This window comes from Neoarius graeffei, chromosome 5 (assembly GCF_027579695.1).
Source record: "Neoarius graeffei isolate fNeoGra1 chromosome 5, fNeoGra1.pri, whole genome shotgun sequence".
Classification (NCBI taxonomy): domain Eukaryota; kingdom Metazoa; phylum Chordata; class Actinopteri; order Siluriformes; family Ariidae; genus Neoarius; species Neoarius graeffei.
This window is the reverse complement of record NC_083573.1, coordinates 41,545,653-41,834,010: the sequence shown is the minus strand read 5'-3', so window position 1 is coordinate 41,834,010 and position 288,358 is coordinate 41,545,653. Positions and strand designations below refer to the sequence as shown.

The 288,358-nt window shown below is 42.6% G+C and overlaps 3 protein-coding genes across 5 annotated transcripts in view; 1 reads left to right on the top strand and 2 right to left on the bottom strand.

The window, feature by feature from the left end:
• The window catches only part of col14a1a (collagen, type XIV, alpha 1a), a 256,796-nt gene extending 172,178 nt beyond the window's left edge, over positions 1–84,618 (bottom strand). For both annotated transcript variants that reach the window (XM_060921730.1, XM_060921731.1), the window contains exons 1-11: positions 84,454–84,618; positions 82,877–83,001; positions 74,196–74,312; positions 64,063–64,206; positions 63,830–63,916; positions 10,059–10,214; positions 9,830–9,949; positions 9,588–9,752; positions 5,557–5,718; positions 1,053–1,210; positions 112–241 (exon numbers count right to left, since the gene is read on the bottom strand). In XM_060921730.1, coding sequence (XP_060777713.1) covers positions 112–241; positions 1,053–1,210; positions 5,557–5,718; positions 9,588–9,752; positions 9,830–9,949; positions 10,059–10,214; positions 63,830–63,916; positions 64,063–64,206; positions 74,196–74,312; positions 82,877–82,964 — 1,327 coding nt within the window. In that variant the 5' untranslated portion in view covers positions 82,965–83,001; positions 84,454–84,618. The remainder of the gene's footprint in view (positions 1–111; positions 242–1,052; positions 1,211–5,556; positions 5,719–9,587; positions 9,753–9,829; positions 9,950–10,058; positions 10,215–63,829; positions 63,917–64,062; positions 64,207–74,195; positions 74,313–82,876; positions 83,002–84,453) is intronic.
• A 29,458-nt stretch (positions 84,619–114,076) lies between these two features.
• deptor (DEP domain containing MTOR-interacting protein) lies at positions 114,077–235,515 on the bottom strand. Of its 2 annotated transcripts, XM_060921728.1 has the most exons (11): positions 235,224–235,515; positions 234,667–234,757; positions 210,736–210,914; positions 210,180–210,303; positions 183,130–183,308; positions 154,125–154,307; positions 146,558–146,695; positions 134,727–134,797; positions 131,484–131,588; positions 115,309–115,425; positions 114,077–115,205 (listed from the first exon to the last, which is right to left on the bottom strand). In XM_060921728.1, the coding sequence occupies exons 1-11, from the start codon at positions 235,237–235,239 to the stop codon at positions 115,197–115,199; spliced, it is 1,212 nt and encodes a 403-aa protein (XP_060777711.1). In that variant the 5' UTR covers positions 235,240–235,515; the 3' UTR covers positions 114,077–115,196. The 2 variants fall into 2 exon arrangements, with proteins under 2 accessions (XP_060777711.1, XP_060777710.1); XM_060921727.1 differs by lacking the exon at positions 114,077–115,205 and having other exon boundaries at positions 115,282–115,425.
• Positions 235,516–238,097: 2,582 nt separating this feature from the next.
• Positions 238,098–272,235, top strand: dscc1 (DNA replication and sister chromatid cohesion 1). The gene is made up of 9 exons (XM_060920526.1): positions 238,098–238,351; positions 256,447–256,615; positions 261,195–261,332; positions 261,438–261,528; positions 264,809–264,947; positions 265,165–265,217; positions 265,343–265,500; positions 265,599–265,747; positions 272,020–272,235. Exons 1-9 carry the CDS (start codon positions 238,182–238,184, stop codon positions 272,129–272,131), a joined length of 1,179 nt encoding a protein of 392 aa, XP_060776509.1. The 5' UTR covers positions 238,098–238,181; the 3' UTR covers positions 272,132–272,235.
• Positions 272,236–288,358: the final 16,123 nt, after the last annotated feature.

Here is a 288,358-nt window from a genome sequence, read left to right as displayed (position 1 = left end):
GACTAAATACTTTTTTGCTCCACTGTATAGAGTGTGCAGTGTGAGCATGAAGTAGTTTAGAGATTTCAGAGCGTTTGTGTTCATCTGTGTGCATGCATGTGTGCGACTCACGTGTGGTCTCTCTGCCCCTGAGATGCTCACTGGCTGAGGTTGCGTACACAGCAAACACAGCGATCTCATACTCGGTCAGGGAGCTGAGGTATTTCAGCACAGCTGAGGTCTCTGTGCCGTCCACCATAACCTAGTGTTAAAGCAGAGCTGATTTTGCTTTCATCTCTTGGAAGAGGTTTTAGGTTTATACACATTAACTCCAAACCTCTAGACATGTCTAACAGACAGGAAAGACAGCTGTAGGCAATCTGCTGAGAAATATTTTGTGAGAAGCAGAAGGTGGTTACACAGAAGACTCATAGCCAGTCATCCTGCTTTATCCACAATGGCCAAGAGATGCATATCACTACGCAATTACCACAAGGCAATACAACATCCGACGAACATAAAACCAAATATGAATTTAAATCTCAACCTCGCAGTGAAAATGTTTCCTTATTAAACTGCACTACACCAAGCTGTTGGAATAAGAAGCGAATAAGAGTGTTTCTTCTTTATTATTAAGACTGCACACAAATCATGTGACATCGTTTGGATTCGAACATCGCAGGGACAATGGAAATGTTAACAGGATTTTTGGGGTTTAGCTGATCTGGTACTTGAATGGTTAAGCATCTGACTTTATGAGAGCTTCTTGTGTGCCTAGACTCGGAATTTTAGAAAAAAATTTCATTCACTAATGCAGTGGATGTCTTTATTTTTAAACGTATTAAAAAAACGTGTGATTGGATCGACCGAAAGAGGAAGACTTGTTGATATTTTCACTGCAGTTGCAATTCACCTGGTAGGCTGCAAACAGGTCAAAGTATTTACAAACTACACCCTTAAATCTTAGCAGCTCTTTGGCTATTAAAACTGCAATTTACAGTCTAAAGGGAACGTGGAGGTCAAATGTTATACTCTAACTGTATCATAGAAACGCAGACCTATTAGGCACTTACTTCCTTTGGCTGACCGCCTTTGCTGGGATAGTAAATCACACGGTACTTCAGAACATTGCCTGGTGCATGGGACCAGGACACACGGAAGCTTCGCGCTGTCAATTCAGATGTCACCAAATCCTGGCGAGGGTTTGGTAGGTCTTCAGGGACTGAATCTCCTGAAAGCAGATGTAGATATGACATCAGAGGCATTACTATGACAACATTTGTCAGTCAAAAAAACATTTACTTTAATTACAGTACAGTCGTCTCAAAGGTTTTTGGCAAAATTAATATCAACTGTCAATATTTTGAACTGGCGGTACGGTGGTGTAATGGTTAGACCAGTCACCTCACAGCAAGAAGGTTCTGGGTTTGAGCCCAGTGGCCGACGAGGGCCTTTCTGTGTGGAGTTTGCATGTTCTCCCCGTGTCCGCATGGGTTTCCTCCGGGTGCTCCGGTTTCCCCCACAGTCCAAAGACATGCAGGTTAGGTTAACTGGTGACTCTAAATTGACCGAATGTGAGTGTGAATGGTTGTTTGTCTGTATGTGTCAGCCCTGCGATGATCTGGCGACTTGTCCAGGGTGTACCCCGCCTTTCGCCCGTAGTCAGCTGGGATAGGCTCCAGCTTGCCCGCGACTCTGTACAGGATAAGCGGTGACAGATAATGGATGGATGGAATATTTTGAACTGAAACATACACCATTTTGATGCAAATCTTTTGGGTTTTTTACCCTTTAAAATTCTGATCATTCTTCAAGTTAAAGGAGAACTGAAGTCATTTTAAACTTGCTTTATTTCTTAATTAACGTGTTCTTCAATTATGTTTTCGGTTTTAGTAACCTTATATCGAGACTTGTATTGGCAACTAATTGCAATTAAATATTCTACTTATCGGCCTATTCGGTTTTTAGCCATGTTGAATTTAGTTCATTTGGTCCACGGCAGGCGTCGCTTATCTGCGCGATCTTCACGAGACTTGTGCGAGACTTCAAAACATGAAGTGCCAGCCAGGTGTCAGTGCCGCCATTTTGAAAACTGTTTTCAAAATGAAATATTGCACAAAAACGAGTTTAAATGACGATTACTGCCTACTTTTTTCAAACTTTCCTGATTGCTATCAAAACAAACAAAGCTTCCGGCTTGATTACGTCAGCATTCGAAAGAGGGCGCGCGCGACTTTTGACAACGTTGGCAGATGTCAGTGACTTTGATTTCCGCTGTATGTTTTACTTCCGTCCTACGATGTCTCGCACAGGTCTCAACGAATCTCATTTACGGCCATTGCTTTGACATATGGACTGATATATTACAGAGCGTATTTCAAACACTCATAACTTGCTATAGCAGTGACAAAATAGCTATCGAAAATGCATTCCTATATTTAATAAAATGAGATAAATAGAATTTTGATAATAAAAAATTTGCCTTCAGTTCTCCTTTAATATTTGCTGATGCTTCCCCCTGGAGAGAATAACAGCACTGAGCCTCTTCCTGTAATGTCTAGCATGGCTGAACATTTGTAGAGGGATCTTAGTCAACTCTTCTATGCAGAACATTTCAAAATCCTGTATATTCTTGTTTCTACAAGACATTGATTTTGGGACACTTGAAGCTATTTAAAAAGTAAAACTTTTTTTATGATGACAACTATCCATCTATCCATTATCTCTAGCCGCTTTATCCTGTACAGGGTCGCAGGCAAGCTGGAGCCTATCCCAGCTGACTACGGGCGAAAGGCGGGGTACACCCTGGACAAGTCGCCAGGTCATCACAGGGCTGACACAGAAACAAACAACCATTCACACCTACGGTCAATTTAGAGTCACCAGTTAGCCTAAGGCTGGGCAGACACTGTGCGATTTTTTCAATCGCAGTATTTAGCTGTACGAGTGAATCGCAGGGGTAAACAGCACGCAGCTTACGATTCCTGTTCTCACACTATACGATCCGATGCTCGGATGCGATCTGACTGCTCACACTGTACTTCCACACTTCCAGATTCTTGTATCCGGAACTGCAATGTGAATAGTGTTGTGACGTTCGCGAACGAACCGATTCTTTTGAACGGCTCCTAGGCATGAACGATGAGAACCGAGTCTCGAGCTGGGGGAGCCGTTCTTTCTGTCGTTCTTTTTCTGTACTGTGTTTCAGATAGTTTATAATGTTGTTGTGTGATATTAATGATAATATTGTGGGAAAACTACTTTGCACGGACGTTCATTTAATTTATTCTATCGTCATTTTGTTTGTTCTATTTTTGTGTATTTTATTTATTTATCTGTTTGTCTAGTTGTATCTGTTTTGTATCTCAGACTTAAATATTTTTGTAAAACAAGTGTTTTTCTATAAAATATTCTTGCGTTCTTGATAACTATGTTCTTGAGTGGGTTCTTTTTTTTTTTACAGAAAAGCCATTCTGCATGGACATTCATTGAAGCCCTCATTGTTTTTTAATGGTTATTTATGAGCGTTTAGGGGTTACAGTAATGCAAATCTAGGTTGCTTTATATAAAAGGTATGTCCAGAAATATTGATGTCACTGTCTAAGCAGAGGGATCTGGCTTCTTTAGACGCTGTCTTCTTAAAACTGAATAAATATTTTAAAAAAGAGCCAAATGAGCCAGTCTTTTGAACGGCTCTTTTCAAAGAACGGATCACAAAGATGCGGATCCCATCAAAGAGCCATAAATCCCATCTCTATCGTACAGTGTGAGCAGCAGCTAAATACCGCAATTGAAAAAAATCGCACAGTGTCTGCCCAGCCTAACCTACATGTCTTTGGACTGTGGGGGAAACCAGAGCACCCGCAGGTAACAACATGCAAACTCCACACAGAAAAGCCCTCGCCAGCCACTGGGCTCAAACCCAGGACCTTCTTGCTGTGAGGTGACAGGTCTAACCACTACACCACTGTGCCGCCCCGATGACAACTAGTTTGCATTTATTTGAAATATTCTTTCGAGACATCAGTAGTTTTACCCATATGTTTTTGAGAGGATTCTCTATTCATTTCATCTCATTATCTCTAGCCGCTTTATCCTTCTACAGGGTCGCAGGCAAGCTGGAGCCTATCCCAGCTGACTACGGGCGAAAGGCGGGGTACACCCTGGACAAGTCGCCAGGTCATCACAGGGCTGACACATAGACACAGACAACCATTTTCACTCACATTCACACCTACGGTCAATTTAGAGTCACCAGTTAACCTAACCTGCATGTCTTTGGACTGTGGGGTAAACCGGAGCACCCGGAGGAAACCCACGCGGACACAGGGAGAACATGCAAACTCCACACAGAAAGGCCCTCGCTGGCCCCGGGGCTCGAACCCAGGACCTTCTTGCTGTGAGGCGACAGCGCTAACCACTACACCACCATGCCGCCCAGGATTCTCTATTATTACAACAAATTATTTTCTTACACGAATCATATTTCATTAGCAGAAAAGTAAGCAGTTTATATTAAAAAACATTACATTTTACTACTACTAATAAAACACATGTATTATATTTATAATAGTGCTGTCAAAAATGTCGCGTTATTAACGCGTTAACTTGACTCAATTTTAATGGCGATAATTTTTTTATCGTGAGATTAAAGCTCTGTGACATGATGCCACGCCCCGCACAGCCAGAGTCCTCTGCCCTCCTCCGAAGAGCCACAGTGCTCGGCTTAGGTTTCGTTTTCCCATCGGCGGCTCCAGCCCGACTTTACAGTGGCTGTGACAAGACGTGTTATGCTCTGCAATAAAAAAAAACATTGGTACAACCAGTGTTCGAACTATGCCGATATTTTCGGGGGGGTCCCTTATTTTCCCTTGGGGGGGGTACTTGCGCTTGTCTCAGAGCGCGGCTCTCCATCGCGCGCTCACTTCGGATATGCAAATGCTTCCCGTTACACACGATTGCTATGTCAATAAACATCATTTTGCCAATATTTTAGAGACCCCCCAACATTTCCCAAATCATGTTTTCAAGGGATCTCATGTCTGTTTCAGGGAATCTCGGATCCCCCGTGTACCCCCGTAGTTCGAACGGTGAGCAAGCCCATTCACTTTTTTATGCTGGTAAGAGAATTACAATGGTTTTTCATGTGACAAAAATGTGCGATTAAATTGCGATTAATCGCGAGTTAACTATGACAGTCGCAACATTAATCGCGATTAAATATTTTAATCGCTTGACAGCACTAATTTAGAATCATCTATTTATATTAATTTTTGCTCAATTTCTTAAAAGGTGCCAATACTTGGGGGCGTCGTGGCTCAGGCGCCATACCATAAATCCGGGGACCTGGGTTCGATTCCGGCCCGAGGTCATTTCCCGATCCCTCCCCGTCTCTCTCTCTCCTGCTCATTTCCTGTCTCTACACTGTCCTATCCAATAAAGGTGCAAAAAGCCCAAAAAAAATCTTAAAAAAAAAAAAAAGGTGCCAATACTTCTGGAGTTGCACTATATAATACCGACGGTAAAATTTCAATAGCCAGTGATAATCATATTCAGATTGTATAAGCAAGTACTTACTATTGATCTCCTTGTCTTGTTGCTCTACACCGTCGCACACAGTCCTGGTCAGACCCTCCACTATCGTATTCATGATGGTGAAGTCAGCCACGTTGTAGGTGTGTGTATCTTGTGGCTCAGAGGCAATGATCTTCAACTCATTCTCATCTGCATTCTTTACCCCTACACACATGGAGACATAAACACACACAAAGTTATAATCACACACATTTATAAAGACATAAACATTTCAACTCATATACAGTAGTACGTTCTATAAACATTGCTCTAACATGTTTCAACAGCAAAGCCAAAGAGAAAGGCTTCAAAGCATCTATGTTCAATTCTCACCCATACTTATGTAAGGAATAAAACATGATGGGACTAATGACCATGTTGTATTCTTCTTTGCTAGTACAAATGTCATTTTTGTGTTTAGCAAAGAACAACACATCAGAGTTTCAGTGTGGGAAATAAGGAATTTTAAGCAGACTGTCACAGGATACACAAGTCTGAAATGTTGTCTGTCCATCCAAATTTCGGCCTGTCTGAATAACGGGCCAAAGGTCTGAAACAATGCAGCCAGGGGTCCGGGGCCTGCTTTAGGGCCCCGGAAGCTGAAGGGCTTTAGATGTCTGGAGATGGCTTCTCAGCTATTTCCAGGCACATTTTTGTGATCTTAAAAGGCCAAATTACACGAGACATTAGTTGCTAATTACACTACAAATTGAATATAATTTACAAGAAAATGTCAGAAGATTCAAGAAAAACATGCTTAAAGCATATACACAGAACCATGGCCTCACTTTTTGTTTATAAATGCCTTGAGACCTCAAGAATGGCACAGGAATAGTTTTAAGCGTTAACAATAACTCTTATATCGTAATTTTTACGATTAAAGTGATTTATATATGTAGCGGTCTGAGTGAATGATCTTGACGTCTGTGACATCACAGCAGGAAGTCTATTGTCTCATCGCTATTTCCGCTATACTAAAACACAGAGCTGACTGCAACTCCGATCCTCCATTTTGAGCTAATTTATCGCCATGCCACGTAGATGTGTTGCTGGCCAGTGCAGCAACACGACAGAAGGTGGATTTACGTTGCATTCATGGCTCAAGAATGTTCAAACTGCAAAGATTTGGACGTGTTTTGCGAGAAGTTCACGGGCAAATTGGGCGGCTATGAAGTGGTCTCTCCTCTGCTCTGCACATTTTACTGAAGACTCGTACGAGACCTCTGATCTGTTGAGGAGCGTTGGCTATAAGCTCGTATTGAAAGAGGGTGCAGTACCAACAATTAAAGGAAAAGAAAACTACAAGAAATGGAAAGTAAGTTCAGTTGCACCAGTTCTCCCGGAGTGTGAGTCGAGGGTTGTTGCTAAAACCTGGGACGGAACGGGACAGGACATGACATATTATCGCTCGGGCAGTGACCTCCCTGAAGTTGTTGCTAAAAGTGGTGACATCCAGTTCTGGGTTTTAGTAATTGCCTGAGCCGAGCAGTAATGGCGGAGTACTCAGTATGGAGAAAATGGAGAATGAGTGAACCAGCTGTCTGATTTCTCTGTTGGATATGCTTGCCTCAGCAGCAATATCTCGCCCTTATGTGGAAGAAGCGAATGAACGGAGAATTGAATGAACAACTGAAAGTCAGATTGTTTCAGAACAATCGGCCACAAGATCGGCCTTCAAGAAGCGAGAACACAGACGGGTAAGCGCCGACTCACATTTGGATACAAAACAGCAAAAACAACTACATGTTGTTTACCTGCATTTAGATTACAACATGTAACTTGTATTGTGTGTTAAAGTTACCGGTATAAGATTATTTAATTTGCTTCAGAATGTGATTGTCTCAGTTCATCTGATTATTTAATTAGCCTTTTACGTTTTATCAGTGAAAATGCATGCATGTACATGTATGTTGCATAAGTTATAACACCTATCCTGTTTTAATGAGAGTCAACCCACAATCAGTGAAGTCAAATCAGTCTTAGTTGAGCAAGTTGGTGACGGTATTTCTTACTTTCACCATCAATTTTTATCGATATGACTTTGGTCTATAGCTGAAAAAGGCCTCGGCCTTAAAACCGGTTCCCGCTGCGATGTCACGCGCTCAGGGCTGGCTGGCTCAGCGGGGCAGCTCGAATGCCAATTTTGCGGTCAATTTTAACCCTCAAAAATATATATTTTTATTCCCATTTATGCAGCATACAAGAGTTAAGGATGGAGATACTATCCACTCAGAAATGTATTTAAAAATAAAGGTTCTGGGGTGTCGTGGTTAAGGCGCCATACCATAAATCCGGGGACCCGGGTTCGATTCCAACCCGAGGTCATTTCCTGATCCGTCTCTCTCTCCCACTCATTTCCTGTCCTGTCTCTACACTGTCCTATTCAATAAAGGTGATAAAAGCCCAAAAAATATTTTTTTAAAAAATAAATAAAGGTTCTGCGTATCTCCTTTAAAGTTCTACCCAAAAAAACAGTAACACACGCAGGTGTGTTACTAAAACCTGACTATTTTTATACTCTGTTTATAATAAGTCTAGAAGAAATTTCATAATTAACAATACAACTATTCTTACATATAGAGTTAAAATTTTGAGTACGAGATTCCACGTAACGTTGTAACACAATGACTTTTAAAATGACGCAAAACTAGACATGGTAACATCATTTGGCATTCAGACTAAAATCTGCTGGACTAGAACTTAGGAAATAGAAGAAAATAAAAACTCGATTAAAATATAAATCTACATCCTACAAAGCATACGACTGACTGTCATTCTTCTTATGAATTTTAAAAAATGCACATAATAATAACAACATATCCAGTGACTGGCAGTTTGGCACTTAAAATAATACTGTACTGCAAAGCTTCATGTAAACTGAACTTTTAATCAACTGACTGGGTCAATCAGATACTGTCAACCCTAAAACACTAGTTCAACTGCATCGTGCAATAAAAACAACAGTGAATACTGAGTATATTATTATTGTCCTATTTCGTGTGCCACTCAGGGAGAGGGAGATGCCTGTAAATTTTGGCAGGGCGAAGACCTTCAGTGGCTGTGTTATGAATTTTTAAATCCCCACGCGTGCGAGCGGCTGGAGCTGGGGCTCGTGCTAAAGCTTTCTGCGATCCGCGCTCGCTCCTGACATTGAATCGGGCCAAGCCTGGGCTGGTTCGAAAGGTCTCGGGGAGAGCGATGAGCCTGTAAATTTTGGTGAGGATAGGACCATCAATGGCCGAGTTATGAATTTTTAAAAGCTGGCTCAAGCCAGGGCTCATATTAGAGTTTTCGGCAAGTAGCACTTGCTTGGGGGTTTCGGGGGCGAATAAAAGGCCAAGACGGGGTCAGAGTGGGCTGTGCCTGTGCTGGATCAAAAGGGCTCGGGGAGAGGGATGTGCCCCTAAATTTTGGCGGGGCTAGGACCATTGGTGGCTGAGTTATGAATTTTTAAAGTCGCGCCTGCGTGGGCCCTCATTTCACAGGCCGTGTTATGACAATGTATTCGCTCAGCGTAACATTTGGACGAAAATTGGAAGTAGATTAGACCCATATCTTTACAATTTTTTTCATGGGCCATCTGGTCTAATGCTTTTGAAATACAGACGGACAAATGCGAAAATTACCGGTCAACGTCCCCCGGTACGGACTTATTTCCTACGCTGCACTTTTCATCTGTTTACAGTAGCATTAAATGCCATGGAACAGCCATGATATACGACCTCATTTTCTCTTGATAAGAAGACAGAAAAAACTGCAGCTTGTTTCTGAGAAACCACAAAAGTCCTCCGTCCACAGACTTTCCACAATCTGAAAACATAAACTCGTAGCTTCACCTCTGACTCTTACAAAGCATTTAATCAATTAACTCCTTCTGATCAATCAGATTCAGAAATTTCTATCGTGCTGTAGTATAATTAATAAACTTTAAGCATGACTTACAAGTGTTGCTGTGTTTAATGTACACTTGATAGACTTTATAGTGTTTGTATGACAGAAATGTTTTATACAAAGCCCTACGAAGAACCTCTTACCAATGGCAAAGAGCTCAACACCAGCATCCTTCAAGCTCTGGGCAGGAATGTCAACAGCATCCTGGGATTTCCCATCGGTGATCAGGATCCCGATTTTAGGCACGTTGTTTCGAGAACCAGATTCTGGTTTGAAGCTGTTCTTCAGAAGGTATGTGAGGGCCAAACCTGTGGACACACCATGTTTAAAAGTAACCAGACAAGCAGAATCCGTATCCTGTTTATCCTACTGCGAGTACGCTCACCTGTGAGTGTGTTTCCTCCTTTGTATGGCAGGTTTTTGACAGCGTCAATGACGGATTCTTTAGTGGTAAAGGCATTGAGGTGCCACTCAATCCTGGGATCTCCACTGTACTGAGCCAGCCCTGAGCATTAAAAACATGATAATCCACGTTAACGTACTAAAATAAAATCACAACGTACTGCTAATCACAGTCATGGTGATTCAGAGAAAGGACAGCTAAGTAATCGTACCTATACGGGTTTTATCGATTCCCACATCAAAAGCATTCACCAGGTTTTCCAGGAATGTGCGCACCAGGCGGAAATTGAGTCGACCGATACTCCACGAGCCATCTACCAGGATGACGATATCAGCGACCGCAGACGTAGTGCACACAAACTGATCCGCTATAGAGTATTCAGAAAGAAACAGAGAGCGAGAGAGAGAGAGAGAGAGGATTCACATTGATATCTAGGACACATTTAACACACCTTGCTATGTAAAGTGGGATATATGCAGGTGCAGGATTCATTCCTCAAAAGGCGTGCAAAGCAATTGTTCAACCTCTACACGAGTCACAAATGGGGAGGTACATTTTTTTTTATTAAATCACAAAGCTTCCAGTAACATGAGGAGAACAATAAGGAGAACAACATGATTTGTGCGTATAATAAGACGCAAGTCAAACACAGTGTCATTTGACATGTTCTTACACTGCAGACGATTTGCTTTGGGCTCCACTCAAGCTACAATACATGAATCTTTAAAAAGTGATAGATTGCTCCTTTCGTTCTTTAGCTGCATGTCTATGAGCAGTGCCTCTCCCCAGTGAACCCCACCAGAGTTCAGCACCAGAGGGTTATAAACACGCACATTTTTAACATGAGCAGTAATGGAGGAGCTCCCACTGAAGGCACTAAATCTAGACGTTGCAGACGCACAAAACACTGTTTAGGGCATGGGAGTGTGCTGCATTCCTCTTTTAGCCATTTATACCTTGTAAAACAGGCTTGTCTGCCTCCACACTATAATATATAGCTATTTCTATATATCTCATATATTTTATAGATAGAGCACTTTCTGTCCAAAAGATTACAATCTAGCACCCAACAAGCCATGCGAACAGAATGCCGAGAAGTATGTACAGTATATTACAAATGTAGCTAAGAATTGCATGAATAACGACATAGCCTCAAACAAAACAAAGCTGAGAGGCTATCATATGAAACTTGACTTATGCTATTTAACAGTTATTCCACGAAATCGAGTCGTACATGAGCTGAGAGCCGACGAGGCGCGTAGCACCGAGTTGGCTATAAACCATGTATGATGAGATTGACTGGAATAATTGTTTTATTCTATCCACATTCACTGGATTTTGAGAAGCACAGCATTTTTATTTTTTCAAATTCGGCAAATAAAAACTTTATACAAAACGTCCAATAAAATAATTTCCGCTTAGATGTAAACAAACCAGCAAAATGACCATTGCAATTTGTGAAAAATGAGATAATAATAATTCTTGAAAAATAATTTAAAAAAAAGACACATTCTTACCATCAAAGATTATGGCGTGGTGGTGTAGTGGTTAGCACAGTTGCCTCACAGCAAGAAGGTTCCAGGTTCGAACCCAGCGGCTGGCGAGGGCCTTTCTGTGTGGAGTTTGCATGTTCTCCCTGTGTCTGCGTGGGTTTCCTCCCACAATCCAAAGACATGCAGTTAGGTTGATGTGCAGTGGCCTTGGGCTGAAGTGCCCTTGAGCAAGGTACCGAACCCCTGACTGCTCCCCGGGCGCTCTGGTGTGGCTGCCCACTGCTCTGAGTGTGTGTGTGTGTTCACTGCTTCAGATGGGTTAAATGCAGAGGATGAATTTCACTGTGCTTGAAGTGTGCATGTGATGAATAAAGGTTTCTTATTATTATTCCGAATTTTGTTGCTTTTTTTTTTTTGTATTTTTTGGAATTTTGTTTTTGAGTAGTTTTTATTTCGTCCTCGGTTGATTCGGCAACACGCTCCACCATTTTGTTTTTCTCTGCTCACGGTATATGAGCTGATATACTAGTAGTAGAGCGCGCGATGGCTCATATCCAGTGAATGTGGATAGAATAAAAGCTGATATTCTGGTGATTTGCTCAACTTTCTATGCAGATGTTGCGGGATCTTGGCTATCAGCTCATGTATGACTCAATTTCGTGGAATAACTGTTAAATATTTGTGAAATAGTGACATTATTTTAAATTGTAGTTCACGCAAAAGAGGCCATTAGTATTTCACCAGAACGTAAAATGTATGGAGTTGTGAACGAGGACTTAATCTTCATAAAGTTTTGTTGAATGAATGCCTCACCTGCCCCTACGAACAAGCCGCCACTGTAGATTTGGATATAAACCCTTTCATACATAAATGGTCTTAAAATGCTTTCCATATTCTTTTGATGTTTTTTCTTACCATAAATTGCATATCACGTCATTCATCCATCCATTATCTGTAGCCACTTATCCTGTCCAACAGGGTCACAGGCAAGCTGGAGCCTACCCCAGCTGACTATGGGTGAGTCACCAGGTCAACACATAAACACAGATAACCATTCACATCTACAGTCAATTTAGAGCCACCAATTAGCCTAACCTGCATGCCTTTGGACTGTAGGGGAAACCGGAGCACCCGGAAGAAACCCACGCAGAGAGCATGCAAGCTCCACACAGAAAGGCCCTTGCCGGCCACTGGACTCTAACCCAGGACCTTCTTGCTGTGAGGCGACAGCGCTAACCACTACACCACCATGCTGTCCGCATATCACGTCACTTTTCCTAAATATAACTTAGAAGTAATTAGAAGTAAACTGTCCATATGCAGGAACACAATGAGAAAAAAGGGCAAAACATTATACTATATACAACCCCAATTCCAAAAAAGTTGGGACAAAGTACAAATTGTAAATAAAAATGGAATGCAATGATGTGGAAGTTTCAAAATTCCATATTTTATTCAGAATAGAACATAGATGACATATCAAATGTTTAAACTGAGAAAATGTATCATTTAAAGAGAAAAATTAGGTGAGTTTAAATTTCATGACAACAACACATCTCAAAAAAGTTGGGACAAGGCCATGTTTACCACTGTGAGACATCCCCTTTTCTCTTTACAACAGTCTGTAAACGTCTGGGGACTGAGGAGACAAGTTGCTCAAGTTTAGGGATAGGAATGTTAACCCATTCTTGTCTAATGTAGGATTCTAGTTGCTCAACTGTCTTAGGTCTTTTTTGTCGTATCTTCCGTTTTATGATGCGCCAAATGTTTTCTATGGGTGAAAGATCTGGACTGCAGGCTGGCCAGTTCAGTACCCGGACCCTTCTTCTACGCAGCCATGATGCTGTAATTGATGCAGTATGTGGTTTGGCATTGTCATGTTGGAAAATGCAAGGTCTTCCCTGAAAGAGACGTCGTCTGGATGGGAGCATATGTTGCTCTAGAACCTGGATATACCTTTCAGCATTGATGGTGTCTTTCCAGATGTGTAAGCTGCCCATGCCACACACACTAATGCAACCCCATACCATCAGAGATGCAGGCTTCTGAACTGAGCGCTGATAACAACTTGGGTCGTCCTTCTCCTCTTTAGTCCGAATGACACGGCGTCCCTGATTTCCATAAAGAACTTCAAATTTTGATTCGTCTGACCACAGAACAGTTTTCCACTTTGCCACAGTCCATTTTAAATGAGCCTTGGCCCAGAGAAGACGTCTGCGCTTCTGGATCATGTTTAGATACGGCTTCTTCTTTGAACTATAGAGTTTTAGCTGGCAACGGCGGATGGCACGGTGAATTGTGTTCACAGATAATGTTCTCTGGAAATATTCCTGAGCCCATTTTGTGATTTCCAATACAGAAGCATGCCTGTATGTGATGCAGTGCCGTCTAAGGGCCCGAAGATCACGGGCACCCAGTATGGTTTTCCGGCCTTGACCCTTACGCACAGAGATTCTTCCAGATTCTCTGAATCTTTTGATGATATTATGCACTGTAGATGATGATATGTTCAAACTCTTTGCAATTTTACACTGTCGAACTCCTTTCTGATATTGCTCCACTATTTGTCGGCGCAGAATTAGGGGGATTGGTGATCCTCTTCCCATCTTTACTTCTGAGAGTCGCTGCCACTCCAAGATGCTCTTTTTATACCCAGTCATGTTAATGACCTATTGCCAATTGACCTAATGAGTTGCAATTTGGTCCTGCAGCTGTTCCTTTTTTGTACCTTGAACTTTTCCAGCCTCTTATTGCCCCTGTCCCAACTTTTTTGAGATGTGTTGCTGTCATGAAATTTCAAATGAGCCAATATTTGGCATGAAATTTAAAAATGTCTCACTTTCGACATTTGATATGTTGTCTATGTTCTATTGTGAATACAATATCAGTTTTTGAGATTTGTAAATTATTGCATTCCGTTTTTATTTACAATTTGTACTTTGTCCCAACTTTTTTGGAATTGGGGTTGTATGTGTGTGTGTGTGTGTGTGTGTGTGTGTGTGTGTGTGTGTGTGTGTGTGTGTGTGTGTATTAAAATGTGTTTCCAAGCATAATTGTTATTTAGCTCCATTTAACTCTAAAATATGTATTTTTAATGACCAAAATTTTAAAAAATTATAATTTTTTAAAATGAACTCTAGTCATATTCTTTACATTTACAAATGTACTCACTTTAAGACTGTTGCATAATACAACTGATTTCAGAGCTTTAAAAAAAATCAATGTTCAATTGACGGAAAAAAAAACCCCCACTAGTTAAAAAAAAGTTAAGTTGTTTATTATAGTCTGGCATGGAATAGTTTTCAGGTTTTTTTGTTTGTTTGTTCTTTTTTTTTTGTAGAAAGTTGGTTAAAATATACCACAGTCATGCTGCACTGATAATGGCAAACAGTTGACTGAGCTGATTTGGAGGTGATTTACATCTTGTGTTTTCTCAGCTTGGCTCTCTAAGTGGTTATGCTATAAAAACGTTAATATGGCAGATACTCAAATAGTGCCAAAGTACATCACACTAAATTGAAAATACAAAAGTCAATTCGGCACCTTTGAGATTCATAGTGAGGGTAAGTGTGTGTAAGCGCTAAATAAGAGCTCATTCACCGGCCGGTTTTATATTGTTTTAATTCTGTATCTGCCATTTCTATTGCCAAACAGGTGTTGTATGGCCTGTAGTATTACACAATGCAGCTGCACACCATTACACCTTCAGCTGCTATCTGTGACAATGCTGTGAAAGGAAATCAGAGGAACTTGCAAGAATGAGCATCCTGAGTAAGAGGGTCATTAAATACACAGTTAGAGATCCACTTATTTGGATGGTGATGAAGCACGAGGCTGCTCTTCCTTATCAGGGAGCTTGTGCATGAGCCCGATTATGCTGATGGGAACCAGTGGTGAGAACGCATAAGGATCATCACTGATCCAGAAGAATTGATTCACTCTAATCCCTGAGAGCTTCAGAGACTCTGCAACAGAGAACGTTTCTGTCTTAGAAGCCCAAGGTCATGTGACAGCAGAGTATTAGTTAGAGCACAGAGATGTTCTCAGGTATATGGCTTAGGGTTTCCTTGAGGAGTCGGCGACAAACATGCAAGCTGGAGGAAGAAAAAAAACAGACAAGCAGGTGAGATTAACATGAAATTAAAGAAAAATAAGCAAGATGAACAATAAGATATTCTACACACACACACAGCTCTCTCTATTCTCGAATGACATCTTCACATATGGGCTTCTGCAGTCACAGAACAACATAAAATCATCTCCGATGATTCATTGTGGCATTAAGACATCAAATGAGGACATCCTGACTGTGTCGAGAGGCTTATGTGAATATGTTAGTTTGCCTGAGTCCACTGAGGTCTGTGTGTCTGGACTATTAATCTGCTGTGCTGGCGTCCAATAGTAAAGACTGTAACTCTCAGTTATGTCTCTGCTGGCAGTATCTGTTGAAGAAGTGTCCAGGAAAAAAGGAAATGGAGCAAAAGATAATAATACCCTCGAAGCTAAAGTAAACTTAAAACACTTTTATGCCTATCAGTCCTTTTGCTGAATTTGAATCAGAGTTACAGTGTCTTGCAAAAGTATTCATCCCCCTTTTTGTTTGTCCTGTTTTGTCACGTTACAGGCCGGAATTAAAATGGATTTTTGGGGGGGTTAGCACCATTGATTTACACAACAGACCTACCATGTTAAAGATGAAAATTGTTTTACTGTGAGACAAACAATAATTAAGATGAAAAAAAACAGAAATCTGGAGTGTGCATAAGTATTCCCCCCCCCCCCCCCCCCCCCCCCCCCCCCCCCCCCAAAAAAAAAGTCAATACTTTGTAGAGCCACCTTTTACTGCAATTCTCTTGGGGTGTGTCTCTATTAGCTTAGCACATCTAGCCACTGGGATTTTTGCCCATTCCTCAAGGCAAAACTGCTCCAACTCATTCAAGTTAGATGGGTTGCGTTGGTATACAGCAATCTTCAAGTTATGCCACAGATTCTCAATTGGATTGAGGTCTGGGCTTTGATTAGGCCATTCCAAGACATTTAAATGTTTCCCTTTAAACATTTCCCTTCATCCCAGTCTCAAACCTCTGGCCAACTCAAACAGGTTTTCCTCCAGAACTGCCCTGTATTTAGTGCCATCCATCTTTCCTTCAATCCTGACCAGCTTTCCTGTCCCTGCAGATGAAAAATATCCCCACAACATGATACTGCCACCACCATGCTTCACTGTAGGAATGGTGTTCTCAGGGTGTTGGGTTTGTGCCACATATGGCGTTTCCCATGATGGCCAAAAAGATCAATTTTAGTCTCATTTGACCACAGAATCTTCTTCCATGTGTTTGAGGAGTCTGCCACATGCTGTTGGGCAAAATCCAAACGTGTTTTCTTAAACAATTACTTTTTTTTTTGGCCACTCTTCCATAAAGCCCCACTCTGTGGAATGTACGGCTTAAAGTGATCCTACGGACAGATACTCCCATCTCCACTGTGGATCTTTGCAGCTCCTTCAGAGTTATCTTTGGTGTCTATTTGCATTTCTGATTAATTGCCTCCTTGCCCGGTCTGTGAGTTTTGGTGGGCAGCCTTCTCTTGTCAGGTTTGTCGTGGTGCCATATTCTTTCCATTTTGCTATAATGGATTTAATGGTGCTCCTTGGGATATTCAAAGTTTGGGATATTTTTTATAACCCAACTCTGATCCATACTTCTTCACAACTTTGTCTCTGACCTGTTTGGAGGTTCCTTGGTTCTCATGTTGCTTGCTTAGTAGTGTTGCAGAGTCAGGGTCCTTCCAGAACAGGTTGATTTATACAGACATCATGTGACAGATCATGTGACACTCTGATTGCACACAGGTGGATCTTAGTCAACTAATTATGTGACTTATGAAGTGAATTGGTTGGACCAGCTCTTATTTAGGGGTTTCATACGAAAGGAGGTGAATACTTATGCATACTCCTGGGTTCTCTCTCTTTTTTTAAAATCTTAATTGCTGTTTGCATCACAATAAAAAGACAATGTGCACCTTTAAAGTGGTAGGCACGTTGTGTAAATCAAATGGTGCTAACCCCCCAAAAATCCATTTTAATTCCAGCTTGTAATGCGACAAAACAGGAGAAACGTAAATGGATCCTGCAATATGTTTTGGTTTGGTTTCACAATGCACATAATTAAACAAACAGAAAAGGGAAAATAAAGGCTAATGGGCATGTAGGGCTAAAATAAAGGTGATAAGTAAGCAATTTAATAATTTTACAAATAATTAGTATTTATTTGTCAGTCCATTTATCCAGACATCTGATATCCGAATATTACATATCTGTCTCAACTCGTGCCAGTTTCAGCAACTTATATTTACCAGAAAAAAAAAAAAACACTGCCTGCAACCCATAATACACTGAAAATTATACTGGAGAGAGATTTACTCAAAAAAAGTGAGGTAACAATTTCCACACACACAATCTTAATAAATTGAACTAAGTATATTTTAAGGCAGGTTTACACAGCACCAAGGATTAGTCACATAATACACTGAAGTAAATTTAACTATCAGTGTTCAGCAAATGGCACTTATTTATTTCAAGTACAAGAGCTTAAATGAACTATATAAACTTCAACTTCAAAATGTAGACATCACCATGGCCGTAGCCAGCTATGAGGCCACCGAGGTCCGGACCTCGGTCATTTTTAAGAGCTGAAAATACATTTGTACGCTAAATATTCAACTGGATAAAAAAAAAATAAAGAATAACATTAAAACGTCTCCGTAAAAAGTGCATTGTTAATTATGTTAAACGTTGATTCTGTCTTCTGTTGTCTGTTTCGTGCGGCTCTGAGACCAAGAACACAAAACCGAATGAGTGCATGACTCGGGAGAGGAACGCAGTGCAGGAGACACGGGTTTTTCATGGTAACCATCAGCGCACTTTCATGAAGCTGTTAAATTTACATTTTTGAAGCAGCGCAGTTTTGTCCTCATTGCTTGGGCTAGATCAAACCATTAAACAAGCTTAAATTATTCTTACTCTTGCCACATACATGATTTTTTTTTTAAAAAAATCATGGACCTTGGTGATTTTACAATGCTGGCTACGACCCTGGACATCACCTAAACATTATCTCTACTACTACCTACTAAACAGCGTAAAAGGGCCCAACCAGAAGTAATACTCTAATGAGTAAATGCACCAGCTTTAATAAAGACTAAACTAGCAGAAGCTAAGATGGCTACTTAACTTACATGCATGCATACACACATGTACTAACCCCATTTCTAAAAAAGATGGGATATTTTCCAAAGTGCAATTAAAACAAAAATCTATGATTTGTTAAGTTACATGAACCTTTATTTAACTTACAAAAGAACAAAAAAAGATTTTCAGTAGTTTTACTGATCAACTTAATTGTATTTTGTCAATATAAACCAAGTTAAAATTTGATGCTTGCAGCACACTCAAAAAAAAAAGTTAGGTCAAAGGCAAAATAAGACTGAAAAGTTTGGAAGATTCCACAACAAGGAGATTAATTGGTAACATGATTGGGTATAAAAGGAGCAGCACCAAAGGCTCAGTCTTTGCAAGCAAGGATGGGTCATGGTTCACTCATTTGTGCCAAAATTCGTGAGAGAATTGTTAATCAATTCTAAAAGAAAGTTTCTCAACGCAAGATTTTAGTTCTTTCAAAATCTGCAGTATATAATATTGTGAAAAGATTCAGGGGATTCGGAGACATCTCAGTGTGTAAAGGGCAAGGTCGGAAAACGCTGTTGAATGTACGTGACCTTCGAGCCCTCACACAGCACTGCCTGAGAAACCGTCATGCTAATGTGACAAATATAGCCACATGGGCTCAGGAGTACTTCTGAAAACTGTTGTGACTTAATAATAATAATAATAATAATAATAAGTTAAATTTATATAGCGCCTTTCAAAAAACCCAAGGACGCTTTACAATTATAGACAAGGAAAGAAAAAAAAAGATAATAAAAAATAAATAAATAAATAAAAAGTAAAAAGTCCACCAAGTAGGGGTCAGGATGTAATTCCCGTGGTGTAGCAGCCACAGTCCCACCAAAAGGCGCACGAAAACAAGTCCCACATCTCCAGCACCGCCGCCGTGACGCCGTCAACAACATCACTCGAACACCACGCCATGGATCCACAAAGCAAGCAGAGAAGCTCCGCCACGCAGAGTGCTGGTGCGTCCCAAACCTCCTGCACAGCCGCCGCAACACCACCGAACAACATCGCTCGGAACATCACGCCAAGCGTCAAAGCGCAGAGCACTGGACAACCACGATGTAAAATGAGCAACGAGCTCACTGCAGTCCACAGCTGGGAGCGCAGGCATCGCCCATGGCGAACCAAAGCCTGGAGGGAACCGACGCCCAAAACTGGGTCCGGAGCTACACCACAACCGGCGGACAAAACACTCAAACAAACATCAAACTACACAAACACACAGAAAAAAAAAATAGAAAAAGAAATAAAATAAAAAAGCTCTGGTGAGAAGCGGCAGCCAGAACGCGCACGACGTACTCTCAACCGGAAACGGACTTAACACAGTCCGCCGCTGCATCCAGAAATGCAACCTGAAACTGTATTACACAAGGAGGAAGCCATTCATCAACCATATGCAGAAACGCCGCTGATTTCTCTGGGCCTGAACTCATCTAAGCTGGACCGAAAGACAGTGGAAATGTGTGCTGTGGTCAGATGAGTCCACATTTCAGCTTGTTTTCAAGAAAACCGGATGTCAAGTTCTCAGTGCCAAAGGTGAACACGACCATCCAGTTTACTGTCAGTGAAAGGTGCAAAAGCCAATATCTGTGATGGTATGGGGGGGGTATCAGTGCCCACGGGATGGGTGAGTTGCATGTGTGTGAAAGTACCATTGATATATTGGGACATATATTGGGATTTCAGGGAGATGTACGTTGCCATCAAGGCAAAGTCTCTTACCAGGAAGTCCATGCTTATTTCTGCAGGACAATGCAGGCCTCATTCTGTATGGGCTACAACAACACGGCTTCATAGACAGAGTGCATGTGCTTGACTGGCCTGCTGCCAGTCCAGATCTGTCTCCTATTGAGAATGTATGTCGCATCATGAAGAGGAGAATCAGACAACAGTGACCACGGACTGTTGAGCAGCTCAAGTCTTGTATCAAGCAAGAATGGACAAAAATTCCAATTACAAAACTGTAACCATTAATATTCTCAGTTCCCATACGATTAAAAAGTGTTATTAAAGGAAAGGTGGTGTAATACAATGGTAATAATGCCTCTGTCCCAACTTTTTTTGAGTGTGTTGCAGGCATCAAATTCTAACTTTATTTATATTTTTAAAAAATGCAATTAAGTTGGTCAGTAAAACGATTGAAAATCTTTTTTTTTTTCACTTTTGTCAGTTAAATAAAGGTTCTTATTTTTTTCGCGGTCCAGTTTCCATCAAATCCTACGCTCTGATTGGCTGGCAAGCGGGTCCATATCCTAAGGTACGGACCCCAGTTACGGACCCCGGTTATGGACCTCTGGCGACTCGCTAGTTCACAACAACAACAAACATAGTAGCAATTTTCATCAACATTTATCTTTTTTATAAGATTTATTTATAAGATTTTTATCAAAAATCTTACAAATTTTTGCCAGCATTTCTCAGCATAATAGCATTAATTTTACAGCATGGATAGCGATAATGACAGTCTTCACAGTGAAAGCGAGTTTTACTACCCTGAGGAAGAAAAAATAAAATAAAACATTTCAGGAGAAAGCTAAAAACCTGTAACTGTTGCTAATGCCGAGCAAAAACATGGCTGAATCCTGAATGACTCAATTTTGTATAAATAGGGGACTACATAGGTGGCAAAATGTAGTTTTTTTTCCTGCCATAGAAGTGTATTTGTATACCGAGGAGGAAGCCATTTGCATTACAGCCGTGAATGAGGATTCAAAATGGCGGCTCGGCTCGGTTTTCCCTTTCGGGCGCTCTCGTTTTCTGTTAGAATTTGGTAAAGAAAAAAAATATATATTATTTACCAGGGGGCGGCACGGTGGTGTAGTGGTTAGCGCTGTCGCCTCACAGCAAGAAGGTCCGGGTTCGAGCCCCGTGGCTGGCGAGGGCCTTTCTGTGCGGAGTTTGCATGTTGTCCATGTGGGTTTCCTCTGGGTGCTCCGGTTTCCCCCACAGTCCAAAGACATGCAGGTTAGGTTAACTGGTGACTCTAAATTGACCGTAGGTGTGAATGTGAGTGTGAATGGTTGTCTGTGTCTATGTGTCAGCCCTGTGATGACCTGGCGACTTGTCCAGGGTGTACCCCGCCTTTCACCCGTAGTCAGCTGGGATAGGCTCCAGCTTGCCTGCGACCCTGTAGAAGGATAAAGCGGCTAGAGATAATGAGATGAGATTATTTACCAGCTTAAGGTTGGTCTGTATGGTGAAATACCGTGACCTCGGCCTTGAATACTGACCTCGGTCAGTACTTTCAAGACCTTGGTCATGGTATTTCACGATATGGACCTCCCAGCTGGTAAATAACATATATTTATTTTTTTCGCGGTCCAAATCCTGCGCTCTGATTGGCTGGCGAGCAGGTTCGTATCCTACGGTACGGACCCCGGTTACAGACCCCGGTTACGGACCTCTGGCGACTTGCTCGTTCACAACAACAACAAACATAGTCACATTTTTTGTCAACATTTATCTTTTTTTAATAAGATTTATTTATAAGATTATCAAAAATCTTATACATTTTTGCCAGCATTTCTCAGGAAAATAGCATTAATTTTACAGCATGGATAGCGATAACGACAGTGTTCACAGCGAAAGCGAGTTTTACTACCCTGAGGAAGAAGAAATAAAAGAAAACATTTCAGGAGAAAGCTAAAAACCTCTAACTTGCTAATGCCGAGCAAAAACACGGCTGAATCCTGAATGGCTCCTATTTGTATAAATAGGAGACGACATAGGCGGCAAAATGTAGTTTTTTTCCTGCCATGGAAGTGCACTTGTATACCGAGGAGGAAGCCATTTGCATTACAGCCGTGAATGAGGATTCAAAATGGCGGCTCGGCTCGGTTTTCCCTTTCGGGTGCTCTCGTTTTCTGTTAGAATTTGGTAAAGAGAAAAAAAAAAATATTATTTACCAGCTTAAGGTCGGTCCGTATGGTGAAATACCGTGACCTCGGCCTTGAATACTGACCTCGGCCCAGAGACTTCGGTCAGTACTTTCAAGACCTCGGTCACGGTATTTCACAATATGGACCTCCCAGTTGGTAAATAACATATATATATATATGAGTGATTCCACGCTTATGGGTACTGAAATGGGGACATGAACTTATTTTTAAAAATTCACCTAAAACCATTTCTTTTTTTTACCATCAGGTCACAAAACATGTAATCTTTAATGAATGATATGTTAAAAGATAACTTTAATTTTCTGAGATGTAATAAAAACATATTTATATGCCAAAGTCAGAACGTAACAGAAATGTTGTGGACATATATATTCTCAATTTTAACAATGTAGAATTACTTTTTGAAACATAGGAAGGTGATGTTTTAGCAAATATAATTAATAAACATGTGTAGTAGAATAAACATACACATTCTTTCAATAAGATTAACATGGTATATAGCTAGATTGTAATTAATTTGTAACAGACGCGAGATGGACAATCGTAACAGAAGTAATGTAACAGACATCATTTTGGAACTCATAGGCTTGACTTTGGCATATAAATATGTTTTTATTACATCTCAGAAAATTAAAGTTATCTTTTAACATATCATTCATTAAAGATTACATGTTTTGTGACCTGATGGTAAAAAAAGAAATGGTTTTAGGTGAATAAGTTCATGTCCCCATTTCAGTACCCATAAGCGTGGAATCACTCATATATATATATATATATATATATATATATATATATATATATATATATAAATTAACAAAATCACACTTTTGTTTTTTATTGCATTTTGGAAAATATTCCAACTTTTCTGGAAATGGGGTTTGTACATATATATACAAACCATACACCTGACTAAGGAACACAAAGAGAGCCAAGAAAGTTTTAATGAAACACTTTGTTTTTCAAAACATTTAATTTTACTATAGCTTTAGTCCTTAAAGCCAACACAAAAGAAGAAATACTGAACACAACCCATCCATAACAGTCAAAATTAAATCAATTTAAAGTTCTGAAAACTTGTATGCAAATCAAGTTTGAGAACCACGCCCACAAATTAGCACGCAAAAAAATTCAAGTGAACTTTGCTTCTTTTTCCTTATTTTGGAAACACTTAAAAATAATATTGAATTTAACCCAGTAAAATAAGTAAGATATACACTTTGGGTTTTAGCCACATTGTGACATGAATTAATTTAGTACAGAATTTAAAGCAAATTTAAATTTTTTTTGTGTAAAAATCACATTTGTTTTAGTCATATTTACTGAACCACTACTTCTTTTGAGTTTTTTTTTTTCAGTGTACATGGTATATTGAGTTAATTTCCTGCAGTTGTTTTAACTGAGGCTTGAATTGTCCTGAGAGACTGTGCCGAGGAGCTCACAGATGTCTTTACAGACATCTTCAACATCTCGTTAAGCCAGGCTGTTGTCCCTACGTGCCTCAAAGGCACCACCATCATCCCGGTCCCGAAGAAGCCATCTCCCTCCTGCTTCAATGACTACCGCCCGGTCGCACTCACTCCCATCCTCATGAAGTGCTTTGAGCAGCTAGTCATGCGGCATATCAAGTCTGCCCTCCCCCCGCCCTGGGCCCTTTCCAGTTTGCATATCAGTCCAACCGTTCGACCGATGACGCCATCAACACTGCCCTCCACTCAGCCCTCTCCCACCTGGAGACAAAAAACTCGTACGTCAGAATGCTGTTCATAGACTTCAGCTCAGCATTCAACATAATCATTCCTCAGCAGCTCATTCATAAACTGGACCAGCTGGGACTCAGCACCTCCCTGTGCAACTGACTGCTGGACTTCCTGATGGGGAGACCACAGGCTGTACGGGTCGGCAGCAACTCCTCCAGCACCATCACATTGAACACGGGGGCCCCCCCAAGGATGTGTGCTGAGCCCCCTCCTCTTCACTCTGCTGACCCACGACTACACACCAACATCCAGCTTCAACCTCTTCATTAAGTTTGCGGATGACACAACTGTGGTGGGTGTCATCAATAATGGTGATGAGACAACCTACAGGAGTGAGGTGAGCCACCTGGCCATGTGGTGCAAGGACAACAATCTCAACGTGGAGAAGACGAAGGAGATTGTTGTGGACTTCAGGAGAGCGCACACCCAGCATGCTCCACTAACTATCGACGGTGCTGCAGTGGAGAGGGTGAGCAGCACCAAGTTTCTGGGTGTGCACATCTCTGAAGACCTGTCCTGGAGCAACAACACCGCATCACTGGCCAAAAAAGCCCAACAGCATCTGTACTTCCTCCACAAACTGAGGAAAGCAAGAGCCCCGGCCCCTATCATGCACACATTCTACAGAGGCACCATTGAGAACATCCTGACCAGCTGCATCACCGTGTGGTACGGCGCCTGCACCGTGTCCTGCTGCAAGACTCTACAGTGCATCGTGAGAGCAGCTGAGAGGATCATTGGTGTCTCTCTCCCTTCTCTTATGGAAATCTATAACTCCCGCCTCACCCGAAAAGCCATCAGGATTGCAGGTGACCCCACCCACCCATCTCACAGCCTCTTCAGCCTGCTGCTGTCGGGGAGGAGACTGCGGAGTCTCCGCGCCAAAACCAGCAGGCTCAAGGACAGTTTCTTTCACCAGGCGGTCAGGAGGCTCAACTCCCTCCCTGTTCTGCTCCTCCTCCCCCCTCTGCCCCCTGCCAGAGATTCTACCCGCACACCCCCCTGCCCCCCCTTCAGCATCTGACATCATGTCACCCTCACAGTCCCCCCCAACACACACACACACACACACACACACACACACACACACACACTCTCTCTCTCTCTCTCAACATTCATTCACACACTGAACTCAGGGTCTGCACATTTCACTTTACCTCGCTCATTTGCACTATTCCGCACTACCTCACCTTAACAGCTATTAGTGTGTGAATCCCCTCAAATTAAATAACTTCCCAGCCACAGAATGGCCTGTTTTATTTTTAAAGATACAACCCCGATTCCAAAAAAGTTGGGACAAAGTACAAATTGTAAATAAAAACGGAATGCAATAATTTACAAATCTCAAAAACTGATATTGTATTCACAATAGAACATAGACAACATATCAAATGTCGAAAGTGAGACATTTTGAAATTTCATGCCAAATATTGGCTCATTTGAAATTTCATGACAGCAACACATCTCAAAAAAGTTGGGACAGGGGCAATAAGAGGCTGGAAAAGTTAAAGGTACAACAAAGGAACAGCTGGAGGACCAAATTGCAACTCATTAGGTCAATTGGCAATAGGTCATTAACATGACTGGGTATAAAAAGAGCATCTTGGAGTGGCAGCGGCTCTCAGAAGTAAAGATGGGAAGAGGATCACCAATCCCCCTAATTCTGCACCGACAAATAGTGGAGCAATATCAGAAAGGAGTTCGACAGTGTAAAATTGCAAAGAGTTTGAACATATCATGATCTACAGTGCATAATATCATCAAAAGATTCAGAGAATCTGGAAGAATCTCTGTGCGTAAGGGTCAAGGCCGGAAAACCATACTGGGTGCCCGTGATCTTCGGGCCCTTAGACGGCACTGCATCACATACAGGCATGCTTCTGTATTGGAAATCACAAAAAAGGCTCAGGAATATTTCCAGAGAACATTATCTGTGAACACAATTCACCGTGCCATCCGCCGTTGCCAGCTAAAACTCTATAGTTCAAAGAAGAAGCCGTATCTAAACATGATCCAGAAGCGCAGACGTCTTCTCTGGGCCAAGGCTCATTTAAAATGGACTGTGGCAAAGCAGAAAACTGTTCTGTGGTCAGACGAATCAAAATTTGAAGTTCTTTATGAAAATCAGGGACGCCGTGTCATTCGGACTAAAGAGGAGAAGGACGACCCAAGTTGTTATCAGCGCTCAGTTCAGAAGCCTGCATCTCTGATGGTATGGGGTTGCATTAGTGCGTGTGGCATGGGCAGCGTACACATCTGGAAAGACACCATCAATGCTGAAAGGTATATCCAGGTTCTAGAGCAACATATGCTCCCATCCAGACGACGTCTCTTTCACGGAAGACCTTGCATTTTCCAACATGACAATGCCAAACCACATACTGCATCAATTACAGCATCATGGCTGCGTAGAAGAAGGGTCCGGGTACTGAACTGGCCAGCCTGCAGTCCAGATCTTTCACCCATAGAAAACATTTGGCGCATCATAAAACGGAAGATACGAGAAAAAAGACCTAAGACAGTTGAGCAACTAGAATCCTACATTAGACAAGAATGGGTTAACATTCCTATCCCTAAACTTGAGCAACTTGTCTCCTCAGTCCCCAGACGTTTACAGACTGTTGTAAAGAGAAAAGGGGATGTCTCACAGTGGGAAACATGGCCTTGTGAATCGGGGTTGTGTGTATATATATATATATATATATATATATATATATATATATATATATATATATATATATATATAGTGTGTGTATATGTATGTGTGTATATGTGTGTGTGTATATATATATATATATATATATATATATATATATATGTGAGTGTTTAGTCTATGTCTATTTCTTATCTAGAGTGTTTATACTGTTTATATTGTTTATTTCAGTTATTCTATTTTTATTTATTGCTTTGCCTGTTTGCACCGTGGGCCAGAGAGGACTGAAATTTTATCTGTGCTGTATGTCGAGCATGTATAGCATATTTGACAATAAAGTTGACTTGACTTGAATTGTTTTCTCACCACAATCAAGCCACACTTGAGTTCTCTTCCACACTAAATGCCGCATGTGTGAAATCCCCTAGAAACATAATGCGCACCATAAGAAAGAACAAAAAGGAAACGCCTAATTCAAGGCACTTCAGGCACGTTGCCCCCCCGCCCCCCACCCCCCCCCGGCCTTCTTGCCTTGCCTTGTGGTCAATTGAAAGGCATTGTTCTGTCCAAGTTCTGAATGAAAGAGAGGCTTACAGCTCTTAACAGCTGTCTGACCCCATACATCAGTGATGTAAGGGCAGAGAAAAAAACATCACGAACACACGAACATACACACACATATACAAACACATGAACAAAGTCTTTAGGAAATGTTCCAGAGTCACTAACGTGATAAAAAAAAAGCTATTTAACTGATGTTTTAGTTACGCATAGTCCACAGTGCACAGTGTTCTGAGGCCAGTAATCGATATTGAGACAGCTCAATAGGATGATATGAGGTCACATCATGTACGGCAGAAGTCCCGGTAATTTATTGGCATGTTAATCTGTTTAGTGGAGCACGGCATTGTTTAAATTGTATATTGTCATTCAGGTGTAGTGGACATGTCACTGAATGAAATTCATTAATTACTGTCTACACAGCCTGAATTTGCTATAATGATTAATATATAATTAACCATGACAGTGATGGACTAGCATGCCCTTTTACCCTTAATAAAGTCGAGAATAATTATTTAAAAAAAAATGTTATTGTCCAGCCCTACCATATAGACAGACATTCTTAAAAAGTGCTAAGAAAATATCGCTTTGTAACCACTGTCTCTAAATGAATGTGTTTTTATAGTATTAGCAAATGTACAGGGAAATCTATATGATGGAAAAAAATTCAATTGAGAATGAGATTGCCTGTATAAATATTGATTTCTCGCCTTCAAGCTTATTCCGTTCAACCGTTATATTTCAGCAATACAGAAGTTAAAAGATTTGTGCAGCACGGTATAAATATTTACAAGCTGGAATATTATATCTATAATAAAATGTAAAAGAAAATTAGATCTTCAGATTTTAGATATGTGCGACACACACACAAATTGCTTATCATATAGATGCAAAAAACACCAGTGTCCCTCATCAAGATGGAGGTTTTCTGGATTAAAATGGGGGGCGGGGGGCACAAAGAGAGAGAGTGAGTGAGAGAAAGAGAGAGAGAGGACAGACAGATGGGGAGAGAGAGAGAAGGAGAGAGAGGACAGACAGACAGAGAGGGGGAGAGAGAGAGAGAGAAGACAGACAGACGGGGAGAGACAGGGAAAGGGAGAGACAGAGACAGAGAGAGACAGGGAGAGAGAGGACAGACAGACAGAGAGGGGAGAGAGGACAGACAGGGAGAGACAGAGAAAGAGAGAGAGACAGACAGGGAGAGAGAGAGGGGGGAGAGAGAGAGGGAGAGAGGACAGACAGATGGAGAGGGGGAGAGACAGAGAAAAGGAGAGAGAGAGGACAGACAGACAGACAGGGGAGAGACAAAGAAAGAGAGGACAGACAGACAGACAGACAGACAGGGGGAGAGACAGAGAAAGGGAGAGAGAGAGGATAGACAAACAGGGAGAGAGAGAGAAGACAGGCAGACAGAGAGGGGAGAGACAGAGAAAGGGAGAGAGAGAGAGGACAGACAGGGAGAGAGAGAAAGAGAGAGAGGACAGACAGACAGACAAACAGACAGGGGAGAGACAGAGAAAGGGAGAGAGAGAGAAGACAGACAGATGGGGAGAGAGTGGACAGACAGACAGAGAGGGGGACAGAGAGAGAGAGAGAGAGAGACAGCCAGACAGCCGAGGGGGGGAGAGAAAGTGAGAGGGGGAGACACAGAGAGAGGACAGACAGACACACAAACAGACAGAGAGGGGGACAGAGAGAGAAAGACAAAGAGAAAGAGAGGACAGACAGACGGGAGAGACACAGAGAGAGAGAGAGAGAGAGAGAGAGAGCAAGCATCTATCTGCCAGCAGGACCAGAAAAAGAGACATTCCAAACGCCATATTTAAATACCATTCAGGCATTCAAGCCACTGCTCAACTGCCCACGCTGCTCAACTGCTTGAACCTCAAATCAAAGTCTTTTTCCCCCATTTTCCCAACTTCTCTATTATCCAAAAGAATGTCGACCACAGCCACTCCTTGTCTACCTCAGTTGCTATGGGCTGTGCTGCTCCACCGCCAACAGCCAGGCAATGTGGAGAGCAGAGAAAGACGGGCTTTGTTCAGAAGAGTTGACATTACTTAATCAGTCCATTCAGCCCAAACTGCTTGCATTAACAGATAAGTGGATAACAAGTCATATGTCCTAGGATGGCCGCTGATTCTGAAAAAACTACTGCGTTTGACTTTTGGTCATCAGCAGTGGTGGAAAGAGTTCAAACCACAGTGAGTAAAAGCACCGCTACTCCAGTAAGTCAGAGATTTCATATCAGCAAACGAGAGTTTTGGCAAGTCATTTAGGATGTTTATTTTGTGCATGACACGAGTTATTTTTTTCATTAACTGTTGACAGATTATTTCTTTTTAACAGATTACCACAATTCCAGTGGGTTAGAAGTTTACATACACTAAGATCTGCCTTTAAACAGCTTGGAAAAATTCCAGAAAATTATATCAAGCATTTAGGCAATTAGCCAGTTAGCATCTAATAAGCTATTTGACTAATTGGTGCCAACTGGATGTGTATCTGTGGATTTATTTTTAGGCCTACCTTCAAACTCGGTGCCTCTTTGCTTGACGTCATGGGAAAATCAAAAGAAATCAACCAAGACCTCAAGCAAAAAATTGCGGGCCTCCATAAGTCTGGTTCATCCTTGGGAGCAATTTCCAAATGCCTGAAGATACCACGTTCATCTGTACAAACAATAGTATGCAAGTATAAGTACCATGGGACCACACAGCTGTCATAACACTCAGAAAGGAGACGCATTCTGTCTCCTAGAGACGAACGTACTTTGGCGTGAAAAGTGCAAATCGAGCCCAGAACAACAGCAAAGGTTCTTGTGAAGATGCTGGAGGAAACAGGTAGACAAGTACCTAAATTCACATTAAAACAAGTCCTATATCGACATAACCCGAAAGGCTGTTCAGGAAAGAAGAAGCCACGCCTCTAAAACTGCCATAAAAAAGTCAGACTACAGTTTGCACGTGCACATGCTTGGGGTCATTATCAAGCAGGGATCTGACCGAGTTACACCAGTTCCGTCCGGAGGAATGGGCCAAAATTCCAGCAACTTATTGTGAGAAGCTTGGGGAAGGCTAGCCAAAACATCTGACCCAAATTCAACAATATAAAGACAGTGCTACCAAATAGTCACAAAGTGTGAATACATTTCTAACCCACTGAAATGTGATGAAAGAACTAAAAGCTGATATAAACAATTTTCTCTACTATTTTCTAACATTTCACCTTTTTAAAATAAAATCGTGATCCTAACTGGCCTAAGACCAGCCTTGTTTTCAAATGGACAATGACTTAAATGGCAATTCATTAAGCAGAAGCAATGATCAAGACTATTAATCAAGTAAGTACAACCCCGATTCCAAAAAAGTTGGGACAAAGTCTCATCTCATCTCATTATCTCTAGCCGCTTTATCCTTCTACAGGGTCGCAGGCCAGCTGGAGCCTATCCCAGCTGACTACGGGCGAAAGGCGGGGTACACCCTGGACAAGTCGCCAGGTCATCACAGGGCTGACACATAGACACAGACAACCATTCACACTCACATTCACACCTACGGTCAATTTAGAGTCACCAGTTAACCTAACCTGCATGTCTTTGGACTGTGGGGGAAACCGGAGCACCCGGAGGAAACCCACGCGGACACGGGGAGAACATGCAAACTCCACACAGAAAGGCCCTCGCCAGCCCCGGGGCTCGAACCCGGACCTTCTTGCTGTGAGGCGACAGCGCTAACCACTACACCACCGTGCCGCCTTGGGACAAAGTACAAATTGTAAATAAAAACGGAATGCAATAATTTACAAATCTCAAAAACTGATATTGTATTCACAATAGAACATAGACAACATATCAAATGTCGAAAGTGAGACATTTTGAAATTTCATGCCAAATTGGCTCATTTGAAATTTCATGACAGCAACACATCTCAAAAAAGTTGGGACAGGGGCAATAAGAGGCTGGAAAAGTTAAAGGTACAAAAAAGGAACAGCTGGAGGACCAAATTGCAACTCATTAGGTCAATTGGCAATAGGTCATTAACATGACTGGGTATAAAAAGAGCATCTTGGAGTGGCAGCGGCTCTCAGAAGTAAAGATGGGAAGAGGATCACCGATCCCCCTAATTCTGTGCCGACAAATAGTGGAGCAATATCAGAAAGGAGTTCAACAGTGTAAAACTGCAAAGAGTTTGAACATATCATCATCTACAGTGCATAATATCATCAAAAGATTCAGAGAATCTGGAAGAATCTCTGTGCGTAAGGGTCAAGGCCGGGAAACCATACTGGGTGCCCGTGATCTTCGGGCCCTTAGACGGCACTGCATCACATACAGGCATGCTTCTGTATTGGAAATCACAAAATGGGCTCAGGAATATTTCCAGAGAACATTATCTGTGAACACAATTCACCGTGCCATCCGCCGTTGCCAGCTAAAACTCTATAGTTCAAAGAAGAAGCCGTATCTAAACATGATCCAGAAGCGCAGACGTCTTCTCTGGGCCAAGGCTCATTTAAAATGGACTGTGGCAAAGTGGAAAACTGTTCTGTGGTCAGACGAATCAAAATTTGAAGTTCTTTATGGAAATCAGAGACGCCGTGTCATTCGGACTAAAGAGGAGAAGGACGACCCAAGTTGTTATCAGTGCTCAGTTCAGAAGCTTGCATCTCTGATGGTATGGGGTTGCATTAGTGCATGTGGCATGGGCAGCTTACACATCTGGAAAGACACCATCAATGCTGAAAGGTATATCCAGGTTCTAGAGCAACATATGCTCCCATCCAGACGACGTCTCTTTCAGGGAAGATCTTGCATTTTCCAACATGACAATGCCAAACCACATACTGCATCAATTACAGCATCATGGCTGCGTAGAAGAAGGGTCCGGGTACTGAACTGGCCAGCCTGCAGTCCAGATCTTTCACCCATAGAAAACATTTGGCGCATCATAAAACGGAAGATACGACAAAAAAGACCTAAGACAGTTGAGCAACTAGAATCCTACATTAGACAAGAATGGGTTAACATTCCTATCCCTAAACTTGAGCAACTTGTCTCCTCAGTCCCCAGACATTTACAGACTGTTGTAAAGAGAAAAGGGGATGTCTCACAGTGGGAAACATGGCCTTGTTCCAACTTTTTTGAGATGTGTTGTTGTCATGAAATTTAAAATCACCTAAGTTTTCTCTTTAAATGATACATTTTCTCAGTTTAAACATTTGATATGTCATCTATGTTCTATTCTGAATAAAATATGGAATTTTGAAACTTCCACATCATTGCATTCCGTTTTTATTTACAATTTGTACTTTGTCCCAACTTTTTTGGAATCGGGGTTGTATAAGCAGAGTGACTGGTCACTGGTTTAGCTCATACCGGCCACTGCTGTTGTGTGTGAGTCGGAAAGCCGATCAACCCTGTGGGAGGAGTAGCAATTTTTGTGAAATTGCATATGACCCCTACGTAACCACAGCCATGACAGGTGACGCCACCTGGTGAGCAACTCTTGTTGGAATATGTCTTTAGAGTCTTCTGGGTGACTTTCAGTGAAAACATCCTAGCAGTTTATGAGCAGTAGTGTTTGGTGTGACGAGTCACCCAAAATTTTCAAACACCCATAAAATGTTAAATATGACAGGTGGTGCCACCATCTTGACAACTTTTATACATACCAACCTGAGGAACATTCCATATGAGTTTGATCAAACTCTGATCACTCCTGTAGAAGGAGGAGCAATTTTTGTAAATTGTGGACAGGCGACAACAACTGACAATGGACCGACGACGTGTGATCGCATAAGCTCATCCAGCCTGGCCTACGGCCGGATAAGCTAAAAAAAAAAAAAAAACACCTTAAGTAATCATCCATCCATCCATTATCTGTAGCCACTTATCCTGTTCTACAGGGTCGCAGGCAAGCTGGAGCCTATCCCAGCTGACTATGGGCGAGAGGTGGGGTACACCCTGGACAAGTCGCCAGGTCATTGCAGGGCCGACACATAGAGACAAACAACCAGGTGGTGTAAGTGGTTAGCATGGTCGCCTCACAGCAAGAAGGCTCCAGGTTCGAACCCAGCGGCTGGTGAGGGCCTTTCTGTGTGGAGTTTGTATGTTCTCCCTGTGTCTGCGTGGGTTTCCTCCAGGTGCTCTGGTTTCCCCAACAGTCCAAAGACCTGCAGTTAGGTTAACATGGGGCAGCCTTGGGCTGAAGTGCCCTTGAGCAAGGTACCGAACCCCTGACTGCTCCCTGGGCGCTTTAGTGTGGCTGCCCACTGCTCTGGGTGTGTGTGCGTGTGTTCACTGCTTCAGATGGGTTAAATGCAGAGGATGAATTTCACTGTGCTTGAAGTGTGCATGTGACAAATAAAGGTTTCTTCTTTTTCATTTGCACTCACATTCACACCTACGGTCAATTTAGAGCCACCAATTAGCCTAACCTGCATGTCTTTGGACTGTGGGGGAAACCGGAGCACCCGGAGGAAACCCACGCGGACACGGGGAGAACATGCAAACTCCGCACAGAAAGACCTTCGCCGGCCGCTGGGCTCGAACCCGGACCTTCTTGCTGTGAGGTGACAGTGCTAACCACTACACCACCATGCCGCCCCCTTGAGTAATCACTTTCAAAATAATTTTTTACATGTCTATAAAATTTTTTTTTGTACTCAACAGATCAGAAAGACCTTTCATAAAACTGGCTCATTTCATATACAATAAAGCTCATGAACTGCTCTGGCTGAGGTTTATCTAATCGCAGAATGCACAGCGAGTTGACTGCACGTCTCAAAATCAACATCCGGACCAAACGCTACGTCTACGCCATCCGTAACTCCATGATATTTATGTTCGCAATGAAAAGTCATCAGACATGACTCCTCTAGACAGAGCAGCCCACTTATGCTGCCAAACCCCAGGACATACCTACAACTACTTCATAATTGCGTCAGAGACTTGCTAATAATGTCCATGGCATTTCAAATGCTGCTTTCCTACTTCATTTGCCTTCTGCTTATATTTCATTCTTAAATGACCACTTATCCCAGGGTACTCTTTTAGAAAAACCTCTAAACGGATCTGTGAAAGAAATACAGAATATTGTACGTCGGACCTATATTTATTTGATTTTCTCGTATTTTTTTTATGTGGTGTCTGATGGTTTTTATAGAAGCACAGACATCGGCTGTGTCTGGCCTGATGGGATTATCTGGAGTTTTGTTTGGGAGCACACACAGACCAGAACACACTGTGTCACCCCCAATTCCCAAACTCCTCAGCTGCACAATACCCAGTCTCAGGTCGGTATTAAAGAGCTCATTGCACCCACAGTGAGAAACAGGTCTGTGATTACTGGAAGTCAGAACACTTTTAACCCTCAGCAGCTGGCTTTTTCTCATTCATTCTCATTATCTCTAGCCGCTTTATCCTGTTCTACAGGGCCGCAGGCAAGCTGGAGCCTATCCCAGCTGACTACGGGCGAAAGGCGGGGTACACCCTGGACAAGTCGCCAGGTCATCACAGGGCTGACACATAGACACAGACAACCATTCACACTCTCATTCACACCTACGGTCAATTTAGAGTCACCAGTTAACCTAACCTGCATGTCTTTGGACTGTGGGGGAAACCGGAGCACCCGGAGGAAACCCACGCGCACACGGGGAGAACATGCAAACTCCACACAGAAAGGCCCTCGCCGGCCACGGGGCTCGAACCCGGACCTTCTTGCTGTGAGGCGACAGCGCTAACCACTACACCACCGTGCCGCCCCAGCTGGCTTTTTATCAGTCAAATTAAATTCTCACTCTAGGAATACTTTTCATGCATTATTCTCTTCAGACAGCTAATCCTTCAGACACACGTCCTCCTTTCAAATAGTACAAACCATTCAGTAAATAATTCATGAACATTTTAAATCAAGCTGTCTATTAAACCGCAGACAGTACAGGACTTCCAGTGGCATCTCCTCAAAGGGTAAGATGGAATTGAATGTACAGTGTTTCATGCATAAAAGAGAAACAAATCAAACCAATGATTCAGTTCTGCCTAGCGTGCAGAAGCCTTACTGTCAGCATTCTGTTGATGAGTTTACCAAGTCGAAGTATAGCTCCAGCATGGAGCCTAATCACAGTATGACACTCTCAGGAAAAAATAAAAAAAAAGAGTACTAATCTGTACCTTTTTTGTTGCTGGGGTGGAACTCTCAAGGGTATTACAGTACATTTGTTTGTACCTTTAACGTCTTTACATGGAAATCTTTCACATGGAAAAATGGATATGGCGTGCCTTTAAAAATATTTCACAACACATGCATACATGTCAATCTATACGGAATGTCCGTATTTTATACGGATTTGATTCAATAAATGTAGTATACGGGCGTACAAATAAAGTTATATGGATTCTTTAAAAAAACTTCAATATTTATTTAGAGCTATAATCAATTCCCACGATGATAAAAGAGCGCATAACATTCATTTACAAATGTACTGTACACCACAGAAAGCACTGACAGCCAGTAAAGAGTCTTATGAAATCGTGCGTTATCTTGTGGTAGCGAGACTTCGTTCCACTTTTGATCATGCGCACACCGCATTGCGAGAATCCCGCCAACCGGGAAGTAACATTTTGTTTGAAAAGCGTATTTCCACCTGAGCGACTTTCACGAGCGACTGAAAAGATTCTGAATGGGCACTCCGGCAAGATCAACACAGACACTTGCTGTGACATGCAGCCTCGTGAGGTATTGGTGCAGACTGCTAAAAAAAGCTGTCATGGAGTACAATTCAGAACATTAGAGTGACACTTTGTGTTTTTGTCGAACACTGGAGCTTCGTATTCATTCTGAAGGTTTATTGTTATTAATATTGAATAAAAAGTAACTGGTAACTATCATTGTTAATTATCATTCAAATTTTAGGTAAATTATTTTAATTTGCATCTTATACGGATTTTATAAGGGAAATACGGATTTTGGAGGTTGGTTATACAGGTTTGATTGACCAAAGGTTGACATGTATGCACATGAACCTTTCTAGGTAAAAGACACACACTAACAGCTGAAAAAGTACAGTATACCTAAAGCCAAATAAAACCCAAAAAATAAACTCCATTTGCCGATTACAGCCAGTGTTCTGATGTGTGTGTGTGTGTGTGTGTGTGTGTGTGTGTGTGTGCCGGATGTTTAAATTAAAAATAAAACTTGACCACAATTTATCCATTTTAAAAGTTACGATATTGCTGTGGCAGCGGGGGCGTGGTCAAGCATCGGTCTGTGACTGGAGGGCGGAGTCAGGGAAGGTAAGTGGCAGAATCACTGCACCTAATGTCAGTTAACCTGTGTTTGTGTGTCTTCCCCAGTGACCGCGCCCTATATAACGAAAGAGAGAGCAGAGGAAAAGAAGAGAGCTGCGATCCTGCCGTTGGAACAGCCACCAAATGATCCTCCGCCAACTCGATGGCCTGATCCTGCGACGCCGGGCGATGGCACTGGACCCACTCCGCGGTCCCTTCGGGAAGTCGGGCGACGAACTGCTCCAGTACCACCAGATCGATGATTCCCTCAGCGTCGCGGTTGTCAGCCCTCAGCCACCGCCGGCAGGCGTCCTGGAGTTGCTGGCCAAACGCGAACGGCCGGCCGGCCAACCTCCTCTAGGCGTAGAGCGCAGAAGCGCTGGCGTTGTTGTTCAGGGGTGCGCCCCACACACTGGAGGATGGCCCAGCGCAGGTCTGAGTAGACCAGCCGGCTATCGGCAGGGAGCTGTAGCGCGGCCAGCTGCGCCTCGCCCATTAGCAGGGGAAGGAAGCGCGCCGCGCGCTGTTCCACCGGCCAGCCCCAGGCCTCTGCTGCTTGCTCGAAGAGCACTAGGAAGGCCTTGGGGTCGTCGTGCGGGCCCACCTTCGTTAAGGTGAGGTGGGGAGGCCCCGCAGTGTGAGAAGGTGCTGAAACGCCTGACGATCTTCCTGTTGCGCCAGCACCAGGGCCTCGAACCTTTGCGCTTGCTCCTTTTGGAGGGCGACCAGCGCCTGGTGCTGGCTCTGTTGGGCCGTGGCGAGGGCATAGATCAGGTCCGCAAAGGGGGAGGCCTCCGTGGGGCTGTTCTCCTCTGTGCTCCTCCCAGGTTTCGGCACCACTGTAGGACTTTGAGCGGGTGGGTGGAGCACAGAAGTACGGCAGGCCAGAACTGAGTTTCAAAAAGCTCTTTATTTTCAGCTTTTCAGCTTTTTCAATCTCCCAGTCACACAGATGCACACATCAGTCGTCTGGTTGGGGAGAGAGCTCCCTTCCTCTGCTCTCTCTCTCGTTATATACGGCGCGGTCACTGGGGAAGACACACAAACACAGGTTAACTGACATCAGGTGCAGTGATTCTGCCACTTACCTTCCCTGACTCCACCCTCCGGTCACAGACCGACGCTTGACCACGCCCCGGCTGCCACAATTGCTACACATAGGCTTTCCTGAGTGCGGCTGTTTGCACTGAAAAAGAATATCCGCTTGTAATGCAACTTTCCCATGAGTACACAGTTTAACTTAGTAACACAGAGCCATCAAATAAAGTTTTCAAATTCTGATAAAAAAAAATCCTCGGGCACTGGAGCTGCGTGTGTGTGTGAGAGAGACAGAGAGACTTCACTTTTATGAAGCGTGACTCTAATTCGGCTAGATAACGCATGCGCAGTACTGACACATAATACTTCACCAAAAGGCTGTTGTTGTTGTTTTTTTTAGACCTTTTTACTCATCTTTACAATCACAATCAGTAACTGTGGAGAGCACTGTATATACACTCTAAAAAAATGATTCTTCCGCCCAGTAAAAATTGCTCAGAAAAAAAGAGATTTCACCTAAAATGCTGTTATCCGAACTTGACTCAATTAAAAGAATACAGTGGTGCTTGAAAGTTTGTGAACCCTTTAGAATTTTCTATATTTCTGCATAAATATGACCTAAAACATCATCAGATTTTCACACAAGTCCTAAAAGTGGATAAAGAGAACCCAGTTAAACAAATGAGACAAAAATATTATACTTGGTCATTTATTTATTGAGGAAAATGATCCAATATTACATATCTGTGAGTGGCAAAAGTATGTGAACCTCTAGGATTAGCAGTTAATTTGAAGGTGAAATTAGAGTCAGGTGTTTTCAATCAATGGGATGACAATCAGGTGTGAGTGGGCACCCTGTTTTATTTAAAGAACAGGGATCTATCAAAGTCTGATCTTCACAACACATGTTTGTGGAAGTGTATCATGGCACGAACAAAGGAGATTTCTGAGGACCTCAGAAACCTGGAAATCAAGTGTTTATATGTTGCCTTGCACTCACAGTCAGGTTCCCCGTGGTGGTACACGTATGTACATACAGACGTCGTACGGACAAAACCCATCAAAAATCAGGTCGATGCATTCCCATATTCTCTGAAGTATGGAAGTCCGCTCTGTGCTCTTTGTGCACAGGAAGCGCCGCTATTAGCCTCATTCTCATCTCATTATCTCTAGCCGCTTTATCCTGTTCTACAGGGTCGCAGGCAAGCTGGAGCCTATCCCAGCTGACTACGGGTGAAAGGCGGGGTACACCCTGGACAAGTCGCCAGGTCAGCACAGGGCTGACACATAGACACAGACAACCATTCACACTCACATTCACACCTACGCTCAATTTAGAGTCACCAGTTAACCTAACCTGCATGTCTTTGGACTGTGGGGGAAACCGGAGCACCCGGAGGAAACCCACGCGGACACGGGGAGAACATGCAAACTCCGCACAGAAAGGCCCTCGCCGGCCACAGGGCTCGAACCCGGACCTTCTTGCTGTGAGGCGACAGCGCTAACCACTACACCACCGTGCTGCCCGCCGCTATTAGTAAGTAATGAATTACAATTGCTCAAGTATTTTCGTAATTTGTTAAGTTAAATAGTAACACTCATTACTAATTTAGTCATGAGTATTAAGTAGTACAAATTTTACACACTAAAGGTACAAAAGATGTACGCTGGAGGTTAGTACCCTTTTTTCTGAGATAGTTGACGCATCAACTGCACTTACAATTACAACCCTGAACTGTGCCAAACCACTCAAAAGGTTAATTACCGCTAATATTTATTATTAGCATCTGCAGAATAAGATCTGTCACAGACCTGAGCAATGTTCATTACAAGCTCAAGCTCAGACACTTGGGCTATAAAAGTGGACATGTGAGAGTGAGTGTTTGTGCAACACAGGAAGAGGCTCCCTGATTAACCACTGTGCACTATGGTAATGAGTGAACCATTCATTTTATGCTAAGTACTCGTAGATTAGAGTGCTACTGCAATTAGATATTGTAACGCTGACTCCCTGCTCCTTCTTGTGAAGGTCAAGAGCAGCAAAGTGTCCCAAAGTCCCTGCAGTGTTTTTGCCAGCCAAGATTCACCATTATTTGTCACCAGAATTTTCTATGCAGTAAGCATATTTCTCTCTCTCTAACACAGAGAGAGAGAGAGAGAGAGAGACCATGAGAAAGACATAATTTGCAGTATGGTTACCCCAGCAGAATAACGAGTAGCATCAATAAGCATTCTGCTGCATTTTATGTCACTGGATAATGTTTTGTGTTAAACTGCCTTATACAGCAATGAATTGTGCAGAACTGTAGCTTTACCGAAAGACTAATGGTGTAACATAGTGACACCAGTGTTTAAGTTTACTGGTGGTGGTGGGGTGCTGGATGAAGATGGTCTCTGAAGATCTCATCTCATCTCATTATCTGTAGCCGCTTTATCCTTCTACAGGGTCGCAGGCAAGCTGGAGCCTATCCCAGCTGACTACGGGCGAAAGGCGGGGTACACCCTGGACAAGTCGCCAGGTCATCACAGGGCTGACACACAGACACAGACAACCATTCACACTCACATTCACACCTACGGTCAATTTAGAGTCACCAGTTAACCTAACCTGCATGTCTTTGGACTGTGGGGAAAACCGGAGCACCCGGAGGAAACCCACGCGGACACGGGGAGAACATGCAAACTCCGCACAGAAAGGCCCTCGCCGGCCACGGGGCTCGAACCCGGACCTTCTTGCTGTGAGGCGACAGCGCTAACCACTACACCACCGTGCCACCCTCGTATTTAAGTCTTCACATTTATTTTCAAACAATAATTAGAACAATTTTTACAATAGAACTACACTCCTGTTTTTTTGGACCTTAAAGCAGATACACAGAACCTTTATTTTTAAATTAATTTCTGAGTGGATAGTATCTCCATCCTTGACTCTTGTATGCTGCATGAATGGGAATTAAAAAATATATATATATATTTTTTTGAGAGTTAAAATTGACCGTAAAGTTGGCATTGGAGCTGCCCCGCTGAGCCAGCCAGCCCTGAGTGCGTGACATCACAGCAGGAACCAGTTTTAAGGCCGAGGCCTTTGACAGCTAAAGACCAAAGTCATATCAATAAAAATTTATGGTGAAAGTAAGAAATACAGTCACCGACTTGCTCAACTAAGACTGATTTGACTTCACTGATTGTGGGTTGACTCTCATTAAAACAGGATAGGTGTTATAACTTATGCAGCATACATGTACATGCATGCATTTTCACTGAAAAAACGTAAAAGGCTAATTAAATAATCAGATGAACTGAGACAATCACATTCTGAAGCAAATTAAATAATCTTATACCGGTAACTTAAACACAAGTTACATGTTTTAAAATCTAAATGCAGGTAAACAACGAGAGTTGTTGTTTTTGTTGTTTTGTATCCAAATGAGAGTCGCTTCTTACCCGTCTGCGTTCTCGCTTCTTGAAGGCCGATCTTGTGGCCGATTGTTCTGAAACAATCTGACTTTCAGTTATTCGTTCAATTCTCTGTTCATTCACTTCTTCCACATAAGGACAAGATATTGCTGCTGAGGCAAGCATATCCAACGGAGAAATCAGACAGCTGGTTCATTCATTCTCCATACTGAGTACTTCGCCATTACTGCTCGGCTCAGGCAATTACTAAAACCCAGGATGGGACGTCACCAGTTTTAGCAACAACCGCAGGGAGGTCACTGCCCGAGCGATAATATGTCACATCCCGTTCCATCCCAGGTTTTACCAACAACCCTCGGCTCACACTCTGGGAGAACTGGTGCAACTGAACTTACTTTCCTTTTCTTGTAGTTTTCTTTTCCTTTAATTGTTGGTCCTACACCCTCTTTCAATATGGGTTTATAGCCAATGCTCCTTAACAGATCAGAGGTTTCGTACGAGTCTTCAGTAAAATGTGCAGAGCAGAGGAGAGACTACTTCGTAGGCGCCCAATGTGCCCGTGAACTTCTCGCAAAACGCATCCAAATCTTTGCAGTTTGAACATTCTTGGGCCATGAATGCAACGTAAATCCACCTTCTGTCGTGTTGCTGCACCGGCCAGCAACACATCTACATAGCATGGTGATAAATTAGCTCAAAATGGAGGATCGGAGTTGCAGTCAGCTCTGTGTTTTAGTATCACGGAAATGGCGATGAGACCGATAGACTTCCTGTGGTGACGTCACAGATATCAAGGTCATTCACTCAGACTGCTACCAATGGACCCTTTTCACTCACGTGACCTTTGTAAACGCGACCGCCATTTTGGACATGAAGAAATAACGGTTTATGGCACAGACCCTTTCGGTTCTCGCTCATCTCGCTGCTACAATGACTGCTTAGACTGCAACAATAATACCTAACACACATTTAAGTATCCGTCGTAAAGACGTGAAACTCGTCGAGTGACGAGTGTGTTCATTGATAAGCTAACACAATCTAAAAGTAGACATACCATCACACTGCCCTGGCGCTGTGTACAGTTTCCCTTCTATGGTTTGTGCACTCACTATTTGCCATTACTTTCTCCAACCCAGTGTTCGAACTATGCCGATATTTTCGGGGGGTCCCTTTTTTTCCCTTGGGGGTGGGTGCTTGCGCTTGTCTCAGAGCACGGATCTCCAAACACATGAGAAGCCTATCTTACGCACATATCACGCGGACTCCACACCTCCACACACGCATCGCGTCTGAAGTCATAACTCATCAGGGGAAATCGTGTCCGCATTGGCATGTTCAAAAAACAACCTCGCGTCAACAATGATACCACACGCAAGAAAAAAAAACACTCAGGCTACTCAACACATCTGATCCACAGCAGCACCAAAGCATCACTGGAAATCATGTCAACAACCAATCTTCCATTTCAACACGCGTCAACAAACAAATGGCACCACAAACATGAACGAATCGGTCAGGCTACCGATTCCAAACCCACAGCAGATGAATAATTAAATGCATCTTACCTTAAAGCAGAATCGACCACAAAGGAAGTCTGTTGGCACACTTCCTTTCTACTAGTTTGTGTCCCCAACCTGGCAGCAGCAGTCGTCGTCATATCGGTTTATTTTATCTTTGATGTAAACACAACACTTCGGATATGCAAATGCTTCCCGTTACACGATTGCTATGTCAATAAACATCATTTTGCCAATATTTTAGAGACCATCCATCTTCTCCGTCGGTCAGCATCTGTCGGGATCCGATAAAATGATAAATCTTGCCTTGTGTGTTGATGGTTACTACATCCAGGTGCACAACAATATAATGGCATGATGGAAGTCTTGCTGAAAGTAAAAACTCTCTTTGACGGCTATATTCCTTTCGATGCTTCGCCGTCGTTCCTCGTTGTTGGCTGTGGTAGACTACTGGTAGTTCATGTCCAAAATGGCGGCCGTGTTTGTCGTGACGTCACGTGAAAAGGGTCCATATGAATCACTTTAATCGTAAAAATTACTATATAAGATTTATTGCTAACACTTAAAACTATTCCTGTGCCATTCTTGAGGTCTAAAAGCATTTATAAACAAAAAGTGAGGCCACGGGTCTGCGTATCTCCTTTAAAATGCGTGGGGGCAAGCAATATAATGGTCAGGGAAACACTGGACACTATCTGTATGGTATCTCTATCTGTTTATTGCTTGAAATTTCCGGATCTGTATCTGGATACGTATTCTGATTTAAACCCAAAGTGGGTGTGGCCGAAACCAGAAGGGATTTTCTTTCTTTTGGTACGCACAAAAAAACAAACAAAAAAAACCCAGACAAATGGCAACATTGTCAGTAGTATCTCTGTGAATTCTGGCTCTGACGATTCCTTAACCTCAGCCACATCACTCAAGTTCATAATTGTTCTTGACTTGAGCACAGGACTGTTTTTAAATCTTTCTCACACAGCTATTATTTTACTTTGTTCCTACTCTTGATATTTTCTAACAAATTGTAGCCTAGTAGCGTAATTTAAACCACCACAACCCTGATCAGGCAGTTACTAAGGATGCGTACAGAACATTTTTACGTCTCAACCACATGCCCTGGCAAGCTTTCTGTAAAGCTTTCTAAAGCCTAGGTCACAACCGGACCCAGAGGAAAGGAAATTTTAAAATGAGATCTCTTCTCTTTCTCAGTTGTTTCTCCTATACAATAATGAGATCATAGTGATATTAAAATGAGATTATTGCTTTTGTCTCCTGCTTCTCAGGTTTGTCTCTGGAGCAAAAGAGTTAAGTTATCACATTGTAGACTCCCTTTAATCTACAAATGAGTTCTCAACAATGTTTTAAATAATGCTCAGTGTTGACCAATTTATACATCTCATACTTTACTCAGGCTGATCCACCAGAGAGCTCTCTCTGTAAACTCACACAATTCTCATTTCAGATCTATTTGGTGAGTCTCAGATTAGGCTCCTTCAGTTTTGTAAAAGAGGTCTCTGCACAATCTTGAACCATTCTCATTCTAGTCATCTCAGTTTAGTCCTTTTTTGATTTACAAAAGAGATCTCGACAAAGGCTTAAACAATACTCAGATTAGAGGTCTGCGCGGGACAGAATTTTCAGTCCCGCTCCCGCATTGTGCAGTCCCGCTCCCGCAAAGAATTATGATTTTCAGTCCAGCTCCCGCCCGTGCCTGCCATATTTTGTCCCGCTCCCGCCTGCAAATCCTGCTTGATGCAGACGTTCGCGTTATTTCTCATGAAAGTTGAAATTAGTCAACTAATAAAATAGTCTTAGTCGTGGCTCAGTCAACTAAGGCGCCATACCATAAATCTGGGGACCTGGGTTCGATTCCGACCCGAGGTCATTTCCCGATCTCTCTCCAGCTCATTTCCTGTCTCTACACTGTCCTATCCAATAAAGGTGAAAAAAACCCTAATATCTCTTTTGTGACTCCTACTTGTCTCATTGCTATGTCTCATCTTTTGCTTCTTTTATTTCTCCTAAGGCAAAATTAGGAGAAAGAACTGTGACAAAAGTAATACTTAAATGATCCTTAAAAGAGAATCACCATTTTGTCTCCTGAGCAACAGAAGGGATACAAATGAGAAACCAAATTTTCCTCTGGGGACGTACGATTTTTTGGCCGTGCGATTTTTGGCGTTTCCCAAATCGCTGCGTTTTTTTTTTTGTGCGTGGAGAAAGACGCACGTTGGCCGTAAGTTTGTCTTGCAACCTGAAAAAAAACGTAAGCGCCCGTAGAGTTTGTTTGACATGACAAAGAACCTCTGCGGCCAGTCTACGGCTCGAAAATCAGCACGTCACACGCGCGCCCTCCGTGCGTTTCACGCGCGCCCTCCGTGCGTTTCTTGCGTTTTTTCCACGTAGACCGGCCGTAGGAGCACGTACGGCCGGTTGTGACCGAGGCTTAATAAGGGGGGGAATAAACAGTCCACATCCTATTCGTATCTGTACTTGTATTTGTTCAGAACACATTATCTGTTCAATCTGAACAATGTATTTGCATTCAGTTACAGCCCTACTAAAGAAGAACAGAACATTGCATATCGCAATGACACTTAATCAGTGTAGTTTAGTGGCCTTCGGTTTCCCCAATACGCCTGCACAAGAAATATATGTGCCAGAAGAATTCCCTATCTTCCCCAGATGGCCTTTAGCTGCGTTATTATACATTCATCATCACATCACAGCAAATCAGACACCGTCCTTGAACTGCATTTTGTCTGTATGAGAGGACATGTTCAGGTTTGTATGCATGTGTACATGCACAAATGCGGCTTTCACTTGGTTAATAGCGCTCATACAAACCTCCCCCAAAAGATATCAAGAATCCCTGCACGGAGACGCCGGGCATAAATAAATAATAATGCAAGAAATTAATGTGGCACCCCACATAATTTACGCAAGCAGGATTTCCTTCAAGCTCTGATGGATGGTATAAAAAAAATCTCAGTTCCCCCTCCTGACCAGCATTCCCTCAGCCTTAAAGCTGACTTTATGTGTAAGGAGTGTCACCCAAGAGCCTCTTATTAAGTCATCCATTAGCCACTGCTGGCCTTCAGCGCTGGAGAGAAGCCATTTGTTTGGGAGGCCGCACTTTTTCAGATCTACAGTTGTGAAAACAAAAGGGAGTGTTTGCACCCTTTGAAAAGATTTGGATGTCAGCTAAAATCAGACCGCAGCAGATGTAACAATCGGGCCTTGATTATGTCGTTGCTACTGAGAAGATTATTCCCACAAGCAGTGTGTAAAACGAAGGCACCAATAAGTAGTTCGAGAACTTAGGCCAAGTTTACATTAGACCGTATCTGTCTCGTTTTCTTCGCGGATGCACTGTCCGTTTACATTAAACCGCCTGGAAACGCCAGGAAACGGGAATCCGCCAGCGTCCACGTATTCAATCCAGATCGTGTCAGCTCCGGTGCTGTGTAAACATTGAGAATACGTGGATACGCTGTGCTGAGCTCTAGCTGGCGTCGTCATTGGACAACGTCACTGTGACATCCACCTTCCTGATTCACTGGCGTTGGTCATGTGACGCGACTGCTGAAAAACGGCGCGGACTTCCGCCTTGTATCACCTTTCATTAAAGAGTATAAAAGTATGAAAATACTGCAAATACTGATGCAAATACTGCCCATTGTGTAGTTATGATTGTCTTTAGGCTTGCCATCCTTCCACTTGCAAGTGGTAAGTGATATGCGCTGGGATCACACACACAGCGGCTCAGTCCCGAATCACAGCTTGTGCACTACACTCGCGCGCTCTGTGAGCTGCGCAGGGCCGGAGTGCGCACCCTCCAGAGGGCACTCGCTGTTCAGGGCGGAGTGATTTGGAGCGCAGGATGCCTGCGGAGCCGAGCGTATCCGTGTATTGGTGTTGCTGTGTGCACGCAAATCGTGTATTGGTGTTGCTGTGTGCACGCAAATCGTGTATTGGTGTTGCTGTGTGCACGCAAATCGTGTATTGGTGTTGCTGTGTGCACACTAATCGTTTTAAAAACGTTAATCTGATGATCCGCTGATACGGTCTAATGTAAACCCCACCTTAGCGAAGAAGAAATTTGCACACAAAATCTAAATCTCTGTTACTCAGCTGTTGCACAGCACCTCTTGATTATTAATCACGAAGTTGTTGGTTTTTTCGGATATTCGTTTTCTCGTTTCATTACAATTTCTACAACAACGCTGTTGAATTCTCCGATCTGATTAGTCAGAAGGTGTTAGACGATTCATTTACTACAAAAGCATAGCTCTGACTGTAGTGCCAGCTATAATTCAAATCACAGGTTTATATTAATGTGCTCGTTCTAATTAGCCTGGCAAGCCAGACTAAATGTGAATATTTAGTCTGGCCTCGCTCGTAGACATTTCTGAAGGGTGTGGGTAGGAACAACCCGTTGTCTTTCAAACTGTCTCTGTGCGTATAGGCCAACGCTCTGACCAATCAGCGTAACAGTGACTGTGACGTAGTCAGAGCGACAGAAAGCAGTGGGGGAGGGTAAACAGACTTTTGCCATAGCCGGTCGGCAAAACAGCGAAAACGTCCTTCTTGAAAAGGAATGAGCGGAGAGCCTCTTCCTGCTCATGTTTCAACGAAAACTCCAAGTCTAATTCTTCTAAAACTGATTCCAAAGCGGAGTCAAACGCGTGCTGTTCAATAGCCGTAGCCATCTTTCCTGTTGCGCTTTCTCCAGCGTCGCGCAGCTTTGTCGTCACTCCTGCAAAAGCCCGCCCAAAGAATCCAAACAAAAACCTTGCGTTGTGATTGGCGGGCATGATTTGATGCCCGGGGTGTGTTGTTGATATGGTCTGAGGCTAGACCCATTCGTAGGCAAAAATATTTTTGGCCGCTAGGCGGGTGGGTCTAGTTTACTAGGCTACGTTCTAATACATTATACTTTCTGTAGTAACAGTTCATTCAGAGGAGTTTATATGGCAGGCATGCAAACAAAGAACACAAAGAAAAGTACAAAAATTGTTTATATGGTCAAGTTTGAAGATATTTCTTTAACATTTATGGACGGAACCTTGAGTATAGATATTCAGTAACAGTCAGTACGTTCTCCGCCACAGGAAAGTCTTCAGAACAGATTTTGCGCTTTCTTGCTTCTCTGTAACGTGGCAAGCTTCATTTTTGTCATAAATTCAGAAGAGAGAAGAAAAAAGAGAGGCTGTTGAGAGAACAGCTGTTTGTAGCTGCTATAAATAAGTGATAACAGGAACTAACTTGTCTCGTGGATGTTCCACATGACAAATGTAACTAAACAGGGGTGGGGTTCCCAAAAGCATCGTAGCACAAAGATCATCGTTAAATGGTAGAACAAGCATCACAATGAACACTCACTCTCCTAGTTAAGATGCTCTCAGCGTTAAGAGGCTTTTGGGAAACCCGCCCCAGTTCAAAAGTATCATCATTCATTAATACATTAATAATAACTGTAACTGTTGGAAACTTGCTGTAGTATAAAAGTATATTATTCTATCCACATTCACTGGATATGAGCAATCGCGCACTCTGATTGGCTACTCTACTACTCGGATATCAGCTCATATACCGTGAGTAGAGAAAAACAAAATGGCGGCGCGTGTTGCTGAATCAACCGAGGACGAAACAAAAACTCTACTCAAAAATTACAAAAAAGCAACAAAATCTGGAATAAAAGTATTTGATGGTAAGAACGTATCTTTTTCAATTTTTCAAGAATTATTATTATCGCATTTTTCACAAATTGCTCCTGTCATTTCGCCGGTTTGTTGACATTCTAAGCGGAAATTATTTTGTCAGGCGTTTTGTATAGAGTTTTTATTTATCGAATTTGCAAAAAATAAAAATAAAAATGCTCTGTTTCTCAAGTTCCAGTGAATGTGGATAGAATAAAAGTTATTCCACTCAATTTCATCGTACATGGCTTACAGCCAGCTTGGCGCTACACGCCTCATCAGCTATCAACTCGTATAAAAATATTTGATGGTAAGAACGTATCTTTTTACATTTTTCAAGAATTATTATTATAGCATTTTTCACATTTCACATCGCATTTTTGTCCGCCTCTCGATCGGGAGATCGTGAGTTCTATTCACGGTCGGGTCATACCAAAGACCATCATAAAAATGGTACCTACTACCATCTGGCAAGGCACGCTGCAATACAGATGTGAGTGGGGAGTTAAACTCTTGTGGTTACCAGAGGACTAGCCCCCCACTGTAACCCTAGCTATGTAATAGGTGAGAGGCCGAGGGCTGTGGAAACGGAGATCGGCGCCGCCCGATGCGCCACATGGCGTGGGAAGGACTTTAACTTAACATTTTTCACAAATTGCTCGTCATTTCACCGGTTCGTTTACATTCTAAGCGGAAATGATTTTGTCAGTCCTGCGCGTTGTGGCCCATGCACCTGAAGGCGTGCCCCGGGCTGCACGTGTATCGAGCGGACGCCAGTTAACGACCCGCACCTGAACTCAGTTAAGGAGCTATGTGCACCTATTTAAGGACTGTGCTGATGCATGATCTGTGTGAAGTATTACGCTACGTCAGTATGCATCACCGAACCTTTCTTCCCGTGTTTCTGATTTCCTGTTTCTTGATTCCTGTGCCTGTTTCTCATTCTAGTTCTCGCTTTGCCTCTGATATCCTGTTTGCGCCTCGCCTGACCCTTTTGCTTGGTTCACGTTTTGGATTTTGCATGCCGATTTGGACTGTTTGCCTGAATGCCTGTTTTCTCTACTGTATATATACACCGCACTTTATTATTAAACTTACTTCTGCACTTGCATCCGCCTACCACGCGTACCGTACCTGACGGATTTTGTCAGACATTTTCTTAAAAGATTTTATTGATTGAATTTACAAAAAATAAAAATAAAAATGCTCCGTTTCTCAAAATCCAGTGAATGTGAATAGAATTAAACAGTTATTCCACTCAATCTCATCGTATATGGCTTATAGCCAATTCGGTGCTACGCAACGCGTCGGCTAATAGCTCATGTACGACTTGATTTTGTGGAATAGCTGTTAAATAGCTGCTATAAATAAGTGATAACAGGAAATAACTTGTCTTGTGAATGTTCCACATGACAAATTTATCTAAACAGTTCAAAAGTATGATCATTCATTAATACGTTAATAATAACTGTAACTGTTGGAAACTTGCTGTAGTATAAAGTTATAATATAAAACATTTTGGGGGTTACTGGAAAATCAACGCTTTGAATTTTACGGGCCATGTAGCACCTGGTCATTTTTAATTACTTTCCTATAACATAAAAAGCCCTATTCGGGAATGTTTCTTTCAAAAATCACAATTATTGAAATTTATAGACTCTAGTAACTAGGTTGATAGAAAGAACCTTACGTTTACACTTACGCAATATTGTGTAGACTGCAATATACATCATTACAATCCAAAAAGGTGAAAATATTGCAATATAAAATGTAGGCTAAATAAATCTCTTTACTCCTACTGCTGTTACTGCTGTTATTCAAAAAGATGCACCAACCTCACAGGTTCAGTTGGTGAAAAAATACTGAAAGTACATCTGTATCAGTGCAAGACAGTGTAGCTTCAGACTCATAAAGGCATGAAGGGAAGCCTTAAGGGGGAAAAAAGGATGTGTGTGTGTGAGAGAGAGAGAAAGAGAGAGAAGTAAGTAGAGGCAGGGAGAAGGAGTGGTGCCTGTCTCTGGACACATCTGCTTCGCTTATGGAGGACAGTGCTAAAAACAACTTACAGTGGTGCTTGAAAGTTTGTGAACCCTTTAGAATTTTCTATATTTCTTCATAAATTTGACCTAAAACATCATCAGATTTTCACACAAGTCCTAAAAATAGATAAAGAGAACCCAGTTAAACAAATGAGACAAAAATATTAGACTTGGTCATTTATTTATTGAGGAAAATGATATCTGTGAGTGGCAAAAGTATGTGAACCTCTAGGATTAGCAGTTCATTTGAAGGTGAAATTAGAGTCAGGTGTTTTCAATCAGTGGGATGACAATCAGGTGTGAGTGGGCACCCTGTTTTATTTAAAGAACAGGGATCTATCAAAGTCTGATCTTCACAACACATGTTTGTGGAAGCGTATCATGGCACGAACAAAGGAAACTTCTGAGGACCTCAGAAAAAGTGTTGTTGATGCTCATCAGGCTGGAAAAGGTTACAAAACCATCTCTAAAGAGTTTGGACTCCACCAATCCACAGCCAGACAGACTGTGTACAAATGGAGGAAATTCAAGACCATTGTTACCATCCCCAGGAGTGGTCGACCAACAAAGGTCACTCCAAGAGCAAGGCGTGTAATAGTCGGCGAGGTCACAAAGGACCCCAGGGTAACTTCTAAGCAACTGAAGGCCTCTCTCACATTGGCTAATGTTAATGTTCATGAGTTCACCATCAGGAGAACACTGAACAACAATGGTGTGCATGGCAGGGTTGCAAGCAGAAAGCCACTGCTCTCCAAAAAGAACATTGCTGCTCATCTGCAGTTTGCTAAAGATCACGTGGACAAGCCAGAAGGCTATTGGAAAAATGTTTTGTGGACGGATGAGACCAAAATAGAACTGTTTGGTTTAAATGAGAAGGGTTATGTTTGGAGAAAGGAAAACACTGCATTCCAGCATAAGAACCTTATCCCATCTGTGAAACATGGTGGTGGTAGTATCATGGTTTGGGCCTGTTTTGCTGCATCTGGGCCAGGATGGCTTGCCAATATTGATGGAGCAATGAATTCTGAATTATACCAGTGAATTCTAAAGGAAAACGTCAGAATATCTGTCCATGAACTGAATCTCAAGAGAAGGTGGGTCATTCAACAAGACAACGACCCTAAGCACACAAGTCGTTCTACCAAAGAATGGTTAAAGAAGAATAAAGTGAATGTTTTGGAATGGCCAAGTCAAAGTCCTGACCTTAATCCAATGGAAATGTTGTGGAAGGACCTGAAGCAAGCAGTTCATGTGAGGAAACCCACCAATATCCCAGAGTTGAAGCTGTTCTGTATGGAGGAATGGGCTAAAATTCCTCCAAGCCGGTGTGCAGGACTGATCAACAGTTACCGGAAACGTTTAGTTGCAGTTATTGCTGCACAAGGGGGTCACACCAGATACTGAAAGCAAAGGTTCACATACTTTTGCCACTCACAGATATGTAATATTGGATCATTTTCCTCAATAAATAAATGACCAAGTATAATATTTTTGTCTCATTTGTTTAACTGGGTTCTCTTTATCTACTTTTAGGACTTGTGTGAAAATCTGATGATGTTTTAGGTCATATTTATGCAGAAATATAGAAAATTCTAAAGGGTTCACAAACTTTCAAGCACCACTGTACTTCTGCGCATTTAAACAAAGACATTTGTCTGGGAAAAAGTGACTGGGACAAACTATGTGCACGCTTAAACAAGAAGAAAAGCAGACGGAGAGAGGAGTGAGGCTAAAATCAGTATGCGGAGGAGTTATATAATCCTCCCATCATTAACAAATGACACACATTTACACTTCCACATTATGCATCCAAGAACAGTCATCCCCTGTCTTCAGGGTTCTGTGCTTCTCCATTAGAGGCGTGAGAGATGAATGGCAATGCTCCATGCCATAAAAATGCACAAACTGCTACAAAAAAGAGGAGCATTTCTCACATGCAACTACTAAAACTGGCTTATTACTATATGATTTTTGGCCCAATTTTGCTGATGCAGAGAAAACACAGACGTCATAAAAAATTCTTTGGTTATGTTTTAAGATCGGGTGTGTTTGATCACAGCGGGATTAAATCAGCCACTGGTGAGCACATTGTGTTATGCATTCGACGACCACCAGTCTCAACTTATTTCTCAGCTTACAACCATAGAATTATTTTACAATGTGCGATTTTTATAAACCTGGTGAAAACCATACAGTGTAAAGCCAGCTGTCGGTATACGGCAATTTTATACTGGTGATGCTTAAGCCGAAAATGATAATGGACAGAAACCAAAAAAAAAAAACCCCTCAAGCCCAGTTTGAAATATCTTGCTGTTCAGGCAAGACCAGTTTCTGAACCTGCCTTGATTGTGCTGATTGATGATGTTCGCAGGACGTAATAATTCTTTAAGCGCGGGTCTATTCTTAGGGTTTCAGTCACATGACTTTTCTTAGCAGGCGGCATGGTGGTGTAGTGGTTAGCGCTGTCGCCTCACAGCAAGGAGGTCTGGGTTCGAGCCCCGTAGCCGGCGAGGGCCTTTCTGTGTGGAGTTTGCATGTTCTCCCCGTGTCTGCATGGGTTTCCTCCGGGTGCTCCGGTTTCCCCCACAGTCCAAAGACATGCAGGTTAGGTTAACTGGTGACTCTAAATTGACTGCAGGTGTGAGTGTGAATGGTTGTCTGTGTCTATGTGTCAGCCCTGTGATGACCTGGCGACTTGTCCAGGGTGTACCCCGCCTTTCACCCGTAGTCAGCTGGGATAGGCTCCAGCTTGCCTGCGACCCTGTAGAACAGGATAAAGCGGCTAGAGATAATGAGATGAGACTTTTCTTAGCGATTTCACTTCTGGTAAAACAACTGGTGGTCAATCAATTCATATAAGCTTTTGATTGAATTACAGCATTGGGTCGGAATCTATCAGCCTGCCACACCTAGACTTGACAATATTTGCCCACTCTTCCTTGCAAAAGCGTTCCAAATCTGTCAGATTGCGAGGGCATCTGTTGTGCACAGCCCTCTTCAGGTCACCCCACAGATTTTCAACTGGATTTAGGTCTGGGCTCTGGCTGGCCATTACAAAGCTTTCATTTTCTTCTGGTGAAGCCATTCTTTTGTTGATTTTGATGTATGCTTGGGGTCATTGTCGTGTTGAAAGATGAAATTCCTCTTCATCTTCAGCTTTCTAGCAGACACCTGAAGGTTTTGGGCCAAAATTGACTGGTATTTAGAACTGTTCATAATTCCCTCCACCTTGACTAAAGCCCCTGTTCCAGCTGAAGAAAAACAACCCCAAAACATGATGCTGCCACCACCATGCTTCACCGTGGGGATGGTGTTCTTTTGGTGATGTGCAGTGTTGTTTTTGCGCCAAACATACTTTTTGGAATTGTGGCCAAATAGTTCAACCTTGGTTTCATCAGACCGTAACACATTTTCCCACATGCTTTTGGGAGAGTTGATGTATTTTTTTTGCAAAATTTAGCCGGGCTTGGATGTTTTTCTTTGACCCTACCTCATAGTCCAGACATATGGAGAATACGGGAGATTGTTGTCACATGTAGTACACAACCAGTACTTGCCAGAAATTCCTGCAGCTCCTTCAGTGTTGCTGTAGGCCTCTTGGCAGCCTCCCTGACCAGTTTTCGTCATCAATTTTGGAGGGACGTCCAGTTCTCGATAATGTCACTGTTGTCCCATATTTTCTCCACTTCTTGATGACCGTCTTCACTGTGCTCCATGGTATATCTAATGCCGTGGACATGTTTTTGTCCCCTTCTCCTGACTGATAACTTTCAACAATGAGATCCCTTTGACGCTTTGTAAGCTCTCTGCGAACCCTGGCTTTCACCGGAGGATCCAACTAAGTAAATGTCTGAACTTTATTTGGGGTTAATTGCTGTCATTTTAATTGACGACAAGTGTGAACCCAAAAAGACTGAATGCTGTAATTAAATCAAAAGGTGTTTCAACAAAGTATTAGTTTAAGGGTGTGCACACTTATGCAACCAGCTTATTGTACGTTTTTTACTTTTTATGTTTTTCCCCCAACAGATTTGTTTGTTTTTCAATTGAATTATCACAAAATTGTAAAATTCTGGAAAATGGTACACAGATTGTTACAGAAGATACTGAGATATGATATTCCTATGAATTGCTTGGTGCATTATTTGTGCAATTTCACTGATGATGATGTACAAAGAAGAGACAGATATCTTGTCAAAATTCTGTTAAGAGTCTGCAAAAAAGCTATTACTAGGAAATGGGGTAAAGTAGAATCTCCTAACCAGGAACAATGGACAGAGATTGTACAGGATATCTCTATAATGGAGAAAATAACACCTCGTCTGAGATTGCAGGAGGCACAATATGAAGAAAATGGCAGAAATGGACAACATTCAGGACCCATAACAGTGACAATGACTATGACATGGACAGCTAATTAATCTCTTGAAACTGAGAGAACTGATGGACTGTTAGATACAGCTTCCAAAAAGCTCCTCCAGTTTCTTTCTTTTTTTCCCTTTTCTTTCTTATCATCTAGTTTTAGTGTTGCTTTGTTGTGTATATGTACCCATTTGTTCACATGTTCCATTGTTGGCTGCTGTATAACAAAAACAGTTGTTATAGAAGGTGGAAAAATAATTCTGTATCAAAATGTAAATCAACAATAAAGATTAAAGTAAAAAAAAAAGCAGCTGGTGGTCTAGCAAACCAAAACGGCTGCCGTAGTGCAAACAACTAGCGATAAGTTATCAGAGTATGCTCATAATCTAGAAGCCACTGCTGGCTTTAGATATATTCAGAAGATTGCTATGTGCAATAGAATCGACCCCTACAGTCTGGAAAAGAAGGATTTATCATACGATCTCGAAAACTACCCTTCAGTCGAGTTCCCCGACATCTCGAACTATCTGGTGTTGCAGACGTCCTTCTACACCGCAAAACAGATGAAAGCGTGGAAGAGTATGGAGGCTTACAACTTTTTTGTACTTGGCTGGGTAAAGGACCTCGGGATCAAGTCGCTGCCGAATGAATCCTGTATTGTTTTTGCCCGTATAAGTATCTCTTCTCTCATTATCTCTAGCTGCTTTATCCTGTTTTACAGGGTCGCAGGCAAGCTGGAGCCTATCCCAGCTGACTCCGGGCGAAATGCGGGGTTCACCCTGGACTAGACCCCGAAGCCGCCGCCAGGCGCCGCTAAAACCGCCATTTAGAATTTGAGCCGCCGCCAGCCAATAATTTTGGAAGCCAATTTGAGCCGCTATCTAATAAAATTTGGCTGAGCCACTAAGAATTGTGTACATCAAATAATGGGTTTATCCACATCATGAGCTACAAGAAAAGTGACACAAACATGATCAACTGTACACACTAGTAGTAACACAATAGAGACGTATAGGCATACACTGTAGAGATTTAGAACTGATATCACAGCACAGAGAGCCACCACAAGCTTGCCGTTGTGACTACCTGTCTGGCTTCCCGCCCCTCACACCGTTACCACGATACACTGGGGAACCCGGGAACCCACCCAGAGCATCAATCGACTCCGATATCGACGAGATGGCTGCATTCTTTGCCGCTGCTGAGGGAAAGTGTAAAGGTATTTTTGTTTGTTTGTTTGTTTGTTTCACATACTTCGAGCTTGATAAAAAAAAAAGTACTCCACCACTCTACTTTCATCGTAGTAAGATAGCTGCCAGTCCTTCACTGCTCATTGCTAGTGAGAGTAGATAGCTAGATGCCTTCCTCGAACAATCCAGATTAGCTTATTATTAGCATTGAACTACAATCTTGCTAGATTTATATTTACAATGAAGTAAGAGACCAGGGGACCTGTGGTAATTTGCTATTTATTCCCCCCATTTGTTTGATCCGTTCGCCCGGATATATGCCACACAGTGACGTCCAGTATCAGCCATTTGTAGCCATAAACATTTTGGTGGCTGCAGCAGCCATTAAGGTTTTGGCTGAGTCAGCTAGCCAGCCAATAATTTCATCAGCCAGCCATTATCCTGAAAACAAACGGCTTCGGGGTCTACCCTGGACAAGTCACCAGGTCATCACAGGGCTGACACATAGACACAGGCCCCGTCCACACGAGTACGTTTTTGTCAAATCCGCATAAATACTTTATCGCTTCGGCCTCGCATCCAGACAGAGCTGGCTTTTTCGAGGTGTGAAACCGGTATTTTTTGAAAACGGGTCCCAGAGTGGGAAAATCCTAAAACGCCGGATAGCCCGGAGTCGTCTGGACGGCGAAGCGGATTTTTTCAGAAACGATGACGTATAAGCCCCGCCTCTCTAACCTTTAACCTCAGCTGCCGCCGCTAGACGCATCATAACAAAAACGGTGGACTACAGGCTTGTGCTCGTACTGCAGAAACAACTCAGTCTATTACGGCTGCTACAACAAAACCTTCTGCTTTTATATTACTGCGAGGAGCAACAAAACTTCTCGTGTTATGAGCTTGTTTTGTAAACAGCGCGTGACCTTTATACGCATGCTCCATGGCTTGTCTTCCGGTTTTAGTGTATTGGTGTGGCGGCGTCACAGCGCCACATACAGGCCTGGCATATGTACTACAGCGTTTTGGGTCGTTTCCAGTGAATCGAAACGATGCCGTGTTTACGGAGATTTTTTTCAAAACGACAGCATATTGGGTGAGGCCGCGTACAACCATTCACACTCAATTTCGAGTCACCAGTTAACCTAACCTGCATGTCTTTGGACTGTGGGGGAAACCGGAGCACCCCCATGCAGACACGGGGAGAACATGCAAACTCCACACAGAAAGGCCCTCGTCGGCCACGGGGCTTGAACCCGGACCTTCTTGCTGTGAGGCGACAGCGCTAACCACTACACCACTGTGCCGCCCCCCATGTAAGTATGTTTTGTTTTTTTTAAACATTGTTTTAAAACAAAGATTTTGCTCTTACTTTGCGCTCTTTATCTTCTTCTGACTGCTCTTTGACTTTATCATGACCTAATTTCAGTGTTGGAGCCCAGTCTACTGTATGTTGTTGCCGTTGAAAAGCCCGCTAGGACACCTTGTTAAAGAAAGTGAGGCACACGGCGGCCATCGAGTGAGAAGTAAACAGAGAAACAGCTGGGGACTTTAGCGCTTCATGAATAAAAAAAGTACCGTAAAATAACAACACATAACAAGAAAAGTACTTGTAAAACACTAAGGACATAGCTGAGAGGGATAAACAAACCTTTCACCAAGCGATCACTACAAACTCGAGCATGTTTCAACTCGGCTCCCTTCAATTTCAGTGAGAGGTTCAAAAGCCACCTTTCTCGACGCCTTTTTATGAAATCCTGTGTTCGTTCATCCTTTTTTATTAGTTCACGCGGAACCCTGAAGAAACGTTTCAGTTTCACGGTTTGATCGATTCGAACAACCTACTGTAACACAACGCAAGGGTAAGGCATTTTTCATGCGAGCAATGCACCTTCTCCATACAAACGCTTCGTCAACTGAGCTTTGGTAGACCACCAGCTAAAGTTTTGAATAACTAATGAGGCGGATGTGACGTCACGTGAAACCCAAGAATTGTTCGAAGATCTGTATTGTACGGTATAATTTAACACAGGCAGCACCTTATGGCACAGCCTCTTATAGAATCTGTCACAGTGTGACAAGTAATAATCATACAGTCTAAAAGCGGCTTGCAGGCCCAATCCTGTTTAGGCTTCCCAGATCGGATGAGATTGGGTGTTCTCAGGCTGGTATGGCTGTAAGCGAGGAACCATTTCTACTTCTGCCTGCAGTCAGGTTTATTCTACAGAAAATATGCCAGATGCCTGTGATTGCATCAGTAGCCCTTGAGCTGCCCTCTACCTTAATTATAGTCAGAGATATTAAATTGGAAATGAAGCAGTGCTTACCCTCAAACACACACACACACACACACACACACACACACACACACACACACACACACACACACACACACACACACACACACCAAATGTAATTTGCTCATCATACAACAAAGGCAATGGATGAACAGGTCAGGGAGAGCAATAAACAAACTAGAACTGAAGAGATGGAGCTCGGCTGCATGATTACATCTTCAGTTGTCTGTACATGACCATGTAAATGAGTGTTTATACTCAGATAATAAACGTCTCAAAATACTTTACCCTTCCATTAGGCCACATGAGCAATAAAGACCTTTGATCAAACATAACAGTCACTAATACAGAAAATTTAAAGTCAATTAACGTGCACTTCTTCGGCACACAACTTAATGGTAGCCAGCTGGTTTGTTGTTTTCTTGATAGACAGCAAATTGAAACAGAACGCATTAAACGACTGAGAGCCAGAGCTGTGTTGTTACAACACTGCGGCTCACTAATTCCATTCGGTGACATGATTTGGGTTGAAGAAGGCTGAGGTTTTGTTGTTGGCCATATGGCTATGTGGATTGCACCAGAGTACGAGCCCCAAATTAATCAACAAAACAGACTCCACACCAACTCTCTTGATCAGTATGAGATTAGGAGTAAACTGTTGTACTAAGGCAAGCTATCGGAGCTGAATTTTAAACTCTCAGCTGAAGCAGATTCAGAATCGAGCAGTGAAACTGAGCACTCGATAACACGAATACTCCTGTCATTGTGATACAGTCTACAGCAGCCCTTTCCATTAGCGTGAACACTGGTGCGTGGTTAGAATTATCGAGATGTAAAACATTATTTAATTCCCGTCAGATGAGACGAGGAGGCTGTAAGTACATAATTAATATCATTTGTATACCAATAATATCCATCTGTCCATCCATTATCTGTAGCCGCTTATCCTGTACAGGGTCGCGGGCAAGCTGGAGCCTATCCCAGCTGACTATGGGCGAGAGGCGGGGTACACCCTGGACAAGTTGCCAGATCATCGCAGGGCTGACACATATGCCCCTTTTCCACCAAAGCAGTTCCAGGGCTGGTTCGGGGCCAGTGCTTAGTTTGGAACCGGGTTTTCTGTTTCCACTGACAAAGAACCAGCTCTGGGGCCAGAAAAAACGGTTCCAGGCTAGCACCAACTCTCTGCTGGGCCAGAGGAAAGAACCGCTTACGTCAGCGGGGGGGCGGAGTTGTTAAGACCGACAACAATAACAAGACCGTGAAAGATCGCCATTTTTAAGCGACGAGAAGCAGCAGCTGTACTGTACAAACGCGAAATCATCCATTATTATTATTGTTGTTGTTGCTGCTGCTTCTTCCGTGTTGTTTTTGCTTCGATATTCGCACCAAGGTTTATGCAAACATAGCGACGTAACTTACGTATACAACGATGTAACTGATGTATACAGCGACGTAATGACGTGGCTTCCCTTAGCACCGCGAGCTATGGAAAAGCAAACTGGTTCTCAGCTGGCTCGCAAGTTGAACGAGTTGTGAACCAGCACCAGCACTGGAACTGAACCAGCCCTGGAACTGATTTGGTGGAAAAGGGGCAATAGAGACAAACAACCATTCACACTCACAGTCAATTTAGAGTCACTAGTTAACCTAACCTGCATGTCTTTGGACTGTGGGGGAAACCGGAGCACCCGGAGGAAACCCACACAGACACGGGGAGAACATGCAAACTCCGCACAGAAAGGCCCTCGCCGGCCACAGGGCTCGAACCCAGGACCTTCTTGCTGTGAGGCAACAGTGCTAACCACTACACCACCATGCCGCCCTCTACCAATAATATGTACCGTTCGATTCTTTCATTAATAGCTTCGAAGCCAAGAATCCTTGCTCATGTTCTCATCAGGATTCCAGACAAACATACAGATAAGAGGACATGCATTACATCACTGCGAGCCTGACACGGATTCCCAGTGCGAGTGAGGCCTCAGGTTCTGCATATCAGCCTTTTCCTCCAGTAAGCTGTGATGTCTTTTTCTCCTTTACAGAAACTTCTTAAAATCCGGAAAGCTGTCCAAGCTTGGGGCCCTGGCAATTAACACAAAATTAGCATTCTCAGCACCACAGCACCTAGCGATGCCTAATGCGGCGTACTGGAGAGCCCTAGAGGACAGCCGTCTCTGTCCACAACATCCAAGAGCAGCTTTGTATCAGGGATCCCTTATTAAGCGTGTTTTCTTGGACAAAGAAAATAAATAAATAAAATCACTAAGCGAAACCGCACTGCACATTTCCATTAAAAAGCGGAGTGCAGCATTATTCGTGGCTCGGCCAGCTTGTTTGGACCAGGATGTATCACCTTCTTTCTGTTTCTGACTGCGTCTGTCTCAGAGGAAGGTTACAGTAGGTGCAGGTCCTGCGGCATTTCCTCCCTGCTACTCACTAGTGTCCTGCCCTCTAGCCAAAAAAGTCAGCAAAGCCCATTATCACACCTCTGTCTCCTTCACCATTACCCACAGGGTTATATATGTGACAGACAAGTCTTCAGACAATCACCACCTTTTACCATAAGCCCAGACAAAATAAAATAAAAATAAAAAGCTACTCCAGGTGGCTTTAACCGGCACTGGAGTCTCAAACTACTGTAATTGCTTTCTAAAGCTGATGGCTCCCTCTCTCTTTTTCCATTTTCTCAAAACAATCACCGCCCTTCCCCTCTCTCACCATGTTGTAATTCCTGAACCTATCCGAAGCAAAGCCAACAGACAGCTGTTTGGATATCGGTATGAAGGGAGACGCTGCTGGTGATTGCCTGCCACATCCAGATGTTCAACAAGAATCAGTATTGCAGGTGCTATCTCTAGGTGTTTAATGTTGCGGGAATTGAAGCTGACAACACTCTGAAGAGCTGGCGCATCATTCATCAGTGGTGGGAAACAGATTTATTTAACAAAAAGAAACATAGTGCTCAAATACGAGATTCACATCCCATATGAGGACTTGTTTACTTTTATTCTGTCTATTTGAGCAGGATCCTGGGAGAGACACTTTAAAAGGAAGTGTGATCTTGTGATAGCACACAACACCACACCACACCACACCAGCCAGCCAGCACACGCACAAACCAAGTTGAATCATCTCTAAGATGGGTGACCATGAGGGAAAATCCCTTTCGCTGCTTTTCTAAGGAGAGCTAAAATTGAAATACGAAGGCTTCACTTCAGAATCATTCACGCTGAGCATCAGACGTGATCTGTGTTTGAAAATCTTTGTCATGCAGGTCATTTCACTGAAGGCAGTCTTGTATCTTACTCCAGTTCTTACTTTACTCGCCACCACACTAAACAAAATGCCACTGTCTGACATAAAAGTAAAAATTTTAAAACAGTATACACCAGGTCTGAGCGTGACTAGCCTCAGGCTATTAAAAAAAAAAAAAAAGCATTGCCCAGAGCTGCCTTGGAGGCGCTCTTCTGTTTTCATTAAGTCTCTCTGGCCTTTTTATTTCGCTCCAATACCAAAGACCTGTGTACCAAACTGTCCAGGTTAGCCTCATAATTATACCAGTTTAAAGAGAGAAAACACCCTGATAAGCTTTCTTAACTTCCTAAGAGGAAGCTCAGTCAAAATCTGTGCTACCCTGCGGCATTCCTCAGAGGTGTCCAAAATTACACTCTGTAAGCAACGCGTACAAAAAGCCACTTCTGTAGACTTCATGTGGTTTTCTCCCACATGGTCTCACCACACTGAGGTCCTGACGAGGGGCCCAAGCACACCACACAGCCCCACAGCATATTTCAAACCTTTCACAGCCCAGATTGGATTTTGCACTCTCTAAAACAAATGGCCGCAGCTCGACCCATTAGACCCTCTAACAGTCTTCGCAGCAGCAGCCGAGCTGATTGATCAGCCTGGATACCTATTCTGTACCTGCTGTGATAATGCTTCTGCACGGTCAACCATGTACTTGTTTCTTCAGAGATGATCACACAGATACTGAGTACACTTTAATCCACTTTAAAAGCCCCGTCTATTAAAGTTTCTTCTTTCACAGCACCTTGTAATAACATTATAAACACATATGATGTCAGATAAACGGCCTAGAACAATCCATATAGATAGGAAAATAAACACTTTCGCACATAACTGACGGAAGCATGGACGAGAGAGACGACTGAAATTCCAAATTAGATTGTTATCTTTGACCTTGGCTTCATGAGCATGGGCATTTTTCTATCAAGAGACAGAAGAGATGGAAACAGAGCATGCTGGGGTAGAGCGACGACCTCCACAAATTTGCTGGACTGAAATCCTTATACTCCACTGATGTCTAAAGCCATTCTCAAAGGTCTTGACAAAGGGGCATTTCCCACTGGCAAAGTTGAAATAATGATTTAAAGGGGAAAAGAAAGAGCATATGAAAAAGAAAATGTGTATGTCTGTCAGAGAGAAACAAGAAGACAAGTTATGCATATACATAGTTTGCACATGACGTCACAGAGTCGGGGATTCCCTAGTGGCAGCCATCTTGCGGGTGAAGCTTACCGTACGGGTCACTGAGCACACATTGTAACGCGCGAGTACAAAGTCTTCAAAAGAACCCAAGCAGGTTATTTAAAGCTAGCAATGGTGCACGCCTGTTGTATCCACGGCTGTCGTAATAGGTCAGATGATGACGTCAAGCGGAGCTTTTATGGAATTCCCACTGTACGGGAGCACGAAGGCGAGCAAACAAAGAAACTCAACTGCAAGGATTATCAGCCTTCCAAACACAGCAAAGTCTGCTCCGATAATTTTATAAGTGGTAAGTTTTTTAAATAAACAATCAATTGTGTTTAAGTTTGTTTTTGGAAACCAAAACATCATGTGAACAATCTCTGGAGAATGCCTAACTGGAACCGCTGAGTGTACGTTTACATTGTACACTGACATGGTACTGTAATACCACTAATGGATGTAAAATTTGTCTTAAATCAACTCGATATTACAGTATACACACACATATTTATATGCAGTGTTGAGAGCTCTAAAATTCCAATGTTTACATACCTTGGCTGTAATTAGCACACGACTGTCACTTGTTTTTATATGGTGGACTTCACGGACCCAGCCACAGACAAAATAATTGTATGACTCCAGCGACTTGTATGCTTTGAGGTCGTCAAGTGTGTAGGCGCTTTTACTATTCACAAAATAGTTCACAATATCAGGGTACGATATGGATGGCAGCCCTGCATAGTCACTTGAAAATGCATTTTTGTCCACTTCGTAGGGGTCAATTCCCCCAATCAAGGCCAGTTTGGCTGCATACCGTTGTCGTGAGATGTCGTCTAATGTATCTATATACTTCTGTTTGCTTGATTTTGCCGACATTGATCTTTATTTTAGAAAACTGACTATATAACTTCATAAATTCGTCCGAGATAACGTAGCCGCTAATGGCGATGGTCCGTTTTGTTTGACCCACAAGATGGCGGCTGGAGGGCGTTCCCCGGAATGCCGTGACGTCAGTGAAAACTATGTATTGCTCTTTGATTTACCTCCTGATAGTTCAATACCATCCTCTTTAGGCATCTCCTTTGTTCTCCGTGGTTGGGCGTTTTCTCCGTCAAATTTCCGTCCCTGAGCTGCAAAGCATAAATATTTCAGCATGTTCAAAACACATACTCTATCTGTAGCCAGAGATCCAACATACAGAAAACTTTTTTTTTTTCAGAGAAGTGTGACATAAGCGAACACAATGAACAAATGAGTCTGAGAATGTTTTCCATACCTGCAAAGCTTCCTTCAAGCGCTTTGCTTTGCTGACTTCCACTCACAGCTATAACCTTCACTCTGTACTCCTTTGTGGGATTGAAGCCATTTATTATTGCCTTGCTTTGACCCTTTGCAATTCGAAGCTCATTCCAGTCTCTATCTACAATCAGACAGAAATCATTGACAGAAGGCTCATTACTATCACCTTTCATTAAAGCTAACAAAGCCATCAAAAGCTCATTCCTTAATCGAACTGCCTCGAGTCTCAATGTCAAGCAATTTGTGTGTAAGCAATCTATTTACAGGACAATTCAGTAATCAGGATTATGTTGGGATGTTTGGTGACAAAAATTGAGATGAAATTATCCGCCTAATGATTTACAAGGGGCATGATTACATCTGTCCTGATGGAGCACGTCCACCAGGGTTGGGGAAATCCTTTGAAATTTGTCATACAGTATCAATCAAAAGTTAGTATGCACCTTTTAATTCAGTGTTTTTTATTTACTTTTTATTCATTGAAAGACACTTCATGTCTTAAAGCAGGGGTGTCAAACCTGATCCATAAAGGGCCTTGTGGCTGCAGGTTTTCATTCCAGCCATGCAGCAGCACACCTGACTTGGCTCATTCAATCAACTGAACTGTCTTCACACAGTCAAATACTTGCAGCCACACCCACCCTTGATTAAAGGGTGGGTGTGTCAGTTGATTGAATAAGCCAAATCAGGGTGCTGCTGCATGGCTGGAATGAAAACCTGCAGCCACACAGCCCTTTATGGATCAGGTTTGACACCCCTGTCTTAAAGTAATGATGGATGTCGTTTCTCTTTACTTTAGTTCAGGGGTTCTCAACCTTTTGCAACCTGGGCCCCACCAAAGCTGGTTCATTGCAGTTGGGGGCCCCTCTTCTCGCCCCGCCCCAATCCCCCCCCAAACACACTCACCCGCAGTGACGCCACCCGACCTACAGCACCTTATATCGATAGATAGATAGATAGATAGATAGATAGATAGATAGATAGATAGATAGACAGACAGATAGATAGCCAGCCAGCCCTGGGCTAGATTATTATTATTATTATTATTATTATCATTATTATTATTATTAGTAGTAGTAGTAGTAGTAGTAGCAGTAGCAGCAGTAGTAGCATTATCCATAGTAGACTAGCAGTAAGAAAACAACAAAAACAACAAATTATTTGGGTAGAGCTGAAATGGGGAAAGCAAAAATACAGTGTGGGGTAGTAGTCTTTAAAAAGACTGTTTGGGTTTTGCGCTGTATCGATGGATTGATGATAGTAGACTAGCGAGAGTCGGCACGAGTTAACTCGGCAAGAAACCAGACTAGTGTGTGTGTGGCAAGCACTCACACGGTGGCCACGGTATGCAGACTCACTCACGTGACGTTGCGTCATGTTCGCGTCACGGGCTTAAAATAACCTATACACAAGATTTTATGATAGATTGATGATAGATTTTATAATAGTATTGATTTGTATGTAATAGTCCAATGTCCTGCATTTTGACATGGGTAAATGTGTTGCATCTGCTTAGCTACTATAGCCTGTTAGCCCCAGATTTTTTTTTTTCCTCCATACATGAAGCCTACTCGCGACCCCCCTGGAGTACCTCCGCGCCCCACCAGGGGGGCGCGCCCCCCCGGTTGAGAACCACTGCTTTAGTTGATCGATTGTTGACATAATATTGGATTATTACAGTTGTGGAATAGGGCTATTTACTGTATTTTTATTATTTACTATTTGATCTCAAACACATTAAGAAGGCAAGAAATTGCACAAATTAACTTTTGACAAGGCATAGCTGTTAATTGAAAAGCGTTCCAGGTGACTACCTCATGAAGCTGGTTAAGATAATGCCAATAGTGTGGAAAGCGTCATCAAGGTAAATGCTGGATACTTTGAAGAATCTAAAGTATGAAACATATTGTTTTTTAACACTTTTTTTGTTTACCACATAATTCCATATATGCTCCATAGGAAGCCATGGCCTAATGCCTAGAGAAGCAGCTTTGGGACCAAAAGGTTGCTGGTTTGATTCCCTGAACCAGCAGAAATGGTTGAAATGCCCCTGAGCAAAGCACCTGTCCCCCAGGCTGCTCTGGGTATTGTACGTTGCTCTGGGTAAGAGCGTCTGCTGAATGCCTGTAATGTAACGTAATATGTTGTTTCATAGTTTTGATGTCTAGAAAAAGATTCTACAATGTAGAAAATAGTCAAAATATAGAAAAACCTATGAATGAGTAGGGGTGTCCAAACTTTTGACTGGTACTGTATGTTGGGATTGAATTGTGGGTTAAATCAAGGGTAGAACAGCGATTTTTAGTTTTTGTTCATTATTTGCTTTATAAAGCACCCCGTATTCGTGCTGATATTTAACATTTAACTAAATTAATTTAACATTGATATTTAACTAAACATAATTTATTTTATACAGTGGTGCTTGAAAGTTTGTGAACCCTTTAGAATTTTCTATATTTCTGCATAAATATGACCTAAAACATCATCAGATTTTCACACAAGTCCTAAAAGTAAATAAAGAGAACCCAGTTAAACAAACGAGACAAAAATATTATACTTGGTAATTTATTTATTGAGGAATATGATCCAATATTACATATCTGTGAGTGGCAAAAGTATGTGAACCTCTAAGATTAGCAGTTAATTTGAAGGTGAAATTAGAGTCAGGTGTTTTCAATCAATGGGATGGCAATCAGGTGTGAGTGGGCACCCTGTTTTATTTAAAGAACAGGGATCTATCAAAGTCTGATCTTCACAACACATGTTTGTGGAAGTGTATCATGGCACGAACAAAGGAGATTTCTGAGGACCTCAGAAAAAGCGTTGTTGATGCGCATCAGGCTGGAAAAGGTTACAAAACCATCTCTAAAGAGTTTGGACTCCACCAATCCACAGTCAGACAGATTGTGTACAAATGGAGGAAATTCAAGACCATTGTTACCCTCCCGGGGCGGCACGGTGGTGTAGTGGTTAGCGCTGTCGCCTCACAGCAAGAAGGTCCTGGGTTCGAGCCCCGTGGCCGGCGAGGGCCTTTCTGTGCGGAGTTTGCATGTTCTCCCCGTGTCCGCGTGGGTTTCCTCCGGGTGCTCCGGTTTCCCCCACAGTCCAAAGACATGCAGGTTAGGTTAACTGGTGACTCTAAATTGACCGTAGGTGTGAATGAGAGTGTGAATGGTTGTCTGTGTCTATGTGTCAGCCCTGTGATGACCTGGCGACTTGTCCAGGGTGTACCCCGCCTTTCGCCCGGAGTCAGCTGGGATAGGCTCCAGCTTGCCTGCGACCCTGTATAAGGATAAAGCGGCTAGAGATAATGAGATGAGATGAGATGTTACCCTCCCCAGGAGTGGTCGACCAACAAAGGTCACTCCAAGAGCAAGGCGTGTAATAGTCGGCGAGGTCACAAAGGACCCCGGGGTAACTTCTAAGCAACTGAAGGCCTCTCTCACATTGGCTAATGTTAATGTTCATGAGTCCACCATCAGGAGAACACTGAACAACAATGGTGTGCATGGCAGGGTTGCAAGGAGAAAACCACTGCTCTCCAAAAAGAACATTGCTGCTCATCTGCAGTTTGCTAAAGATCACATGGACAAGCCAGAAGGCTACTGGGAAAATGTTTTTTGGACGGATGAGACCAAAATAGAACTTTTTAGTTTAAATGAGAAGGGTTATGTTTGGAGAAAGGAAAGCACTGCATTCTAGCATAAGAACCTTATCCCATCTGTGAAACATGGTGGTGGTAGTATCATGGTTTGGGCCTGTTTTGCTGCATCTGAGCCAGGACGGCTTGCCTTCATTGAGGGAACAATGAATTCTGAATTATACCAGTGAATTCTAAAAGAAAATGTCAGGACATCTGTCCATGAACTGAATCTCAAGAGAAGGTGGGTCATGCTGCAAGACAACGACCCTAAGCACACAAGTCGTTCTACCAAAGAATGGTTAAAGAAGAACAAAGTGATTGTTTTGGAATGGCCAAGTCAAAGTCCTGACCTTAATCCAATCGAAATGTTGTGGAAGGACCTGAAGCGAGCAGTTCATGTGAGGAAACCCACCAACATCCCAGAGTTGAAGCTGTTCTGTACGGAGGAATGGGCTAAAATTCCTCCAAGCCGGTGTGCAGGACTGATCAACAGTTACCGGAAATGTTTAGTTGCAGTTATTGCTGCACAAGGGGGGGTCACACCAGATACTGAAAGCAAAGGTTCACATACTTTTGCCACTCACAGATATGTAATATTGGATCATTTTCCTCAATAAATAAATGACCAAGTATAATATTTTTGTCTCATTTGTTTAACTGGGTTCTCTTTATCTACTTTTAGGATTTAGATGAAAATCTGATGATGTTTTAGGTCATATTTATGCAGAAATACAGAAAATTCTAAAGGGTTCACAAACTTTCAAGCACCACTGTAGATAGATAGATAGATAGATAGATAGATAGATAGATAGATAGATAGATAGATAGATAGATAGATAGATAGATAGATAAGACTTTACTGTCATTGTAGTTATACAACAAAACTTTGGTAGTACTCAGAGAAAACAATAGGAATATAAAAGAATATAAATAAAATACAAGATAAAGTAAGTGGGGGAAAGTGTAGTGTAGGCAGACATTGCACAAATTGTAATAGTTGTACTTACTTTATTATTATTATTATTATTATTATTATCCCAGGCAAAAATACACATCAACTATACATTTTCAGTACATGGTTGAAAAATATTGATTTTCCAAAGCTCATGCTAAATTTCCAACAGTAACAAATTGACTCAAGTGTTAATTTGCACATTCACTTATTTGCTGATCACCAATCTACTCAGTTTAAGTAAGCATTACTTGTGTTTTTCTTACCTTATGAGCAAAAATTTTTGTAAGCTTAAATCAGGTCAGCGAAAGAAAATGTACATGCTGGATTTTAGCTGCATTCATTCATTCATTATCCACTGCAGGCTGCGGGTGAGCTGGAACCAATCCCAGCTGACATTTGGTGAACGGCAGGGTATACCCTGGACAGATCGCTAGTCTATCACAAGGCTAACACACAGAGTGACAGACAGCCATTCACACTCAATCACATGCAATTTGGAGTAGCCAGTTGGCTTAATCCGCATGTCTTTGGACTGTGAGAGGAAACTGGAGCACCGCAGGCATGAGGAGAACGTACAAATTCCACACAGAAAGGCCCCAGTCAACCACCAGGTTTGAACTCAGAACCTGCTTGCTATGAGGTGACAGTGCTAACCAGTGCAGTACCGTGCTGCCCATTTTAGCCACATATTTCTCATCTTATCTCATCTCATTATCTCTAGCCGCTTTATCCTGTTCTACAGGGTCGCAGGCAAGCTGGAGCCTATCCCAGCTGACTACGGGCGAAAGGCAAGGTACACCCTGGACAAGTCGCCAGGTCATCACAGGGCTGACACATAGACACAGACAACCATTCACACTCACATTCACACCTATGGTCAATTTAGGCCCTGTCCACACGGCAACGGATTCAGGTGAATCCGATTAAATTGTTTATCGTTTCGGCCTGGCGTCCACACGGCACCGGCGTTTTGGGTGCCCCAAAACGAAATCTTTTGAGAACGGGTTCCAGAGTGGAAAGATCTGGCAACGGCGCCGTTGTGAAGTCGTCTGGATGAGTAGAACGGATTTGTTTACGATGACATCACAACCACATGTGCTTCACGCCGGGTAGAAGTGTAATGAACTCGATGCGAGTTGTCAACAAATCCTATAACTTGGTTCATGAAACGCGCTTACAAAATATTTTCACTGTGAATATTTATTGTGTAATGGTGCAAAGTGAGAGAGAGAGAGAGAGAGAGAGAGAGAGAGAGAGAGAATAGCCCTTACGGCAGAGTCAATCCTGCCAGCAAAAATAGGGAAAAAAGGAGCGATCTCACCTCTTCAGATGTTGGTTTAAGTCCTACAATACATTCCTCAAAAAGGGCGGAGAAGAACAAATTAATCCATCAACATGTAGCATTCAATTTATTCCGGACCATTAAAGACGCCGCCTTCCGCGTAGAATCATACGTCATCCTCGCCGCCATATTGGATGGGTCAAAGCGGAGAATAAAGATGCCTCATTCATGTGCTGCGTTTAACTGTACCAACAGGTTTGCCGTCCAAACGAGATCGCATGGGATTACCTTTCACAGGTGAGACTGGAAAAATACTTTTCATTGTTTTTGGTCATTATAATGTAATTTTACGAACAGATTTTTCTGACTTTGTGGCTAATATGAAGTCTCGCGCATAATAGTTTATGCGCATGCGTCCTTACTTCTTCTATTGTTCTGGTGTCTCCGAAGGGACCGTCTTACAGCGCCCCTAGAGGTGTGGCATGTGTATTGCATCGTTTTCAGCAAGCGTTGCGTTGCCATATGTACCTGATATTTTACTGATCCGTTGCCCATGTGGACACGATATTTTTTTTAATAACATCTCGTTGCCGTTGTCGTGTGGATGTAGCCTTAGAGTCGCCAGTTAACCTAACCTGCATGTCTTTGGACTGTGGGGGAAACCGGAGCACCCGGAGGAAACCCACATGGACACGGGGAGAACATGCAAACTCCACACAGAAAGGCCCTCGCCGGCCACGGGGCTTGAACCCGGACCCTCTTGCTGTGAGGCGACAGCGCTAATCACTACACCACCATGCTGCCCTTTTAGCCACATATTTACATGAATTAATTAATTCAGTACAGAAATTAAAGCAAAAGTCATTCTGGGAATTCTCATACTAATTACTAATCTAAACCACTGAAATACTTTTATCAGTGAACTGTCAAAATTGCATGACCAATTTAAAATGCAGTCCATCCAAATACCCAATTAATGCTCGCCTAAAAATAGAAAGCAATATTGTCCAAAGCAAAATGTGACACTCTGTACATTTATTTTTTATAACCCTTTTTCTTTAATTCATAGAGCTTGAGTGTATAGCAAAAATTTCTGCCGAATCTTATGCAGAGTGAAGCTTGAGGCAATGATATTAACTGGATGTCAAATTGCAAGAAATCAGTGTGTGGCAGCTTTATGAATAACATGTAGATTCAGTTCAGTGGTGGATGCCTTCAATTTGAATTGCTCATAAAGAAACCTCAAGCTTCTTTCGCCTGTAGATAGCATATGAATGTATCGTAGTACACCACACAGGTATACATACAGTACGTATGTATTGTCAGTTCAATCCAATTCATCACAGTCTCTACGAACACACGTGATTAAGGCTACATCCACACGACAACGGCAACGAGATTTTTTTTTTTAAATATCGCGTCCACATGGGCAACGGATCAGTAAAATATCAGGTTCATATGGCAACGCAACGCTTGCTGAAAACGATGCATTACACATGCCACACCTCTACGTGCGCTGTAAGATGGTCCCATCGGAGACACCAGAACAATAGAAGAAGTAGACGCATGCGCATAAACCCCTTCTTCTGTAGCATCAGCCACATAAAGTTTTGATTATTAGTCAGTAGCGTAAAATAGTATCTATTGTCTAAGGCACTTATTTATATTTCATATTAAAACGTCTATGTAAATTAATACATAGAAAGCCTGGCCAGGCGCTGAACGTTCTTCTGCCTTCACTTTAAGAGAAATTCAGGGCGAGCATGAGCCTAGATTCTTCCCTGTCACTGTCACACGCACACACCTTCTCACTCCCTATCCTATGGATATAGTCCCTTTAAATCACGTGCTCGTTTTTTGAATGGAGACGCGGAAAGAGGAATTAACGGGGGTAGATGGAAGCCGGTACGCCAACATTCTGAGATCCTCCAGAATTCTTTAATGGTCCGGAATAAATTGAATGCTACACGTTGATGGATTACTTTGTTCTTCTACGCCCTTTTTGAGGAATGTATTGTCGGACTTAAACCAACATCTGAAGAGGTGAGATCGCTCCTTTTTTTCCCCCTATTTTTGCTGGCGGGATTGTCATGTGGTTGTGACGTCATCGTAAACAAGTCCGTTCTACTCATCCAGACGACTTCGCAATGGCGCCGTTGCCAGATTTTTTCACTCTGGAACCCATTCTCAAAAGATTTCGTTTCGGGGCACCCAAAACGCCGGTGCCATGTGGACGCCAGGCCAAAACGATAAACAATTTTATCAGATTCATCTGAATCCGTTGCCGTGTGGACAGGGCCTAAGAATGACGCTTTGCATTTCTTACACACGCTGTGTATCAGCATTGAATGAGTCTTTCTCTCATGTAGTTAAGGTTCTGTTTCACAGCTTGTCCACTTTGCTTAACCTCATACGCCTCTTCACTGGTTTCACACAAAGAACTCTCCTATGATTCCACTCAATTCCACTCTTCTACAGGAAATCCTGGTGTTGCCTCTCCACATCAGACCACTGACCAATGCTACTGATTTAAATCCTCATGGCCCACAAAGAGATCAATTTGACTGAGGAGTGGGTTAAATTGTGCTTGCTCAGCAGCCACTTGGAGCACGATTGGGGTTAGAGAAGACCGAAGAGGTTCAAGGGCTGAAGATTTACCGTAGCTTTGCTGATGTGTCAGCACTTAATAACAATTGAAAGAAAAATGCTGCAGGCAGCAAAGTGTTATAGGAGTGTAATACCTGATGAGAGAACATAAAAGTATTCAAAAGTTTCATTTTGCTTCGGTGAGGACTGAATTTTTCCCGCCGACAATATAGATTTTCGTATAAAGATAGATCTGACTTTCAGTTTAAATTTCAAAGAGACATTTTTGAGGGAAAAGAGCAATCTTCAACTGCTGAAAATAGACATGCAATAATATTGATGCTTCCAGCTATAATGTTCAGGAGGAAATTAATCTTCTGTGTTTTCATTTGGAAAGACAACACTGAGTCCAATATCGTGAGCCAAAATCTAAAGTTTAACTTTGTTTGTTTAGTTTTGCACTCAGCGATCAGAGATCCGAGCCAAATCTGACAAGCAAAGAGCATCAGACTAGGTGTGGGTCCTTTAGCTCTTGAATCAAGGAAGTCATAACTCTAAGTCTGGCTAAACATCATGTGACCCCCCCCCCCTTCTATAGCTCAGGGGTGACTGTAGAATTATGGGATTTCAAACATACTCAGCTGACATCAAATACGGTAAACGCAGGATATGATGGTGACCATGCTCTGACCCGTTCTGCTTCTGGTGCATTGCTGCAGGCCAAAATCAACCCCTTCCCCTTAAAAACACACTGAAGTCAGCACTTCCTGACTGACTTATACTATCATATGTCCTTATTCAACCCTTCTATCTCATCAATACCCCAGTTCTTCCAATGGAACTAATTCCAGCAATTAAATCCACTCTGGTCACAGAGAAAAAGCTGCTATAATGGAAATGATGGCCCTTCCCATCTGTTCATTCTGCTGAATTGGATAATGAGGAATGGTCATTCAGTCCTGCCAGGTTCAATATACGCAGAGGAATGCTGAAGAATGCGCTTGGCATGTTTGGACATGGCTCGGTATTGTGCCTAGGAAAAGGATTTGTGGCCTTTAACAAAAGGGCGAGCTTAGAGACCCGATGCCTAATAAGCCCTTGATTCTCAAAAAGCTTTCGCTACAAGCCAAGGTTTGCGCCTTTGTTCATGTTATCCAAAGCTAAACCGTAGTCGAAAACAAGCTCTGATTGAAGTCTTTTAAAACAGAAAACATGCAGGTCATATGGGCCACGCAGTATGGACACAGTGTTGGACTCTGATTACACTGCTGCATGTCTCGGTTTTAGTACGATGTGTATTTTATGTATTACACAATACGATACATATTGCAGCTGCAGTATAATGAGCTGAACTGACAAACGGCATACACCAGATATTTCCGTGCTTTGTTAAAGTTCCAATTTTTTTTTTCTTTTTTGGCAGAAGCCTTCACCCTGATAACCAGCTGTGATAATGCGCAGCTCTATATGAGCCATCAGGCTAAATGGGATACTGTCAGGATTTTATGTGAATGTGTGCAAATTGCAGGCTTGCAAGTGTTATCGAATCTTTTCTGGTTTGTACCAACAGGCACAAACAGCCATTTAGAAGTAATGAATGAACAGCAGTTCATCATGATCATTAGACATGTTCATGAGTCTTACCTGGCACAGTGTTGTAAATAAATCTATAGCCATCGTATTCTCCTTTTGGCTCTTTCCATAACACATGCAACTTGTCAGGACCTATGACTTTAAATCGCAGTCTTCGTGGGCCTGCAACTGGAAGAGAAACAAAATATGTCAGAAATATAGTATATTTTGTTATAAAACAATATATTTGTGATGGAAACCCCCCCCCAAAAAAAAAATGTGTCCTTTACCTTTTACAGGGACCATGTGGACTATACTAGCATGCAATTCTATATCAGGTGCATTTGAACCAAAGATATTTCAAGTGAAGAGAAAATAGCTATGGAACAAATACTTCCACATTCTCAGTTGAGTTTACTTTTGTATATATATGTTTATTTGATCCACATTCACTGGATATGAGCAATCGTGCGCTCTGATTGGCTACTCTACTACTAGGATATCAGCTAATATACCATGAGTAGAGAAAAACAAAAAGGCAGAGTGCATCAAGTCAGATATATCACTTTGTTATCAAGTATTTGAAAGAAACAGAAACAGCTAAAAGAATATAGTTCCCCCCCCCCCCCCCAATATCTCCTGTTCCACACTCCAGCCCAGTCGGTGGCGGTAATGCACCTTTAAAAGGAGAAAAAGAAAGAAAGCACAGCTTTATTCATCACACACTTGTGAAATTTCCTCTCTGCATTTAACCCATCTGAAGCAGTGAACACACACATGCACACACACGAGCACTCACACATACCCAGAGCAGTGGGCAGTCATGCTAACAGCCCCCGGGGAGCAATCGGGAGTTAGGTGCTTCACTCAAGGGCACCCCAGCCCAAGGCCGTCCCATATTAACCTAACCGCATGTCTTTGAACTGTGGGGGAAACCGGAGCACCCAGAGGAAACCCATGCAGACACGGGGAGAACATGCAAACTCCAGACAGAAAGGCCCTTGCCAAAGCTGGGTTCAAACCCAGAACCTTCTTGCTGTGAGGCAACCATGCTAACCACTACACCACCGTGCTGCCCGGTTTGTCAAGTTGGTTTGTTGGTTTAAGTTGGTTTGCCAACCGCCAAAAAACCCTAAAGAAGAAGAAGAAGAAAATGGCGGACCGTGTTACTGAACTGAGGATGAAATAAAAACTCTACTTGAAAACAAAACCCCAAAAAATTCAAATAAGAGTGCTCTGAGAGCACAATATCCCCCGCTGACAACTCTGCCATAACTCTGGTAAAATGTGACTGAACTGAATGAAATTGCAATATGCGTATTACCGACATATAACAACGAATCCTGTCAAGTTTCATGAAATTCCTCCAAAAATTGTGAGAGGAGTTGATTTCAGAAGGTGAGTACCCTTCCCGTGATGGACAGATGAACGGACATCGTCACGACATAATCCCCCTTCGGGCCTTTCGGCCAGCGGGGGATAAAAATTGTGAGGGAAGTTGATTTCAGAAAGCAAGCACACCTTGATGAAATTGCCAAAGTACAAGGTTGTTAATAATCAAGGGCGTAACTCTGGTAAAATTTGCCCAAATTAAACGAAATTTCAATATGTGTATAATTGTCATATAACAAAGCCTTTTGCCAAGTTTGGTGAAATTCCTCCACAGATTGTGAGAGGAGTTGATTTCAGAAGAACGTCCACCCTCATGAAATTGTCAAAGTACAAGTTATTTAATCAAGGGTCAAAACTCTGGTAAAATTTTCACAAACAAAATTAAATCGCAATATGCGTATTAGCGTCATATAACAAGGCCTTTTACCAAGCTTTGAGAAATTTGTCCAAAAATTGTGAGAGGAGTTGATTTCAGAAGGAAAACACACTCTCGTGAAATTGTCAAAGTATAATTTTGTTAATCAAGGGCTGTAACTCTGGTAAAATATGACTGAATTTAACGAAATTGCAATATGCATATTACCAACATATAACAAAGAATCCTGTCAAGTTTCATGAAATTCCTCCAAAAATTGTGAGAGGAATTGATTTCAGAAGGTGAGTACCCTTCCCGGGACGGACAGACTGACAGACACTGCCACGACATAATCCCCCTTCGGGCCTTTCAGCCAACAGGGGATAAAAAAGCAACAAAATATGGAATAAAAGTATTCGATGGTAAGAACGTATCTTGTTTTACTTTTCAAGAATTATTATTATAGTATTTTTCCCAAATTGCTCCTGTCATTTCGCTGGTTTGTTTACATTCTAAGTGGAAATGATTTTGTCGGACATTTTATACGAAGTTTTTATTCATCGAATGTGCAAAACAAAAAAAATAAAAATAAAAATGCTCTGTTTCTCAAAATCCAGTGAATGTGAATAAAATAAAACAATTATTCCAGTCAATCTCGTCGTACATGGCTCATAGCCAGCGAGGTGCGTAATCAGCTCATATACGACTTGATTTCGTGGAATAACTGTATTATACCAACATCACTCTCAGGATATTATAATCTAAGTAAGGCCAGGAGAAGCCTTCATGCTATGTATGAAGGTTTGAGAAGACAGTGTTAGAGAAGAGAATGCTGATTTTTAAACCCGGGTTAAACACTACTGCACTATTTTACTAGCCAGGGATAGGTATTATTCAAAACTAGATGATCATTTCAGTTCTAGCATCAATTTGCTATAGTTTTAGTCCAAATACAGAAGATTTGAATGAAATATTTTTTTCTAGAAACAGAAGAAAATGCAAAAGCCTGCCTTTTGGATGTGCTTTGTTCCCATCCCATTCAAAGATTCATCAAATAATGTACTTTTTTTTTAAATTGAGTCTTTCAAATTCCAGGTGAAACATGTTGCTTGTAGCTTGTCATTAAGTCAATACCCATCCCTAGCTACTGATTTCACAGAGGAGGAAAGTCAGTACAGAAAGCACCATTTTACAACCTTTATTACCGTAGTACTAATTTTTTTTTTTTTGCCTTTAAAAAGCTGATAAAAGGTCAGGTCTCCGAAAATAATTTACCATGACTGGAGAACGTAATCCTTCTGACCGTGAATCAGGTTTTAAAAAGCCGTAAAGTGTTATCTGCATGCTGCTTAACCACCACGCCCAGTGCACACACACATTCCTACTGAATCACAGTGAAACCCCAAGCACTACTTGGTTCACTATTTCTACACACAGATAAGTAGGAAATCCCCATCATTTCTTTACATGCTGCCACACAGATGAAATACTAAGAATGTATAGCGTACTGCAGGGGTTTTCAAAGTGTGGGAGAGTCAGCCCCCCCTCAGAGCGCAAATAAACAACAGCGCCCCCCCCCCTCACAATTTTTGTTGTTGCTATACTTAATGTTCCATTCGTATTTTAAAAAAGTGGGTATTGTACACATTTTTCTTTTACACATTTTAAACATCTGTGCTTTTTGAAAACATCTTTTTTACACATTTATATGAGCTTTTTTAAAACCTCTTTTTTACACATTTTAAACATCTGTGCTTTTTGAAAACATCTTTTTTACACATTTAAAACATCTGTGCTTTTTGAAAACCTCTTTTTTACACATTTTAAACATCTGTGCTTTTTGAAAACCTCTTTTTTACACATTTTAAACATCTGTGCTTTTTGAAAACATCTTTTTTACACATTTAAAACATATGAGCTTTTTTAAAACCTCTTTTTTACACATTTTAAACAGCTGTGCTTTTTGAAAACATCTTTTTTACACATTTTAAACATCTGTGCTTTTTGAAAACCTCTTTTTTACACATTTTAAACATCGGCGCTTTTTGAAAACCTCTTTTTTACACATTTAAAGCATATGAGCCTTTTTAAAACCTCTTTTTTACAGATTTAAAACATATGAGCTTTTTTAAAACCTCTTTTTTACACATTTTAAACATCTGTGATTTTTTGAAAACCTCTTTTTTACACATTTTAAACATCTGTGCTTTTTGAAAACCTCTTTTTTACACATTTTAAACATCGGCGCTTTTTGAAAACCTCTTTTTTACACATTTAAAGCATATGAGCCTTTTTAAAACCTCTTTTTTACAGATTTAAAACATATGAGCTTTTTTAAAACCTCTTTTTTACACATTTTAAACATCTGTGATTTTTTGAAAACCTCTTTTTTACACATTTTAAACATCTGTGCTTTTTGAAAACCTCTTTTTTACACATTTTAAACATCTGTGCTTTTTGAAAACCTCTTTTTTACACATTTTAAACATCGGCGCTTTTTGAAAACCTCTTTTTTACACATTTAAAGCATATGAGCCTTTTTAAAACCTCTTTTTTACAGATTTAAAACATATGAGCTTTTTTAAAACCTCTTTTTTACACATTTTAAACATCTGTGATTTTTGAAAACCTCTTTTTTACACATTTTAAACATCTGTGCTTTTTGAAAACATCTTTTTTACACATTTCAAACATCGGCACTTTTTGAAAACATCTTTTTTACACATTTAAAGCATATGAGCTTTTTTAAAACCTCTTTTTTTACACATTTTAAACATCTGTGCTTTTTTAAAACATCTTTTTTTTTTTTACACATTTTAAACATCTGTGCTTTTTTTTAAAAACATCTTGTTTTACACATTTTAAACATCTCATAGCATCGTTAGCTAGCACCTCTTGACAGACAACACACTGTGGCAGTGGAGCATCTTCAGATCCAGTCCATGAAGATCCAAACTTTAAATAATCGTGGTCATACTTCCTTCTTTTTTTGCTTGGCCCAGACTCTGTCTCCTCACTCACTGGAGCTTTAGGTACTAAAAATCGATCCATTTTGTCTCTGGCAAAGGCTAGCTGAAGTTCGCTAAATGTCCGCAATAGTAACTTATTCTGGTTTATTTTTCCTCACGTTGCGCCCCCCCCCCGAAGATCTCTGGCGCCCCCTAGGGGAGGCGCGCCCCACACTTTGAAAAGCTCTGGCGTACTGTACACCAAATGTGGGCATGTAAAGATGGACAGTTTGGAGTAGAAAGTCAAGTCTGACACAAGCACTGATACACAGTGGTATCTGGAAGTGAAAACTATAAGGATAAATGGGGGGGAACAACAAAAAAAAAACACAAGAAACAAAAACTGCGCTAAATGCACCAACCTGCTGAAATTGAGGATTGGATTTCTGCTGCGATTTGTTCACTGAGGGGGCAGAGAGCTCTCTTCTCAAGAGACCATCAACTCCACACATTTCTGCACTCTCAAAAACAACCTGTGCCTTTGAGGGATGCTCAACTGAAATCCACTTGTATAAGAGCACATTGCAAACATTTTATATTAGACAAAGTGATGGAAAACGTCCCTGAAAAAAAGTAGGTCTGGACTTCTGCTGTTATTTAGGATGAAGGGACAGGAGTGATATAAATGTACCTTACTGTCATGCGCATTTCCTGAGTCCTGAGCTAAAGCTGCGGCAAAGCTGGTCATTTCCTGAAGAATTACTCCTAAAAGTGTCTCTGATTTTTTTTTTTGACAAGAAAACGCTCCCTGACAGACTGACTCTGTTTAATCCATCATGGATTAATGGTAAAAAGTGACAATCTGTTATTGAAAAGATAAAGAGAAAGGTATGTGCAGGAGGTCCTGTATCTCGGCATAATCGAGATACACTGCCGCAAATCCGCCAGCCTTTGATGAGCTTATTTTTCATCCATTGGAAGACTTTGGAAGGGAGCACTTACTCCAAATCCACAGAGTCCTTTTATCATCACTCTTCTGCTCACTTAAATGACATGGGCCTCTTTTGAACTTTAATCTCTTACCAACATGAAAATCCCTGCTGGTGAAATTAAAATGTTAACCCCTACAGAAGATTGATGGGTCATGACTGTTTCTCTACAATTTCAGACGTATTAATGAGATGCAAAAAAGTGTAAATCTGCGCTGAGGCGCCAGGCGAGGGGATGGGATGGGTGACAGATTCTCACTTTCTCTAAACCTAACCCAGCTGTGAGAAGATTAGCCTAGTTCCAGAGAAATGTTTAAAATCAAGCCATGTGAGTGAACTGGTAGGAAGGTACAGTTGTGATCAGAAGTTTACCTACAGTGACAGGAATGTCATCTTGGTTATGAATGTCATGGCAATATTTGGGCTTTCAGTAATTTCTTTGAACTGTTCTTTTTCTGTGGCAGAATGGTCGTACACAAGGTCAAAAATATACATACAGCACACCTAATATTTGGGAAAAATGTCTCTTCGCAAGATTCACCTTGACCAAACATTTTTGTTTACCGTGAACAAGCTTCTGGCAGAATTCTGGCTGGATATTTCACAACTCTTCATGGTAGAATTGATAGAGTTCAATTAAATTTGTTTTTTTTTTTTCTTGGCATGGACTCGACTTATAAGCACGGTCCATATATTTTCAACAGGGTTGAAGTCAGGACTTGTTTTAAGCTTAATGTTATCCTGCTTTATCCTCCACAACCAGCTCTGATGCGTGTTTGGGTTCATTGTCCTGCTGTAACTCCCAAGTCGTGTTCAAGTTTCTGATGGTTTATGCTGAAGAATTCTGAGGTAGTCCTCCTTCTTCATTATTCCATCCACTATATGCAATGAACCAGTTCCACTGGCAGCAAAACAGCCCCAGAGCATGATGATCCTACCACAACCACCAGCTGGTACAGTGCCCCTCTGTACATGGTGGTCATTGGGGCCAAACAACTCGATCTTTGTCTCATCTGACCATACAGCTATCCTCCAGAAGGCTTTTTCTTTGTCCATGTGGTCAGCTTCAAACTTTAGTTAAGCTTGAAGGTATCAATTTTGGAGCAGGGGGTTATTTCTTGGATAGCAGCCTCTTAGTCCATGGTACCCTGAACTGTAGACAGTGTTCCATTAGCTTCCAGTTCATGGCAGGGCTGTGCCATGGTGGTTCCCAGGTTGTTCCTGACCATCCAAACCAATTTCCTTTCAGCTGAGGGTGACAGTTTGGGTTTTCTTGAAGTAAAGTGGCTTGGCAAAGTGACTACACCTCTCAATAACTTGCATACAATTGTTTGAACTGATCTTGGAATTTGCAGTTGCTTAGAAATGGCTCCAAGAGACATTCCAGAGTTGTGTACATCTGCGATCCTCTTTCTCAGATCTGCACTGAGCTCCTTGGACTTTCCCATTTTACTGCGTGTTGGTCAATCCAATGAGTGCTGTAAACAAACCCTTTTTATGAAGGCACAGAGAAGCTACCAGATGTAGTCAATCATGATCCCTAACAGGGAGTTAAGAGACCTCGGCCTTGGCAAGATAAGAGACATTTTGGACGTCTCAGCACCTCTGAATTAATAATCTAAGTGAGCATATGTAAATGTTTGACCCTGTATGTATAATTTTGACCCTGTGTTGACTTTAGAAAACCCAAAGAAAATTAAAACTTGTGCACCAAATTCTAGTGTTTTTTTTTTAATTAAAGATGTATGCTGTGAAATCATTCTGCCACAGAAAAAGAACAGTTCAAAGAAATTACTGAAAGCCTATATATTACCATGACATTCATATCCAAGATGACATTCACATATCACTGTATGTAAACTTCTGACCGCAACTGTAAATGTTACTTCTGAAAGTGCAACTGGTTAAAACATTAGTTAAGATTCCATATAGCCTGCTTAGAGGTGATGTTCACGTTGGCATATTTCATCACAACTCGAAGACAGACTGTCGGCTATAATAGCCTTCCCACACAGTCTCATCACACTGCGCTCAAAATGGCTTTCATCAACATCTGATAGTCCCCATTCATATTCAGCAAGTTTTGCACGATATACTTTTACACATTTTCCACTCTGCAGATTTACTCGCTGACTTCCATCAGGTGCTGCTGTTCAGAATGCCAGTGCAACACACACCCTGTCATTCTGTCTGTAAGATATACGCTAGACTTTTCTCTCTTTTTTTTATCTGCTTGATCTGCTTTCTCTTTGTTATCTCAGGGGGTACTTTATAACCTTATACGGAAAAGCTTTTCACAGGCCCATTGCACAGCTCATTCACATATAGACAGGAATCACACTAAATGCCTCTCACTCTTTTCTTCGTTTTGGTGAAGGAAATCCTGCCAGGACTGCAGCAGTGTTAAGTGAGATAGAGATGGAGTAAGCCAAACAATGCTCTCCATGCTAATAGACAGATGACTGTATACCTGTTTGTCAATCAAAGAGCACAGAAAGAGGGATATATAGAGAGAGAGAGACAGAGAGGTGTGAAGAGAGAAAAATGACTCAAAATAATCCGTGTGCTTATACCTTGCAGTAGTCTGGCTTCTGGCAAGAATACAAAACTCCTTCCAAGCAGACCAACCAATTATACACCCAAGTCCTCTTGAGGGATCTTCTATCTATCTCTTTCTATCTATCTAGCTCTATCTATCTATCTATCTATCTATCTATCTATCTATCTATCTATCTATCTATCTATCTATCTATCTATCTCCCCCCATGGACTTTATAAATAAACTTTTTTTTTCACCATTTAACTCCACTTTGTAGAGGCTCCCATGCTTCTTTTCAATCAAAGAAGAAGAAACCTTTATTTGTCACATGCACACTTCAAGCACAGTGAGAATTCAATCAAGGTAAATGTCAGACCTGATCACCTACAGTCCAGATACAGAGTTTAAAAAAAAATGCTGGATTTAAAAAAAAAAAGACAGTCCACATGATGAGTGATAAGAGCAAGAAATGCCTCAACTGAACCCGCACATCGAAGCAAGCAGAGTGATCATCAGATACAAATACTTACTTTGCCCCTTTGTAGGTTCCGGAAATTGCACCAGTGCCAGGAAGATTAGTGGCCACCACGCGGTCATTCTGAGCCTGACTACCTGCATTCCTTCAGACGAGCGAGCCAGTGAGCCTCTTCTGTACCTATGGTAAGGGACAAAGGAAGAGTACAGAGTGATAAAGCTGCTGGGCATTGCCTCGAGGAGAGACGGGTGGAGATGGGGGGGGGGGAGCAGGGACGCAACGTTCTCATTCTGTGGGTCAGAAACACTGAGGACTTTGTTGTGACGTGAAGAACGGGCAATAAGAATCCACTTCCCGAGTGCTATTGTTGTTCATGAGAACAAGCAGATCCATGCAGGCTCTTTGTCGTTCAGCCTGAAGGCTGGACGGAGATTTATAAACGCAGACGCCTGGACTTGCTCGAGAGGATTCTTCTTTATTTCGGTTTCAACACTGGACTATGTTAGGGTCAGGTACTGATGATGATGATGATGATGATGATGATGATGATGATGATGATGATGAGAAAGCAGCGACCAATAAATGTATATATTTGTGAGTTTCACTGACATTACAGACAGTAAATGTAAAATGATGTATGTTAGTGAAAACTAACTTATTATTACATTTTTTTTTTTTTTGTATTCAATAAGCTACAGAGTAAAGTCTTGCCTAAACACTGGGTGGCTATATTAAATGTAGCCTATAACAATGCCTATTTAAAAAAAGAAAGAGAGAAAGAAAGAAATTTAGGATTATATAATAGACTGTATAATATATAAAAACATTTGAATTATTTGGTTACAGTGAGTCCAAGCTTGGGCGGCATGGTGGTGTAGTGGTTAGCACTGTCGCCTCACAGCAAGAAGGTCCTGGGTTCGAGCCCCGTGGCCGGCGAAGGCCTTTCTGTGTGGAGTTTGCATGTTCTCCCCGTGTCCGCGTGGGTTTCCTCCGGGTGCTCCGGTTTCCTCCACAGTCCAAAGACATGCAGGTTAGGTTAACTGGTGACTCTAAATTGACCGTAGGTGTGAATGTGAGTGTGAATGGTTGTCTGTGTCTATGTGTCAGCCCTGTGATGACCTGGCGACTTGTCCAGGGTGTACCCCGCCTTTCGCCCGTAGTCAGCTGGGATAGGCTCCAGCTTGCCTGCGACCCTGTAGAACAGGATAAAGCGGCTAGAGATAATGAGATGAGTCCAAGCTTAGCTGTAAGGCTTTAAAGATGATGAAAATTGCATTTTGAAGGGGAAAAAAATGCAGTATTATTAAATTCACCTGCTACACAGCCTACTCACCTCACATACTACTACTACTAATAATAATAGAGGTTATTTCACAAAATTACTTTTTTTTTAACCCCTAGAGTCAGCCTCTGGAGAATAACCAGAGCAACAAGGGTTAATCTTTAACTTGATCCTATAAAAGCTAACAAAAGCCTGTTGCTTGAATGGCAACTTTAAGCTTTTCCTCCCCAGTATCGCTCCATTTAATGCTGGAATATGAAATTAAGCTGCCTTTTGGTGTAGTTTTTCTCTCTGACTCTATTCAGGTAGTCTAATAGAATAAAAAGAGTCGGTTCACTGATCTGGCTTACCTGCTGCCACACCATTCAGCTGAAAGGGAAATAAATCCGTTTGGATCCAGATGTGCTCCAGGTGTAAAATAACCCACAGGTTTACCGCTCTGTCTTTATTCCTTATCCTTTCTTTCTATGCCCAGAGTTAGCAGCTCCGAAAACCAGCTTCGTGGTGTGGCTGACTGTGCCTGTGTGTGTGTGTGTGTGTGTGTGCTTGTTCGGTCCTTACTTATCCATGCCTCCTCCTCAGCTCCTCACTCCTCACTCCGCTTCATCCTCCAGCTCGGCTCTGAACAAAAACAAAACAGCGCGCGACCAGTTAGAGCGCCAGAGGTAGAAAGGTGGGATCCTGAAAACCTGCGCGCTCTGGAGAACCTCAGCACCTCCACCATCACCTCCAGCACGCCGGGGAGCGCACACCCCCGCCATATCAGCACCAAGATCAAATCGCCTGAACCAGGGATAATACTAAAGCTGTACACCAAATTTCATCAACATCTGTTCACTACTTTTTGAGTTACACTGGGAACAGACAAATTAATAATAATAATAATAATAATAATAATAATCCTGGATCCACATACATATCTGGATTTGCATCAAAATACAATCAATTGTTCCTTGGCCCATGACCCACCTTTCCTCAGAATTTTATCAAAATTCGTTCAGTACTTTTTGAGTTACGTTAGGAACAAACAAGATAGATAGATAGATAGATAGATAGATAGATAGATAGATAGATAGATAGATAGATAGATATGGATCCACATACATATATGAATTTGCATCAAAATGTAATCAATTGTTCCTTGGCCCATGACCCACCTTTCCTTAAAATTTCATCAAAATCTGTTCAGTACTTTTTAAGTTACGTGGGGAACAGACAAGATAGATAGATAGATAGATAGATAGATAGATAGATAGATAGGTAGGTAGGTAGGTAGATAGATAGATAGATAGATAGATAGATAGATAGATAGATAGATAGATAGATAGATAGATAGATAGATCTGGATCCACATTCTGAATTTGCATCAAAATCTAATCAATTGCTCCTTGGACCATGACCCACTTTTTCTCAAAATTTCATCAAAATCCGTTCAGTACTTTTTGATTTACGCTGGGAACAGACAAGATAGATAGATAGATAGATAGATAGATAGATAGATAGATAGATAGATCCACATACATATCTGGATTTGCATCAAAATGTAATCAATTGTTCCTTGGCCCATGACCCACCTTTCCTTAAAATTTCATCAAAATCTGTTCAGTACTTTTTAAGTTACGTGGGGAACAGACAAGATAGATAGATAGATAGATAGATAGATAGATAGATAGATAGATAGATAGATAGATAGATAGATCTGGATCCACATTCTGAATTTGCATCAAAATCTAATCAATTGCTCCTTGGACCATGACCCACTTTTTCTCAAAATTTCATCAAAATCCGTTCAGTACTTTTTGATTTACGCTGGGAACAGACAAGATAGATAGATAGATAGATAGATAGATAGATAGATAGATAGATAGATAGATAGATAGATAGATAGATAGATAGATAGATCCACATACATATCTGGATTTGCATCAAAATCTAATCAATTGTTCCTTGGCCCATGACCCACCTTTCCTCAAAATTTCATCAAAATCTGTTCAGTACTTTTTAAGTTACGTTGGGAACAGACAAGATAGATAGATAGATAGATAGATAGATAGATAGATAGATAGATAGATAGATAGATAGATAGATAGATAGATGGATCCACATTCTGGATTTGCATCAAAATCTAATCAATTGTTCCTTGGCCCATGCCCCACCTTTTCTCAAAATTTCATCAAAATCCGTTCAGTACTTTTTGATTTACGCTGGGAACAGACAAGATAGATAGATAGATAGATAGATAGATAGATAGATAGATAGATAGATAGATAGATAGATAGATAGATAGATATGGATCCACATACATATCTGGATTTGCATCAAAATCTAATCAATTGTTCCTTGGCCCATGCCCCACCTTTTCTCAAAATTTCATTAAAATCTGTTCAGTACTTTTTGATTTACGCTGGGAACAGACAAGATAGATAGATAGATAGATAGATAGATAGATAGATAGATAGATAGATAGATAGATAGATAGATAGATAGATAGATAGATAGATAGATAGATAGATCTGGATCCACATACATATCTGGATTTGCATCAAAATCTAATCAATTGTTCCTTGGCCCATGCCCCACCTTTTCTCAAAATTTCATTAAAATCTGTTCAGTACTTTTTAAGTTACGTTGGGAACAGACAAGATAGATAGATAGATAGATAGATAGATAGATAGATAGATAGATAGATAGATAGATAGATAGATAGATAGATATGGATCCACATACATATCTGGATTTGCATCAAAATCTAATCAATTGTTCCTTGGCCCATGACCCACCTTTCCTCAAAATTTCATCAAAATCCGTTCAGTACTTTTTGAGTTATGTTGGGAACAGGCAAACAAACAAACAAATGGAGGCAAAAATATAATCTCCTCCAACAAAGTTAATAGAGGTAATAATGGGTATTAGTCCTAACTAATGGTGCAGATGGCATAGTAACAATGATATAGATTTAGAAAAGATTTGAAAAACATTTTTTTGTCATCCCCTGGTGGTAGACTTGATGGCATACCAGATTAATGCAGTGTATGATATTATCAGAGAAGATAATCTGAAGGATACAGAGTAAACTAGAAGGGCACTCGGTAGAGTACAGACCTCCACCAACCCACATATTATCAAAATCAAATCACTTGAACCAAGGATAATTCTAAAGCTGTACACCAAATTTCATCAAAATCTGTTCACTATTTTTTGAGTTACACTGGGAACAGACAAAAAAAAAAAATCCTGGCTGCACATACATATCTGGATTTGCATCAAAATCTAATCAATTGTTCCTTGGCCCATGACCCACCTTTCCTCAAAATGTCACCAAAATCCTTTCACTACTTTCTGGGTTATGTTTGAATAGACAAACAAACAAACAGGTGAAAACAAAACCTCCTCCAACAAATTTGGCGAAGGTAAAAATGTTCATTACTGTCAAGTTTTATAGCTTTGTTATTTAGTTATAATGTATTTTGCGGCGGCACGGTGGTGTAGTGGTTAGCGCTGTCGCCTCACAGCAAGAAGGGCCTGGGTTCGAGCCCCGTGGCCGGCGAGGGCCTTTCTGTGCGGAGTTTGCATGTTCTCCCCGTGTCCGCGTGGGTTTCCTCCGGGTGCTCCAGTTTCCCCCACAGTCCAAAGACATGCAGGTTAGGTTAACTGGTGACTCTAAATTGACCGTAGGTGTGAATGTGAGTGTGAATGGTTGTCTGTGTCTATGTGTCAGTCCTGTGATGACCTGGCGACTTGTCCAGGGTGTACCCTGCCTTTCGCCCGTAGTCAGCTGGGATAGGCTCCAGCTTGCCTGTGACCCTGTAGAACAGGATAAAGCAGCTAGAGAGAATGAGATGAGATGTATTTTGCTGATAGTGACTTAATATTCAAATACATAGTCAGTCCCCTCCAAAAGGCGTGGCGTGTCCTGCCTCATAAATGTCTCCTGTGGATTAAATACTGTACTAAGCTATCTTTCTTATAGATTTGAAATGATAGTGCTCTTCTTGCTTAGACTACGGTCACACTACAGCTCGCGATGTTTTGCGATGGGTTATCGATGAAAATGAGGCGTTTGGTGAAGATGCTTCCTTGAGCTTAGGGAAGTATTCCCAAACCACTTAGTTTGCTGATGAAAACATCACCACCAAATTTCAATGCATACATTGAAATTTTTTGCAAAGTCTTCGGCCACTCATGAGGTGGAGACACACCAAAAAACAATTCGCGAAGACTGGAGGACATTCGCCATGCATCGCACGATTGGTGGCGATTCGCAAACCCATCATGAGCTGTAATGTGACCAGGGCCTTAAAGTCAATGTTTTTCATTTCTTACCAGTACAAATAACATGGAAAATTATGTATGAATGAATAAAAATAGCTTAAAGCAGCCATTGTTTCAAAACAAGTGTATTTTATTATGTAGCTGAAAATAAAAATGGTTTGAAAACCTGCCTTCTGGTCTGGAAAGTTTGTTTGGATTGGTCTTTTGTCAGCCTTTTTATAGACACACCCCTTCAGGTCCTCATACATCATTGACCCTGTTTACACTTGGTTTTAAGATGCGTCTTGGGTGATCGGCTCACAAGTGGCCAGCTGAGACACATTGCCATTTACACCTGTGTCTATCACACATCTTCAAGGTGTCCAGCTGACCACTTGTGTTCAGATTTCGTTACCGCCTACATTACTTTCTCTGTTAATGCCCTTTTCAGAGATGCATCAGGACACTTGACATTTACACTACAAAAGATATGTGGTCAAATGCGTCCCAGAGCAACTCTGCAAGTGGTTTGAGCGAATGCGTCTTGGTAGTTGTTTACACTTGTATTTAGTGTTGTCCACTTTTAATCTAATCACATCCAAGACACATTTTACAACCAAGTGTAAACAGGGTCTTTGAGGAGAAGTTACATGCTTATAGAGTTGTAACTTGACTTAGAAGCAATTGAATGTCCGAGTGCAATTGACAGTGATGGCATTACAGTCCTTAATAATGGCAATGCTAGTGAGCATGCTAGCTTTACCTGAACCCGACTATTAAGTTTTGGAGGTGGAGCTCTGTCACAGGAGGACATTGCTAGCACCAGTGACTGTAAAATACATGGACTTTGTGAGTCCATGCTCCTCTGCTCCATGCTCCTGTGACCCTCTTCTCCCAATACCAAAGTACAGGGCGTCACCAAGGCTGTCAATCACTTCATTCCCAAGTGTATCTTATGATATAGTACAACCCCGATTCCAAAAAAGTTGGGACAAAGTACAAATTCTAAATAAAAATGGAATGCAATGATGTGGAAGTTTCAAAACTCCATATTTTATTCAGAATAGAACATAGATGACATATCAAATGTTTAAACTGAGAAAATGTATAATTTAAAGAGAAAAATTAGGTGATTTTGAATTTCATGACAACGACACATCTCAAAAAAGTTGGGACAAGGCCATGTTTACCACTGTGAGACATCCCCTTTTTTCTTTACAACAGTCTGTAAACGTCTGGGGACTGAGGAGACAAGTTGCTCAAGTTTAGGGATAGGAATGTTAACCCATTCTTGTCTAATGTACCGTAGGATTCTAGTTGCTCAACTGTCTTAGGTCTTTTTTCTCGTATCTTCCGTTTTATGATGCACCAAATGTTTTCTATGGGTGAAAGATCTGGACTGCAGGCTGGCCAGTTCAGTACCCGGACCCTTCTTCTATGCAGCCATGATGCTGTAATTGATGCAGTATGTGGTTTGGCATTGTCATGTTGGAAAATGCAAGGTCTTCCCTGAAAGAGACGTTGTGTGGATAGGAGCATATGTTGCTCTAGAACCTGGATATACCTTTCAGCATTGATGGTGTCTTTCCAGATGTATAAGCTGCCCATGCCACACGCACTAATGCAACCCCATACCATCAGAGATGCAGGCTTCTGAACTGAGCGCTGATAACAACTTGGGTCGTCCTTCTCCTCTTTAGTCCGAATGACACTAAAGAACTTCTAAATGATTTTCATAAAGAACTTCAAATTTTGATTCGTCTGACCACAGAACAGTTTTCCACTTTGCCACAGTCTATTTTAAATGAGCCTTGGCCCAAAGAAGATGTCTGCGCTTCTGGATCATGTTTAGATACAGCTTCTTCTTTGAACTATAGAGTTTTAGCTGGCAACGGTGGATGGCACGGTGAATTGTGTTCACAGATAATGTTCTCTGGAAATATTCCTCAGCCCATTTTGTGATTTCCAATACAGAAGCATGCCTGTATGTGATGCAGTGCCGTCTAAGGGCCCGAAGATCACGGGCACCCAGTATGGTTTTCCGGCCTTGACCCTTACGCACAGAGATTCTTCCAGATTCTCTGAATCTTTTGATGATATTATGCACTGTAGATGATGATATGTTCAAACTCTTTGCAATTTTACACTGTCAAACTCCTTTCTGATATTGCTCCACTATTTGTCGGCACAGAATTAGAGGGATTGGTGATCCTGTTCCCATCTTTACTTCTGAGAGCCGCTGCCACTCCAAGATGCTCTTTTTATACCCAGTCATGTTAATGACCTATTGCCAATTGACCTAATGAGTTGCAATTTGGTCCTCCAGCTGTTCCTTTTTTGTACCTTTAACTTTTCCAGCCTCTTATTGCCCCGTCCCAACTTTTTTGAGATGTGTTGCTGTCATGAAATTTCAAATGAGCCAATATTTGGCATGAAATTTCAAAATGTCTCACTTTCGACATTTGATATGTTATCTATGTTCTATTGTGAATACAATATCAGATTTTGAGATTTGTAAATTATTGCATTCCATTTTTATTTACAACTTGTACTTTGTCCCAACTTTTTTGGAATCGGGGTTGTAGAATAACGCTTTCAAATCTAATTTCGGGGTGGACAAGGCAAAACAAACCGCTCAAATTAGATGCTGTAGCTGGAAAGACAGTTTAGATGAGAAAAATTAACTGGAAAATAGACTATTTTGTTATTGAAACAAATGGGAATGGGCCATGCTACATATTATGCTTTAGCCAACAAGCAGGGGTGCTAGATCTGTGGTTGCTTGACTTGTTAGAGATGCTACGTTGTCCATGGGTTTTTTTGTTTGTTTGGCTGGTTGGTTGGTTTTTGGTTTTTTTAGTCACTGGCTAGCACAGTTACACAGGTGTTTAATGGGGAATCTCAACGTCAAACGTAAACAATAACGGACAGTTTTCTGTTCTAAACCAAGATCATCTTTCACTCGCTAAAAATTGCTTTCCAGCACCATTCAGTGTCAGATTAATGAGAAATACAATGTAGAAGTAGTGAAGACACAAAATGTTTCAATAGAGGTTTTGGCTCAGCTGGTTAGTGATCTACAAGATGATGAACGCAAAGGCTTATATATTGGTATTAGCATGAAAGTTGAAGCTTTGTGAACCTGGTCTGTTTGAGCAGAGTGCTCAGATGAGGAGCACCACTATCAGCAGGCAGTGAAACTGTTAACCAAAGAGAAAATAGACCAAAATATCAACGAAAGAAGTTTCAACTAAATAAATGTCAAGTCAGAATTTCATTACAAAATAAATCTTGCATGCCATTGAAGTTCATATGTTAATTATCATATAAAAATGAATACGGAAGTCATTCAGGGTGGAGTTTTCCTTTAATGCACCCAAAAGTCAACTAGAGCAGAACATAGGCCAGCTGGTCATGTATGAATGACCATTCACCAAACATTTTAGATATACATTAGTCTATAAAAGCAGAATTAATAAGTGTAAAATAAGGACTTTGTGGCGGCACGGTGGTGTAGTGGTTAGCGCTGTCGCCTCACAGCAAGAAGTTCCGGGTTCGAGCCCCGTGGCCGGCGAGGGCCTTTCTGTGTGGAGTTTGCATGTTCTCCCCGTGTCCACGTGGGTTTCCTCCGGGTGCTCCGGTTTCCCCCACAGTCCAAAGACATGCAGGTTAGGTTAACTGCTGACTCTAAATTGACCGTAGGTGTGAATGTGAGTGTGAATGGTTGTCTGTGTCTATGTGTCAGCCCTGTGATGACCTGGCGACTTGTCCAGGGTGTACCCCGCCTTTCGCCCATAGTCAGCTGGGATAGGCTCCAGCTTGCCTGCGACCCTGTAGAAGGATAAAGCGGCTAGAGATAATGAGATGAGATAAAGACTTTGTACTAATCTAGCCTGACTGTAAATCAAGTGGCCATGTTGAGTTATGAGAGTGTCCAGAACCACATTCCCACATTTTTACATTCTCATTTTCATTTTCCCCTTCTAATTTTTTACAGAATAAACTATATCCAAAATGTATTACTTTGACAGTAATTCTTACTGTCTGTATGAATCTCCTGAGAATGGAGCCTTGCTCCAATGCTCTGCCTCATGGCCCTGAAAAATGAACAAGAGTCACAGAGCTGACCAGAAGTGGATGGACCTAAACCATATGGTCTTCAGTGAAAGTTTAAGAATAAATTGTCATCAGGATGCAGAAATCTGGCGAATTCAAAATGAATAATGTTTGATCCAGAGAGAGCATGGGCACAATATTAAGTGGTACTGAATATCTCCAGAAATAAAATATATGCAGATGCGGCATGGTGGTGTAGTGGTTATCACTGTCGCCTCACAGCAAGAAGGTTCTGGGTTCGAACCTTGTGGCAGACAGGGGCCTTTCTGTGTGGAGTTTGCATGTTCTCCCTGTGTCTGTGTGAGTTTCCTCCAGGTGCTCCGGTTTCCTCCACAGTTCAAAGACATGCAGATTTGGTACAATGGGGCCACTGTAATTGGCGCAAGCTGTAGTGGTTTCCCAGCCATAATGTATGTACATATATAGATCTTGCTATGGCAAAGCTCATTCATCTCTAGCCGCTTTATCCTGTTCTACAGGGTCGCAGGCAAGCTGGAGCCTATCCCAGCTGACTACGGGCGAAAGGCGGGGTACACCCTGGACAAGTCACCAGGTCATCACAGGGCTGACACATAGACACAGACAACCATTCACACTCACATTCACACCTACGGTCAATTTAGAGTCACCAGTTAACCTAACCTGCATGTCTTTGGACTGTGGGGGAAACCGGAGCACCCGGAGGAAACCCACGTGGACACGGGGAGAACATGCAAACTCTGCACAGAAAGGCCCTCATCGGCCACGGGGCTCGAGCCCGGACCGTCTTGCTGTGAGGCGACAGCGCTAACCACTACACCACCGTGCCGCCCCTATGGCAAAGCTAATAAATAAAAAATCTAAATCCTGAAATGAATGTATTATCCTATTGAAAACATCCATCCATTATCCATAACAACTTATCCTGTGCAGGGTCACAGGCGAGCTGGGGCCTATCCCAGCTGACTATGGGTGAGAGGCGGGGTACACCCTGGACAAGTCGCTAGATCATTGCAGGGCTGACACATAGAAACAAACAACCATTCACACTCACGGTCAATTTAGAGCCACCAATTAGCCAAACCTACATTTCTTTGGGGGAAACCAGAGCACCCAGAGGAAACCCACGCAGACACGGGGAGAACATGTAAACTCCACACAGAAAGGCCCCTGTCAGCCACTGGGCTCAAACCCAGAACCTTCTTGCTGTGAGTGGACAGTGCTAACCACTACACCACTGTGCCATCACATAGTGAAAACAGACTATGATTAAACACGTAATGATCTTTAATAACTGCTTTATCTTCCGTACAATGGTAATGACACTTGTAAAGGGTCTAGTAGACAACCAAGATCCTTGGAACTTTATACTATCTGAAATGATTATAATACGCACATACTTTTTTTTTTTGAAGAAGAAGATGCCATGATCTCATGATCACTATTCGGTCTTTATTAAGGCAGTATAAAGATGTTTTATGGGTTTAATTATAGGTTAAATTAAGATGATGCATGTGTTCTAAAGTGGGCTGCATGGTGGTGCAGTTGATAGTGCTACCACCTCACAGCGCCAGGGTTCTCGGTTTGATCCTGAGCTTGGGATAATGTCTGTGTGGTTTCTTTTCAGTTTTATGGTTTCCTCCCACCTCTCAAAAACATGCTGGTACATGGAGTGACCACACTAAATTGCCTCTAGGTATGAATGAGTGTGTGAACGTGCAGATGTGACAAACTGGAGTTACATCTTGGTTGTAATTCCTGCCTTGTGTTCAGTGTTCCTAGGATAGATTCTGGATCCATGATCACCCTGAACAGGATAAAGTGTTTACTGAAGACGAACAAATGAAAGAAAAGTTTTTGAAGCTAGACTCAACAATATGAAAAACCAAAAAATGAGTCATTTTCCTAGGACTCTGTAATGTTTACCTCGTTAAAGTCTTCTGAAACAGGAACATACTGTTCCTGAAGATGTGATAGTTTTACTTCATTTTATTCCACATGCTCGCTCAGTTGCAACCTGCTTTACATGAAGTGCTTCCCACACATCAGTAAAGTTCAGGCTGGTGACACCTGGTTCCTGTACTGAGACGCTGAAGCTGCAAGCTCAACCACTCCTGAGTGGTCTATTCCTAAATGACAAGCCAGGTCGTAATGAATGATTGAGGGCTAATCAGTAGCTGCATTCATCAGGCTCAAAAGGAACCCTGCACTGCTCTATGTCTTATAATTAAGCGTGGGACACAGCATGGACGGCTGTCAATAGCACTCAGTATGACTCTAGAAATGCTGCAGAGCACAAAATGTATAGCACACACAGATCAGCAGAAGGCCAGACACAAATTCATGATTGAATGGGAACAGGAATAATTCACTGGAAAAAAACAATTATACAAGTTGAATAAGTTGTATATAAGGTTGTAACATTAATGTGTTATTTTTAGGAATTTGATGGCTTTATACTCTGATGATGATGATGATGATGATGATCCAGTTCATCTCAAGTTACTTACCCATAGGATTTCTTCAGATATTTAGAATCAGTTCTCCAGATGCAGATTCATCTCAAGCTTGTATTAAATTACACTGTAAACAAGGATTCCCCACAGCGAAATTCATTTTATGACCAGGTTTAATAATTGTCAAGAAAATTATCCCCACATGTACCATTTCACAAATAAGTGCAATAAAGATAATCCATGTTCAACACTCAAGGTGAGTTGAGAGATCTAAGAAGAAAAGACCGCTAAGAGATTTGAGGCATAGCCCCCTGTAGCTATCCTGCCAAGTTTGCTATAACCATTGCTCAAATGTTATGAGTCAACATTTATAGCATTTCATCCCGAATGTAAGAATCCCAAATGTAATATATCACAAACAAACACAATAAAGATAATCTATGCTTCATATGGAGTTTGGGCTATGATCGCTTCATCATGAAGTTTGTTGCAGTGATGTCTTCACCTTGTAAAGAGCTAAGAGATATGAGGCAATTGTTTTCTAGGCTGCCTTTCATCTAAGTTTTCTACAGCCATCAGTCAAAAGTTGCGAGCTAACAGTAAAGGATATTGAGTTCAGAACCATCCACTAAGGCTTGGGCAACATTTTATTCTTTGTCCACCCTGGCAGGAGGAAAAGCAAGCTGACAGGAGAATACACCAAGAGATAATTTGCTGGGTTAAAGTGTTTTCAGAGAGGTGAAATGTACCTGAGAGTTACAGGACAAAGAAAAGCCTGTCAGTACAGGGGACGGTTGATATCTGATAAGAATAATCCATCAGCTGTAACTATGACTCTGAGGCCTATTGAATAGGGAGCACTTGAGTCCACCCCTTTACCTTTACTGTGGAACAGCACTGTATAGTCTATTCCAACATGCTTTAAATCAATTAGATGTTTTTGCTATCCCATCCATATACTCATATAGCACTGAGGAAAATATCATGCCTCCAGAACCATGGTGTAACACATATAGAGGATATTACACGGTTGCGTGAAGATATGAACGTTATCTTCAAGTGGTGAATGTATATATCACGAGTGAGCAGAGTGAACGAGTGATATATTTTTCAACATGAGAAGATAAACTTGGGTGGCACTGTGGTGTAGTGGTTAGCACTGTCGCCTCACAGCAAGAAGGTCCGGGTTTGAGCCCCGTGGCCGGCAAGGGCCTTTCTGTGTGGAGTTTGCATGTTTTCTGCGTGGGTGTGCTCCGGTTTCCCCCACAGTCCAAAGACATGCAGGTTAGGTTAACTGGTGACTGAATTGACCGTGAGTGTGAATGGTTGTCTGTATCTATGTGTCAGCCCTGTGATGACCTGGCGACTTGTCCAGGGTGTACCCCGCCTTTCGCCCGTAGTCAGCTGGGATAGGCTCCAGCTTGCCTGCGACCCTGTAGAACAGGATAAAGCGGCTAGAGATAATGAGATGAGATTATACATACAGGACACCTTTTCGATGGAATAAAAACATTAATTTTTTTCGAGGTCCGGTTTCCATCAAATCCTGCACTCTGATTGGCTAGTGAGCGGGTCCGTATCCTACATGGACCCCAGTTACGGACCTCTGGCGACTCGCTCGTTCACAACAACAAACATAGCAATTTTTGTCAACATTTATTTTCGCATTTCTCAGTATAGTAGCATTAATTTTACATCATGGATAGTGATAATGACAGTGTTCACAGTGAAAGCGAAAGTGAGTTTTAGGAAGAAGAAATAAAATAAAAAATTTCAGGAGAAAGCTAAAAACCTGTAACTGTTGCTAACGCCGAGCAAAAACATGTCTGAATCCTGAATGACTCAATTTTGTATAAATAGGAGACTACATAGGCGGCAAAATGTAGTTTTTTCCTGCCATGGAAGTGCACTTGTATACCGAGGAGGAATCCATTTGCATTACAGCCGTGAATGAGGATTCAAAATGGCGGCTCGGCTCGGTTTTCCCTTTCGGGTGCTCTCGTTTTCTGTTAGAATTTGGTAAAGAAAAAAATAAATATATTATTTACCAGCTTAAGGTCGGTCCGTATGGTGAAATACCGTGACCTTGGCCTTGAATACTGACCTCGGCCCAGACGGCCTCGCTCAGTACTTTCAAGACCTCGGTCACGGTATTTCACCATATTCACCTCCCAGCTGGTAAATAATATATGTATTCTATTCCCTTCTAGCAGGTTTCATTCAGTTGGTTTGATAGCATGCAATATTGTTAGCATATCGCTTATCCTACATGTATTATGTCACTCTACCCAATGGAGAATGAGCGTTGAAGATGGTTTATGATATTGCATGGTTGTCAAGACAACATGACGTCACACATTGGAGACATCAAACTTCTGTGCTAGTGAGCAACTGTGACAATTTGTAAACAAACATGGCCGCCAGGTTTGCTTCAATAAATACGGAAGATTTTGAGAAATTTTTGAAAGAGAAGACATGTTGAACACCCAAAAAGAATGTTCATGTATAATAATAATAATAATGGCTTTTTTCATGGTCTATCATATATATTTCATTCAGTTAGCATGATATTGAACGAGTTGAAGATGAGTGGAATATTTCTGATATACCACTCAACACCAGCCAATATTATTTAACTATGTCACTCAGATCCATGATGGGGCGGCATCGTGGTGTAGTGGTTAGCGCTGTCGCCTCACAGCAAGAAGGTCCGGGTTCGAGCCCCGTGGCCGGCGAGGGCCTTTCTGTGCGGAGTTTGCATGTTCTCCCCGTCTCCGTGTGGGTTTCCTCCGGGTGCTCCGGTTTCCCCCACAGCCCAAAGACATGCAGGTTAGGTTAACTGGTGACTCTAAATTGACCGTAGGTGTGAATGTGAGTGTGAATGGTTGTCTGTGTCTATGTGTCAGCCCTGTGATGACCTGGCGACTTGTCCAGGGTGTACCCCGCCTTTCGCCCGTAGTCAGCTGGGATAGGCTCCAGCTTGCCTGCGACCCTGTAGGACAGGATAAAGCAGCTAGAGATAATGAGATGAGATGAGATCCATGATGTATGTCGTTTGTCTCTGTGTCAGCCCTGTGATGACCTGGCGACTTGTCCAGGGTGTACCCCGCCTTTTGCTCGTAGTCAGCTGGAATAGGCTCCAGCTTGCCTGCGACCCTGTAGAACAGGATAAAGTGGCTACAGACAATGGATGGATGGATGGATGGATTCATGATGTACAGTACGTCATATGAAAAATGCGAGTTTTTCAACATGAGAAGATAAACTTCACATCTTCAAGCCAATGTGTGATTTTCTTTTTATTATATTGACACATTCACAATTCACAAAAAGTACCTGAATTTATCAAAACAATTCATCGATTTCCTCATGAAGTACTTATGCCATGGCTGTAGGTCTCCATGTCCCCGATGTAGTTTGTATGAAAAATATGAGTGACGTATTTCCCAGTAAAACACTCGTGTCTCTGTAATATAATACCATACAGGGTACATACCACTACATGCAGTGTATCCACTCTCTATATTATGCCTGTGTAATTACAAGGTAAACAGAAGTGCAGAAGAAGAAATGGTGGAAAAAAGAAGTGGTGGAAATACTGTCTTAAACCTGTTCTTTTTTTCTCACTGAAAAATGTATTTAATTAAACTAACCACTTCTCCAGACAACCAAGATTTACATGAGAAATATACAGGCAAGCTTTTATGTTGGAAACTGTTCACTTTCATCCTAATGTGATGGACTAAGAGGCCTTTAATTTGTCTCACTTTGCTGAGATTTGCTCCTGTATACTAAAGCCTTCTGTTTTGTTGTGTTATGCTTTGAACTGTTATACTCCCCATGCACTATGTGTATGTGTACTGCATTGCTGTTCTCTCTACTCCATATCAACAAGTTATTGATCACAGTCAAAACCTTCAGAATATTTTAACTTTCTTCTAATCTCTTAATATCTTATGCTCTTTATTACCTCGGCCACTATGGAGTAATCGGGGCGAGGCATTGTTTTCGGTGGGGTTCCTTTGTTTGTTTATTTGTTAATGATATTACAGGAGGGCGGCATGGTGGTGTAGTGGTTAGCGCTGTCGCCTCACAGCAAGAAGGTCCGGGTTCGAGCCCCGTGGCCGGCGAGGGCCTTCCTGTGTGGAGTTTGCATGTTCTCCCCGTGTCCGCGTGGGTTTCCTCCGGGTGCTCCGGTTTCCCCCACAGTCCAAAGACATGCAGGTTAGGTTAACTGGTGACTCTAAATTGACTGTAGGTGTGAATGTGAGTGTGAATGGTTGTCTGTGTCTATGGTGGGGTTTACATTAGACCGTATCAGCGGATCATCAGATTAACGTTTTTAAAACGATTAGTGTGCACACAGCAACACCAATACACGATTCGCGTGCACACAGCAACACCAATACACGGATACGCTCGGCTCCGCAGGCATCCTGCGCTCCAAATCACTCCGCCCTGAACAGCGAGTGCCCTCTGGAGGGTGCGCACTCTGGCCCTGCGCAGCTCACAGAGCGCGCGAGTGTAGTGCACAAGCAGTGATTTGAGACTGAGCCACTGTGTGTGTGATCTCAGTGCATATCACTTACCACTTGCAAGTGGAAGGATGGCAAGCCTAAAGACAATCATAACTACACAATGGGCAGTATTTGCAGTATTTTCATACTTTTATACTCTTTAATGAAAGGTGATACAAGGCGGAAGCCCGCGCCGTTTTTCAGCAGTCGCGTCACATGACCAACGCCAGTGAATCAGGAAGGTGGATGTCACAGTGACGTTGTCCAATGACGACGCCAGCTAGAGCTCAGCACAGCGTATCCGCGTATTCTCAATGTTTACACAGCACCGGACCAGACACGATCTAGATTGAATACGTGGACCCTGGCGGATTCCCGTTTCCCGGCGTTTCCAGGCGTTTTAATGTAAACGGACAGTGCATCCGCGAAGAAAACGAGACAGATACGGTCTAATGTAAACTTGGCCTATGTGTCAGCCCTGTGATGACCTGGCGACTTGTCCAGGGTGTACCCCGCCTTTCGCCCGTAGTCAGCTGGGATAGGCTCCAGCTTGCCTGCGACCCTGTAGGACAGGATAAAGCGGCTAGAGATAATGAGATGAGATGAGATGAGATATTACAGGAAAACGGCTGGACCAATCTTCATGAAATTTTCAGGATAGATGGGCACTGGTCTCAAATAGAACCGCCAACATTTTGGGGGTCATCCAGTCAAGGTGAAGGTTGTTTTGGCTACTGCTTCATATACAGGCGGTAGCCACTATGTCATCATGCTGTAAGAATGTAAGAGTGTAACAATCGCGCAGTATGGTGTGTTCTGATTGGCTGAGAGCAGTATGGTGTGTTCTGATTGGCTGAGAGCAGCAGAGAATCAGAATCAGAACCATGTTTATTGGCAAGGTCAAAATCAAGGTCAAGGTAAACAAAAAGGTCAAAATCATTTTTTCGCGATATCTTCCTTTATATTCATAATAAGTGTTACCGGGTGAGGTTTGTTTTGCCTGGCAACACTTGTTCTAATTGTTCTAATGCCAGTTGCTCAAATTCTTTAATAAACAGGAACATTTGTTGAATATCGTCATTTTCTAGTAGTTTTATTCTGAATGTGACAATTTGAAGGAAAAGTGGTACGTTCTTATTTTCACTCACACCTGCCATCTGGAGGATTCCCAAAGGTTACTGGTTGTGAATGTTTATACTGCAATACCTCGAGATAGGATTTACTGACATCAAAATAGATGCATTGAACAAAACAGGATGGTCAGTTCTACTGTTACTCCTGCATTCAGTGCCTTCACTGTTTCTGAACTGAAGCCAGCAGTGCTTTTTAAAAGTGGTAGGAAGTAAAGTGGCCCAGGAAGAACTTTAAAAGTCAGGTATTTAAAGTCTAAGTGCTCTTAAGACCATCAAGGTTCTGAGATCTTCATTCAAAATTCTGGGATTTACAATCCCCTTCTGTCAGCACTTTTTACTCAGACTCCTCCATCCAGTGGAATTTAAGTCTTTACTACTGCACCACTAAAAACCCACGAAAATGACCCTTATACGGGGATAAAATCAATTATTGAAGCAAGGCTTCTCTGTCACAAGCTTCTGGAATATATAAAACATAATTGGCTTTAAAAACATGTTTGTGATGTATTCTGGAAATATAATATGTATCAAAAAACTCTTTGTGACATTATTCCAGAATTTTCAAAATTAATTTGCTTTAAAAACCTGTCTGTAACATCACAAATGTATTGTATCATTCATTCATTTTCAATAACCAATTTATCCTGATCAGGGTCATGGTGAATCCACAGCCAGTCCTCGAAACAGACTGCTCCATCCAGTGGAATTCAAATCTTTACTACTGCACCGCCAAAATTTAATGGACATGTACCTTATTCAAATAAAAGGATTAATGAAGCATTGTTTCTGTGATGGGGTGGCACAGTGGTGCAGTGGTTAGCATTGTCACCTCACAGCAAGAAGGTCCGGGTTCGAGCCCCGTGGCCGGCGAGGGCCTTTCTGTGTGGAGTTTGCATGTTCTCCCCGTGTCCGCGTGGGTTTCCTCCGGGTGCTCCGGTTTCCCCCACAGTCCAAAGACATGCAGGTTAGGTTAACTGGTGGCTCTAAATTGACCGTAGGTGTGAATGTGAGTGTGAATGGTTGTCTGTGTCTATGTGTCAGCCCTGTGATGACCTGGCGACTTGTCCAGGGTGTACCCCGCCTTTCGCCCGTAGTCAGCTGGGATAGGCTCCAGCTTGCCTGCGACCCTGTAGAAGGATAAAGCGGCTAGAGATAATGAATGAATGAATGAATGAATGTTTCTGTGATGGGGCGGCACAGTGGTGCAGTGGTTAGCATTGTCACCTCACAGCAAGAAGGTCCGGGTTCGAGCCCCGTGGCCGGCGAGGGCCTTTCTGTGTGGAGTTTGCATGTTCTCCCCGTGTCCGCGTGGGTTTCCTCCGGGTGCTCCGGTTTCCCCCACAGTCCAAAGACATGCAGGTTAGGTTAACTGGTGGCTCTAAATTGATCGTAGGTGTGAATGTGAATGGTTGTTTGTCTCTATGTGTCAGCCCTGCGATAACCTGGTGACTTGTCCAGGGTGTACCCCGCCTCTCGCCCATAGTCAGCTGGGATAGGCTCCAGCTTGCCTGCGACCCTGCACAGGATAAGCGGTTATGGATAATGGATGGATGTTTCTGTAATATGTGTTATTCTAGCATCACAGCTGCTTTCTGTAGTATGCAAAACATACTGTAATTTGCATTCAAAATCTGTTTGTGACATCATGGATGTATTCTGGAATATACAACACATAATTTACTTAAAAACCTGTTTGTGACATCACACATACTATATTCTGGAATATACAAAACACAGAGTCACGGTGGAGTGAGAGCCAATCCTGGGAAAACTGGGTACAAAGTATGAGAATTCACCCTGGATGGAATACCAGTCCTTCATAGAGAACCACCAACACACATTCACACACTCATTGGCATTGCTTTCAAAACCTGTTTGTGACATCACAAATGCATTTTGGAATATGCAAAAGATAATTTGTTTTAAAAAATTAGTTTCTAATCTGCTTCTTGGGGAATGTTCTTCTCTGGGCGCAGTCTGCTACTGGCCTCTTGTGGACAAAATGCTATAAAACACAGAACCAAAAATACGCTGGTTCACTTACTGTAATGTATGCTTATTACATGCTGACATATAGTTTATATAATACTGTCTTAATGCTGGTATATTTCAGAGGAATATTTCACGCCAAAGAGAAATGGATTTTCCCTCAACAAACTGTACAAAATATAGTCAATTTCCAAGACAAGTTTAGTGTACATATGGATAAAACTGGACAAAAGAGCAAAGATAATTGGTATAAAATTAATGACACACACAAGTAAATTTCTCTTTTGGAGAAACTACTGGTGAAACTGCACTATATAGCCAAAAGTGTGTGGACACTTGACCATCACACCCATATGTTAGCCTTCACCAAACTGTTACCACAAAGTTGGAAGCACACAATTGTCTCATCTCATCTCATCTCATCTCATTATCTCTAGCCGCTTTATCCTGTTCTACAGGGTCGCAGGCAAGCTGGAGCCTATCCCAGCTGACAACAGGCGAAAGGCGGGGTACACCCTGGACAAGTCGCCAGGTCATCACAGGGCTGACACATAGACACAGACAACCATTCACACTCACATTCACACCTACGGTCAATTTAGAGTCACCAGTTAACCTAACCTGCATGTCTTTGGACTGTGGGGGAAACCGGAGCACCCGGAGGAAACCCACGCGGACACGGAGAGAACATGCAAACTCCACACAGAAAGGCCCTCGCCGGCCACGGGGCTCGAACCCGGACCTTCTTGCTGCGAGGCGACAGCGCTAACCACTACACCACCGTGCTGCCCCGCACACAATTGTATAGGATGCATTTGTAGGTAGCATTACAGTTTTCCTTCACTGGAATTATGGCGCCCAAACCAGTTCCAGCATTACAATGCCCCTGTACACAAAGTGAGGTCCATGAAGACATGGTTTGTCCTACACAGAGTCCTGACCTCATCCCCATTAAACACCTTTTGGATGAACTGGAACACTGACTGCTGTCCAGGGCCTCCTCGCCCAACCTCAGTGCCTGACCTCACCAACACTCGTGAATTATTGAGCCCAAATCCCCACCGTCACACTCCAGAATCTAGTGGAAAGTCTTCTCAGAAGAATGGAAGATATTATAACAGCAAATGAGAACAAAATCAGGACTGGGATGTTCAACAAGCACATATAGGTAACAGTCATCTGTCCACATACTTTTGGCCATATTGTGTACATTCCTTGACTCTAAAATGTCTCAGTATGTTATTTTAAAAACATATATGTGGCAAAATTATTAACATGCCTAAAATATTTCGAATAAAGGAACAAATTTTCTCACCTCACTTCACTTTATCTGGAAACACAGGTTTTGAAGCAGGAATAAACCCTGGATGGGACGCCACGCATACACACGTTCACACTAGGGACAATTTATCATAGCCTTTCCACTTAATTGCATGTAGAACACACCAAGAACATACGGTACACAGAAACACCCTACAGATACCTACCTGAGCTTAGTATTCAATCAGGAACCCTGGAGGCAACACTGTTGCACCGTGCCACCAAAACAGATATAAAAAGGCTATATTTAAGAAAAATCTCTCTATCATCCATTCTCACTGCTTTGCACAAACAGTTATTTGTTAATCTGCGTAAGTCAAGTAATGGATACAAAAATAAAAAAGTACTTAAAATACAAATAATCAAGGTCATATTATTGACCTTGGCTTCAAATGTCTGAAACGTTTTGTTGAGTGGTGGGGATGTTGAGTATCATAATGCAAACATCGATGATTTAGGATTGGTTAGTGTTTAATGTTGCCAGGACATCAAGATCCAGCAGTATGCTGTCAGAAATGGGGTACAGTAGGAGTCCATTTCTGTCCCCTAAGGTACAACCTACACTAATGTACCCCCTAGAGCTCATTATTGGACCTTAAGGTAACTAAGTGTAGATTTTTTTAGGGCCAAAAAAAATTCATATATGTTCCCAAGCAGTATATAAATGGTACAAATAAGTATGTCTGTGAAGGTTCTCAGTCATCCAGGTTATTGTAAACCGTAGGTGCTAAAGAAGGGAACTGGACTTGGTTGAAATTCTTGACGACGTTTCACCTCTCATCCAAAAGGCTTCTTCAGTTCTGTCTGACTAGTGAAGAATTTCAGGTATTTATCCTCGAGTGGACCAAAAACAAACCTAAGGAGAGTCGTTGAGGTCACATGGGTTGTTGATTCGGTGTTAGGGTCCGTGGGAAACTGTGTTGGAAGGTCGTTAAGGTGATTTGTGGATCGTTGGCTCTCTCTGCCATCATGTGAGGCTACATCCACACGACAACGGCAACGAGATGTTATTAAAAAAAATATCGCGTCCACATGGGCAACGATCAGTAAAATATCAGGTACATATGGCAACGCAACGCTTGCTGAAAACGATGCAATACACATGCCACACCTCTAGGTGCGCTGTAAGACGGTCCCATCGGAGACACCAGGACAATAGAAGAAGTAAGGACGCATGCGCGTAAACTATTATGCGCGAGACTTCATATTAGCTACAAAGTCAGGAAAATCTGTTTGTAAAGTTACGTTATAATGACCAAATACAATGAAAAGTATTTTTCCAGTCTCACCTGTGAAAGGTAATCCCATGTGATCTCGTTTGGGCAGCAAACCTGTTGGTACAGTTAAACGCAGCACATGAATGAGGCATCTTTATTCTCCGCTTTGCCCCATCCAATATGGCGGCGAGGGTGACGTATGATTCTACACGGAAGGCAGCGTCTTTAATGGTCTGGAATAAATTGAATGTTACATGTTGATGGATTAATTTGTTCTTCTACGCCCTTTTTGAGGAATGTATTGTAGGACTTAAACCAACATCTGAAGAGGTGAGATCGCTCCTTTTTTTCCCTATTTTTGCTGGCGGGATTGACTCTGCCCTAAGGGCTATTCTCTCTCTCTCTCTCTCTCTCTCTTTGCACCATTACACAATAAATATTTACAGTGAAAATATTTTGTAAGTGCATTTCATGAACCAAGTTATAGGATTTGTTGACAACTCGCATCGAGTTCGTTACACTTCTACCTGGCGTGAAGCACTGACAGTCATGTGGTTGTGATGTCATCGTAAAAAAATCCGTTCTACTCATCCAGACGACTTCGCAATGGCGCCATTGCCAGATCTTTCCACTCTGGAACCCGTTCTCAAAAGATTTCGTTTTGGGGCACCCAAAACGCCGGTGCCGTGTGGACGCCAGGCCGAAACGATAAACAATTTTATCAGATTCACCTGAATCCATTGCCGTGTGGACAGGGCCTGAGTCATTGAAGTCAGCTGAGTTTTGGTGTGGATGTGTATTCAGTTTTCTGGGAAGTGTGCCAAGGACTGCATTGTATGTGGGTGATAAGTGGTGTCTCAGACCACCTCCTCTGTTCAGTGATGGCTTCTTTTACTCCTCTTTCAAACCACTGGTCTTCTCTGGCTAGAATGCGTACATTGCAGCCCTTAAATGTACATTTCCCAGAAAACTGAATACACATCCACACCAAAACTCAGCTGACTTCAATGACTCACATGATGATGAAGGGAGCCAACGACCCACAGATCACTCTAACAACCTTCTAACACAGTTCACACCTGGCCCCCAGGAACCCTAACACCTACAGGATGACTCAGGCTACATCCACACGACAACAGCAACGAGATTTTTTTTTTTTAAATATCGCGTCCACATGGGCAACGGATCAGTAAAATATCAGGTTCATATGGCAACGCAACGCTTGCTGAAAACAATGCAATACACATGCCACACCTCTACGTGCGCTGTAAGACGGTCCCATCGGAGACACCAGAACAATAGAAGAAGTAGGACGCATGTGTAACGGGTTTATTTTTTTCCACTTACCATTGTGTGTAGTGGTGGGGAAATTCTGCGCTGGCCCTTTAAGAGCGCAGGTAGTTATGGTAACGAGGCACTGGCCTCTTTCAGTTCGTTTTGGAAATGTAAGCACCAATGCCACTGGACATTTGCAGCCCGTCCTCAGCAGTGTATTTGTGTCTCATTTCTTCAGAATAAAAAGACTGGTGAACAACACAACGCAACGTCTGTTACACGCATAAACCCCTTCCTCTACCCGGCGTGAAGCACTCACAGGAACAAACACACAACAACAAGAAGATGGCTGCGACTATGCGAGGAAATCGTGCCTTCTGTGTGTACAAATTAGTTTTATTAGTGTGCATAGTTTTATATAACTTAATTTTCTTATTGTGTGTGAACATTTTGAAAAGCATTTTTATATAATTTATATAACTTTTATATTGTGTGTGAACATTTTGAAAAGCAGTCTTATCCAATAAAAAAAGAAACTCAAGAAATGGTTCAGTTACTTGTTTATTTAAAAGAATTATTTAAAATGATTTAAAAGCCATTGTTGCTGTTGTTGTTACGAATGATGCACGCGAAAGTGCTGCTTGTTCTAGTCATGTGGTTGTGACGTCATCGTAAACAAATCCGTTCTACTCATCCAGATGACTTCGCAACGGCTCCGTTGCCAGATTTTTCCACTCTGGAACCCGTTCTCAAAAAATATCATTTTGGGGCACCCAAAACGCCGGTGCCGTGTGGACGCCAGGCCGAAACGATAAAGTCTCAAACTTGCAGTGACCCATGTGGCCTCAACGATTCTTCTTAGGTTTGTTTTTGGTCCACTCGAGGATAAATACCTCGAACTCCCCACTAGTCAGACAGAATTGAAGAAGCCTTTCGGATGAGAGGTGAAACGTCTTCAAGAATTTCAAGCAAGTCCAGTTGCCTTCTTTAGCACCTACGGTTTACAAATAAGTACCTTAGCGGGTACTGCCCTAGTGACAAGCCATTGTACCCCCACAGGTACAATCTTCTTTCTTCTTTAAGCTGCTCCCGTCAGGGGTTGCCACAGCAGATCTGTTCCGCATATTTGATTTGGCATAGAATTTTACACCAGATGCCCTTCCTGATGCAACCCTCCCCAGTCTATCCGGGCTTGGGACTGGCACCAAGTATGCACTGGCTTGTAAAACCCCAGTGGCTGGGTATTTTTACCTAATCTGCATGTCTTGGAACCCCTACAGGTACAATAATGTACTTTATTTTCTGAGAGTGTGCATACGCACCATGTTTCTCCAATCTTTCACATCCTTTGAACAGCATCAGGATTTAAAGAGGTTACTTTAAGTGCCATCTGAATCCTCTTTTATGTAATTTCTCTGTTGGTTTTGTCTGATATTGTGGATTGAAATTTTGTCTTGATTTTCTTATGATTACTATTTTTATAATAATAAATTGTAAAATTGTAATTTTCCTCTTCACAAACTTTTACACGCCGCTGTAATTTTTTAAAATCACAAAATTCTATCATGTCTTTCTTAGTAAAGCTTACAATAATTACCTTTCCACCATAACCACATAACTATAACAGATACACAATCCAATTTCAGTAAACAAAATTCTACAAATCTATGTATTTTTGGTGCTGTGATATTACCGACCCCGAGATCCAACGTTGAATCTCTCGCGCAGCAGCAGCTTTCAGTGCTTTGCGTACTAGGTGCTGGAACAGGACAGGCCTTAGTCTGTCAACTAAGTTGACCATTTACAAGGTGATAGTCCTACCATCTCTCCTCTATGGTTCCGAAACGTGGCCGACCTTAGCCCACCACATCCACCATCTGGAAGTTTTCCACCAGAGATCGCGCCGACAGATAATGAACATCAAGTGGTGGCAGCGTAAGACCAATGTTGAGATCCTCCACTGTGGTGATTCTATTACCATCGAGACCATACTTCGAAACAACAAACTACGCTGGCTCGGCCATGTGGCACGAATGGATGACTCTAGAACATGGCTTTTCAAAGTGTGGGGCGCGCCTCTCCTAGGGGGCGCCAGAGTTCTTCAAGGGGGGCGCAACATGAGGAAAAATAAACCAGAATAAGTTACTATTGCGGACATTTAGCGAACTTCAGCTAGCCTTTGCCAGAGACAAAATGGATCGATTTTTAGTACCTAAAGCTACAGTGAGTGAGGAGACAGAGTCTGGACCAAATAAAAAAAGAAGGAAGTCTGACCACGATTATTTAAAGTTTGGATTTTCATGGACTGGATCTGAAGATGCTCCACTGCCACAGTGTGCTGTCTGCCAAGAGGTGCTAGCTAACGATGCTATGAGATGTTTAAAATGTGTAAAACAAGATGTTTTAAAAAAAGCACAGATGTTTAAAATGTGTAAAAAAAAAAGAGGTTTTAAAAAGCACAGATGTTTAAAATGTGTAAAAAAGAGGTTTTAAAAAGCACAGATGTTTAAAATGTGTAAAAAAGAGGTTTTAAAAAGCACAGATGTTTAAAATGTGTAAAAAAAGATGTTTTAAAAAGCACAGATGTTTAAAATGTGTAAAAAAGATGTTTTAAAAAAAGCACAGATGTTTAAAATGTGTAAAAAAAAGAGATGTTTTAATAAAGCACAGATGTTTAAAATGTGTAAAAAAGAGGTTTTAAAAAGCACAGATGTTTAAAATGTGTAAAAAAAGAGGTTTTAAAAAAGCACAGATGTTTAAAATGTGTAAAAAAGAGGTTTTAAAAAAGCACAGATGTTTAAAATGTGTAAAAAAAAAAGATGTTTTAATAAAGCTCATATGTTTTAAATGTGTAAAAAAAGATTTTTCAAAAAGCACGGATGTTTAAAATGTGCAAAAGAAAAAAAATTAAAAATGTGTACAACAACCATTTTTTTTTAAATACGAATGGAACATTAAGTCTAGCAACAACAAAAATTGTAAGGGGGGGGGGGGGGGTGCTGTTGTTTATTTGCTCTCTGAGGGGGGGCTGACTCTCCCACACTTTGAAAACCCCTGCTCTAGAACACCAAAGCAACTGCTGTTCAGTGAACTTAAGCAGGGCAAGCGCGATAAGGGTCGTCCATGTAAGCGTTGGAAAGACTGTGCCAAGGAGGACCTGTGGCTCTTGGGCATAAATGCTGACCGGTACCAGATTGCGCTGAACCGCAGTGCCTGGTGGGCCGCTCTCTCATCGGGAAAGGAGCTCTGCAAGGCCCGCCTCCAGATGAAGGCGGCCGAAAGATGCGAGCGTCAACGACTGAGGGTGTCCAAGGATCCCCCATCGTCATAATATGACAGGGACCATAAGTAAAGCATGTACAATAATGACCTTTCCACCATAATCACATAACTATAACAGATACACAATCCAGTTACAGTAAACAAAATTCTACAAAACCGTGTATTTTTGGTGCTGTGATATAAAGTAAATATAGTAACTACTATATTTTAGACCAAAGGGTGGCACTAGTGCAGCATTTCTTTCCCTGTGGCGTAATCAGCATGAAACTTCAGCTAATCTTGCGTTCATTTGGCCTGAAAAACTTTGAAGGGAGGAAAATATCTAGAGGGACTTACTGCATACAAACATTCAAAATCATGTTTTAGCTGGAGACTAAAAAGGATTTTGAGTTTACAAAAAAGATTAACTAAATTGAGTAAGGTGAAGAGTAGTGCACTCATTAACTTTAGGAACTGCATTAACAGCACGTGAAACAAAAGACAGTTCTGTGATTCATTCAAATCAATGTGTTTAATAAAACATTTCAACAGACATGGTATGATTTTTCAAAATACATACTGCATGTGGTACCTTCAGCTTATTTCCCTTACATAGACAGATGCACTTTTAGTGTGTAAAACATTTTCTGTGCTGTGTCTGTACATTTTATGCACACTTTTTTTTTATCAGTTGCGTCTCTGTTTATACCCCTATGTGCCAGAGAAAACATGCTTACTCCCAGAAATAGAAAGCTGATTGTCAGTAAGAGTCAGAAAAACAGGTATGTCACAGAGAGCTCTTGTGACAAAAAGTGTCCATGTTTAGTGAAGAGTGTTAGGTGACCACCAGCCATGACGATTAGCAGCAACATAACTTGCATTAAGGCAAAAGCACTGCAAATTCAGTGCGATCTGTGAAACCAGTACTTCCATGATGTGTCATTTGTGCATCTAAGAACGTCCATGTAAGTGAGATGTGAAATATGAACCTGAAACGGATTGGCAGTGGAAATTTACTGGAATTTCAGTGGAAATTCACTGTCTCTGTTTAAGAGAAGTCTCAAACATACTTGCGGGTCCAACGTGGATCATTTATCCTGAATAGATTTTTTTCTTCAAGTGTTAGCAGATGCTACTTACACCTAATCTCAAGCATTGGATCAATTCATATTTCACTCTTCATTTCCTCAACATTAAAATCATTCTTAAAAATGTGCGTTTCTCAGGCGGTTACACTTGCATATTTTGGCAAGTGACATCAAATATTATATTATTTGTCTTTTTTAATTCTGTCCTTTGAACGATATGAGACAATATGGCTATATATTATTATTAATATTTAGCACAACGTGATTACTGAGGTAATCCTTTACATTTAGGTTTCCTGAACCAATATTATTTAATGCATTAGTAACATCAACAAGCCATAATTTGTTTTTAGCATTAATACACATGAGTATAAATATGCAGGTGATTATAGGAAATTGCGTGCACTGATTGGTCGAGAAATTCGGACTATTTCTCGATAATCACCTCGAGCGACTTGGGAAAATGGCGCCCAATCACTTTGTCACCGTAAGTGAAGAAGAATTACAAATTATGAAAGAAAATGCTGTCCCTAAAAACACTAAAGATGCTACAAAGTTTGGTCGAAAACTATTCAAAGGTAAGGTGGAATTGTGATTTATGTGAGATTTATCCATTTCAAAACAAAAGTATTTTATGTGAGTCGGCATAGATAAATGACACAATCCTGCGCTGCGCCATTATTACATTTGCATGCCACTTTTGAAGAGTGAAATAAATGATTTTTGTTTTCCACCCATCCATTATCTGTAGCCGCTTATCCTGTTCTACAGGGTTGCAGGCAAGCTGGAGCCTATCCCAGCTGACTACGGGTGAAAGGCGGGGTACACCCTGGACAAGTCGCCAGGTCATCACAGGGCTGACACAGAGACAAACAACCATTCACACTCACATTCACACCTACGGTCAATTTAGAGTCACCAGTTAACCTAACCTGCATGTCTTTGGACTGTGGGGGAAACCGGAGCACCCGGAGGAAACCCACGCGGACACGGGGAGAACATGCAAACTCCGCACAGAAAGGCCCTCGCCAGCCACTGGGCTCGAACCCAGAACCTTCTTGCTGCGAGGAGACAGTGTTAACCACTACACCACCGTGCCGCCCTGATTTTTGTTTTAATATGATTTAAAAAATAATAATCACCTGTGTATTTATACTAAAACAATTATCGGCCTCAAGCTCAGTGAATATCGGTGAATAATAACCTTGACTTTGTCTCGCTTATTATTCACCGATATTCACCTCGCCTTCGGCAAATAATTGTTAAATATAAACCTTTTTATAAACCAAAATAAGCCAAAACCAAATAAGCCAAATAATCAACATATGCATTAACCAATGTTTATACAAACGGTAAGTAAAATTACGGCAAGAATGAGCTACATATATGAACCAACATCTTAGTGGTTATTAACTAGTAAAATTCAGGACTGAGGCTGCAAAGCAAGCTTCACTATTTACACCTGGAGACCAGATCTCAGTAAAATTTCAACACTTAGGAAAATGGTGTAATTAATTTTTTGTGCATTTCTGTGGACTTCTTTTAGTCATGAACTGAGTAAACATCAGTCAATGCTGGTGTATGTAATTAACATTTAAAAGTCAGTCAGGTTACTTTGTTAAAATGGCTTGGCGTATTAATGCTAAATTTAACATGGGCCACTTTTAATTAACGCAATAAATACAGGAACCTTAACATTAAAATGTTACCACTATTGCTACTGTATGTTTCACATTATAAAGTTAAAAAGTGCCTTCCAGTTGCTTATCGGACACTTTCACTGGAACTACACCACAAAAACTTACAGTGGTGCTTGAAAGTTTGTGAACCCTTTAGAATTTTCTATATTTCTGCATAAATATGACCTAAAACATCATCAGATTTTCACACAAGTCCTAAAAGTAGATAAGGAGAACCCAGTTAAACAAATGAGACAAAAATATTATACTTGGCCACTTATTTATTGAGGAAAATGATCCAATATTACATATCTGTGAGTGGCAAAAGTATGTGAACCTCTAGGATTAGCAGTTAATTTGAAGGTGAAATCAGAGTCAGGTGTTTTCAATCAATGGGATGACAATCAGGTGTGAGTGGGCACCCTGTTTTATTTAAAGAACAGGGATCTATCAAAGTCTGATCTTCACAACACATGTTTGTGGAAGTGTATCATGGCACGAACAAAGGAGATTTCTGAGGACCTCAGAAAAAGCGTTGTTGATGCTCATCAGGCTGGAAAAGGTTACAAAACCATCTCTAAAGAGTTTGGACTCCACCAATCCACAGTCAGACAGATTGTGTACAAATGGAGGAAATTCAAGACCATTGTTACCCTCCCCAGGAGTGGTCGACCAACAAAGATCACTCCAAGAGCAAGGCATCTAATAGTCGCCGAGTTCATAAAGGACCCCAGGGTAACTTCTAAGCAACTGAAGGCCTCTCTCACATTTGCTAATGCTAATATTCATGAGTCCACCATCAGGAGAACACTGAACAACAATGGTGTGCATGGCAGGGTTGCAAGGAGAAAGCCACTGCTCTCCAAAAAGAATATTGCTGCTCGTCTGCAGTTTGCTAAAGATCACGTGAACAATACAGAAGGCTATTGGAAAATGTTTTGTGGATGGATGAGACCAAAATAGAATATTTGGTTTAAATGAGAAGCATTATGTTTGGAGAAAGGAAAACACTGCATTCCAGCATAAGAACCTTATCCCATCTGTGAAACATGGTGGTGGTAGTATCACGGTTTGGACTTGTTTTGCTGCATCTGGTCCAGGACGGCTTGCCATCGTTGATGGAACAATGAATTCTGAATTATACCAGCGAATTCTCAAGGAAAATGTCAGGACATCTGTCCATGAACTGAATCTCAAAAGAAGGTGGTCCATGCAGCAAGACAACAACCCTAAGCACACAAGTCGTTCTACCAAAGAATGGTTAAAGAAGAATAAAGTTAATGTTTTGGAATGGCCAAGTCAAAGCCCTGACCTTAATCCATTCGAAATGTTGTGGAAGGACCTGAAGCAAGCAGTTCATGTGAGGAAACCCACCAACATCCCAGAGTTGAAGCTGTTCTGTATGGAGGAATGGGCTAAAATTCCTCCAAGCTGGTGTGCAGGACTGATCAACAGTTACCGCAAACGTTTAGTTGCAGTTATTGCTGCACAAGGGGGTCACACCAGATACTGAAAGCAAAGGTTCACATACTTTTGCCACTCACAGATATGCAATATTGGATCATTTTCTTCAATAAATAAATGACCAAGTATAATATTTTTTGTCTCATTTGTTTAACTGGGTTCTCTTTATCTACTTTTAGGACTCGTGTGAAAATCTGATGATGTTTTAGGTCATATTTATGCAGAAATATAGAAAATTCTAAAGGGTTCACAAACTTTCAAGCACCACTGTGCATCTTAGGAAGTGGAAATATCGATAGAGCTGAATATAGTCAAATTTAGCGAGTATTTCCTGTTATATGTTTACAATATACAACATAAAGATTATTAATGCAATTAGACATTTTTAATAATCTCAAGCTTGAAATAGTTTTTGTTCGACTGGCAGATAATTTTGCTAATTTTAAGCATGTATTTCTAAACAGAAGCAAAATGATATGCTAATAAAATAAGAATATAAAATGTAAAGCTTGAAATTAGTAAAAACAAACGCACAACCCCCCCCCAAATGTCTAGAAATGGGTTTAATAATCTTAAAGTTTGTTGAGTGTAATCTTAGGAAATACTTGATCAATTTGACTATAATAAAGATATTTTCACTTGCGAAGATAACATTTTTTGCAGTGTAAATATGGGTTACATCATGATGATGTTTTAAAAGGGTCTTAATTTACAAAAATCACAGACATGAAAGTCACATATAAGTGCTGTTCTTCTACTGAACGTCAACATTTTTCTTCATTAAAGTTTATGGATGCAAAAAAACTGACATTTCTGGCACTGCCGAGGTAAAGCTTATCCCTTTTAAATCCTAATTAAAGACCGTTCAGGAGTCTCAAAACATGACCTATTGACACTTAGTCCTGAAAATGTGTGGAATCAACACTTTGTGAGCCATGCATGACTGCACTGTAGCACTGCAACACAACAGTGTGTTACTGTTAGCCTCGCTCAGCTACTCAAACCTCGCTCAAGCCTGAATGAAGCTCTTGGCCATCACTTGAATGCTACATACAAAACGGTTAGGAATGGATTCCCATACTCAAGAAGCATATCATAAATCTGTGTAGAACATTTTCTCCCATCTGTACACAGTTTGTTACAATGACATGATTTGACACAATTCCCTTTTTCCCCTCTGTCATCATAACGTCCTCATAATGAGTCTCTTGGAGATTGCTGTGATGCACAAACAGGAAGGAGTGTCACTGAACCCAAATTTTGAATGAATAGTGATAAGACCAACAGTGATGACATGCCGTCCAATGACTCGTTCTCTGCTGTTCTCTAGAACTTTCTGCTGACGATTTCACTGACACTATGCACAGGAGGGGGGGAAAAAACAAGAGCAAGTGACTGATTGATAGAGAAAGAAAGAAAACAAGGAGAACGGGCTGAAGAATTCATCTTTAATATTCTACCTCTTCCATGACCTCCATGACCACAGTCCTGGGTCCTGTGAGAATGAGGTTGCTGACAGTTCTGTAGTCCAGATTCAGCACATTCAGCCCATTGACCGACACAACAAACTGACACACCTGGAGAATGAGGGATGAACCAAAAAGTTAACCAGTATAAACTGGGACTGAAGGTTAATGTGTAAATGTAAATAACTGGCCAATCATTTGACCAAAGGTTGGCTTTTAAAAGACATATACTGTAATGATGTTAAAACTTTAAAAAGATCAACCTAAGCATAACAAATTAAATATTTCATAATTACAGCTGTCTTAAACATTATTAAACAGGAACAATCAAAATGCAACTGGAACAAGAATGTCTACAGATGACATGAAGATAAAGTTAATACGTTTTAATGACGTTTTGTTGAAATGTTGCTTGTTAACATAAACAAACTGCTCAAAAAGTTAATGCTGACACCTTTCTGTTTTAGTCAGCGTTAACTTTTTCAGCAGTTTGTGCTACAGTAACTCTTCTGTGGGATTCGACCAAATGGGCTAGTCTTTGTGCCCCATGCGAATCAGTGAGCCTTCGACACCCATGACACTATCGCTGGTTCACTGGTTGTTTTTCCTTGGACCATTTTGGTAGGTGCTAACCACTGCATACCAGGAACACCCCACAAGATGTGCCATTTTGGAGATGCTCAGACCCAGTCACCTAGCCATCACAGTTCGGCCTTTGTCAGAGTTGCTCAGATCCTTACATTTGCCCATTTTTCTTGCTTCCAACACATCAACTTTGAGAACTGACTGCTCTCTTGCTGCCTAATATATCCCACCCCTTGACGGGTGTAAAGGGGTGGGATAATAAAGTTATTCATTTCACCTGCCAATGGTCTTAATGTTATGGCTGATCGGTAAATATATATGAGAAAAAGAGAGAGAGAGGTATAGTGGTGTAGTGGTTAGCACTGTTGCCTCACAGCAAGAAGGTCCTGGGTTTGAGCCCAGTGCCTGACAGGGGTGTGGAGTTTGCATGTTCTCCCCATGTCCACGTGGGTTTCCTCTGGGTGCTCCAGTTTCCCCCACAGTCCAAAGACATGCAGGTTAGGTTAACTGGTGACTCTAAATTGATCGTAGGTGTGAATGTGAGTGTGAATGGTTGTCTGTGTCTATGTGTCAGCCCTGCGATAACCTGGCGACTTGTCCAGGGTGTACCCCACCTCTCGCCCATAGTCAGCTGGGACAGGCTCCAGCTTGCCCACGACCCTGCACAGGATAAGTGGCTACAGATTGTGTGTGTGTGTGTGTGTGTGTGTGTGTGTGTGTGTATATATATATATATATATATATATATATATATATATATATATAGGGCGGCATGGTGGTGTAGTGGTTAGCGCTGTCGCCTCACAGCAAGAAGGTCCGGGTTCGAGCCCCGTGGCCGGTAAGGGCCTTTCTGTGTGGAGTTCGCATGTTCTCCCTGTGTCCGCGTGGGTTTCCTCCGGGTGCTCTGGTTTCCCCCACAGTCCAAAGACATGCAGGTTAGGTTAACTGGTGACTCTAAATTGACCGTAGGTGTGAATGTGAGTGTGAATGGTGGTCTGTGTCTATGTGTCAGCCCTGTGATGACCTGGCGACTTGTCCAGGGTGTACCCCGCCTTTCGCCCGTAGTCAGCTGGGATAGGCTCCAGCTTGCCTGCGACCCTGTAGAACAGGATAAAGCGGCTAGAGATAATGAGATGAGATGAGAGATATATATGTATATACGAGTGATTCCACGCTTATGGGTACTGAAATGGGGACATGAACTTATTTTTAAAAATTCACCTAAAACCATTTCTTTACCATCAGGTCACAAAACATGTAATCTTTAATGAATGATATGTTAAAAGATAACTTTAATTTTCTGAGATGTAATAAAAACATATTTATATGCCAAAGTCAGAACGTAACAGAAGTGTTGTGGACATATATATTCTCAATTTTAACAATGTAGAATTCATCTCATCTCATCTCATTATCTCTAGCCGCTTTATCCTTCTACAGGGTCGCAGGCAAGCTGGAGCCTATCCCAGCTGACTACGGGCGAAAGGCGGGGTACACCCTGGACAAGTCGCCAGGTCATCGCAGGGCCGACACATAGACACAGACAACCATTCACACTCACATTCACACCTACGGTTAATTTAGAGTCACCAGTTAACCTAACCTGCATGTCTTTGGACTGTGGGGGAAACCGGAGCACCCGGAGGAAACCCACGCGGACACGGGGAGAACATGCAAACTCCACACAGAAAGGCCCTCGCCGGCCCCGGGGCTCGAACCCAAGACCTTCTTGCTGTGAGGCGACAGCGCTAACCACTACACCACCGTGCCGCCCAATGTAGAATTACTTTTTGAAACATAGGAAGGTGATGTTTTAGCAAATATAATTAATAAACATGTGTAGTAGAATAAACATACACATTCTTTCAATAAGATTAACATGGTATATAGCTAGATTGTAATTAATTTGTAACAGACGCGAGATGGACAGTCGTAACAGAAGTAATGTAACAGACATCATTTTGGAACTCATAGGCTTGACTTTGGCATATAAATATGTTTTTATTACATCTCAGAAAATTAAAGTTATCTTTTAACATATCATTCATTAAAGATTACATGTTTTGTGACCTGATGGTAAAAAAAGAAATGGTTTTAGGTGAATAAGTTCATGTCCCCATTTCAGTACCCATAAGCGTGGAATCACTCATATATATATATATATATATATATATATATATATATATATATACACACACACACACATATATGTGTGTGTGTGTGTGTGTGTGTGTGTGTGTGTGTGTGTGTGTGTGTGTGTGTGTGCGCGTGTGCATGCTAGCTCAGCAAAGAAAAGGGGAAGAGGAAGGGTGAAAAACAGAATCTCAGATCAAGAACAGTAGAAACAAAAGTTGAACGTTAACATTGATTGTGCAAATGTAAATGCAATTTTTCTTAATATGTTTAATAAGATGTAATTTCAGTAAGACCGGTTATGAACTCATGGACAATATGGGAAGTTTAGTTTTAAAAAACTACATATTTAAACTAAAGAATTTTGGTAAACAGTATGACCCAAAGAGCAGTAGTGCTGAAGACACGGAAGTGAGTGTGATAAAATGGTGTTAATTTCTATGTGTGAGCAGGAATGTCAGACTCAGTGGAACGCAGGACTGTCAGATCGCAGGATCAAACCCAAGACCCTGGAACTGTGCAACAGTCATGTCACTCACTCCACTACCACAGCACACATGAGTTTGCCAAATTCATTTCATTAACTTGGCGAACCTACATAATTCCATTTTTTTCAGCGCAGCTCTTCAAAACAAACAATTTTTTTAAATTGTTAATTGCGCTGTCTATCTGAGTCTGTTTCTGCTGTTTAAATCTCTGATTCTGTTAAATTTACCTCCTGACTCTCAACTGATTGTTTGATTATCGACTTGCACGGCTTTTCTCCACACTCAGCCTGGGCGGAGTCAACAAAGAACTACTTACAACTCATTCATTAAATCTCTGATAATGAAGGCTTTTGGGAAACACTTGCAAAACAGGTTCATACTTAATGTACATCCTTCTTTAAGTTGTTCAAGTCATTTGCAAAGATTCATTATTATCGAGAAAGCCTCCAGAAGAATATGGACTTCATAGGTACATAATGGTTTTATGATTTTATGCCACAATAAAATGTCTTTTTGAAGTTAAAATATTAATTAGGTCAATAACATAAAATCATGGAATAATCCAGTGACATGACTCACAATACAATTTTGTAAACCTACAGCAGTGGCGTGCACAGACATTTTGGGGGGGCAAGTGCTCTGGGGGGAAAAAAGGGCACTTTTTTGCGCATGTGGAACACCTTATTATAAAAGTCTGAGATTTAACCCTCCTCTTGTGTTCGGGTCGCCACTGACCCGTTTTAGTTTTTAAAGGTGTAAAACAACCACTTAATGTTAATTTATTACATCAAGGCTTTTTGACTTTGCCAGGAATCTCTAGTTGAACAAAATAGAAAAAGAAATTTTTGTTTTCCTCAATCTGAAAGTGGTCTAGCAAAAAATATAATACTTATGTGCAGTTGTTTCTGTATGCGACGGGCTACTTCACGACAAAATAATTACAGCTTGGGCTTAGAGGGCAAACAATACATTTTCACTCGATTCATGTGTTACCTGGCTGGTGGGGCAGGGGAAGAGCTGACTGACTGCCCGATGTGTTGTCTGCGCTACGACAAGGCCGTGGCTTCCAGGACGCTATGCTGCTGCAACCTCACATTGAATGCACTGCACGCTTGTTCACGTGACAGAGCAAGAGAGACAGAGGTCCGGTGTGTGTGCGGAGGGGGCACACATCGGGACATTATTTTCACACACGCTTTTAATGCTGCGGCTTTTCTTAAAGATCATGTCGACATTGGCCTCAGTAAACCGTAAAAAAAAAATTCAAAAGGGCACTTTTTTGGACAGAGGGCAGAGGGGCAGGTGCTTGAGCACCACCTCGTGTCTATCTGTGCATGCCACTGACCTACAGGCTATGTCTGAAATCACTCACTCATTCACTACTCCCTACTCACTGTCTAGGGAATTCTATATAGAGGACTATATAGTGAGCTCATTGGTAAAATGAAAAAACGCTTTCAGACACTACTTCGCCACGCCATTATTTATGTCATTCCTGTCGCACAATTAAAACGTGCCAGATCTGTCGGCTGGTGGGTTTAGAAAATAATAAATACGTGCATGTATTTTTGTGATAAACACATATTATACTGAGTGTATTTCCCACTTTAATAAATCTGAAGTACTTTGTGTCTGCTGTATCTTTCAGTTATTTTAAATCAAGGATGAATCCTTTCTTCTTTGACGCTGCTTTTTATTAAATCAAATTTGAGGCTTTTAATTAATTCCTCGCTCTGCACTGAAACGTTTATTCTGTCGTCTGCCATTTTTCTTTCAGCGCGACCACAACGTATGTATATATTGCTTGGTTAGGCTACTATCACACTGTCTTGTATCTTGCCACATAAGCGGCATGTCGGTCAAACGCCAAGAAACGAGGCATATTTTGTCCAAAATTAAAGTCCTGTGACATACACGGTATATGTGTGGCGTTCCTGTGGCATATCTGGGGTTTGTATGGGGTTCAAGGGATGTAAAGCTGTGGTGTACTGAGGCGTATGTGTGGCGTATGATGCATTGCCATGCCGTAACCGTTTCGTTGCTTTCGTTGGTGTGGCGTTTTGTTCTCACGTGACGTTGCTACTGTGTACTTGCGGCATATCTGCGGCGTTCACAGGTGGGTATAAAAGGTGGCCCCATGCTGCGTTCGTTGTCATTCGTCACAGTCAAGAAAGCATCATGCCAGTGAAGAAGTCAGGACCCAAGAAGGGCAAGAGAAGAGGGAAGACGTCAGCCTCATCCACCCAGCCAGCCCCGGAGCCACCTTCATCAGACACATCAACTAAAGTGTTCGCACGGCATAATAGGTGTTCGAGCAACGTTCCTGCTGCATCACTGCTGTGTAGCTTTCGTTTTTACGGCGTACACATGTCATATGTGTGACGTATCAAAGTTGCTATGTATGTGCTACAGATTTTTAACTGCAGATTTAAAAATACGCCGTAATACTCCTGGCGTACAAAAAGATCGTGTTACGCATCCTAGAGTATTAGCTACGTAAGCTGGCGATGCTGTGACACGTATTTTTTACTGCCACGTATCCTGATACGCCATACATACGCAAGGCTGAAATGCCAATGTGTGAACCAAATATTAGTGACCATTGGTTGTACACTGGGGCGGCACGGTGGTGTAGTGGTTAGCGCTGTCGCCTCACAGCAAGAAGGTCCTGGGTTCGAGCCCTGGGGCCGGCGAGGGCCTTTCTGTGTGGAGTTTGCATGTTCTCCCCGTGTCCGCGTGGGTTTCCTCCGGGTGCTCCGGTTTCCCCCACAGTCCAAAGACATGCAGGTTAGGTTAACTGGTGACTCTAAATTGACCGTAGGTGTGAATGTGAGTGTGAATGGTTGTCTGTGTCTATGTGTCAGCCCTGTGATGACCTGGCGACTTGTCCGGGGTGTACCCCGCCTTTCGCCCGTAGTCAGCTGGGATAGGCTCCAGCTTGCCTGCGACCCTGTAGAAGGATAAAGCGGCTAGAGATAATGAGAGATGAGATGGTTGTACACTACTTTTCACAGTGCATTGTGGGATACTAGGAGTCCACTGTATAGGGTGTAATAATTCTCACTAAACATTCGGACAGCACTAAAAAATGGCGAACTCACTGTATAGTCCACTATAAAGTGAGTAGTGAGTGATTTTGGACACAGCGATAGGAATGAATTCTTAGGATCTTTAACAGCACTTAACAGTATCACTGGTAATACTATATATAAAACACTTTTCTCAGAAATAACAATAATTTACAAAAATAATTTTTTATGGAAAAAAAAGAAAAGTTTCCCAAGAAGATCTCTTGGAAAAACATGTACAGCAGGATAGCTACAGTTTTTGCTGACTGCATGTGCAAACAAAGCAGTGCTTTTTTTCTCAGAGAGAGTGCACTATTGCAATCTGAAAACATGCTCTTATGTAATAAACATTCAAAACTGAAGGCTAAAGGGGAAGCTATGCAGTTGCAGAAGCATAAATTTCCATTATGCACACACACACACACAAAGGCAGAGAAAGAGAGAGAGAGAGAGAGAGAGAGAGAGAGAGAGAGTGAGAGACCAAGAGTGTGTGTGTGTGTGAGAGAGAGAGAGAGAGAGAGAAAGACCGAGAGTGAGAGAGACCAAGAGAGTGAGTGAGAGAGAGCGAGAGACCAAGAGAGTGAGTGAGAGAGACCGAGAGTGAGAGCGAGAGAGACCGAGAGAGAGACAGAGAGAGAGAGAGAGAGACCGACCGAGAGTGAGAGAGACCAAGAGAGTGAGTGAGAGAGAGAGAGAGAGGGAGAGACTTTCTTTTTACTTTTTAAAACACCTTTAATTACACCATTGTTCCATGTGTATATTTTTTCTCTCACAAGAAATAAAACAATAAATAATGGAGAAAATAAAAAGGTACATAAAAAGTCATTGCTAGAAAAATCATCAAATTCAGTACATAAAACCACCTTCCCTATTAAAACATTCTCTCACACACACGCACACACAACTGTACATTAAAAGTTGAGAGTTAGTGCACCATCCTCTTCAAGTGAACATAAAACCTATCTAAAACCCCACAGATCTATAAAAGTGTCCAGGTTATTGGTTAGTCTGTAAAAAGCATGTTCTACCTTAAGACAAGATGCAACCAAACCTTTCAGGCTCTGAACCACATCAGTCCATCCCAGGCCCAGCATCTGATTCTTTCTGGTCTTCCAGATTGCCAGTTTTGCAGTTCCGATTAAAAAAATTTATTAAAACCTGAGTATGCCTTTTCCTGACTGTGTATTTTGGCCCAAAGACAAACAAAGGGATGGAAAATTTCTCCCCTAGGTGTTTCACCCACTCTTGCAATGTCTTAAATAGGCCCACTAGCCGAGGACAAAGAGACACCAAGTGTTCTAAGGTTTCTTGTTGGTGACAGAAGGGACAGTCCTCCCCAGTGCTGGGATCCAGGTGAGCCCTGTGTCTGTTTGTGGCTATCACTCCATGTATGATCCTCCACTGGAGGTCAGCCATCCGTTTCTCAATGGGCGGCTTGTACAGAGTCCTCCAGCAGCCTTTAGGGGTGCATTCTGGAGCAAAAACCTGGGTCCACCTCGACTCCCTGACTTCGACCAAAGAGTGGAAGTTCAGTACCTTTACACAGCTGTAGTAGAGCTGCTTCTTCCCACATGAGCTGAAGTTGCCCAGCACTGGTGTTTTCAGGGACAGAAGCAACCATCTCTCCTCTCACCACTCTTCAGTTGCAGGTCTGATGCTTAGTGCAGGAAAGATGTACTCGTAGTCCTCGTACCATAGGTCAACCAGGGTACGGTCCTGGGCGTACACCCTGAGGGGTACAGACAGGGACTGCCAGACCTTGACTATCTTCTTCAGCACCCTGGAAAATCTGATGCCGATGACTCCACCAAGCCTCTCCGGAGATGTTCTTATGAGGTGGCCCAGTTTGGCAATGCCAGCCTCGACAAACTTGGTACGAAGTGATGTGGAGGAAAGCATGTTGGATGTAAAGAAATTATTGTAGAACAGTGGCTCCTCAAAGATCCATAAACCAGGTTTGAGGTCTGTGGTCCTTGTGGTCTTGAGTGTCTTCCACGCATCAAGCACTGAGTTGTAGAAGGGTGTTATTCCAGCCAGGTCAACTTCAGAGGCCCTTACAAGAAAAAGCTGTTTATCCAGTCTCAGCCGGCCAGCCTTCCTCAGGAGCAGCTGAGCAGACGCCAGCCAGCAGTATCTGCAGCCATAGAGTAGCCTCTGCGCTGTCTGCAGTCTGAAGGCAGCAATTCTTGATAAAATGTCCATGAGGCCATGCCCTCCCTCAGCCACAGGGAGATAGAGAACTGGCACCCTCAGCCAATGCTGACCTGACCAGAAGAAGTTCACCAGGAGCCACTGTATGTCCCTCACAAGGCCTGGTGGTGGCACTAAGACGATTAGTCTATGCCAAAGAGAAGAGGCGACCAGGTTATTGGCTATCAGAACTCTACCCCGTAGGACAGCTGGGGAAACAACCATTTCCATTTAGACAACTTGGCACTCACCTTCTCCAGCACTCCCTCCCAGTTCTGTTTTTGGTAGTCCTCGCACCCTAAATGCACTCCCAGAACTTTGATGCCTCTTTTTCCCCACTTAAGTTTCCCAGGTAGCTCAGGGACGTCTCTTAAGCTACACTGACCTATTAGACAAGCTTCACATTTGTCCCAGTTAACTTTAGCGGAGGAGGCCTTTTCATACACAGTCAGGCTTTCTTTAAATTCTTGTATATCTCTCTGATTTTGTATAAAAACATTAACATCATCTGCATAAGCTGAGACGGCCACAGAGTGGATCTGAGCCAGCTCAGGGAGACCCAGGCCCTGTAACCTGCTCCTCAGCCTACACAGAAGAGGTTCAATGATAATACTGTAGAGATGGCCTGAGATGGGGCAGCCCTGTCTGATCCCTCTTTTAACTGGCACAGGGCAGCTCAACCCTGGGCGGCACGGTGGTGTAGTGGTTAGCGCTGTCGCCTCACAGCAAGAAGGTCCGGGTTCGAGCCCCATGGCCAGCGAGGGCCTTTCTGTGTGGAGTTTGCATGTTCTCCCCGTGTCTGCGTGGGTTTCCTCCGGGTGCTCCGGTTTCCCCCACAGTCCAAAGACATGCAGGTTAGGTTAACTGGTGACTCTAAATTGACCGTGAGTGTGAATGGTTGTCTGTGTCTATGTGTCAGCCCTGTGATGACCTGGCGACTTGTCCAGGGTGTACCCCGCCTTTCGCCCGTAGTCAGCTGGGATAGGCTCCAGCTTGCCTGCAACCCTGTAGAACAGGATAAAGCGGCTAGAGATGATGAGATGAGATGAGGGCAGCTCAACCCTCCCCCCACCTTTACTAAACAGTAGGCTTCATTGTACAATAGTTTGACCCAGGGTAATAAACTCCCCCCAATTCCAAAAGCCTGCAGGGTGGAAAAGAGAAAATCATCAAACGCCTTTTCTTGATCAATGGATAAAATACCAACATTAATATTATACAATTTACAAACATCAAATATATCTCTTATTAAAGGTCCCATGGCATGGTGGTTTGTTGATGCTTTAAACGGGCTCGTGGAGGTTTCCGGATGTTATATCCGCAGCCTTTCTCGAAATGAACCCTCGGCACGTAGATATAGCCTCCTGGGAGAAAGCCCCATTTCAGCGCTTTTCCCAGTGCGTCGTTTTGCTAATGAGAAGCAGGAGGCGGGGAAGGGTAGAGGGTGGGGGCGGGTCTTATCATTAATATTCATGACATGTAAACGTGTTACCTCTGATTGGCTAACAGCACTGTGCCGCTACCTCCAGTGGGTCAGAACAAGCGGATGTGGGTGTCTTACTATGGCGAGAGAGAAGGAACAAACCGCGAAGGGAAAAATACCGCGCGCTGACATCATTAAGGTGCGACGCGAGGAAATAAAATAAATTCAACAAATGTTTGGGTTTTTACTGAACAAACAAACAAATAAAATGAACGAGTGACTTAAAAAAAAGAATGTGGGTGTCTTTGTAAAAACTGTTTTGATTGGCTATTATAACAGAGCATGCTGCATGCTTTTTGGTTTTGTAGCGCAGAGTACCTGGCTAACTGCAGGAAGCGGTTAGCTGCACAGCTAATGTAGCCATTGCAAGGCTAACGTGGCACCGATTTTAAAACACGGCAAAACATAAGCTCATAAGTTACAGTCAATTTCCAGACTAAACTCAGTTTAACAGAGCATGCTGCATGCTTTTTGGTTTTGTAGCGCAGAGTACCTGGCTAACTGCAGGAAGCGGTTAGCTGCACAGCTAATGTAGTCATTGCAAGGCTAACGTGGCACCGATTTTAAAACACGGCAAAACATAAGCTCATAAGTTACAGTCAATTTCCAGACTAAACTCAGTTTAACAGAGCATGCTGCATGCTTTTTGGTTTTGTAGCGCAGAGTACCTGGCTAAGTGCAGGAAGCGGTTAGCTGCACAGCTAATGTAGTCATTGCAAGGCTAACGTGGCACCGATTTTAAAACACAGCAAAACATAAGCTCATAAGTTACAGTCAATTTCCAGACTAAACTCAGTTTAACAGAGCATGCTGCATGCTTTTTGGTTTTGTAGCGCAGAGTACCTGGCTAACTGCAGGAAGCGGTTAGCTGCACAGCTAATGTAGCCATTGCAAGGCTAACGTGGCACCGCTGTTTGTGGCTGATGCGGCAGGGATGCTTGGTACGGACCCAGGCTTCAGTGACAGTTGATGTGCAAAACCTGCCCTGTACTGTCCCAAGTTGTGGAAACATTCATCAGGAAAATGCTTCCGACAAACATACACCGTCTTAGGTAGACTCGACGGCGTATTATTGGAGTAAATAAAATTAAGCCACTGCGTCTTCAGGGGCTCTCCCGTCGGCAGTAAAAACAGACTCCTTTCTGTGTTGTCACATCCATGTACAGCGCAACTTCCATGTTTGGTGGCAACTTTTGAGCTGGGCGGGCAATCCATACAGTGGGTGGGAATCCAGAGGGGGGGGCGTGGGGATCATTTCCCTTGCTGACGTCGGCAAGGGAAGAGCTTCTCAACGCGCCATTTTGACGCGCCATTCTCAAATATTGGGCATAGTTTGGTTTACACATTATGAAATTTCTAGCCACTGGGGTGACTTAAGAAGGTCAGAGGAACTCATTTTAACGTTAAAAAACCTCAGAAAGTGAAAATTTCATGCCGTGGGACCTTTAAAAATAAATTATCATACATCAACCTGTCCGGAATAAATAAGACTGATCTGCACCAATAAATAATTCAATAAAATGCTTTAATCTATTTGATAAAACTTTGGAGAGGATCTTATAGTCCATACATAAAAGAGCTACAGGTCTCCAGTTCTTTAAAAGAGCTAGGTCTCCCTTCTTGGGCAGCAGTGAAAGAGCTGCTCGCCTACAGGAAGCCGGAAGTCTCCCTTTTTAAAAACACTTTAAAAACGGCCGAAAGGTCCCGTCCCAGTATCGTCCAGAAGTGTTTAAAAAAAGTCCGCAGGAAGACCATCTAGTCCTGGAGCCTTGCCTGGTGCCATCTGGGACATCGCAGCACTCAGCTCATCTAAAACGATTTCTGTGTTCAGAGTGTTTTGGTCTTCTAAGCTCAGTTGAGGAAGCCCCTGCAGAAGCTCTGCAGCACAGTCCATGTCACAGCTGCCCGCGCTGAATAAATCTGTGTAAAACTCCACTGCGAGCTTCCTTATCTCGACTGGGTCTGTAGTGATGTTTCCATCAGAATGACGAAGACAGACCATTTGTTTCCTCTGAACAGCAGATTTCTCCAAATTAAAAAAGAAAGTTGTTGGTGCATCCATGTCTTGGAGTCTAGTAAAACATGCTCAGACTAGTGCTCCTTGAGATCTGTCCTGCAGAAGGGAGTTGAGTTCCTGCCTTTTAAAAATTAACCCATCATTTTTTTGTTGATCAGCTTGTGAGGTAAAGAAATTTTTTTCCAAGTCTCTTATTTCCTCTTCCAGTTTCTGGACAGTTCTCTGGATTTTAGCTGTGGAATTAGAAGAGTACTGCTGGAAAAGCACTAATTTCGGCCTTTCCTACCTCCCAACACTTCATGAGTAAAGGAAAAGTTTCCTTCCTGGATCTCCAATAGATCCAAAATAATTTAAAATTTTTACAAAAATTAAGATCATGCAATGACTTAACATTAAAATGCCAAAAGGACTTTGGTTTTTCCATGGGAGATAAAAAAAAAAAGCTCCATTAAAACTAAGTGATGATCTGTAAAAACAACAGGGGAGATTTGGCAGTCAGTAATTCTTGAAGTAAAAGGTGCAGAAATATAAAATCTGTCCAACCTTGCTGCACAGACTCTACCATCAGATATTTTCACCCATGTCTACTGTCGGACTGAAGAGTGCTTCATCCTCCACACATCAACCAGATCAGAAAGTCTGTGCAGCGGAGTTTGCATGTTCTCACCGTGTCCGCGTGGGTTTCCTCCGGGTGCTCCGGTTTCCCCCACAGTCCAAAGACATGCAGGTTAGGCTAACTGGTGACTCTAAATTGACCGTAGGTGTGAATGTGAGTGTGAATGGTTGTCTGTGTCTATGTGTCAGCCCTGTGATGACCTGGCGACTTGTCCAGGGTGTACCCCGCCTTTCGCCCGTAGTCAGCTGGGATAGGCTCCAGCTTGCCTGCGACCCTGTAGAACAGGGTAAAGCGGCTAGAGATAATGAGATGAGATGAGAAGTCTGTGCAGCAGTTCCGGTCTCCCCCCATTAAAACACATTCCCCTGGATCATTAAAACTTAATTTCTCTTTTAATAAATTAAACAACTCTTCACGTTCAGAAACGCCTTGGTTTGGTGCATAAACATTGATAAAACTAAGAGTAAAATCCTGTATTTTAACTTTTACCATAAGAACTCTACCTTTCACCAACTCTGTACTGGACACGATGTTTATATCTAAAACAGGAGAGAATAAAATCGCAACTCCTGCACTAAAATTTGCCCCATGACTAAGAACATATTGTCCATTCCACCATAAATGCAAGGCTATTTTATTCGACTCGTCACTATGTGTTTCCTGGAATAAAATAATATCCAGTTTTTTCTGTCTAATTACTTCAGATAATAAAACTCTTTTCTGTTCATCTCTTCCCCCATTTATGTTTAAAGACGCGACTCTTAAACCCTGCATATTGAAAGATAAAAGACAGAAACGTAAAGAGACAAATAAAAAGAACCAGTAGAGATAAAACACCCAGCGCTGCACGGTCATTAAAAACTTTTATTTTCTCATTTTCATTTTCTTAATCATTCTACTTTTGGACTCCTTTAACCCTTTCTTCAAACCAGTAATGTGCTTTTTTAACCGATAACATTTTTTCCATTTAGTAAATCCATTCCAACAACTCTTTGAAGTGTGGTAACTGATCTAATAAACTTTTCAATATTGGGAAAATAATCTTTAACATTTGCTTTTTTTCCAAAGGTTTCGTCCAAAAAACTATTTATTTCCTTGAGTGAATAGAGGTCCTCGCTTTGGGAAATACTGTCTGTTATAGAAACAGAGTCAGAGTCGCAGTCCATGTCAGTCACACTGTCACCATAACAGTGGTCCGGCTTCATCATGTCTTCTGTCTCACTGTCGGGTCTGACAGCCTCCTGTGAGACCAGAGACTCCACGTTCTGGTCAGACCCCCCTACACTGACCTCTCCTAGCTCCACCCTACTCTGTTCAGTCTCCATCAACTCCGCTGAAACACTGCTTCCAGTCTCCGTGGGTCCAGGCGCGGAGCTGCCGGACTCAACCTGAGCGGGTGGAGCAGATTCTGATGGCGTTGGCCAACCACTGTTCACCTTCCCGCTGTTAGTCACATTAGTCGCTCTACTGCCCCCCTCCCCACCATCAGTCACAACAGCTTCACCGCTGTCCACCTCCACACTATCAGTCACTTTGCTGCCCTCCTCCACATGGTCAGTCACAACAGCTTCACCACTGTCCACTTCCCTACCATCAACCACCCTGCTGACCCCCTCCCCACCGTCAGTCACACCAACCGCCCCGCTGACCCCCTCCCCACGGTCAGTCACACCAACCACCCCGTTGTCCCCTTCCACATGGTCAGTCTCCGCAGTCACCCCGCTCCCAGTCGCGTTCCTTCCCCTGTCCTCACTGACAGTCCCAGCGGCAGCAGGCGGCTCTGCTCCCCGCTGTCTGTGAGGACACGTGACCCGCTTGTGTCCCACATCCCCACACTCAAAACATTTCATGCTCCCCGAACTCGCATAAACCATGTAAAAACCTTCCTCATGTTTCACACGGAAGGAAACTTCCAGTGTTTGAGTCGGGGAGTCCAGAAACACGAACACTTGTCTCCAGAGAGACTGAAGGTGTTTGAGTTTGTCGCTCCTGCAGCCTAATGCCGCTTTTCCACTACCAACGCGGCTGAGTTGGGCTGAGCCGTGCCGTGCTGAGTTGGGCTGAGTCGAGCTGAGTGGGGCTGTTGGAGTTGCATTTCGACTACAACCGCGCTGAACCGTGCTGGCTGGAAGTGGGTGGACACATTGGGTGGAGTTAGCGAAAGTGGGTGGACATCACGTGATGTCGTTAGGCGGCGCAAACAGTGACATCATTGATCTTTTAAGTGGTAGTCTCACGACCCGGATAGTAAACAATAAACATGGAGGACATGGAGTCGTTAGTGTTGCTGGTCTTGGTGCTGTGGCTTGTTGTCACCGACAACACCAACAGATACTGGCAAGAGCGTATAGATGAGGCGAGGCGCATAAGGCTTCAGAAATTCTCGTAATTCGTAATTCTTCTTCTTCTGGGTTTACGGTGTTTACAGATCCCAGCGTGCTCGCGGGGCGTGTGTGGGCATGTGAGGACACTCCTCCTCACCAATCAGTGCACAGGGGAGTGTCTGCTCACACCCCTAGCCCCGCTCGGCTCGGTTTGGCTCGCTTCAGCCCCACTCCAAAACCGTGCGAGTTTTGGGTGCTAAGCAGGGCTGAAGCGAGCTGAGTCGTGCTGCTCTGAGGTAGTCGAAACGCGAGCCGTGTTGGGCTGAAGTGAGCTGAAGCGAGCTGAAGTGAGCTGAAAAAGGGTAGTGGAAAAGGGCCATAAATTTACCGTCCAGAATCCGCTCGTGAATTTCCCGAAGCGCTTCAGTTCTCTCTCCAGCGCTTCATTAGGAATAAACGGAGGGACTCCGGACCCGGTGACCCGGACAGAGGGTACCGCCAGCGGGGAAACTTGCACAAACTCATTATTTATATATATATATTGCTCTCTATGAGCTGACTAAGAAGTTCTTCATGTTTCAAAAACACCACCACCATTTTATTCATGTGGGAGGCGCACAGGATATTACCATAACCCACCTGCGTTCCGACTGCGAGCAACACCTGCTCTACCGGAACCGTGGGTTGTGGCACCACCCTTACTCCATGCTTCAAGGACAGGGGCGACGTCCCGGAGGACGCCGTCCCCGCCAAACAGCCAACAAACAAACAAACACACACACACAGAACACTAAAACACTACTACTAACAATGACAAAATACTCAGAAATTAATAACCACAAGAAAAAAACAAGAGAAAAGTTTAGATAGGAAAAATCGCAAGCTCTCAGCTAACGCTCACCACACCCTCCATCAGCAAACTCCCAGCATGCAGTGCAGAGAGAGAGGGAGAGAGAGACAGAGAGAGAGAGAGAGAGAGAGAGACTGAGAGAGAGAGAGAGAGAAATTGGGTTATCTCAGGAAATTTGCCTGCCCCAGGGCTTGCGTGGGTGTTCAAGGTTAAAATAATACAACAAGCCGGGTTTAGCTGTTAATAAACTTTTGCACACCTTTTTCAACTTTATATCAGAAATCTTTCTCTACGCTGTTGGGGCTGTTGTGGGGCTACTGCGTAAGGATTTAATTCTCTTGCAACTGATGCAGCATCTTGTATTCGTCAAGCCAGTACATTGATAATAATGTATGTTCTCTCCAGGTTATATTACCTTCATCCCTGCTGCAGCAGCAGGTCCACTGGGGTCAACAGCCTGGATGTGGCAGGGTTTATTTCCTCTGACCACGAAACCCCAACCCACTGCATCACCTATGATCTGAACATGCATACATAATCAGTTAAATAATGATGTTACATAGCACTGAAGCTTATATTGAATATTTAACAGTTATTCCACAAACTTGAGTCGTACACGAGCTGATAGCCTTGCGAGGTGTGTAGCGCCGAGTTGGCTGTAAGCCATGTACGATGAAATTGAGCGGAATAACCATTTTATTCTATCCACATTCACTGGATTTTGAGAAACAGAACCTTTTTATTTTTATTTTTTGCAAATCCGATAAACGAAAACTTTATACAAAATGTCAGACAAAATCATTTTCACTTAGAAGGTACACAAACCGGCGAAATGACAGGAACAATTTGTGAAAAATGCTATAATAATATCATCTCATCATTATCTCTAGCCGCTTTATCCTTCTACAGGGTCGCAGGCGAGCTGGAGCCTATCCCAGCTGACTACGGGCGAAAGGCGGGGTACACCCTGGACAAGTCACCAGGTCATCACAGGGCTGACACATAGACACAAACAACCATTCACACTCACATTCACACCTACGGTCAATTTAGAGTCACCAGTTAACCTAACCTGCATGTCTTTGGACTGTGGGAGAAACCGGAGCACCCGGAGGAAACCCACGCGGACACGGGGAGAACATGCAAACTCCACACAGAAAGGCCCTCGCCGGCCATGGGGCTCGAACCCAGGACCTTCTTGCTGTGAGGCGACAGCGCTAACCACTACACCACCGTGCCGCCGCTATAATAATAATTCTTGAAAAAAAAAAAAAAAAGATACGTTCTTACCATCAAATACTTTTATTCCATATTTTGTTGCTTTTTTGTATATTTTGGGGTTTTGTTTTTGAGTAGAGTTTTTATTTTGTCCTCGGTTAGTTCAGCACCACGTGCCACCATTTTGTTTTTCTCCACTCACGGTATATGAGCTGATATTCTAGTCGTAGAGTAGCCAATCAGAGCACGCGATTGCTCATATCCAGTGAATGTGGACATAATAAGTTATATTATAACGATGAATATGTTATATTCACTGAAATTTAAAGCTTAATGTACAACCCCGATTCTGAAAAAGTTGGGACAAAGTACAAATTGTAAATAAAAACGGAATGCAATGATGTGGAAGTTTCAAAATTCCATATTTTATTCAGAATAGAACATAGATGACATATCAAATGTTTAAACTGAGAAAATGTATCATTTAAAGAGAAAAATTAGGTGAGTTTAAATTTCATGACAACACCACATCTCAAAAAAGTTGGGACAAGGCCATGTTTACCACTGTGAGACATCCCCTTTTCTCTTTACAACAGTCTGTAAACGTCTGGGGACTGAGGAGACAAGTTGCTCAAGTTTAGGGATAGGAACGTTAACCCATTCTTGTCTAATGTAGAATTCTAGTTGCTCAACTGTCTTAGGTCTTTTTTGTCGTATCTTCTGTTTTATGATGCGCCAAATGTTTTCTATGGGGGAAAGATCTGGACTGCAGGCTGGCCAGTTCAGTACCCGGACCCTTCTTCTACGCAGCCATGATGCTGTAATTGATGCAGTATGTGGTTTGGCATTGTCATGTTGGAAAATGCAAGGTCTTCCCTGAAAGAGACGTAATCTGGATGGGAGCATATGTTGCTCTAGAATCTGAATATACCTTTCATCATTGATGGTGTCTTTCCAGATGTGTAAGCTGCCCATGCCACACGCACTAATGCAACCCCATACCATCAGAGATGCAGGCTTCTGAACTGAGCGCTGATAACAACTTTGGTCGTCCTTCTCCTCTTTAGTCCGAACGACACGGCGTCCCTGATTTCCATAAAGAACTTCAAATTTTGATTTGTCTGACCACAGAACAGTTTTCCACTTTGCCACAGTCCATTTTAAATGAGCCTTGGCCCAGAGAAGACGTCTGCACTTCTGGATCATGTTTAGATACGGCTTCTTCTTTGAACTATAGAGTTTTAGCTGGCAACGGCGGATGGCACAGTGAATTGTGTTCACAGATAATGTTCTCTGGAAATATTCCTCAGCCCATTTTGTGATTTCCAATACAGAAGCATGCCTGTATGTGATGCAGTGCTGTCTAAGGGCCCGAAGATCACGGGCACCCAGTATGGTTTTCCGGCCTTGACCCTTACACACAGAGATTCTTCCAGATTCTCGGAATCTTTTGATGATATTATGCACTGTAGATGATGATATGTTCAAACTCTTTGCAGTTTTACACTGTTGAACTCCTTTCTGATATTGCTCCACTATTTGTCGGCGCAGAATTAGGGGGATTGGTGATTCTCTTCCCATCTTTACTTCTAAGAGCTGCTGCCACTCCAAGATGCTCTTTTTATACCCAGTCATGTTAATGACCTATTGCCAATTGACCTAATGAGTTGCAATTTGGTCCTCCAGCTGTTCCTTTTTTGTACCTTTAACTTTTCCAGCCTCTTATTGCCCCTGTCCCAACTTTTTTGAGATGTGTTGCTGTCATGAAATTTCAAGTGAACCAATATTTGGCATGAAATTTCAAAATGTCTCACTTTTGACATTTGATATGTTGACTATGTTCTATTATGAATACAATATCGGTTTTTGAGATTTGTAAATTATTGCATTCTGTTTTTATTTACAATTTGTACTTTGTCCCAACTTGGAATCGGGGTTGTACTACAAACATGCACAGAAGGCTGACCAAAACATAATAATGCATATTGTTATGGATGGATGGATTGTTTGGGAAATAGAAGCAAATAAATGTGTTTTCTAAATAATAATAATAATAATAATAATGTCAGTTTGGGACACACCCACTTCAGGTTTAAGTCCCACTACATATGGATATCTGAAGCACTAAACAGGGGTGGGTTTCCCAAAAGCCTCTTAACCCTAAGAGCACCTTAACTAGGAGAGAGACTGTTCATTGTGATGCTCGTTCTACCATTTAATGATGATCTTTGTGCTATGATGCTTTTGGGAAACTCGGGCCAGATAGAGATATAGATACTATCATGAGATTCCTGATAGATATGCCATATTTCATACCAGGCTAATTTGGCTCTGGTTCCATGTCAGACTATTGAAAAGATTTTCTTTGGCGTGAATCACAAAATAAAGGACCTTAAAATTTTGAAGTATTTTGTGGTTTTCTGAAATGTGTGTGACTTACAGTGACTGTCTTCTTTATGAATGGCCCGCCTGGAGTCTGTAGCTCCTCTGGGCTGACTTGTCTCTTCAGCACTGAGTGAAACACACACAAAAAGAAAGAGAGAGAGAGAGAGAGAGAGAGAGAGAGAGAGAGGCACGCTGTTATAGGGTGCAGTGGGTCTGTTCATGGTAATATTAGTTATGCACATTGTATGAATGCATCACAGCCGGCATTCTTTACTCATGTAAAAGTACAACTACTGACTACGCTGATAAAAGGTGAAATACAGCTTCATAATCTTCACTCAAGCAGAAAAGTATAAACTCTTCAATGTTCTTAAAGTATGTACGGAACTGTACAACGAAAAATACACAAAGAAATCTGCTTCAAATCACACACTAATTTGAGATATATGATAGTAAAGAAGTGCTACTTTCACCAAAGAACATGGGAGATCATTGGCTATATCTCATCTCATCTCATTATCTCTAGCCGCTTTATCCTGTTCTGCAGGGTCGCAGGCAAGCTGGAGCCTATCCCAGCTGACTACGGGCAAAAGGCGGGGTACACCCTGGACAAGTCGCCAGGTCATCACAGGGCTGACACATAGACACAGACAACCATTCACACTCACATTCACACCTACGGTCAATTTAGAGCCACCAGTTAACCTAACCTGCATGTCTTTGGACTGTGGGGGAAACCGGAGCACCCGGAGGAAACCCACGCGGACACAGGGAGAACATGCAAACTCCGCACAGAGAGGCCCTCGCCGGCCACGGGGCTCGAACCCGGACCTTCTTGCTGTGAGGTGACAGCGCTAACCACTCCACCACCGTGCCGATCATTGGCTATATTTTTGACCAAAAAAAATTTTAAAAAGACAATATTACTTTTAGCAGGTAAGTTTAGCAGCTTGCACTGTTGCATTTATTGTAACTTTCAGGAGGAAAAAAGTTTGCTTTTTCATGAGCTAAAAACAATTCACAAACCAAGCTTAAACTTACTTTGAAGATAAATGCAGAGGTGGACAGTAACAAAGTACATTTACTTGAGTACTGCACTTAAATACACTTTGAGTATCTGTACTTTACTTGAGTATTATTTTTGTTGGAAACTTATGACTTTAACTTCATTACATTTGAAAGGCAAATATTGTACTTTTCACTCCACTACATTTCTATCAAGGTCCTCGTTACTCGTTACTATGAAGCAGCTTTGAAAGTGGATGTTTTTTTTTTCTTTTCTAAAACGTGATTGGTTTTTTCCCAGGTGACACTGAGACAGCCGATCAGTAATCACTAGGGTCACGTCACATCCATAGACTGGATAAAATCAAGATCAGTGATTTCTCAGCAGCATTATTTAACACGATCAGTTGATGGCAGAATGGAAGGAGGCGGTTCTTCTGAGGAACACACACACACCCTTGGCCCATGAACCCATGTTTCAGTTTTCTGAAAGGATTAAAGCAGGGATGAGAGTGGGTGGTCATCAAAAAAAGCAGAAAACAAGATAAAGGTATGCGAGAGCGCCGAAGGCGCCCGAAGCCAAGGGGGGGTTGTGGGTGTGGGAGGGATATCCCCCCCAGGAAAATTTTGAAAAATAAGGCCTTACAAACCACTTTTCCTGCAATCTGAGCTGTAGTAGATAAAAATATCTGTTGTCTTTTTTATATATTTACATGAAAATATGTTTCAAATCAATAGGAGTATTGTTTGAATTCAAAATAAAATCACATTCTACATTCAAGGGTATGGTTATAATTCATGATCAACAAAAATGACAAACTAAATTCACATTAAACTTAAGTTCTATTAATTATCAAAATGTTCATATATTAAATAAAATTTCTTAGGGTGATTGACCTTTTCTCCCCATGTCCTCGATTGAAAAGCACTTGATAATGAATAATTGCTCTTCAATAAAAATGCCTGCTTCCGATGTTTTGCAGTTACAGCGTGGCTCTCAAATGCTTTCAGTCCCCTTGATCGGTAGTTAACCACATCACACACAGTGCTTTTCCCGCGATGTCAAGTTTCTTAACGAAATCGCCGATGGTAACAGACACGGGTTCATGCTTGCCATCTACTGAAATTATCGTAACTTTACGATCCAACCAATCCCACCTAAACTTGTTTTTTATACCAGCATCGATTTCACGTACCTTCGTTTCGTCTCGCTTGTCAATTGCATTTAGCATTTTGAGTAAAAACGCCGATACGAAAGAGAAACGTTTTTTTAAAGAGCAGCGACGATGAACATGTGCAAGTTGCAAGTTTCGATAAAATAGAACGTGTGTGGGTACTTTTGTAAGAACTGTTATGATTGGCTATCATGCTCTCGCCATCGATGTTTTGGCCAATTACATTGTAGATAACACATATTCTACCACGAGACTTAGTGAGACTAAAGATGGTGAAAATGTAAACATGTAACATCATTGTAGGAATGAATTATGCTTGAGTATCACGAAGGAACATACCCCAACCCCCCTCAATAAATTAAAAAAAATTCTCCATGGATTTGGCATAATAGAAAAAGGTTGATTTTTACTCAGAAAAAGTGGAAATCCGCCGAAAAGCTGAAAACTCTCATCCCTGATTAAAGATTCATTTCATTGTAAATGTTTGCTTTGTTTGCCGAAAACTAACCACATCACGGCCTACAAAAACTCACCGTCCAACCTGCGGAAGCATATTGAAGTATATAAACGTTTTATTCCAAGAGAAAGCTTGTAACAAAGTTGTCTGTGCTTTTAGAGCTAGCAATAATGTTGCAATAGCTATACAGTCTGGTTAGTCACATGACTTTCTATGGATTTGCCCGCCAAGTTGCCGTAGCCTTGTCCATGGCTGAAGTTTACACATAGCTAGTTAACTTGGACACTGTTAGTTAGCATGTAAAAACGGAGTTATGCTAACATGAATAATGTTAACTTATCTGAAGTCCTTTCAGAAATATGTTTTAGCATAATCTTGCCAAATAAACAAAACGTAGAAATCTTTCTTTTCTAGCAGCGTTAGCTACCCAATATGATTTTGAGTTTGAAAAGAGTTTGCTAGCATGTCAGATGGAGCTTCACTGACTAGCTAGCTTAACGTTAAACCACCATGATGCGTTCATTTTGTGAATTCACATTTCTGTCTTTGGTAACGACATTAGGTTTTGTAAGCGTTGTGGCAATAATACAACGATGCGTTGACAAAAAATGTACTTTTAATACTTGAGTATTTTTAAAAGCAAGTACTTCAGTACTTTAACTTAGGTAAAAAATTGACTACAACTTTCACTTGTATCGGAGTAACATTTGACCAGTGGGATTTGTACTTTGACAGTTGGGTACTTTGTCCACTTCTGGATAAATGTAATTAGTTACATTAATGCCTATGTACATATTTGTTTTTTCTAAAAATAAAAAAATGAACATTATTCTATTCACATTCACTGGATATGAGCAATTGTGTGCTCTGATTGGCTACTCTACTACTAGGATATCAGCTCATATATCATGAGTGGAGAAAAACAAAATGGCGGAGTGTGTTGCTGAACCAACCGAGGACGAAATAAAAACTCTACTCAAAAAAACCCCAAAAAAGGCAACAAAATATGGAATAAAAGTATTTGATGAGAACGTATCTTTTTTTATTTTTCAAGAATTATTATTATTATTATTGCATTTTTCACAAATTGCTCCCGTCATTTCGTCGGTTTGTTTACATTCTAAGCAGAAATTATTTTGTCGGACATTTTGTATAAAGTTTTTATTTATTGAATCTGCAAAAAATAAAAATAAAAATAAAAATGCTCTGTTTCTCAAAATCCAGTGAATGTGGATAGAATAAAACAGTTATTCCACTCAATCTCGTCGTACATGACTTATAGCCAACTTGGTGCTATGCGCCTCATCGGCTATCAGCTCGTGTACGACTCGATTTCGTGGAATAACTTAAATATATCTGTTTTATAGTTTGGTCATTGGTACTTTGGATATTTATGTGTTCTTAGCTTCATAAAAGTTTAATTTGGAATCTTTTCTAATACAGAACCATTCTGTTGTAGGGTCCTACATACGTAGAGGGACACACAAAGAAGGGTTTGTACATTTAGCCTTTTTTCTTTTTTTTTTCCTAAGAATGCATCTTTTGGCTTGTGCTGCATATAATTTAAAGAAAATGTATGAATGATACAATGCTGTTGTCCTTATATCAGGTCATCTAGTTATCATTTTCACCCTGTGTTTCACTCTGACGTGACGCACAGCCCATGTAGAATAGTCTTATATGTACTGCCAAGATCCCAACAGGACAGTGCTGTGTGCTGTAAATGTAGGAAATGAGTGTTTATAAATAAATCAGTAGTAGAAGAATGAGTCTCTTCTCTTACTTTCCTCAGAATAGTGGACTTGAGCCTGGGTTCCTTAAGTGTTTAACCTTTCTAAAATTGCTTATGTGGTACCGGTACAAGTCCATAAATTCCCAGCACTGAAGGAACTGAAGCACACTTTTAGATTTGAAGTGTTTATTTAGTTCATATTAATTATGGGTGGAGAGCTGACGCACACTGAGATTGGAGGAACAGAAAGGCCAATGACCAACCAGAAAAAGATGCATGGCTGCCAAACTGAGGCACACATTCACTCACTCACTCACTCTGTCTCACTCATACGCACAACCACGCCACTATTTCATGTCAAAGGTTTACAAGAAGTGCAGTGCAGTATCTGAGCAATCAGCAATCGAGAGCAGCTTTTTCCAGCCAAACACCATAATCTATCCTCGCAATGAACACGAGTAGAAGACAGTGAAGCAATTTTGGAAATTTGACTTTCCTCTTTCTTCCTTCCCAGTGGTCTAATAAGAGAGCCGGAAACCATATGCAGTGAAAAGACAATTATTATTATTTTTTAGATAAGCCCATGCTCACACTTGCAGTAACCTTTATGCTTCAAGCCTGCTTGAAAAGCCATGGAGGCTCATGGTCAAATTTGCTCTGTGTGCGCGCGTGTGTGTGTGTGTGTGTGTATAAAGTGTTCAATCTTAAGTCTTTGCCTGCTGGCTGTGCTCTTTGCCTTTCAGGGACTGAATGTGCTTGCCAAACACACACACACACACACACACACACACACACACACACACACACACACTTAACACGTTGCCTCTTTACAGTTCAAGGAGCTGTAATGAACAAATTAAACAGGAGATAAAGAAAGAGCACAGGACAGAGAAAGAGCAGGGCACATTTATTAAGAGAGCTGACAGCTGGACCATACCAAAGAGTTCCTCATCATAGGTGTAGTTTGACTTAAGAAAAAAAAAATCATGCAATATCTTTCCCATCTTTCCCACTGCATATTTTCTATCCTACGCAAATGCCACAGTAAACTGTGTAACAATTCAGAGCAAAATCAGCAACACTGCTTAACAAGATGTCCAGGCTCCAAGGTTTGGCAGAATATCAGACAGGAAAGGAAGTCGTTTATGTGGAAAAGAGGCCAACTCCACTTGGGATTTCTGTCAACATTTTCATTACCCAATTACAATGCAGTAGAATAAAAGGGGATGTGCTAATATGACTTTTATGGCCTGAAAACAAACATACTAACACCCTCCTGACCCACCCAGGCAGCTCTGGAGAGCTATTTCTAAGAGAAACAGTCATGGCTGAATGTGTTTGGGTTACGAAATTGCAATTCCTAGACATGGTTCACTGATATTAGTTGTGTGTTCAGTCAGTACTGAAAATATCAGTACTATGAATAAGTTGGTAGCATTGCTGCTGCATAGCTCCAAGGATCCCTGTTCAATCCTGAGTTTGAGTTACTGTCAAGGTGGATTTTCAAATCTTTAGTCCAGTCTGTGTAGGGTTCCTCCAGTTTCATCCTCACAAAATCATTCACGTAGGTGGACTGACTACACTACATTGCCATTCAATTTAAATGATCATGTTAATACATGTGAATACATGTGCACACACCCTGCAATGCATACACCCAAGGTGCATTCCTGCCTCCCACCTAATATCCACTGTGACTCTGACCAGGATAAAATGGTTAGTGAAGATAAAAGAACAAATAAATACAACCCCAATTCCAAAATAGCTGGGACTCTGTGTAAAATGTAAATAAAAACAGAATGCAATGATTTGCAAATGTCCATCCATCCATCCATCCATCCATCCATCCATCCATCCATCCATCCATTATCTCTAGCCGCTTTATCCTGTTCTACAGGGTCGCGGGCAAGCTGGAGCCTATCCCAGCTGACTATGGGCGAAAGGTGGGGTACACCCTGGACAAGTCGCCAGGTTATCGCAGGGCTGACACATAGACACAGACAACCATTCACACTCACATTCACACCTACGGTCAATTTAGAGTCACCAGTTAACCTAACCTGCATGTCTTTGGACTGCGGGGGGAAAACCGGAGCACCCGGAGAAAACCCACACAGACACGGGGAGAACATGCAAACTCCACACAGAAAGGCCCTCGCCGGCCGCTGGGCTCAAACCCAGGACCTTCTCACTGTGAGGTGACAGTGCTAACCACTACACCACCGTGCAAATGTCATAAACCAATATTTTTTCATGATAGAACATAGACAACATATCAAATCTTTAAACTGACACTTAATATTTCACAAAAACTATTAGCTCATTTTGAATTTGACGGCAGGAACACATCTCAAAGTTGGGACGGGGCAACAAAAGGTTGGAAAAGTAAGTGGTACTAAAAAGAAACAGCTGGAGGAATATTTTGCAACTAATTAGGTTAATTGGCAACAGGTCAGTAGCATGATTGGGTACCAAAAGAGCATCTTAGAGAGGTAGAGTCTCTCAGGAGTAAAGATGGGCAGAGGTTCGCCAATCTGCGCAAAACTGCATCTACAAATTGTGGAACAATTTCAGAATAAGGCTCCTCAATGTAAAAGTGCGAAGACTTTGAATATCTCATCATCTACAGTACATAATATAATCAAAAGATTCAGAGAATCTGGAGAAATCTCTGTGTGCAAGGGACAAGGCCAAAAATCGATATTGGATGCCCGTGATTTTCGGGTCCTCAGGCAGCACTGCATTAAAAGCAGGCATGATTCTGTAATAGAAATCACTGCATGGGCTCAGGAACACTTCCAGAAATCATTGTCAGTGAACACAGTTCATGCCATCCACAAATGCAGATTCAATCTCTATTATGCAAAGAAGCCATATGTGAACATGATCCAGAAATGCTACCTGCTTTTCTGGGCCAAAGCTCATTTAAAATGAACTGAGGCAAAGTGGAAAAGTTTTCCGTGATGATATGAATCAAAGTTTGGAATTATTTTTGAAAACCATGGATGCCACATCTATCGGACTAAAGAGGAGAGGGATCATCCGCCTTGTTATTAGCACTCAGTTCAAAAGCCAGCATCTCTGATGGTATGGGGGTGCATAAGTACCTATGGCATGGGCAGCTTCCACATCTACAGTGTCTTGCAAACATATTTACCCCCCCCTTGGTGTTTGTCCTGTTTTGTTGCATTACAAGCTGGTATTAAAATGGATTTTTGGGGGGTTAGCATCATTTGACTTAGACAACATGCCTACAACTTTAAAGGTGCAAACTGTTTCATTTTTTTTAAATTGTGACACAAACAATAATTAAGATGAAAAAACAGAAATCTGGAGTGTGCATACGTATTCATCCCCCAAAGTCAATACTTTGTAGAGCCACATTTTGCTGCAATTACAGCTGCAAGTCTCTTGGGGTATGTCTCTATTAGCTCAGCACATCTAGCTACTGGGATTTTTGCCCATTCCTCAAGGCAAAACTGCTCCAACTCTTTCAAGTTAGAAGACTTGTGTTGGTGTACAGCAGTCTTGCCACAGATTCTCAACTGGATTGAGGTCTGGGCTTTGACAAGGCCATTCCAAGGCATTTAAATGTTTCCCTTTAAACCATTCCAGTGTAGCTTTAGCAGTATGTTTAGGGTCATTGTCCTGCTGAAACATGAATCTTCGTCCTAGTCTCAAACCTCTGGCTGACTCAAACAGGTTTTCCGCCAGAATTGCTCTGTATTTAGTGCCATCCATCTTTCCTTCAATCCTGACCAGCTTTCCTGACCCTTCAGATGAAAAGCATCCCCACAACATGATGCTGCCACCACCATGCTTCACTGTGGTGAAGGAATGGTGTTCTCAGGGTGATGGGGAGTGTTGGGTTTGCGCCACACATGGCATTTCCCATGATGGCCAAAAAGTTCAATTTTATTCTCATCTGACCAGATAATCTTCTTCCATGTGTTTGGGGAGTCTGCCACATGCTGTTGGGCAAACTCCAAACGTGTTTTCTTAAGCAATGACTTTTTTTCTGGCCACTCTTCCATAAAGCCCCACCCTGTGGAGTGTACAGCTTAAAGTGGTCCTATGGACAGATACTCCCATCTCCAGTGTGGATCTTTGCAGCTCCTTTAGTGTTATCTTTGATGTCTTTGTCGCATCTCTGATTAATGTCCTCCTTGCTTGGTCTGTGAGTTTTGGTGGGCGGTGTAGGTACAGTCCCTTTAAGAAACTACATTTCCCATCAGCCAACTTCCGCACTGACCTATATCACGTGTGGGCGGGATCATCTACGTCACTTCCTCCACGACTCCATAAGGGACCCGGAAATCCGCCATACTTCCTCTTTCCGTCTTGGACTTCAAGCCGTCCGGACACAAGGAGGATCGCTCGCTCCGCTGAGCAAACCCAAGAACAGACGTCTTTCTTGCAAGATCCACGATTCAGCGCGATTTTCTTTGTTTACCCCTGGCCACGGTAAAAATCCAGAATCGCGCGATTTTAAACTCAGATAGAGTTACAGCCGGTTTGTTTATTCATTATACATATGTATGGACTGCAGCCCAAGCAGTTAATTAATGTTAGAAGCGACCGGATCCTTCTAATTTTAAAACGCTGTGCACATTATTTTGATCAGACTCTCTCTTTTCATCACGAGCGACCACATGTCGGACCAAGAGATCCTCTGTTTCCACGGAATCGACTCACATGCTCCACAACGGTGAAACTCCAAAGTCTCGGAACATCTCTTCATAATCTTGCGTAGAGGCAAGATACTGAGTAAGACTGGCAATTTTTGGGCAAAAACCTAGTCTTAGGAATTAGCTTTTATTAAGGAGTGTGAATTAAACTCAGGAACAGTTTAATTGTGTACACTGTAGACACTGTGTTGAATTGATGATTGTTCTATTTTGTTTCTGACCTCTCAATTGTTTAATAGATCGGCTGTGCATGCTTCTCTTTATTCCTTACTAACATTCTCAATTTCCTTATTACACATTTTGACCTCATCAAGATTTCAGTGGATTTAGTAATGTTATAAGCTAGTGAAATTAGCCTACGGCTAATTCTTTTGTCTCCTTAGCATCCAGGGCTAATTGTATTGTCTCAAGGGAACATGTGGTGGTCCTCCCCCACACTCACATTCACCTTTTGTTTTAACTCCACGAGGTAGGATCCTTGGGCCTTAGCTAGCCACAACCAAAGCTAATTCTTTTGTCTTAGCAACCAAAGCTAACTCCCTTGTGTTACTTAGAAACACGTGGTCACCAGGCCTCACACACACAAACGCATCTTAATTAGCACACAAAGGTGACTTTTGGGTGACTTTTGAAGTCACCCAAATCTCAAAGAATTCCAAGGTGCATATGAGTTATGTAATATGGTAAGTGATCATAATAATTTGGAATATACCATAATTTAGCAATTTTGGTAATTTATTATTAAGCACCAAAATTAATGGTATGATTCAATGAGACTGATTCAATGAAAACGATTCAATGAGACTGATTCAATGGTATGATTCAATGAGACTGATTCAATGGTATGATTCAATGAGACTGATTCAGTGGTATGATTCAATGAGACTGATTCAATGAAAATGATTCAATGAGACTGATTCAATTTAATGATTTAATGAGACTGATTTAATGAGATTGATCACTTAATTACCAATTGCACCTACAGAGGCCTTCTCTTGTCAGGTTTGTAGTGGTGCCATGTTTTTTCCATTTTGTGATAACAGATTTAATGGTGCTCCCTGGGATATTCAAAGTTTGGGATATTTTTTTATGACCCAACCCTGATCTATACTCCTCCACAACTTTGTCTCTGACCTGTTTGGAGGCTCCTTGGTTTTCATGTTGCTTGCTTAGTATTGTTGCAGAGTCAGGGTCCTTCCAGAACAGGTTGATTTATACAGACATCATGTGACACTTTGATTGTGCACAGGTGGACCTTAATTAACTAATTATAACTTATGAAGTGAATTTGTTGGAACAGCTCTTATTTAGGGGTTTCATATGAAAGGGGGTGAATACTTATGCACACTCCAGATTTCTGTTTTTTCATTTTAGCTATTGTTTGTGTCATAATAATAATAATAAAAAACAATTTGCCCCTTTAAAGTGGTGGGCGTGTTGTGTAAATCAAATGGTGCTAACCCCCCAAAAATCCATTTTACTTCCAGCTTGTAATGTGACAAACCAGGACAAACACCAATGTGGATGAATACTTTTGCAAGACACTGTAGAAAGGCACCATCAATGCTTAAAGGTATACACAGGTTTTAGAGCAACATATGCTCTCATCCAGATGATGCCTTTTTCCAGGAAGGCCTTACATATTTCAGCAAGACAATGCTAAACCACATACTACATGTATTACAACAACATTGCTTTGTAGTAGTAGAGTGCAGGTGCTGAACTGGCCTGCCTGCAGTCCAGACCTTTCACCAGCTGAAAACATTTGGCACATCATGAAACGAAAAATACAACAAAGAAGACCCATGATTGTTGAGCAGCTAGAATCCTATATCAGGCAAGAATGGGACAACATTCCTCTCCCAAAACTCCAGCAACTGGTCTCCTCAGTTCCCAGACATTTACGGACTGTTGTTAAAAGTAGAGGTGATGCTAAACAGTGGTAAACATGGCCCTGTCCCAACTTTTTTTGAGATGTGCTGCTGCCATCAAATTCAAAATTACCTTATTTTTTTTCTTAAAATGGTACATTTTCTCAGTTTAAACATTTTATATGTTGTCTATGTTCTGTTGTGAAAAATATATGGGTTTATGAGATTTGCAAATCATTGCATTCTGTTTTTATTTACATTTTACACAGCGTCCCAACTTTTTTGGAATTGGGGTTGTATTTTGGGGTTGTATTGAGTCATAAACTAGCTATCTGGAACTAACATTGCTCTGATGGGGGTATGAGTACTCTGATCCTTAGCAGTTAGTCCATGCTGTATAACACCACCCTGATTGCTGACACACACACACACACACACACACACACACACACACACACACACACACACACACACACACGTTCTGTACAATCAAAGCACAGCATCCAGAAGCAACAGAGTGACAATGCCAGTAATGTTTGGGTTGTTCTGTTGTGATCTCTCAGTGTGCTACTTTGAGGTTGATGGTAGAGATCTCGCTAAATTGGAAGGTAGTGAATAAAACATTCACTCTCTTCTGATCTCTTTCTGTGTGTGTATTTTATTACCCAATCTGTGTCATCTGTATATTTTGTTATATAAGCCAAGGTTGTTGTTGTTGTTTTTAAGCCAAAGGTTAGCTAGCTAGCATGATACCACTAGCTTAGTGTGAAACCATAGTTCCTTCTCTGGAACTTGACGTATGACATATGTGTCCAAAAACTCCTACCAAATCCAACTCAAACAAAAAGCCTTGTCAAGTTTAAATACAGGTTTAGGGTAATACAAAACTTGCACCTATGTATGAAGCAATATGATTAATACGATGAGTGTCGGAATAAATTTTAAGGATTTCGCTTACCAGATTTGGGGTTGCAGAGCACAGGAGGACTGCTGCTCAGTGTGGGACTGCTACTATAATAACCACTGCTGCCACAACTACTGCTCATACTGCTGCGCCTCACTGCTGACACCACCTTAATCTCTTTAGTGGGGCTCACTTGAGTCCAAGAAAGAGTGAGAAAAAGAGGGAGACTGATCAGGACAGAAAGAAACACTTTCACAAACCACAAAAACAATAAATACACCTACACCTATAAAAAAATGCAATATATCTTGGAAAATGTGTGCATGCATTTTGTGTGTGTGTGTATGTATATATACACACACACACACACACACACACACACTATACAACCCCGACTTCAAAAAAGTTGGGACAAAGTACAAATTGTAAATAAAAACGGAATGCAATAATTTACAAATCTCAAAAGCTGATATTGTATTCACAATCGAACATAGACAACATATCAAATGTCGAAAGTGAGACATTTTGAAATTTCATGCCAAATATTGGCTCATTTGAAATTTCAACACATCTCAAAAAAGTTGGGACGGGGCAATAAAAGGCTGGAAAAGTTAAAGGTACAAAAAAAGGAACAGTTGGAGGACCAAATTGCAACTCATTAGGTCAATTGGCAATAGGTCATTAACATGACTGGGTATAAAAAGAGCATCTTGGAGTGGCAGCGGCTCTCAGGCTACGTTTACATTAGACCGTATCTGTCTCGTTTTCTTCGCGGATGCACTGTCCGTTTACATTAAACCGCCTGGAAACGCCGGGAAACGGGAATCCGCCAGCGTCCACGTATTCAATCCAGATCGTGTCAGCTCCGGTGCTGTGTAAACATTCAGAATATGCGGATACGCTGTGCTGAGCTCTAGCTGGCGTCTCATTGGACAACGTCACTGTGACATCCACCTTCCTGATTCCCTGGCGTTGGTCATGTGACGCGACTGCTGAAAAACGGCGCGGACTTCCGCCTTGTATCACCTTTCATTAAAGAGTATAAAAGTATGAAAATACTGCAAATACTGATGCAAATACTGCCCATTGTGTAGTTATGATTGTCTTTAGGCTTGCCATCCTTCCACTTGCAAGTGGTAAGTGATGTGCGCTGGGATCACACACACAGCGGCTCAGTCCCGAATCACAGCTTGTTCACTTCACTCGCGTGCTCTGTGAGCTGCGCAAGGCCGGAGTGCGCACCCTCCAGAGGGCACTTGCTGTTCAGGGCGGAGTGATTTGGAGCGCAGGATGCCTGCGGAGCCGAGCGTATCCGTGTATTGGTATTGCTGTGTGCACGCAAATCGTGTATTGGTGTTGCTGTGTGCACACTAATCGTTTTAAAAACGTTAATCTGATGATCCGCTGATACGGTTTAATGTAAACATGGGCTCAGAAGTAAAGATGGGAAGAGGATCACCAATCCCCCTAATTTTGCGGCAACAAATAGTGGAGCAATATCAGAAAGGAGTTCGACAGTGTAAAATTGCAAAGAGTTTGAACATATCATCATCTACAGTGCATAATATCATCAAAAGATTCAGAGAATCTGGAAGAATCTCTGTGTGTAAGGGTCAAGGCCGGAAAACCATACTTAGACGGCACTGCATCACATACAGGCATGCTTCTGTATTGGAAATCACAAAATGGGCTCAGGAATATTTCCAGAGAACATTATCTGTGAACACAATTCACCGTGCCATCCGCCGTTGCCAGCTAAAACTCTATAGTTCAAAGAAGAAGCCGTATCTAAACATGATCCAGAAGCACAGACGTCTTCTCTGGGCCAAGGCTCATTTAAAATGGACGGTGGCAAAGTGGAAAACTGTTCTGTGGTCAGACGAATCAAAATTTGAAGTTCTTTATGGAAATCAGGGACGCCGTGTCATTCGGACTAAAGAGGAGAAGGACGACCCAAGTTATCATCAGCGCTCAGTTCAGAAGCCTGCATCTCTGATGGTATGGGGTTGCATTAGTGCGTGTGGCATGAGCAGCTTACACATCTGGAAAGACACCATCAATGCTGAAAGGTATATCCAGGTTCTAGAGCAACATATGCTCCCATGCAGACGACGTCTCTTTCAGGGAAGACCTTGCATTTTCTAACATGACAATGCCAAACCACATACTGCATCAATTACAACATCATGGCTGCGTAGAAGAAGGGTCCGGGTACTGAACTGGCCAGCCTGCAGTCCAGATCTTCCACCCATAGAAAACATTTGGTGCATCATAAAATGGAAGATACGACAAAAAAGACCTAAGACAGTTGAGCAACTAGAATCCTACATTAGACAAGAATGGGTTAACATTCTTATCCCTAAACTTGAGCAACTTGTCTCCTCAGTCCCCAGACATTTACAGACTGTTGTAAAGAGAAAAGGGGATGTCTCACAGAGGTAAACATGGCCTTGTCCCAACTTTTTTGAGATGTGTTGTTGTCATGAAATTTAAAATCACCTAATTTTTCTCTTTAAATGATACATTTTCTCAGTTTAAACATTTGATATGTCATCTATGTTCTATTCTGAATAAAATATGGAATTTTGAAACTTCCACATCATTGCATTCCGTTTTTATTTACAATTTGTACTTTGTCCCAACTTTTTTGGAATCGGGGTTGTATATATATATCATACACACACACACACACACACATGTAGGTACACAGTCCGTCTAAGAACTACAACAGTCCCTTTAAGAAACTACACTTCCCATCAGCCAACTTCCGCGTTGACCTACGTCACGCGTGGGTGGGATCATCTACGTCGCTTCCTCCCGGAAGGCATAAGAGACGGAACAACGCTTCCGTTTCCCTCTCTCTCGTCTGGATCCCAAGCCATCTAGACACAAAGAGATTTGCTCCACCAGAAAATCAGATAAAGATGTCTTTTCTTTCTTTCTTGCAAGAATCAGAAAGATTCAGCGCGTTTTTCTTTTTGTTTACCTTTGGCCACGGTAGACTTTGGAATCGCGCGATTTTTAACTCAGTCGAGTTACAGCCGGTTTGTTTTATTCATTATAAGTACGTACAACTGCAGCCAAAGCAGTTTAATTAGAAGTTAGGAGCAACCGGATCCTTCTAATTAAGCGCTGTGCACATTATTCTGATCAGAGACTCTCTTTTCATCACGAGCGACCACGCGTCGGACCAAGAGATCCTCTGCTTTCTATAGAAGTGACTCACGGAGGCCTTCACAATGGAAACTCCAAAAGCCTTGGAACATATCTCCATAATCTTGCTATAAACAAGGTACTGGAGTAGATTGGCATTTGGGCATAAAAGCTAGTCTTAGGAATTTGCTTTATTGAAGTAGTGTGAATTTAAACTCAGGAACGGTTTAAATGTGTACACTGTAAACACGCAGCATGTTGAATTGATGATTGTTCTATTTTGTTTTAATCTCTGTTTTGTTTAATAGATAGGTTGCATACTCTTTCTCTTTCTAACACTTTAATTTCATTAATTACACGTATCTTGACCGCATCAAGATTTCAGTGGATTTAGTACTGTTATAAACTAGTGAAATTAGCCTACGGCTAATTCTTTTGTCCCATTAGCATCCAGAGCTAACTGCATTGTCTCAAGGGACTGTAAGGCCTTACCACGTGGTCACCCTCCCCCACACCTTAGATAACATTCTTTTGTCTTAACTCCATGAGGTAGGATCCTTGGGCCTTAGCTAGCCACACGGCTAATTTTTTTGTCTCGTTAGCAAGCTAGGCTAACCTTTTGTTTACCACCAACACATCTTAGCTAGCAACCAGAGCTAAATCCTTTGTTCTCAAACCCTACATGGTGACACACCCTCCTTAGCTAGCCACACAAAGCTAATTCTTTTGTCTTAGCAACCAGAGCTAATTATTTTGTGTAGGCCACACACACAAGGCCTCTCTCTCTCTCTCTCTCTCTCTCACACACACACACACACACACACACACACATACACACACACACATCAAGTATATGACCATATCATCATATTTGTATATAATGATTCCACCTACCATTATTCATTTTCATCTTTGTTATAATAAATTCATTTATTATTGAAACTGTTTATTTGTGTTCCAATATCTTTGAAGTACCCAATCTCCAAGAATTCAAAGGTGCATATGAGTTATGTAATATGGTAAGTGATCATAATAATTTGGAATATACCATAATTTAGCTGTTTGGTAATTTATTATTAAGCACCAAAATTAATGGTATTAATTAATGAGACTGATTCCATGAGTGATTTAATGATAATATGAGACTGATTCAATGAAAACGATTCAATGAGACTGATTCAATTTAATTATTAACCTTCAGGTTTAATGAGACTGATTTAATGAGATTGATCACTTAATAATTACCAATTGCACCTACACATATATCATCTCAATATATATACAGGTAGTCGTCGACTTATGACCTATGCGACTTACAACCAATCGACTTTTCGACCGTCTGGTTATGACTGGCAAGTGTTTCCCAGCTGAGCTAGCTGAGTGTACGACAGTTTCCGCCCCAGCTCCCGGCAGCGCCTCTCGTCGCGTACAACAGTTTCCGCCCCAGCTCCAGGCACATGCGCAGTCTCTCTCGCGCTCCCTTGCACACTCTGTCATACAGTTTCCACCCCAGCTCCTGGTTTATGAAAGGAGCAAATGCTCCCGCCAGCACGAGCGCTGCAACAGCTGATGATGACGTAGATGACCCACAGCCAAGCACCAGTGATGTCAGCAGTCACTAAATTTTGTATTTTGCTATGTTTCACATTTGTATTTTGGTATGTTTCAAACTAAAATGTTTTCTATTTTTCACACCTGTATTTTGTATTTTTTGTTTTGCACGTATTAAACGAACTGTACTGTACGCAGTGTAGTATGCAGTGTTTGACTTAAACCAAACAATGAGCCAAGGTAATGAAATAAGAAAATGTTGATAAAATAAGACTTTAAGATGATTACAATATCATTACACATCACAATATACTTATGTTCATTTAACATAGGCCGACTTACGACCAGATCGGTTTACGACCGGTCAGTCGTAACCAAACGCAGTCATAAGTCGACGACTACCTGTGTGTGTGTGTGTGTGTGTGTGTGTGTGTGTGTATATATATATATATATATATATATATATATATATATATATATATATATAAAATCCCAAAACCTTTGTTTCACTTCTCCTTCTAGCATGGACCGTTATGCACATATTGCACATATCCACATATCACATATGAACAGTTAACTAATCATGTAATGAAGTGACAAGAAAAGTTTTAGTGGCTTTAGGAATTTTTTTCTAGGTTCAGTGAGTTATAGTGGAGAACCACCGCTACACTTTACAGCTTGAAGCAGCACTTGAACTAATACACACACACAAAACGAAGCCAAGGGTCATAATCCAGCAGCTATAAAAGAGGAAGAGCAGAGGCTCCCTCTCACCACACACTGATCTCATTTCCTTTGCTATAAAATGTTGTAGCTTGTCGCAGACCTCCTTGGCACTGACAGCATCCTCTGCACAACAGTCACTTTAAGGAAAGGCTTTTATCACGATTATCCATTACTGCCCTCTCCATACTACGAGGGCAGTTCAACCTTTGTATGACTCAGAGTCAGTAGTAATCACTAGGAGTTACTCTAGAGTGTAAATCTGCCTTGCCTGGCTGAAAGTATAATGCAAGACAGTGTTAAACAGTAGGTGGTGGGTTTCACACATTTAAGAGATGAAGTGTTGGTAAAGTTAGTACACCAAGAGTTTGGAAAATAGCAAATTTATGACTTTTTTGCAGTTAGCAATTTGGAAGTCAATTAAAAAATCATATTCAGAGGATATGAAACACAATATTGAGAAACAAAATCAATAATCATTAATCAGCGTGGTCTTAAAGTCACCTCATTCAAATTCTAACTCTTTTAACCTGTTTAATCTATCCCAATTATTTTTTTTTACAATTTTTATTAATTAAAAGTCACTTCATGTCTTAAAGTAATGATGGATGTCGTTTCTCTTTACTTAGTTGAGCGGTTCTTGACATAATATGGATTACTACAGTTGTGGAATAGGAATATTTACTGTATGTTTATTATTTACTGTTTGAGCTCAAACGCATTAAGAAGGCAAGAAATTGCACTAATTAACTTTTGATGAGGCACCTGTTAATTGAAAAGTGTTCCAGGTGACTACCTCATGAAGCTGGTTAAGATAACGCCAATCGTGTGCAAAGCGTCATCAAGGTAAATGCTGGATACTTTGAAGAATCTAAAATATGAAACATTTTGTTTAACACTTTTTTTTGTTTACCACATAATTCCATATATGTTCCAGATGTTATTTCAAAGTTTTGATGGTTTCAGTATTGTTCTACAATGTAGAAAATAGTCAAAATACAGAAAAACTTATGAGTAGGTGTATCCAAACTTTTGACTGGTACTGTCAAAAGTCTAAATTTTTTTAAAACTCTGTGCAGAACAAAAATTTGATCATTCAACGTGTGCCAGGATTATAAAAAAAAATGATAGCAGGCAATGTTGGTACAATAAAACAAGTTTACTAAAGCAAAGCCCTTTGACACACCAGTGGGAGACATTGTGACAGTATGTGAGACAGTATGTGTGTAAGGTTTGTCTATGGACAAAAAAAAAAAAAACCAAAAAACTTAAATTCATCATACCTTTGAGATCAAATATAAAAATGTAGGTCTATTTCCACTTCTAACTTTTTATGCACAATACATGTAATTGCTTTTAGCAGCAGGAATTTGATGATCATAGATAATGAACAAGAACACTCTGTACCTTTTCAACTGAGCACCCACTGCCACATTACACATTATGATATTATAAGCAAATTCATTTAATTTATTTTGTAGTCTCTCTAGGCCATGTTTGTTTTTCTAATGTGCCAACTGTACCGAAGGTATTAGATTTATTTTGCAGAAAGCAATTACAGTAAATAGACAGGTTCACCCCCTGTAAATGAATGATCTGTAATGTACAGGCTGGAAAATCCAAATCAAATAAAGCTCTTGTGTATCCAGTGTGCTTGTCTTTACATGTCTGTGCTTGTTAGTATGAGGATGATAAGACTGAAGTAACAAAAATACAAAGATACACAAGCTTCAGCTAAGCCATTTGAATGGTAACCAGCGTCAGTGTTCCAAATAATGTCCAAGTATGTGAATGGCTGAAATTCTTCAATTATGGTTGTAGTCTACTGAGTTGTAGTAATCTACAATGAGAGATGCAATTGTATCCTCTAAGGTTATGTGTAATGTATTTTGGTGCAATGTAACTAACAATAGATCCAAACATAGTTTTCAGGCATTAGTATCTATCCTGGTAATAAGTCAGCCAACAACATCACCAGTTACGGTCAGGGTAAAGATCGACTACTCCTCGATTACTTCTCTCCATATTAAACTCTCTGCTACTGGCCATTTGTTCCACTATGGAGAGATTTCCTTTTACAACGAGGTGTTATTGTTTCCACGATTGACCTGATCATTGGAAGAGGTGTACCATAACTCAGAAACATGCTAAAGACGTCCGTTACTCTCCCATTAACCCACCCCTTCACACTGACCAGAGAGGAAGCTGTTGTTGCTGCTGTCTGTGTTCTGTTTGCGCAGGCAGAATGGGCTGTCGTGGCTGTCTAAAATCATGCGTGTTCGCTCGCTCAGCAGCTCCATCAGTCGCCGGCGGCGGCGGAAATTCATCCGGAACTGAAAGAGGAGGTCACCGTCTGCAAAGTGGTGCTTGTTGGTGACTAGGAAGAGACCAGCAAAAAAACAAACGTTAGACAAATATCAATAAATCAACCACCATATTATCCTTAAATGGCTCTGTTTCATTAGTCACATCATCAGAGCTTCTGTGCTTCATACAGTGGTACTTGAAAGTTTGTGAACCCTTTAGAATTTTCTATATTTCTGCATATGACCTAAAACATCATCAGATTTTCACACGTCCTGAAAGTAGATAAAGAGAACCCAGTTAAACAAACGAGACAAAAATATTATACTTGGTCATTTATTTATTGAGGAAAATGATCCAATATTACATATCTGTGAGTGGCAAAAGTATGTGAACCTTTGCTTTCAGTATGTGGTGTGACCCCCTTGTGCAGCAATAACTGCAACTAAATGTTTCCGGTAACTGTTGATCAGTCCTGCACACCGGCTTGGAGGAATTTTAGCCCATTCCTCCATACAGAACAGCTTCAACTCTGGGATGTTAATGGGTTTCCTCACATGAACTGCTCGCTTCAGGTCCGTCCACAACATTTCGATTGGATTAAGGTCAGGACTTTGACTTGGCCATTCCAAAACATTAACTTTATTCTTCTTTAACCATGCTTTGGTAGAATGACTTGTGTGCTTAGTTCAGTTCATGGACAGATGTCCTGACATTTTCCTTTAGAATTCACTGGTATAATTCAGAATTCATTGTTCCATCAATGAAGGCAAGCTGTCTTGGCCCAGATGCAGCAAAACAGGCCCAAGCCATGATACTACCACCACCATGTTTCACAGATGGGATAAAGTTCTTATGCTGGAATGCAGTTTTTCCCTTTCTTCAAACATAACACTTCTCATTTAAACCAAAAAGTTCTATTTTGGTCTCATCTGTCCACAAAACATTTTTCTAACAGTCTTCTAGCTTGTCCATGTGATCTTTAGCAAACTGCAGATGAGCAGCAATGTTCTTTGTGGAGAGCAGTGGCTTTCTCCTTGCAACCCTGCCATCCACACCATTGTTGTTCAGTGTTCTCCTGTTGATAGACTCATGAACATTAACATTAGCCAATGTGAGAGAGGCCTTCAGTTGCTTAGAAGTTACCCTGGGGTCCTTTGTGACCTCGCTGACTATTACACGCCTTGCTCTTGGAGTGATCTTTGTTGGTCGGCCACTCCTGGGGAGGGTAACAATGGTCTTGAATTTCCTCCATTTGTACACAATCTGTCTGACTGTGGATTGGTGGAGTCCAAACTCTTTAGAGATGGTTTTATAACCTTTTCCAGCTTGATGAGCATCAACAACGCTTTTTCTGAGGCCCTCAGAAATCTCCTTTGTTCGTGCCATGATACACTTCCACAAACGTGTTGTGAAGATCAGACTTTGATAGATCCCTGTTCTTTAAATAAAACAGGGTGCCCACTCACACCTGATTGTCATCCCATTGATTGAAAACACCTGACTCTAATTTCACCTTCAAATTAACTGCTAATCCTAGAGGTTCACATACTTTTGCCACTCACAGATATGTAACATTGGATCATTTTCCTCAATAAATAAATGACCAAGTATAATATTTTTGTCTCATTTGTTTAACTGGGTTCTCTTTATCTACTTTTAGGACTTGTGTGAAAATCTGATGATGTTTTAGGTCATATTTATGCAGAAATATAGAAAATTCTAAAGGGTTCACAAACTTTCAAGCACCACTGTATTCCTGTCACTACAAATCATTCCATTCCTTTGCCCACATATTTTGTAGAGATCTGAATGTGGGCATTTCATAAATAGAATTAGGGTGTTAAATAAATCAGTTCAGAATATCATGGCAGTTCAGTGTGTGTGTGTGTGTGTGTGTGTGTGTGTGTGTGTGTGTGTGTGTGTGTGTGTTCTGAAGGTTACTGGCATTAGAAAAATGCAGCCAAGTTAGTGTGCGTCTTTTCTCACAATTTCACAAGGACAAAGCCTGCTTTATTCTATACTCAGACCAATTGTCCTCTACCAACTTGCCTCACACATCGAAACACAACAGATTGCTGCAAGAATCACATGGCTCCTTTACCATACTCCTCACTGGCTTTGCATCTCTCAGGCCATGTTAACAATACCACTAAACACAACACTGCAAACACACAAACACAAACACATGCTGGAAAAGCAGAAAAATAGACTCTGCCTTAAATCATATGAACTGTTTTCACGTGACTGGATGTACACTGTGGCCTCTCATTGTCATGCTCATTAATGGATCAACAACTGCACAGCAGCACAACAGGGCTGCGGCTGGTACAACTGCATTTCCAGCCAACGGATTTTACAGTTGCATTGCTGTGCTGTCTACATTTGGAGATGTTGCGCAACCATATGAACAGTTTGTGGAATGAAGCCACAAACAGCAGTGTTAAAGCTACAGATAAACAGGGCAAGAAGTACAAAAAATCTTACAGCTGAGTAGTACATACCCATATTTTTTTAGGAGAAACGCCCAACAGGACATGTTACACTTTATCTTAAGAAGCCTTCACAGTATGATTAATGCATAAAATATTTCAACACTAAAAGCACTCACATTAAACCCGCAGCTACTTAAATGTAGTTCCGAGGGCTCTGATCTCACACCAAATCACAAATAATCCTTAAATGTGGTTTGATAATGGCATGTGTAACACTTTGAGCGGGTGGGTGGAGCACAGAAGTACGGCAGGCCAGAACTGAGTTTTCAAAAACTCTTTATTAGCAGCTTTTCAGCATTCACACTCTCCCAGTTCACACAGACACGCACACACATATCATCCATCTGGCTGGGGAGAGAGCTCCCTTCCTTGGCTCTCTCTCTCCTTATATAGGGCGCGGTTACTGGGGAAGACACACAAACACGGATTAACAGACATCAGGTGCAGTGATTCTGCCACTTACCTTCCCTGACTCCGCCCTCCGGTCACAGACCAACGCTTGACCACACCCCCGCTGCCACATACCCCCACCGCCCGACTCAGGCCGGGCAGGCGTCCGGCCTGCAGCCGACTCTCCCCCCCCCCCCCCCCCTTGACGGGAGAGGAAGTCCACCATGACCATCTGCGCCCCCGGCCTGTGGACCACCTTGAAATTAAAGGGCTGGAGTGCCAGATACCAACGGGTGATCCGCGTGTTGGCATCCTTCATGCGGTGGAGCCACTGGAGGGGCATGTGGTCCAAACAGAGGGTGAAAGGGCGCCCCAGGAGGTAGTAGCGGAGGGCGAGGACCGCCCACTTGATGGCTAGGCACTCCTTCTCTATGGTGCTGTAGCGCCCCTCACGCACCGACAGCTTTCTGCTGATGTACAGCACAGGGCAATCCTCCCCCTCCACCTCCTGGGACAAAACAGCCCCCAGCCCTCTGTCCAACACGTCCGTCTGCAACATAAAGGGGAGAGAAAAGTCACGGGAGTATAACAGTGGCCCCCCACACAGTGCAGCCTTCACCTCAGAGAAAGCCCGCTGGCATTGCTCCGTCCACTGGACCGAATCTGGTGCCCCCTTTTTAGTGAGATCAGTCAGCGGGCTGGTGACGTCTGAATAATTAGATATAAACCTACGATAGTAGCCAGCCAGCCCCAGGAACTGTCTCACCCCCTTTTTGGTCTTGGGCCTCGGGCAGGCCGCAATCGCTGCTGTCTTATTAATTTGGGGACGCACCTGCCCATTGCCCAAGTGGAAGCACAGACATCGTACTTCCACCTGCCCAATTGCACACTTCTTCGGGTTGGCTGTGAGACCCGCTCGCCTCAGCGACCTAAGGACGGCCCTCAGGTGTTGCACATGCCGAGGCCAGTCATTACTATAGATTATGATATCGTCTAAGTATGTGGCCACATAGGTAACGTGGGGGCGGAGGACCCTGTCCATAAGCCACTGGAATGTAGCGGGCGCCCCAAACAGCCCAAAAGGAAGTGTGACAAATTGGTGTAAGCCAAACGGTGTGGAAAAGGCCGTTTTTTCTCGGGATAGTGGAGTCAAGGGGATCTGCCAATAACCCTTTGTTAAATCCAGTGTCAAATAAAAGGGAGCCGTGCCTAGTCAATCCAGCAACTCGTCAATATGAGGCATTGGGTACACATTGAATTTAGACACCACGTTGACTTTTCTATAGTCCACACAGAACCGGACCGACCCGTTGGCCTTGGGAACCAAGACCACCGGGCTGCTCCAGTCACTGTGGGACTCCTCAACGATGCCCATTTCAAGCATGTCCTCGAGTTCTTCCCGAACCACCTTTTTCTTGTGTTCGGGTAGCCTGTAAGGGCGGCTGCGCACTACCACCCCTGGGGGTGTCTCGACATGGTGTTCTATGAGGCGGGTGAGGCTGGGCAGGGGTGAGAACATGTCTGAAAATTCGATCTGCAACTGGGCAACCTCCATGAGTTGGGTTGGGGAGAGGTGGTCTCCACAGGGGACCGGAGAGGCAAGCGACGTCAACGTTCCTTTTTGAACCTCCGGCCCCAGCTCCGCCTTCTCCGGAACCAACAACACCAACACCACGGGGACCTCCTCGTTCCAGAGTTTGAGCAGATTGAGGTGGTAAATCTGTAGTGCCCCACCCCTGTCCATTCGCCTCACCTCATAGTCAATGTCCCCGACTCGCCGTGTGACCTCAAAGGGTCCTTGCCACTTGGTGACCAATTTGGAGCTCGACGTGGGCAACAGTACGAGTACTTTATCTCCCAGTGCGAACTCCCTAAGGCGGTACCCCTGTCGTACAGGCGGGTTTGCCGTTCTTGGGCCTGCCGCAAATTCTCGTGGGTTAGGCACGTGAGTGTGTGGAGTTTTGTGCGCAGGTCAATAATGTATTGAATTTCATTTTTGCTCAGGGAAGGTCCCTCCTCCCAATTTTCCTGCAGTACATCTAGGATGCCGCGTGGCTTACGCCCATATAATAATTTGAACGGGGAGAACCCCGTGGAGGCTTGTGGGACCTCTCGCACTGCGAATAACAGGGGTTCGAGACATTTATCCCAATTACGTGCATCCTCACGTACAAACTTTTTAATTATATTCTTGAGTATGAGATTGAACCGTTCGACTAAACCGTCCGTTTGTGGGTGATAAACGCTGGTGCAGATCGGTTTAATTCCCAGTAACCCATACAGTTTGCGCAGTGTGCATGACATAAACAAGGTGCCTTGATCAGTCAGAATCTCTTTGGGGATTCCGACTTGGGAGATGATGTGGAAGAGCGCTTCCGCAATACTGTGTGCAGAGATATTGCGAAGAGGCACTGCTTCCGGGTATCGTGTTGCATAGTCCACCAGAACTAAAATAAAGCGATACCCCTGTGTGGACCGATCTAATGGCCTGACGAGATCCATCCCAATTCTTTCAAATGGGGTCTCGATTAATGGTAGAGGGCGCAAAGGCGCATTTGGAATGGCTGCTGAATTTACTAACTGGCATTCGCGGCACGCCGTACACCACCTATGGACATCACCGTGAATCCCTGGCCAATAGAACCGGGCCATTATTCAGGCTAGTGTCTTTTCCTGCCCCAAGTGTCCAGCCATGGGATTAAAGTGAGCCACCTGGAATACCAATTCCCGGCGGCTCTTTGGAATCAAAAGTTGTGAGATCATTGGACACTCACCGGTATGCGATATGCTCCGGCCCGATCAAGGGCGGCTCCTGGCGCGTCCGGGATCCGGACCACCGCGCCCACCTCCATTGCCGAGCACTGATGCTGGAGGTGCCCCGGCTCCCCGCAGCGCCAGCAAACCAGCCCAGGCTCTCTCTCTGCACCGGCGCTCTGGGGCTCACTCACCTGGGGGGGGGGGGGAGGAGAGAGGAGAAGAGGAGATCTGCGATCCTGCCGTGGGAACAGCCGCCAAATGATCCTCTGCCAACTCGATGGCCTGATCCAGCGACACCGGGCGATAGCACTGGACCCACTCCGCAGTCCCTTCGGGAAGTCGTGCGATGAACTGCTCCAATGCCACCAGATCGATGATTCCCTCAGTGTCGCGGTTGTGAGCCCTCAGCCACTGCCAGCAGGCGTCCCGGAGTTGCTAGCCAAATGCGAACGGCCGGCCGACCTCCTCTAGGCGTAGAGCGCGGAAGCGCCGACGTTGTTGTTCTGGGGTGCGCCCCACACACTGGAGGACGGCCCGGCGCAAGTCCGCGTAGACCAGCCGGCTGTCGGCGGGGAGCTGTAGCGTGGCCAGCTGCGCCTCGCCCATTAGCAGGGGGAGGAGGCACGCCGCACGCTGTTCCACCGGCCAGCCCCAGGCCTCGGCTGCTTACTCGAAGAGCACTAGGAAGGCCTCGGGATTGTCGTGCGGGCTCATTGCTGTTAGGGTGAGGTGGGGAGGGCCTGCGGCGGTGGAGGTGGTGGACCCTGCTGACACGAGGAGGTGCCGGAATGCCTGACGATCTTCCTGTTGCGCCAGCACACTAAAAGCACTCACATTAAACCTGCAGCTACTTAAATGTAGTTCTGAGGGCTCTGATCTCAGACCAAATCACAAATAATCCTTAAATGTGGTTTAATAATGGCATGTGTAACACTTTGAGCGGGTGGGTGGAGCACAGAAGTACGGCAGGCCAGAACTGAGTTTTCAAAAACTCTTTATTAGCAGCTTTTCAGCATTCACACTCTCCCAGTTCACACAGACACGAGCACACACATATCAACCATCTGGCTGGGGAGAGAGCTCCCTTCCTTGGCTCTCTCTCTCCTTATATAGGGCGTGGTCACTGGGGAAGACACACAAACACAGATTAACAGACATCAGGTGCAGTGATTCTGCCACTTACCTTCCCTGACTCCGCCCTCCGGTCACAAACCAATGCTTGACCACGCCCCCGCTGCCACAGCATGTTATTAATAAGATCTTATCATGAGCATGAGGGCTTTTCAGTGATTGTAGAGGTAGTGAGGGATACAGTCATTCAACCAAATTAATAGCACCATCTTTCTCTTTCAAAATTCTCTCAAAATCTTCCGTATTTAACAAAGCAAACCTGGTGGCCATGTTTGTTTATAAATTATCACAGTCGCTCGCTAGCACAGAAGTTTTACATCTCCAACGTGTGATGTCATGTTGTCTTGACAACATGCAATATCGTAAACCACTCTCAGTGACATAATACACATAAGATAAGTGATATGATAACAATACTGCATGCTATCAAACAAAATGAATAAAACCCGCTAGAAGGGAATAGAAAACATGTTTTTGGTCAATCGAAAAAATGTCCTGTATGTATAATAATTTCCGATATTTCACTTTGATGACATCACTCCCAGTGTTTTCCTGCTGACTAGACGTACGTTGTCAAAATTGCGAACTGGTTGAAAATTACTATGTGGCAGCGGGGGCGTGGTCAAGCGCCGGTCTGTGACAGGAGGGCGGAGTCAGGGAAGGTGAGTGACAGAATCACTACACCTGAGAGCAATTAACCTGTGTTTGTGTGTCTTCCCAGTGACCGCGCCCTATTTAGGGAGGGAGAGCAAGAGCAGAGGAGATCTCTCCCGAACCAGACACCTGATGTGTGTGTGCGCGTGTGTCTGTGTCAAACATATTGTGTTCACTGAAAAGTGTAGCAATAAAACTATTTGTTGAACCTGATCTCTGTCCTGCCGTCCTCGGTGCTCCACCCCTCTGTAAGAACTGCTACAGTGGTGCCGAAACCCGGGAAATTGGAGCACAGCAGCCTAACAGCCCCATGGAGTCCTCCCCGTTCGCCGAACTGGTCGAGGCCCTGGTGTTGGCCCAACAAGAAGATCGGGAGGCGTTCCAGCACCTCCTCGCGTCGGCGGGGTCCACCAGCGCTCCGACCAGAGGCCCGTCTCCCCTCACTGTCACCAAGATGGGCCCGCAGGACGACCCCGAGGCGTTCATCACGCTCTTCGAGCAAGTCGCCGAAGCCTCGGGGTGGCCAGTGGAGCAGCGCGCGGCGCGCCTCCTCCCCCTGCTATCGGGAGAGGCACAGCTGGCCGTGCTACAGCTCCCCGCTGACCGCCGGCTGGCCTATGCGGACCTCTGCCGGGCCATCCTCCAGCGCGTGGGGTGCACTCCAGAACAGCAGCGCCAGCGCTTCCGCGCGTTGCGCTTGGAGGAAGTCGGCCGGCCGTTCGCGTTTGGCCAGCAGCTCCGGGATGCCTGCTGGTGGTGGCTGAGGGCCGACAACCACGACGCCGAGGGAATCATCGACCAGGTGGTACTGGAACAGTTCGTCGCTCACTTGCCGGCAGGAACTGCGGAGTGGGTCCGGTGCCACCGCCCAGCGTCGCTGGATCGGGCAGTCGAACTGGCGGAGGACCATTTGGCGGCTGTCCTGGCGGCAGGACAGCAGATGGCATCTTCTCTTCTCTCCTCTTCTCTCTCTCTCTCTCCCCCTCCTCCTGTGTCCCGTCCTCGCCCCATTCCCCCACTGCGGAGGCGGGGGCCGACACCACCCCAGCCGGCCCGCCGCACCCGCGGTGCCCTCCTGTTTCTCCCTTCTGTGTCTGTCTCTCCCCCACCTCAGGTGAGTGAGCCCCAGATCACCGGTGCAGAGGGAAAGCCCGGGCCGGTTTGCTGGCGCTGCGGGGAGCCGGGCCACCTTCAACAGCAGTGGACGGCGATGGAGGTGGGCGTGGTGGTTCAGATCCCCGACGCGCCAGAGGCCGCCCTTGATCGGGCTGGAGCGTATCGCATACCGGTGAGTATCCAAGGGGCTACATATCAGGCGTTGGTGGATTCTGGTTGTAATCAGACCTCAATTCGCCAAAGCCTGGTTCAAAACGAGGCATTGGGGGGAGCACAAGGGGTGAAGGTGTTGTGTGTGCACGGGGATGTTCACCGCTACCCTTTGGTATCGGTCCACATTATTTTCAGAGGGGAAAAATTTATAGTGAAGGCGGCGGTTAATCCTCGCCGTACCCACTCTTTAATTTTGGGGACTGATTGGCCGGGATTTCAGGGTTTAATGACACGCCTAGTAAAGAGTGGGTCCTGCCATTTGACAGGGGGAGGTCCCAGTGTCGCTTTGGCGAGAGCAGCTGTCACAGAGCCGTCTACGTCATCTCCGCGTCAGAGTGAGGAGCCGCCGGCTCCTCCTCTCTCTCTTGGGGAATCCCTTACGGATTTCCCATTAGAGCAGTCGCGAGACAAGACTCTGCGGCATGCGTTTGACCAAGTGAAAGTAATCGATGGTCAAACGCTCCAGCTGAACGCCACCCCGTCTTTCCCCTACTTCGTGATTATGAAGGATAGATTATACCGAGTGATGCAGGACACTCAAACTAAAGAGCGAGTCATGCAGCTTTTAATTCCGAAGAGCCGCCGGGAATTGGTATTCCAGGCGGCTCACTTTAATCCCATGGCTGGACACTTGGGGCAGGATAAAACACTAGCCCGAATAATGGCCCGATTCTATTGGCCGGGGATTCGCGGCGATGTCCGTAGGTGGTGTACGGCATGCCGCGAATGCCAGTTAGTAAATCCAGCGGCCATTCCAAAAGCGCCTTTGTGCCCTCTTCCATTAATCGAGACCCCGTTCGAAAGAGTTGGAATGGATCTCGTCAGGCCATTAGATCGGTCAGCACGAGGGTACCGCTTTATATTAGTTCTGGTGGACTATGCAACGCGATACCCGGAAGCAGTGCCTCTGCGCAATATCTCAGCATGCAGTATTGCAGAGGCGCTCTTCCGTGTCATCTCCCGAGTTGGAATCCCGAAAGAGATTCTGACTGATCAAGGCACTACGTTTATGTCACGAACACTGCGCGAACTGTATGGGTTATTGGGGATTAAGCCGATCCGCACCAGCGTGTATCACCCACAAACGGACGGTTTAGTGGAACGGTTCAACCGCACCCTCAAAAATATTATTAAAAATTCGTAAGTGAGGACGCACGTAATTGGGATAAGTGGCTTGAACCCTTGTTATTCTCAGTGTGAGAGGTCCCCCAAGCCTCCACGGGGTTCTCCCCGTTCGAATTATTATATGGGCGTAAGCCGCGCGGCATCCTGGACGTGCTGCGGGAAAATTGGGAGGAGGGACCTTCACAAAGCAAGAACGAAATTCAGTATGTTATGGACCTGCGCGCAAAACTCCACACGCTCACCCACCTAACTCAGGAGAATTTGCGGCAGGCCCAGGAACGGCAAGCCCGCCTGTACAACAAGGGTACGTGCCTTAGAGAGTTCACACCGGGAGATAAGGTACTCGTACTGTTGCCCACATCGAGCTCCAAATTGATCACCAAGTGGCAAGGACCCTTTAAGGTCACATGGCGAGTTGGGGACATCGACTATGAGGTGAGGCGAACGGACAGGGGTGGGGCGCTACAGATTTACCACCTCAATCTGCTTAAACTCTGGAACGAGGAGGTCCCCGTGGCGTTGGTGTCGGTGGTTCCGGAGAAGGCGGAGCTGGGGCCGGAGGTTCAAAAAGGGACATTGGCATCAAGTACCTCTCTGGTCCCCTGTGGAGACCACCTCTCCCCAACCCAACTCACGGAGGTCGCCCAGTTGCAGACCGAGTTTTCGGATGTGTTCTCGCCCCTGCCTGGTCGCACTAACCTCATAGAGCACCACATAGAGACGCCCCCGGGGGTGGTAGTGCGTAGCCGCCCTTACAGGCTACCCGAACACAAAAAAAGGTGGTTCGGGAAGAACTTCAGACCATGCTCGAAATGGGCATCATCGAGGAGTCCCACAGTGACTGGAGCAGCCCGGTGGTCATGGTACCCAAGGCCGACGGGTTGGTCCGGTTCTGTGTGGACTATAGAAAAGTCAACGCGGTGTCTAAATTCGACGTGTACCCAATGCCTCGTATTGATGAGTTGCTCGATCGACTAGGCCCGGCTCGCTTTTATTCGACACTGGATTTGACGAAGGGATATTGGCAGATCCCCTTGACTCCACTATCCCGAGAAAAAACGGCCTTTTCCACACCATTTGGTTTACACCAATTTGTCACACTTCCGTTTGGGCTGTTTGGGGCACCCGCGACATTTCAGCGGCTGATGGATAGGGTCCTCCGCCCCCACGCCACCTATGCGGCCGCGTATCTAGATGATATAATCATCTATAGCAATGACTGGCCGAGGCACCTTGAACATCTGAGGGCCGTCCTTAGGTCGCTGAGGCGAGCGGGGCTCACAGCCAACCCAAAGAATTGTGTGATTGGGCGGGTGGAAGTACGGTATCTGGGCTTCCACTTGGGCAACGGGCAGGTGCGTCCCCAAATTAATAAGACGGCAGCGATTGCGGCCTGCCCGAGGCCCAAGACCAAAAAGGGGGTGAGACAGTTCCTGGGGCTGGCTGGCTATTACCGTAGGTTTATCCCTAATTATTCGGACGTCAACAGCCCGCTGACTGATCTCACTAAAAAGGGGCCCCAGATCCGGTCCAGTGGACGGAGCAATGCCAGCGGGCTTTTTCAGAGGTAAAGGCTGCACTGTGTGGGGGGCCACTTTTACACTCCCCTGACTTTGCTCTCCCTTTTGTGTTACAGACCGATGCGTCGGACAGAGGGCTGGGGGCAGTTTTGTCCCAGGAGGTGGAGGGGGAGGACCGCCCCGTCCTCTACATCAGTAGGAAGCTGTCAGTGCGTGAGGGGCGCTACAGCACCACTGAAAAGGAGTGTCTGGTGATCAAGTGGGCGATCCTCGCCCTCCGTTATTACCTGCTGGGGCGCCCTTTCACCCTCTGTTCGGACCACGCGCCCCTCCAGTGGCTCCACCGCATGAAAGATGCCAATGTGCGGATCACCCGTTGTTATCTGGCACTCCAAGCCTTTAATTTCAAGGTGGTCCACAGGCCGGGGGCGCAGATGGTCGTGGCGGACTTCCTCTCCCGTCAAGGGGGGGGGGGGGGGGGGGGGTCAGCTACGGGCCGGACAGCTGCCCGGCCTGAGTCGGGCGGTGGAGGTATGTGGCAGCGGGGGCGTGGTCAAGCGCCGGTCTGTGACAGGAGGGCGGAGTCAGGGAAGGTGAGTGACAGAATCACTACACCTGAGAGCAATTAACCTGTGTTTGTGTGTCTTCCCAGTGACCGCGCCCTATTTAGGGAGGGAGAGCAAGAGCAGAGGAGATCTCTCCCGAACCAGACACCTGATGTGTGTGTGTGCGCGTGTGTCTGTGTCAAACATATTGTGTTCACTGAAAAGTGTAGCAATAAAACTATTTGTTGAACCTGATCTCTGTCCTGCCGTCCTCAGTGCTCCACCCCTCCGTAAGAACTGCTACATACAATTATTTTGATCAACTCACATTTTTTTGTGGATACAGTTAGGTCCATATATATTTGGACACTGACACAAATTTTGTTTTTTTTTTACCTGTTTACTGAAACATATTCAAGTTATAGTTATATAATGGACATGGACATAAAGTCCAGACTTTCAGCTTTCATTTGAGGGTATCCACATTCAAATTGGATGAAGGGTTTAGGACTTTCAGCTCCTTAACATGTGCCAACCTGTTTTTAAAGGGACCAAAAGTAATTGGACAATTGACTCAAAGGCTATTTCATGGGCAGGTGTGGGCAATTCCTTCGTTATGTCCTTCTCAATTAAGCAGATAAAAGGCCTGGAGTTGATTTGAGGTGTGGTGCTTGCATTTGGAAGATTTTGCTGTGAAGAAAACATGCGGTCAAAGGAGCTCTCCATGCAGGTGAAACAAGCCATCCTTAAGCTGCGAAAACAGAAAAAAAAACCATCCGAGAAATTGCTACAATATTAGGAGTGGCAAAATCTACAGTTTGGTACATCCTGAGAAAGAAAGAAAGCACTGGTGAACTCATCAATGCAAAAAGATCTGGACACCCACAGAAGTCAACAGTGGTGGATGATTGCAGAATAATTTCCATGGTGAAGAGAAACCCCTTCACAACAGCCAACCAAGTGAACAACACTCTCCAGGAGGTAGGCGTATCAATATCCAAATCTACCATAAAGAGAAGACTGCATGAAATAGAGAGGGTTCACTGCATGGTACAAGCCACTCATAAGCCTCAAGAATAAAAAGGCTAGATTGGACTTTGCTAAAAAACATCTAAAAAAGCCAGCACAGTTCTGGAAGAACATTCTTTGGACAGATGAAACCAAGATCAACTTCTACCAGAATGATGGAAAGAAAAAAGTATGGTGAAGGCGTGGTACAGCTCATGATCCAAAGCATACCACATCATCTGTAAAACACGGCGCAGGCAGTGTGATGGCTTGGGCATGTATGGCTGCCAGTGGCACTGGGTCACTAGTGTTTATTGATGATGTGACACAGGACAGAAGCAGCCGGATGAATTCTGAGGTATTCAGAGACTTACTGTGTGCTCAAATGCAGCCAAACTGATTGGTCGGCGTTTCATAACACAGATGGACAATGACCCAAAACAAAGCCAAAGCAACCCAGAAGTTTATTAAAGCAAAGAAGTGGAATATTCTTGAATGGCCAAGTCAGTCACCTGATCTCAACCCAATTGAGCATGCATTTCACTTGTTAAAGACGAAACTTCAGACAGAAAGGCCCACAAACAAACAGCAACTGAAAACCGCTGCAGTAAAGGCCTGGCAGAGCATTAAAAAGGAGGAAACACAGCGTCTGGTGATGTCCATGAGTTCAAGACTTCAGGCAGTCATTGCCAACAAAGGGTTTTCAACCAAGTATTAGAAATGAACATTTTATTTACAATTATTTAATTTGTCCAATTACTTTTGAACCCCTGAAATGAAGGGATTGTGTTTAAAAAATGCTTTAGTTCCTCACACTTTTATGCAATCATTTTGTTCAACCCACTGAATTAAAGCTGAAAGTCTGAACTTCAACTGCATCTGAATTGTTTTGTTCAAAATTCATTGTGGTAATGTACAGAACCAAAATTAGAAAAATGTTGTCTCTGTCCAAATATTTATGGACCTAACCGTATGTCCATATAATATAAAGGACATTACACGGTGGCGTGAAGATATGAAGTTTATCTTCTTGTGTTGAAAATATTTCTTCACCACTCGAAGATAAACTTCATATCTTCATGCAACCATGTAATATCCTCTATGTATGCCTCAAATACCCGTAAAATATATACATGTTGACCATGTTTGGATCAATGCCAAAATGTAACCAGCTCATCTGATGGACTGATGTACATACACATGTAAGTAACATCTCTGTATTACAAATAGGAAGGAAGTTATTAAAGAAAAACTACACTACATATATGGTCAAAAGCATGTGGACACCGGAACATCATGCCCATATGTGGGCCTTTCCAAAACTGTTGCCACAAAGTTAGATGCACACAATTGCCTAGAATGTCTTTTCTAACTGTATTCCCTGCACTGGAACTAAAAAGCCCAAACCTGTTCCAGCATGGCAATGCCCCAGTGCACAAAGTGAGCTCTAAGTAGACATGGTTTGCTAAGGCTGGAGTGGAAGAACTCCAGACACATGGACAGATGCATGGACAACTTGCAAACATAATGGCTGTTAAAAATAAATGCCCTATCTAAAATGTTTGATAATTTATGTACAGATCCATGGTTACTCTAGTCTATAGTGTGCTAGTTAAGAAAACTGATTAACGTGATACTCTAGTTACAGAGAAATTATATGAAATACTTCTAAGTCTTTGGATCAATTCTCAGAGTGCTACAAATGTAGGCAGAATATTAGCAATGTAGGTGACAAATGGTGGCACGGTGGTGTAGTGGTTAGCACTGTTGCCTCACAGCATGAAGGTTCTGGGTTTGAGCCCAGCAGTTGGCAGGGGCCTTTCTGTGCGGAGTTTGCAAGTTCTCCCTGTGTCTGCATGGGTTTTCTCTGGGTGCTCCGGTTTCCCCCACAGTCCAAAGACATGCAGGTTAAGCTAATTGGTGGCTCTAAATTGTCCATGTGTATGAATGGTTGAGAGGAGAAAACCTGTATAATAATCCAGTGGAAGACAACAGGAAACCACTACTGTAATGTTCACTAGACGCTTTGACGGCTGAAGCTGTCAGAGCGGCCATGTCGCTGTAGTGATATGGACGGATGGAACTGACAAGTATCTGAGTATGCACTGATTTTGGTATTCATGCATAAAACATTATTATTTTCACTTTTATATTTGATATGGCAATATGAATCATGATTTCAAGAGACCTATAACATAACAGCCAAACACTGCTGAAATACATTTATTAAACATGCATTAAATTATGAAAAGCAACAAGGTAAACATGCCTTTCTAAAAATTCTTGGGAGTCCTGAATAAATGTTCCACTCATTAGTTGGTTGGAATATAGTTTAATTAGAAACTCTTAGGAACTTAGGGTATTTTTTTTTAAATATGCATTTTACTAGAAAGAAAATATTTCACCAGATGTGTCAAAATCAAAGTAGTCCATAAAATGAGTTGTAGTTAATTACAAGCTTCAATAAGTGAAATGTAAAGAACAAAACTCAGCATAGTCTCATCTCATTATCTCTAGCTGCTTTATCCTGTTCTGCAGGGTCGCAGGCAAGCTGGAGCCTATCCCAGCTGACTACGGGCGAAAGGCGGGGCACACCCTGGACAAGTCACCAGGTCATCACAGGGCTGACACATAGACACAGACAACCATTCACACTCACATTCACACCTACAGTCAATTTAGAGTCACCAGTTAACCTAACCTGCATGTCTTTGGACTGTGGGGGAAACCGGAGCACTCGGAGGAAACCCATGTGGACACGGGGAGAACATGCAAACTGTGAACAGAAAGGCCCTCGCCGGCCACAGGGCTCGAACCCGGACCTTCTTGCTGTGAGGCGACAGCACTAACCACTACACCACCGTGCCGCCCCACTCAGCATAGTGACACAAGAAAAAAAAAAAAACCACAGCTGCTTCTTACTAGCATAAAGCAAGACGTTATGTCCAAATGTGTATGAGGCATAGGTGCAAATGCATTACAACACTGTCATGATTATTTTATTAAATGAGAACTGGATTGGAATAAAAGGTCTTTTCAAGTCTTCACCAAAACACTGACCAGGGTAAAGCGGTTACTGAAGATGAATGAATAAATGAATGAATTGCTCACAACAGTCAGGAAAGAGGAACAGAAGTCAGCATTCAAGGTTGTGAACCCTTTAAAGCAGGACACTGATACATCTGCAGGAAAATATGACAACCAAAGCATACATAATTTCCTACACTTATGGAACTTTATACAACCTTACTGGATATACAGTAAACAGGTAACAAATATGACCACACTTGTAGTACTCGAGTCCAGGACTCGGACTCAAGTCCGACTCGTGCCCTAATTTTAAAGACTTGTGACTTGACTTGGACTTCAGCACTGATGACTCAGACTTGGACTCATGTATTAACTGCATTTGGACTTGTAAATTGGAGACAAGGATTCAGATTTTTTCTTTATTTTTTGTAACATGCCATAATAATTTGGCATAAGATATTTATATCTACATTAATTTTTGTACTAATTTCGTGCAAGAGTGTCACACCTGCGCACCTTGGCGTGTGCATCAAGTAAACTCTTGGGTGCGCTCCGGACAGCTCGCGTGCCAAGCGGACTCTTGCACGTATGCCGTAAACGACTTGCACCTGCACAGGATTAAGGCGCAATCAGCACACATATATAAAAACTGTGAAAACGCACTTACTTTGCAAAGTATTGACTTGCGTTGCTGACACATTACCGAGCCTTATTTCCTTGTTTGGTTTCCTGATCCCTGATTTCCTGTTTCTCGTCTTTGATTCTGCCTGGTCTATGGTAGCGTGTTTGTGCCTCGCTCGACCTATTGCCTGTTTCACTGTTTTACGATTTTGCCTGCCGTTCTGGATCGTTTACCCTCTTCACCTGTATTAATAAACACACCTTCTGCACTTACATCTGTCTCCCAACCATCTCTGACAGAATACTTCACACTCCCTGACAAAGAGAACGCACATTCACCTGTTTGTACGTCATGTTCAGGAACAAACTAATGTTAATGGCGCTAAAACAGCCACCGTCAAATGGCGTGGTCGGAATCTTGTTCTTGGACTCAACTCGGATCAATAGTGGACTCGACTCGGACTCGACTCAAATTTTTTTTTTAATGACTTGGACTTGACTCGGATTTAAACACTGGGGACTTGAGACTGGACTCGGACTTGAGGTTTAGTGACTTGACTACAACACTGGGTATAACTCAGAGAACATCAACATGTCATGGAAAATAAGTTTGACGTCATAACACAGGTGCAGTTTGCACTAATCTAAAACAGATCTGCAATCAGAGCTGCCCTCAATTAGGCCAATTCATTGCTGCTTTAAACTTCCCTGTTTCTAAAATCCTGAAACTATGAAGATCTGCCAACTCTTATTTAAGCTATTCTGGTCCTCCATTGTCTGAGCAAATAAGATATTTTCTTGTCTCTTTGTTCAATCTTGTCAGAGTATTTTTATATATAAATAAACTAGCTGAATTTTTTTACATCTTATATCAGAAGACCTCCCAACCATTATGTATTTTCTGTAGGAACTCAGAGTAAGCTGATAAAAGTCTTCACTCAAAAAACAAACAAACAAAGCACATGAATCTGGAATGACCGACATTTGCGCAGGTGCTTTGAACTCTCTGATATGAAGTGACACCCTGGAAGCCCCACCCCCTTCTCTTCCGCCATCTCACATTAATAATCATTTGTTTGCTGTTTTGTCTTGTCTTCTGTCATTTTTCCACTTGAAAGATGCACTAATGCTGAGCCTTCACTTTCTGTCAAAGTAAACGGAGAATATTTCTACTAGTCCCCACCAAAGTCCCCTGTATAAAAGCCTGTATATATGTGTGCGACAATTTGTACTTTATGCAAGTGATATGTGAAAAGAATATACAGTGGTGCTTGAAAGTTTGTGAACCCTTTAGAATTTTCTATATTTCTGCATAAATATGACCGAAAGCATTGTCAGATTTTCACACAAGTCCTAAAAGTAGATAAAGAGAATCCAGTTAAACAAATGAGACAAAATTATTATACTTGGTCATTTATTTATTGCGGAAAATCATCCAATATTACAGATCTGTGAGTGGCAAAAGTATGTGAACCTCTAGGATTAGCAGTTAATTTGAAGGTGAAATTAGAGTCAGGTGTTTTCAATCAATGGGATGACAATCAGGTGTGAGTGGGCACCCTGTTTTATTTCAAGAACAGGGATCTATCAAAGTCTGATCTTCACAACACATGTTTGTGGAAGCGTATCATGGCATGAACAAAGGAGATTTCTGAGGGCCTCAGAAAAAGCGTTGTTGATGCTCATCAAGCTGGAAAAGGTTACAAAACCATCTCTAAAGAGTTTGGACTCCACCAATCCACAGTCAGACAGATTGTGTACAAATGGAGGAAATTCAAGACCATTGTTACCCTCCCCAGGAGTGGTCAACCAACAAAGATCACTCCAAGCGTATAACAGTTGGCGAGGTCACAAAGGACCCCAGGGTAACTTCTAAGCAACTGAAGGCCTCTATCACATTGGCTAATGTTAATGTTCATGAATCCACCATCAGCAGAACACTGAACAGCAATGGTGTGCATGGCAGGGTTGCAAGGAGAAAGCCACTGCTCTCCAAAAAGAACATTGCTGCTCATCTGCAGTTTGCTAAAGATCACGTGGACAAGCCAGAATGCTATTGGAAAAATGTTTTGTGGACGGATGAGACCAAAATAGAACTTTTTGGTTTAAATGAGAAGCGTTATGTTTGGAGAAAGGAAAACACTGCATTCCAGCATAAGAACCTTATCCCATCTGTGAAACATGGTGGTGATAGTATCATGGTTTGGGCCTGTTTTGCTGCATCTGATGGCTTGCCTTCATTGATGGAACAATGAATTCTGATTTATACCAGTGAATTCTAAAGGAAAATGTCAGGACATCTGTCCATGAACTGAATCTCAAGAGAAGGTGAGTCATGCAGCAAGACAATGACCCTAAGCACACAAGTCATTCTACCAAAGAATGGTTAAAAAAGAATCAAGTTAATGTTTTGGAATGGCCAAGTCAAAGTCCTGACCTTAATACAATCAAAATGTTGTGGAAGGACCTGAAGCGAGCAGTTCATGTGAGGAAACCCACCAACATCCCAGAGTTGAAGCTGTTCTGTACGGAGGAATGGGCTAAAATTCCTCCAAGCCAGTGTGCAGGATTGATAAACAGTTACCGGAAACGTTTAGTTGCAGTTATTGCTGCACAAGGGGGTCACACTAGATACTGAAAGCAAAGGTTCACATACTTTTGCCACTCACAGATATGTAATATTGGATCGTTTTCTTCATTAAATAAATGACCAAGTACAACCCTGATTCCAAAAAAGTTGGGACAAAGTAGAAATTGTAAATAAAAATGGAATGCAATAATTTACAAATCTCAAAAACTGATATTGTATTCACAATAGAACATAGACAACATATCAAATGTCGAAAGTGAGACATTTTGAAATTTCATGCCAAATATAGGCTCATTTGAAATTTCATGACAGCAACACATCTCAAAAAAGTTGGGACAGGGGCAATAAGAGGCTGGAAAAGTTAAAGGTACAAAAAAGGAACAGCTGGAGGACCAAATTGCAACTCATTAGGTCAATTGGCAATAGGTCATTAACATGACTGGGTATAAAATGAGTATCTTGGAGTGGCAGCAGCTCTCAGAAGTAAAGATGGGAAGAGGATCAGCAATCCCCCTAATTCTGCGCCAACAAATAATGGAGCAATATCAGAAAGGAGTTCAACAGTGTAAAATTGCAAAGAGTTTGAACATATCATCATCTACAGTGCATAATATCATCAAAAGATTCAGAGAATCTGGAAGAATCTCTGTGCATAAGGGTCAAGGCCGGAAAACCATACTGGGTGCCCGTGATCTTCGGGCCCTTAGACGGCACTGCATCACATATAGGCATGCTTCTGTATTGGAAATCACAAAATGGGCTCAGGAATATTTCCAAAGAACATTATCTGTGAACACAATTCACCGTGCCATCCGCCGTTGCCAGCTAAAACTCTATAGTTCAAAGAACAAGCCGTATCTAAACGTGATCCAGAAGCGCAGACGTCTTCTCTGGGCCAAGGCTCATTTAAAATGGATTGTGGCAAAGTGGAAAACTGTTCTGTGGTCAGATGAATCAAAATTTTAAGTTCTTTATGGAAATCAGAGATGCTGTGTCATTCGGACTAAAGAGGAGAAGGACGACCCAAGTTGTTATCAGCGCTCAGTTCAGAAGCCTGCATCTCTGATGGTATGCGGTTGCATTAGTGCGTGTGGCATGGGCAGCTTACACATCTGGAAAGACACCATCAATGCTGAAAGGTATATCCAGGTTCTAGAGCAACATATGCTCCCATCCAGATGACGTCTCTTTCAGGGAAGACCTTGCATTTTCCAACATGACAATGCCAAACCACATACTGCATCAATTACAGCATCATGGCTGCGTAGAAGAAGGGTCCGGGTACTGAACTGGCCAGCCTGCAGTCCAGATCTTTCACCCATAGAAAACATTTGGCGCATCATAAAACGGAAGATACGACAAAAAAAGACCTAAGACAGTTGAGCAACTAGAATCCTACATTAGACAAGAATGGGTTAACATTCCTATCCCTAAACTTGAGCAACTTGTCTCCTCAGTCCCCAGACGTTTACAGACTGTTGTAAAGAGAAAAGGGGATGTCTCACAGTGGTAAACATGGCCTTGTCCCAACTTTTTTGAGATGTGTTGTTGTCATGAAATTTAAAATCACCTAATTTTTCTCTTTAAATGATACATTTTCTCAGTTTAAACATTTGATATGTCATCTATGTTCTATTCTGAATAAAATATGGAATTTTGAAACTTCCACATCATTGCATTCCATTTTTATTTACAATTTGTACAATATTTTTTGTCTTGTTTGTTTAACTGGGTTCTCTTTACCTACTTTTAGGACTTGTGTGAAAATCTGATGATGTTTTAAGTCATATTTATGCAGAAATATAGAAAATTCTAAAGGGTTCACAAACTTTCAAGCACCACTGTATTGAAAATGTACGTTTTTTATATATCTCCTTGCCCCACCTGCCATCGAATCCCCTTCCCCTTGACCCGCTCAGGGGCCTACATATTGTTCCCTTTCAGGGTTGCTACTCTAGATCTATATCTGGCTTTCCTGGCTTTGGACGTCATGTGACAAGAGCACCTTTTGTATATGTATAGAGAGTGTCCTCCTAGAAAAATACTTGGAAAATGACTGACATTTCTGCATGTGTAGCCTACATTTAATGTCATTATACTGTATATCTCAACAGAGATTCTATCTGATGCTGCTCCTTTCCCTACTCTCATCGAGCCAGTAGCACCAACTGTGATCATTTTATTTAGAATAATATTTTTCCCCAAATGACTTCCTATGTTGCAGAATTAAACATAAAATCTCAAGGTTGTCTGAAATACAATCTCTGGTATTCAAGTCACGAGGGAATTATACAGTTTCACATTATATCCTTTAAGGCTTTATTGATCTCCATGGTGTGTATTACAAATTCTCACAGAGAGAATTTTACAACAGAAATTGCTTTTTTTGTTTGCAATTATATGATTTGTTTATTCCTCTGTTTAACTTCCAACAAATTTCCTGCAGTTGTAGTAGATGTGTCTCAATATTGTTTTAGTTCAAAGGTTTTTTAAAAAAATGAAAGAATAAAATTAAGCACGTAGTGTTCTCGGTTGTGAACTCTGAAGCATCTAATATCAATAACAATATCATTTTAATTCAAATGTTAAAAAAAAAAAAGACTATGCCATGCATGTAGAGTTTTGGAGCTAATTCGATCAATGGAAGTCCATCTTTCTAATTTTTTATCTCTACAAATATTGGGTCCCGGATTAAAAACATGCAGCTAGGTGGATGATTCATCATTTCAGGATGAGCATACATTATTTACCCTGTAACATGAGCTGAAATATTATTCTAGCATTGATTTGATTTGATAAACTGTGCTGGCAGAGGAAAATAAACCATAAGAAAATATATCAGATGTAACAGAAACAGAAAAGCCTGTAATATCTTGTCTAATGTGTCTTGATGCCGCAATATTAGATTGAGCTCCATCAAAGAACAATGCTTTTCTAGTTATAGAGCATATGATTAGAACTTGATGATCTTGTACAAGGCACAGAGTGAAATTATTGAAAACCCAATATTTCGACCACAAGTTGGCCTAGTGGTTAGTGTGAGATCTGGAAGATCGTGAGTTCTACTCACAGTCTGGTCATACCAAAGACCATCATAAAAATGGTACCTACTACCGTCTGGCAAAGCACGCTGCAATACAGATGCAAGTGGGGAAATAAAATTCTCGCAGTTACCAGAGGATTAACCCCCCACTGTAACCCTAGCTGTATAGAGTGCTTCGAGGTCAGCGCGAACCCAGCGGCGGCCATATTGGAAGTCAAAGGTCGCTGTGTCAGTGCATTGTTGTTGTTCAGCGAAGCAAAAAGGGGTGACAATGCCGAAAACGTGTGTCATTGTTGGCTGTAGTAGCCGGGGGGAAAAGGGTGGCAAAAGCTTCCACAGACTCCCTAAAGTCGTGACTAACCAGGGAATTGCAGCACAGGAGAAAAGCGAGCGGAGGAGACGACAGTGGCTGGCTGCCATTAACCGATCAAATTTAGGACAACTTGACTGTATCCGGATTTGTTCTGATCACTTTGTGACAGGTAGTTTAAATTGTCTTGAATTTCATAGTTACTAAAATAAATGTGATACAAACTATTATCTTTTCTATGTCCTTTCAGCAATGATTAATGGATATATTTGTCACATTAGGTAGCTTATGTCTACTGCAGTGCATTGTTGCATCAAATGGCATTTAAGATCTAGGCCTAGTAATGTTTATGTACACATGCTTTAGTTCACAAAATGGACTTGGGTGAAACACTAGATAGTTCACAAGATCGATGTATGTCACATGCGGCAACAAGCTGGGGTCAGCTTTCCATTCCTTCTCACTAACAGTGTATGGATCTACATTCCCAATGAAACGTACCTTCTCAGCATAACGCTCCCGTGCCTGCTTATCCAAACTTTCACAGTAGTGCTCCATCACTTCAGATGTCTAAATTCTTAAAAAATCCAAGCTTCTAAGCCCTCTAACGTGGAAATGAATCGGTGAATGTGTACTCTATTGGCCCTTTTCCACTACCCTTTTTCAGCTCACTTCAGCTCGCTTCAGCTCACTTCAGCCCGACACGGCTCGCGTTTCGACTACCAAAGAACAGCACGACTCAACTCGCTTCAGCCCTGCTTAGCCCCTAAAACTCGCACCGTTTTGGAGTGGGGCTGAAGCGAGCCAAAGCGAGCCGAGTGAGGCTGGGGGCGTGAGCAGACACTCCCCTGTGCACTGATTGGTGAGGAGGAGTGTCCTCACATGCCCACACACGCCCCGCGAGCACGCTGGGATCTGTAAACACCGTAAACCCGGAAGAATAATAATTACGAATTACGAGAATTTCTGAAGCCTTATGCGCCTCGCCTCATCTATACGCTCTTGCCAGTATCTGTTGGCGTTTTCGGTGACAACAAGCCACAGCACCAAGACCAGCAACACTAACGACTCCATGTCCTCCATGTTTATTGTTTACTATTCGGGTCGTGAGACTACCGCTTAAAAGATCACTGATGTCACTGTTTGCGCTGCTTAACGACATCACGTGACGTCCACCCACTTTCGCTAACTCCACCCAATGTGTCCACCCACTTCCAGCCAGCACGGTTCAGCGCGGTTGTAGTCGAAATGCAACTCCAACAGCCCCACTCAGCTCGACTCAGCCCAACTCAGCACGGCACGGCTCAGCCCGACTCAGCCGCGTTTGTAGTGGAAAAGTGGCATATGATGTGTACTCAGGGGCGGCACGGTGGTGTAGTGGTTAGCGCTGTCGCCTCACAGCAAGAAGGTCCTGGGTTCGAGCCCCGGGGCCGGCGAGGGCCTTTCTGTGTGGAGTTTGCATGTTCTCCCCGTGTCCGCGTGGGTTTCCTCCGGGTGCTCCGGTTTCCCCCACAGTCCAAAGACATGCAGGTTAGGTTAACTGGTGACTCTAAATTGACCATAGGTGTGAATGTGAGTGTGAATGGTTGTCTGTGTCTATGTGTCAGCCCTGTGATGACCTGGCGACTTGTCCAGGGTGTACCCCGCCTTTCGCCCGTAGTCAGCTGGGATAGGCTCCAGCTTGCCTGCGACCCTGTAGAAGGATAAAGCGGCTAGAGATGATGAGATGAGATGATGTGTACTCTATGAGCGCTCTGGAGCGAGTGACTTCCAAGATGGCCGCGCAGACTGCAGTGTTACTATTTTTAGCATCATCTCGGAGCACTCTATAGGCGAGAGGCCAAAGGCCATAGAAATGGAGATCAGCGCTGCACCCATACGCCTTAAAGAGTTGGTTAGTACTGGGACAGGAGATTCTGGCGTAAGAAGGACTTTTTTTGATGGATATTTCACTTGTTCACCATACACATTTTCATTTGTAATGCATATGTAACCTTTCTGTATCAGATTCCTGTCTGTTCTGTAATTATTACTGGAGCAGGGAGGGGTTGAGGAACAGGTGAAGACAAATAAAGTGTTTTGTAAACGGCTAAACTGAGACTAAAAGCACACTCAGTTACACACATGATACACCAGTTGCCCCCGTACGTTTAATGGAACTGCATTATGTTAATGAACCATGTTAGGTTTTTAATCGATCACCTGATTACTAATGCCACTGAGTCAAATCAGGCAGTTTTTGTGACCTGCAACACAGCAACATTTACACACACTGAACAGAAATACAAAATATGAACATTAGCACTCTTCACTGTTTAAAGAACGTTTTCATGAATGTACAGTCATGAGCTTGTTTAACACACAGTGTTTGCCAGGAAGAGCTCCAGCGGTATGTCCATCTGTTAGAGATCATCATTGAGTCTCTTATACTGCAGAGTTCTGGCAAAAATCATTTTTGAAACATTCAAAACATGCACCAATTTTTCCATTGTAATTAATAACTGTTAGAGGAATATGGTGAGGTATAAAAGTTTATATGCACTTAGGACAAAATGGAGAAGTCGCAAATAACAGAAACAGTCAATTAGTGCATAAAGGCTGAAATAGTGCATGTTAGAAGTCCAATACTTCCCCCTTCACCTTCCTGACATCTGTTACAACTCTGCAATTTTCTTTGGCCAACTGTTGCCCATTTTTCTTGACATATCTCTTCTACTTCTGCCAAATATGAGACACTGACTTCTTCAAATCAGTGTCCCAGTGACCCAATCATGACCAAGAGCCTCATAGCAAAAATAAATTATAAATGGAGTTATGCTCCAGCTATGAGACTATGAGGGTAAAAGCCCTCTTTTCATTTACAGTTCTGGGAGAACCACACAGGAATCTCAGTCTTTTTTATGCTTTTGAATGCCTCTGATTGTCCTCAAAGTCACAAGTGAGCAGAACAGACTAAATGAATGAAGCCAGTGGGGTTTTTTTCTTTTCTAAGAATAAACACAATGACGTGCCTTCTATAAGACAGAACTCTTACTCAGAGGCAGCTTCCCTAAAACTCTCAGTATATGAACCATGGAAAACATATTTTGTCTATCAGTACAGAAGTCACTACTTCTGTCTTCAATTCTTTTTTGACCTTCATCTCATCTCATTATCTGTAGCCGCTTTATCCTGTTCTACAGGGTCGCAGGCAAGCTGGAGCCTATCCCAGCTGACTACGGGCGAAAGGCGGGGTACACCCTGGACAAGTCGCCAGGTCATCACAGGGCTGACACATAGACACAGACAACCATTCACACTCACATTCACACCTATGGTCAATTTAGAGTCACCAGTTAACCTAACCTGCATGTCTTTGGACTGTGGGGGAAACCGGAGCACCCGGAGGAAACCCACGCGGACACGGGGAGAACATGCAAACTCCACACAGAAAGGCCCTCGCCGGTCCCGGGGCTCGAACCCAGGACCTTCTTGCTGTGAGGCGACAGCGCTAACCACTACACCACCGTGCCGCCCACCGTGCCGTCCTTTTTCAACCTTTTTTTTTTTTTTTAGTTTTTACATTTCTGGCAATCTTATTTCAGATATAAATTAACCATCAGACCATAGATTTTGGTGAGGCCGGGTGACATTAATGATGACCTAACCTGAAACTAAATGAAGTCAAGAGGATATCACATCCCATACTTTATAACTTGACCCAACTTTTAGTTGAAAACATACAATTGTCAACAGAAAAAAAAAAAATCTGTTTCTGTTTCATCCAGCATACAGTCTAGCAGCTTGTTTTGAGTGGTCTTTGATATACATTTTATTCACCTGTGTTCAAGACAATACCATTAGCCAGGGTTTTTCACATTTCAGCGAAATTTCCAGTCCAACTACATTCCAAAAAAACTGGGTATTGGAAAAGGGAGACATTTTTCATTTTCTAATGACTTTGCATGAGCATATAAGTATTTCACATGCATTTCTGATATATAGACATTATCTACTTTTTAATCTGCCTGTCCCTTTCCCATTTTTTTTGCAATATCTATGACAACAGAAATGGTTCTGTACATCATAGACACACTGGCTGTACTTATACTTTACCTTGCCTTTTTTATGGAATTTTATCAAAATGTTAATCTGATTATATGCTATGAAACAAGATCTTGGCAGTTAGAGGGTATTTTAAAGCCACAGAGGATCTTATCCACAGAGTATTTTGCCCAATCTTGTAACCCTGTCATAAACTATCTGTCCACTACTGCACCCATTTAGAAAGGTGAGAAAATGAATGGTGCATTGGATTATACAGTGGATATAAAATGTGTACACACCCTGTTAAAATGATTTTTTTTTTTTTGCATCAGAAAAACCTGAGACGACAATAAATAATTTCAAAACTTTTCCCACCTTTAATGTGACCTATAACCCATAGAATTCAACTGAAAAACAAACCAATCTGTTAGGGGGGAAAACATAAAAAATAAAAAAAACGTACAATAAGCTGGCTGCATTAGTGTGCACACCCTTAAACTAATACTTTGTTGAAGCACCTTTTGTTTGAATTACAGCATTCAGTCTTTTTGGGTCGGAGTCTATCAGCCTGCCACATCTAGACTTGGCAATACTTGCCCACTCTTCCTTGCAAAAGCGTTCCAAATCTGTCAGATTGCGAGGGCATCTCTTATGCACAGCCCTCTTCAGGTCACCCCACAGATTTTCAACTGGATTTAGGTCTGGGCTCTGACTGGCCATTCCAAAACTTTGAGGTCATTGTCATGTTGAAAGATGAAATTCCTCTTCATCTTCAGCTTTCTACAAGACACCTGAAGGTTTTGGGCCAAAATTGACTGGTATTTAGAACTGTTCATAATTCCCTCCACCTTGACTAAAGCCCCTGTTCCAGCTGAAGAAAAACAACCCCAAAACATGATGCTGCCACCACCATGCTTCACCGTGGGTATGGTGTTCTTTTGGTGATGTGCAGTGTTGTTTTTGTGCCAAATATACCTTTTGGAATTGTGGCCAAAAAGTTCAACCTTGGTTTCATCAGACCATAACATATTTTCCCACATGCTTTTGGGAGAGTTGATGTATTTTTTTATTTTTTGCAAAATTTAGCCGGGCCTGGATGTTTTTCTTTGACCCTACCTCCTAGGGCGGCATGGTGGTGTAAGTGGTTAGCACAGTCAGCTCACAGCAAGAAGGTTCTGGGTTCGAGTCCAGCAGCCGGCGGGGGCCTTTCTGTGTGCAGTTTGCATGTTCTCCCCGTGTCTGCATGGGTTTCCTTCAGGTGCTCTAGCTTCCCCCACAGTTCAAAGACATGTGGTTAGGTTAATATAGGATGACCTTGGGCTGAGGTGCCCTTGAGCAAGGCACCTAACTCCCAACTGCTCACCAGGTGCTGTCAGCATGGCTGCCCACTGCTCTGGGTATGTGTGTGTGCTCATTGCTCACATGTGTGCATGTGTGCGTCACTGCTTCAGATGGGTTAAATGCAGAGAGGAATTTCACAAGCATGTGATGAATAAAGTTCTTGAAAAAAAATAGTCCAGACATATGGAGAATACGGTAGATTGTTGTCACATGTAGTACACAACCAGTACTTGCCAGAAATTCCTGCAGCTCCTTCAGTGTTGCTGTAGGCCTCTTGGCAGCCTCCCTGATCAGTTTTTGTCTTGTCTTTTCATCAATTTTGGAGGGACGTCCAGTTCTCGGTAATGTCACTGTTGTCCCATATTTTATGACTGTCGTCACTGTGCTCCATGGTATATCTAATGCCGTGGAAATGTTTTTGCACCCTTCTCCTGACTGATACCTTTCAACAATGAGATCCCTTTGACGCTTTGTAAGCTCTCTGTGAACCCTGGCTTTTGCTGGAGGATGCAACTGAGTAAATGTCTGAACTTTATTTGGGGTGAATCAGAGTCATTTTAACTGATGGCAGGTGTGAACCCAAAAAGACTGAATGCTGTAATTAAATCAAAAGGTGTTTCAACAAAGTATTAGTTTAAGGGTGTGCACACTTATGCAACCAGCTTATTGTATGTTTTTTATTTATGTTTTCCCCCGAACAGATTTGTTTGTTTTTCAATTGAATTGTACAGGTTATAGGTCACATTAAAAGGTCAGGAAAGTTTTGAAATTATTTATCGTGGTCTCTTTTTTTTTTTACATCAAAAAAACTATCATTGTAACGGGATGTGTACGCGTTTTATATACACTATATCCAAAGTATGGAGATGTGAATGAGTTGTGTATAAGGATTAACATTTATTCCATGCCTGACATAAATGCCCCTATGGATGAACCACCACTGATTCAATTGCCACCATCACCAGTTGAGTTGTACTCACCATGCTGAATGATTCCATGCTCCAGCAGTCTCCGCCCAAGTTGCTCCGCTTCCTCTCTGGTGGCCATTTCCCCCTCCTGCAAGAGCCAGTCAATAAACTCAGAGGCCACCAGTGTCCGCTCATGAGGAATGCCCTCCTCTTCACGTGTCTTAAGCAGGTTGTTCTCTGCATTCATCAATCTGGAGACAAAATAAATAAATAAATAAATAGGGGTTGCTTGGTTATAAAACACCAAGAAGCGCTGACATTTCTACACCTTTTTGTTCTGTTGAGTGCAGGGCTGGACTTTTCCCACACTTTTACAAACATACTGTATAATGCAATAAGAGAAATAATAATGATGGTCATATTGTAATTCCAGTTATTAAGTGTGATTAACAGGCACATTCTGCAGAAAAGCCTATAATTTATCATACTGTAGGAAAACTTCTGAGTGAAAAAAAGAGCTCCAAGTCATAGCAGCTCATAAATAGTACTGTTTCTATCTAGAACTAACTGTTTTAGTGCAGTGGTAAAAGTAGAAACAGTGCACTAATTTCTGAGACTAGCTAGTCTCAGAGGGCACAACTGTAGTATTCTGCTTGTAATTACTACTAAAAAAAAAAAAGATTGCTTGTAGCTTCTGAAATGAGGAAGTGAGGTCATTTTCTGGGGAAAGCTTTTCGGGAAAACAAAACAGCCTTTGCTGATACTTGTGTCCCTGTCAGGAAGTTACTAACCTCTTAAACCCATGGTTTATTATTATTTATTATCCAGTAACTATCACTGTTAGAAACTGTATAGTACATAGGAATAAAATTATGGACCTGCTGACATTTAAGAAGTTAAAACGAGTACATCTAGGAAGAGATAAAGTGTTTCTGAATTGCCTTATAGCAGTCTCAGTACTGTTTTTGGTAAACTGTTAGTCAGACAACATTCCCAATTAGTGTTGATCCCAATCCCAAAAAGTAAAATTTGTACACTGCCAAACTGTAAGTCAGTGAACAAATCAGCACTCAAACATCAACCACACATCAATTTATGTCGACAAGCTGGAAAGACTTAAACTGTAACATAAGCATGACATACCTTTAATGCACCTGGAACTGTTTCAACAATCTGAACTGCTATAAATCTTGATCTTGATTTATTACCTTGAAAAGTTTGTTAGCTTTGCTGTATTGTAATAAACTAATTTGTCCTCATTTTTATTTCTGAAAAAGGTGAAAAACAGAAAGGTGTAAGAGAGCATGATGCATTGAAATGTAATTAGACTTAATGTAATTTTTATTAAATTGCTGATTACATTTTTTTTGCAAAACAAAATAAAACATTCTTGTGCTATTATTATGCATCTACAACTCTATAAATGGATGAAGGATCTTCACACACACACACACACACACACACACACACACACACACACACACACACACACACACATATTAAGGTGCATCAGTTGCCCCCTAAAAATAAAAAGTGCCTCCGATCATGATGCATTTTTGTTTTGGTAAGAAAACACACTGGGTGAAATATTTTAACAAAATTCAAAAGTTTAATGGTGGCACCAGGAGCTCAAAGTTATGGAAAAAGCTGCTATTTTATGACTTTTATGACAAAATTTCGATCACTTTTCATGAAACATTATGGCACTTTATAGAGTATACCAAATATCTTAGCTACACATTTTTAGTACATATTCTAAATATATTATCAAGCACAGTTTGAGTTTTAGCTGTTCATTGAATCATTGTTCAACTAAACAATACAAATGTATTATGAATCACATTAATGCTTCTCAATCCCTTGCAAACGTTCTTAACATGATCTCTGGGTCACAAGAAATCAATAAATGGAGTCCAACATTGTGATTCAAACCTTACGTGAAAACATAAAATAAGCGTTTTTTGGCAAAAAATGAACCTCATGGTGCCACCATTAGACTTTTGAATATGGTCAAAAAATTTTACAGGATGTCTTTATTGGTGAAAAGGAACACCCAAACAAAAATGCATCAGATTTTATGAAAGTGAGGGCAACTGATGCACCCTAATATATATATATACACACACTTGTGTTCAAAATAATAGCAGTCCAACACGACTAACCAGATCAGCAGGGTGCGATTTGTCAAAAAACCAGAAGGGGGGATGTTTTTTTTTTAAATCATGAAAGGTCACAAAATTAAGGTAACAATAGGCTAACAGCTCAATAACATCCGATGATATTAAATGAATAACACTAAATGAAAACGAACACTAAACCAGAGATAGTAAATTCATCTTCCTATCTCTCTGACTAAATACACGAACACTAACACACAACAAAGTTCGCATTGCTTGTCGCGTTGCTGTGATGTTTCTCTCCCTCCGGATTAAATGGACAGTGACTTGAAAATCACTAAAATACATGAATACTAAATGAACAGTTTGCTCTGATGGCGCAGTTCACATTGTGCGCAGCTTTCCGATTTAAACTGTTTTTTTCTCTTCCTTATACTTCCTGTTTCATGGACTGTAACGGAATTGCTTATTTAGTAATTTTAATACAGAATTTACTTTGAAATTATAATCAGACACTCCAACGCCCCCCCTAAAAAAAAAAAAAAAAAAAAAAATCGGCCGTGAAAAAGGCGGCATCCGCCAAAAGGTGCGCTGTTTGCATCCCTGCAGATACATTGATACATTGTAGATAATAACAATATCTTTGCGTTCTATGAGAACGCAAAGATATTGTTATTATCTACAATGTATCTATTTGCTGGGGACGTTCGTGAACATCAAAGCTGCCACTTCGGGTCATTTTGAAAGTGAGTGCAATGTAGACCATAGAAAACTGTGTCACAACATGCCTGTCATGTCAACTTTTTTTTTTGGTTTGTTTGTTTTATTGACGGGGTTGTCCCCGAGGATTTTTTTTCAGCAGAGATAAAAACCAGAGGGGGGGATGATCCCCACCATCCCCCCCAGCAAATCGCACCCAGCAGATCAGTCACTGTTTTTGGTGGAAATTATATTACCGTATTTTCTGGACTATAAGCCGCTACTTTTTTCCTAGGTTTTGAACCATGCGGCTTATACAAAGGTGCGGCTATTCTGTGGATTTTTCTTCCACCGCTAGGGGCGCTCTAACCGGAAGTAGAATCAAAAATAAGATAGACGAAAAATCAATGCAAAGAAGAATTAGCAGATCTTTAGCAGATAGAACACGCACGACAAATTACTAACTGGTAATTATTTTCAAATCCAGCGAAGATGATTAAAGTGACTTGTGGTTTCAAACACAGGAGAAATGAAGGTAAATAAATACCGGTTATTTTCTCTTGGTTCTGTTCCGTTTTAATCAGCAAAGTTGCTGCCGTGTTAAAAGGCACTGTTCGGAAAGAATCTGTTCAGGTACATACATGTACATTTACAGTACAAAATCGTTCTGTACATGCAGTAAATATCTAATTTTTCAACATAGATATCTGCGGCTTATAGCCCGGTGCGGCTTGTATATCTTTTTTTAAATTTTTTTTAAAAAATAGAGCGGATGCGGCTTATATACAGGTGCACTCTATAGTCCAGAAAATACGGTACTACATGGCAAATAATTTACCAGTAGGTGTAGTAGAGTCACAGAAAACCAATAGACCCAACATTCATGATATGCATGCTCCTGAGTCTGTGTAATCGAATAATTAAGTGAAAGGGACGTGTTCAAAATAATAGCAGTGTGGAGTTTAATTAGTGAGGTCATTCATTCTGTGAAAAAACAGATGTCAATCAGGTGGCCCTAATTTAAGGATGACGCCAGCACATGTTGTACATCCATTTCTCTCTGAAAACATGAGAAACATGGGTTGTTCCAGACATTGTTCAGAAGAACAGCGTGCTTTGATTAAAATGTTGATTGGAGAGGTAAAACGTATACTGTAAAGAAGTGCAGAAAATGATGGGCTGCTCGGCTGAAATGATCTCCAGTGCTTTAAAATGGACAGCAAAACCAGAGAGATGTGGAAGAAAACAGAAGACTACCATTCGAATGGATCGAAGAATAGCCAGAATGGCAAAGACTCAGCCAATGATCAGCTCCAGGGTGATCAAAGACGGTCTGAAGTTACCTGTGAGTACTGTGACAATTAGAAGATGCCTGTGTGAAGCTAATCTATCGGCAAGAAGCTCCCGCAAAGTTCCACTGTTAAAAAAAAAGACGTGCTGAAGAGGATACAATTTGCCAAAGAACACATCGACTGGCCTAAAGAGAAATGGAAAAACATTTTGTGGACTGATGAAAGTAAAATTGTTCTTTTTGGGTCCAAGAGCCGCAGACAGTTTTTCAGACGACCCCCAAACACTGAATTCAAGCCACAGTACACTCTGAAGACAGTGAAGCATGGTGGTGCAAGCATCATGATATGGGGATGTTTCTCTTACTGTGGTGTTGGGCCCATTTATCGCATACCAGGGATCATGGATCAGTTTGCATATGTCAAAATACTTGAGGAGGTCATGTTGCCTTATGCTGAAGAGGAAATGCCCTTGAAATGGGTGTTTCAACAAGACAACGACCCCAAACACACCAGTAAGCGAGCAGCATCAGGGTTCAAGACCAACAAAATGAAAGTTATGGAGTGGCCAGCCCAATCCCCGGACCTTAATCCGATAGAAAACTTGTGGGGTGACATCAAAAATGCTGTTTCTGAGGCAAAACCAAGAAATGCAGAGGAACTGTGGAATGTTGTCAAATCATCCTGGGCTGGAATACCTGCTCACAGGTGCCAGAAGTTCTCAGAAACCGTGGTTATACAACTAAATATTAGTTTAGTGATTCACAGGAATACTAAATCCTTAAGATTTTTTCAGTTTATACAGTAAATATTTGGAATTTGTAATGAAAAATGCAGACACTGCTATTTTTTTAACAGCCCAATGTTCATTTTTCTTCATTTTCTGTAAAGTAATTAAAATATTCATACATTTTTCTTCATGTTTTGATGTAGAATATAATGCGCAGTGTTCCCAATGCATGGAAATAAAAACTATTATAAGGATTTTGAGCTTTACTCACATTTTTAAACACACTGCTATTATTTTGAACACAACTGTATATATATATCTCAGGGCTTTACATTAGCACCCACCCACCCGCCAAATGCGGGTAAAATTCGGCTTTGGCGGGTAATGACTTTAGTCCCACTAGCCACTTTGGTGGGTGGTTTATTCTGTGGTATAACAATATATTTTAATTGTAGCTTTCTCTGAAGGCATCTGATATAATATACGCATTGCAGTGTAATATTACGCACCTACAACTCCCATGAGCACCTGCATAAACATTCTGACCAACATGTTACAATTGTTTAGAATGTTCGTTAACGTCTCAGATAAAATCAGTGATACGGTAACCTGCGGTTAATGAACGAAGCAACAAAGTTGCTGACGACTGACAAGCGCACTATGTGGCGGCACATAGCTGGAGTTTCAAACCCTGCTGCTCAGGAAAAAAGGGGCAGAGATGCGCAGGGCCGGAGCAGCATTTAAAATCACTGAGGTCCGTGATGCGCAAAGTGCGTGCCGAAAAATGTTCTACATATTTAAATGGGAGGGGTGAATTACACACCACACAAGAGATCTGTTCCTGAAATTACTTTTAATGGTGTTTGAACTGAATATCATCAGTTTTGAAAAAAAAAAATCATGTATGTGGCAAGAGTAAGAATAATTTAAGCTTGTTTAATGGTTTGATCTGGCCCAAGCAATGAGGACAAAAGATACCCTAACCATGTAGCCTATGGCAGTGGTTTTCAAAGTGGGGGCGCTAGGGGGGCCTCAGAAAGTTGGAGGGACAATAACAAAAAAATTGTGAAAAAAAATACTTTTTTAAAATAATTATTATTAAATATATTGTAATTAGTGTTTTAATCATTATTATAAAATATAATTATTAATAATAATACATCATATCGAAACGTTGTTTGCCATGCTCATCTCTCCGATTGCCTGTGATGTTGCGGTTTGCTCCTCAAACTAGCGTATTGCTAGCGCAAAATGGACAGGTTTTTGAAGAAGAGACCGAAGGAACAAACCAACAGCCCTGCTGTGGAGGACACTGCTGCGAAAAAAACTAAGTAGTCCTGGCCAACTAAAATCCGAAAATATGAGGCAGCATACATTAAGTATGGCTTTACAGCCATACAGAAAAATGGCCATGATTGCCCGAAATGCATCCTCTGTCTGGAGACCCTGTCAAACGAGTGCTTAAAACCTTCGAAACTTCAGCGTCACTTGGTACAAAAACATCCGACAGATGCCGAAAAAACAGTAGATTTTTTCAGACGCAAAGAAGAGCATTTGGTCAGGCAATCTGCTGCATTCACCCAGCAAGCTACTGTCCCCGAGCGGGCCCTGAAGGCATCATTTTTAGCCTCGTACCACATTGCTCGTACTAAAAAAAACTCACTCAATTGAAGATGATTTGATTTTACCAGCCACCAAAGACATTGTCCGAGAATTGCTTGGTGAGGATGCTGCCAAAAAAAATCGATGCTGTCCCACTCTCTGATAACACCGTGAGCCGACGGATTGGTGACATGGCTCGAGACGTATCTGCTCAGCTGTTGGAGCAGGTGAGAGCCAGCGAATACTTCGCACTTCAGCTGGATGAGAGCACAGATTTATCCAATGAGGCCCAACTGCTTGTGTACATCAGATTTATTTCACAGGAAAGATTTGTGGAGGAAATACTATTTTGTAAAGCACTTGAAAGAAGAACTACTGGGAAAGACATTTTTCAAGTTTTGGACGATTACATCGAGTCTAACGGATTGGACTGGACCCGTTGTGTGGGGGTGTGTTCGGACGGAGCCGCGGCAATGACCGGGAAAATCAGTGGAGTGACCACTCTCATTAAGCAGAAGGCCCCGCATGTAGTGGCCACACACTGCATGCTCCATCGCGAGGCACTGGTCGCAAAAAGGATGGATAACGAGTTGAATCAGGTACTACCATACATGTCAACCTTTGGTCAATCAAACCTGTATAACCAACCTCCAAAATCCGTATTTCCCTTATAAAATCCGTATAAGATGCAAATTAAAATAATTTACCTAAAATTTGAATGATAATTAACAAATGATATATCCCAGTTACTTTTTATTCAATATTAATAACAATAAACCTTCAGAATGAATACAAAGCTCCAATGTTTGACAAAAACACAAAGTGTTAACAGCGTAGTTACGAAGGAAATACAGTGGTGCTTGAAAGTTTGTGAACCCTTTAGAATTTTCTATATTTCTGCATAAATATGACCTAAAACATCATCAGATTTTCACACAAGTCCTAAAAGTAGATAAAGAGAACCCAGTTAAACAAATGAGACAAAAATATTATACTTGGTCATTTATTTATTGAGGAAAATGATCCAATATTACATATCTGTGAGTGGCAAAAGTATGTGAACCTTTGCTTTCAGTATCTGGTGTGACCCCCTTGTGCAGCAATAACTACAACTAAACGTTTGCGGTAACTGTTGATCAGTCCTGCACACCAGCTTGGAGGAATTTTAGCCCATTGCTCTGTACAGAACAGCTTCAACTCTGGGATGTTGGTGGGTTTCCTCACATGACCTGCTCGCTTCAGGTCCGTCCACAACATTTCAATTGGATTAAGATCAGGACTTTGACTTGGCCATTCCAAAACATTAACTTTATTCTTCTTTAACCATTCTTTGGTAGAACGACTTGTGTGCTTAGGGTCGTTGTCTTGCTGCATGACCCACCTTCTCTTGAGATTCAGTTCATGGACAGATGTCCTGACATTTTCCTTTAGAATTCGCTGGTATAATTCAGAATTCATTGTTCCATCAATGATGGCAAGCTGTCCTGGCCCAGATGCACCAAAACAGGCCCAAACCATGATACTACCACCACCATGTTTCACAGATGGGATAAGGTTCTTATGCTGGAATGCAGTGTTTTCCTTTCTCCAAACATAACGCTTCTCATTTAAACCAAAAAGTTCTATTTTGGTCTCATCCGTCCACAAAACATTTTTCCAATAGCCTTCTGGCTTGTCCACGTGCTCTTTAGCAAACTGCAGATGAGCAGCAATGTTCTTTTTGGAGAGCAGTGGCTTTCTCCTTGCAACCCTGCCATGCACACCATTGTTGTTCAGTGTTCTCCTGATGGTGGACTCATGAACATTAACATTAGCCAATGTGAGAGAGGCCTTCAGTTGCTTAGAAGTTACCCTGGGGTCCATTGTGACCTCGCAGACTATTACACGCCTTGCTCTTGGAGTGATCTTTGTTGGTCGACCACTCCTGGGGAGGGTAACAATGGTTTTGAATTTCCTCCATTTGTACACAATCTGTCTGACTGTGGATTGGTGGAGTCCAAACTCTTTAGAGATGGCTTTGTAACCTTTTCCAGCCTGATGAGCATCAACAACGCTTTTTCTGAGGTCCTCAGAAATCTCCTTTGTTCGTGCCATGATACACTTCCACAAACGTGTGTTGTGAAGATCAGACTTCGATAGATCCCTGTTCTTTAAATAAAACAGGGTGCCCACTCACACCTGATTGTCATCCCATTGATTGAAAACACCTGACTCTAATTTCACCTTCAAATGAACTGCTAATCCTAGAGGTTCACATACTTTTGCCACTCACAGATATTTCATATTGGATCATTTTCCTCAATAAATAAATGACCAAGTATAATATTTTTGTCTCATTTGTTTAACTGGGTTCTCTTTATCTACTTTTAGGACTTGTGTGAAAATCTGAAGATGTTTTAGGCCATATTTATGCAGAAATATAGAAAATTCTAAAGGGTTCACAAACTTTCAAGCACCACTGTACTTCGTTGTTTGGAGACAGGTTTCACCGAGCGGCTATTATGCGTGAGACTTCATATTAGCCACAAAGTCAGAAAAATCTGTTCGTAAAATTACGTTATAATGACCAAATACAATGAAAAGTATTTTTCCAGTCTCACCTGTGAAAGGCAATCCCATGTGATCTCGTTTGGACGGTAAACCTGTTGGTACAGTTAAACGCAGCACATGAATGAGGCATCTTTATTCTCGGCTACTGTCTAGACGCTATACCAGAGACGGTTGAAGAATCTCCACTTTGCCACATCCAATATGGCGGCGAGGATGACATATGATTCTACGCAGAAAGCGGCGTCTATGTTTATATGTCTATGACTTCACGGTTGGCGGGATTCTCGCAATGCGGTGTGCACATGATCAAAAGTGGAACGAAGTCTCGCTACCACAAGATAACGCGCAATTTCATAAGACTCTTTACTGGCTGTTTGTGCTTTCTGTGGTGTACAGTACGTTTGTAAATGTTATGCGCTCTTTTATCATCGTGGGAATTGATTATAGCTCTAAATAAATATTGAAGTTTTTTTAAAGAATCCGTATAACTTTATTTATACGCCCGTATACTAAGTTTATTGAATCAAATCCGTATAAAATACGGACATTCCGTATAGGTTGACATGTATGTACTACAGGAGGTTATACAGTTTATTGTTCAGTGCGAAAATATTTGTGTTGAAAACATGTTAGTTAATAATATTCTTATGCTAAACAAATGTAACAATTATTGACTATTGAATAAAAGTAAGAGAAAACATTCTAAAAGTTGATGTTTCTTTACATATTTTGTAGCATTGTCTGTGGGTTTGCAAAGGGGGTCCCCGGCCAGAAGCTAATGCTGTTTGGGGGGCCTTGGCATGGAAAAGTTTGGGAACCCCTGGCCTATGCATACATGTCAACCTATACGGAATGCCCGTATTTTATACGGATTTGATTCAATAAACGTAGTATATGGGCATATAAATAAAGTTATACGGATTCTTTAAAAAAACCTTCAGTATTTATTTAGAGCTATAATCAATTCCCACGATGATAAAAGAGCGCATAACATTTACAAACGTACTGTACACTACAGAAAGCACAGACAGCCAGTAAAGAGTCTTATGAAATCGCGCGTTATCTTGTGGTAGCGAGACTTCGTTCTACTTTTGATCATGCGTACACTGCATTACGAGAATCCCGCCAACCGTGAAGTCATAGACATATAAACATAGACGCCGCCTTCTGCATAGAATCATACGTCATCCTCGCCGCCATATTGGATGTGGCAAAGTGGAGATTCTTCAACCGTCTCTGGTATAGCGTCTAGACAGTAGCCGAGAATAAAGATGCCTCATTCATGTGCTGCGTTTAACTGTACCAACAGGTTTACCGTCCAAACGAGATCACATGGGATTACCTTTCACAGGTGAGACTGGAAAAATACTTTTCATTGTATTTGGTCATTATAATGTAATTTCACAAACAGATTTTCCTGACTTTGTGGCTAATATGAAGTCTCGTGCATAATAGCCGCTCGGTGAAACCTGTCTCCAAACAACGAAGTATTTCCTTCGTAACTACGCTGATAACACTGTGTTTTTGTCAAACATTGGAGCTTTGTATTCATTCTGAAGGTTTATTGTTATTAATATTGAATAAAAAGTAACTGGGATATATCATTGTTAATTATCATTCAAATTTTAGGTAAATTATTTTAATTTGCATCTTATACGGATTTTATAAGGGAAATACGGATTTTGGAGGTTGGTTATACAGGTTTGAATGACCAAAGGTTGACATGTATGCCTATGGAACTAAGATACATTAACAATCTGGCATCTGTTACACCGACACAAAAAAAATTCTGGGAAAAAATCAGTATACACCACCATGTTTTAGGCTACATCCACACGACAACGACAACGAGATTTTTTTTTTTAAATATCGCGTCCACATGGGCAACGGATCAGTAAAATATCAGGTTCATATGGCAACGCAATGCTTGCTGAAAACGATGCAATACACATGCCATACCAATACGTGCGCTGTAAGACGGTCCCATCGGAGACACCAGAACAATAGAAGTAGACGCATGCACATAACTGCACATGCGCACAGTGACTATCCCTGTCACTGTCACACGCACACACTTTCTCACTCCCTATCCTATGGATATAGTCCCTTTAAATTACGTGCTCGTTGTTTGAATGGAGACGCGGAAAGAGGAATGAACGGGGGTAGATGGAAGCCGGTACGCCAACATTCTGATATCCTCCAGAATTCTTTAATGGTCCAGAATAAACATCTGAAGAGGTGAGATTGCTCCTTTTTTTTCCCTATTTTTGCTGGCGGGATTGACTTTGCCCTAAGGGCTATTCTCTCTCTCTCTCTCTCTCTCTCTCTCTCTCTCACTTTGCACCATTACACAATAAACATTCACAGTGAAAATATTTTGTAAGCGCGTTTCATGAACCAAGTTATAGGATTTGTTGACAACTCGCATCGAGTTCGTTACACTTCTACCTGGCGTGAAGCACATGTGGTTGTGACGTCATCGTAAACAAATCCGTTCTACTCATCCAGACGACTTCGCAACGGCTCCGTTGCCAGATTTTTTCACTCTGGAACCCGTTCTCAAAAGATTTCCCCAAAACGCCGGTGCCGTGTGGACGCCAGGCCGAAACGATAAACAATTTTATCAGATTCACCTGAATCCGTTGCCATGTGGACAGGGCCTTAGGCAAAGTTATCCAAGGCAAACATAAGTTGAAACTTTCCACTCTATTGCTTTGGCTTATCAAATGATTTATTTTTAAAATCACAAACAAGGCAGGCTACAACTGCGCTGCTGCACATGCAGTACGGAGTAAACCTGAAAAGTAAACCCGATCTGCTTAGAGAGTCATATGAGCTCCTCTTTAGCCTCTTTCAAGATATTGAATATAGGGTTTTGATGGCGCATCCTATATGGGAAGCCACTAGAGGCAAAACATGGCCACATTCACGTTACACCACAGGTTCCTGAATGTGGTCCTGGAATGCACCATTTTCCCCTGGTTCAGCTATAATCAGCTAATTAACTAATTATACAACAGTTCAGTAATATACAGACTCACTAATTTGATTGGCTGAGCAGCGTTCCATTAGTGCCTATGTTTAGTATAACTGAACTGGGACGTTACCCCTTTTTCGACCCACAGAGAATAGATTCTGTTCTTGTTCAAAGAATCCTGAATGGAATTGGTTCAAAAACCTGTCCCCTGTTGGTCGAAAAGGCGGATCTACTCATTCGTAAGGGTTTTTTTTTTTGTAGGCTGTAGCCACGATGTCATCATGTTGTCAGAATCAGTGTAACGCATCTCTCATAACCCGGGACGGAACAGTACCGTCATGCGTGTGTGTGTGTATGTGTATTATTTACCAGCTGGGGGGGGGTCCGTATTGTGAAATACCGTGACCGAGGTCTTGAAAATACTGACTGAGGCCTCTGGGCTGAGGTCACGGTATTTCACGATACGGACCAACCTTAAGCTGGGAAATAATATCTCATCTCATTATCTCTAGCCGCTTTATCCTGTTCTACAGGGTCACAGGCAAGCTGGAGCCTATCCCAGCTGACTATGAAGTTCGAAAATGTAAATTTAACAGCTTCATGAAAGTGCGCTGATGGTTACCATGGAAACCCCGTGTCTCCTGCACTGCGTTCCTCCCCCGAGTCGCGCGTGCACTCATTCGCTTTTGTGTTCTTGGTCTCAGAGCCGCACGCACCAAACAGAGACAGAATCAACGTTTAACATCATTAACAATGCACTTTTTACGGAGACATGTTAATGTTATTCTTTATTTTTTTATCCAGTTGAATATTTAGCGTGTGTATTTTCAGCTCTTAAAAATTACCGAGGTCCGGACCGCAGGGGCCTCAGAGCTGGCTGCAGCCATGGAGATGAACAAGACGCTAATAGGAAGACAGTTCAATGACAAATGGAAGTTTGGGTGAGATTGTCTAGTTCATAGCAAAACCGAAAATACCATGTACTGTGAAGACTGTAGAAAGTCTGGCAAAGACAGGCACCAGTAATTTTAAACTCGAAACTATAAAGGACCACGAAAAGTCAAATGCACACATCGGTACTATAACATCAAAACAGACGAAGATGGCTGGTCACTACAGGACAGCATTGCTTTCAGTCCCTGGCTGTCATGAAGTCGGTTGAGCTGGAGAGGATGGAGCTGCTGTTTAGAAACGTTCACGCGATTGTAAAGAAGTTGATCCCGCCCCAGCTATCAACTTATGGCCTGCTGGAAGCCTCAGGTCACGAAGACCATTTTTCATGGACCATTCAGACTCATCCGATGATGAATGTAATGAGGACATTTAATGTCTCTCTCTACACATGTTCTCACACACACACACACACACACACACACACACACACACACACACACAATTAATAGATAATACATAATAATAATACTTGATAACACACATAATACTTGTATATGAAAACATCAAATGTTTTTCAATGATAAATGCTTTGAATTGGACTTTTAATATTAGAATCAGTTCAGTTGTCTCATCTCATCTCATTATCTCTAGCCGCTTTATCCTGTTCTACAGGGTCGCAGGCAAGCTGGAGCCTATCCCAGCTGATTACGGGTGAAAGGCGGGGTACACCCTGGACAAGTCGCCAGGTCATCACAAGGCTGACACATAGACACAGACAACCATTCACACTCACATTCACACCTACGGTCAATTTAGAGTCACCAGTTAACCTAACCTGCATGTCTTTGGACTGTGGGGGAAACCGGAGCACCCGGAGGAAACCCATGCGGACACGGGGAGAACATGCAAACTCCACACAGAAAGGCCCTCGCCGGCCACGGGGCTCGAACCCGGACCTTCTTACTGTGAGGCGACAGTGCTAACCACTACACCACCGTGCCGCTCCAGTTCAGTTGTACTGAATGTTATTTTTCTTATTATACAATATTTCATATTGTAAGGGGCTTGAATTTGAGTTCAATAAACAGAATACTCTGTTTATATTTTTGTCTGAATTGGTTGCATGTTTTCATATAGGGGGAGCCAACTTAACAGCACTGAATACTTGAGTGCTACTGTAGAGATACATTATACGCTGCCATTCATAATTAAATCTAGATCTTCCAAACTTTAATGTATCATGGTGAATAAAAAACTTCAATTTCCTGGCAACAAAATTGTGGCTAGTGAAAAGGCTGAATGGCTAGTGACTCGGGAAAACCACAGTGGCCGGTGAGCAAAAAAGTTAACGTAAAGCCCTGATACATACATACATACATACTTGCGGCACGGTGGTGTAGTGGTTAGCACTGTCACCTCACAGCAAGAAGGTTCTAGGTTTGAGCTGAGCGGCCAGTGAGGGCCTTTCTGTGTGGAGTTTGCATGTTCTCCCCGTGTCTGCGTGGGTTTCCTCCGGGTGCTCCGGTTTCCCCCACAGTCCAAAGACATGCAGGTTAGGTTAATTGGTGGCTCTAAATTGACCGTAGGTGTGAATGTGAGTGTGAATGGTTGTCTGTCTCTCTGTGTCGGCCCTGCGATAACCTGGCGACTTGTCCAGGGTGTACCCCGCCTTTCGCCCGTAGTCAGCTGGGATAGGCTCTTTTATCCTGTTCTACAGGGTCGCTTGCTTGCGACCCTGTAGAACAGGATAAGCGGCTACAGATAATGGATGGATGGATGGATGGACGGATGGATGGATGGACGGATATATATATATATATATATATATATATATGTCCATCCATCCATTATACTTTATATCTTCATGCCACTGTGTAATATCCTAACATCCACAAAAAATATATAGTTTGTATGTGTGTGTGTATATATATATATATATGTTTCAGTTAACAACACAACATCTTGTACTTTCTAATTCAGATGGCTGAAGCACAGCAAACAAAAAGCTATGCTTTGTAAATCAAGTTTTAATCTGATCTCATACTGTACATCATCATTCAATAACAACTTTGTATCATTTAACCCCTTAACCTGAACCTCACTCTCATAACTATATATCCTATTGGCTTTAATATACAGTAGTAGCTATAATGTATAGTGTTCTGATTTAATAAGGTACATAAAACTAGAGTGGTCTGTATAAAGGGTCACCCAAAAGTACAAACAACAAATAATTAAATAAAACAAATAAATCTATCTCCATATTAGTCAACTTGCATGGCTATAAATGTGAACTTGCTTATCCCAGCGTTATAACGTGAGATCAGACCTGCAGCTTAGCAATCATGACTTAATGACAGACCATAAGCAGAGATATACTACCCTGCCCTACTTTACACGCCACCGTTTCATTTTACAAGTCATTTAGCAGGGCACCAGACGTACTCAGCTTTGAGAATTTAGAACAATAACTTTTAGCACAATTAAGTACCATGAGGAAATGCTACGGCACTATTGTTCTATCAACAATTCATTTGATGGGATTATAAGGACAGCTTTAAGTATTGGGAATAAACAGCTGTAGCACTACATTCTAATTAACCTTTTAACTAATCCCCATCATAGACAGTATTTTAGCATGTCAACAAATGTTAATCTTCACAAAGTCCTCATTTAAAACTCCATACATTTTAAACAGTTACATTTTTTTTGGATAGATATAAGATTGCTGGCGGGTGGCACGGTGGTGTAGTGGTTAGCGCTGTCGCCTCACAGCAAGAAGGTCCGGGTTCGAGCCCCGTGGCCGGCGAGGGCCTTTCTGTGCGGAGTTTGCATGTTCTCCCCGTGTCCGCGTGGGTTTCCTCCGGGTGCTCCGGTTTCCCCCACAGTCCAAAGACATGCAGGTTAGGTTAACTGGTGACTCTAAATTGACCGTAGGTGTGAATGTGAGTGTGAATGGTTGTCTGTGTCTATGTGTCAGCCCTGTGATGACCTGGCGACTTGTCCAGGGTATACCCCGCCTTTCGCCCGTAGTCAGCTGGGATAGGCTCCAGCTTGTCTGCGACCCTGTAGAAGGATAAAGCGGCTAGAGATAATGAGATGAGATAAGATTGCTGGCCTTTCTTGATGTTGCACAATTCTGGAGTAACATGCTCACTGTTCATTTAGCTGCAAAGAGTCATATTGACGATTGATCAAAAATGGGAACTGCAACACGTGCTAATAGAGGCCCACTAGGGTAGGAATCACACTACCCCATGTGAGAGGGAAGAGCAGTGGATATCACACTACAGCACTGCCAGGATCTCCTTTTTATGCAAAAATGGGCTGGTTTAATCATACTCCACAGCCACAAAGATCTTGTTTTATAATTAAATCTTATACATTTTGTCTAACAACAAAGTGTAAATGTATTTCTACTGTAAGATATATTTCAAAGACTGGGAGAGGGAAATGAGAGTTATGAAGTGGATAATGTCCATACATCAGAAATGTGTGTGCACTATAGCGGCCTTGATTCCCATGTTGAGAAAAAGAAGAAAAATGCATATCCACTTTCTAATCCCCAAAATATTTGGGCTAGTTTTAGGTGTTTTGTGTGGATTTTGAGATGCAGTTGGCCTAGAGATTTTGTTGAAACCAATTATGGGTTTACTCTACATTTTCACTTGCTGTTATGCCTTTAACGTAAGTCAAAGGTGATAAACTCTTGACTTAAAGGTGCAGTCACTGATTCTAATACAATCCATCCATCCATCCATTATCCGTAGCCGCTTATCCTGTTCTACAGGGTCGCAGGCAAGCTGGAGCCTATCCCAGCTGACTATGGGCGAAAGGTGGGGTACACCCTGGACAAGTCGCTAGGTTATCACAGGGCTGACACAGAGACAAACAACCATTCACACTCACAATCACACCTACAGTCAATTTAGAGCCACCAATTAGCCTAACCTGCATGTCTTTGGACTGTGGGGGAAACCGGAGTACCCGGAGGAAACCCACACAGACACGGGGAGAGCATGCAAACTCCACACAGAAAGGCCCTCGCCAGCCACTGGGCTCGAATCCAGGACCTTCTTGCTTTGAGGTGACATTGCTAACCACTACACCACCGTGCCGCCCCCTAATACAATACACTTTTTGTCAAATTCAGCAAATATCTCCTCACAGTTTGCTATCATAGCTGTCTATTCTATGTGCATATAGAAAAAAAATACAGTGTTTGCACAAAGCACTGGATCTTTAAACGGGAAACAAACAAAGTGGCTTGGACTGGGCCACACAACACTATTCCAGCCAGCTACCAACAAGGGGTAGGGCATTCATGCTCACGCACAGGACAAAGGGAAGTGGAGAGGGGAGATGGGAGAAAGGGAGTGATGGGAGCGGGAGAGAGGGTAATCCACTCTTCATACCAGTTGGTGGTGGTAACGCACCAATTCGTTCTTTGTCAACCACCAATAAACCTCAAGGAGAAGAAGAAAGAAAAGTGGGCCATTGGCTGGGAGAGGCAGCTTCCCTAGTGGATGTGTGAGGAAGCAGAAAAAAAACAACAACCATAGCTGGCTGGCTCCCGTCCATCCTACTTTCCAATGGCAGTTTCTTGGACAATAAACTGGACTACATCTGACTCCAGCAGACTACTCAGCATGAGTTTATTCAGCTAGACCTCATTTAGTGCCAACAGAAATGCATCTCTTTGTGGTAAGGCTTGCATTGGTTGTTTGTGTGTTTACTTCAACACAGAATGGTGCAAGAACTCTGCGCTAGTTTCTAGCTACTACTAATTATTTCATTCACATTAGAACTGTGTACTGTATTTTTTTTAACTTTTTTAAACTTACTTACTATTACCCTGTTTTCATAATTATTGTACTATCTTGTGATGTTTGCACACGTGCACTTTATGGAGTCTTGTGTTGGTCTATGTTGTCTTATTTAGTTCTGTGTAGTCTCATGTAGTTGTGTGTTGTTTTATGAAGCACCATGGTCCTGGAGGAACGTTGTTTTGTTTCACTGTGTACTATATCATCTGTATATGGTTGAAATGACAGTAAAGCCACTTGACTTGATTTGATCATGGTATTTGTTTGTGCAACGTTTTCAAGTTTGCAAGCACAGTGGTTTATTTGGATTGATGCATAATATAAAATGCTATGCTAGGTAAAGTTACTGTCCTTGTTAGTTTAGCTACAAACATATCGTCCTCTTTTCGGTCATTGTAGTTTTGTAAAAACAATCTAAACAACTAACTCTCACTAGTTTTTACTCTCTTGTGGTTTGGACGATGCATTTGTGTACTTGCATGTTTATGTGATTGTTTTATAATATTTGTTTTGCTTCAGCTGTGACAAAGAGACATTCACTAGATCCTGCCATATTTCTCTTGTTGTTAGTGTCATATTTCTTTAGCAATGTGCGTCCATTAATCTGGGGGTAGAGCTTCAAGTACTGCAGAGAGGTCTGTATTGGTTTGGCTGTTGAGTTTGAATATCAACAGTCTTTCTCCAGAATTGATGGCTTTCCTTTTAATTTTGTTTGATGCTATGGTGCTATTAATGTCATCCTCCACCCATTCATCCATCCATTATCTGTAACCACTTATCCTGTGCAGGGTCGCGGGCAAGTTGGCGCCTATCCCAGGTGACTATGGGCGAGAGGCGGGGTTTCAGCCCTGTGATGACCTGGCGACTTGTCCAGGGTGTCCTGGACAAGTTGCCAGGTCATCACAGGGCTGACACATAGAAACAAACAACCATTCACACTCACTTTCACACCTACGGTCAATTTAGAGCCACCAATTAGCCTAACCTGCATGTCTCTGGACTATGGGGGAAACCGGAGCACCCGGAGGAAACCCACGCAGACATGGGGAGAACATGCAAACTCCATACAGAAACACTGGGCTTGAACCCAGAACCTTCTTGCTGAGGCAACAATGCTAACCACTACACCACCGTGCCTTAATCTTAATCTTTAGTCATATGCCATTGCTGATTCATGCCCTATCTGAGTCATACAAGTTAATTTATTTAGTTCTCTGTGCAAAGGTTGGATCTTGGTCTGTCACTAAATTTAGCTACTAATTTGTTTTACAGATACAGATACATCAGTGATGCAACAGGAAATCATGAATCCAAATGGGAAAAGGTCACAATGTGCATGTGTATGCACACTGTGACCTTTTCCCATTTGGATTCATGATTTCCTGTTGCGTCACTTTACAGATATTAAATGCTTTTTAAAGAGTAGGATGGCAAAGCAATGACAAGCAACAGCTTAAGATGATGGATCTTGTTTACTATGGATCAGGTCACAGAACAATTACAACTGGATGTAATTCCAAAACAAGGTCATCCTCAACTTGTCCTAAATGTCACATGCTTACCAAAATAAATACTCTGCAATAACCTGGTGACTTGTCCAGGGTGTACCCTGCCTCTCGCCTATCCCAGCTGACTATGGGCGAGAGGCAGGGTACACCCTGGACAAGTCACCAGGTTATTGCAGAGCTGACACAAAGACAAACAACCATTCACACTTGCATTCACACCTACGGTCAATTTAGAGCCACCAATTAGCCTAACCTGCATGTCTTTGGACTGTGGGGGAAACCAGAGCACCCAGAGGAAACCCACGCAGACATGGGGAGAACATGCAAACTCCACACAGAAAGGCCCCCGTCGGCCACTGGGCTCAAACCCAGGACTTTCATCCTGTGAGGCGACTGTGCTAACCACTACACCACCGTGCCGCCCCTCGTGTAATCATATCATAGATATTGTAATCACAGATTCGCGCCATCCTCCGGTTGGTGGCTTTTAGACAAATGTCATAGGAGCAGTCACACTCTTTGATTTAAAGATTTCTGACACTGTCAGAATACTATTATAATGGCAATAAAATCAGCTGCTGGACAGCATGTCACATTTTGCATCCTCGGACTAGGGAATTTAACTTATGACCAAAAAACTCTCTTTTTTCCCTGCAACAGCAAAATCAAGGCCAAAAATAGTACAGTGTAAAGCTGTACATGCCAAACGCAAGCATCAATGTCACTGATGTGATTATGCAAAAGAAGGCTGAAATATTGTGAGCAGCAGATGTCTCCTGCTGGACTTCATTTGGATCCTGTTACACACGAGCGGAGCTGAGCACACAAAAACGGCTGGATGATGGCAGGAGAGTGAGGCAATGTGCTGCTCCTTCTGGCTCTGCCTCTGCTTCAGCACAATCCTGAGATAATCTTCTCTCTTCTGTAGTTTATACAATTCAACTCATGTACTGAAATTGTTGGCAGTTTGCGAGTCTAAAATTTGAGTGCCTACAAACCAAACTCTTAAAGCTGCAAATATATCACAGGTAAAAGTTTAAAGGGAATGTAAGGAAGAACTGTATCATTATCATCATTAATAGTCATTATTGTCCTTTAAAACAAATGCCTCCCTTTATTGCCTAGAGCAAATCTCGAATAGATCATGCATTTCTTAAATTAGCTTTGGGTATCCAAGACTAATCCTGAATTTACTAACAAAAACTGAACAATTACAATTCCAGTACTGGTCAAAAGTTTGGACACACCTACTCTCTCATTCATATATATATATATATATATATATATATATATATATATATATATATATATATATTTGCATTGTGACTATTTCCTACATTGTAGAACAATACTGAATACATCAAAACTATGAAATAACAAATGGAACATATATGGAATTATGTGTGTGGCAGCGGGGGCGTGGTCAAGCGCCGGTCTGTGACGGGGGGCAGAGTCAGGGAAGGTAAGTGGCAGAATCACTACACCTGAGGGCAATTAACCCGTGTTTGTGTGTCTTCCCAGTGACCGCACCCTACTTAAGGAGGGAGAGCGAGAGCAGAGGAGTCTCTTCCCCGAACCAGACGCCGAGTGTGTGTGTGTCTGTAAATTTCCCAATAATTGTTAGACTGAAAAGTGTAGCAATAAAACGCCATATCAACCCAAACTCTGTCCTGCCGTCTTCTGTGCTCCACCCCTTTTACAAGAACCACGACAGTGGTGCTGAAACCAGGGAGCTGGAGCGCAGATGCCGAACCACCCCATGGAGTCTTCCCCGTTCACCGACCTGGTCCACGCCCTCACCACGGCCCAGCAAAGCCAGCACAAGGCGCTAGCCACCCTCCATAAGGAGCAGGAGCAGCGATTCGAGGCCCTGGTGTTGGCCCAGCAAGAGGATCAACAGGCGTTCCGGCACCTCCTCGCGTCGGCGGGGTCTACCAGCGCTCCCACCGCGGGCCCGTCCCACCTCATCCTGACAAAGATGAGCCCGCAGGATGACCCCGAGGTTTTCATCACGCTCTTTGAGCAAGTCGCGGAGACCTCGGGGTGGCCAATGGATCAGCTCACGGCGCGCCTCCTCCCCCTGCTAACGGGAGAGGTGCAGCTGGCCGCGCAACAGCTCCCCGCCGACTGCCGGTTGGCCTACGCGGACCTTCACCGGGCTGTCCTCCAGCGTGTGGGGCGCACCCCTGAACAGCAGTGCCAGCGCTTCCACGCTTTGCGCTTGGAGGAAGTCGGCCGGCCGTTTGCGTTTGGCCAGCAACTCCGGGACGCCTGCTGGCGGTGGCTGAGGGCCGACAACCGCGACGCCGAGGGGATCGTCGACCAGGTGGTACTGGAGCAGTTCATCGCGCGCTTGCCAACAGGAACCACGGAGTGCATCCAGTGCCACCGCCCGGCGTCGCTGGATCAGGCCATCGAGCTGGTGGAGGACCATTTGGCGGCGGTCCCGGCGGCAGGACAGCAGACAGCCTCTTCTCTTCTCTTCTCTCCTCTTCTCTCTCTCTCTCTCTCTCTCTCTCCCCCTCCTCCTGTGTCCCGTCCTCGCCCCATTCCCCCACCGCGGAGGCGGGGGCCAGCGCCACCCCAGCCGGCCCGCCGCACCTGCAGTGCCCTCCCGTTTCTGTCTCTTCCCCCCCTCAGGTGAGTGAGCCCCAGAACACCGGTGCAGAAAGGAAGCCCGGGCCGGTTTGCTGGCGCTGCGGGGAGCCGGGCCACCTCCAACAGCAGTGCATGGCAATGGAGGTGGGCGCAGTGGTTCGGATCCCCGATGCGCCAGGAGCCGCCCTCGATCGGGCCGGAGCGTATCGCATACCAGTGAATATTCAAGGGGATACATATCAGGCGTTGGTGGATTCCGGTTGTAATCAGACCTCAATTCACCAAAGCCTGGTGCAAAACGAGGCATTGGGGGGAGCACAAGGGGTGAAGGTGTTGTGTGTGCACGGGGATGTTCACAGCTACCCTTTGGTGTCAGTCAACATTTTTTTCCGAGGGGGAAAATGTATAGTCAAGGCGGCGGTTAATCCTCGCCTCACCCACTCAATAATTTTGGGGACTGATTGGCCGGGATTCGGGGAGTTGATGAGCCATTTAGTGGAGAGTGGGTCCTGCCATACTTCAGCAGGGGGAGGTCCCGGTGTCGCCTTGGCGGGAGCAGCTGTCACAGAGCCGTCTACGTCATCTCCGCGTCAGAGTGAGGAGCCACAGGCTCCTCCTCTTTCTCTTGGGGAATCCCTCGTGGATTTCCCGTTAGAACAGTCGCAAGACGAGACTCTGCGGCATGCATTTGACCAAGTGAGAGTAATCGATGGTCAAACGCTCCCGCCGAACGCCACCCCGTCCTTCCCCTATTTTTCTATTATGAAGGATAGATTATACCGAGTGACGCAGGACACTCAGATGAAAGAGCAAGTCACGCAGCTTTTAATTCCAAAGAGCCGCCGGGAATTGGTATTCCACGCGGCTCACTTTAATCCCATGGCTGGACACTTAGGGCAGGATAAGACACTAGCCCGAATAATGACCCGATTCTATTGGCCGGGGATTCGCGGCGACGTTCGTAGATGGTGTACGGCGTGCCACGAATGCCAGTTAGTGAATCCAGCGGCCATTCCAAAAGCGCCTTTGCGCCCTCTACCATTAATCGAGACCCCGTTCAAAAGAGTTGGGATGGATCTCATCGGGCCATTAGATCAGTCGACATGAGGGTACCGCTTTATATTAGTTCTGGTGGACTATGCAACGTGATACCCGGAAGCAGTGCCTCTGCGCAATATCTCAGCACGCAGTATTGCAGAGGCGCTCTTCCGCGTTATCTCCCGAGTTGGAATCCCGAAAGAGATTCTGACTGATCAAGGCACCACGTTTATGTCATGGAGACTGCGCAAACCGTATGGGTTATTGGGGATTAAGCCGATCCGCACCAGCGTGTATCACCCACAAACGGACGGCTTAGTTGAACGGTTCAACCGCACCCTCAAGAATATAATTAAAAAATTCCTAAGTGAGGACGCACGTAATTGGGATAAGTGGCTCGAGCCCTTGCTGTTTTCAGTACGAGAGGTTCCCCAAGCCTCAACGGGGTTCTCCCCATTCGAATTATTATATGGGCGTAAGCCGCGCGGCATTCTAGATGTGCTGCAGGAAAATTGGGAGGAGGGACCTTCACAAAGCAAAAACAAAATTCAATACGTTATGGACCTGCGCGCAAAACTCCACACCCTCACCCACCTAACCCAGGAGAATTTGCGGCAGGCCCATGAACGGCAAACCCGCCTGTACAACAAGAGTACTTGCCTTAGAGAGTTTGCACCGGGAGATAAAGTACTTGTACTGCTGCCCACGTCGAGCTCCAAATTGGTCGGCAAGTGGCAAGGACCCTTTGAGGTCACACGGCGAGTCGGGGACGTCGACTACAAGGTGAGGCGAACGGACAGGGGTGGGGCGCTACAGATTTACCACCTCAATCTGCTTAAACTTTGGAATGAGGAGGTCCCCGTGGCATTGGTGTCGGTGGTTCTGGAGAAGGTGGAGCTGGGGCCGGAGGTTCAAAAAGGAGCATTAGTGTCACATACCCCTCCGGTCCCCTGTGGAGACCACCTCTCCCCGACCCAACTCGCAGAGGTCGCCCAGTTGCAGACCGAGTTTTCGGATGTGTTCTCGCCCCTGCCCGGTCGCACTAATCTCATAGAGCACCACATAGAGACGCCCCCGGGGGTGGTAGTGCGTAGCCGCCCTTACAGGCTACCCGAACACAAAAAAAAGGTGGTTCGGGAAGAACTCGAGGCCATGCTCGAAATGGGCATCGTCGAGGAGTCCCACAGTGACTGGAGCAGCCAGGTGGTCTTGGTACCCAAGGCTGACGGGTTGGTCCGGTTCTGTGTGGACTATAGAAAAGTCAACGCGGTGTCTAAATTTGATGCGTACCCAATGCCTCGAATTGATGAGTTGCTTGATTGACTAGGCACGGCTCGCTTTTATTCGACACTGGATTTGACAAAGGGATACTGGCAGATCCCCTTGACTCCACTATCCCGACAAAAGACGGCCTTTTCCACACCGTTCGGATTACACCAATTCGTCACACTTCCGTTTGGGCTGTTTGGGGCGCCCGCTACGTTTCAGCGGCTGATGGACAGGGTCCTCCGCCCCCACGCCACTTATGCGGCCGCCTACCTCGATGATATTATCATCTATAGTAATGACTGGCCGAGGCACCTCGAACATCTGAGGGCCATCCTTAGGTCGCTGAGGCGAGCGGGGCTCACAGCCAACCCAAAGAAGTGTGTGATTGGGCGGGTGGAAGTACGGTATCTGGGCTTCCACTTGGACAACGGGCAGGTGCGTCCCCAAATTAACAAGACCACAGCAACTGCGGCCTGCCCGAGGCCCAAGACCAAAAAGGGGGTGAGACAGTTCCTGGGGCTGGCTGGCCATTATCGTAGGCTTATACCTAATTATTCAGATGTCACCAGCCCGCTGACTGATCTGACTAAAAAGGGGGCCCCAGATCCGGTCCAGTGGATGGAGCAATGCCAGCGGGGTTTCTCTGAGGTAAAGGCCGCACTGTGTGGGGGGCCACTTTTACACTCCCCTGACTTCTCTCTCCCCTTTATGTTGCAGACAGATGCGTCGGACAGAAGGCTAGGGGCTGTTTTGTCCCAGGAGGTGGAGGGGGAGGACCGCCCAGTCTTGTACATCAGCAGGAAGCTGTCAGTGCGTGAGGGGCGCTACAGCACCATTGAGAAAGAGTGTTTGGCAATCAAGTGGATGGTCCTCGCCCTCCGTTACTACCTGCTGGGATGCCCTTTCACCCTCTGTTCGGACCATGCGCCCCTCCAGTGGCTCCACCGCATGAAGGATGCCAACGCACGGATCACCCGTTGGTATCTGGCACTCCAACCCTTTAATTTCAAGGTGGTCCACAGGCCGGGGGCGCAGATGGTCGTGGCGGACTTCCTCTCCTGTCGGGGTGTGTGTGTGTGTGTGTGGAGTCGGCTGCAGGCCGGATGGCCGCCCGGCCTGAGTCGGGCGGTGGGGTTATGTGGCAGCGGGGGCGTGGTCAAGCACTGGTCTGTGACAGGGGGGCGGAGTCAGGGAAGGTAAGTGGCAGAATCACTACACCTGAGGGCAATTAACCTGTGTTTGTGTGTCTTCCCAGTGACCGCACCCTACTTAAGGAGGGAGAGCGAGAGCAGAGGAGTCTCTTCCCCGAACCAGACGCCGAGTGTGTGTGTGTCTGTAAATTTCCCAATAATTGTTAGACTGAAAAGTGTAGCAATAAAACGCCATATCAACCCGAACTCTGTCCTGCAGTCTTCTGTGCTCCACCCCTTTTACAAGAACCGCTACAATGTGGTAAACAAAAAAAAGGGGCAGCACAGTGGTGTAGTGGTTAGCACTGTCGCCTCACAGCAAGAAGGTTCTGTGTTCAAATGCAGTGGCCGACGAGGGCCTTTCTGTGTGGAGTTTGCATGTTCTCCCCGTGTCTGCGTGGGTTTCGTCCAAAGACATGTAGGTTAGGTTAACTGGTGACTCTAAATTGACCGTGAATGGTTGTCTGTGTCTATGTGTCAGCCCTGTGATGACCTGGCGACTTGTCCAGGGTGTACCCCGCCTCTCGCCCGTAGTCAGCTGGAATAGGCTCCAGTTTGCCTGCAACCCTGTAGAAGGATAAAGGGGCTAGAGATAATGAGATGAGATATGAGATGAGATGAGACAAAAAAAAGGGGCAGCACAGTGGTGTGGTGGTTAGCACTGTCGCCTCACAGCAAGAAGGTTCTGGGTTCAAATGCAGTGGCTGACGAGGGCCTTTCTGTGTGGAGTTCGCATGTTTTCCCCGTGTCTGTGTGGGTTTCGTCTAAAGATATGCAGGTTAGGTTAATTGGTGGCTCTAAATTGACCGTGAGTGTGAATGGTTGTTTGTGTCTCTATGTGTGCATCAGCCCTGCAATGAGCTGGCGACTTGTACCCTGCCTCTCGCCCATGGTCAGCTGGGATAGGCTCCAACTTGCCCCCCACACGGGATAAGCGGTTACAGATAAAACAAAAAAAAGGGGAAAAATATGTTTCATATTTTAGATTCTTCAAAGTAGCTACCGTTTACCTTGATGACGCTTTGCACACTATTGGCATTATCTTAACCAGCTTCATGAGGTAGTCACCTGGAATGCTTTTCAATTAACAGCTATGCCTTGTCAAAAGTTAATTAGTGCAAATTCTTGCCTTCTTAATGCATTTGAGATCAAACAGTAAATAGTAAATAATAAAAATACAGTAAACAGCCCTATTCCACAACTATAGTAATCCATATCATGTCAAGAAGCGCTCAACTAAGTAAAGAGAAACGGCATCCATCATTACTTTAAGATATGAAGTGACTTTTAATTAATACAAATAAAGAAAAACCATTGAATTACAAGGTGTGTCCAAACTTTGACTGGTACTGTAATAAAAGTGATCTTTTGCGAAATATTAAATATCTTAACACTAAATATCTTTTACTACATTGCAGTTTGAAAGTGTGTATTGTTGGACTTATATTACTGGAGTTGCAGAAATTGCTCAAAAGTCAAAATCAGAAAGAAAAAAATCTAGCTATAGAAATATTAAGCAGGATGTTGCAATAGACAAGCTTCTGTGCTTTTGAGTAGAAAAAAAAATTAACAGGCAACAACTTGCAGCTAAAGCAGCCACTGATTAATGAATCAAGTTGGCACAGACTCCATCTCTCAACCTGTTGGAAGCCTGTGTTTCTATGGATACTGTTAATTTACCAGAGAGGACCAAAATGCACAAAAACAATATGTACCGATGGGCCTTGCACATGAAAAACAAAAACAAAGTGCAAGGTAGAGTGGATTTAAAACATGATTTGATCACTGTTGTTATAATTAGTCATTTAGAGTTCAGGGGAAATAAAAGTGTTTACTTCTCATATATCCTCTGGCCTCTCATGAAAACCTTAGCCTCACTGTCCAGAGGAAACGTTCCGTCATCTTTCCTGAAGCGGTAAAACAGCTTCATGTCTTTGAACTCCTTGTGCTCATCACAAACTGCAACAGACAAAAATAAACACCGGGTTAACATCTGGATGATGAATGGTGAATTAACATCCACCACTGAGAATGCACGTGTTCCTTAGCCTAGTTCCATGACTGCTGGTGATCCAGATGTAAAGTACAATCTTGAAACACCTGATTGATGGATTTTTAACCATTTAGTTTGGTGATGCAAAGAATCCAACAACAACTCTTACTATTACTTGTATATGAAAGAATATCTGAGATGGAAAATGATTGGTTGATTTATTGCAGTAAACAACAAAAATGCTTGATGATTCATGTACCTAAAGATTCTTCATAAAAAAAACAATAGTTCTTCTGTGGCATCACTCTAAAGAACTGTTTATGACACCTTTATTTTTTACAGTGTGTATGTGTGAAAAGGAATCCAATCCTGGTTTGAGGAACTCGAGAAGAACCCACCATGATGGATGATGCTTTGATCCAGCAACTTCTGCATGATCTTGATAGCCATGTCTCTGTCTGAGGCCTCCTTGTGCTCAATCAACCAATCAATAAGTTCCTTAGCCACAAAGCAGTTGGGGTAGGTACGGAGATGATGCCTCCGGTCTTTGATGACTTTTCCCTCATGGAGCCGCAATCTGGAAAATCCCACAAACAAATGTACTAAATAGGATGATGGCTTGATTTTCATGTTAACAACATGAATTAAGCATGAGTAGCTGTTGGTTAAATGTTCAATGATAAGCAGAATTTATATGAAGGAGATGAAGGACCACCATAGCAGTTGGTAAAACACTTCTTAATTATATTGAAAAATAATAAACTATATAGTATGATGATCCTCCAAGAAAAGAGACCAAATATAAGGCTTTAAATTATTTTCCAACCCTGATTCCATAGACCTTCTTTGCATAATTCGTTTATGCTGCTAATCAGAATATTTATTCACCCTTTTTTGATGTGTTAGCTCAGTTAAAACACTGAGGTCCTGATTTATGAAAGATCTGAGTGAGTAAGATAAAAAAAAAAACAACAACCAAAAAACCCACTATTGATTCATATCTACATTGGAGTGTGTCTCTTAAATAAGAAAAGTAAGATAACTATTTTGTGTGGTTGCCTGAATGACTATCCAGTATAGAATGTTTTTACCAAAAAATGTCAAATACAGTGGTGCATGAAAGTTTGTGAACCCTTTAGAATTTTCTATATTTCTGCATAAATATGACCTAAAACATCATCAGATTTTCACACAAATCCTAAAAGTAGATAAAGAGAACCCAGTTAAACAAATGAGACTAAAATATTATACTTGGTAATTTATTTATTGAGGAAAATGATCCAATATTACATATCTGTGAGTGAGAAAAGTATGTGAACCTCTAGAATTAGCAGTTCATTTGAAGGTGAAATTAGAGGTCAGGTATTTCTGTAACTTCTAAGCAACTGAAGGCCTCCCTCACATTGGCTAATGTTAAATGTTCATGAGTCCACCATCAGGAGAACACTGAACAACAATGGTGTGCATGAAATAAGAAATTAGAAATAAGGCTGTCATCCAAAAAAATGGCAAAGAAAGTTCAACACAAATAAACATTCTGAATAAATTTTAAAAATTACATAAGCAGTTAAAAATATCATTAATATACAGCAACAATTTAAAAAAGCCCAAATAAGCAATTTAAAAAAGTATCATTAACCATGGCTATGGCCATAATAAAGCATGAAACAGTTGGAAATTTTCCAGGAATTTGACCCATGAGCACACTGTCTCCTTACACAGTAAGGAGGCTGATGAAGGAGAGAAAAAAGGGCCAAAGATCACAGTTTTAGAACTGCACAGCTGAATCTTGTGGTTGTTGAGTTTCAAAATCGACTGTTAAATGGCACTTTCATAACAACAAGCTGTTTCCAAGCACTATTTGAAAGAAGCCCTTCCCGAAAGACTAACAAAATGCAGTGCCTAAACTACACCAGTTGTCATTGAAACTACATTTGGCATAGTATGTTGTGGACAGATGAGACTAGCACAAACCCTTTTAGGTCGCGTACATCATCAGTAACAAAGGACACAGCATATAAGGAAACTGATGGTTAATGAATCAAACATACTTCCAAATCAACACAGAAATATTTAGAAATTTTAAAGAAACACAAAATGACCATCTCAGACTACAGATTTGAGTCCTACTGAAAACCTGGCGTCCATATACAGTGGTGCATGAAAGTTTGTGAACCCTTTAGAATTTTCTATATTTTTGCATAAATATGACCTAAAACATCATCAGATTTTCACACAAGTCCTAAAAGTAGATAAAGAGAACCCAGTTAAACAAATGAGACAAAATATTATACTTGGTCATTTATTTATTGAGGAAAATGATCCAATATTACATATCTGTGAGTGGCAAAAGTATGTGAATCTCTAGGATTAGCAGTTAATTTGAAGGTGAAATTAGAGTCAGGTGTTTTCAATCAATGGGATGACAATCAGGTGTGAGTGGGCACCCTGTTTTATTTAAAGAACAGGGATCTATCAAAGTCTGATCTTCACAACACATGTTTGTGGAAGTGTATCATGGCACAAACAAAGGAGATTTCTGAGGACCTCAGAAAAAGCGTTGTTGATGCTCATCAGGCTGGAAAAGGTTACAAAACCATCTCTAAAGAGTTTGGACTCCACCAATCCACAGTCAGACAGATTGTGTACAAATGGAGGAAACTCTAGACCATTATTACCCTCCCCAGGAGTGGTCAACCAACAAAGATCACTCCAAGAGCAAGGCGTGTAATAGTCAGCGAGGTCACAAAGGACCCCAGGGTAACTTCTAAGCAACTGAAGGCCTCTCACACATTAGCTAATGTTAAATGTTCATGAGTCCACCATCAGGAGAACACAGAACAACAATGGTGTGCATGGCAGGGTTGCAAGGAGAAAGCCACTGCTCTCCAAAAAGAACATTGCTGCTCGTCTGCAGTTTGCTAAAGATCACATGGACAAGCCAGAAGGCTATTGGAAAAATGTTTTGTGGACGGATGAGACCAAAATAGAACTTTTTGGTTTAAATGAGAAGCGTTATGTTTGGAGAAAGGAAAACACTGCATTCCAGCATAAGAACCTTATCCCATCTGTGAAACATGGTGGTGGTGGTATCATGGTTTGGGCCTGTTTTGCTGCATCTGGGCCAGGACGGCTTGCCATCATTGATGGAACAATGAATTCTGAATTATACCAGCGAATTCTAAAGGAAAATGTCAGGACATCTGTCCATGAACTGAATCTCAAGAGAAGGTGGGTCATGCAGCAAGACAACGACCCTAAGCACACAAGTCGTTCTACCAAAGAATGGTTAAAGAAGAATACATTTAATGTTTTGGAATGGCCAAGTCAAAGTCCTGACCTTAATCGAATCGAAATGTTGTGGAAGGACCTCAAGCGAGCAGTTCATGTGAGGAAACCCACCAACATCCCAGAGTTGAAGCTGTTCTGTACGGAGGAATGGGCTAAACTTTCTCCAAGCCGGTGTGCAGGACTGATCAACAGTTACCGGAAACGTTTAGTTGCAGTTATTGCTGCACAAGGGGGTCACACCAGATACTGAAAGCAAAGGTTCACATACTTTTGCCACTCACAAATATGTAATATTGGATCATTTTCCTCAATAAATAAATGACCAAGTATAATATTTTTTGTCTCATTTGTTTAACTGGGTTCACTTTATCTACTTTTAGGACTTGTGTGAAAATCTGATAATGTTTTAGGTCATATTTATGCAGAAATATAGAAAATTCTAAAGGGTTCACAAACTTTCAAGCACCACTGTACCTTATCAATAGTATGCACAGTCATGTCTACAGATTCATCTCGTATTTTGTCCAGCGTCTCAATACCACTACTTTGTTTTATAATTGATATGTAATTGAGCCCAATTCTACTCTTTGATTTGTTCAGTTAAGTTGCTGCCAGTTTGGTTATATTATGGTTGTCCTCTATACTAGTAGTTCTCAAAGTAGGGTTCGGGGGCCCCCGGCGGTCCATGAAGGATCGCCAGGAGATCCATGTCTTTTTTTTTTTTTATTTTATTTTGTCACAGTGTTGGAAATCACAACCAAATTTATCAATGTTACTATATTTAGGGGCCCAAGCATGAATGTCAACTCATACCTAAAGTGTAGTATTGGTGGAAAGTTCAGGAAAAGAAAGGTCTATGGTGCCAAAAAACAATATTTTAAATTTTTAAGTAATGTTCATGAAAGAAATGCATACTAAGGGGGCCTGTGGAATTTATTTTACAGATGGATACAAAATGCTTGAGAACTACTGCTCTATACCATAACATCTATTGTTAGCCCTGCTGAATTTTAAAAGTGCCACAAGGTAAACACACATCTCCAAAAAGTTTACCATAAACAGAGCAGGAGCAAAATTACAAACTAAGATCTTAGGAGAGACTCAGCAGTTTGTTGGACGTTCTGGGTGCAGGAGATAGCTGCTGTGTGACTAAAATAAACACAGCTAGTGTATCTTAAGTAAATGAATGCATAAAACCTGAGAAATATTCAAGGCAGCCACCTTTTCAAAAGTGAACTGTAAATACAGTGTCTTGCAAAAATATTCATCCCCCTTGGTGTTTGTCCTGTTTTGTCGCATTACAAACTGGAATTAAAATGGATTTTTGGGGGGTTAGCACCATTTGACTTACACAACACGCCTACCACTTTAAAGGTGCACATTGTTTTTTTTTTATTGTGACACAAATAATAATTAAGATGAAAAAACAGAAATCTGGAGTGTGCATAAGTATTGACACCCCCAAGTCAATACTTTGTAGAGCCACCTTTTGCTGCAATTACAGCTGAAAGTCTCTTGGGGTGTGTCTCTATTAGCTTAGCACAACTAGCCACTGGAATTTTTGCCCATTCCTCAAGGCAAAACTGCTCCAACTCCTTCAAGTTAGATGGGTTGCGTTGGTGTACAGCAATCTTCAAGTTATGCCACAGATTCTCAGTTGGATTGAGGTCTGGGCTTTGACGAGGCCATTCCAAGACATTTAAATGTTTCCCTTTAAACCACTCCAGTGTAGCTTTAGCACTATGTTTAGGGTCATTGTCCTGCTGGAATGTGAACCTTCATCCCAGTCTCAAACCTCTGGCTGACTCAAACAGGTTTTCCTCCAGAATTGCTCTGTATTTAGTGCCATCCATCTTTCCTTCAGTACTGACCAACTTTCCTGACCCTGCAGATGAAAAACATCTCCACAGCATGATGCTGCCACCACCATGCTTCATTGTAGGAATGGTGTTCTCAGGGTCATGGGAAGTGTTGGGTTTGTACCACACATGGCGTTTCCCATGATGGCCAAAAAGTTCAATTTTAGTCTCATCTGACCAAAGAATCTTCTTTCATGTGTTTGGGGAGTCTGCCACATGCTTTTGGGCAAACTCCAAATGTGTTTTCTTATTTTTTTTCTTTAAGCAATGGCTTTTTTCTGGCCACTCTTCCATAAAGCCCCACTATGTGGAGTGTATGGATTAAAGTGGTCCTATGGACAGATACTCCCATCTCTGCTGTGGATCTTTGCAGCTCCTTCAGCATTATCTTTGGTGTATCTCTGATTAATGCCCTCCTTGCCCAGTCTGTGAGTTTTGGTGGGTGGCCTTCTCTTAGATTAGATTAGATTAGATTAGATAAAACTTTATTGATCCCTTTGGGCGGGTTCCCTCAGGGAAATTAAGATTCCAGCAGCATCATTACAGATAAACAGAGAAAAAAAGTAGAGAAAACTTCTCGATAAATTAAAATAAATTAAGTATTTACATATAATATAAAAGAATAAGATATGGGGAAGAGAGGAAGAGGGGGAGGGGGGAAAGAGGGAAGAAGTGGGGTTAGGGTAAGTGTGTGGGGGGGCAGGAAAGATATCACACTTTATATTGCACATTATATTGCTTTATACAATTTGCATTATATAAACTCTTGTCAGGTTTGTAGTGGTGCCATATTTTTTCCATTTTGCTATAATGGATTTAATGGTGCTCCCTGGGATATTCAAAGTTTGGGATATTTTTTATAACCCAACCATGATCTACCGTATACTTCTCCACAACTTTATCTCTGACCTGTTTGGAGTGCTCCTTGGTTCTCATGTTGCTTGCTTAGTAATGTTTCAGGGTCAGGGTCCTTCCAGAACAGGTTGATTTATACAGACATCATGTGACACTTTGATTGCACACAAGTGGATCTTAATCAACTAATTATGTGGCTTATGAAGTGAATTGGTTGGACCAGCTCTTATTTAGGGGTTTCATACAAAAGGGGGTGAAATACCTATGTACACTCCAGATTTTTGTTTTTTTTTCATCTTAACTATTGTTTGTGTCACAATAAAGAAACAATGTGCACCTTTAAAGTGGTAGGCATGTTGTGTAAATCAAATGGTGCTAACCCCCCAAAAATCCCTTTTAATTCCAGCTTGTAATGCGACAAAACAGGACAAACACCAAGGGGGATGAATACTTTTGCAAAACACTGTAGATAATATCATGATCATGCCACATCACTAGCTCAGTTCCAGTATTTGGGATATTTCTTTGAAACACCCTTAGTGATAGTGAGCTGTACATCTTATGATTCATTATGGACGTTCCTTTACCTTTAGCCCAGTCAGATATGATTAATTTCACTCAGAACTGAAAATGGAAAGTCTGCATAGATTAGTTTTTTTTTTTACTGAACAAGTCCTTACCCAGTTTTCTTAACATGTTCCTCTGCAAATATTTGCAACTGATAGTCGTGCTTACGGAAAAGTCATTCTGATTGTGCTACAATCTACCTGCACAAGTGAATGCGTCTCTTACCTTCTAAGTTTTCGTAAACTAAAACTAAAAAAGGAAACTGAAATAATCATGTGAGATCATTATAAAAACTCATGAGGACCTTATGTAATTTTTGTATATTGATATAATGTTCATGATTTAACAATAAATTAAGTTTGTAAATGTATATATTTCTGTTTAATGAGTTTAACATCAACTTGCCATTCTTTACCTTTTCACTTTTTGTTGAACTTACGGACAGTACCAGTCAAAAGTTTGGACACACCTTCTAAATCAATGTTCTTTCTTTATGTTTGTTAATGAAAAGACACCTTATGACTTAAAGTAATGATGGATGTTGTTTCTCTTTACTTAGTTGAGCGGTTCTTGACATAACATGGATTACTACAGTTGTGGAATAGGGCTATTTACTGTATTTTTATTATTTACTATTTATTGTTTGAGCTCAAACGCATTAAGAAGGCAAGAATTTGCACTAATTAACTTTTGACGAGGCAAAGCGGTTAATTGAAAAGCATTACAGGTGAATACCTCATAAAGCTGGTTAAGATAATGCTAATAGTGTGTAAAGTGTCATCAAGGTAAACGCTGGCTACTTTGAAGAATCTAAAACATGAAACATTTTTAGGTTAACACTTTTTTGTTTCCCACATATGTTCATTTCATAGTTTTGTTGTATTCAGTATTGTTCTACAGTGTAGAAAATAGTCAAAATACAGAAAAACCTATGAACGAGTTAGTAGGTGTGTCCAAACTTTTGAATGGTACTGTACATGTTTTGCTTAAGTGGAAATTCTGCTTGAAATGATGTTTGTTGTACACAGACAAAAACAAAGAGAAGAATAAAACAGTAATTAGTCAATAAACTTTTAATAATTAAAAAATGAGACATTTAAACAAACGTTCATTAGAAATAAGGCTGTCATCCAAAAAATGGCAAAGAACGTTCAACACAAATAAACATTCTGAATAAATAAATAAAAAATTACATAAGCAGTTAAAAATATCATTAATATACAGCAACAATTAAAAAAAGCCCAAATAAGCAATTTAAAGTATCATTAACCATGGCTATGGCCATAATAAAGCATGAAACAGTTGGAAATTTTCCAGGAATTTGACCCATGAGCACACGGTCTCCTCACACAGTAAGGAGGCTGATGAAGGAGAGAAAAAAGGGCCAAAGATCACAGTTTTAGAACTGCACAGCTGAATCTTGTGGTTGTTGAGTTTCAAAATCGACTGTTAAACGGCACTTTCATAACAACAAGCTGTTTCCAAGCACTATTTGAAAGAAGCCCTTCCCGAAAGACTCTAACAAAATGCAGTGCCTAAACTACACCAGTTGTCATTGAAACTACATTTGGCATTGTGTGTTGTGGACAGATGAGACTAGCACAAACCCTTTTAGGTCGCGAGTAACAAAGGACACAGCATATAAGGAAACTGATGGTTAATGAATCAAACATACTTCCAAATCAATACAGAAATATTTAGAAATTTTAAAGAAACACAAAATGACCATCTCAGACTACAGATTTGAGTCCTACTGAAAACCTGGCGTCCATATACAGTGGTGCATGAAAGTTTGTGAACCCTTTAGAATTTTCTATATTTTTGCATAAATATGACCTAAAACATCATCAGATTTTCACACAAGTCCTAAAAGTAGATAAGGAGAACCCAGTTAAACAAATGAGACAAAATATTATACTTAGTCATTTATTTATTGAGGAAAATGATCCAATATTGCATATCTGTGAGTGGCAAAAGTATGTGAACCTCTAGGATTAGCAGTTCATTTGAAGGTGAAATTAGAGTCAGGTGTTTTCAATCAATGGGATGACAATCAGGTGTGAGTGGGCACCCTGTTTTATTTAAAGAACAGGGATCTATCAAAGTCTGATCTTCACAACACATGTTTGTGGAAGTGTATCATGGCACAAACAAAGGAGATTTCTGAGGACCTCAGAAAAAGCGTTGTTGATGCTCATCAGGCTGGAAAAGGTTATAAAACCATCTCTAAAGTGTTTGGACTCCACTAATCCACAGTCAGACAGATTGTGTATAAATGGAGGAAACTCAAGACCATTATTACCCTCCCCAGGAGTGGTCGACCAACAAAGATCACTCCAAGAGCAAGGCGTGTAATAGTCGGCGAGGTCACAAAGGACTCCAGGGTAACTTCTAAGCAACTGAAGGCCTCTCTCACATTGGATAATGTTAATGTTCATGAGTCCACCATCAGGAGAACACTGAACAACAAATGGTGTGCATGGCAGGGTTACAAGGAGAAAACCACTGCTCTCCAAAAAGAACATTGCTGCTCGTCTGCAGTTTGCTAAAGATCACATGGACAAGCCAGAAGGCTATTGGAAAAATGTTTTGTGGACGGATGAGACCAAAATAGAACTTTTTGGTTTAAATGAGAAGCGTTATGTTTGGAGAAAGGAAAACACTGCATTCCAGCATAAGAATCTTATCCCATCTGTGAAACATGGTGGTGGTAGTATCATGGTTTAGGCCTGTTTTGCTGCATCTGGGCCAGGACGGCTTGCCATCATTGATGGAACAATGAATTCTGAATTATACCAGCGAATTCTAAAGGAAAATATCAGGACATCTGTCCATGAACTGAATCTCAAGAGAAGGTGGGTCATGCAGCAAGACAACGACCCTAAGCACACAAGTCGTTCTACCAAAGAATGGTTAAAGAAGAATAAAGTGAATGTTTTGGAATGGCCAAGTCAAAGTCCTGACCTTAATCCAATCGAAATGTTGTGGAAGGACCTCAAGCGAGCAGTTCATGTGAGGAAACCCACCAACATCCCAGAGTTGAAGCTGTTCTGTACAGAGGAATGGGCTAAAATTTCTCCAAGCCGGCGTCCAGGACTGATCAACAGTTACCAGAAATGTTTAGTTGCAGGTATTGCTGCACAAGGGGGTCACACCAGATACTGAAAGCAAAGGTTCACATACTTTTGCCACTCACAGATATGTAATATTGGATCATTTTCCTCAATAAATAAACGACCAAGTATAATATTTTTGTCTCATTTGTTTAACTGGGTTCTCTTTATCTACTTTTAGGACTTGTGTGAAAATCTGATGATGTTTTAGGTCATATTTATGCAGAAATATAGAAAATTCTAAAGGCTTCACAAACTTTCAAGCACCACTGTACAGAGAAGTTTATATGGGGAGAAGTCCATATACTGTGCAAAAGTCTTAGACACATGTAAAGAAATGCTGTAGACCAAAAATAGCTTAAAAATAATGAAACGAAATGTTTCAACATTAAAAAAAATACTACAAACAGTCGTAAGCCATAATAAATGAAACAAACAAAGGCAATATTTGGTGTGAGATGACCCTTTGCTTTAAAAAAATAATAGTCTTTGGTACAATTAGTGCAGTTTGATAAGGAAATGAGCTGTAGGTTTTACTGAGCATTTTGCAGTACCAGCTACAGTTCTTCTGGACACTTTGGCTGTCACACTTGCTTCTTAAAGGAGAACTGAAGTCATTTTTAAACTTGCTTTATTATTGTGCTTGCTCAAGCACACTGGCAAGCACACTATTGTTCTTCTTAAGTTTACTTATTCTGCCTTATTCCGACACGTTTTTTGGATCCACTCGTACTCCTCCTAGGGCGTTCGAGATAGAGACACCGTTCCAACTCTGAGATGTCTGGCCCAAAGTGGTGTAGTGTGCTTGTATACAGCTTTTGGATCAACACACCCATTCTCTTGTTCTTGTTGTTTTTCTTTTGGTTTTTCCCATAGAGAATGAATAGGGCTCATGAATCGAATCGTCCTACTTGGACACACTCCATCGCAGATGCACCAAACCTCATGTGATACTTCAGGCCAACTCCCCCGACACATACATGCAATTGGTTCTGACCCGCACTCATATTTTTCCTTTCTTTTTGCTCATCCCTTTTTCCTCCATAGGCTTGCATTGATTTTTGGCCCCATTGAAAATGAATGGTGTTTCAGGAGAAAAACTTTCACTCTCCATCAATTTTTTTAACCAAATGACCAAACTTCAAGAAACTTCACTTGATGCCTCAGGCCAAGTCCCCACACAGATCCATCCCCTCATCTGAGACCTGCACTCATCTTTTCCTTGGTTTTCACGCATCTCTTTTTACCTCCATAGGCTTCCATTGATTTTTGGCCCCATTCAAATGAATGGAGTTTTGCTCAGTAACACTTCACCACACATCCATCAAACTTCATATGGCACCTCAGGCCAAATCACCATCACACACATGATATCGATTCTGACCCACACTCGTCTTTGTCTTGCCTTTCATCCGTCCATTTTGTCTCCATTTTGCCGCTAATCAGTGGAAGCTTGACTGAGTCATTCCTCCCTTTCCCCATAGGTGATGATGCATTTGGCAAGGATCTGCTCATTTGAGACTTTGACAGCAAATCAACTTCAACTCAACGGCCACTTTGTTAGGAATACTTACACGCACACACGATAGCAATTGGCATATAAGCATTCACATGTTAGCATGCTAGCTGTTAGCATGTTACCCATTATGATATCATGCCTGCTGTTAGCTCGCGAGTTGTTAGCATGTTCACCATTAGCATGTTATCATGAGAGCTGTTAACATGTTAGGATTAGCATGGTAGCATGCAGAGTTCGCATGTTTGCTGTTCGCGAGTTTGCCTGAGCATGTTAGTATGCTAACTGTTAGCATGTTAGCTGGTCACCCTCGGCATGTTAGCATGCTAAAAGTTAACATACTAGCCATTAGCATGTTAGCCTGTTAGCTGTTAGCATGATAGCTGTCAGCATATTAGCCTTAAAGTGTTAGAATTTTAACAAATAGCATGTTAATCATTAGCATGTTAGAATGCTAGCTGTTAGCATGTTATCTATTAGCATGTTAGCATTAACATGTTAACATGCTAAAAGCTAGCATGTTAGTATGCTATTAGCATGTTCGTATGCTAACTGTTAGCATGCTAGTTGTTAGCATGTTGGCATGCTAGCTTTTAGCATGCTAGCATGATAGCTGTTCTGCTACAGCTCAGCAAGCACACTGCATTTTCTCTGCAGAAATGCAGTCTAGTTGCAATTAAATATTATATTTATCGGCCTGTTCAGTTTTTAGCCATGTTGAATTTAGTTCGTTTGGTCCACGGCAGGCATCGCTTATCCGCGCGATCTTCACGACATTTGTGTGAGACTTCGAAACGTGAAGTGTCAACCAGGTGTCAGTGCCGCCACTTTGAAAACTGTTTTCCAAAAGAAATATTGCACAAAAACGAGTTTAAATGACGATTACTGCCTACTTTTTTCAAACTTTCCTGATTGCTATCAAAAAAAAAAAAAACTTCCGGCTTGATTACATCAGCATTTGAAAGAGGACGCGTGCGTCTTTTGACAACGTTGGCAGATGCCAGTCACTTTGATTTCTGCTATACTTCCGTCCTACGATGTCTCGCACAGGTCTCAACGAATCTTGTTTACGGCCATCGCTTTGACATATGGGCTGATATATTACAGAGCATATTTCAAACACTCATAACTTGCTATAGCAGCGACAAAATAGCGATCAAAAATGCATTCCTATATTTCATAAAAAGAGATAAATAGAATTTTGATAATAAAAAATTTGCCTTCAGTTCTCCGTTAATTTTGCAGCAAAACCCAGTAGCCTTCATTATGTTTTCTTTTTTAATCTGAAAATGGTCTCTTGTGTATTTTGCTGCTCAGATACACACTTTTTTTCCCCTGTAACATTTAATTTTGTGCTGGAAAATGAACGTTTGGAACTCTAAAGTATTTTTGTACTGACTCGATAATGTAGAAGTCATCAAACAGAAATCAATAACAAAAGTTCGTATGAAAAAAATAGGGTGCCTAAGACTTTTGCACAATACTATATACAAACATTCCAATATAAAGGACTTTACAATGTTATGTATGAAGGACTGGACTAAAGTTCCCTCTACAAGCGTCTCTAGTCTTGTTAGACGTTACTGGACTCCGTGCTGTTATTCCCTACAGGGCAAATGTCACAAAATATTACTTGTAAAAGAGTGCTGTTCATTTTGAAACCAGAGTTTTGTAGAAAGATTGCACTACTTTGATGTTTGAAACACATGAACCTTGGACCTTGGAGCTGTGAGGTGGCAAGATTACCCACGGCACCATTGTGCTGCCCTGCTGGCTTTAAATAATCAAGGAAAATGGCTCCATAATGAAATGTTAACGCCGTTAAAAATGCAGTATTGAAAGGAGAACATCCAATAAGTAAATTCATTTAAAAGTTTAAATGCTGAATCAATGAAATTGTATTCTATAATGATTTAATCAGGGTGATACGATGACACAACTTTTGTCTGTACTGAGTTTCACATTGTGGCAGTGGGGGCGAGGTCAAGTGTCGGTTTGTGAATGGAGGGCGGGGCCAGGGAAGGTGAGTGACAAAGTGATCACACCTGTTGTCAATTGATGTTGTGTCTGTTTCAGTGATGACAAAGCAGTAAAAAGGAGGGAGAGAGCAAAGAGATGGCTTTCTCCCGTGTGTGCGTATTTACATGCAAGTTGACGTTAAGCTGAAAAGCGAGAGTCAAAATAAAAAGGACTGTGTTTGGCATCATTTTCCCACCTGTCTGCACTTCAGTGTTCCACCCACCCTCAGGGACATACAACACATGTATTCTCCATGTGTGGGTTTCCTCTGGGTTCTCTGGTTTTCTCATTCTTTCCATAAATGCACCAGTTCGTGGATTGGCAATGCTAAATTGTTCCTAAGTGTGAACGATTGTGTGCGTGGTGCCTATGAACTGGTGTCCATTTCAGGGTGTATTCCTAGAATCTTGAGTTCTCTTTTTTGGGAGTCCAGTATATTATTTGGTGGTATTTGCAGATTGCATTTGGCCATTTAATGGTACGTTCAGCCCCAAAGTGGCGAGAGGATTAAAATTCTCTCTTACTGCTTTGCCAATGATGCTGCCGAAGTTCATGGACGCTCTGTGATGTACTGTAGATGCAATAGACAGCTACAAGTTTGTTCAGAACGCTTGGTCTTGCAACATTTATTTAAAAGGGCCAAAAAGCAAAAACACGTCAAATGGTATCTTTGTGCCAACTGACCACAAGCAGGTTATAAATCGATCGATGAAGGAAAATAATCAACAATTATTATTACATGTTTGGCAAGAAAAAATCTAATGGCATAAACTAATTAAAAGCCAGTTGTGTAATGTGACTTTTGTGTTGATGCTAATAAATGCTAAGTCAAATTTCAACATGCAGTTTATTTGTTTTTTTTTTAGTATACTTGTACACAAACAAGGACACATCATAAATAATGGGGAAACCTGCCATCGTAATAATTAATCTCTTCTCCACTGTACTTGGGAATGATTTGAACAGAACCAAAATTTACATGACTGTGCTCTCTGATATTCTCTAGAGCAGAGCATTTCTAAATTCCGATTGGTTGCCGCTAAACCGCGTCATATCTCATTACCATAATGTTTCCTGGACTTTTACTTTATTCTGACACCCTCACTCATCTCATCTCATTATCTCTAGCCGCTTTATCCTTCCACAGGGTCGCAGGCAAGCTGGAGCCTATCCCAGCTGACTACGGGCGAAAGGCGGGGTACACCCTGGACAAGTCGCCAGGTCATCACAGGGCTGACACATAGACACAGACAACCATTCACACTCACATTCACACCTACGGTCAATTTAGAGTCACCAGTTAACCTAACCTGCATGTCTTTGGACTGTGGGAGAAACCGGAGCACCCGGAGGAAACCCACACGGACACGGGGAGAACATGCAAACTCCACACAGAAAGGCCCTCGCCGGCCCCGGGGCTCGAACCCAGGACCTTCTTGCTGTGAGGCGACAGCGCTAACCACTACACCACCGTGCCGCCCTGACACCCTCACTGCTCAAGATTTACTACCAATGGCCATGCCACTGCTCACTGCCTAGAAACGCTGACTCACAGGAAATGAACAAATACTGGTTGTTTGGGTGGCATGGTCATGTAGTGGTTAGCACTGTCGCCTCACAGCAAGAAAGCTCTGGGTTCGAGCACAGTGGCCGATGGAGGCCTTTCTGTGTGGAGTCTGTATGTTCTCCCCGTGTGTGTGTCCACCAGGTGCTCCAGTTTCCCTCACAGTTCAAAGACATGTGGTTAGGGGGTGTTAACATGGGACAGCCATGGCCTGAAGGTTGGGCTGAAGTGCCCTTGAGCTAGGCACCTAACCCCCAACTGGGTTAACTATAGCCTACTGCTCTGTATGCCCACTGCTCTGGGTATATGTGTGTGCTCACTGCTTCAGATGGGTTAAAGGTAGACTGACTTTCAGATTTTTCAAGGTCATAAAAAGAATTTTCCCTGACACCCAATTATTTTTGTTTAGTAGACCAAAAGCTATTGAATTCAAATCACAGACTTCCAATTTTATTACTTGTTTTAAAAATAGGACAATTAATGAATTTAGGGCCATAGGGCCCTAAATTCTTCGCTATTTTTTCCTGCTTCACCATGACACACAATACAAGATACCACGTCATGCATCACGTGGTGGGCTTTCTCCGTTTATGCAAGGCATTGTGGGATACAGATTTAAAACAGGAGAAAAAATGGAAGACGCGAGTGTGCGAATGAAACGTGAAAGACCGACTACGATAACGGAAAGCGAGAAGAAAAGACGTTATGTTGCGAAGGAAAGGAAATGCAGGACCAAACTCATAAATATCGGCGGTTAGCGAGCACCTCGGTGTGATCAGCTGTTCGTTTAGCGACAGAATGATGGAACTGTCAGTGCACGGTCAAAGGTAAACCTGCGCATGTGCACATGGACTTCCTCTGTCTGCTTGACTTCGCGAAGCGAGCGATTTCATGCATATTATTTGCTCGGGAATCCCCTCAAATTAAATAACTTCCCAGCCACAAATTGGCCTGATATTTTTTAGATATTACAGAAATAAACATACATCACAATCACCAAATTTCAGAGAGAACTACATTTCACCGATTTTATGAAATCGAAAGGCTGTCTACTTTTAAATGCAGATGAGGAATTTCACTGTGTGCTTAAGTCTGTGCTTGAGTGTACGTGTGACAAATAAAAGCTTCTTCTTCTTCTTCTTAGCTGACGTGCTGTAAATTGAGTGTGGCTTCTTCGGGATCTATTTCTGCTCATGGAGCAAAAATAAACAGAACATTTGGCCATATTGTGTCCAAAATGTCACTTACTTGATATTAATTTCTTGTTTATAGAACTATTCTATTAAAAGCAATATCACACTTGGGGTCGTGCTGCTGTAATGAACATCAGCATGGCTGTGATTAGCAACGGCCGAATCACAGTCACGCTGCACTCCCTCTCATGTGATACTGCTTAAAGGTCATAGGCAATGGTCGGAGGTGAAACGTAGAATATCAACTTTATTGTCTAGAAGAACGACCCAAAAAGCGAATTCAATTTTCCTGGTGTCTAATTTGCACCCTAAAATTGAATAAAATGGTTAAAATATACTGTTTCGCCCAATTTCCGAAGGTTTATTTACATCTCACTTATGTGCACTTTCACCGCCAGGGGACCGTCACCATGACGTCATTTAAGCCAAACAGACCAGGAGCAGCTCTGTGTTTACCTGCGAACCGAGCACACTAGGGTGCATCAGTTGCCCCCTAAAAATGAAAAGTTCCTCCGATCATGATGCATTTTTGTTTTTATGTTCCTTTTGGTAAGAAAACACACTGGGTTTGACAAAATTCAAAAGTTTAATGGTGGTACCAGGAGCTCAAAGTTATGGAAAAAGCTGCTATTTTATGACTTTTATGACAAAATTTTTATCACTTTTCATGAAACATTATGGCACCTTAATAGAGTATACCAAATATCTTAGATACACATTTTTAGTACATATTCTAAATATATTATCAAGCACAGTTTGAGTTTTAGCTGTTCATTGAATCATTGTTCAGCTACTTTTAAACAATATAAATGTATTATGAATCACATTAATGCTTCTCAATCCCTTGCAAAGGTTCTTAACATGATCTCTGGCTCACAAGAAATCAATAAATGGAGTCCAACATTGTGATTCAAACCTTACGCGAAAACATAAAATAAGCGTTTTTTGGCAAAAAATGAACCTCATGGTGCCACCATTAGACTTTTGAATATGGTCAAAAAATTTTACAGGATGTCTTTATTGGTGAAAAGGAACACCCAAACAAAAATGCATCAGATTTTATGAAAGTGAGGGCAACTGATGCACCCTAGAGCACACGTGTACGGACTTTGGTCGTGAGAGGTTGTGTAAAATGTCTGAAAGCGATGGCGATTTTGAAGTAGGGACTCTCCAAATTGAATATCGAGAGGTGAAACCATATATGTATGAACCTATGGCCGTTGCGAAGCAATTGGTAAATGTGGCTCACTGGTTTGACCGTGCGGCCTCGGAATCGGACAGCGACTCGGCCGACTCTGATCGCGGTGACCCCGGACCTCAACAAGACTCGCGCCCAAACGATTTATCCTGGTAATTATGATAAATTCCTACTTTCGTCGTAATCCTAAATAAGAGCCCTTTTGAAGAATAATTAAACCGCCCTCCCTAGTGGATATAGGTAACGATTACTTGACAGTGCGCCGGTAGGCCACATTAGCCTGCCATCCGTGGCATTATACTATTTATAGCCGACTCTAAGCGAGGAAATATCCCTTTGTCTCATTTCCACAATGATTGTACAGGATCCCTCAGGATTCTTGACTTGTCAATTGCAAGCAAAAGTAAAAATGTTCACCTCCAATCTTCTCCTTTTTGCTTGAGCATTGCTGCTCCGTTTCTTCTTTGTTTGATTTTGTTTCACGCGCACAATCCACTCTCTCCACCTCGTCTCCTCTTCCGGAAAAAAACAACCCTCTGGCTTCACGCACACAATCCACTCTCTCTCCCTCGTCTCCTCTTTCGGAAAAAGCCAACCCACTCGCTCCGCCTCTTCTCCTTTTTTGGAAAAAGCCAACCCTCTCGCTCTGCCTCTTCTCCTTTTTCAGAAAAAGTCAACCCACTCGCTCCGCCTCTTCTCCTCTTCCGGAAAAAGCCAATCCACTCTCTCTGCCTCTTCTCCTCTCTCGGAAAAAGGTAAAAACTTCTTCCTGAACCGGTCCCGTTGTTACAGTTCACTGCACAACAACAAGGCATGGTTTTTCTTTGGAAATTCCTGAACACACATCTGCACTCAAGCCGAATGGCAATGTAAGTAAACAGAAGTGGACTCAACTCAAGCGGTTTGTTTGTCTTAAATGCCGTCATGCGCCAAGTGGTCACGAAAATAGCCGAACACAAATTTGCTGCAATCCACACTAACTAATTTTAATTATTACTTATTAACAATACTTCTTGGGACCAGAAGAAAATTACTGAGGGTTTTTTGAACATATAAAGTTTCAAATGTGCATAAAATCAAAACCGTTGCCTACGAGCTTTAATTATATCACACTTTTAAGATTTTCATTTGACTCACCCTCATATTTTAAAAAGTGCATGTTTTACTGTAAAATGATGAGTGTGATTCTATGATAATTAAACATCCTTTCAAAACACTGAGCCTGTACCTGTAATGTTGTCTTATTTTACACTACCGTTCAAAAGTTTGGGGTCACTTTGAAATGTCCTTATTTTTGAAAGAAAAGCACTGTTCTTTTCAATGAAGATCACTTTAAACTAATCAGAAATCCACTCTATACATTGCTAATGCGGTAAATGACTATTCTAGCTGCAAATGTCTGGTTTTTGGTGCAATATCTCCATAGGTGTATAGAGGCCCATTTCCAGCAACTCTCACTCCAGTGTTCTAATGGTACAATGTGTTTGCTCATTGCCTCAGAAGGCTAATGGATGATTAGAAAACCCTTGTACAATCATGTTAGCACAGCTGAAAACAGTTGAGCTCTTTAGAGAAGCTATAAAACTGACCTTCCTTTGAGCAGATTGAGTTTCTGGAGCATCACATTTGTGGGGTCGATTAAATGCTCAAAATGGCCAGAAAAATGTCTTGACTATATTTTCTATTCATTTTACAACTTATGGTGGGAAATAAAAGTGTGACTTTTCATGGAAAACACTAAATTGTCTGGGTGACCCCAAACTTTTGAATGGTAGTGTATATTTCTTCAAACTAATAAACATGTTTAGGGCATTCTGTACCAGTGTATACAGTAATCTGCAACATGTTTTTACTCATGAATGCAAAATAACAAAACTCCCAGAATAGTGCAGTATATAGTAGTAAGGTACAGCGAGACACCCATAACACCTTCCCTCTGTATGTGTATATTTACGTGGTTTCACTTTTGCTTTTAAATCCCCAAGCTGATTTTAAGGTACTTTTGCTGGTGGCAACATGCACCATGATGGATATTCTGTGACTGTATTTCACTTGTAATATTTTATCGTTTATAGTTTGACTATGATTACATCCTGATTACACAGACTTGTTTCAGCACTCACATTTAGTTCCTGCTGTCTCACACTTGTGTGTGTGTTTAGTTTCAGCTATCTCAGTTATTCCTACTGCTATCTCACATGTTTCACCAGCGAACATAGAATCGCGCTACGGTACCAGGCATTTATAGGACATTTGGATTTTGGCCAAAGTGAGTTTTAATCGGACATGTACAATAAAAGACAGCTGTTAGGGTTGTGTACGAAACATAAAACTTCATAAGAGGCAGAAAATAAGGTGGACTACTCTGAGGTGGTGTTTACATTAGACCATATCCGTATCGTTTTCGTCGCGGATGCACTGTCCATGCACATTAAAACGCCGGGAAACGACTCCACAGGCGGAACAGTTTGAATCCGCCAGGGCCCACGTATTCAACCCAGTACGTGTCTGATCCGGTGCTGTGTAAACACTGAGGAACGAGGATACGCAGTGCTGAGCTCTAGCTGACGTCGTCATTGGACAACGTCACTGTGACATCCACCTTCTTGATTCGCTGGCGTTGGTCATGCCACGTTGGTCATGTGACGCGACTGCTGAAAAAAGGCACGGACGGCTCAGTCCCGAATCACTGCTCGTGCGCTTCACTCGCGCGCTCTGTGAGCTGCGCAGGGCCGGACTGCGCACCCTCCAGAGGGCACTCGCTGTTCAGGGCGGAGTGATTTGGAGCGCAGGATGCCTGAGTGCGGAGGAGGAAGCGCTGAGCCGCACTGAGGTTTATTTACACATTTCAACTTATGTGCCGTCTAATTAGTCATGTGATTAGCGTATCCGTGTATTGGCGTTGCTGTGTGCACGCGAATCGTGTACTGGTGTTGCTGTGTGCACGCGAATCGTTTTAAAAACGTTAATCTGATGATCCGCTGATACGGTCTAATGTAAACACCACCTGAGAATAGCATCTTTTTATTTCCCAGGTTGGTCAATTGCTGGAAAATTGCTCTAATGGCATGCTGATCACTCTTTAAAAGGTCTATACTTGGACTGTATTCCACTTCACTATGTTACTTGGGTTAAAAGCCTCTGCCATCTGAGTCAATGTAAATGCGAATGAATCCAGCAACGCTGGCAACACCTCCCTCTGAGTGCACTCCACTCAGGCTACATCCACACGACAACGGCAACGAGATGTTATTTAAAAATATATTGCGTCCAAATGGGCAACAATCAGTAAAATATCAGGTCCATATGGCAACGCAACGCTTGCTGAAAACGATGCAATACACATGCCACACCTCTAGGGGCGCTGTAAGACGGTCCCTTCGGAGACACCAGAACAATAGAAGAAGTAACGACGCATGTGCATAAACTATTATGCACGAGACTTCATATTAGCCACAAAGTCAGGAAAATCTGTTTGTAAAATTACATTATAATGACCAAATACAATGAAAAGTATTTTTCCAGTCTCACCTGTGAAAGGTAATCCCATGTGATCTCGTTTGGACGGCAAACCTGTTGGTACAGTTAAACGCAGCTAATCTTTATTCTCCGCTTTGACCTATCCAAAATGGCGGCGAGGATGACGTATGATTCTACGCGGAAGGCGGCGTCTTCAATGGTCCGGAATAAATTGAATGATACACGTTGATGGATTAATTTGTTGTTTCTCACCTGTGAAAGGTAATCCCATATGATCTCGTTTGGACGGTAAACCTGTTGGTACAGTTAAACGCAGCTAATCTTTATTCTCCGCTTTGACCTCTCCAATATGGCGGCGAGGATGACGTATGATTCTACGCGGAAGGCTGCGTCTTTAATGGTCCGGAATAAATTGGATTAATTTGCTCCTCTACGCCCTTTTTGAGGAATGTATTGTCGGACTTAAATCAACATCTGAAGAGGTGAAATCGCTCCTTTTTTCCCCTATTTTTGCTGGCGGGATTGCACCATTACATAATAAATATTCACAGTGAAAATATTTTGTAAGCGCGTTTCATGAACCAAGTTATAGGATTTGTTGACAACTCGCATCGCAATGAGAAGATCATTGGCACTACTGGTGTTAAGAATCAGACCATTTCATAAATGAATATTTTGCTGTAGAGCTGCAGTGTTTGTACAATTGCATGTTTTTGCTTCACTATTACTGTCACTATTCTGCTTCTTGCATTACTACTGTGAACTAACACTGAACATAATAATAATAATAATAATAATATCCAAGCTCGTGTTTCACTCTCACTAGTGCTCTGTAAGGCTTTTTTCTGGTGATATCCTGGTGATATTCGTTACACTTCTACCCGGCGTGAAGCACTCACAGTCATGTGGTTGTGACGTCATCGTAAACAAATCCGTTCTACTCATCCAGACGACTTCACAACGGCAACGTTGCCAGATCTTTCCACTCTGGAACCTGTTCTCAAAAAGATTGCGATTTGGGCACCCAAAACGCCGGTGCCGTGTGGACGCCAGGCCTAAACGATAAGCAATTGTATCGGAGTCACCTGAATCCGTTGCCGTGTGGACAGGGCCTCAGTGTCTTCAGTCCTCACACATCAGCTGACAGCTGCATGGCTTTCACTGGTGTAACACATTCATATTGCTACACTACTGAGAGGCCATTCACAGCTCAGAGATATCTTTAGAGTTTTATGGTTTTATGGGTCAAGGCCATGTTCTCTTCTACAACAGTAGCAAATCCAGTCATCGGCATGCCCAGAAATTCTTCTAACCAAATATACATAGCTCTCAAATGTCAAATTTAGCTCACATGGCTGTCCAGTGTAGTCCATGTTCAAATGAATGAGAGCTCTCTCGCTCACCTTTGTTTAGATCAGAGCGTAGCAGCACATTGGCCGAATCCCAAACCATATACAGTACTACTGTACTAGACACATCTGGAACTGATGAAAATGTGAAGATTTTTCCTTGCTTGTGAGTGCTGAGGTGGAAATTCAAATTTTTTTTAATGATATCTTCTTTTTGGAATAGACTGGAACAACTAGATGAGCAGGTAATCTTTAGGGATGTTAAGGAAAGCTGAACACTGATGGTACACACACACACACACACACACACACACACACACTAGGGTGCATCAGGCCAAGTTTACATTAGACCGTATCTGTCTCGTTTTCTTCGCGGATGCACTGTCCGTTTACATTAAAACGCCTGGAAACGCCGGGAAACGGGAATCCGCCAGGGTCCACGTATTCAATCCAGATCGTGTCTGGTCCGGTGCTGTGTAAACATTGAGAATACGCGGATACGCTGTGCTGAGCTCTAGCTGGCGTCGTCACTGGACAATGTCACTGTGACATCCACCTTCCTGATTCGCTGGCGTTGGTCATGTGACGCGACTGCTGAAAAACGGCGCGGACTTCCGCCTTGTATCACCTTTCATTAAAGAGTATAAAAGTATGAAAATACTGCAAATACTGATGCAAATACTGCCCATTGTGTAGTTATGATTGTCGTTAGGCTTGCCATCCTTCCACTTGCAAGTGGTAAGTGACGCGCATGCCCGATATGCACGGAGATCACACACACAGCGGCTCAGTCCCAAATCACTGCTCGTGCGCTCCACTCGCGCGCTCTGTGAGCTGCGCAGGGCCGGAGTGCGCACCCTCCAGAGGGCACTCGCTGTTCAGGGCGGAGTGATTTGGAGCGCAGGATGCCTGCGGAGCCGAGCGTATCCGTGTATTGGCGTTGCTGTGTGCACGCGAATCATGTATTGCCGTTGCTGTGTGCACACTAATCGTTTTAAAAACGTTAATCTGATGATCCGCTGATACGGTCTAATGTAAACCCCACCTCAGTTGCCCTCACTTTCATAAAATCTGATGCATTTTTGTTTGGGTGTTCCTTTTCACCAATAAAGACATCCTGTAAAATGTTTTGACCATATTCAAAAGTCTAATGGTGGCACCATGAGGTTCATTTTTTGCCAAAAAAACGCTTATTTTATGTTTTCGCGTAAGGTTTGAATCACAATGTTGGACTCCATTTATTGATTTCTTGTGACCCAGAGATCATGTTAAGAACCTTTGCAAGGGATTGAGAAGCATTAATGTGATTCATAATACATTTGTATTGTTTAAAAGTAGTTGAACAATGATTCAATGAACAGCTAAAACTCAAACTGTGCTTGATAATATATTTAGAATATGTACTAAAAATGTGTATCTAAGATATTTGGTATACTCTATAAGGTGCCATAATGTTTCATGAAAAGTGATCGAAATTTTTTCATAAAAGTCATAAAATAGCAGCTTTTTCCATAACTTTGAGCTCCTGGTGCCACCATTAAACTTTTGAATTTTGTCAAAATATTTCACCCAGTGTGTTTTCTTACCAAAAGGAACATCTCATCTCATCTCATTATCTGTAGCCGCTTTATCCTGTTCTACAGGGTCGCAGGCAAGCTGGAGCCTATCCCAGCTGACAACGGGCGAAAGGCGGGGTACACCCTGGACAAGTCACCAGGTCATCACAGGGCTGACACATAGACACAGACAACCATTCACACTCACATTCACACCTACGGTCAATTTAGAGTCACCAGTTAACCTAACCTGCATGTCTTTGGACTGTGGGGGAAACCGGAGCACCTGGAGGAAACCTACGCGGACACGGGGAGAACATGCAAACTCCACACAGAAAGGCCCTCGCTGGCCACGGGGCTTGAACCCGGACCTTCTTGCTGTGAGGTGACAGCGCTAACCACTACACCACCGTGCCGCCCCCAAAAAACAAAAATGCATCATGATCGGAGGAACTTTTCATTTTTAGGGGGCAACTGATGCACCCTAACACACACGTCAATATAGACTACTCAAATACAGGTCACTGTCAAGTGTAAAGTAAGGCGTTTGGGATTGGACATGGATGAAAGAGTCCTTTGTTTAGGTAGTAGGCTACAGTAACACACTGATGTTACACTGATGCTGTGTCCTAAAACATTCCAAGTATGACGTCATAATATGTTCGCATATTATTGGGATTATTTCGCACAGAAATCACCTCGCACACTATTCACCAGGTCAGTGTGTGGTTCGGGACACAGCCTGTGTCCTGTTTAGAATTACACCTACCTCAACTGCTCGCCTGTAATGAGGACTTCAGCCATGCGCTCCAGCTCAGCAGCTTTGTTCTGCATCATGGTCTGCCCGATTGAGTCCATCTCTGAACATGACATAGCCACAAAAGCGGGGGGGGGGGGGGAGCATGGAAATGAGAATTCACTCACCTACGACAGATTATAATATAACCATCTATCATGGTCAGTGACTCGCCTCAATGGTCAGTGTTGTTCTTGTTCATTATCTCTAGTATAAATGCAGACAGTTTTTCAGTATATAGGAATTTAAAACCACAACTAGCTCCTCAAAATAAGGAGGACATTAATCTTACACATTTCTCTGCTCCTGACTGATCAGGATGAGCAATTTTCTAATGAGTAATAATGACAGGTGGCACAGTTATAACACATTACTGAAGAAGAAGAAGAAGAAGAAGAAGAAGAAGAAGATCACCTGGTTGTTATTATTATTATTATTATTATTATTATTATTATTATTATGAAAGTGTTTCCAACAAATCCAGAATAATGTTTTGGGATCAGATCACCACTGAGTTGTTCTGTCCATACCTGGAGCCTGACTCATTGAGCCCTTGTGTCCTGTGGCTCTTTAAATCCAACTGACAGCCGCAAACTTCTGCCTTTTGTATCCCATCAAGCAAAGCTCTGGCTCTTTCCAGTCGCACAAAAGACACTTCTGGATGGAAAATAATACACAATGCACACGGATTTCTTCTTCAGAATTCTGTCCAAGGCTGTCAGTGAATTAAAGATCATATGTCGAGATCATGAGTGGTCCAGCAGTGTGTGAGTGATCAGTGTCTCTGCCCAGACGAGTGCTGATTGTTTACTATCCTGCAGTAAAAGCACGCCTTGGGCACTGAGCAGGGCGGGGCCACTCAGTGGGGGAGGGCACTGAGCAGGGCGGGGCCACTCACTGGGGGAGTGCACTGAGCAGGGCGGGGCCACTCACTGGGGGAGTGCACTGAGCAGGGCGGGGCCACTCAGTGGAGGAGTGCACTGAGCAGGGCGGGGCTTGGCAACACGTCATTTCACACACGTTATTGCCATTTTTAAAAAAAAACCTAAATGTAGAGAAATTAGTGATTTGCAAAAAATAAAAAATTAAAGGTTGTGCCAATAACTTATGTGGACGTTTATGTAATTCCACAAGCTATAGCTTTTAATTTCACTAGCCTATTTCACAAACATTTATCCTCTTCCTTTATTTCAATTTTTCACATTTAGGGAACGTAAAAACCAACCAAACAAAGCCGAGTCTGTTTTACAAGCCGAAAAACTAAAATCTTTGCCTCGATCCCAAATAGCATCCTACTTCCTACATAAGTGCACTACACCTGGTTTCAAAACCAAAGCTTCGGTGCTATGTTCTGTGCACTATATGTGGATTATGCAGGCGTTTGGGATACCGCCTTCACTGTGGAGTAAAAACTGTCGCTATAGCGACATCTAGTGGATAACCGCTGTGATAACCGCCTATAATACCAACAGGGCGAAGAAAACGTCACACTCGATGCGGGGTTGCCAGATCCGTTGTGTATCTCTCAGAATTGGAATTTAATTTCATACATCCATCCATTATCTGTAGTGGCTTATCCTGTTCTAGAGGGTCGCAGGCAAGCTGGAGCCTATCCCAGCTGACTATGGGTGAGAGGCGGTGTACACCCTCGACAAGTCTCCAGGTCATCGCAGGGCTGACACATAGAGACAAACAACCATTCACACTCACACCTATGGTCAATTTAGAGCCACCAATTAGCCTAACTTGCATGTCTTTGGACTGTGGGGGAAACCGGAGACACACAGACACAAAGAGAACTCCACACAGAAAGGCCCTCGCCGGCCATGAACCCAGGACCTTCTTGATGTGAGGCGACAGTGCTAACCACTACACCACCGTGCTGCCCCAGTGGGTTTATCATAATTGTCAATATCTCATAATACTGAACTAATTTCCTTATTATGACTTTCTATCTCATATTTGATACATATGGTATCTCATATGACTTAGTATGTCATTATGATATCCATCCATCCATTATCTGTAACCACTTATCCTGTGCAGGGTCACGGGTAAGCTGGAGCCTATCCCAGCTGACTATGGGTTAGAGGCGGGGTACACCTTACTAAAAAATTAGTAAGTGTGTTCACTAACATACAACACAATACACTGTTACAGCATAAGTAGATTTTAGTTCATATACTGTACTACTGTACATTTAATATATATATATATATATATATATATATATATATATATATATATATATATAGGCGGCACGGTGGTGTAGTGGTTAGCGCTGTCACCTCACAGCAAGAAGGTCCTGGGTTCAAGCCCCGGGGCCGGCAAGGGCCCTTCTGTGCGGAGTTTGCATGTTCTCCCCGTGTCCGCGTGGGTTTCCTCCGGGTGCTCCGGTTTCCCCCACAGTCCAAAGACACGCAGGTTAGGTTAACTGGTGACTCTAAATTGACCGTAGGTGTGAATGTGAGTGTGAATGGTTGTCTGTGTCTCTGTGTCAGCCCTGTGATGACCTGGCGACTTGTCCAGGGTGTACCCCGCCTTTCGCCCGTAGTCAGCTGGGATAGGCTCCAGCTTGCCTGCGACCCTGTAGAAGGATAAAGCGGCTAGAGATAATGAGATGAGATGAGATATATATATATATATAGGCGGCACGGTGGTGTAGTGGTTAGCGCTGTCGCCTCACAGCAAGAAGGTCCTGGGTTCGAGCCCCGTGGCCGGCGAGGGCCTTTCTGTGCGGAGTTTGCATGTTCTCCCCGTGTCCGCGTGGGTTTCCTCTGGGTGCTCCGGTTTCCCCCACAGTCCAAAGACACGCAGGTTAGGTTAACTGGTGACTCTAAATTGACCGTAGGTGTGAATGTGAGTGTGAATGGTTGTCTGTGTCTATGTGTCAGCCCTGTGATGACCTGGCGACTTGTCCAGGGTGTACCCCGCCTTTCGCCCGTAGTCAGCTGGGATAGGCTCCAGCTTGCCTGCGACCCTGTAGAAGGATAAAGCGGCTAGAGATAATGGATGGATGGGTCTATGTGGGGCGGCACGGTGGTGTAGTGGTTAGCATCGTCGCCTCACAGCAAGAAGGTTCTGGGTTCGAGCTCAGCGGCCGATGAAGGCCTTTCTGTGCAGAGTTTGCATGTTCTCTCCGTGTCCGCGTGGGTTTCCTCCGGGTGCTCCGGTTTCCCCCACAGTCCAAAGACATGCAGGTTAGGTTAACTGGTGACTCTAAATTGACCGTAGGTGTGAATGTGAGTGTGAATGGTTGTCTGTGTCTCTGTGTCAGCCCTGTGATGACCTGGCGACACATAGACACAGACAACTTGATAAACTTGCTCATTATTGTGGTGTCGGAAACAGGATTCCTTAAGAGAGACCTGGCAACCCTGAACAAACGTGTCTTCCGCCAGAATATTGCGGGAAAATTGCGACCGCAGGCTGCGTGTAGATTAGCGTTAGCGTTGAGGCTCGCTGCAGTGCAGGATCAGAGCCCGGAGATGAGGACGTTAGAGGAGGTTCAGGCCACGCTGCACATCGCCAAGCTGAAGGAGGAGGATTTACTGCCAGCAGCGCACTGCCTGTCCTTCAGCGGCCGGGTCTCCTCCGGGGAGTACTGCCTCATGGAGCTGGACCACACGCTCTGCAGACACATTGAAGCAGGAAAGAGGTGCTCATGGCTTTGTTTTGTTGTCTCGAGTAAAGAGAAATGGCGCAAAAATAACTTTAATACCACTTTAGATGTTTGTTTTTTTAATTTTATTTTTAAGATTAGACAATACAACAACAAAACAGTCAGAACAAGTGACAGACATCCCAAAACATGACAAAGGCATAACTCAAAAAAAATAAGTAATATAGAAAAAAAAAAAACTAGATAGAACTCGGGGATGCCTCCGCCTGGTGGACTACACGCCTTATTAAGTTGTGATTTGGGGATGGACATTTGACCTCAGAGTGACCTTGACCTGTGACCTTTTAACCTCAAAATCTAATCAGTTCATGTTTGTCCCAAAGTGCACAAACGGTGAAAGTTTGGTGAAATTCCTTTCATTAGTCTTAGAGATATTGTGTTCACAAGGTTTTCGGACAGACATTTGACCTCACAGTGACCTTGACCTGTGACCTTTAGATTTTGAGGTTAAATCAGTTCATGTTTTCCCAAAGTGCACAAACGGTGAAAGTTTGGCGAAATTCCTTTCGTTAGTCTTTTGAGATATCGTGTTCACAAGGTTTTTGGACAGACATTTGACCTCATAGTGACCTTTTAACCTCAAAATCTAATCAACTCATCTTTGTCCCAAAGTGCACAAATGGTGAAAGTTTGGTGAAATTCCTTTCATTAGCCTTCGAGATATTGTGTTCACAAGGTTTTCGGACAGACATTTGACCTCATAGTGACCTTGACCTGTGACCTTTTAACCTCAAAATCTAATCAACTCATCTTTGTCCCAAAGCGCACAAACGGTGAAAGTTTGGTGAAATTCCTATCATTAGCCTTCGAGATATCGTGTTCACAAGGTTTTCGGACAGACATTTGACCTCACAGTGACCTTGACCTGTGACCTTCTGATCTCAAAATCTAATCAGTTCATGTTTGTCCCAAAGTGCACAAATGGTGAAAGTTTGGTGAAATTCCTTTCATTAGCCTTAGAATATTGTGTTCACAAGGTTTTCGGACAGACATTTGACCTCACAGTGACCTTGACCTGTGACCTTCTGATCTCAAAATCTAATCAGTTCATGTTTGTCCCAAAGCGCACAAATGGTGAAAGTTTGGTGAAATTCCTTTCATTAGTCTTTGAGATATCGTGTTCACAAGGTTTCGGGACGGACGGACGCACGGACAGACAGACAACCCGAAAACATGATGCCTCCTGCACCTTAAGGTGGTGGAGGCATAAAAATAGGGGTGATAAGTGAATAACATAAAATAATAAATTGAAATAAGTTTAAAGAAAGAAAAGGAGAAATAAAACGGGGCAAATTGAAATGACAATTTTACTTAATGTAATTTGAATAAAATTTGAATAGCTGATAAGCACTTTTTGTTGGATTCGATATGTGACAGAGACTCAAAATACATTTTTAATTCAATTAAAAATAATGGGAATGAGGGGCTGCCTCGGACATTTTGACTTTATGTATATGGAATTTACCTAGTAATATAAAGAGATTAATTATGTTAAATGTATTATTGCACGAGAGAGTGACAAAAATAATGATTTTCTCATCAAAGTGAAACTTGACTCTAGTTTAGGCGAAAAGAAAATTTCCCGATTCTTTCCAAAAGGTGATACAAAAAGGGCATTTATAAAATAAATGGATGATACTTTATCTTTTTTACAAAAGGTACAGCTGTCATCAATATCAGAAAATCTGGAGATGTATGCATTAGTAGGATAGATGTTATGTAATAGTTTAAGATATAATTCTCTGATTTTGTTAGAAATCTCATCTCATTATCTCTAGCCGCTTTATCCTGTTCTACAGGGTCGCAGGCAAGCTGGAGCCTATCCCAGCTGACTATGGGCGAAAGGCGGGGTACACCCTGGACAAGTCGCCAGGTCATCACAGGGCTGACACATAGACACAGACAACCATTCACACTCACATTCACACCTACGGTCAATTTAGAGTCACCAGTTAACCTAACCTGCATGTCTTTGGACTGTGGGGGAAACCGGAGCACCCGGAGGAAACCCACGCGGACACGGGGAGAACATGCAAACTCCACACAGAAAGGCCCTCGCCGGCCATGGGGCTCGAACCCAGACCTTCTTGCTGTGAGGCGACAGCGCTAACCACTACACCACCATGCCGCCCCTTTGTTAGAAATTAAAAATTTGAATAATATGACTTTAGATGAAGCTAGTTAGCAGCAGTTAGAGTGACGTAGCCACTCTACATGTCACGTGACACACAGCAAAGCTAGCAGGAGGAGGAGTGATGAAAAGTGTTGCCAACTTAGCGACTTTTTTTTTTCAAAAGCGACAAATCTAGCGACTTTTAGTGGTGTTATTGGAGACTTTTCTGGTGTTTTGGAGACTCTGACGTGAAAGCACGTATATTTCTACAGGTACTGTCCTCAACAAGCAGCGGGTGCTGCTGCGATCCCCTCCGCCACCCCACAGCACTCACAGGCAGTGTCCCAGCAGCCTCGCGCAGCAGCTGCAGTCAGAGCGGAGAGGGGAGGGGGCGGGGCACTCCTATCCTCTCCAGACTTCTAATGAATCGTGCATGTGCAAAGTCGCCGCTATTCCCGCCCTGGCTTAGAGAGCGGGACATAAATGTCTCTTCGCTGTCACACTAAAATACAGTGCCTTGCAAAAGTATTCATACCCCTTGAACTTTTTCACATTTTTCCACCTTACAACCACGAACTTAAAAGTTTTTTTATTGAGATTTTATGTGATAGACCAACACAGAGTAGCACATAATTGTGAAGTGAAACGAAAATGATAAATGGTCTTCAAAATTTTAAACAAATAAAAATCTGAAAAATGTGTTGTGCATTAGTATTCAGCCCCCCTGCGTCAATACTTTGTAGAGCCACCTTTTGCTGCAATTACAGCTGCAAGTCTTTTGTGGTATGTCTCTACCAGCTTTGCACGTCTAGACACTGAAATTTTTGCCCATTCTTCTTTGCAAAATAGCTCAAGCTCAGGCAGATTGGATGGAGAGCGTCTGTGAACAGCAGTTTTCAAGTCTTGCCACAGATGCTCAATGGGATTTAGGTCTGGACTTTGACTGGGCCATTCTAACACATGAATATTCTTTGATCTAAACCATTCCATTGTCGCTCTGGCTGTATGTTTAGGGTCATTGTCTTGCTGGAAGGTGAATCTCCTTCCCAGTCTCAAGTCTTTTGCAGCCTCCAACAGGTTTTCTTCCAGGATTGCCCTGTATTTAGCTCCATCCATCTTCCCATCAACTCTGACCAGCTTCCCTGTCCCTGCTGAAGAAAAGCATCCCCATAGCATGATGCTGCCACCACCATGTTTCACAGTGGGGATGGTGTGTGCAGGGTGATGAGCAGTGTTAGTTTTCCGCCACACATAGCGCTTTGCATTTAGGCCAAAAAGTTCAACTTTGGTCTCATCTGACCAAAGCACCTTCTTCCACATGTTTGCTGTGTCCCCTACATGGCTCCTTATGCCTGTCTTTCAACAATGGCTTTCTTCTTGCCACTCTTCCAAAAAGGCCAGATTTGTGGAGTGTACGAGTCCTGTGCACAGATTCTCCCACCTGAGCTGTGGATTTCTGCAGCTCCTCCAGAGTGATCATGGGCCTCTTGGCTGCTTCTCTGACCAGTGCTCTCCTTGCTCGCTCTGTCAGTTTAGGTGGACAGCCATGTCTTGGTAGGTTTGCAGTTGTGCCATACTTTTTCCATTTTTGAATGATGGATTGAACAGTGCTTCTTGAGATGTTCAGAGCTTGGGATATTTTTTTATAACCTAACCCTGCTTTAAACTTCTCCAGAACTTTATCCCTGACCCGTCTGCTGAGTTCTTTGGTCTTCATGATGCTGTTTGTTCTTCAGTGTTCTCTAACACTGCGTTCAGACTGCAACCTGAAACGACCCATATCCGATTTGTTGTGAAATCCGATTTTTTTGTTAGGCCGTTCACATTACCAATTATATGAGACTTGTATGCGATCTCCAATATGAACGGAAAACTAGGGATGTCCCGATCCGATCACGTGATCGGAAATCGGGCCCGATCACATGGTTTCAGACTCAATCGGAATCGGGCATTGCCTCCCGATCAGGGATCGGATATATATCTACTGTATATAATATATTCTCATTTTTAACACATCAATAGCTATGCGTTGGCACAGAGTGAGACCAGACCTCTTGTCTCAACACAGCAACATCAACGCGTGCGGCATGACATCACTTTGTAGCGGAGACGCTATTGGTTATTCGCTGCCTGTTGCCGGCAAAGTTGAACACGGAAGCAGTTCGAAGCGGAAAGCAAAGCATGAGATCTTTTTTTTTTTCGTTGGATGACAAAAGAAACGGGCTCAAACCTGAAAGGGTAGAAATGCTTGTTTTCATCAAGAAAAACGTTCATTTCCTTAATTGAAATTACTGTACACCACTGTGAGATGCGTTCTTAAAAACAAATTACCGGCACTGTGGCACTTTATTTTTTTTATTTGTTTACATTCCTGCCAGGTATTTTAAGGTTATTTTTTAAAATTTGTTATTTATTGTTCAAACTGCCTCACGTAAGTGCTCTGTTTGCTAACGGAGTTGTTGGATGTTAAAATAAGGTGTTAAATAAAAAATGAACATCCTGGATCCGTTTCTTTCCTCGTCTTTATTTTTTATGGATTATAAGAAGTATCGGATCGGGACTCGGTATCGGCAGATACTCAAAATCAAATGATCGGTATCGGATCGGAGGGCAAAAAAACCTGATCGGGACATCCCTACGGAAAACGACCCAAAAGTGTCCCGCATGCGCAAATTGACACGTAATAAGCACATCTACGTAATACGTAAACAAAAAAAAAGTGCACTCTTCAAGTTTAATGATTTTCTTTTTTTGTTTGTTTGTTTGTTTGTTTGTTTAATTATCTGGTTAGTGTTAAAGTGTGAGGTCTCGTGTGTTTTTGTTTCTGAACTGAAATGAAAACGTGTAGCCTGGTAACGAGGGTTGACTCCTAAATGTCTCTCTAATTTCTATATAAGTGCACTACATGTTACTAGGAAGTAATGGATTTTTAAACTCTATATAGTGCACTCGAGCTTCAGTAGGCAGTCATTTGGGATACGGCCGCTGTATTACCAAACTCTTAATTCAGGCTTAATAATTTGCACATATTTATTTCGTCATATTAATAAACTTTTTCTACATTTTTATAAATATTTATTTAGATTGTTTATAGCCAGCTGAATTCTGCAACTTCTCTCAGCGCTGGCTCAAGGTGCAGAAACACCAGTGCAGTTTGCTATGGAGATGAGGTGAGACCTGGCGATGTGGTACAGGATGGTTTAAGTTATAAATCAGTTATAGAAACTGTTTTATTTAATCAGGCTAACAGATAAACATCCAGGTCCCTACCAAATCCACCATTAGCTTGATCAATTCTATAAAAGTCTATTTAAATTCTGAAAACTGTACAAATGTTGTTGTTTTCCACCAAAGAGGCGGGATTAGCCAACGCAGAATAGTGGCGTTTGTCTCTTGTTGATGACGTGTAGGTCGCATGAATGCGACCTGTCCGGTCAGACTGCAGTCGCATGTGAAAATATCGGATATGCATCAGATTTAGGACCACATATCCAAGCAGCCTGGGTCGCATGTGAAAATATCGGATATGCATCAGATTTAGGACCACATATCCAAGCAGCCTGGGTCGCATGTGAAAATATCGGATATGCATCAGATTTAGGACCACATATCCAAGCAGCCTGGGTCGCATGTGAAAATATCGGATATGCATCAGATTTAGGACCACATATCCAAGCAGCCTGGGTCGCATGTGAAAAAAATCGGATCTGTGTCGTTCAGGTTGTCAATAACAAATCGGATACAGGTCGCATATGGGCAAAAAAATCGGATATGGGTCGTTTCAGGGTGCAGTCTGAACATAGTCTAACAAACCACTGAGGCCTTCACAGAACAAGTGTATTTATGCTGAGAGTAAATTACACACAGTAGGACTCTGTTAACTAATTAGATGACTTCTGAAGGCAATCGACTGCACTGGATTGTATTTAGAGGTATCAGAGTCCAGGGGGCTGAATACTAATGCACACCACATTTTTCAGATTTTTATTTGTTTAAAATTTTGAAGACCATTTATCATTTTCGTTTCACTTCACAATTATGTGCTACTCTGTGTTGGTCTAACACATAAAATCTCAATAAAAAACTTTTAAGTTCATTGTTGTAAGGTGGAAAAATGTGAAAAAGTTCAAGGGGTATGAATACTTTGTACCGTAAGTGCTCTCTCATGACCCTAACATCAGACTCGACAGTACATGGGTCAATGCCATGTAAAATACTGACACAGTTTGCTGTGGCAAATACACCACAGGAATTAGTGTCAGGTTGGGATTGAACATCTACAAATTTCAAAACGAGTGACATTGATGACACTGGTCTTGCAAACTGAGCCACACTTCTTAAACATGTTAACCTGAGATAGTTGCCTCCTCCACTGTCTAACATATCAACATCTCCATCGTGACCATTAAAAATGGAGACAACTATCCAGTGAGAACCCATCCCAACAGGATGGCACTTCTTCCGCCACACGGGATTTCTTTGTGATGTCACGCCGAGGTATATTCCGTAATTGGAGTTCCAGGCTTTTAGATCAATTTCGATTGAAAATATCGTGAATATACCGTATTTTCTGGACTATAAGCCGCTACTTTTTTCCTAGGTTTTGAACCATGCGGCTTATACAAAGGTGCGGCTATTCTGTGGATTTTTCTTCCACCGCTAGGGGCGCTCTAACCGGAAGTAGAATCAAAAATAAGATAGACGAAAAATCAATGCAAAGAAGAATTAGCAGATCTTTAGCAGATAGAACACGCACGACAAATTACTAACTGGTAATTATTTTCAAATCCAGCGAAGATGATTAAAGTGACTTGTGGTTTCAAACACAGGAGAAATGAAGGTAAATAAATACCGGTTATTTTCTCTTGGTTCTGTTCCGTTTTAATCAGCAAAGTTGCTGCCGTGTTAAAAGGCACTGTTCGGAAAGAATCTGTTCAGGTACATACATGTACATTTACAGTACAAAATCGTTCTGTACATGCAGTAAATATCTAATTTTTCAACATAGATATCTGCGGCTTATAGCCCGGTGCGGCTTGTATATCTTTTTTTTTTTTTAAATAGAGCGGATGCGGCTTATATACAGGTGCGCTCTATAGTCCAGAAAATACGGTAACGTTAATGCAATGTGACGGGATATAATAATACTGGATAATAGAAGAATACATGACAGTGATACGTGTGGGTACAAGATGTTAAGCATGAAACCCCTGAATATTTAGAAAACGTAACATTATTGTAATGTACTCTCCCGTTCTGGTTCACACTGGGTTATGGGAAACACCAAATTTTTTAAATTAATTTTTTTTTTTTGCAGTGTGTTATGCATTTTCAGTTTAACGTCATGTCAAAGAGCTTCATTTGTTCATAATGGCACTCAAAATGGTCGCCAGTCCAGACCACGTGACCAGAACTACTACTACTAGAGCGGTGGCTACAATTATCGACACCTTAACGATCTTTTGGCCATTGCAAAAATAGAAAAGACTTTCAAGACGTAATTGTGCATGAATAGTTACTCAAACTTCCACTGGGGAGAAAAAAAAAAAAAGAGTTGATTCCCGATTACTTGGCGTATCAGATCATGTGACACCGTTCCACAATTATCGACACTTTTGTCCAGTTATCGACACCCAGATTATTTATTTAAAAAATAATCAGTATGTGGTATTAAGTTAGCAAGACAGTTTTTATTTAAAATGTGTTTTACATAGACTTATTTAGTGCAAAATATCTTGTATATAAATAGATCGAAGCGCTGTCGCTTCACAGCAAGAAGGTTCTGGGTTCGAGCTCCGTGGCCGGCGAGGGCCTTTCTGTGTGGAGTTTGCATGTTCTTCCTGTGGGTTTCCTCCGGGTACTCCGGTTTCCCCCACAGTCCAAAGACATGCAGGTTAGGTTAACTGGTGGCTCTAATGCTGTGTTCACACTTATACCGGTACGATAGTGGTATAACTGTATCGATACAAAGTATACCGGTACAGTTTAGTGCATCTGTCCACACTAGCGAGAAATGTTTGCGGTTTTCTTTCACGGTAGTTGAAATGCGCGTGCGCGAAATGTTTCCGTAGTTACCGAGTAACTTCCTTCCGAGAATATGGCGGCTGAAACAACGCGTGTGTGCTTTTTGTTGTCAGTGTACAGTCTGTATTTCTGGTGGTCATTTATTCAGTCGAATCGTATAAAACGCGCGAGGCAGTTGAGAAAGAAACAAATGAATCTCCGTTCTTCACTATTTTATTCAGCGAAGACATCGATTGGTGTGTGACTTTGCGCATGCGCATTATATTTGTATCGATACAGAGCCGCTTCATCTGTCCACACTACAGCGAAGCGCTACAGTACCGATACTGCACCGGTACGAAACCCATACATTTGTGGGTTTCGTACCGATACAGTTATACCGCTACAGTACCGGTATAGTTGCTAGTGTGGACAGGTGTTGCGGTATGAAAGTAGTTTCGTATCAGTACAAAATCCCTAGTGTGGACAGGGTATTAATTGACCGTAGGTGTGAGTGTGAATGGTTGTCTGTGTCAGCCCTGTGATGACCTGGCGACTTGTCCAGGGTGTACCCCGCCTTTCGCCCGTAGTCAGCTGGGATAGGCTCCAGCTCGCCTGCGACCCTGTAGAACAGGATAAAGCGGCTACAGATGATGGATGGATGGATAAATACATCGATGTCGGTGCTGACATAAATGAGGAAGTAATTCTAATGTCTGTAAACAAATGAACTGATAATGTTGAACCTGTGTCAGAAAATCTTTTTGTTCCACTTTCTGCCTACTTTCTAAGTATTTTTGTCGATCACATTGTTAATCATTCATTGTTTGTATTAATTTCCACTTTAGTAATTTACCAATAAATGTCAACAGGCAATTGACATTGTAACCATGAAAATCCAGGTCAAAGGTCGCATGTCATTCCTTGAACCAAAATATAAAATGTCTACTGATATTGTAATATGTGGTGGAGATTTACAACAAACTAAAAAAAAATTTCTGAATGGAAGAGAAAAATCTGAATATTTCAGGCATGTTAAATTTTTTTTTTTTATATGCTAGGAATTTAATTCTGGTCTAATTCTATTTATTGCAGTAGGATTCCGAATACTCTATAAACATTCTGTTATGAATCAGGAAAAAAATTATTATAAATCTCAGGACTTTTTTTTTTTTTTTTTTAAAGTACTTCATCTACTTCAACAATGTTACACAAAGATCGATCCATAACAGTTGTAAATGTCACTTAATTCCACAGGGTGTCGATAATGGTGGACACCGGTGAAAGTGATCACTATTATCGACACCTCACGTGATTCTCAAACGCGCATTTAGATGCAAAATGGCGAATGAAAGAGCAAGAAACAAAGTAGGTTTCAACAAGGAGATCATGAAATATCAGTGAATTTGATCAGTAAAAACACGTCCGTGATCTTTCCACCATGCTTACCTGCGACGATAACGTCCGGGTTTTCCTCAAATTGCTGATCGTGCTTTTTAAAAAAAAAAATTCCATCTCAGAACACGAGGTGTGTCATCAGACGACAAGCTCAAAGGGTGAGATGGGTCTTCTGGTTGATAACCTGAGTTTTCAGGTAATTAGGTATGCCCAATGTCACCTGAATAAGTAGGAACAGTATACATATTGCAGTGAGTACAAGCAGGGACTCTGGCAACTAACTATGACAGCATAACTCAAAGGGGAGAGCCAGAAGGTAACCCAGGCATGAGGGAGCCCTGGGACATAAAGCAGCAGTAGACCCCGAAGCCGCCGCCAGGCGCCGCTAAAACCGCCATTTAGAATTTGAGCCGCCGCCAGCCAATAATTTTGTAAGCCAATTTGAGCCGCTATCTAATAAAATTTGGCTGAGCCACTAAGAATTGTGTACATCAAATAATGGGTTTATCCACATCATGAGCTACAAGAAAAGTGACACAAACATGATCAACTGTACACACTAGTAGTAACACAATAGAGACGTATAGGCATACACTGTAGAGATTTAGAACTGATATCACAGCACAGAGAGCCACCACAAGCTTGCCGTTGTGACTACCTGTCTGGCTTCCCGCCCCTCACACCGTTACCACGATACACTGGGGAACCCGGGAACCCACCCAGAGCATCAATCGACTCCGATATCGACGAGATGGCTGCATTCTTTGCCGCTGCTGAGGGAAAGTGTAAAGGTATTTTTTTTTGTTTGTTTCTTTGTTTCACATACTTCGAGCTTGATAAAAAAAAAAGTACTCCACCACTCTACTTTCATCATAGTAAGATAGCTGCCAGTCCTTCACTGGTCATTGCTAGTGAGAGTAGATAGCTAGATGCCTTCCTCGAACAATCCAGATTAGCTTATTATTAGCATTGAACTACAATCTTGCTAGATTTATATTTACAATGAAGTAAGAGACCAGGGGACCTGTGGTAATTTGCTATTTATTCCCCCATTTGTTTGATCCGTTCGCCCGGATATATGCCACACAGTGACGTCCAGTATCAGCCATTTGTAGCCATAAACATTTTGGTGGCTGCAGCAGCCATTAAGGTTTTGGCTGAGTCAGCTAGCCAGCCAATAATTTCATCAGCCAGCCATTATCCTGAAAACAAACGGCTTCGGGGTCTAAGCAGCAGCCACTACACCGTCAACAAACTCGAGTGAGCAAGCGAGTGAGGACTGATGGCATCCATACATCCCAGTTTACCAAAACACTATGTCTGAGGATCCTCCAGATCTACACCTTTACCTCATAAACACCGTTAACAAAAGGCTTGACTAAACAGATATGTTTTCAGCCTAGACTTAAACGCTGAGACTGTGTCTGATTCCCGAACATTACTTGAAAGGCTGTTCCATAACTGTGGGGCTTTGTAAGAAAAGGCTCTGCCCCCTGATGTAGCCTTCATTATACGAGGTACCAGCAGATAGCCTGCACCATTTGATCTAAGTAGGCGTGGCGAGTCATAGAGGAGCAGAAGTTCACTCAGGTACTGTGGTGCGAGACCATTCAGTGCTTTAAAGGTCAATAGTAGTACTTTTATAATCAATATGAAATTTGATTGGGAGCCAATGAAGTGTGGATAAGACAGGGGTGATGTGGTCATATCTTCTAGTTCTAGTAAGGACTCTTGCTGCTGCATTTTGAACTAACTGGAGCTTGTTTATGCACTTATTGGAACATCCAGACAGTAAGGCATTACAGTAATCCAACCTGGAGGTAACGAAAGCATGAACTAGTTTTTCCGCGTCATGTAGTGACATTAAATTTTTTATCTTAGCAATATTTCTGCGATGAGGCCATTATTAAAAAATGTTCTGTTTCCGGTCCACCGGCCGGGTGAGTGCCGTTTGTGCGGTTGAATTTTTTTTTTTTTTTTAACGATGGTTTTCTACTTTTTTTTTTTTTAAAGATATTTTTTGGGCTTTTTTCACCTTTATTGGATAGGACCGTGTAGAGACAGGAAATGAGCAGGAGAGAGAGAGACGGGGGGTGGCACGGTGGTGTAGTGGTTAGCGCTGTCGCCTCACAGCAAGAAGGTCCTGGGTTCGAGCCCTGGGGCCGGCGAGGGCCTTTCTGTGCGGAGTTTGCATGTTCTCCACGTGGGTTTCCTCCGGGTGCTCCGGTTTCCCCCACAGTCCAAAGACATGCAGGTTAGGTTAACTGGTGACTCTAAATTGACCGTAGGTGTGAATGTGAGTGTGAATGGTTGTCTGTGTCTATGTGTCAGCCCTGTGATGACCTGGCGACTTGTCCAGGGTGTACCCCGCCTTTCACCCGTAGTCAGCTGGGATAGGCTCCAGCTTGCCTGCGACCCTGTAGAAGGATAAAGCGGCTAGAGATAATGAGATGAGATGAGAGAGACGGGGAGGGATCGGGAAATGACCTCGGGTTGGAATCGAACCCGGGTCCCCGGATTTATGGTGTGGCGCCTTATCCACCTGAGCCATGACGCCCCCAGGTTTTTCTACATTTTTTTCGGGTTTGTAAATCTAAAATCGAACTTGACATTTACACATTCCGTGTAGAATATAGAATTGAATCAGCTCTGCGCATGCACCGTGCGGCACAAAAAAAAATGGCAGCCACCATGAAGGAAGGAGATCCGGAGTTTTCAAACGTTTGCTTAAGTGTGAAATCGCAAAATGGTATTCTAGCGAACAACAAAATAGTAAAGATTCAGAAAAACAAATCATTCAGTGATCATTTTAATAGTGTAATTTCATCCGAACTAGGCCTAACGCTCGATTTAGAACTACAAAAAGTCCGTGTGTCGGACATTTTAAGTACCTTTTGTAAAAGTTTTGCGAATGTTGCAGTCAGCATTTAAAATGCTAACTTAAAGTTTTTGTACAAGTTTCAGTTGATTAAACCGTCATTTTATTAAATGTGTCTGCTTTTGTAATAAAAAAGTACTGAAAGAAAAAGCAAACACAGCATTGCGATTTCTTATCCATCCATATATAAAAAAAAAAAAATCCCTCCCTCCCGACTGAATTTTTTTACTCACCCGGTGGACAGGAAACGGATTTTTTTTTTTAAGGATGGCCTGAAAGAAAGCTGTCCGGGTGATGTTATCAATGTGAGTTTTGAATGAAAGACTGGGGTCAATAATCACTCCGAGGTCTTTTACTGCTGCACATGAAGAAACAGAAAGGCCATCCAGAGTTACTGTGTAATCAGAAAACTTACTTCTAGCTGCATGTGGTCCGAGTACAAGTACTTCAGTCTTGTCAGAGTTAAGCAGAAGGAAGTTAATAAGCATCCAATGTCCTAATGTCCTTCACACATTCCTCAATTCTATTAAGTTAATATCATACACCGTACCAGTCAAAAGTTTGTAAACACCTTCGAATTCAGTGTTTTTTTCTTTATTTTTATTAATTAAGTCACTTCATGTCTTAAAGTAACGATGGATGTCGTTTCTCTTTACTTAGTTGAGTGGTTCTTGACGTAATATGGATTACTACAGTTGTGGAATAGGGCTATTTACTTATTGTTTACTGTTTGATCTCAAATGCATTAAGAAGGCAAGAAATTGCACTAGTTAGCTTTTGACTAGGTAAAGCTGTTAACTGAAAAGCATTCCAGGTGACTACCTCATGAAGCTGGTTAAGATAACGCCAGTCATGTGTAAAGCGTCATCAAGGTAAACGCTGGCTACTTTGAAGAATCTAAAACATGAAACCTATTTTATTTTTAAACACTTTTTTTCCCCACATAATTCCATATATGTTCCAGATGTTATTTCATGGTTTTAATGTCTTTAGTATTGTTTTACAATGTAGAAAATATAGTCAAAATACAGAAAAACCTATGGATGCAGGGATCGAAACAGGCGGTCGCCCACTCGCCAATGCGAGTTGGAAAGGGTACGGGCGACTAGTGACAACATGTACTCGACCGAGTGGGCGACTGGCTCGCCACGCTATATATATCAAACTACTCACTGCCTCAATGGTTTCTATCAATGATTCTCGCCCATTTTAAGCAGAACTTGGTCTATTTTACCGTTTTTTACGATAATTTCAATAGATTTTGTGAGACATTTGTCAAGTTGGCATAGACACGGGCGCCGCCATATTGTTTACGTGCGCAGTATACACCGCTACATGCAGCATGGCTGCGCGAAGTTTCGTTTCTTCCCATTCATTTTCGTTGCTGCCCGTGAAGACAAATGTAACTTGAACCGCTATTGGTCAGATAGATTAGACCCCTGCGAAGTTTAAAAGTCCTTGGCTTGACATTTCTGACAGCTATCAACACAAACGGATATCCAGGGATGGGAATTTTCCGCGGATCCGCGGATTTTATCAACCCAGGGGTCATTTTTGTGAATCATCTAAATCCGAGGAGAAAATATTTTGGGGGGCGTTAGGTATGTGTTGACCCGGTCAACCATCGGGAACAAGGCTCTGTTTACATCGGCAATTCAGAACGTACACTGTATTTGATTGGCCGTTGAGAGAGAAATATCGCGATTTGACCAATGGTAAACGAGCATAGATAGGAAAGGCCAAAATGTCACATGTAAGCTTCGTTCTGATTGGTTCTTCGCATTTCGCTTTCTTACTCATTCAACATGGCGCTCCACGAGGCCGGAGATTGAGGATGTAACAGCGAATAAGAGCTTCAAAATGGTGAAAATTATCACAAAAGAAAACGAATCGCTTATTCAGGTGATAGATAAAGACGTGAAGAATAAATTCCGTTGGGACTGGTTAGAGAGAACTGTAACTTTGAAGATAAAAATCGGCAAAACCACTGAAGACGTAGTTGAGAAATTGTCCGATTTCATTGGAAAATGTGACGCTCCCAGCAAAGCCCAATGTATCTACTGCAATGACATTATTAATTATGGCTCTCGTGGGTGCATTGCTTTGATTGAACATGCTTCAAAAGGGAAGAAAGGGAGCTGAGAGAACTGTTCAACAGGGAAATTGTGTTTCTGTTGAGACAAGTTCACTGCAAAAGAGGTAACTGCATTCTTTAATAAAGTAACTGAAACATTTACAGGATTATGTCAAATATTCTGTCTTTGTGTTTAATTTATATTCATCATTCCTTTCATTCTAGCATGAATTTAAAAATTCTTTTTAGCTGAGCATTATTGAGACTATTTTTGTTTATTAGTGTCCAAAACTCAAGCTTCTTTGGACTGAAAATATTATTCAACTGAGCAATCTGAGACCATTTCTAGTGGTCTAAAATGTATAAAACTCATTAGCTTCCGGGGGCCGAAGGCCCCCTGGACCCCCGACCAGGCTCCGCCCTGGACCTGGCTGGGGGCCGATGGCCCCCAGACCCCCGATTAAATTTTCAGCTGAAAATACAATTTCTCATTCTCATCCCTGGATATCGCTCAACAAGTATGATGAGCCAGAGCAGCCTGCAGGTGATGAGAGGGAGTATGTGGCAGGAGATGTAGAGCCCCAGGAGAGACAGAATGAGGAGGTGGAAGATGACGAGGAGGCGCAGCATGATGTGGTGTATGACCCGATAGATGATGATGATCTGGATGAGGGTTTCGAAGATTGTGATGATAATGAGATGACTGAGGAAGAAGTTTATAGACAGTTGAAATTGATCACTCATGTATAATATGGTTGCATTATATGAATAAATATATAAAATCAGCTTGAAATTTGTAATTATAAATACAGACCAGTGCTACTCCATTTGGACCAGTACCTCTGATGCCCCTTTTCCACCAAAGCAGTTCCAGGGCTGGTTCGGGGCCAGTGCTTAGTTTGGAACCGGGTTTTCTGTTTCCACTGACAAAGAACTGGCTCTGGGGCCAGAAAAACCAGTTCCAGGCTAGCACCAACTCTCTGCTGGGCCAGAGGAAAGAACCGCTTACGTCAGCGGGGGGGCGGAGTTGTTAAGACCGACAACAATAACAAGACCGCGAAAGATCGCCATTTTTAAGCGATGAGAAGCAGCAGTTGTACAAACGCGAAGTCATTTGTTGTTGCTGCTGCTGCTGCTTCTTCCGTGTTGTTTTTGCTTCGATATTCGCGCCAAGGTTTATGCAAACGTAGCGACGTAACTGACGTATACAGCGATGTAATGATGTGGCTTCCCTTAGCACCGCGAGCTATGGAAAAGCAAACTGGTTCTCAGCTGGCTCGCAAGTTGAACGAGTTGTGAACCAGCACCAGCACTGGCCCCGAACCAGCCCTGGAACTGATTTGGTGGAAAAGGGGTATGTGAGGCACTGGTCCAAATGGACCAGTGCTCCCAAATTCCCGTTTCGATCCCTGTGAATGAGTAGGGGTGTACAAATTTGAGTGGAACTATTATACCAGGAGGCTTTGATTCCTGCACTTTTCAGTTGGCATAAGATTCAAGTTCTCTATTCAGGCCCAGTTTTGTTGTGTTATGTTGAATACACAGTCCTGTGCAAAAGTCTTAGGCACCCAATTTTTTTTTTTTTAGTACAAACATTATAGATTTTTTTAGTTTATAACTTCAACATTATCAAGTTAATACAAAAACATTTTACATTTCCAAGCATTAGTTTTCCCAGCACAAAAATAAACTCATTATCTCATTCTCATCTCATTATCTCTAGCCGCTTTATCCTTCTACAGGGTCGCAGGCAAGCTGGAGCCTATCCCAGCTGACTACGGGCGAAAGGCGGGGTACACCCTGGACAAGTCGCCAGGTCATCACAGGGCTGACACATAGACACAGACAACCATTCACACTCACATTCACACCTACGGTCAATTTAGAGCCACCAGTTAACCTAACCTGCATGTCTTTGGACTGTGGGGGAAACCGGAACACCCGGAGGAAACCCACGCGGACACGGGGAGAACATGCAAACTCCGCACAGAAAGGCCCTCGCCGGCCATGGGGCTCGAACCCAGGACCTTCTTGCTGTGAGGCGACAGCGCTAACCACTACACCACCGTGCCGCCACAAAAATAAACTGTAACAGAAAAATCTTCGTATGTCAGTAAAGAAAGCAACAACATAATGAAGGCTGCCGGGTTTTGGTGCAAAATGAAGACGCGTATGTGACAGTCAGCGTGTCCAGAAGAACTGTGGCTGGTTCTGCAAGATACTCAGCAAAACCTACAGCAACCTATGTGTCTAAGACTTTTGCACAGCACCCACAACCTATGTGTCTAAGACTTTTGCACAGCACTATACATATGACCGACAAAAGGAAACAAAGATAAAATCCCCTAAGTGTTTTTCTTGTCTTATTTATGAAAATGACTATTCCAGAAAGCCTTGTACATTGTCAGTATTTGTCACATTGTTGTTGTTAGTTGAAAGAAAGAAAGCTGTGAGGAAAATAGATAGTTGTTTTGTTACTTCTGGTCAGCAATGCCATGATGTTCTGTATATTTGATAGATGTCATGTATGATAACGTTATTAATGTGGTAGGAGTGGCATCAGAAGTAGCAACGTAACGTGTGTATAACAGTAGTCGATTATACAGCCAAAGGGTTTTCAGTACAGTCTGCATCCCCGACACAGAGAAACAGTGGTTGCTGTAATGATTTAGTGTGGTCCAGAAGCAGTGGGTTGCAAAATTCAACTTAAATTTTATAGAAGTCAAGGCCAGACACAAGAGATGAGAAGTGAGACTGGGTTAAAAAAAAAAAAAAAACAAGTAGATGGTAATAGACAGAAATGCATGGAGTCCTGTGTTTTAAAAAATTGGCAGAGAGATAATCATTCGATCACATGATTCAGTTTGAGTGACTAGTCCAAAAATAAGTCTCTGACCCCACTTTGAGAACCACGGCTCTCAAGAAGTTCTGAGTGAAGTGATGCAACTCAACTTACAGTGATTTTTGCACCACCCTAATTTGAGTAAAACTGAAAAATGTGTAATGTAAGTTATATCATTAACCTTACTTTCACGTTATAAGTTAAACAGATGTTATATTAAACTTTTGTCTTGTCAACATTTTGGAAATTGTGTTCATTGAGATATCTCATCTCGTTATCTCTAGCCGCTTTATCCTGTTCTACAGGGTCGCAGGCAAGCTGGAGCCTATCCCAGCTGATTACGGGCGAAAGGCGGGGTACACCCTGGACAAGTCGCCAGGTCATCACAGGGCTGACACATAGACACAGACAACCATTCACACCTACGGTCAATTTAGAGTCACCAGTTAACCTAACCTGCATGTCTTTGGACTGTGGGGGAAACCGGAGCACCCGGAGGAAACCCATGCGGACACGGGGAGAACATGCAAACTCCGCACAGAAAGGCCCTCGCCGGCCACGGGGCTCGAACCTGGACCTTCTTGCTGTGAGGCAACAGCGCTAACCACTACACCACCGTGCCGCCCTCATTGAGATGTTGTTTAAAATATTACTTTTCAAAGGGGGTGTACTCCTTTACGCTGAGCACTGTAGATGGCAAACTGACATAAGTTGACAAAAGTATATGTACTGACTGCTGTTTGTTGTGTCTCTTCATCATCAGCCTCACAATCAGAGGTGACAAAGACGAGCATGCAGTCCTGTGTAGTGAAGACCAGACCTATGACTTGAAAATAGCAGAAACATCCAATTTGCTGCTGTTTGTACCTGGATGTAGGACTCCAGAGCAGCTCTCTGACAGCGCATCAGATCCGAAGCTAATCCATGCCCAGGTAAGCTCTTATAGCCCCGAAGACCCAGCTCCTACAGTGCCTTGCAAAAGTATTCATACCCCTTGAACTTTTTCACATTTTTCCACCTTACAACAATGAACTTAAAAGTTTTTTATTGAGATTTTATGTGATAGACCAACACAGAGTAGCACATAATTGTGAAGTGAAATGAAAATGATAAATGGTCTTCAAAATTTTAAACAAATAAAAATCTGAAAAATGTGGTGTGCATTAGTATTCAGCCCCCTGTACTCTGATACCTCTAAATACAATCCAGTGCAATCAATTGCCTTCAGAAGTCATCTAATTAGTTAATAGAGTCCTACTGTGTGTAATTTACTCTCAGCATAAATACACTTGTTCTGTGAAGGCCTCAGTGGATTGTTATGCCGCTTTTCCACTACCAGCGCGGCTGAGTTGGGCTGAGCCGTGCCGTGCTGAGTCGAGCTGAGCGGGGCTGTTGGAGTTGCATTTCGACTACAACCGTGCTGAACTGCGCTGGCTGGAAGTGGGTGGACACATTGGGTGGAGTTAGCGAAAGTGGGTGGACGTCAGGTGATGTCGTTAGGCGGCGCAAACAGTGACATCAGTGATCTTTTAAGCGGTAGTCTCAGGACCCGGATAGTAAACAATAAACATGGAGGACATGGAGTCGTTAGTGTTGCTGGTCTTGGTGCTGTGGCTTGTTGTCACCGACAACGCCAACAGATACTGGCAAGAGCGTATAGATGAGGCGAGGCGCATAAGGCTTCAGAAATTCTCGTAATTTATAATTCCTCTTCTTCTGGGTTTACGGTGTTTACAGATCCCAGCGTGCTCGTGGGGCATGTGTGGGCATGAGTACACTCCTCCTCACCAATCAGTGCACAGGGGAGTGTCTCCTCACGCCCTTAGCCCCACTCGGCTCAGGTTTGGCTCGCTTCAGCCCTACTCCAAAACCGTGCGAGTTTTGAGTGCTAAGCAGGGCTGAAGCGAGTTGAGTCGTGCTGCTCTGAGGTAGTCGAAACGCGAGCCGTGTCGGGCTGAAGTGAGCTGAAAAAGGGTAGTGGAAAAGGGCCATTAGAGATCACTGAAGAACAAACAGCATCATGAAGACCAAAGAACTCACCAGACAGGTCAGGGATAAAGTTCTGGAGAAGTTTAAAGCAGGGTTAGGTTATAAAAAAAAATATCCCAAGCTCTGAACATCTCAAGAAGCACTGTTCAATCCATCATTCAAAAATGGAAAAAGTATGGCACAACTGCAAACCTACCAAGACATGGCCGTCCACCTAAACTGACAGAGCGAGCAAGGAGAGCACTGGTCAGAGAAGCAGCCAAGAGGCCCATGATCACTCTGGAGGAGCTGCAGAAATCCACAGCTCAGGTGGGAGAATCTGTGCACAGGACAACTATAAGTCGTACACTCCACAAATCTGGCCTTTTTGGAAGAGTGGCAAGAAGAAAGCCATTGTTGAAAGACAGGCATAAGGAGCCATGTAGGGGACACAGCAAACATGTGGAAGAAGGTGCTTTGGTCAGATGAGACCAAAGTTGAACTTTTTGGCCTAAATGCAAAGCGCTATGTGTGGCGGAAAACTAACACTGCTCATCACCCTGCACACACCATCCCCACTGTGAAACATGGTGGTGGCAGCATCATGCTATGGGGATGCTTTTCTTCAGCAGGGACAGGGAAGCTGGTCAGAGTTGATGGGAAGATGGATGGAGCTAAATACAGGGCAATCCTGGAAGAAAACCTGTTGGAGGCTGCAGAAGACTTGAGACTGGGAAGGAGATTCACCTTCCAGCAAGACAATGACCCTAAACATACAGCCAGAGCTACAATGGAATGGTTTAGATCAAAGAATATTCATGTGTTAGAATGGCCCAGTCAGAGTCCAGACCTAAATCCCATTGAGCATCTGTGGCAAGACTTGAAAATTGCTGTTCACAGACGCTCTCCATCCAATCTGGCTGAGCTTGAGCTATTTTGCAAAGAAGAATGGGCAAAAATTTCAGTGTCTAGATGTGCAAAGCTGGTAGAGACATACCACAAAAGACTTGCAGCTGTAATTGCAGCAAAAGGTGGCTCTACAAAGTACTGACGCAGGGGGGCTGAATACTAATACACATCACACTTTTCAGATTTTTATTTGTTTAAAATTTTGAAGACCATTTATCATGTTTGTTTCACTTCACAATTATGTGCTACTCTATGTTGGTCCATCACATAAAATCTCAATAAAAAAAACTTTAAGTTCGTGGTTGTAAGGTGGAAAAATGTGAAAAAGTTCAAGGGGTATGAATACTTTTGCAAGGCACTGTACCTGCAAGGAAGCAGTTTAATCTCTGTTATACTTCGTTAGTCTCTCAATGCACCAACCCCATTTCCAGAAAAGTTGGGATATTTTCCAAAGTGCAGTAAAAACAAAAATCTGTGATTTTGTTCATTGACTTGAACCTTTATTTAACTGAAAAAAGTACAAAGATTTTCAATAGTTTTACTGACCACCTTGATTGTATTTTGTAAATATAAAAGAAGTTAGAATTTGATACCTGCAACACACTCAAAAAAAAAAAAAAGTTAGGACAAAGGCAAAACCAGACTGAAAAGTTCATAGGATATTCAACTAACTCCATTTTGGAAGATTCCACAATAAGCAGTTTAATTAGTAACATGATTGGGTATAAAAGGAGCAGCACCAAAAGCTGAGTCTTTGCGAGCAAGGATGGATCATGGTTCACTCCTTTGTGCCAAAATTTATGAGAGAATTGTTAGTTAATTCTAAAAGAACATTTCTCAATGCAAGATTTTAGTTCTTTCAAAATCTACAGTACATAATATTGTGAAAAGATTCAGGGTTTTCGGAGATATCTCGGTGCATAAAAGGCAAGGTCAGAAACCGCTGTTGAATGTGTGTGACCTTCGAGCCCTCAGGCAGCACTGCCTGTGAAACCATCATGCTAATGTGATAAATATAGCCACATGGGCTTGGGAGTACTTCTGAAAACTGTTGTCACTTAACACAGTCCGCCGCTGCATCCAGAAATGCAACCTGAAACTGTATTACACAAGGAGGAAGCCATTCATCAACTATATGCAGAAATGCTCCCAATTTCTTTGGGCCTGAACTCATCTCAGATGGACCGAAAGACAGTGGAAACATGTGCTGTGGTCAGAGGAGTCCACATTTCAGCTTGTTTTTGGGAAAACTGGACGTTGAGTTCTCAGTGGTAAAGGTGAACACGACCATCCAGTTTGTTATCAGAGAAAGATGCAAAAGCCAGTATCTGTGATGGTATGGGGGCATCAGTGCCCATGACATGGGCGAAGTGTGTGTGTGTGTGTGTGTGTGTGTGTGTGAAGATGCAGAGGCATATATTGGGATTTTCGAGAGACATATTCATCAAGGCAAAGCCTCTTCCTGGGAAGTCCATGCTTATTTCCGCAGGACAATGCAGGCCTCATTCTGCACGGGCTACAACAGCGTGGGCTTTGCATACACAGAGTGCATGTGCTTGACTGGCCTGCTGCCAGTCCAGATCTGTTTCCTATTGAGAATGTATGTCGCATCATGAAGAGGAGAATCAGACAACGGTGACCACGGACTGTTGAGCAGCTGAAGTCTTGTGTCAAGCAAGAATGGACAAAAATTCCAATTGCAAAACTGCAACAATTAGTATCCTCAGATCCCATGCGATTAAAAAGTGTTATTAAAGGAAGGTGATGTAATACAATGGTAATAATGCCTCTGTCCCAACTTTTTTTTGAGCGTGTTGCAGACATCAAATTCTAACTTTGTTTTCATTTACAAAATACAATTAAGTTGTTCAGTAAAACTATTGAAAACAATTTTTCTTTGTCAGTTAAATAAAAGTTCACGTGAATTCATAAATCGCAGATTTTTTTTATTGCACTTTGGAAAATATCCCAACTTTTCTGGAAATGGGATTTGTAAAAACAAGCCCATGACATTGAAAGACATGCATCAAAACAAAAGGAAAAAATGATCGATGGAGCAAAACATCTCAAAATGTAAAGGGACTCAATTTGGACAAGTCAAGTTGTTGTGATCTTGTGTCTGTGAGCTCTATATTTGCATGGTCTTTTATTGTGGCACGCTGTAGAGGTGATCAAGTACTCTTAGGCTTGTGATTGTGTATTACTTGGCACTTTGAGTCATATGACATTCACTGTTGGCTTCTTTAGCAGTTTGGATTGTATTCATTCATTCATTTGTAAACACTTTATCCTGGTCACGGTCGTGGTGGATTCGAAAACCTATCCCAGGGACACTGGGCGTGAGGTGGGAATAAACCTTGAATGCACACACATGTTGTTAATCTTTCATGCCTAGAGGCAATTTAGTGTAGCCAGTATAGACCTGCTGGTAAATAGGAAGAACTACATGGGGAGAACATGCACGTCTCCACACCAACAGTAACCTCATGATAGAACCTGGAATCATGGAGCTGTGAGGTGGCACAGTGACCCAGCAGGTAGCGGGTTGTCTTCTGCCTTTTGAAAGTTTCTTTGATTAAAAGTGTCTGAGAAATGAGTAAATATGCAAAATGTAATACTATTCTTTGATGTCAGATCTGGGGTTACGCTAATAGTTACTGGGAGCTGAGACGCCAACGACCGAAGTTAAAGAAACTTAAGAAGCTGCTTATGGAGAACCCATATGATGGCCCACCGCTCGGTGCACAGGAAGAGTCTCCAGAGCTCATCAAGGTACAGTGCTTTACTGCTTCACACACGGATCTGAATGTATTAAATGTGTCCATTTAGATGGCGTGAAGTGGACACTGGTTTGAATGGTTTGTTTACTTTCCTCAGTATACTATGAAGGACCTTCTAGAGAGAATCCAAGGAAGCCAAGAGGAGATTGAGGCTTACCTTCAAGGAATCCATGCATGTGAAATTAATGGTAAGTATTGCTGTATCAGTCTTGGTAAGGATGCTGAAGATTCCTTAAACGAGATACGCAGAACCATGGCCTCATTTTCATTTATAAATGCCTTGAGACCTCAAGAATGGCACAGGAATAGTTTTAAGTGCGAACAATAAATCTAATATAGTAATTTTTACGAATAAAGTGATTTTATACAAGTAGCGGTCTGAGTGAATGACCTTGACGTCTGTAACGTCACAACAGGAAGTCTATCAGTCTCATCACCACTTCTGCTATACTAAAACACAGAGCTGATTACAACTCCGATCCTCCATTGTGAGCTAATTTATCGCCATGCCACGTAGAGGTGTTGCTGGTGGGTACAGCAACACGACAGAAGGTGGATTTACGTTGCATTCATGGCCCAAGAATGTTCAAACTGCAAAGATTTGGACGCGTTTTGTGAGAAGTTGACAGGCACATTGGGCGGCTACGAAGTGGTCTCTCCTCTGCTCTGCACATTTTACTGAAGACTCATACGAGACCTCTGATCTGTTGAGGAGCGTTGGCTATAAGCCTGTATTGAAAGAGGGTGCAGTATCAACAATTAAAGGAAAAGAAAACTACAAGAAAGAGTTTTTTTTTTTTTTTTTTTTAAAGGAAAGTAAGTTCAGTTGCACCAGTTCTCCCAGAGTGTGAGCCGAGGGTTGTTGGTAAAACCAGGACGGAACGGGACGTGACGTATCGCTTGGGCAGTGACTTCCCCGCAGTTGTTGCTAAAACCGGTGACGTCCCATCCCGGGTTTTAGTAATTGCCTGAGCCGAGCAGTAATGGCGGAGTACTCGGTATGGAGAAAATGGAGAATGAGTGAACCAGCTGTTTGATTTCTCCGCTGGATATGCTTGCCTCAGCAGCAATATCTCGCCCTTACGTGGAAGAAGCGAATGAACAGAGAACTGAACGAACAACTGGAAAGTCAGATTATTTCAAAACAATCAGCCACAAGGTCGGCCTTCAAGAAGCGAGAACGCAGACGGGTAAGCGCCGACTCTCATTTGGATTAAAAAAAAAAACAACAAAAACATGTTGTTTACCTTCATTTAGATTAATACATGTAACTTGTATTGTGTGTTTAAGTTACCGGTATAAGATTTATTTAATTTGCTTCAGAATGTGATTGTCTCAGTTCATCTGATTATTTAATTAGGGGCCGTTCACAATTATCAACATTTTCATGAGCGTACAAAACGTACGCTGGGGGGGAGGGGGTTAATCAGCTGTGTACGCTTTTAAAATAGTTATAAAAATGTCGATCCCTCTTTGTATCAATGGCTATACCTCCTTGTATTGACGGCTCTAGATCCGTGGCTATCTCAAGAGAAGATCGTCAATACAGCCCTATCTCACTCCAATGGCTCTAATTGCCGTGTTTGTACACAGCATGAATGCACAATACAGACGTTCCCTGGGCGTCCGACGGTGGCGCTGGCTGATACACACGTTCTGACGTTGCAGAACAATGGCGTCCCAGTGTGAGTGGTTCAATGAGCTGGAGATTTATGTGAAAAATAGGCCAGACACAATACATCGGTCCCCGAACAGTGAATACTGCCACTTCATCAATGTGTTCCATTTCGTCAACCACAATTTAAAACGGTCTGAGGCAGTCAGCGCTGGACAAAACCTTTGGAAAAGGTTGAAAACTGATGGTCTGAATGCCAGCCGATGTGCACTGTATCAACAAGGTCGTGAAAGGATGGAAAAACTCAAAGTGCGGCCAAAGAAAACTATTGTGGACCTATTTCAAAAGGTTAGTTTGACTTTTCTTTGCTTCTGAGGGTAATTTTGGAAGGCTGGCCACGTCAGTGTGGAAAGCTACTGCGTGTAGCTAGGCTGTAGCTAGTAGAGATGCGCGGATGGCGGTTCCAGCCGCGGAGTCCGCAGATAATCCGCGGATCGGGCGGGTGAACTATCGAAAAATAAAAATTTAATTAAATTCGGGCGGGTGGTGGTTGAAGCACTGAAATAAATAACAAATATTGAATTTATGGATGAAGTAGGGGAGTATTCCTCCACAGAGAGTTCGCCTTTGAGAAATGATGCATTGTCTGACGAGTAGAGCACAAAGTATAGTACTCCTTGCATGAAGCTGCAATAGAAGCAAGTGCTGTCATGAACTCAGGATGAGATACAATGTCAGCAGTAAGCAGCTCCTTCAAATCTATGCCAAGTTTTTGACAAAGAAATGCTGTAATCCTGATCTTCCACATTTCAATGGATGATCAACATTTTATTTTGTACAAATTGGGGAGGGGGGTGGTTAAAAAGTGTACGTTTTGTACACTCATGAAAATGTTGACAATTGTGAACGGCCCCTTAGCCTTTTACGTTTTATCAGTGAAAATGCATGCATGTACATGTATGTTGCATAAGTTATAACACCTATCCTGTTTTAATGAGAGTCAACCCACAATCAGTGAAGTCAAATCAGTCTTAGTAGAGCAAGTCGGTAACGGGATTTCTTACTTTCACCATAAATTTTTATTGATATGACTTTGGTCTATAGCTGTCAAAGGCCTCGGCCTTAAAACCGGTTACCACAGTGACATCACGCGCTCAGGGCTGGCTGGCTCAGCGGGGCAGCTTGAATGCCAACTTTGTGGTCGATTTTAACTCTCAAAAATATATATGTTTTTATTCCCATTTATGCAGCATACAAGAGTCAAGGATGGAGATACTATCCACTCAGAAATGTATTTAAAAATAAAGGTTCTGCGTATCTCCTTTAAAGCCATGAAAAGTTTTGTTTTTTTTTGTGGGGGGGGGGAGTGAGTACACTAAGCCAGGCTGGGTGCTGTGATATAATGTTATCGTGATAACACGATACAACACAGATTTTGTATGATTTGGAATGATGATGTTTTTATCATTTTTAAATTACGAACCAAGTGGAACTGAAAGGAAGCATCTGATTTGATTTTTTTTTTTTAATACCTAATCTTAAAAGTTGGAAGATTGTAAGAGTTTCCATCATTTTCAGTGTTACTTTTTGCAATCAAGTGAAATTATCATCAATCTCAGTTCAACAGTCCTTAATTTTACAGTTTTAATGCAGCACTTGTTTTGCCAATTGTTTGTCGGATATATTAGATATCAGAAAACATGTTTTTTGTACTGTACAATTGTTTTCAATATTGTGATATGATACATTTTGGTCATATCGACCAGCCCTAAGGCTAAGCAATATAGAAATTTCACTCTGAAAGAGTTGCACTTGGAATCCAGTGTGTTCACGGCTGCTTACCTGTTCTCCAGGATACTGGCGGATTTTGGATTTTGATTACGAGCTGAAGCTCCTGGGTCATGTGACTCAGCTGGTGGATTCAGAGTCATGGTCTTTCAGTAAAGTGCCTCTCAGTGTGTGTCTGGAGGAGCTGGCACCTTTAGAGCCTAAGTGAGTGCTCCTGTGGTCCACAGGGTGTAACGTTTAATCATATGGGTGTACAAATGACTCATTAATGCTCATCTGGTAATTTTCCATGGGTCATTTGAAATTTATGTTGCATGGTTCTATTTGAAATATGTTAAAAGGTAATTTAAAATTAATAACAGTTGCGTAATTTGTTAGTAGTTTAAGGTTGTGTACGCTGACCCTACTGCACCGTTTTCAGAGCAATGATAGAGCACTGTCTCAACTGTTATGGAAGACGATACAACACTGAAGGTCAGTAAATTTAGTCTATGGCTCAGCATATGACTTTCTATTGTATTCAGTTTAAGTGTAAAAGTGATGATCCTGCGAACATTCCTGTCTGTCCTTCCTGATCACTGGCTCTGTTCTTTGCTCAGATGGAGAAGTGATGTATGCGCTGGATGAGGATAAAGTGTGCAGGGCCATGGCTCAAATGTTGCTGCAGAACGCTGTTAAGTTCAACCTGTCCGAGTTTCAGGAAGTGTGGCAGCAGAGTGTTCCTGAGGGCATGAGCACAAGACTGGACCAGCTCAGTGTAAGAGGATGTACATGCACATACTGTATGGCAGTGATTTGTGTAACAGCCACGGTAAGAGGTCTCATTATAATGTGGTATGTGTCTGTGTTGCTCAGGGCTTAGCTCTGGTGGACTGCAGCTCGAGGCCAGAGACTATCTCACTGTTGCGAGTAGAGGACCTGCCTGAGGACACACTGGAGCGCTTTAATGCTCTGTTTGCGATGAGAGACAAGTGGACACAGCAGGACATAGAGCCCTACATAAGGTGAATAGCATCCTGTTTACACATCTGATCGCCATAAATCTGATTTATTTATTAAAATCGGGCATGTAATTACGGTACAGTGGTGCTTGAAAGTTTGTGAACCCTTTAGAATTTTCTACATTTCTGCATAAATATGACCTAAAACATCATCAGATTTTCACACAAGTCCTAAAAGTAGAAAAAGAGAACTCAGTTAAACAAATGAGACAAAAATATTATACTTGGCCATTTATTTATTGAGGAAAACGGTCCAATATTACATATGTGAGTGGCAAAAGTATATGAACCTTTGATTTCAGTATCTGCTGTGACCCCCTTGTGCAGCAATAACTGCAACTAAACGTTTCCGGTAACTGTTGATCAGTCCTGCACACCAGCTTGGAGGAATTTTAGTCCATTCCTCCGTACAGAACAGCTTCAACTCTGGGATGTTGGTGGGTTTCCTCACATGAACTGCTCGCTTCAGGTCCTTCCACAACATTTTGATTGGATTAAGGTCAGGACTTTGACTTGGCCATTCCAAAACATTAACTTTATTCTTCTTTAACCATTCTTTGGTAGAACGACTTGTGTGCTTAGGGTCGTTGTCTTGCTGCATGACCCACCTTCTCTTGAGATTCAGTTCATGGACAGATGTCCTGATGTTTTCCTTTAGAATTCGCTGGTATAATTCAGAATTCATTGTTCCATCAATGATGGCAAGCCGTCCTGGCCCAGATGCAGCAAAACAGGCCCAAACCATGATACTACCACCACCATGTTTCACAGATGGGATAAGGTTCTTATGCTGGAATGCAGTGTTTTCCTTTCTCCAAACATAATGCTTCTCATTTAAACCAAAAAGTTCTATTTTGGTCTCATCCATCCACAAAACATTTTTCCAATAGCCTTCTGGCTTGTCCATGTGATCTTTAGCAAACTGCAGATGAGCAGCAATGTTCTTTTTGGAGAGCAGTGGCTTTCTCCTTGCAACGCTGCCATGCACACCATTTGTTGTTCAGTGTTCTCCTGATGGTGGACTCATGAACATTAAAGGCCCGGTCACACAGCGCTTTACGGCTTTATCACGGCCAAAACCCGTCAAAAAGTGCTCTCCCGTGAAGCAGACGATGTTGTTCGTGTTGATGTCGAAGTTAAGACGTGTTACAGTCGATATACAGACGTGACAGGACGCAGGGGAAAATCGGAACGGCGTCGGACGCGGTAAAAAGTTTTGGACTGCTCAAAACTTTAGACCGCGGACAACCACGGCCGGCACACGTGGTAAAGACGTGCAACACACGTGAAAAACACGTGATAATCAGTGTCCCGGCCGTTATTAAAACTTGGGGAGACGTGGTAAGACGCGAAAGTTTGGCGGTCTATCACAGGCAGAGCACGGTCATCGGACGGGTGTTACGCGTTGGTATCACGGGATATAGCGTGTGTTTAGCGGCTTATCACTGAGAAATGGATTTTTCCGCGTACATAGCACTGTCTAAGCCCGTTAAACGACGTCTCAAACAAGTTCTAAATTCGATTGATCACTGTCTAATCACTTCTGCATCACTTCTGATTTGCGGCATGTATAAATACCGTAATTTTCTGAGACCTCGGCACTTGCAGTCTAGATGTCAAGGGGTGAACATGAACCCTCAACGCTGTGATGTCCTCATCTTAATGCTCCAGCACCAACAGAACCAACTGATACAGGCTCAACATATCCTTGCTGAGAGAAGAAGAAGAAGGAGGAGGAGGAGGGTGGTACGGAACATCTGGGTGCGTGGCTGGACTTGGTTAGCTGTGCTTAGGCAGTGCTGCAGCAGTGAAACAGCCGCCGACGGCCATACCCCGTACAAAGCACGGCAAAGCCAAAATTGACCAAAAATTAGCACTTACGACCACGTCCACCAGATTTTTGTATCTTTTTGTATGTGATATAGACGCGGAGTGCTGTGTGACCGCCCCTTAACATTAGCCAATGTGAGAGAGGCCTTCAGTTGCTTAGAAGTTACCCTGAGGTTCTTTGTGACCTTGCTGACTACTACACACCTTGCTCTTGGGAGTAATCTTTGTTGGTCGACCACTCCTGGGGAGGGTAACAATGGTCTTGAATTTCCTCCATTTGTACACAATCTGTCTGACTGTGGATTGGTGGAGTCCAAACTCTTTAGAGATGGTTTTGTAACCTTTTCCAGCCTGATGGGCATCAACAACACTTTTTCTGAGGTCCTCAGAAATCTCCTTTGTTTGTGCCATGATACACTTCCATAAACATGTGTTGTGAAGATCAGACTTTGATAGATCCCTGTTCTTTAAATAAAACCGGGTGCCCACTCACACCTGATTGTCATCCCATTGATTGGAAACACCTGACTCTAATTTCACCTTCAAATGAACTGCTAATCCTAGAGGTTCACATACTTTTGCCACTCACAGATATGTAATATTGGATCATTTTCCTCAATAAATAAATGACCAAGTATAATATTTTTGTCTCATTTGTTTAACTGGGCTCTCTTTATCTACTTTTAGGACTTGTGTGAAAATCTGACAATGTTTTATGTCATTTATGCAGAAATATAGAAAATTCTAAAGGGTTCACAAACTTTCAAGCACCACTGTATAGCTGTATTACATTTTTAAAATGTAGATTTTTTTTTAAATGAATATTCAAAGAAGCAATTCAAGTGGGAAGTGTATGACACTGTGGGTAACACTGTGCACGTACATAAAGAGTAAATAAGAATAATTAATAGTGAGGGTTTGTTTGTTTTAAATTTGCAAAAATTTTAGGCACATGCAAAGAAATGCTGTAAAGCAAATTTGACCTAAAATAATTAGACATGTTTCTTTATGGAAAAAAAAAAAAGTATAAGAAGCAATAGACAGGAATAAGCTAATTAAAGCCAATATTTACTCTGACAGCCCATTACTTTTTAAAAATGCATCAGTAGTATTGGGTACATTTCGTGCCGTTTTATAAGGAACTTAAGTTTTTCTAAACATCTTGAAGAATCTGCAACAGGTCTTCCAAAGACTCTGACTTTCACATTTATTTCTATTTTTGCTGGTAAATCTCGAGAATTATATGTCCTTTTATGTGTTACTTTATTTACTACGGAGCCCCTAAAGGGACGTGTTTTTAAAAACAAAAATTTGAAAGGTTCTCATGTGCACAGGAGTATCTGCTGCGCACGTCTGTTAGTACGTCTTTATTGCCTGTCGAGTGACCAGTCTTTTGATGTGCACACCAAGGTATTAGAAGCTGGTCACTTTTTTTCAAATAAGTCCCGTTCATGATGAGTGGGGTCTAGTTTCCAGTTTGCTGCTTTCTGAAATCCATCACCATCTTCTTGGTCTTACTAGTGTGGAAGTTAAGAACCCATTTGCAGATAGCATTGTTTAGCCCAAGGGATATCATTTTCCTGGTAATGAAAGCCAAACTCTAGTCGATGAGCAGTAACCCTTGTTAAGGTGAGATAGTGGAATGCAGCAGGTGGGAGATGCCGACATCTATTTCATGTGTTGGGCTTGTAAGCAAACTGGAAAGGGTTAAATGAGCTGGGAAGGGAGCAGCAGATGTAGTTCTTTACCAGCCTTTCAAAGCACTTCCATCGCCACAGACATCGGTGCTACTGGACATCTTCCATAGTGAAAATTTCTAATGATCACAGCACAGATCTAATTTTAAGAAGAATGTAGTTACTGTATGTATTATCATACAAGTTTATTCAAGCCAAAAGGTTTTTATTCCTCACCTTTCCAAATGTTGATGAGTTGAAATGTTCTCATTTCACCACTGCTGTTATAGTAACAGATCATTTCAAGTGTCCAGTCAATTATGCTTAAGCTGTTATAACTAAATATCCATTGATACTAGCTCATAGTGAATATTGTTACAGCTGTGATTTGGCCATAGCTAATCATAATCATGCCAATATTCAATACAGCTGCACTGTTGTAAGTCAGATGCAATACAGTTTTACTAGTGCGTCTCAAAAAATTAGAATATTGTGAAAAAGTTCAATATTTTCCATCAGTTATTTAAGAAAAGTGATAATGTATTCTAGACTCATTAAATGTGTCAAGCATTTTTCTATTTTAATTTTGATAATTATGGCCTACAGCACAAAAAAAAAAAAATTCTAAATATGAGTAGTTCATTTTGAGTTTGAGCAAAACAGTATAAATACCATGTAGCTCTCGGTCTAGTTCAGTACATGCAGCCACGATCATGGGGAAGACTGCTGACTTGACCGTTGTCCAGAAGGCAATCACTGACGCTCTCCATAAGGAGGGTAACAGGAGGTCATTGCTGAAAAGGCTGGCTGGAAAAGGTGCACAAGCAACAGTGATGACCACAACCCTGATTGTCAAGAAAAGTTGATTCAAGAACTTGGGAGAGCTTCACAAGGAGTGGACTGAGGCTGGTGTCCGTGCATCAAGAGCCACCACACACAGACGTCTCCAGAAAAGGGGCTACTACTGTCACATTCCTAATATCAAGCCACTCGTGAACCAGAGACAACGTCCGAAGCATCTTACCTGGGCTAAGGAGAGAAAGAACTAGACTGTTGCTCAGTGGTCCAAAGTCCTCTTTTCAGATGAAAGTAAATTTTGCATTTCATTTGGAAATCAAGGTCCTGGAGTCCGGAGGAAGAGTGGAGAGGCACAGAATCCAAGGTGTTTGAAGTCCAGTGTGAAGTTTCCGTAGTCTGTGATGATTTGGGATGCCATGTCATCTGCTGGTGTTGGTCCACTGTGTTTTATCAAATCCAAAGTCAACGCAGCCATCTACCAGGAGATTTTAGAGCACTTCATGCATCCATCTGCTGACAAGCTTTATGGAGATGCTGATTTCCTTTTCCAGCAGGAATTAGCACCTACCCACAGTGCCAAAACCAAACCAAATGGTTTGCTGACCATGATATTACTATACTTGATTGATCAGCCAACTCACCTGACCTGAACCCCAGAGAGAATCTATGGAGTATTGTCAGGAGGAAGATGAGAAACACCCGACCCAAAAATACAGGCGAGCTGAAGGCCGCTATCAAAGCAACCTGGGCTTCAATAACCTCTCGGTGCCACAGGCTGATCACCTCCATGCCACACTGCACTGATGCAGGAATTTGTGGTAAAGGAGCCTGAACCAAGTACTGAGTGTATAAATTAACATATTTTTCAGACGTTGGACATTTCTCTATTGTAAATCCTTTTTTTGATTGATCTTAGGAAATATTCTAATAATCTGAGATACTGGATTTCTGATTTTCATGAGCTACAAGCTATAATCATGAAAATTAGAACAAAAATGAGGCTTGAAATAGCCCACTTTACATGTAACGAATATGAAATATATGAACATTTTACCTTTTTGAATTTATGACAAAAATAACCTTTTTCATGACATTCTAATTGTTTGAGATGCACTAGTATAAATGAGAAAGTAACATCAACCAACTGACATTTCGGACACAATATGGGCAAGCAATTTGTTTATTTTTGCTCCACAAATGGAAAGAGATCCCGAAGCGGCAAAACTCACTGATGGTCTGTCAGCTAGCTGGCTAGCTAGCTAGCTCACAGTTACTTGTTAAAGTCCTATTAAAGGTGCTTATTATAGCTTCCCTTCTTCCTTTTCATCTGATGAGCTTTCATGTTTTAAGTCAGAAGTAATAATGAAAGATGTATCATTTGCCATGTCAACTGATGTCACTAACTCCTACTGTAGTAACTTCTTCAGTGGGGCTGTGGCCAAAATTGGAGTTTTACATGGAGGACACAGACAAATGGAGTGACACAAACGGTGTAACCTCCCAGTGTGATTATGCTAAATATAATAATTCTTGGAATGTTGCTCTTCCAGTTGAATTATTGAATTAACTGTTGTGTAATAAAATCTTATATCCTTAGATATACTGTACATCAGACTCCTGAGGGTCCAGGGACACCATTTTCAAAACCATGGCTTTCCCAGAGTATCAGATACCAGTAATATCAAATGATGGGACGGTTATATGAAGAATATGAGCTTTAAAATATATGCTTTTTTATGGCACATATCACTGTATATTCAGCATTTCTAATACTATCTATGTGTTGTTTAACAAATAACCCATAAGAGAAATTTGCATAATGTAGCTTCAGCATGATGTGTTTGTAGTTTAAACATCTTTATGATGATATTTTTTATGATTGTGTAATATACAGTAATTTCCATTAAAGGTCAGTTCAGTTCCTTGAAAAAAAATTGCCCTTGTTGAATTCTTGACTGTTTCTTCAAACAGGGATCTGTGTGGAGAGAAGCAAACAACTGGAGCTCTGCTGACTAAACACGCCCGCTCCTCCATGCAGAATGGGATAAAGGTCTACAACTCAAGACGACCAATTGCAACATGACCTGTAATTTCATTTCTCTTGTGTAAGATGTTTGTTCCCCCTGTGTTTGTGCTTTTACATGTAATGTGTTGCCAACATTGTTAATAAAATATATTATAAGAGTATTACAGTGTTTTTGTAGTATATTGTTTAGGCTTATTTGCTCACACAAGTCTCATCTCATTATCTCTAGCTGCTTTATCCTGTTCTACAGGGTCGCAGGCAAGCTGGAGTCTATCCCAGCTGACTATGGGCGAAAGGCGGGGTACACCCTGGACAAGTCGTCAGGTCATCACAGGGCTGACGCAGACAACCATTCACACTCACATTCACACCTACGGTCAATTTAGAGTCACCAGTTAACCTAACCTGCATGTCTTTGGACTGTGGGGGAAACCGGAACACCCGGAGGAAACCCACGCAGACACGAGGAGAACATGCAAACTCCACACAGAAAGGCCACGGGGCTCGAACCCGGACCTTCTTGCTGTGAGGCGACAGCGCTAACCACTACACCACTGTGCCACCCCTGCTCACACAAGTATTAAATAAAAAAATACTGATATAAAATAAACACAAGTTCCTATGATACTAATTTGGCAGTAATTTTCACATCAAGCATACATGCTGTAGCTAAGTATGTGTACAGTGGTGCTTGAAAGTTTGTGAACCCTTTAGAGTTTTCTATATTTCTGCATAAATATGACCTAAAACAACATTGTCGGTAAACCTTCTGGAAACGAGCAAACTACAAACATGGACAGCTCAGACTACAACTCCCAGCATGCACAGCGCCCTCTATCTCCCACCTTCTGATTCACAGCTGACTCACATTTCCACGATCACCTGTCTTCCTATACAAACCCCAGTCACACTGTCTCACCCATTGCAAAGTATCGTCCTGATTTACCAGTTCATACCAAGCCTTGTTTCTTTGACTGCCTTTCTACCTTTTTTACCCTTGCCAGTACTTCCTCGTTTTCTCACTCTGTCTTGCCCTCGGAACTCTGCCAATCGCTTGATTCTCGCTAGCTTCTGACTATGTTTCCTGTCTCTCGATTTGGCTTGGTTTGCTATTTTAAAGCTGTCTTCCACCACACACACATCTGTAAGTGCCTGCGTCCTCACAGGATACTTTGCCAGCATGGATGTAGCGGAGGATTCTAAACAGACGGCTCTCCACGCACAAGGGCGCCTGCTAGGAGAACGTCAACAGATGCTCACCGATTTGAACACCAGAATGACGCAGCTTACAACTATTATGTCGCAGGCCCTCCTAGTGGGCCCTGAACCACCACCTCGTCCGGCATTGCAACTCCCCGCGCCAGAGAAGTTCGCTGGCGACACCACCACATGTAAGGGCTTCTTATTGCAATGCTCATTGTATTTTGCCACCATGCCTGATTTACCTGATGAGCGCAAAATCACTAAGTTTCTGTCTCTCTTCACCGGCAAAGCATTCCGCTGGGCTACAGCTGTCTGGAACAGGGGTGGAAAGCCAACGAGGTCATACGAGCAGTTTCTCTCTTCAAGAAGGTGTTTGACCATGAACCCAAAGGGATCGAAGTTGGGTACAGCCTTCTCACCAGTTCATAGAGCACTAGAAGCGTCGCAGAATATGCCCTGGACTTCAGGACTCTTGCAGCCACCAGCAGATGGAATGACCCAGCCCTGAAGGCAGTTTTTCCCCAAGGTCTACATCCAGAAATGCTCTCTGAACTGGCATGTAGGGATGAGAATCTCTCATTGGATACCCTCATCGAACTGGCTGTTTGACTAGATCAGCTTTTAAAGCACTGGCCCTCACTCCTCACTGACAAACAGCTTCACCTCCAGAGGACCACGCACCTATGGAGTTGTCACGCACAAGGTTGACCCACACTGAGCATGCCAGACGGTGTAAGGAGGGGCTGTGCTTTTACTGTGGGAACGCAGATCTCAGCATTGCCCAGTCCGACCTGCCTGGGGAGCCTCAACAGAGAGACCTGTTCCAGCCACGAGTCCGGTGAGAAAGTTCAACTCAGTCCTTTCAAATTCCAGTGTTACTGAAGATGGCATCCTCCACTCATGTCCTGTCTGCCTTCATTGATTCAGGGACAGAGGGGAACTTTATCAGTGAAGCCCTTGTGCAAAAGCTCAACTTGCCAGTCACCTCTTTGCATAGCGCTCTTAGCATCAGGACAATCAACGGAGGACCCATAGGCAACGGACTGGTCACATCGGGAACGCAACCCTTACAGATACAGGTGGGCGCACTACATAAAGAGCTCATCTCACTGTACATCACAACCACTGTCCGTCATGACCTCATCCTAGGATATCCCTGGCTACAACTTCATGATCCCCTCATCTCATGGCAAAACAAGGAAATACTCCAATGGTCACCCACATTCTTTCAGAGCTGCCTCTCTCGTCCCCAACTCCTCATTTCCTCCACTTCTGTTGAGGGCCCACTCCCCGACTAAATGGACAACGTTCCCGAGTGTTACCGGGACCTTTCTGAAGTCTTCAGCAAGGGGAAGGCCTGCGGGTTACCACCACATCGGCCCTGCGACTGCGCCATAGAGCTACTGCCAGGCATGGCTCCACCCCGAGGTCACATCTATCCCCTGTCCCAGAAAGAACACACTGCCATGGAGGAATACATTCAGGAGGCTCTCAAGCAAGGTTACATCCACCCGTTGAAATCACCTGCATCTGCTGGCTTCTTCTTCATGGAGAAACGAGGAGGTGGACTGCGACCCTGCATTGATTACAGAGGACTCTACGAAGTCACTGTTAAGTATCCGTATCCTCTCCCTCTGGTTTCGGCAGCTCTAGAGCAACTTCGATCGGCCAAGGTGTTCTCCAAGCTGGATCTATGCAGTGCGTATAACCTGATCCAGATCAAACGAGGTGACAAGTGGAAGACCGCCTTCAGCACAGCCACTGGTCACTTTGAATACCAGGTCATGCCATATGGACTTTCTTCAGCTCCCAGCGTGTTCCAAAGTTTCAACGATGTACTGTGGGACATGCTGGGCAAATACGTCATTGCCTATATAGATGACATTTTGATCTATTCCTCTGATTTCCACAGTCATCAGGAACACAGCAGAACTGTACTCAAACGGTTATTGGAAAACCACTTCTATGTAAAGGCAGAGAAATGTGAATTCCATTAAGACGAGCTCTCCTTCCTGGGCTACATAATCAGTGTGGAAGGAGTAAGCATGGACTCAACTAAAGTCTCTGCAGTAACCTCGTGGCCAACCCCCAAGTCAGTCAAGGACCTCCAGAGATTTCTAGGCTTTGCCAACTTCTACCGCCATTTTATTAGGAACTTCAGCACCTTGGCCACTCTCTTGACCACCCTCCTGAAGAAGGGTTGCAAGTGCCTGCGATGGAATCCTATGGCAGAAGAGGCTTTCAACCAGCTAAAGTCTGCATTCACGTCCGCCCCGATTCTCCAACACCGTGACCCCATGAAACCATTTGTCGTGGAGGTGGATGCCTCAGAAATGACAGTAGGAGCCATCCTGTCCCAGTGGTTTAGGGAAAAGCCTAAGTTACACCCAGTGGCCTTCTTTTCCAAGAAATTGATGCCCCCGAGAGGAACTATGATGTAGGTAATCACGAGCTGTTGGCCATCAAGCTAGCCCTTGAATAATGGCAACACTGGTTGGATGGAGCCACTCACCCATTTGTCATCCTCACTGACCATAAGAATTTAGAGTATCTCAAGAAGGCCAACAGGTTGAATCCACGTCAGGCCAGGTGGGCACTGTTCTTCAGCCGTTTTAATTTCTCCATCTCCTTCTGACCAGGTTCCAAGAACACCAAGGCGGACACTTTGTCCCGGGCAGTAGAACCTTCTCCCAAGGACACAGAACCACAACCCATCATTCTGTCACAACACTTCGTACAATCCATCACATGGGGTTTGTACAACGAAATCCATAAGGCACAACCACAAACCTTACCAAGTCACCTCCCACGTGATGACCTCTTTGTTCCAGCACATCTACGCAGCAAACTCATCACCTGAGCGCATGCATCTCCTGCCACCGGTCACCCTAACAGCAACTAAAATAAAATATACATTCATTATAATGTATATTTATTTGTATGGGGGAAGCTATGGCCTAAAGGTTAGAGAATCCTCTTTGGGACCAAAAGGTCACTGGTTCAATTCCCTGGACCAGCAGGAATGGCTGAAGTGCCCTTGAGCAAGGCACCAAACCCCCAACTGCTCCCCAGGCTTCTCTGGGTATGTTGTACGTTGCTCTGGATAGGAGTGTCTGCTAAGTGCTATTAATGTAATGTAATGTAATAATGAAGAGGACCCCATTTTGACCTGCAGCAGCACTGCATTCCAGCCCCATATTCCATTGTGTTTGTCCAGTGATCTTTTTCAGTCTTTTTGGAATGTATCAAACCACAAAACTAAAGTAAATCCATCCAGCGATTTATCTATACTGCTTATCTGTCAGGGTAATGGGGAAGCTGGAGCCAATCCCAGCTGATGTTGGGAAAGAGGCAGAATACCCCCTGGGTAGGTCATCAATCTATCACAGGGTTTAAACAGAGGCAAACAATTCACACTCACATTCACACCTATGGTAACCTATGGCAAATTTGAGTAGCCAGTTGACCCGATTCATATATCTTTGGACTGTGGGAGAAACCCCACGCAGGTACATGCAAACTCCACACAGAAATACTTCAGCTGACCATGGGGCTTGAACCCACTTCACAGCAATTATGAACTTTAATGATGTAGCTGAGGAACTGTATAAATTCAGGGGTTGAATCAATTTATAATCTGTGAATGAAAAATCACTGATTTTTCTCAGCGTTTTCCAGCATTTCTGTGGGCATATTGGTGGAGTTTACATAAAGAATGAATCCAAAAATAGAGATATATTATTAAAACTAAAGCTTAATAAAGTGATGTTTACTGGATCTGGAGAAATTTGAGGCAACTCCAGTGGAAGGCTAAATGAGCAGAATAGAAGGTAGAGGTCCCTGTAGACCTGCTGTTTTGATATTCAGCCCATTTATGAGAAAATCAGGGTATTTGCATTTGCAACTTGTACAAGCTGAATAACAGTGCCAAAAGTTGCATGATCTATAAATGATGTGTACTTGGCAAAAAATGTAAAGAGAGAATGCAAAATGTTGCTTATTCGTTTGCATTATTTCTTGACACTTGTGGAACCTGCTCTGCATTTTTTGTAAGTAGCATTTGTATTTGCAAAACACATTGTATTTTTTGATAGCTATGTTTTTGTATGGCGGCACGGTGGTGTAGTGGTTAGCACTGTTGCCTCACAGCAAGAAGGTCCTGGGTTTGAGCCCAGCGGCTGACGGGGGCCTTTCTGTGTGGAGTTTGCATGTTCTCCTCGTGTCTGTGTGGGTTTCCTCCGGGTGCTCTGGTTTCCCCCACAGTCCAAAGACATGCAGGTTAGACTAATTGGTGGCTCTAAATTGACTGTAGGTGTGAATGTGAGTGTGAATGGTTGGTTGTCTCTGTGTCAGCTCTGTGATGATCTGGCGACTTGTCCAGGGTGTCATCAGTGGTCACTCGAAACGAGTATGACTGTCTTCTCAGTAGGGTTTTCTACTTGTGGATCTTCAGGTGGCTGTAGAGACCAATCCTTGATCCACATATTTTGGTGCAGTGTGGGCACGGGAAAGTAGAGGTGGTGGGTACTGCTGGAGCCTTTTCCATGTGATCCTTTTGCCACTGCCGCATTGCTTGTGTGGCACGGTGGAGTTCGTTTTCATGGTGTGCTGCACTCTCATGCACTGCTTTCCTCCAGCTATGCCTGTCCATGGCCAGATCCTCCCAGTTACTAGATGTTATGTTGAACAACTTTAGGTTGGTCTTGATGTTGTCTTTGTAGCGTTTCTTTGGGCCACCAGGGGCACGCTGACCTTCTTCTAGCTGGGAGTACAGGATCTGCTTTGGGAGACGGGTGTCTGGTATGACGTGGCCTGTCCAGCGGAGTTGGTGCTTCATTATGATAGTTGTGATACTAGGTATATTTGCCTCCTCCAGGATGCTGATGTTGGTGCATTTGTCCTGCCAGTTGATCTTCAGGATTTTTCGCAGGGACCTATGATTGGAATTGTTCTAGTGCTTTTAGGTGTCTGCTGTATGTGGTCCATGTTTCTGCTCCGTACAACAGCAAGGGAAGAACAACAGCTTTGTAAACCAGGATTTTAGTTTGAGGTCTCAGGTCTCTGTCATCAAAGACTCTCTTTTTCTGAGTTTGGCGTAAACTCCACTGGCACAGCTCAGGCGGTGATTGACCTCAGAGTCTATGTCAGCTTTGGAGGAGAGCAGACTGCCAAGGTAGGGGAAGTGGTCCACATTCTCCAGTGTAGCATCCTGTACTTTGATGGTCGGAACAGGACCTGTGTCTTCTTGATGTTTAATGCCAAACCCAGGGCTGTGTATGCCTTGGCAAAGGCATTCAGAATGCTCTGGAGTTCATCTGGGGAGTGTGATACAATGGCATTATCGTCTGCATACTGAAGTTCCATGATGGTGGTGTTCCTGATTTTACTTTTGGCTTTGAATCTGTTTAGATTGAACAGCCTGCCATCTGTTCTCTAGAGGATTGGGATCCCTTGTGGCAGTTCTTGGCCAATGAGATGGAGTATGTCAGCAATGAAAATGGCAAACAGGGTAGGTGCAATGATGCAGCCCTGTTTTACTCCTGTCTCCACAAGGAAAGGCTCAGATTCAGAGCCACCATTGCTAAGCACTGTAGCTGACATGCCATCATGAAGGAGCCTCAGTATGCGGATGTATTTGTCATGGCATCCATACTTTGATAGTAAGCTCCATAGAGCCTGGCGGTCAACAGAGTCAAAAGCCTTTGTCAGATCTATGAAGGCCATGTACAGGGGCAGCCCTTGTTCGTGGCACTTTTCTTGTAGCTGGCGGGCAGTGAAGATCATGTCTGTTGTTCCTCTGGATGGGCGGAAACCACATTGAGATTCTGGGATTAATTCCTCAGACAGTGGAAGCAGGCGGTTGGCAAGTATGCGGGCGAGGACTTTGCCAGTTGTTGATAGAAGTGAGATGCCCCTGTAGTTTCCACATTCAGCTTTGTCCCCTTTCTTGAAAATGGTGACAATCTGGGCATCATGGAGCTCTGAGGGTAGCTCCTCTCTCTCCCAGACCTTGAGAAGCACCTGGTGGATGTGGTGCCAGAGCTTTGGTCCCCCTTCCTTTAAGATTTCTGAGGAGATCCCATCAGGACCAGCAGCCTTGTTGTTGTTTAGGCTCCTAATGGATTTGGCAACCTCAGTTATGGTGGGAGGAACACCCAGGTCTTCTCTGATGGGCATTTGGGGGATCTGGCTCAAGATGTCTGGTGCAGCTGAGCTGTCCTGGTTCAAGAGCTCTTGGAAATGCTCTTTTCAGCGTGTGTTGATGGCTGAATTGTCTTTTAAAAGTGTCTTCCCATCCTTTGAGCGCAGAGGATTTAAGCCATGGTGGCTGGGGCCATAAACGGCTCTCGTAGCACTGAAAAATCCTCTTGTGTCTCCAGAGTCTGCAAGTCTTTGGAGTTCCAGAGCCTTTTCAGTCCACCAGGTGTTTTTTAGTTCCCTCACCCGACTCTGAACTTGAGCCTTAGCCCTAGAGTGAGCTATCCTTTTGACCTCACTTGTGTCATTTTGCCAGGCCTGGAAGGTTTTTCATTTTTTGGAGATAAGATCTTCTATCTCTGTGTCATGCTCATCGAACCAGTCTTGGTGTTTTCTAGACTTGTATCCAAGGGTGGATTCACAGGAGTCAAGGATGGTGGATTTGAGAAGGCCCCAGTGCTCTTCGATGTTGTCGGGGTACTCTTGCTGAAGGCTTTTCCCAAGGCAGTCCTGAAGTTGCTGCTGGATGGCAGTATCATTCAGGTTGTCAAGGTTCAGCCTTCGTTTGATCTGCTTCTTTTGAACCCACCTTGTTTTTCTAAGTTTGATGGACATTGTGGAACGGATAAGGTGGTGGTCAGTCCAGCAGCTGTCAGAGTTGATCATGGCCCTTGTGATGTTCACGTCACTGCAATCCCTGGCTCTTACAATGACATAGTCAATGAGATGCCATTGCTTAGAGCGGGGGTGTCTCCAAGATGCTTTAAGCTTGCTTTTCTGCCGAAACAGAGTGTTGGTGACTACGAGGTTGTGCTGAGCGCATGTACTTGGAAGCAGCACTCCATTAGAGTTTGTTCCCCATGCCCTCCTTTCCTATTGTGCCTTTCCAGAGATGTTGATTCCAGCCAACCCTGGCATTGAAGTCCCCGAGGAGGAGGATCTTGTCCACCCTGGAGATTTTAGACAGGATTTGGTCTAGGCAGGCATAGAAGGTCTCTTTTTCTTCCACATCAGAGTCTAGGGTAGGAGCATAAGCACTCCTTACAGTCGCTGTTTGGTTGTTGGTCAAGGCCAGGCGGATGGTCATGAGGCGCTCACTGATCCCCACGGGAAGCTCAGAGAGGTGCCTGACGAGCTGGTTCTTAATGGCAAAACCAACCCCATGGATCCTAGGCTCATCAGCATGTTTTCCTTTCCAGAAGAAAGTGTAACCTCCCTTCTCCTCCTTCAGCTGCCCTTCGTCCGCCTGCCGGGTTTCCGAAAGGGCTGCTATGTCAATCTGGCATTTTCGTAGTTCTCTAGTGATGATGGCAGTCCGTCTCTCAGGTCTATCACTGGAGGTGCAGTCCATCAGTGTGCACACATTCCAGGCTCCAAAGTTTATTTGCTTGTGTTTCTGACCGCAGTGTGGTGTTCCCTCTGGACGCGGTAATCCAGTCGGGTGGTGTAAGGCAAGCTATTTTTAGAGCACCTTTTCTAGCCCCTTCCCCATGAGGGGTGAGCAGAGTGGATCCTAAATAGGACTGCTCAGTCGTGGGTGCAGCTGCCGAGGGGCTCCTTTGCCTTGGTCCAGGAGCCCGGCGACTGTATCTGGCACCCACCGCCTGATGTGCCAGCTCATGACTAGAGGCTTCCAGATTACACAATCCTGCCCCCATTGCCATTTGCTGATCACCATAGGACTTTAATCCTGGATGGTAGGGTGGAATCCCTTTCTGTAGAGGATGCTTGTGTGTGATGCTGTTTAACGTGGGGAGGCTGGTGCACGGACAGCCACCACACAGTCCTTGGCAGGCCTGGGGCAAAATCCAGTGGCATGGAAACCAAGACGACTGGGGACCCAGCTCTGCTGCAGCCTTCATCCGCCTTCCCAGCCGTTGTGATGCTCCCCACAGGTCAGCCACCATCATCCGCCTGTTCCGCCATTGAGGACTTTTGCTTTTCTGTCAGGGTGTGCTCCCTTAGCCATGCCTGAAAAGGCTGACCCACACGGCAGTGGGGCTATTTACCCATAACTGGGGCTGTGGCTGGCGGGGTCAGGGCGTATCCACCCTAAGGTGGGCCTGCACACCGCGCCTCTGGGGCCCACTGCTGCTCCAAGATCCCCCACAGTTTAGCCTGGGCCCGCAAGGACCCAGTTACCATGTGTGGCCACGAGGAGGCACTGTAGGAGTCTTGGCGGTGGAGAGGCTATGTACCAGCAAGAGGAGACTTACACACTCGGCTCCTCTTTTCACCCTTGAAAGGGGGCTAGCTGGTGGCAGAAGCTGAAAGCAGAAAGTAGCAAGCAGAAGCGGCATGTAGCATGCACTAACTACAAGCACTACTACTAGCACTACTACCTCAGTACTACTGCACTGACGCATCACACACACCCTGTGCTACACACCCTGTGCTACACACACACACAGGATATTGGGATAGGCTCCAGCTTGCCTGTGACCCTGTACAGGATAAGCGGCTACAGATCATGGATGGATGGATGTTTTTGTATTTGCAAAGCACATTGTATTTGTAAAGCATGGTGTGTATATTTGTGAATCGTGGGGCATTTATGAATCACTTTGTTTGTTTGCAAATTGTCGGGCATTTATACAACATTTTTGGCAGCTTTCCACCTCCAAGTAACCCACCCATGGAGAAAGGGATAAAGATCTACAAGAAGACCAATTGCAACATGACATAATTTCACTTCTTTGTTTAAGACTGAAATTATAATGTATTGCTAACAATTTGTTCATAAAATGTATTCTAAAACATTATTACAGGGTTTTGTAGTATAATGTATTGCCTTGTTTGTTCATACAAGTATTAGTAAGACAAACCACAAGTGTAAGATAGGAAAAAAAATCCTTGATATAAAATAAACATGCACAAGCTTCTATGACACTAATTTGCTGATAAATAAAAGAAATGGCAACAATTCTGCCATATCTAGAAAGCGTAGGTAGTTGACTGGTTATAGTAATCTATTTATTATTATACAGCTGTGATTATCAGGCAAGTGTTAATCTAGCAATGTGGATTGTAAGATCAGTATTACAGTTAAAACTCAGTCATTAGCAATGTGCACAAATTACATTCAGTCACATCACACAAACTCATATTTGATTACACTGAAGGGAGTCACAGCAAGTGTTACTGTTTCATTGGCATGAGGCTTTTTTTTTTAATAAATTCTTCAGACCATATCAAGTTAATAATTCAGATGATTATATAAAAAGTGGGCTCAGGGTGTTGACAGCAGTGTGTGAATTGTGGGTGGTAAAAGAGAGCAACTGGACTTGCTTGAAGATGTTTCACCTCTCATCCAAAGGGCTTCTTCAGTTCTGTCTGACTAATAGGGAGTATCAGGTATTTATCCTCTCATGGATGAAAAGCAATCCTAAGGTGTCGTTGAGTCATCCTGTTGGTGTGGGTCACTGGGGGCTGGGTGTGAACGGCCTAGAGAGTCGTTGGGGTGATCAATGGATTGTTGGTTCTCTCTGTTTTCCTGTGAGTCACTGAAAACAGCTGGGTTTTGGTGTGCATTCAGTTGTCTGGGAAGTGTGCCAAGGACTGCATTGTAGGTGGCTGATAAATGATGTCTTAGGTGGGGTTTACATTAGACCGTATCAGCGGATCATCAGATTAACGTTTTTAAAACGATTAGCGTGCACACAGCAACGCCAATACACGATTAGCGTGCACACAGCAACGCCAATACACGGATACGCTCGGCTCCGCAGGCATCCTGCGCTCCAAATCACTCTGCCCTGAACAGCGAGTGCCCTCTGGAGGGTGCGCACTCCGGCCCTGCGCAGCTCACAGAGCGCGCGATTGAAGTGCACGAGCAGTGATTCAGGACTGAGCCGCTGTGTGTGTGATCCTAGTGCATATCGGGCATGCGCGTCACTTACCACTTGCAAGTGGAAGGATGGCAAGCCTAAAGACAATCATAACTACACAATGGGCAGTATTTGCATCAGTATTTGGAGTATTTTCATACTTTTATACTCTTTAATGAAAGGTGATACAAGGAGGAAGTCCGTGCCGTTTTTCAGCAGTCGCGTCACATGACCAACGCCAGCGAATCAGGAAGGTGGATGTCACAGTGACGTTGTCCAATGACGACGCCAGCTAGAGCTCAGCACAGCATATCCGCTTATTCTCAATGTTTACACAGCACCAGACCAGACACGATCTGGATTGAATACGTGGACCCTGGCGGATTCCCGTTTCCAGGCGTTTTAATGTAAACGGACAGTGCATCCGCGAAGAAAACGAGACAGATACGGTCTAATGTAAACTTGGCCTTAGACCACCACCTCTGTTCAGTGATGGCCGTTCCAGGTTGACAAAAATGGCTTCTTTAACTCCTCGCTAATGCCAACGATCCTCTCTGGCTAAAATGCGTACCTTGCAATCCTGAAATGAGTGTCCTTTGTTGTAAAGATGAAGATAGACAGCAGAGTCCTGGCCTGAGGAACTGGCTCTCCTGTGTTGAGCCATGCACCTGTGAAGTGGTTGTTTTGTTTCACCAATATACAAGTCCGTGCATTCCTCACTGCACCAAGTTGCATACACTACATTGTCCTGTTTGTGTCTGGCTATTCGGTCCTTAGGGTGGACCAGTTTCTGCTTCAGGGTGTTACTGGGTCTGAAATGTACCGGAATGTTGCATTTGTAGAAGATCCTCCTGAGTTTCTCAGATAGACCAGAAATGTAGGGAATGACAATGTTCTTGCATTTGTTCCTGTTATCTTCCTTGTCCATTATGTTCCTTTTTCTGCCCTTGAAGAAACCCCAGTTGGGATACCCGCAGTTCAGAAGTGCTTTCTTGATGTGATTCTGCTCCTTCTCTTTTCCCTCTACCGTGTTTTTTTTTAAACCCTGGCTTCTTTTAGTTTGTCTTGCATTTGTTTATTTTCCATGCCCTTTTTTCAAGTCTGGTGACTGTTATGTGCAAATAAATGCTTGTTGCTTTGCACCTCAGCCATGATAAAGTGGAAATATCTGAGTCCTGAAAAAGAGAGACAGAGACCACATTCACATGTCTGTCACTGGTTTACAAATGCAACACATTTTTTCAATTAGTACAGAACAACACATCATTTATGGATCACGTGACTTTTGGCACTGTTATTCAGCTTGTACTAGTTTCAAATCTAAATGCACTAATTTTCTCAGAAATGGGCTGAACACCAAAACAGCAGGTGGGGCCAAAGGGACATCTACCTTCTATTCAGCTCATTTAGCCTTCCAAAGGAGCTGCCTTGGATATGCATCCTAGCCTACTGTTTTTTTTTTTTTTTTAATATTAAGATGTTCATGCCAAGTTGTTTGTAAATAAGGGTTTTGTTTAATAAAAATTGTGATACTTTTGATTTCTCCAGATCCAGTAAATGTAGCTTTAATACAGAGTAGTATTTGTATTTGCAAAATACACTATTTTTTTTGATAGCCATGTTTTGTATTTGCAAAACACATTGGGGTTTTTTTTGGGGTTTTTTTTTTTTGAGAGGTGTGTGTTGTATTTGTAAAGCATGATGCATATATTTACGAATATCATTCTGTTTGTTTGCAAATCGTGAGCCATTTGGAAAACATTTTGGCAGCTTTCTACCTCCACAGTCTTCCTTTTTTGAGGCTTACCAATGGCTTACATCTTGATAAACCGTCTCTATTTACTGTGATGAAGTCTTCTCTTGGTTGTTGACTTTGACATAGATGTGCCTGCTGGACTGTTTGTGCTGTGTGCACACATAGATAGATACTAGATAGATAGAAAGCAAAACGGTGGTTTTCGATTGTACGACTCAAAAGAGAAAATTACGTCGGCAAGTTAGCTGTCTTTTAGTGTTTGACTGTTCTATCCTGTTTTCAAACCAATGGTTTTCACTGACTTGGCCTAGTGAGTTCTGCTCAAGTGTGTTTAGTATGAACTGAACTTTGAACTGCTTCATGCGAGTGAACTTGCACAATAATTAATGATTAATTGTGCTCAAAAGATGAGGGAGGACCATGCTTGCAAGCAACGTCCTGCGAAGACTGCTTGTCAGACAGTGATTGAACACATTTGGATAGCCGAGCTAGGTAGCACCAGAGCCCGATGGTAGCACCATCAACCATGTAGGCAGCGCGTCGTGTAGGTTAGAGAGGGGTGTTTTGATGTATGAGCTATCAAGCTAATGTTAGCCTTTATGGCACTATGACATTACCATCGAGTCTAATGTTTAATTTAGGCAAGGTGAAACAAACATGATAAACATTTTCGATAATTAAACTTGCCGCCATGTTTTTTTCTAGTGTCTAAAGGCTCTGTGTCTAAAGGCTCTGTTTCTTGCCCTCACAACCTCATCACATTCAACACTCCACCAAGGGACTGCTCTTCTACCCAATCTTCCTGAGCTTTTAGGAATGGTGGCTGCTGCAGCCATAGTAATACTCTGGCGCAGTTCCATTTCATGGCTTTCAACATCTCCTGACTCCTGAACTGAGCTTATGTTCAAGTCAGCAGTTACCATATACTCCTCCCAGGCCTAGTTTACATTAGACCATATCTGTCTCGTTTTCTTCGCGGATGCACTGTCCGTTTACATTAAACCGCCTGGAAACGCCGGGAAACGGGAATCCGCCAGGGTCCACGTATTCAATCTAGATCGTGTCAGCTCCGGTGCTGTGTAAACATTGAGAATACACGGATACGCTGTGCTGAGCTCTAGCTGGCGTCATCATTGGACAACGTCACTGTGACATCCACCTTCTTGATTCGCTGGCGTTGGTCATGTGACGCGACTGCTGAAAAATGGCGCGGACTTCCGCCTTGTATCACCTTTCATTAAAGAGTATAAAAGTATGAAAATACTGCAAATACTGCCCATTGTGTAGTTATGATTGTCTTTAGGCTTGCCATCCTTCCACTTGCAAGTGGTAAGTGATATGCACTGGGATCACACACACAGCGGCTCAGTCCCGAATCACAGCTTGTGCACTTCACTCGCGCGCTGTGTGAGCTGCGCAGGGCCGGAGTGCGCACCCTCCAGAGGGCACTCGCTGTTCAGGGCGGAGTGATTTGGAGTGCAGGATGCCTGCGGAGCCGAGCGTATCCGTGTATTGGTGTTGCTATATGCACACTAATCGTTTTAAAAACGTTAATCTGATGATCCGCTGATACGGTCTAATGTAAACCCCACCCCAGTCTGCTTTTCCAAAAATCCACCTCCCTTGGCCAACGTCTAAGCTCAGCCTTACATCAATGCCTACTTTACATAACACTGGATAGTGACCACTACCAATAGTGCTGTCTCTATTCACTTCCCATTCGCACTTTGGGGCCAACCTATTCGACAAAAAAGTTAGGTCTAGTACTGACTCTTTACCTGTCCTAACATCAATCCTAGTCCCACTACCATCGTTTAAGCAGACTAAATTTGTCATTCATCACTTCAATTACTTGACCATTACTATCTGTTTTATCCCCTCCCCACAGTGTGTTATGAGCATTAAAATCTCCAGTCCATATAACATTATCCCTATCTTGCCCTTCTACAGTCTCTAGAGTAACCAATTCAAGCTGCTTACAAGGGTTGTAGTAGTTTATAACCACCACACTTCTAGTAGCTGTCCATACTTCAACTACCACATATTCTTGCTCTCCGCCTATGCCCAGCACCCTGTATGGAATCCCCTGTCTTATAAAGGTAGCACAGCCCCCTCCATTTCCCCCCTCTCTATCTCTTCTAATGACTATATAGTCAAACAAAACAAAATCAAATTTGGGATTAAGCCATGTTTCTTGAATACATACAACCTCTGGTTTTACATCCATGCCATCTATTACCTGTTTAAACTCCTGTCCATTCGTTAGCAAACTCCTTGCATTCCATTGAAAAAGGAACATAATAAAGAGATCATCCTGCCCCTCTTTCCTGACTCAGTTGTGCCACACTAAGGCCATCCCTGACCTCCTCCCACTTTAAACCCAACATCCCCAAATGCTGAATCGCTGCCTTTGTGATAATTTGAATTCTCTCAGTTTTTGACCTAATCTCAGAGGTAGCATTAATCACTCCTGCAATAAAAATGACCAGATCTCTCTTCTCTCTCTCCTTGACTTCCTTTTCCTTAGCTGAGTCTTGCATCTCCACCTGGTGGTCCTTCACTGTAACTGCATCCCCCCTATGTCTCCCCATACTCCTGGACTGATCCACTCTTAACTGCTTCTGCATATGAGATTTTTCCCTTCAATTTCACGTTATGTATCTCTGTCTCTCTCCTCATAACCTCACAGCCCCAATACGCAGCACTGTGTGACCCTCCACAGTTACAGCATTTCGGTCTCGTGTCCTCACCACAATCTTCATACGCATGAGCTCCACCACATTTAACACTAGTCTGTTGCCCTTTGCAAACTTTGGCTACATGACCAAACTTTTGACATTTAAAGCATCTCATTGGTTTATGGATGAACTCCCTCACTCTATATCTCATGAATCCATAGTAAAGCTCTCTAGGCATCTCTTTTGCGTTAAACTCAATCAAAACTGACTCCGTTGCCTTCTTCTCAACACCCCTTGTCAACCGCTTTGCACTTTGAACAGGGTCACATTTCTCTCGTAGATTTTTAACAAGCTCGCTCATCTGCGTGGTCAAAGGAATGCCATAGATCACACCCTTACTACCAGAAGTACAAACCCTCACAACTCGTAGAGTGGGGTAATACACCCCCGTGGGGTAATACGCCCCCGGCCTATTTTACCCAAAATAACCACCAGATGGCGCAAAGTTACATTTCTATTGTTGCTATGGACTGGCTTGACAATGGGGATATACAAATATCCACTGTGGATCGCATATCAGCAACGCAGCGGAGAGAAATCAAATTTCATGGTAAGTGATATA

Excerpts from the sequence above, each read along its gene's own strand:
- dscc1 (XM_060920526.1), top strand. The coding sequence starts at position 238,182 with ATGAGGACGTTAGAGGAGGTTCAGGCCACGCTGCACATCGCCAAGCTG. Across the intron at positions 261,333-261,437 it reads AGTCTCCAGAGCTCATCAAG|TATACTATGAAGGACCTTCT; the intron begins GTACAGTGCTTT and ends TACTTTCCTCAG. Across the intron at positions 264,948-265,164 it reads CTGGCACCTTTAGAGCCTAA|AGCAATGATAGAGCACTGTC; the intron begins GTGAGTGCTCCT and ends CACCGTTTTCAG.
- deptor (XM_060921727.1), bottom strand. Across the intron at positions 183,309-210,179 it reads GGCCAGAGGATATATGAGAA|ATTGATGAATGCAGAGAACA; the intron begins GTAAACACTTTT and ends TTTTGTCTCCAG. Across the intron at positions 131,589-134,726 it reads TCATAAAGAAGACAGTCACT|ATCATAGGTGATGCAGTGGG; the intron begins GTAAGTCACACA and ends ATGCATGTTCAG.